Raw genomic sequence first — 288,358 nt, 5'->3', positions numbered from 1 at the left:
TTTCTCAAATATAACATGATATGATGATGCAAAGCAATGAAGAGCTACAAGACCCTCATATGAACTCCATGATACTCCACAATTATCTCCATGCATAATACTAATGGTGATTAAAAACACCCAACCATATGGGACTCTAAGGCCCACCCCTTTGAACTAAAAGATAGTCTATGTGGATGTCAATCACACAAACACCAAGCACCCACAAGTTGGCCACAATTAAGAGCACATCATACAAGGGTTTCTTATTTACAATGTAAAATACACGTCTAAAAAAATGAAAAATCCACCACAAATTGACCATCTCCACCAAAATCCACATGTGTCATCCTCTATTGCTTTCACATGTAAACATACAACACTTGCAACTAAAAAATTATTTCTTGCATCTACTTGTACTAACTCATTTTTGCTTATCTCTTCTTAACAAAACTTAGAAAAATCAATTACCTTTGTAATTTCAACTGCTACAACATCCTTTTCAACCTCTACTACACCTTCGTTCTCGTTCAAATTGAACAACTCTTCAATCATTTTGATCTTCTCTCCAAGAAACACATCATCTTCATCAGGTCCTTGATAAACGTTTGCTACAACCTCTACCATCTAAACTTCTTCCTCTTCTACTACCTTAACCTGTGAGATACTTTCACCTCCATCACATTCTCTGCTTTTACTCACCAATTGACAGTTCACCATTACCATTTTCTCCTCTCTTCTCTCTTCATTCCTCACCTTATTTCTTTCTTCTTTTCACTTTTGCAGGCTGCTCTCATATCTTTCTCCTTCTGATTGCAACTGTCCCTTTTCATGCAACTATCCCTTTTCAACGGAATTTGCCTCATCCCATAACTTTCTTCCAATCTTTGCTTCAACCTCCCTTTCTAATTCACGAAGCTTCTTATTTTCTACTTATTACCAATATCATTTGATGTAGTGGGATAACCAAACCCACTTCAACAACCACCTGAAACACACTTCCTGCGCTACACAAATCTGATTTGAAACAACAAAAATTAAGAATCAAACACCAAATTTGAGCAAACAAAAACTTGAGGTTTTCTATTAAAATTTTGATCAGTTTTTCATTACATAAACTTGAGCCTATTGGCTTCACATTTCATTATCCCAATCTAATATGGATCTACACATAGACCTGCAACAAAATACATTAACAACAACAAAGAACTTCTCCAAAAGCCGCCCTCAAACTCTCCACTTAAAGCTACATCTACAGCTAACAAATTAAACTTTTCACCCTAAAACAATCCCCAACACTCACCCTAAAACAATCCCCAACACTCTATCTTTCTCCTTAGAATCTCACCTCCCAAACAAAACCACCCCAAAACTCTTAAAAACTCTCCTCTAAAATGCTAGCTCCCCCTTCTACAAAAACCTCCCAAAATAAAATTAAAAAAAAAACTTTCCACTACTCTCTGCCTGTAGCAGCAAATTAATTCACCTTTTCTAATTTTAGAGTCTACGGGGACTCCACCACTCTTGGAAGTCAAGAAATTTAAAACCCCACAACACACAAAATAAAAAACTGAAAGAGCTGCCAACGGTTGAGGACATTTCAAATTTCAAATTCCGATTCCCACCAACACGTGGATGCTCTGCATCATCATTCCAAAAACGAAATCATCATGAACCACCTCATCCTCCTTTTTCAACACATCTTTTCATGTATTGCAATCTTTCACCATCACTTTTCTTTGCGGATTCAAGCTCTCAATCGCTCAGGACTTCACACACCTGCAACAATTCTTTTGAGCTCTCCACAATCGCTTCACACTTTCAACACTTTTTGTACATCAAGTCCCTCTCAGCTCTCTATTACCCAAGACTCCTCATACACCTACAACAATTCTCTTGAGCCTCTCAGACAACTCTTATCACTTCAAACTTCACTCGCAGGCCCTAGTGTAGACTCTGCATACTCAAGACCTTGGCTCTGATACGAATTGACGCAAGAGGTACTTCCTCTGCTCAGCAAAATTCAATTTAAAACTTCAAATAACAGAAACTCTTTGTTTTTAGATTGCAGCAATGAAATATAATTTTTATTCTCTTCAAATTTGCACAAACGTTATTTACATTAATGGCCTGTCAACGGTCTCTCTTCCTCTTTGCATAACAATTCATTATATCAACAAAGAATCACCCCAGATTTCTCTACACTCTCCACACGTTCTCTTCTAAACTGATCCCCACACAATCACTCTATTCTATTTTGTATTTGGCGAATCTGCTCGCACTTCCACGTTCTCTGTTGCGGCCAACTTCTCCTTTCTTGGCCGATACCACACCTCTTTGTTCCCTGGCCACCACCTACACTCTGTTGGCCAATTGTCTGTTATTTATAAACTGCCTTCTTTCTTTTGGATTGATGCCATTCCAAGTTGCTCGATCTGCCATTGGTTTCCAACATTTCCTCTTCTCCATCGAAGTCTTTTTTGTTCCTTTGCAATTCGATGGAATCTACCAAAACCCCAATCTACCGCCTGCTGTGTTTTGTACTCCCTTCATTTCAAATCGATGTTTATTGTTGGAAAACGAGAGTTGAGTTGGTCATAACACCCGTCAGAGGCATTTGTTCAAAAGTTTCTAAAGCCTTCCCAACAAATGCATTTTATAATTCTGCTCCAAAACTCCCACTTCGCTGGCAAATGTTGTGGAATTTGGCTTTACGCCTGCTATTTTCATTTGCTTGAAAATTTCTAAAGCTTTTTCAACAGATCCATTTTGTGTATATCCTGCAAGCATTGTAATCCATGAAACAACATTTCTTTGAGGAATTCTATCAAACAATTCACATGCCCTGTCTATGCTTCCACATTTTGCATACACGTCTTCTAGCAATACTTGAACCTTAAAAGTGCGAATGACTTTGCATTACCCATAATGTCTTGTGTGTGAATTTCTATAAACAGAGAGAGATTAAGGCCCGAGTATGGGCCTATGACATGAGTAGATCATATGTATCATAGTAATTTCTTGTGATATTCAATGTCCAAATTTGCTATCAAACTTTCACCAACATTCAAATTTTCTGAGAAACTTGCCCATGCCAATAATGAATTCGCAGGTAAGTCGTGCTATAGGACTTTTATGCATCCACATTAGTATAAGTCATATTAAGAGACCAGAAAGAAACCATAACTTCAAATACCAATCTCACGCGAAGAATCAGCTACATTTGCAAATCTACTTCACGCCATAAGCAAGATATAAATGCTATCAACCATGAGTGTTGAAAAGAATACAAATGCAAGCAGTGCCTTCTATGCCCAACTACAATGAAGTCACTCTTTAATATGAAGTTGCGGCCTACACTATTATCACAGCAAAACTCATCATCATGATGTCCACGACCTCCATTTCATGCCAATCAGAAAGGTAAGCATTAGACCAATTTTGGACACTGGAAACAAAATTTTTAAAAAAATGAATCTAACTCGAACCTTTTTTTTGTTTGAGGTCGATTATTAGTCTGCCCGGATGCTCTTGCATCACAATTTCCTTCACCAAACAAGTTGAAAATAGTAATAAACAAGAGCTGTGAGGCAGAGCTGTGAGGCAGCACGAGTCCCTGCCTAGTACCAAAAATAGGCAAAATTGATTTGTACAAATGCAGATGTTTGTGTAAGACATGGGGGAGGATGTTATTTTATTTTATAATATTATACAAGAATATTAAATATTGATATTAAAAACAATAATAACATTAATTGAAAAATAAATTCAATATTAACAAAAAAAATATTATATAAATTGAACATAAATACAATTAAATTCTTAAATAAATTAAATTTAAAAAATTAATACTATATAATTCAAGTAAAAAGTTCAAAATAAATTAAACTATATTAAAATTGATACAATTTACATTTTAACTTTTACATTAAAAAATACAAATAAAATCATAATAAAAAAGCTAAAAATACAAAAAAGGAAAAAAAGACATTACAAAGATTTAAAAAAAGTAAAAATTTCTTTATGTAATTTTTTATTATGATATCATACATAATATCAAATATTATTAAAAAATAATAATTTATAATCTTTTTTTGTTTAATATAATAATTAAATTTTTCATAGACATAAGCTTAATAAAACTATGATATCATATAAATAAAACTAAGAATATAACAAATTAAAAAACAAAATGTCTAAAATATCCTCCAATGACCAATAAAAACGTCTAAATTTTTATTTGTTTAAAAATAATGAAAATTTTCATATGGTGAAATATTTGTCTCTAGTAATGTGGTTTGAAACGTTCAATTGCAATAGCTCCACCCAATTTCCAAAGTTCTCCTGAATTTCACCGTCTAAATGATACAATTTAAAGATTATGTTGATCTGGTGACGATTTAATTGCATACAGAGTTTTGACGATGGAAGTAAAAAAAAAACATTTTGTTGGCCAATGTAGAAAAATACAAAGCATCATGGAGGAAGATGGGGGTCTTAATTCTCAGCACCGAGGCAAAGGAAGAGGAGTTGGGCAACAGGGGCAGGCAACATGATGGTGGGATCGCGGAGCGACTTAATTAGATTTCAAATTTTAAATTTTTTAACATTAGAGAATCATCGAAATTTTTACCTACTCAAATTTGATTGGTCATCTATTTCTATTTTAAAGAAAAAATAAAAACCCAGAAAAAAATACATCAGCCAATTAAAAAAATGTAAAAAATAGAAAGAAAAATATATTAATAACGCCTATAGATAGGCGGGACTAATAATACACATAATAATTAGATTTATTTTTTTAATATAAATACTTGTATTTATTTTTTCATTTAATTTAATTTAAACAATCTAAAAAGCTGTACGCAGGAAGGGGAAATAATTCCCCTAGTTTGTCTTTGTGCAATACGGTACACAGAAATCCTTCTTGCGGATAAGCTTTCCAGCCTGGCAACACGATCATTAAAGATAGAATACAATTAATTATATTATTGTATTATCCCAAAATATATCCATTCATGGATCCCACGAACTCATTTTACCTTTTCGACATCTACTAAAATAATATTAAAATAATCTTCCTTAGTCGGAAAGTCTTACCTACTATTTGTCACCCGCCGCATGATTTAACTCCGTGTGAATTAGATTTCAAATTTTAAATTTTTTAACATTAGAAAATCTTACTTAGTCAAATTTGATTGGTCATCTATTTCTATTTTAAAGAAAAAAACAAAAACCCCAGGAAAAAATACATCAGCCAATTAGAAAAATGTAAAAATAGAAAGAAAAATATATTAATAAATAAATTAAGATAAACTATAAAATAAACATTAGTATAAATGTCTCTCACGGATTTCAAAGCAAATTAATAGGCAAAGATGAAAACATTAGTCTCCACCTATAGATAGGCGGGACTAACAATAGTAAAAGATAGACTTGGCACTAAACAATGGTTTTCCCTATTCAAAAATAGAGCATTATTGAACCCACTTTAGGCCTGAGACCCACAACATCATCTATCAATTCCACATTCTTCGAAGTGTTATCCAATTACACATTAGAGAAATTAGTGTCTTTCCTGACCTATAAATGTTAATCCTAGGATCAAAGAAAAATATCAATCTATGCACAAGTCAAATAGGCTTGGCTAGCTTCAAAAAGGCCTACTTCCAAATTTCCAAAGAGTGACTCCATTTATGAGCTCTCACCTCTACTTCTTAGGATCTAGAATACTAAGGAATTAATTACTCACAACAATTCTCATTCTTAAACACACCAAATGATCCTTTAGCTGAATAAGAAAATCCCAGGGGTAATTTCCATGTGGAATTATGGAAGGACCATTCTCTTTCCTCCCCCCATGCAGGCGAGATAGCCTCTTTGTCATCTTCTCAATCCTCTCTATGACATATATTATAATTGACTTTAAACAAATATTTAGTGACGAATGATATTAAGTCAAGATTATTTTTGTTGAGTAAAACCGGATCCACCATATCTCTCAAGATTCAACTAATTAAAAAATATGCTTCTTCATTTCTACTAATCGATTTAAATAATTTAATTGGATATCTATCTGCTCCCTTTATTCTATACATGATAAACAACTAGCATAACTTCTGGGATTTCCTTTCACCACAATGGAAACCTAGTCTCGAAACCATATTCAAATAGCTAAGCCAACATTTGTGATAGTTCTAGACTGTAATTTTGTGTTATGAATGTGCATACTCAGGGTTACTATATTGAGCCATAGGTTATATTTGATGTTTTTCATTTTAATCAAATAGGCCTTTAATAATGAATCTAAATTATCTTATACCAAATTTGTTGATTGAAATGTAATGGTTTTCTTATGAGATCTTTAGAAGGATGTTTAGAAGGTCAAACTATGTCAAGTTGATATTTAAATGAATCCTCTTTCAAATTCCCAAAGAGTGACTCCATTTTTGGATGAAAATACTAAGATATTTACGATGACAAAAATTGCCAAAGACATGATCTAGTGAAATGGCAGAAGATCAGAAAGGTTTTTGAATTGGGTTATGAGCTCTCACCTCTACTTCTTAGGATCTAGAATACTAAGGAATTAATTACTCACAACAATTCTCATTCTCAAACACACCAAAAGATCCTTTGGTTGAATAAGAAAATCCCAAGGGTAATTTCCATGTGGAATTATGGAAGGACCATTCTCTTTCCTCCCCCCATGTAGGCGATAGCCTCTTTCTCATCTTCTCAAGCCTTTCTATGACATATATCATAATTGACTTTAAACAAATATTTAGTGACGAATGATATTAAGTCAAGATTATTTTTGTTGAGTAAAACCGGATCCATCCACCATATCTCTCAAGATTCAACTAAGTAAAAAATATGCTTCTTCATTTTTACTAATCGATTTGAATAATTTAATTGGATATCTATTTACTCCCTTTATTCTATACGTGATCAACAACTAGCATAACTTCTGGGATTTCCTTTCACCACAATGGAAACCTAGTATTGAAACCATATTCAAATAGCTAAGCCAACACTTGTCGTAGTTCTAGACTGTAATTTTGTGTTATGAATGTGCATACTCAAGGTTACTATATTGAGCCATACGTTATATTTGATTTGTTTTTCATTTTAATCAAATGGGGTTTTAATGAATCTAAATTATCTTATACCAAATTTGTTGATTGAAATGTAATGGTTTTCTTAAGAGATCTTTAGAAGGATGTTTAGAAGGTCAAACTATGTCAAGTTGATATTTAAATTGGTACCAAGTTAATTCTATTTAATTTTGGGAAAAACTCCATGGTTATGCATACTTGAGTAGAAGTAATATTGTGATGGGTGACCTCTCAAGAAGTCTCAATGCTTCACTCCTATGAGCATCACCTATATGCAATGAGTGATAAGGTGACCATTTATTCTCATGAGAGATTAGATTATGTGAACCAATACACATGAAATATGGATCACTAAGTTTAACTTTTGCACAATTAAATCCTAATATAAATCTTCTTTCACCTTTTACAATAAAATATAGTTAACTGTGCATTGATTTATAAGAATTAAATACAACTTGATTGACGAAATGCATAAAATTTCTCTGAGTCAAATCATATCACCTATATTGATTTTGTGTCACACAATTGACCATATAGTTTAATAAATTATAACACAACTTATATTCCTACATCAAACAATTGATGATTAACCTCATCAATTTCCTATGTCCCACTGGTGGGTGAATTAAAAATTGTTTAAATGATATTACATTATACCAAACATTGCCCTTCTGGTTTCATTTTTTGGTATAATGCACCTATTGTTAATAGGTGGTTATTATCCTAATGAATTGTTCAAGAAGCAAGCCTAAAAAGGACAGCACACCCATCGCTTAGAGAATTTTAAATGCATGAAAATTTATACCTACATAAGTATGTGTAAATCGTGTGTGTATAAAGTTGCATGTTAATTCATGCCTACATAAATTTGTGCAAATCGTATACCTTGGTGATCTTGTGTGTGCGTACACACACACACGATCACCAAGGTATACGGTTTGCACAAACTTATGTATGTATGTATACATATGCACACAAGATCACTAGGGTATATGATTTGCACAAACTTATGTAGGTATGAGTTCCATGCAACTTTATATATACACACAAGATCATTAGGGTATATGATTTGTACAAATTTATTTAGGTATGAATTTCCATGCAACTTTATACACAAAACATCACTAGGGTATTATGTAGGTATGAATTATCATGCATTTATAAACAAAATAAAAATAAAAAAATTCTCCCTCTCTATATATAAGTGACATCTAATTATCTTTAGGAAAAGTATGCATAGCACTATAAAAGATGTAATATAATCAAACTTGTTATTACAACTAATGTTTGCTTTAAACCTTAAATCTATCATATAAAAATACAAATCTTAATTTGTAAAATTTAAATATCTATAAGACAGTTATAACAATTTATACGTAAAAACAAATAAAAGCAGTGAATTCGCTGACATTTGCAAGCTAGCTCAACTAAAACTAGGGGAACTCTCTTTGACAAACCACTGTTCTAAATTAAAAAATAGGGGTTTAAGATACAAGTTGTGTATATATATAGCATAGAAAAACTAAAATAGAACTTGGTAGCAGATCATATATCATCATATGAGATGTGGAAAGATGTCCTGCAACCTGCTGCTTCTGGTTCCTCTGCACCACAACAGTCATAAAACTTGGCAGCGTAGGGAGGATCTTCAGGTCCTAATTCGTAGTACCTGTCACAAATGAGGAGGTTAACAAAATTATGTTCCTAACAACAAACATATGCTCCACACGGAAGACAAGAGATGGGTTATATGCATGTCCTGATTTACAAGAAAAGATTCAACGATGGTAAGGGAAGTTGAACAGTTAACCTTCACCGTTACCAAAATGCTCAAAAAATAAATAAATAAATAAATTAAGTAGACATTAAAATATATGTTACTTACAACCAAATCTGGTATTTTTTCACAATTCCCTGGATTGTAGCAATAAAGATGTTTTTTTTACTTTAACTACTCGCTCTTTAGTTTTTTAGACTTGATAACTGACAATTTTCACATGGCATTTACAAATATAATGGAAAGGAATGCAAACATAAAATGCACTAGATAAATGTTATTACTGTCATATGACTAGAAGGTACTTCGTTCAAAGAGACACTAATGCCAATTATCTACAGGACTAATCATGAATGGCTATGCAACAACCATTGTCGATAAGTGCCCACAACAGAATCTTTGTTGCATAGAGGGTGCCCCCTGGAGTAAGTTAGCAAGTTGGTCTTTGATTACAAATTATTCTAGACCTTCTATGTTTGTAATGTGTTCAAAAGGATAGCTCTACTCACTTTTGAATTGAAAACTATCAGTTAATTGTTGGAATAACATTGGATTTAACACTATGTTTCAATAAAAATTATTTTATTGCTAAGGCATACATATCTAGAGTTTGTTCCTAACATATTCACAACAGCCTTTTAACAGTGGCGAAGAAATGCTTCAATTGCACTTCAATTATAGGCACAAAGGAATCTTGTTGGATACCAACCTCATTGATGATCCACATCTACACAGAGACATGGACAACGTGCACACCATAGGGAAAATCTTTTCTACAAAAATCAAATGAGATATTTAAAGTGATCAAACCAAAGACAGGTCCTAAAACATTCTGTTCTTGTTATACACAGAAAAGCTCCAAGTGGCTCTGAATTTAAACAGGCTTTACCCTTTATGACAAATACATGAAAACTACCATTTCTCACAGAAGCGAAGTACTATTATAAAACAAGAATTTTGCTCAGTGCATGAATACAGTAATCTGTTTACTGCATGTGGTGTATAGCACAAGTTTATTTTATATGACAACTAACAAAAGAAAAAGTGCATACTGATCAGAGATCATAATCTTAAAAATGGCGATACAAATTTTTATGACCAAAGAATCCATCTTTTGATGGTCAATGCTTATAGTTTCCCCTTCCTACCAGATAAGTAGTATGAATATGCATGTTGTTAAAATCATCATTATAGGATGGAGATGTACAAATACATAACTTTTGATATTAATTTTAGAGATCAACAAGAGAATATAGATGCATCTCCCTCTAGATGGAAAAGTGTAATGCATAAAGGTACTTTTTGTGAAGTTGGTGAGGAGGCTGAGGGGTGCTTCACATAATCATGTCTACAAGTGTTACTACTTTACCAAAATAAACAAACCAATTGCAGCTACTGCAGTCTGAGTCAATATAGAGCATCCGAGTGCTTGTTAACACGAATAAAAACATATGATGAAAAAATTCAAAATAATAATAAGCAGAATGGAAATGTTGATATAATCCATTTAGCTAAATAACTCTCAAAAAGTAGGATGAAAAAGTACACCGACCCTTTTGTTAATTGACTTCTATTTGTCTGTACAGGTAATTAGTCTTATGATGTTCAGATAGTTCTATGAACTACCACCAATACCTTTGCAGACCTACAGCTTGTGTATCCTACAAACTCATAAATACCCCCCCACGCGTTGTCAACGTACATTAGCAAAACTTCTTATCTCAGCAACCAAATTTGCATGCCCTGAAAACTTAAGTAGATTCTGCATGGATAAGAGCATTTCTCATTGAATTCTATGCTTCCATAGCATATACAAAATCCAACATTGACAAAGGTGAATCTTCACATGTAAACACCAGTGTCTTGCACCGGAAGACAAAATACAAACAAAATAAAGGACCAAGGAAGCAGAACTAATTCAATTCAATCCATTATTATATAACCCTTAATCCTTGAAAATGAACAAATATTGCTCAGATGCCATGTGTAGTTTTGCTATTATTCCTAAGTTGACGGTGTAATTTTGCTCATAATCATAATTAGGTAATGAAGAAAGAGTTTCTGAATAAATTGTCTGAGTAGAATTTTTAGATCTTTAATCCTAAGTTATCGGAGAGTTGGACCGGTGTCCACATTGGGCATCGGCATCTTATTGGAAATCCCCATCTCTGGAACAATGAGATTTTGTGTACAGACAAGGTTCACCATGAGTTACCAATGGTTGGAGATCTACTCTATCCACTATTAACTTCTACCCTGATTCCCTGACACAGACTAAAATTGTTAGATCCATTATATCGGATGGCTAGATATATATATTGACAAAGGCTAAAACATTCTTAGCAAAGGCAAGATCTGGCACCATAAGGAACCAGTATATATGGAGCCCTGCACTCACCTCTACACCTATCATTGAGGAAACTGAAGCCATTAGACAAATGGTTACAGTTGTTTTGATAATTCTGAGAGACATTTGAAAAAATTTCAAGACACCTCTTGTTCCAAAGACCCAAGGATTTAGACTTTCTAGATTTACTTAGCTCCTATGTGATAACTCTTTATCGGGCAATTAAAGGCCACATTGCCATCAAAATAGTTACACTAAGGGCATTTACAATACTAGAATTGTGACATAGGGTGTCCATTATCACCCATACACTTTGGGTTGTATGTTGATGATTCGAAGGACCTTATTTCATATAGTTTGTCAGAAAAAAATGAATGTGCTCTGTTTGATATCATCAATGCTATCCTTAACTTTGTGTATGGCATTCTTCTATCATCTCAAGAGGTCGAAGGTCTTTAAGGCAATTGAAATTCCTTAGTCCATTAGGTGACAATAATGGACTAAGTACTAAGATCACATCATTTAACTTTAACATATCTAGGAAGGAAACACCAACATCCATCTCACATACAAATGATAATTTATTGGAGGCAGTCTCATCTTATTGCTATTTAAGATTGGCATTCTTTGAAATGCTTTTCAGTTTGATCCTATGTTTGCCAATTTGGGTGCAGATTCAAGGTTTGGGTTCCCCAGTGCATCATAAAAAAATCCAGGTTTGGCATGGATGGATACAGCTGTACTGTATACATATATATATATATATATATATTGATGGTTTAGGCCCAATATTCCTTTGTCAAACGATCTACAAAATTGTAATTTAAGTCATGGCGAGGAGATGAAGGATGTATGGATTTTATCCTACGTAACCCGGGACGCGTCCCCGGCCTGAAATCCCCCGTCCCGGTCCCGAGGAGGTTTTGAGGACTTGGGGATGGCCAAGGGAAGTCCCCGTCCCCCCCCCCTTCCCAAATATAGGGGTATTTGCAGGGGACGTCTCGGAAACGGGGGGGCGGTTTTCCTAGTCATGGGGGATGTCCGTACGTCCCAGGGATGGCCGAGAAGTCCCTAATCCGTCCCGGGGACGGCTGGATGTCCCCCATGACTAGGCTAAATTAAAACATTAAAATATGTCATTTTAAAAAAAAAAAATTGTTCTTAAATAATTAAAAATTAAATTAAAAGTATCATCTTCGACCTAAATGGTTCGAAGTCTTTAAAAATTAAAAAAAGAAAAAGAAAGCGATTTTAATATTATTAATATTAATTTTTTAATACTTCAAACTATCATATTAAATTTAATAGTTAAAAGTTAAAACTTAATAAGTTAATACTTAAACCTATAATAGTGGAGTTCAAATTTTTTTATGTTTTAAATTTTTGAAGGGAACATTTGTTTTATTTTTATGTTTGCGCCTATGGCGAACATAAAAATAAATTTCCCTGCCGAACATAGCGCTATAGCCTATTATTCTCGTTGGCGAACATAAAAAGTTTTTATCATTTTAAACTTTATCATTTTATGCAATTAGGGTTTGCAACTTACAAGCCAAGTTGGAAGTGGAAATCGCTAAGAGTGGAACTGGAAATCGCTTAGACTTTGATAGTTTGACTAGCTTGAAATCGCATTCAGTCTGGCTGGAAATCGCAGTCTTCTTTGGCTGTCGTGGGTAGTCTATCGTGGAAACTGGAAAGTCTACCGTGGTTAGTGGGTAGTGGCTTCATCGATTGGCCATTGTTGTTCCTTCAGCAGCAGCAAGGTTTTTATTTTTAAACTTATTTCATTTTTAATTTTGTTTTGAAAGGGAATGATAGTATGGGGAATGCATTCCCATGCTATCATTCCCCAGTATAATAGTATTAATATTTGACTGCAACATTCTCAGAGATTACATAAATGATAAAACTAAAAACTTTTATCATTTATGTAATCTCTGAGAATCTAGTTTTTTTTTTCTAGCCTTCTAGGGCAAGTATTGTTGTAGCTACAATGGCATTTTCATTTTATTCTCAATGAATACTAATCTTTTATAAATATAAAATATTAATTGAGAGAAATGTGCCAATGTCTGATTGTTTTTTATTTTTTTGTATTTTATCAGCTCATTCAAACTCAAAAAAAAATGAGCAGCAATGTGGGCGGTGGGGGCAGTGGGGGTGATAGTAGTAGTGAGAATGAAGTGGAAGTGGTTGGTAGAAATGCAAGTGGAAGTGCTGGGAGAAGTAGTGGGCAGCAACCTGTTGTATTTAAATGCCCTTCAAAAATTATGGAAACATATGCAAAAGGCCCTTTAAATAAAACAAAACCTCTTCTCCAATATGTTACACCTAAGGGTAGAAAAAAACAAAATTCGGGACGGAGTAGGGTGTGGAATTGTCATGTTTGTCTAACAGATTTTAGGGGCAGCTACACAAGGGTAAAATCTCATTTTTTGGGTGTTCCAGGCCATGGGGTCAAAGCTTGTCCAGAACTAAAAGATGAGGAGAGGATAGAATGTCATAGATTGCATATGGAGGCAGAAATGGAGAAACAAGGTGTGGTAACACTGCCACCTTCTTTTGCATTTTCACAAACAGTTGGACCTATGACATCCACTATTGGTAGTAGTAGTCAAAGTGAGACAAGAGGAAAGAGGAAGATGGGTAGTGAGAAGGGAGGATCAATAGAAGCTTTGTTTAATATAAAAGGACGTGAAGCTTTAGAATCATCTATAGGTAGATTCTTTTTTGCTAATGCCATCTCATTTCATGTGGCACGTTCCTCTTACTTCAAACAAATGGTCATGGATATAGCCAATTTCGGTCCCACAATCACCCCCCCTGGAGATCATAAGCTACGGACTACTATCTTAGACAAAGAGTATTCCAAGGTTAATGTGTTAATGGAGGATATGAAATGAACTTGGATGAGGACTAGTTGCTCTATTGTGTTAGATCGGCCCCACATCAATATCATTGTCACATGCCCTGCTGGTTCTTATTTTTTGAAAGATGTGGATTGTACAGGTGATCACTGATTCAACACGTGTGCAAATTAGCAGGTTTGATGGTAGAGGGAGCTTACAGGCACATCTTTTGAACCCCATGTTGTGTTCATGCATTGAACAATGCATTGAAAGATATAGGAAAAATAGATTGGGTGAAGCAAGTGGTGGCAGAAGCTAGAGACATTCAAATGTTCATTTGCAACCACCACACCTCACTTGCTCTCTTTAGATCATTTTCAAAGGAGTTTCTCAAACCCATTGAAACAAGGTATGCTAATGCCACTTAATTTTGTATCAAACTTCCAATTTTTTATTTTAATTCTCATTGAATAAAATATAGATATGCCATTTAATTTTTTTTATTATTTTAATGAATATAGGTATGCCACTTGCTTCATCTTGTTGGAGAGGATGCTTGATCCTCTACAGTTGATGGCGGTGAATCCTGAATGGACTAGATGGCGGGAATCAAACTCTACTAAAGGAAAATCTGTCAAACAAAAGATCCTTGATGACAATTGGTGGTCCACTATGAAGTAAGACATCGCTGATTTTATTATTAAATTGCTGATTGTTTTAAAAATTAAATATTAGATTGCTGATTGTTTTAAAAATTAAATACTAGATTGCTGATTTTCATATTTTGGTTTTAATATTTTGAACTTTGCACTTGCAAATATGTTTGCTCTATCATCTCACCTATTGTAGATGTCATCAGATATGCTAATACAGACTATCCTAGTCTTAGAGAGAGATATGAGACATTTGACAGTATGCTTGGGGGAAGATTAAAGCAAACAATTTTGGCTAAGGATCCTACTTTGGGGTTCTATGAGCAACATATTAGGCCCATTTTGATGCGGAAGTGGAACATAATGAACACCCCGCTTCATATGGCAGCCTATGCATTGAATCCCAAATGGTATGCACCAAGGGATAGAAGGATGCCTCCATGTGATGATGATGAGGTTTTAGATGGGTTCACACGGGCCATTGATAAGATATATACAGAGGAGCAGGCTTCCATACTTCGTGCACAATTCCTTGACTTCACAAATCTTCGTGGTCCTACATTGAGTAAACCACAAGCGAGATTGGACATAGCCATATTAGCCCAAAAAGACCCTATTGGATGGTGGACATTGCATGGGAGGGATACACCACAATTGAAATTGTTGGCCACTTGCCTACTTTCACAAGTTGCTAGTTCCTCTACTACAGAGAGGAATTGGTCCACATATGCCTTTATCCACTCTATCAAGAGGAATAGACTTACCTCTAGACGAGCGGAGAAGGTAGTGGTTGTGCACAATGCTCTTCGACTTCAGGATCGTCAGACTCCAAAGTATCGACAGATTCCAACTTTACGATGGGATGTTGATCCCGAAGATGTGGCCCAGGTTGATGAGGAGGAGACGCCACAAGGATTGGTTGGGATTCCACTAGATGAGGTGGGCGTGGACCATGATAGTGGCAGAGACTCAAAGGACTCTGATTTTGACGCAATGTTAGGATATGCAGATTAGGGGCAGCATTATACTTTGTTTTTTTGTATTTACTTAGTACTATTTTGATTTTCATATCGTAGTAGACAATGAAACTATATGGCAATAGTGTAGCCTTTGGGCATTTTGTATGTTATGTCTTTAATATTGATTATAATATGCATATTGACAATGTGAATGAATTGAAATTCTGAATTATGAATGCATATTGAGTATTGACAATGTTGTATGTTCAAAATTTACATTCTAAAATGTTTTCATAGTATCATACACATGCTATATCCATGTTTTCATATGAATATAATGTATATATGCATGCTTTATCCATGTTTTCATATGAACATTTAGAATTTTCCTATATATTTTAAATTTTCCCTATATTTTATATAGCCGTCCCCTTTGCCGTCCCCAACCCCCCCATCCCCAAATTTGGAAAAAAAAATTGTCGTCCCAAAAACTCAGGGTAACGTAGATTTTATCATATCAAATGAATAGAGTGGGTTTTTGGAGGGGAGGTAGATTTTGGATGGTGTGATTGTCATCCACTAGATGATCCTTCAATAAAATGGAAAAGGAATGTATGGTTCTAAATTGAAGATATGAATAAGGATTATGATTGGATCTCTTGGGTTTTTTTGGAGATAATTCTGCTCAAGTTTGGGTTTAGTGAGGACTGGTGCAAATGGGTGAGGGGATGCGTCTCTTTTGTGTCTTCTTCAATGCTCAATAATGCCATTCCCACAACTTCTTTTGAAGCCTCTAAAGGATTGAGGCAAGGGGATTCACTTCCCCCTTTCCTATTCTTGATTGTAGCAAAGGCATTGGGAAGGACAATGAAGGGGAAGCCATGAAGAGGGAGCATTTGAGGCCTCCAAATTTCTCTAGGATGGAAAATGTGACTCATCTTCACTTTGTGGATGACAAGATACTCTTTGGAAAGGCAAGTGTTCAGAAACCTAAATCAATTAGAAAGGTGATAGATTCAAATCAAGCAAATTAAAGCCAAAATGTGAACAAGAATAAATCCAAAATATATTTTCTTAAAGACTTTGGCAAGGACTCGCTAAACATAAGAAGAATTCTGGAATTTGATTGTGTGCCATTTCCAAGTTCGTATCTGGGGGTGCCCGAGGTAGAAAGCAAGGTGTCTATGAGAGATTAGAAGTTTCAAATGTGTCCAAGTAGGTTTTCTTCTTTGAAAGAGAGGTGGCTCTCCTTAGCTGGGTGGATTACTTTGATTAAAGCTTCCTTATTGGTTATTCCTATTTACTTTATGTTGCTAATTAAAATTCCAAGATAGATTGTGAAGGCAATTACAGATTTGCAGAGAAATTTCTTATGGTGTGGCATAGAAGAGGAGGGAAGTTCATTTGATAAAGTGGGAAGGTATCTACAAAGAGAATAAAAGTGGAGGATTGAGTTTCAAAGATTGTAGGAAGATGAAAAAGGCCTTGCCCTTAGAAAGAAGCTGATTTGGAGAGCATATTGTGAAAACAGGCTTTCAAGTTGAGTTTTGCATACCAAGTATATCACTAACAATGGCTATGGTAGTGTTCTGCAGCAAGAATCAGTTCCAAGGAGATCTAAGATATGGAATTTTATGAGATAATAAAGCAAACTAGTGAGAAAGAATTTGAGATGGAAATTGGGTAATGGTGAGAGAATTCATTTTTAAAGCTTGGCCTGGATACAAGGAAGACCTCTATGTTAAGATGCAGATTTTGCCCAAGTTGCTACCTTCTATGAGAATAATAGGGGGGCATTTGTCAATGATTCATGATTGAAATTAAAGGTTCATTGGAATGGATCCAATTTCCAAGTATCTCTCCATTGTGAGATGTGACTTTCCACAAGATTTCGGAGCTATTGAAGCTTGCCCAATCTCCAAGGTCACTCGAGAAGATTCATTAATTTGGGATGGGTGTGAATCAAGAGAAGTGGTTGTGCAATCAAACATGTGCTTCTCTAACTACTCAATCTAGTGACTAGACTTCCTCACTATCAAAAGAGTGTAGTGTGACCTTGGCCTCCCAAATTAAATGTTTTCTTATGTATTGCAATGCATGGTCAAGCATTGACATAGGATAGACTAAACATAATGGGAATGAGCAATCCTTCTCAATACAACTTGTGTTATAATAGCAAGGACTCCAAACGGCATATGTTTATTATTTGTATATTTGTCAAAAATATAGTCACAAGCTAGATCTCTATGGGATTGCTTATGATGGAGCTAGTATTGGAAGATAAGTATTCAAAGCATGTGCTTGAAAGAGGATTTGAGTGTGGTTACCTTGCTCTTAATTTGGAATGTATGTTTGGAAAGAAATGTTATGATTTTTCAAGGAGGGCCAGGATTTGCAAAGAGTGTCTGGGATCTTTTGGTGGATTTAGTAATTGAGGTGGGAAATTACAAAGTGGGAGGCGTGGCAAACCTCAGTCTAAGCAAGCTCGAGTGGGCCAACAGAAGGCCAAGAGTGCACCAACTATTTGGTAGTTTGAAGAAGATTGATAGTCCTCCCCTAAAAAGTATCAAATGGCATCCTCTGAATAAAGAAAGTTTGATACTCAATTTTAAGGAGCAACCAAGTGTAATCCTGGGTTGTCAAGAAGAGGTTGTGTTCATATTTTTATTGGGGCAACCAGTAAATTTACAAGCTTGGTTTTTTGGGTAAGGATGAAGTAATTTGGCTTCGGCCAGAGCTCTACCCTATGTCTTAAAAACTGCTTGGAAATTGGGATGGAAGATGCTTTGGGTAGATGATTTGAAATTAATCATTATGAAACAGAGAGTGCAGGGCTTGGATGTTGAATTCCATCATCAGGTGTGTTAGGGAATTTGTAGTAGATTTTGAGAGCATTACCTTCAGCCACATAAAGAGGAAAGGAAATTTTGTGGCTGACTTGACAGCTAATCAGGGCATATCTCTCAAGGAGAATGAGAGAATTACCAACAGATGCTGGTGAAGGCCATTCCCAAGGGAAGTCCTATCATAAAAACTTGATCGAACAAAATGTCACACACTTCAAGAGGTGCCACATCGTAGTGCATTTCATCCCAAAACAAACTTGAATTCACACGGAAGGGGCATTATCAAATAACATATATATCTCTACCATAATTCACCTAACAGATTGTATATGATTGAGAATGAAGTACCACCAGCAGATTCAACCTCCTGAAGACATTTTCAAATCAGGCCTTTCTAGGCTGTCACTATACACTATCAAGTGCATAAATGTTCTCTTCAACCACAGATGTGAGTCACAGACAATGGTGTGGGTATCTACCTCTACGATTTGCTTCCCCCTCTCTACTGTGGGTAGAGGTGTCTGCTAGTGTGGATGCCGGTTTTCAAGCTGGTGCTGAATCTTTTGTTAGGATTTCCACTACAACTAATAGTGTTTGTTTAACATGACATTCTTCATTCAGGTGCCACTTACTCTTGTGAATTTTGTTTTGCTTTCCCATGCCATGCAGTAGACTCTTATCCAGGGAAGCCCTTTGTCAGTGTTTTAGTGCCAAGAGAAGTTTCTTTCCTTCCTTTATAATTTAATGTTTCTTCAATCTAGAACACATTATGTGGGGGTTTCTCTAAAATGTCTTGACCTTCAAGAATTTCATCTCTTTTTGGATGAATAATAGCAAAATGCTACGGTATTTTAGAATCCTATGCCTCTCATTGTCACGAGTGCAAACTATGCCGACAAGACAAGAAATGCATTCATACAATCTTGCACACTCTGTTCTTGACCCTGGCACAATGGTATCAACATTCTGTGTTTGCTGTCATAAATCTTCACCAGGTGTTGCTCCTCTTACAAAGTCTCTTACAAAGTCTGCCCATGTTTTGACTGAGAAAGCCTTCTACTCAAGTGATTTTTCCATCCTTTTCTTTGTTTCTTTAAAGATATTATGATTCCAACCATTTATTTAGAATGGATGCATCTTTTATAGGGTGCAGATGCTATCTTTCCATTGTCAGAATTTAATTTTAACGTGTGATTCCAGTTGATCCAGCCGAGATTCTACCTTGTCTACATCAATTTTACCTCCACAATGAGAGATACCTAAGTCACTTGTACCTTAAAAGTTAAAAATTGTTGCACCTCTGAAGGATCTGCCTGACGAAAAAGTGAATGTTCGTCTGACTTGTGAAATGATTTTGTTAAACTACCCTAGCAACTCCATCTTATGCCTCTTGAGGAAATCGTTGAGCAACAGTTTGCAAGGATCTCATTTTCCCTATTTATTTTCAATCTGAGAATATCTGGATTCTGAACCAACACAAGCGGTATTTGAAGAGCCATGTATCTCCAAACCATGCTTCTTACAGTTTGACCTTGTTTGATGAGATATACGAAAATGTGACAAACTGCTATAAGATCCAACAGATTCACTTTGTAATCCGATGGACAACACACTATATTGCAAAAACTTAACACATCATGAAAGCTATGAACCAAAACAACAGAATTGAACCCAAGATCACATATAATTCTGCAATGAAAATGAAAATTTTATTTAAGCTGAAAGTAATTTGCATAAAGGTAACAATCTTTGAAAAACAATGTGAAGGTGTAACACCGACATTTACAATCAAATGACAATTCTTTTATAGTCATTATAGCAAGAAATGAAATGTCTAAAGATAAAATATTAAAAAGTGGAGTGATTTGCCCAAGAATCTGAAAAGTCGTATGACAAGCAAACCCCTGTGAATAAGCAACATAAAAACTCATTCAAACACTATTTCTCTTTTCCTTATAATTTTTTAAATTGTCTATATTGTGTCTCTTGTGGATTCAGACCACTTTGAATCATTTATTACAATCGAGCTTCTTCAGCCAAATGTATGCCTGTGACAACCATTTTTATGACCATGAAATATGGCCTAAGCTTTATGATCAACAGTGACAGTGTTATGCCCTGCCAAGGTGACCCTCTAGTTTTTTGTTCTTTTGTCAGATTTTTTTCTAATTGCCACTCGAATCATGAAGCCTACAAAGGTCACATTAAAATCCAAAGACAGATAATGCAATTCCTTTTAATATGATCATATTCAAGCACTTATTTTCAGTTATATCTCTGATGGTCTATACTCTTGCTTTTAATCTTATATTTGTTTATAGGCTTTTCTATATGTATTGGCTGCCTAATATGCCGGCCAAAATATACTTTATGCTAGTGCAGGGTCTTCTATAGTTGCTGGAATAGGTATTAGTATAATTGATGTACAACAGTGGAGTATTACCTTGGTAGCTTTTTTTATTGTTTTTAGGCCCCTCTTCACTCTCAAAGACACTTGATTGAACAAGAGGAGAGGCCTCAGCTGGTTTTTAAATTTTTTATTCTCAACTTCCTGCCCTTTGCCACTAAATTGCTTTATAGTCTACCATGCTCCCATTCCAAAAGAACACCAAGAGGCTCCACTCTCATAATATAGGAAAAGGACGAGGTGGGATCAACTCCTGTGTAGATTAGTGCACGGAGGATTTCCTAACCAAAATTCAGAAGCCCTTATAATTAATTTCAGTCAAAATATAATGTAATTTGCATTGGGCTATAGGTTTTTCCAAATGGTAAGCACGTGCCTATATAATAGAGACTAATAGCAAAAAATAATTTGGGATAGCTAAGGAAAACTCATGTAAATGATCTCTTAATTTATCTAATCTAATTTCTTCTAACAGCACAGCTTCCTTTACCATAACTGAAGTGAGTAAATTAAAAATCAAAACAAAGCTCTGCCGCCATATCATGCTAAATGGCCAAAAAATATTGCTCTTCAATAATTGCACCAAAAAAAATTACTTGTTATAAGAGAAAAGGTTAACCAACCACAATTTTGGTGAAAGTGAAGGAAAAACTAAGGTGGATAATACCTGATTTTAAATGATTTTTTTTCTAAAAGTCACCCTTGCCGAATGGAACAAGCTCAAATGGTAAAGAATTAGGGTTTAAATAGAGTGCCTCCAGTTTCAAACTTTAATCACACATCACCCCATCCCAGATGGGAACCCCTTACTTTTTAGGCCCTCTCAGTCTTTTGTCTTGTTTTTTGGGGTTTTTTGGTCGCAGTCTCTCTGTTTTGCAAGTGTCTGAGGGTCTTTTTGATCAAGTCGGCTTTTCGTTTGAATGAATTTGGTTGAGTCTAGGGCTTGTTTTGTCAATTTTAGGGTTTCTGCCTTTAGTCCTAGATTTTAGGGGTTCTGTTAGGGTTTTTGAAAAAAACTGAATGTAGAACTAGAACCAAAACCCTTCAAGGAACCTCCCAGTAAAATTTGAGCGAAATTGGAGTTTTAGAAAGTTCCTATTTTTTAGGGATTTTATTGCGTCCCGGAATGTTTTCATTTTGCCAAAAATCAAACTTACTATTTTTAGTAAGTTTCTATTTATAGTACATCATCTTGCGTCCCATTTTGGGGTCTAACACTGACATTTTGAAATGTTTCTATTTTTGGAAAGTTCATTGGTGACAAGTCCCCGAAGGCAAACGATGAAGACTAAGCATTCCTGAAGAATTTGTCCAAATCCGGAAGGTCAGCAGACAGGATCAATTAAAAATTGGCTAAGTGTTGGCATCCATTCCTGGAATGGAAAGCTCAAAAAAATTCACCTAAGTCCGAAAGAAGCAAGATGAAATTCCATCATAAGATGAATCTAGCCCCCAACATGGAGGAATAGCGCCAAATCCAAAGCATCTTGGAAACTGAGCAAAGCATTGAATTCCCTCTCCAAGTCAAAATTGTGCCCATAGAGGAGTCAAGGAGCCAAAACATGATCAACAAGGAGAATTGAAAAACTGTGAATTCCTTGGCAAAAAGCAAATAGCACCCATACTTGGAATGGGGCGCCAAATCCCTCATACCTTGGAAAAATAAAAAATTGCAAGATTCCTCCCTAATGAAGAAATTGCGCCCACATGTGCCTAGGGCGCTAAAAGAGACATTCCATGGAGAGAGTGGAAAGTGTAAGATTCCATGACACAGGCCAAAATGCGCCCAAGGTTGGAGGACGCCAAAATAAGGGTGCCTTGGAAATCATGAGAACTTTAAAATTCCATCCCTAAGTGCAAACAGTGCCCAAGGAAGAATATAGGCATCAAATTCAAGGGATGAAGAAAAATCGAACAAAGTGTGAAATTCCTCCTTCAGTGCAAAATTCTGCCCTAGGAGTTGGAAGGTCGCCAAAGTCGAGAGGTCATGGAGAATGTGGAAAATGAAGTTTCCCTGCCTTGATGGAAATTCTGTACAATAGAGGATTGAGGCACCAAAATTGATGCATCATGGAATTCATAACAAATACAATGAATCCTTGGCCAAGGTAAAAATCCGCCCAAAGTCTTGGAAGGGCACCAAATGGATAGAGCTAGGGAAACCTTCAAAAAGTCAAAATCACACACAAGGAGCCAAGGAAGAATCTAGGCGCCAAATCTATGAAGGCATGGAAAACATGCAAAATGATGAATTCCTCACCCAAGTCAGGAATGAAGAAGAATTTTCCAAGGTGAAGGGGAGTTTGAAGGTCAAGAATGGATTGAAAAGTAAAAATCCCCTCAGGAAAAATTTAAAAATTTCCATTTTTAGGCACCAAATCTTGTCCGAATTCGAAAATTTTTACAGATTTGGACTCATGAGAAATTTCTCTCTACTAGACCTAGGTCCTAAATTTTATGAAAGTTCCTAAAAAATAGGAGGTGGTGGAAATGCGTGGAAATTCCATCCAAGGCAAGAAAAGCCAAGCCAAGCAGATGAATAAGGGAAATCTTGAAAGAATCTTCCAAAATCCCTCCAAATTTTGAAAATGGAAAAATATAAATTAATGAGTTGGCAAGGAATATTCTAAGTATGACGCATGACTTGATGCATTAAGGAAATTTCCAAATTTGAACTCAACTACAAGGGAAATTCCATTTGCATGCGTGGTGAATGGGAAAGTATGACGCATAATGAATGCAACTACCAAATTAGATTCCTCCCAACTTAGCAGCACGTAAGAGAAATTCTATATAAGCAAGAAGATACATTTCATTTCTCACGTGCGAATTTCAAGAAAGGAGAGTTGGCGAAGAGCTGAAGAAAGACATACTTAGAGAATTTTTCAGTGTTCCACGGGCATTGGGGACAGGGGAACGCGAGGACACGTTTCCGGGACGGGGGGACCAAGGGCCTAAGTTTCGGGACGGCGGCAGGGGGGTGGCGGGGTGGTGGTGCTGATATAGTTATACATATACATATAGTACTTGAAAAACTAGTTTTGAAAAGATGTATGACAGTATTACAATATAAGAATTAAATTTCAAATGAGATTATAGGAAATTTGAAATACTAAATCTAAATACCAAGATTTCTAAGTTGTGTTGTTATATGGAGCCTAATCAGACTCGGAGGTTAGATTTTCCCTACTTCTATCGGCGCAGTTTCCCCCTATATTCTTCAACAGGGGTTTGGGAGCAACACCCCCAAGTTGGGGTCAAGGGGCATCGCCCCTTGCGCGTTACAGGGCGGGGTCGAGGGGCAGCGCCCCACGAGGCCAAAAAAACTTTTATTATTTTCTAAAGGCATTGGGTGTTATTTTTCTATTGGCCCACATCCAATTAGAGTTACCCCTTAACCCTCAAAAAACTTAAAAAGTCACTTTTTTTTTAAATTTTAATTTTAAACATTGCATATATGTGGGGGCGACAAGAGACGTCTGGGCGTCTCCCTGTCCCTTGAGAAATGTCTGAACGTCTCTCGAAGGACGGGGAGACGCCCAAACGTCTCCCAAGGAGACGTGGAGGCGTCTCCATGTCTCTCTGGGAGACGTCTCGGCGGCGCTTCGGTGGCGGTGGCAGGACGGCGGGGGATGTCGCGTCCCCGTCCCCGAGACGTTTCTTACGAGGAGACGTGGCCAAAAGGGGGGGGGACGTGTCCCCATGGAACACTGGAATTTTTCAAAATTTCCAAGGAGCTTTTCAAGGATGGCGGAATCAGGCAAGGCGGCTACCATCACCAAACAGGCACACATAAAAGTAGAGCTGAAGGGATTCCTTCCGGAATCCAACGTGGTGTCCAGGTGGAAGGAGATCAACGATACAAATTTGGGAACGTTCAACTTAGCTGCATTCAAGATCAGGATGTTTGGAACAGCAAGGCATAATCCATCTCCTACAGTTGTCAAGTTTGTTAGAAGCGGAACTATTGCAGCAGCTGGTTTTCCTCCTGCAATACAATGTCCGGACTTGATTCTGGAATGTGCGAAACATTACAATCCAGAGAGGAAGACAATTTCAACATCAAATGGCAAGCTATTAGCCACCTTCACTCCGGAAACAATTGGTGAAGCCTTCGGAATTCCTTCACACCATTTGATGACTTACCAGAACATGAGTGGAGCTAAGGCACTATATGGTGCACGTCCTGACAGATGTGCAGAGACTATCAACAAGCATTGGTTGCAAAAACCTAGACCACACATCTCCAAAATGCCAAAGACACTCACTATCTTTGAATTCAAGCAGGAATATGAGGACTTGTTAATTATGCTGAGCGAGATAATGGGGTGTCCACATACCATCAACTTTGAGCCATGGATGTTTTTCTACATCGGCAAGGTTATGAATTCCAATGGGTTAGTTGATCGGGCCAGGTTAATCGGCCACTACATCCATGAACAGCTGAAGGATTTGAAAGAAAAGAAGTCCCAGTCCTTCTACATGAGCTCCTATGTAATTTACATGCTTGCAAGGATGGGAGGCTTTGATGGTCTACCTGGAAAGGGAATTATGGGTTGTGGATGGGCACAGCTAAAAGTTCATGAGAATTATCCTCCGCTACACCTCCATAATACTGATTCTTTCAAGCTGGAGAATGACACTTTCACCATGTACCTAACCAAACTCATGCAAAATGAGCTCCACACAAGAGTGTCACCACAAGCTAGGGCATTGGTTCAGCAATTCCGAGCCACGTTCTTGCAATTTCCAAAATTCACATATATGTGGACACAGGGCTTCGCTTTCCAGCCGTACTAACTCCCACCATATCCATCTGACAAGCTGATAATGTTGGAACTTATGAGGCAGTTGACAACTTACGATCAAATTCAGAAGAAGAAAAAGAAGTTGTCTATAGAATTCCCAATCGTCCTCGGGACTATGTGGAGGTGTGCCCAAACTTGGCAGCAACGGTGAAAGCAACTGAAGAATTGGCATTTTACCGCTTGGCATATTACACTACCAAGTATCACTATGATCTATATCGCAAGATTAGAATGGTTGCCGGAGTGAAATTTTTACATAAGTTTCACCTAGAAGACTACTGGGCAAGTGCCAAGGATGACCTTGAAGTCCGAAAGAAAATGTATTCCAGACTGCCCCTTGACACCATCAGGATATGTGAGCTAATGCAAGTGTTGGATCAAGTGAAGGAAGATTCGGACCTGGTGCAACCAAAATTCGAAAGGGTGAAAGATCAACCCATTCAGCTGCCAGACTAGTCGGAACCTAAAATTGACGATCTAAACATCTTGGCTAGACCTATTTTAAAGTTTACCAGACACTGGGTTGATAGGCATATCAAAAGGTTCAAAGAAGGAAATGTCCACCTAATTTTTCAGTTGATGGGAAGTCTAGATTCCCATAGCAAAGCAACTAAAGGATCTTCACAAGCCCATAAGGAAGGAGAAGTCCGACTTGATAGAGGGAAAAGTGCTCCAAAGAGGCTGAGGACGACAAGGAAGAAGGAAGCCCATCAAGAAGTTGAGCAAGAAGAACCACCGCAAAAGAGAGTGAGGGTAGAGAGGATGCCGTCACCGGCTAGTTCTTCCAACGTGCACGAGGTAGAAATGTTTTCGTAGGAAAATTCAGTAAATCCACCTCCAAGCAACATCCTCGACAGAGCTCTAGTGCAAGATATACTCAACATCAGTGTTTCACATAGACCCAGTTAGCCAAGAGGTCAAAGACAAGAAATTCATCCTCATCAGGAAGAAACTCGCCAAGATAGTTTTGTGGAAGCCATCCTTGGCAAGATGGAGGAAGTATCACATGAGTAGGAGCAGATGGGAATCCATAGTCACTCCATTCCCACTCCTGATTGGGTGATGGATAGATTAAGAAAGGAGCCAAAAAACAAAATTGATCCAGCACAGGAGTTAGAAGATTTGTTAAAAGAATGGATAAGCCAGCAAAGAAGAAGGCTCCCCGGAAATTCTCCAAGGTTGTGAGAAAAGAATATGGAACCCGAACCTTGCATATAGTTGAGCCTGCAATAGATAAAGACAAGAATAAGATTATGCCAAAAGATTATGTGATTAGACAGATTGATCGAGGGCGTGCTTGCCCCAAGCAGGTAATTGAAGACTTTTAAGGATCTTCCTTGGCCATGACAGAAAAGATGCAGAAAACAAAGGCAAAATGTAAAAGTTTGAAGGAACAAAATAGAGCCTTATGTGAATACATTAGAAGTCTTAAGCAGACGCTCAAGGAAGCAGATCCATCTTTCATTCCTCGTTCCTCCCTCCCTAAGGAAGTCATTGATGACACAGAGGTAATCAGAGTAATGGCACAGAGTTCCAAGGAATGGGTGGAAGATGTCTTTACTGCAACACGAACTTCATTGAAGACTTAGCCCATCTTCATTCTAGATTTGTTGCCCTTCTAAACAAGTTGGAAGTAGCGGAAGGTTTGTGGGAAGATGTCCACATCTATCAGGACTCAAGGCTCTAATGAAGATTCCGAAGCAAACACTGATTGATGGAAAAGTAATCCAAGAGAATGAAATTTATGACTTTTCTCGATGGTTCTGCGTCGTTTGCTCAGAAAAGAATACCTTTGAAAAGATTTGCATGGAGTCTTTAACTTTGAAAGACTCAATTAGAAAAGTCCAAGAGGAAGTGATCAATGTGATCAAAGCACTGTTCACAAAGAGGCTCAATGAGGATGGAGTAACAGTGAACTCCTTGAAATCTCAGTTACATGAATTCTTCTTCGTAGGTTCCTTTTCTAAGGAACATTTTCATAATGTTTCCTCATTTTCCAACACGATGAAAAAAGCGCAAGAAATGATAGTTCAATGGGAAAGCTTCTTTTCCAAGAGCGAGGAAGAAATCACCTTGGAGTTTGACATTGAAAGTGTGCCAAGTGTCTCTGTAGGAGAGCTGGAAACCGTTGTTGGTAAATTCATTGCGTATGCAATTAATGAGCGGGATAATGATCGTCCTTTTTTGGACGAGAATCTTCAGACTAAATAGTGGTGATGCATTTACTACTAGAATATTTTGATTAAGTGGCGGCCAGGTCAATGCATGTTGAATGCATGAAGAATCTTTTTGCATGCAACCGCCGTATTAATGATTTTATGACAAATTCTTTTTGCATGTAGTCGTCGCATGGAGAATGATGGACATTTATGATTGCATGAGGAATATTTATGGTATTCTGGGCAAATTTGATGTAATGGGGTGCATTTAATGCATAAATGGATGCCATTTTTGGGCTTATTTGAATTTATTGTATATGGGCTTAGTGGGCATTAATTATTGATTCCCACCTTGTTGCATCTTGAGTGGAGAATCTTTTAGGGTGAAACCCTAATTAGGAATTGCAAGTTCTCATGGCTCAAGGCCTATATAAAGGGGTGACCCCCCTCATTTGTAAAGAGGAGAGATTGTTTTCTGAGATTGTTGAAGTAGCCAACTTAATACATTGTTCGATTTTGATGGTGTATTCTTGTTCTATTTTAGCAATCCACATGATCTTGCTCTCTTCAATTAGAATAGATTTTGCTTTATGTTGTTAGAAGAACTGGATTTGATAGGATTACTTGTTGCAAAGTCCGAGCTCATAGTTTTGGTGTGCAATTGATTGTTGCATACTGTGCAAAGTTAGCCTGAGCCTCCGTTATATGTGTATGCTTAAATTCGATTATCAATGAAGATTGTTCGATTTGATGGTCTCCATTGGTAATTTGAAAAACCTTTACACACCCTCTGAAGATTGCACCGCCTTCGCGTAGTTGTGCTCTATTGGCGAAACGAGGTGTGGTTAGATTTTGCGTGAGTGATCTTGTCTCCTTGTTCTTAGGCCTAGACTAGACTTAGTTTAGTTTTCTAAACCCCTTTTCCCATTTACTTTCAACGTATTTTAAACCCAAAAAATCCAAAAAATAGAGCTTTCATTGCAAAATCATTTGCGTACAAGTCCTTGAACCCACAAGTTTGTTAAGATCTTCTGTGAGAATACGTAAGGCCCCTTGGGTTAACAGCAAACCCATCAACTAACTGAGTCACATCCACACGTGAAAGGAACCTTGAGATTAGCCGTTTGATCTTTCTTTGCAATCTTAGCATACAATCTGATTTTAAACAAGAGAGAGTAAGGTGACCATTGGTAACTTTATTCTGCGTTTGACGCTGTTATAAAAAACACGTCAACAGAATTGGCGCTAGGAGGGCCTGAAGAATTCTCACCGAAGAAGAAATCTATTGTTCAAGGAAGAATTATGACTCAAGATGGTGTTGCATGGCACTTGAAGTTCACCTCCTGTTTTGCAACTTGGTTTGGGATTCCACGATCATCAGGAAAATATTATTGCTGACTTAGCTGATCTTGCCCAAAGAATAAGCACAAGCCAAGAGCAATACAACGAAATTTGTCTGGTATTATGGGGTTAACAAGAGAAGGCTATTGAGATTGCAGTTGAAATTGAAAGAGACCTGCTTAACCAAAGATTTCCACTTGCTCTACGTGCTCCACGTCGCCAATGATCTAAGAAGTTGGATCGTATTAATTTGTTCTCACCAGAAAGACATCAAAAGATTTTGCGATCTGCTCCAGGAGCAAAGGAATTTCAAGAGTTGATATTCAAGCCAAAATGTGGGAAGAAGGAAGCTGCCTCTACAAGTCGAGATTCGCCAAGTGTTGAAGATCCTTTACTCGTTTGTTTCAGACTCCACCACCACAAAAACCGATACAGAGAGTAGCTTGTGCAAGTGTTCAGCAAGGACCTCTTCAGACACCGGCACCACCAATTGTTCAGCAACAACCAGCACTTGCGATGGCACACCAGCAACAACAGCAACAAGTCCAAGGAGTGGCTTGGCATCCGGCAAATGCTTCCCCTCTTGCAGCTTTCAAAGCATATCATGATATGCCAAAGAATCTTAAGCATTTTTGCTCCAAGTTTTATGTTAATGATTCAATCGCACTGCTAAGGAGCATATCAAAGTATTCGAGGATACTCTCCAAAATAGGGATATCCAACACGAGGATGTTGCCTGTAGACTATTTTCATATTCACCGGGAGAAGAAGCATTCTACCGGCACATTAATCAACTTGTAGATTCAATTGGAACTTGGCAACAAATGAAGGAGACATTCTTGGCAAAATTCAGGTTGCATGTTTCCTCGACAGAAGTGTACCGGCAATTCATTGAGGTAAGAAGACAAGAACGGGAGCCAATTGGCACCTTCAACAACAGATTCCAAAGAGCTTATTCCAGGCTACGCTCGCCATACAATGTGAATGATGAAGCAGCTAGAAGCATATACTATGCAACCTTGGATTGTTTCACCTCTATGTTTGTCTAGCAAGCCAATCCAAATGATCTAAAGGCAGCCTATGATGAAGCCTTTAAGATTAGCCTTCGATCACCTGCGACTGCTGCAGGAACCATGCCTTATTATCCGCAAGCTAGTGCAACAAATTATCTCCCTGCTGTCAACCCAATTCCCGCTTCTGCGAATCAATTGGTGCCTCATCCAGGAGCTCTGATATCACAAGTTTTGTCATCGTAGCCAGTCTACCTGCAAAACACGGCTACTTCATCCAAAACTCAAGAAGAAAAGGACGAGATGAAGGAGCTGATTGAACAAGTGAAAAGGCTGTCAACTGAGGTAACTTACCTCATAAATCAAAATAACCAGATGCAGAGCATGCAAAGAAATTATCAAGCACACCAAGGTGCCAATAGAGGGCATCAGAATAACCCTCCAAATCATCATGAAAACCATCAAGGACACGGTACTGGACACCAGAATAGTAGCCATGGTTTTCAAAATAACAATAACAATAATCAAGGGTTCCATAAGAAGACATGGAACACAGCACCAAACAATGGGGGTGTGCCTTCACCGCTAGATAATCTGCCACCCTCCGACAATAGGCCAGCAGATAAAGTGTTCCTTGCAGAAGCCGCCTTGTCAAGTTGGTGCAGGCTTCATAATACCAATCAGCATTCTGAGCTACAGTGTCATGAATTCCAAGTAGTTGCTGATATTTTCAGGCAAGAGATGAAGAATTTTGAGGTTCCAAAGAATCCTCCGACAACGGGATATTTGATAGTCCCAACGCAAAGATATGACCAGGCTTTGATCATAGAGGATTTTAGATTCCCGCTTGAGTATGAAGATTATACGCCACCACAAGGGAGTTACAAATTCCCGCTAGCATTAGCTAACGGCCCTGTGGAGGCGCTAGTGTACCAAGACCCATCAAAGGTTTCGCTTAATGAACCTCTGATCAAAGATGGATACATTTTCCCTCCGCTGAACAACAGTGTTCTAGTGGAAGCAGTTGGTGAGGTTCAGGCATTTCAGCAATCTAATGGAAATGCTGCCCCAAAGGCATATCATTGAAATTATCGAAACCAGAAGCCGCTGACTTCATCAATCCCTCTGAATAATTTCTCAACTCCTCCAAATCCCAATGCCAGCAATGTTCCTAGTCTTCCAAGGGATTCGTCAAAGTATAGGCAAGCAACTGCTCCCCAGAATGAAAGAGTGCAACCATCCGCTCAGCAGACAGTAAGGAGACAACAAGATAATCCTCCCAGAGAGAAATTGAAAAGGTTAAGCTCTTATGTTCTGGAGGAATTCAAGAAAATTAAGGTGAGCTTGCCATTGTTTGAACTAATGAAGATTCCTGAAATCAAGGATACCTTGTTGGGAAGCCTAAGTGACGCTCTTGTGATGAGAAGTACTCCTCAAGGCACGACAACTGTTCAAAGAAACACTCCCAACAATTCGAGCTTGACATCAAATACAAACGTTGTTCAAGATGTGCCGCAAGTCTCTTCCGATGCATTTGACGCTCCGCAGCAGCCATCGAGTTTCATAGTGATGGTGCAGAACTTGTCGCATGCTCCCAAAGAACAAAACCCTGCGACAATTGAACAAGCTCTGCAAAGTGTTCTTGTAGTAAAGAAGGAAGAAACAGTCCAGAAGGTTAGTGAGCCTGTGAAGCCAGCCTTCACTAAGATTGTCCAAGTGCTAGCTACAAGCCAGGATTCTCAACAAGGAGCAAGAGGCTAGGAAATCAGCAACGATGGTGATCAAAGAAAGAAGCCCACAATTTGCTATCGAGGGGATGAACCTACTCCTTTCTTGGTTTCCATCAGGATTTTTGGCAAGCTTTTACACATCTGCTTGATAGATTATGGTGCTTTGAGCAATGTGATGCCCTTGGCTGTATGCCAAAAGTTGGGTTTAATGCCTCTTCAGAACAATAAAAAGGTCACCCAGCTGGACAAGACGGAAGTACCAGTTGTCGGGGAACTAAATAACATTCACATGCAGTTGGCTACTGACCCAAGAGTGCAAAGTTGTATTGACATTTTAGTTGTAGTATTCCGGATCAGTACGACATGTTATTAAGTAGAGATTGGTCAAGGAAGCTGAATGGATACATTTCCATTGACTTTTCTCACATGTGGCTGCCATGGAAGGGAGTTCCTAACCAAATCAAGATTGATAGCACGCCCAAATTACGCTTGATGATCATCGAATATGGAGAAGACAATGAGATCTTGTTCCTTGAGACTGATCTGGGTACTTACAAGCCCAAGGTTGAGGAAGTCTTGATGCTACATGGCTTGACAAAGGTGGAGCAAAAGGAAGACATACCTAACTCCACTAAGATTCTTATCGAAGATGATCCTGAAGAGCAGCCAGGTGGAGGCAAAGACATGTTTGACAGTTTTAGAGACTTCGGCCCGAGGAGCGTGGAGCAAGAGACTCAATTGGGTAGAGGCATTGGTGTTTGTGATCTGTTGCTACCCAACTAGTGTAGGATTCATAATGCTTTTCACTCAGAATTTACATGTGAGATGTGCAAGCTTGCTATTGAGCAAGTAATGAAGATGGTTCTGCAAAGCCCAGCAATGATAAGTACTGCAAAGACCAGTAATGTTGGGGATTGTTCTAAGATCGTGCCGGAACCTAAGAATGATAGAATGAAGACTCCTCAAGAAGAAAAGGAGAAAAAAGTAGTCCAACCGCTTGAAGCTCAAAATGTTGACCAAGTGTGGACCTTGAGGTTTGATGGGTCCAAGTCTAAGAGTGGAAACGGGGCTGGAATTGGACTGATTAGCCCAACTAGAGAAGCTTATTTGGCTGCCTACAAATTGCAGTTCCCTTGCACCAACAACGTTGTGGAATATGAATCACTGGTCCATGGATTGCTCCTTGCAATCCGGAAAGGTGCAAAAACTCTACACGTGTTTGGAGACTCGGAGATTGTTGTGCGGCAAGTGAGGAAACTATATGCATGTCACGACAAAAGAGTGTGTTGCTACTGCAACAGAGTATGGGACTTGATTGAGAGCTTTGATGCATTCAACATCATGCCAATGATCAGAGCTAATAATGAAACAATGAATGCATTAGCCCAAGCAGCCAGTTCGTTGGAGCCCCTCGCTATGGAAGGCTTGAAGAAATTTACAATGGAATTAACTTCAGTTCCCTCCATGCCTGACAATGTTACAAATTTTCAGGTGTTCGAGGATGATAAGCATATTCTGGATTTCCTCACAAATTCAGATGTGTTTGCGGCGCAGATTATTGATGAAGAGGAACTCGAAGAAGTAGAGTTTGATGCTGAGGGAATAATGAATTTGAAAACAAATACCATCCCTCATGGAATGATTAAATTGGAAAGGATCTTTGATCCTGATAGATTAAGCAGAAATCAAACTACTGAAGGAAGTGTGAAGCAGTGAACCTGGGGAAGGATGGACAAGTGAAGAATGTGTTTATTGGGAAAGTATGCACCCCAAAAGAGAGGGAAGGAATATTGAAGAACTTGAAAGAATTCTTTGATGTTATTGCATGGGGATACGAATATTTGAAGACCTACGATACCTCTCTCTTCACACACACCATTCCACTGAAACTAAGAAGCAAGCCCTTTCGGCAGAGGCAGAGGCCTGTGAATCCATTGCTGGAGCTGCTGATTTATCAAGAAGTAAATAAATTACTCTCAGCAAGGATAATATTACAAGTTAGGCACTCAACATGGGTCACCAACTCGGTTCCAGTTAGAAAGAAGAATGAGGAAATAAGGTTATGTGTAGATTTCCGGAACTTGAACAGAGCTTCTGAAAAGGACAATTACCCTCTGCCATCTTTGGACAAGGTATTACAAATTGTTAATAATTGTCAAATAATGTCGTTTCTAGATGGTTATTCTGAGTATAACCAAGTTTTGGTGGAGGAATAAGATAGATTGAAGACTGCTTTTACCACCAAATGGGGCACTTTCGCCTACAGGAGGATGCCATTCAGCCTCATTAACGCAGGAGACACCTTCCAGAGGGCGATGGACATTGCATTTCGTGATTTAGTTGGAAAGTGCATAATAATATACATGGATGATCTCACAGTATTTTCCAAAAGAAGGGAAGATCATATTGATGATCTGAGGAAGATCTTCCAATGCTGCAAAAGGTACGGGATATCTTTAAATCCCAAGAAATGCATGTTCAATGTTACTGAGGGGAAGCTTCTTGGGCATGTTATTTCTGAGAAAGGAATCTCTATTGATCCGGAGCACATCGAGGCTATTTCAAAGATTGGCTTGCCTACCAGCCAAAGAGAATTGAAGTCATTCTTTGGCAAGATTAACTTCGTCAGGAAGTTTGTTACTGGATTTGTTGAGATCGTGAAGCCATTGAATGATATGTTAAAGAAGGGAGCGAAGATAGAATGGACAGTTCCAACAAAGCGGGTGTTTGAGGAGATAAAGCAAACAAATGTGAATGCCCCGATCCTAGTCAATCCTGATTATACCAAGCCCTTCTATTTGTACTCCTTTGCTTCAGAGCATACTTGCGCAGCAGTTCTCACTCAAAGAACGGAAGAAAAAGATGAACATCCAATTGCTTTCATGAGTGCGCCATTGAAGGATGCTAAGCTGAGATACCCGAATGTTGAGAAATAGGCATATGCATTGGTCAAGGGTATTAAGAAATTCAAGCATTGTTTATTGAGAAGCAAGGTGTTTGCCATAGTACCTAATGCAGCTGTGAAAACTTTATTAATGCAAAATGAACTGGGCAAGAGAAGAGGCAAGTGGGTCGCCACGATCCAAGAGTATGATATAGAGATACATCCTATGAATATAGTTCGCGGTCAAGCATTAGCACAAACAATTGCCACAACAGGACCTGGGTTGGTGCAATAGACTTTAAGGAAGTATCTCCCAGAGAGTGGTATGATGATGTTGTTTACTACTTGTTGAACCACAGATGCCCTTCACATCTGAACCCTGTCCAAAAAAGAGCTTTAAGAATGAAAAGTCAGAGATACATGCTTCAGGGAGCTGTGTTGTACAGAAAGAATCATGAAGGTATCTATCTAAGATGTTTGGGGAAGGAAGAAGCCAAACAAATCATGGAGCATTTTCATGGCAAATTTGGAATGAGTCACGGAGGTGGTTTGGCTACAACACATCAAATTGCTAGAGCAGGATACTACTGGCCAACATTGTTTAAGGATGCATATGAACATGTGAAGGCATGTCACACGTGTCAAGTGGCCGCTATTCGAGAGAAGAATCCTGCTATGCCACTTCAGCCAGTTATTGAAGTGAGGCCGTTTTCTCAATGGGGGCTGGACTTTATTGGAGCAATCAATCCCCCTTCTTCAGCTCAGCATAAATACATCCTCATGGCCACAGATTGCTGCACTCAATGGTTGGAAGCACAAGCTCTGAAATTATGCACCACGGATGTAGTGATCAATTTTCTTGAAGAGAATATTATTACAAGGTTTGGATGTCCGCACGCGTTGGTGTGCGATAATGGCCCCGCATTCTCATCGCTAAAGTTTTCAAATTGGGCCTTCGAGTATGGAATCGCACTGAAAGTGCTCTTCAAATTATTACCCCCAGGGTAATGGATTGGCTGAATCAACAAACAAGAATTTGTTGAGCACAATCAAGAAGTTGCTGGATGAGAATCCTAGGGACTGGCATACATAGCTGAGGTTTGCTCTTTGGGCAGACAAAACGAGAACAAAGAACTCCTTGGGAACGTCTCCCTATCATTTGGTTTACGGGCAGGATCTAGTGTTTCCCGTTTAGTTGAGGATTCCAACTCTGCAGTTTCTACAAGAATACTTGGATGGTGCAGATGCAATTCAAACACGTCTTTCACAGTTGCTACATCTTGAAGAAAAAAGAGATCAGGATTGGACAACTTTGCAAAGCATCAAGGAGTGGTCAAACGATGGTTTGACAAACAGGCCAAGATCAAGTGTTTCAGGATTTCTGACTTGGTTTTGTATTGGGATAAGGCTCACGAAAGAAAAGGTGATCATGACAAGTTCGACAAGCCGTGGATGGGTCCTTATCAAATTTCCAAAATCCTCAAAGATAATGTCTTCAAATTGAAGACTCTGATAGGGGAGGATGTTCCATTGCCCGTCAATGGGCAATTCCTCAAGCATTATTTCCAGTCGTAGGTCTCCAGAACCTACCTTGTATTATAGTAGATTAGGTTTTATCTCTCTGTTGGGGGTTTTGGTTGTTTGTTTGTTTGTTTTCCCCTTGCGGGTTCTGGTTTTCCTTTTTCGTTTGTTTTGCTTTTGTTTGCTTTGGGTTTTGGGTTTGGGTTTCGGTTTTTGGTTCTTAGCCCTCGGTGCTGGTTTCCCTCGATCTTGTCTACTCGTGTGGTTTTGCTTAAATCTAGGGTTTTGAGTGGCCTAAATTGTTCGAAGTCTTTGTTTGTGGGTGGGGTGGTGATGTCATTCTTTGAATATGTTCCACTTATGTTTTCCGCGACATCTAAACACTTGCTCTGAGTCATTCAGATCTCTTAGAAGAGGTTGTGGTTGGTGAAAACTTTACATCTTGCTTCAGTGCCACTGGAATCTCCAAACCCATAGAAGGCTTCACTGCTTACAAGCCAAAGGAATTGACGGAAATGAAATGAAATATCAAAAGAAAGAAAAGAAAGATGAAGAATGAAAAAAATTATCAAAATATAGGCTTTGGGAGTATGCGGATAACTCCACCGGGGCTATGGACACACGGCCAGCAGTGGAGCAATATTCGTGGAATTCCAGAGACAACCTCGTCGGAGCTATGGACGCTTGACAGGCAGCGAGGCAATGTCCCGGATGCTTTTGAAGTATAGATACTATTAGCCTGCCATAACTGATTTTAAGAGTTTTGGATGGTCTTCTAAGATGGAATCAATATATGTACACTTGAGCAATCAAAGATGAATGTTTTACCCTGGGTTCAAGCCATGAAGTGTTTCTCAACACTTCACCCATGGAGTCGCCAGATGTTGTGACCTAATCACACATCACCCCATCCCAGATGGGGACCCCCTACTTTTTAGGCCCTCTCAGTCTTTTGTCCTGTTTTGGGGGGTCTTTTGGTGGAAGTCTCGTCAATCTCTCTTCTTTGCAAGTGTTTGGGAGTCTTTTTGATCAAGTTTGCTTTTCGTTTGAATAAATTTGGTTAAGTTTAGGGCTCGTTTTGTCAATTTTAGGGTTTCTAACTTTAGTCTTAGATTTTAGGGGTTTTTGTTAGGGTTTTTGAAAAAAACTGAATGTAGAACTGGAATCAAGGCCCTTCAAGGAACCTCCCAGTAAAATTTGGGCAAAATCGGAACAACTTTCTATTTTTAGAAAGTTCCTGTTTTTTGGGGTTTTTACTGTCTCGGAATGTCTTCATTTTGCCAAAAATCAAACTTACTATTTTTAGTAATTTCTATTTTTAGTAAGTTTCTATTTATAGTAAGTCATCTTGCATCCTATTTTGGGGTCTAACACTGACGTTTTGAAAAGTTTCTATTTTTGGAAAGTTCATTGGTGACAGGTCCTCGAAGGCAAACGATGAAGACTGAGCATTCCTGAAGAATTTGTCCAAATCTGGAAGGTCAACAAACAAGATCAATAAAAAATGGCTAAGTGTTGGCATCCATTCCTGGAATGGAAAGCTCAAAAAAATTCACCTAAGTCCAGAAGAAGCAAGATGAAATTGCATCACAGGATGAATCTATCGCCTAACATGGAGGACTGGCACCAAATCCAAAGCATCCTGGAAATTGAGCAAGGCATTGAATTCTCTCTCCAAGTCAAAATTGCACCCATAGAGGGTTTGCCCGCTAGCTCAAACGGTCGGAATGGTTGTGCTAAGGCTTTGGGTGTGTCCCATGTAGGTCCAAGGTTCGATTCACCCTGTTGTATGCCGCGTTTGAGCCTCGGCTTGCGGCTCCAGTGGACTAGTCTCGCCTCCGCTCGCCCCCTCCGTCCCCCAAAACCTGGCACCAAAAAATAAGCCCAGGGCAAGGGTGGTTGAGGTCGCGGGGCAGAGTCGCAAAACCTTAAAGGTTGGGGATACCACTGGATTATCAAATTAAAAAAAAAAAAAATTGCACCCACAAAGGAGTCAAGGCACCAAAACATGGTCAACAAGGAGAATTGAAAAAGTGTGAATTCCTTGGCAATAAGCAAATAGCGCCCATACTTGGAATGGGGCGCCAAATCCCTCTTGCCTTGGAAAAATAAAAAATTGCAAGATTCCTCCCTAATGAAGAAATTGCGCCCAACATGTGCCTAGGGCGCTAAAAGAGACATTCCATGGAGAGCGTGGAAAGTGCAAGATTCCATGACACAGGCCAAAATGCGCCCAAGGTTTGAGGAGGGTGCCAAAATAAGGGTGCCTTGGAAATCATGAAAACTTTTAAATTCCTTCCCTAAGTGGAAACAGCGCCCAAGGAAGAATATAGGTGCCAAATTCAAGGGATGAAGGAAAATCCAACAAAGTGTGAAATTCCTCCTTCAGTGCAAAATTCTGCCCTAGGAGTTGGAAGGGCGCCAAAGTCAAGAGGTCATGGAGAACGTGGAAAATGAAGTTTCCTTGCCTGATAGAAATTTGGCCCAATAGAGGATTGAGGCGCCAAAATTGATGCATCATAGAATTCATAACAAATACAATGAATCCTTGGCCAAGGTAAAAATCTGCCCAAAGTCTTAGAAGGGCGCCAAATGGAGAGAGCTAGGGAAACCTTCAAAAAGTCAAAATCACACACAAGGAGCTAAGGAAGAATCTAGGCGCCAAATTTGTGAAGGCATGGAAAACGTGCAAAATGATGAATTTCCTCCATCGAAATGAATTCCTCACCCAAGTCAGGAATGAAGAAGAATTTTCCAAGGCGAAGGGGAATTTGAAGGTCAAGAATGGAATGAAAAGTAGAAATTCCCTCCGGAAAAATTTTAAAATTTCCATTTTTAGGCACCAAATCTTGTCGGAATTTGAATTTTTTTACAAATTTGGACTCGTGAGAGATTTCTCCCTCTCCCGAACCTGGGTCCTAAATTTTAGGAAAGTTCCTAAAAAATAGGAGGTGGTGGAAATGCATGAAAAATTCCATCCAAGGCAAGAAAAGTCAAGCCAAGAAGATGAATAAGGGGAATCTTGAAAGAATCTTCCAAAATCCCTCCAAAATTTGAAAATGGAAAAATGGAAATTAATGAGTTGGCAAGGAATATTCTAAATATGACAGATGACAATGCATTAAGAGAAATTTCTAAATTTGAACTCAACTACAAGAGAAATTCCATTTTCATGCGTGGTGAATGGGAAAGTATGACGCATAATGAATGCAACTACCAAATTAGATTCCTCCCAACTTAGCAACACGTAAGAGAAATTCTATATAAGCATGAAGATACATTTCTTTCAAGAAAGGAGAGTTGGCGAAGAGGTGAAGAAATTCATACTTAGAGAATTTTTCATCATTTCCAAGGAACTTTTCCAGGATGGCGGAATCAAGCAAGGCAGCTACCACCACTAGGTAGACAAAGATAAAAGCAGAGCTGAAGGGATTCCTTCCGAAATCCAAGATGGTGTCCAGGTGGAAGGAGATCAACAATACAAATTTGGGAACGTTCAACTTGGCTGCATTCAAGATCAGGATGTTTGGAACAGCAAGGCATAATCCATCTCCTACAGCTGTCAAGTTTGTTAGAAGCGGAATTGTTGCAGCAGCTAGTTTTCCTCCTGCAATCCAATGTCTGGACTTGACTCTGGGATGTGTGAAACATTACAATCCGGAGAGGAAGACAATTTCAACATCAAATGGCAAGTTGTTAGCCACCTTGACTCCAGAAACAATTGGTGAAGCCTTCAGAATTCCTTCACACCATTCGATGACTTACCAAACCATGAATGGAGCTAAGGCAATATATGATGCAGGTCCTGACAGATGTGTGGAGACTATCAACAAGCATTGGTTGCAAAAACCTAGACCACACATCTCCAAAATGCTAAAGACACTCACTATCTTCAAATTCAAGCAAGAATATGTGGACCTGATAATGATGTTGAGCAGGATAATGAGGTGTCCACATACCATCAACTTTGAGCCGTGGATGATTTTCTACATCAGCGAGGTTATGAATTCCAATGGGTTAGTTGACTGGGCCAAGTTAATCAGCCACTACATCCATGAACAGCTGAAGGATTTAAAAGAAAAGAAGTCCCAATCCTTCTACTTGAGCTCCTACATAATTTACATGCTTGCCAGGATGGGAGGCTTTGATGGTCTACCTGGAAAGGGAGTTATGGGCTGCGGACCGGCACAGCTGAAAGTTCATGAGAATTATCCTCAGCTACACCTCCATAATACTGATTCTTTCAAGCTGGCGAATGACACTTTCACCATGTACCTGACCAGACTCATGCAAAATGAGCTCCACACGAGAGTGTCACCACAGGCTAGGGCATTGGTTCAGCAATTCGGAGCCACGTTCTTGCAATTTCAAAAATTCACATATATCAGGACACAGGGCTTCGCTTTCCAACCGTACAAACTGCCACGGTATCCATCTGACAAACTGATAATGTTGGAACTTATGAGGCAGTTGACAGCTTACGATCAAATTCAGAAGAAAAAGAACTTGTCTCTTGAATTCCCAATCATCCTCGAGGACTATGTGGAGGTGTGCCCGAACTTGGCAGCAGCAAAGAAAGCAGCTAAAGAATTGGCATTTTACCGCTTGGCATATTACACTACCAAGTCTTGCTACGATCCATATCGCAAGATTAGAATGGTTGCCGGAGTGAAATTTTTACATAAGTTTCACCTAGAAGACTACTGGGCAAGTGCCAAGGATGACCTTGAAGTCCGAAAGAAAATGTATTCCAGACTGCCCCTTGACACCATCAGGATATGTGAGCTAATGCAAGTGTTGGATCAAGTGAAGGAAGATTCGGACCTGGTGCAACCAGAATTCGAAAGGGTGAAAGATCAACCCATTCAGCTGCCAGACTGGTCGGAACCTAAAATTGACGATCTAAACATCTTGGCTAGACCTATTTTAAAGTTTACCAGACACTGGGTTGATAGGCATATCAAAAGGTTCAAAGAAGGAAATGTCCACCTAATTTTTCAGTTGATGGGAAGTCTAGATTCCCATAGCAAAGCAACTGAAGGATCTTCACAAGCCCATAAGGAAGGAGAAGTCCGGCTTGATAGAGGGAAAAGTGCTCCAAAGAGGCCGAGGACGACAAGGAAGAAGGAAGTCCATTAAGAAGTTCAACAGGAAGAACCACTGAAAAAGAGAGCGAGGCTAGAAAGGATGCAGTCACTGGCCAGTTCTTCCAACGTGCAGGTGGTAAAAATGTTTTCACAAGAAAATCAAGTAAATCCACCTCCAGGCAACATCCTCGGCAGTGCTCCAATGCAAGATATTCTCAGTGTCAGTGCTTCACATAGACCCAGTCAGCTAGGAGGTCAAAGACAAGAAACTCCTTGTCAGGAAGAAACTCGCCAAGATAGTTTTGTGGATGCCATCCTTGGCGAGATGGAGGAAGTATCACATGAGCAGGAGCATATGGAAATCCATAGTCACTCCATTCCTACTCCTGATTGGCTGATGGATAGATTAAGAAAGGAGTCGGAAAAGGAAATTGATCCAGCACGGGAGTTTTAAGAGTTGTTAAAAAGAATGGATCAGCCGGCAAAGAAGAAGGCTCCCCAGAAATTCTCCAAGGTTGTGAGGGATGAATCTGGATCCTGAACCATGCATATAGCTGAGCCTGCAGTAGATAAAGGCAGGAATAAGATTATGCCAGAAGATTATGTGATTAGACAAATTGATCTAGGGCGTGCTTCCACCAGGCAGGTAATTGAAGACTTCGAAGGATCTTCCTTGGCCATGACAAAAAAGATGCAAAAAACAAAGGCAAAATGTAAAAGGTTGAAGGAAGAAAATAGAGCCTTATGCGAATACATTAGAAGTCTTAAGCGGTCCCTGAAGGAAGCAGATCCATCTTTTGTTCCTCCTTCCTCCCTTTGTAAGGGAGTCGTTGATGACACAGAGGTAATCAGAGCAATGGCAAAGAGTTCCAGGGAATGGGTGGAAGATGTCTTTACTGCAGCAAGGAAGTTCATTGAAGACTTAGCTCATCTTCATTCTAGATTTGTTGCCCTTCTAAACAAGTTTGAAGTAGCGGAAGGTTTGTGGGAAGATGTCCACATCTATCAGACTTAACCATTCCGCGACTCAGGGCTCTAACGAAGATTCTGAAGCAAACACTGATTGATGGAAAAGTAATCCAAGAGAATGAAATTTATGACTTTTCCTGATGGTTCTGCATCGTTTGCTCAGGAAAGAATACCTTTGAAAAGTTTAGCATAGAGTCTTAAAATTTGAAAGACTCAATTAGAAAGGTGCAAGAGGAAGTGATCAATGTGATCGAAGCATTGTTCACAAAGAGGCTCAATGAGGATGGAGTAACGGTGAACTCCATGAAATCTCAGTTACATGAATTATTTTTCGTAGGTTCCTTTTCTAAGGAACATTTTCATAATGTTTCCTCATTTTCCAACACGAAAAAAGTGCAGGAAATGATAGTTGAATGGGAAAGCTTATTTTCCAAGAGCGAGGAAGAAATCACCTTGATGGAGTTTGACATTGAAAGTGTGCCAAGTGTCTCCGTAGGAGAGCTGGAAGCCATCATTGGTAAATTCATTGCGTATGCAATTAATGAGCGGGATAATGGTCGTCTTTTTTTGGACGAGAAGCTTCTGACTGAATAGTGGCGACGCATTTACTACTGGAATATTTTGACTAAGTGGCAACCAAGTCAATGCATGTTGAATGCATGAAGAATCTTTTTGCATGCAACTGTCGTATTAATGATTTTATGACAGATTCTTTTTGCATGTAGTCATCACATGGAGAATGATGGACATTTATGACTGCATGAGGAATATTTATGGTATTCTGGGCAAATTTGATGTAATGAGGTGCATTTAATGCATAAATGGATGCCATTTTTGGGCTTATTTGAATTTATTGTATATGGGCTTAGTGGGCATTAATTATTGATTCCCACCTTGTTGCATCTTGAGTGGAGAATCTTTTAGGGTGAAACCCTAATTAGGGTTTGCATGTTTTCATGGCTCAAGGCCTATATAAAGGGGTGACCCCCTCATTTGTAAAGAGGAGAGATTGTTTTCTGAGATTGTTGTATTAAGATTGTTGAAGTAGCCAACTTAATACATTGTTCGATTTTGATGGTGTATTCTTGTTCTATTTTAGCAATCCGCATGATCTTGCTCTCTTCAATTAGAATAGATTTTGTTTTATGTTGTTAGAAGAACTGGATTTGATAGGATTACTTGTTGCAAAGTCCGAGCTCATAGTTTTGGTGTGCTATTGATTGTTGCATACTGTGCAAAGTTAGCCTGAGCCTTCGTTATATGTGTATGCTTAAATTCGATTCTCAATGAAGATTGTTCGATTTGATGGTCTCCATTGGTAATTTGAAAAACCTTTACACACCCTCTGAAGATTGCACCGCCTTCACGTAGTTGTGCTCTGCTGGCGAAACGAAGTGTGGTTAGATTTTGCGTGAGTGATCTTGTCTCCTCGTTCTTAGGCCTAGACTAGACTTAGTTTAGTTTTCTAAACCCCTTTTCCCATTTACTTTCAACGTATTTTAAACCCAAAAAATCCAACAAATGGAGCTTTCATTGCAAAATCATTCGCATACAAGTCCTTGAACCCACAAGTTTGTTAAGATCTTCTATGAGCATATGTAAGGCCCCTTGGGTTAACAGCAAACCCATCAACTAACTGAGTCACGTCCATGCGCAAAAGGAACCTTGAGATTAGCTGTTTGATCTTTTTTTGCAATCTTAGCATACGGTCTGATTTTAAACAAGAGAGAGTAAGTTGACTGTTGGTAACTTTATTTTGTGTTCGACACTGTCATACAAAACACGTCATTTGGGATAGCTAAGGAAAACTCATGTAAATGATCTCTTAATTTATTTAATCTAATTTCTTCTAACAACACAAAGCTTCCTTTACCCTAACTAGAGTGAGTAAATTAAAAATCAAAACAAAGCTCTGCCACCATATCATGCTAAATGGCCAAAAAATATTGCTCTTTTAATAATTGCACAAAAAAAAATTACTAGTTATAAGAGAAAAGGTTAACCAACCACAATTTTGGTGAAAATGAAGGAAAAACTAAGGTGGATAATACCTGATTTTAAATTATTTTTTTTGTAAAAGTCACCCTTGTCAAATGGAACAAGCTCAAATAGTAAAGAATTGGGGTTTAACTATAGCGCCTCCAGTTTCAAACTTTGGACTGTACTCAACTAGTTGGACATGGTACACCATTTTTTTTAAATTTAATTTTGAGCTGGAAACATTCGGAACTCAAATGCTTGAACCTGCTTATTACATTTGTCCGAGTTTAAACCTTGCCCACTAAAGAAGCTCCTTGATTTCACACCACAGATCACCAACCCAGAGTGTGTGACTGCAACAGTCTTGTCTAGAATGAAGGCAGTTCCACCAACCCAGGGAATTCTTCAACTGCAGACAAGAATGGGATACACCATTCAAAAATACCCTTCCTGCCTGCAAATAATAAAAGCTCAATTACAACATCTCTGCCTACCCCACAAAAGGGTTTGTCTTACCAAAATGGGTAGTGACTCAACAAGGAAATTTTACAGTAACTTTGAAAAAAAGCATAAAAATACCACGTGAATTTGATGGAAGAGATGCCCTCGTTGTGGCAACTAAGCCCAACATTAAACAAAAAGGAAATTTACCTAAAACTGGGGATAAAACTCCAGCTGAAAGTTACAATTGCCCTAACTGAAATAACATAAAACTAAAAGAAATTGAGCTGCACTCTGGCAGGGAATTTCTTTAATCTTAAAAGAAGGTAAATTGACTAGATTACCAAAAACTATCGAGGATGGCTATGTCCATAATTTAATAACGCAAAATCTCATTTTGAAATTGTCGGCCAACAGAATTCATTAACCAGATGCCCCAAATATGATGGGGTAAAGGCTGAGAATTTAGACTGTAAATGATTGATCTTAGGCAAATACGGCCAACATTCAGAATGTTTTCAAGAGAGGATAATTTTGTTGTAAGGCATCGAAAACACAAATGTGAGGAAGTGAAGAAGAGGGTTTCGTACCTTTTCTGGTCATCGTGGCGACGAGAAACGAAGAAAGATGGGTGAAATCTACAGGAGGGGGATGAATTGGAGGAGGGGTCATACATGCTTTTGCAACGTTTGCACGTCTTCAAATTCTGCGCCGCTCCTGCTTCTGTCTCCATTGCCATTGCTCGTGGTGTATCCTCCTCCTGGATATTCAGTAAATCAAGCTTATCTTTAACATACAAATAGTCTGAGTTTGTTAATTTTTTATCAATTTGGCAATTCTTGGCCTTTACAGACATTTTGGGATTGCGATTATAATCCCTCGGATCAATTTGGGTAACAAAAGATATAAGTAGGTTCTAATGACATGCACAAATAGTAACGAATAAATTTTGTTTTCAATAGAATTTATTTTGCTTTGTAGTAATTTAATAATTTCAATTTTCTATTATTGAATAACTTAGTTGAAATATCTTAAAATATTAAATTTAAAATACCACATCTCATTTGATTTGGAATTATTCAAGAACTATTATTTTTAATTTATGTAATAGTTGTTTTATTTGTTAATATAAAATAAAATAACTTTTTTTATTTATGGTATAGTGTGTTGGTCAAAATGTGGCATTATAGCAATATCATAGTTTGACTTGTTATGGAAAATACCTTGTACTTATCAATTGATGAGCTAATGGGGCTCTATAATGAATGGTTCATAAGACACAACACTTGCTGAAGGTTTTGCAAATGGGGTTGCAAGCTAAGTGGGTTTAACCTTGGAGGGAACTTCGTGGTTAAGTGTGCTTGAGTTGGAGTAGTATTGGGATGGGTGACCTCCTAGGAAGTCTCAATGCTTCACCCTTGTGAGCGTCACCTAGATGCAATGAGTGCTAAGTGGATCATTCATTCTCATGAGAGATGGGTTCTTGTGAACCACTACTCATGAAACATGGGTCAATGAGTTTGACTCAAAAACTACACAGTTGAACCCTGATAGCAATATCATAATGTGGCATTATGTCAATGGGCCTTGGTATACTGGTGAAAGCCTTACTGAGTGCAAGGCTCCGACATCATAAGGGATGAGATCGGAACCGTGCCTCAGACGAATTTGGTGGAATGGATGTCCCTTAGTAATTGGCTCTTAGTCGAAGAGATTTAAGCCTATAGGTTCGTGCCCCTATATCGGGTGGTAAAAACTACTCCGTGAAGGTCCTTGCTAGGCTAGTGTGCTCATGGCATTTGTGCCCTTGTTGAGCTGCCATGCTCATAGGTTTCGACCTCCATTAAAAAAAAAAAAAAAGGCAACATTATTATTTGTGGTGATATCATTGCATTCAATGAAACTTTATCTAGTTATTTATAAATTGTTTATATTTTTGTTACATTTATGAACCACAATTTATTTTTTTTGACATTTTGTTATTGAATTAAGAAGAAAAATAAACTAAACTACAATAGATTTAAAGAACAAAATAGAAACAGTTAACTAGAGGTAGTGGTGCTCAACAAGACCATTGTTAAAGAGAAACAACTAAAATAGTAGCAAACAATACAATAGTTGCAACATCAACAATATTGACAGCAATTACAATGACAAAACACACATCAAAAAAAAAAGTATTGAAACACTAAACAACAAGACAAATGGATAGCCACATTGAAATAAACCTGAGCAACTCAAAATTTGCCAATTGAAAAGAGCTGAGAATCCTCAGTAACCTCCAAGTCCACCAAGAAAAGCACCTCCTTGGTAAGCCAATTTGTTTATCCTTCAACCAACAACAGTTGTGCTTGAAGATTGCTAATAGATGTTTTAAGATCATTGTTAGTTTGTAAAAAATCTTAAAGCATGGAAAACAAATTTGTAATTTGTAGAGAAAGATTCCAAAAAATCATTTGAATTTTGATTTGAAGAGGCAAAGAGGTGTTGGAGAATATTATTGAGCAACGAAATTTCTAAATGGATTTGAGGATAAGTTGCCTACACAACTGTGTGAGGATATTGTGGTGAGGGGAGACACCAAGGAGCTAGGAAACGTTAAAAGGGAATGCCAAAGGTTGTGAGCATGAGAGAAAACCCCAAAAAAATGTTTTATAGATTCATATTTAGCACGAAAAGGACATGATAATGGTGGATGGAAAAATTTGAGATGATTGTTGTAGGTTAACGTAAAGGATTTTCCACACCAAGAGTTGGGATTGAGCATCAACTTTAGACTTCTAAATTTGAAATTATGGGCTAACATAATATATATTAATATATTTAGATTATAATATCATACTAATGTTATAAGATATATAATTTTAATACATAGTTATATTTTAACGGCATTGTTGGGTGAATTTTGTAAACTGATGAAGGTTTATAAAATGTGTGTTTTACAACAGCACATGGGATGATATCTCTCAGAAGGCAAGACATAACCCCTCCTAATTATAAGGGAAGGCTCCCCCTTTCTATTGCAATTACTTTCTATTTTTCCTACCTGCTAACTTTACACTAATCCAAGGTACAATAACAACTTAGTCCTCTTCTTTCAAAACTAGTTACTAATTCTATTTTAAGAATAGATTTCCTCTCTAAATAACTTGAAACTTGCAGTAATAGTAACTAATTTACTTAGGAAGTGAAGTATCCATGAAAGAACAAAGTCTTCTATTACTTCCCTTTTTTCTGAAAATGACTTAGGGACGAGAGTTGGAACACTTAAGAACTCAAAGATTCTTTCTATGTACCAAAATTCCTATCAACCACTATAACCCAAATATATTGTCAGCTCAAAGACTCACAAATATATCGAAAGATATTCTACTCTAACCAGATAGTCTGTATAGCACAAAGGCTTTACTTTCTATCTTTCAAATATAATTTATAGAGATAACTTGTAAAAGCTCAAAGACTTAAAGCAATTCTCCCTTAACTAATTTTCAATTCCTGAAACTTCAAAGTAACTCAAAGATTACTTTTAAAGACTCAAAAACTATTCAATATTTAACACCAAGACTATACCCAACTTTAATCATTCAAGAACATATGACACTAATGACATAAGAACATTCATACCGTATAAAAGATTTAACTCAAAACAAAGTTTGAATGCCAAGCTTCTCTCTTTCTTGATTAAATTGCAAATTTACAAAATGAACACTAAGTCTCAATTTGCTCTTCACTTTGGCAGAATTTTGTTGCATAAACAAAGATGGAAAAAAAATCCTTATTACAATAATAACCCTCATATATATAGGAGAGGGGTGCAACATGAAAATAGGAAATTATAACTAGTTCTATGACTAATTCAAAAGAAGAGTTCGATTTAACTTAAGACTTGTGCACTCAATAGGTGCACATGTGTAATTACAAAATGACACCTAAGGTGTTGCTGGACATAATAAAATTCCACTAGGAAAAACCTATAAATGACTAAGTGTCATTCCCTTGAGCTGAATCTCCCTTCTGAAACTCCTTGAGATTCTTGTTCTTCTTCTTCCAATTGATTCTTCTTCAGGATGTTCACCCTCCTCTTGCTCATTTGGAACCTCTAATTCTTGTGTTTCCTGTGCATTTGAGCTCGAGGGTTCCCCTTTACCTTTCCCTTTCTTAGTTCCAATTGTAAATTTCAGTTTGGGAGCTTTGGCCAGGTTATCATGATCTTGACTGTTCTTGGTTTTGATCTATGATCTTTTTCCCATTGGGCCAGTAGTGTCATCATCAAAACCAGATGAGAAAGGTTTCAATGGAACACCATGCATAATCAGCCAAACATTGGTATTCATCAGAATACTTTGAAACCACTCCTGAAGTGCATTCCTTTTGTGACCATTGAATGAGAGGCAAAGGATTAGAAGAAACTTTATTCTTCTCATACATGGGATCCAAGATGTCTCCATCTTCCTCCAAATCATCAAGAATATCTGCAAGACCAAAGTTTTCAATCTGCTCAACTGTCAACCGATAGTAATCAAGTTTTCTTACTTCATGCTTTGATCTGCAATCACCCCAAACATCTTCAATCTGGTGCACATGAACATATACCTTTTTTAGCTTATTCCTCATTCCCCTGTAATCAAAGTCCTTCCTAGCCTTAAAGAATCTCATGGTAACTCTTCTCATCTCTTCTTCCATTGCTCCAGCTTTAAAAATGGAAGTAATGGAGTATCTTCCAATGGAAAGAGAAAAATTCAAAGTTGTCTTATGAGAACCTAATTGGGCCTCATGCACAAATTTCATTTGACAAGCCAGCTCCATGAATACAATCTTATTAGATACTGAGTACCTTGGGAGCATGAAAGACTCACCAACAAAACAACCAACCCTAAGATATGTGAAGGTTGGAAATTGGAGGAACATGCATCCATATTGGTTAACCACTTCCCAAGCATGATCAGACACCCTTTTATTATAAATGTTCTTGTTCAACATAATCATATAATAACTAAAGAATGCATCATTTACTCTTTGGAAATGACTATGACTATTCTGAAGAACCGGCTAGGAATAATATTTATGTACCTCAATTTGTCTCTTGTCACCAGTTGTAGATAACCCAGGAAAATGTCTCATTGAAGTTGCATCATACACCAAGTATGAAGTCGTGTATAACTTGAGTGTGGTAGGTACCTTGGTGAGTTGTTCATAGATAGCATCACTGGTCTGCTTTCCCTAAAATATCTTCTCCTTGTTTTGTCTGATCACATGAATGTATTGATACATCCATTTATAGGAAGTGTTGGAAGTGGGAAGTCCTTTAACACTACTTAAAAGAGTTATCAAGTCATTAACTTCTTCAATGAAGTCACATCTGGGAAGAGTTTTATGGCTACCTTGCAATGGTAGATCTTGGGGTCTTCAGCCAATTGTCATTCATATTCTTTCTACATTCGTCAGAATTCTTATCAAAATAAGCTATGGCAGATTGAATTGTAATGTCAAAATACCTCTCAATACTGGGGCACTTGAAAACCGAGTCAAAGAATTCCTCGTCTAGCCTAATCAATTTCTTTCTAGTTTCATCCTTTACACTTCTACTGATTAGATCAAAATGATTTGCGACTATCATTACGAACTCGAGGTCTTGAGCTAACATTGGGAAAGCGGCCACCAGATGAATTCAATTGTTGATAATAGCTTCCTTGTCACAATATGAAGGTGGTTTCTCAATCCTCTTAAGAAACTCAGTTAGGTCAACATGACCTATCTTTGTATCTCTTATGTGATCAATGTTTGAATTAACTAAAGAAGAAGGAAAGACCAAACGAGGGTCTTGCTTCTTGAATTTCATCTCTCTCTTGTTTGGAGAAGCTTTTGTCATCGATACAACAATAACACTGAGAGAAAAAACCACTCATCAATATTATAATGATACATTTGATCTTTTACTTTGTTCATATGACTTGAACAAATCTTCAGAAAATAGAGCATTTGAAACAATTAGGGTTTCCAAAAACCCTTTTTGGCAAACTGATATCTCAATGGTGAAAATCACCATTACGTGTGTGCGATAAATGAATTTCAAATTGATAAACTTCAAAAAATCATTTATAAAATAGTGTGGATTAAAAGGGGTAATTAGGGTTTTTTTAAAAATCCTAACCATATTCAAAAATATCAATAATAGGTGTAATTTTGGTCTCTAAACCCGAATTACACATATTACTAAAACTATGAAAAGAGGTGTCGGTCGGGTTTCTAAACCCACCGAACACCCCAAAAAGGAAAGACAACAAAATAGGTGGACGGTGGGGTTACAGACATGCCGAACACTTCTTAGAAAAAACAAACATTGGTCAGTGATTGGCGGGGTTACAGACCTGTCAAACACCAAAGCTTGGTGTATGGTGAGTCGGTAGCCCCGCCAAACACCTTGAGCTTGCATGCAAAATCGTCGGTGGTGGTTAGGGTCATAGACCTGTCACACACCATCGTGTGGTGTGTGGTGGGACTAAGGCCCCGCCACCAACACCACGACTTGGTATTGCAATATATAAAATGGAGGTGGTGGCGATCGAGGTCGTCGACCCACCACACACCACGATGTGGTGTATGATAGACTAATAGCCCCACCAACACCATAGTGGGAAATGCAAACAATAATATACAAGGGAAAGACTTTTGGTGCGGGGCGCAGGTCGCAAACCTGGTGTGTGGCGGGCCTATGGCCTCTGCCTCACATCATTGCAAGAACAACGATAAATAAAATGATAATATGATGTCATTTGAGGGATGAAAATCCTGAATGGCATCAGGCAATGATGCACATTTTAAAATCAAAACAGGAAAAAATTATATGAATTTGAAAATAAAAAGGGTTTTCCAACCCTAAGAATTGAGAAAAATAACATACCCAGATTTGATGAAATCTTCTCTCCCAACTTCGAACAAGATTAAAATGAATGAATGCAGATTAAAACAACAAAGGGAGTTTTAATGAACCAAGTAAAAATACTTCTATTAGAATTACTCAATCAAGTAATTAATAATTGACGTATAATAAATAAGTGCAAATTAGGTTTGTAAATCCAATTTGCACCTAGATGGGCCAAACATTGAAAGAAGTGTAAATCGGGTTTGTAAACCCGATTTACACCTAAGTGACACACTTGGTGTAAATGGAAAAACAGGGAATAGAAACACACTAACGACAACAATAATGTCTTGTAAATCTTTTAATGAGCATCAAAACCACAAACAAGCACAAGATTTGTGGGGTACCCTCAAATTTTCGAAGAACAAAAATTGAGGATAATATTGGCTCTAACTAGTTTTACCGTCTGCTGGTTCTGGTGAGGCTGTGTCTGTCAGATTGAGGCAGACTGGTGATGTTGGGGTTTTGCCTTTGTTGTCTGTTGGTTTTGGTGAGGCTGATACAATGGTTGTTGGCTCTCCCTCTCAAGATTTTGGTGCGTTGGATTGGCATGTTAAGGCAACGCAAGTGGAAGGGATGGACTTCTCTTAAAGGCAAAAAAGCTAAGTCCTTTAAGCCTTCTTTCGATATGACTCTCTGATCCCATAAGAGCAATTCTAAATGTAAACCTTGATGGTTCTTGGGTAGGGGATGGTTTTTGGTTGGCCGCAGGTTGTTCTTTCTGCAGCTTTATTGTTTTTGGTTATGGGTGTCTTTTTTACCCATGGTTGTCTGGTGCTTTCCTATTCCTTCTATTCAAACAACTTTCCGGATGAGGATTCCAGTTCCTATCTTTTTATGGTTGTAACTTGGGTTCTGGGTTCCTTTAAAACCCATTTTCCCCCTAATAAAAAGCATTGGCTCTAACTGGGGAACAATCTTTGATCATTCATTAAGAATGAGTGAAGGTTGTAGAGCCCCAACAGTCTAAGTGCCTTCATCCATCCATTGGTTTAGAGTTGGGCAATAGGGAAAAACCAAAAGATGCAAAACAAAACTAAAAGGGAAGATCAAATCAACGTGCCAAAATTTCATTGTGAAAACAATTTGAGATATCGACCACTATGTGGCAATGAAAATGGAGTTCCATCCTTGTATGCAAGAAGAAAACTGCCTTCACCACAAATTTGATGAATAGTAAAGGGTCCCATCCACAAGGAATCAAACTTGTCATGCATTCCTTTAGGTTCACATCTTACATCCCAAAGAAAGACAAGATCTCCAACCTTGAAATCTCTTTGCTTCACCTTCCTATCAAAAAGAGTCTTGACTTGACTTTGGTATTCTGAAATATGGTCTACCACCTGAACTCGCTTATCCTCAAGTTTAGTGAGGAACATGATGCGTTTATCCAATGAACTCTCATATATGTCTAATCTTCAATTGCTTTTACTAACTTCAGAGTTGGTAATTCTAAAGTAACTGGAATCTTAGCATTGATGGCATAAAGGAGTTGAAAAGGCGATAACCTAGTCGCTCTCTTTGGTGTGATTTTGTCTACCCACAAAGCATCAATCATCGCCTTGTACCATAAACGTTGATTATCATCAACCAATTTCTTTATAATAGTAATAAATTTTTTATAACTTGATTATGCTTGACCGTTGCCCTATGGGTAATAATCTGAAGAGTAAGCAAGAGTAATATGATGCTCAAAGCAAAATTAAGTAATCTCATATGAGGAGAAATAAGTAGCATTATTTGTTACTATCTTGTTTGGAACACCAAACCTACTGACAATATTTTCTTTTATGAAATCGCACACCACCTCAAATGTAGCATTCTTAACAGGAATTGCTTCAATCCGTTTTGTAAAATAATTTGTTGTAGTCAAAACATAGTGATGACCTACACTAGGAGGATTGATTGGACCAATGAAGTCAATACCCCATTTCTTAAATGGTTCCTTGATTACCACGGGTTTGAGAGGAAATGTTGCTAGCTTTGACTTACCAACAAATTGTTCACAAATCACATTTCCTTACCCAATCATAAGCATCTTGAAAGAGGGTAGGCCAATAATACTTGGCTCTCAAAATATTGTGAGTCATCACTGGAGCTAAAAAATGTCCTCCACAAGCTAAGTTATGGAAAGATTCCAACAGCTTAACCTATTGAGCTTTATCCACACAACTGAAGAAAATACCATCCAAACTTCTTTTGAACAAACCATTTTCCCAAAGAACATAATTGGTAGCCTTCAGCTTCAGAGTCCTTTTTTCTTTATATGTGAGATGTGTAGGAAATTTACCATAAGTGAGAAAATATGCAATATTAGACTACCATTCATCCACGGTACTCACGAACAAAACAGTAGGGATATTTCCTTGCGAATCCTTTTTTAAGGGGAGCAACTTCTTCAGGTTTATTTTCTGCCATGAACTGACACAAACCTTTACCTCAAACCAACTTGGTAGGACATATCTCCAAGTCATACTCCTAAATTTTTGCTATCCAGTTTCCTCTTTTAGTTCCAAAATCATGTTGTGTCAAAATTGACTTGACCGCAGTATTTGGGACTAGACATATAACATGTGAATTCAGGATGTATAAATGAAAATGCCTTATAGCTTTGACCAAAGCGTAAGCATTCTTATCCATTTGAGAACACTTCATTTCATGAGTCTTGAGGGGACAACTCATGAATGTTATTGGAGACTCAATACCTTCTGAATTCTTCTAACTAGAATTGCAAAAAGTGTGTGATCTAAAACATAGTTGTACATTACGAAATATTTGGTATAATCAGGACATACCAATATTGGAGCATGAGCTATAGCTTCTTTTATTTCCTCAAAAGCTACGTTTCCCTTTGGAGTCCAACGAAAAGCAATCTTCCCCTTCATCATACTCACAATATGATGTGTTTTCTCCACAAAGTCTGGTACAAACCTTCTCAAGAAGTTAACTTTTCTGAAGAAAGAGTGAACAATTGTCTTGCTTGAAGGTAGAGCCAAACCTTGAATTTCCTTGACTCTTTCTGGATCAATTTTGGTACCTTCCTTGGACACTATATGTCCAAGAAGCTTACCTTTTGTAACCCCAAAAACTGATTTCTTGGGATTCAAAGAGATTCCATGTTCGCAACATCTTCTCAAAATGTCTTCCAAATGGAAAATATGGTTATCATGATCCTTTGAGAAAACCGTCAAATTATCAAGATATACAACAAGAAACCTTCCAATAATATTGTGTAAATCCATATCCATAACCCTATGGAAAGTTGCACTTGCATTATTCAACCCAAAAGGCATCCTTCGATAAGCAAAGGTACCCCAAGGAGTCGTAAAGGCGGTCTTATGTTGATCATCCTTGCTGACTTCAATTTGATTGTAGCCTGAAAAATCATCAAGCATAGAGAACATCCGGGAACCAATGACTATTTGTAGAACATGATCCATCACTGGTAAAGGATAATTATGCTTCGAGAATACTAATTCAAATTACGAAAATCCACACAAATGCAAATCTCACAATTTTTCTTTCTCACGGGTACAATATTAGCAATCCATGAGGAATGATGAATCGGAAAAATTATTTTTGCATTCAATATCTTCTGAATTTTTGAAAGGATAGTACCCGAAATCTTGGGATTATATTGCCTCTGCTTCTACTTGAAAGGTGTTGTCCTAGACTTAAGTGGAATATCATGTTGTACCTCCTTAGGCTTTAAAGATTTCAAGTCATCGTATGAATATGCCAACACATCAATATACTAATGTAACAATTGTATGAATTGTTCTCTTTCAGTTGTGGTATAACTATTACCAATATTGACATGTTTCGGATCGTTCTCTGATCCAATATTATATTTTTCATATCCCATGGCGTCATCTAATGACACTTGTTGTTTCTGCTTGACATACCTGTCATGTTTATCAAATAAGTTTTCTAATGACACCAGGCCTTTTGGAATCTTGTTTCCTTTCAATTGTAGAAAACCTTCATCATGTGAGGAATCATCAGTTGTTGCAAAACCTGAGCAATTACCCCCATCGAAGTATAAATTATTGAAACCATCACTAGTTTCAAGGAAGTTCACAATATGCTTATAATCATTAAAAATTTTCCAGTGATCCCAGTTATCCAACACACTTGGCCTACAAATTAATTCAATAGAATAAACATCATAGGAAAAATCATTGTGAGGGTTAAGAAGAGTTGTTGATTGAGCAAGTGAATCTACTCTAGAGATAAACTCTCTTGATACCATTGAAATATTGAAGGAATCAAAATTATCAGCATTTTCCCATGCTAAGTTATGGTAATGTTTCAACCGCTCATTCCTAGTTTGGTAAATATTTCTAATTTGGCAAACAACCAATTCAACATCTCCTTGAGCATGTAAATTTTTAATACCTTTATTTCGAGCCACCTCCATACCCAATAACAAATATTTATATTCTATAGTATTATTGGTATTAAAAAATTGAAGGTTGAAAGAGTATGGACATATCTCACCTTGAGGATAGATTAAAACAACCCCAACACTAGAGTCATCAATAGTAAAACTCCCATCAAATTCCATTAACCATACTTCATTATTACTTTCTTCAATTGAAGAATGTACACTAGAAGTCTCATCTTTAGAAGAAATTGACATGAGTTCTGGATTTTTAGATGAAGAAGAGATAGACATAAAGTCATATGTTGACAAACTATCATTACTGGAGATAAATGAGGAACTTGAAGTTTCCTCTACTTGAAGAAAATAGGTTCCCATACTTTGATTCTCTTTTGGGAAGCAATTTTAGCATTTCACCCTTGACATGTATCCTTGCCCCTGACCAATCCATGTTTATTTCACCTCCAACATCCTTACAAAAATTTCTTCCTAGAAGCATGCCATAAGCAACTGGAATATCAGCTACTAAGATGATCATCTTGATTCTCTTATCAGGATATGTAGAAAAATCAAGTTGAGCATCCTTGATTCAACCAATCAATGGCACTTTCTTGTTTTCCATTGAAAACATTGACCAAAAGTTTTGGTAAGGGTGAGTCCTAAGACATTAGCTACCTTAGCGGGCATTACATTGTTTGAGGCCCCATAATCTATCACGCAGTTGCTAAGCTTATACCCATTTATAAGGAGAGAAATATAAAAGGGTTCAATCCTTCTTGACACAGTAGATGGGACAACAACTAGATTATTCTGAGAAACTACATGAACTTGAGGGTTTTCTTTTCCTTTAACAAATTTATCCAACATATCAAATTGTTCAAGATTAACCTTAAGATATTCAACTTCTGACATTTAAATTTTTGTTTTCTTTGCATGATCTATAATATCAATTTAGGTTGGTACTGCAAACTAAGTGGAAGGGTTGATATATCACTTACTGGTTTAGTATTTACCAACACATTCTTTGATAAATTGGACGAGGAAGGGTCAGTTGTACCTACTTGATTATTCACAACTAGATCTTTGGGTAAAGTTGGCAAAGAAGTACCTCTTTTGGCAAGAGTTATAGACAATTGAGGTGCATCTTTTGCTTTGGAATTATCACCAGAATGTTGATCAGGTTGATTTAGAGCTTGTGAACAAGTGAATACTGCAAATGCTTCCCTCTCACGTTCTATTTCTGCTTCTTAGTACTGCAAAAACCAGATACTAGAGTCACCGGTTAATTCTCCTTCTTCTCTTTGAAAAGAATTAACCATGTCTTCAAGTAGAAGATCTTCACCAATATTGTCACCTTGCTTCGCCTCATAATAACACACTGAAGCATTAACTAGAGGTGCTTCGAGAGCCAACCTTTCGGGAGGAGGCAACTTATTTTGATTTCTAGTTGCATAGCTAGAAGCATTGTTTGGGTAGGTTCTTTGTGGAACATATTTATATGGAGAAGGAAAAGATGTCTAAGAGATTTTATTTTTCAAAGCAAGAACTTCATTTGCAAGTCTTTGCACCATAGAATCAATAGTATTTGAAGAAGAAGTAGTATTTTCTGGAACAAAAAATCTTACTTTCACCTTGTTAGGATCTTTCTTAATCTTACCAACTAAGATTAAGTGATCCTCCATTTCCATCATTTGAGACTAAGTTGTTGTCAAATCTGTCGGTGGTGTTCTCCTTAGGAAGAAACTAACTTCTGACAACTGAGCATTTATAAAGAAACATTTCAAATTCTCCTTAATAGGTTGAGAATTAGTGGGAATTCTATTCTTCAATTTGTTCAACTTAGCCACAAAATCCCTGATGGGTTCATGCAGCTCTTTCCTCATAGAGGTCAGATGAGCTAAAAGAGCATGTGCATCTTATGCAACACCACGAATACCACGGCTTGGTATTGCAATATATAAAATGGAGGTGGTGGCGGTCGAGGTCGTTGACCCGCCATACACCATGGTGTGGTGTGTGACGAGCCGACGGCCCCACCAACGCCACAGTGGGCAGTGCAAACAATAATATGCAAGGGAAAGACTTGCGGTGTGGGGCGCAAATCGCAGACCCTCCATACACCACTATGTGGTGTGTGGTGGGCCTATAGCCTCTGCGTCACACCATTGCGAGAATAATGATAATATGATGTCATTTGGAGGATGAAAATCCTGAATGGTATCATGCGATGATGCATATAATTTTAAAATCAAAAGAGGGGAAAATGGTATGAATTCGAAAATAAAAAGGGTTTTCAAAACCTTAAGAATCGGGAAAAATAACATACTCAGATTCAATGAAATCTTCTCTCCAAACTTTGAACAAGATTAAAATGAAATGAATGCAAATTAAAATGACAAAGGGAGTTTTAATGAACCAAGTAAAAAGACTCCTATTAGAATTACTCAATCAAGTAATCAATAACTAAAGTATAATAAATAAGTGCAAATCGGGGTGTAAATTGTGTTTGTAAACCCGATTTACACCTTGTAGGTGTAAATCGGGTTTACAAACCTGATTTGCACCTAGATGGGCAAAACATGAAAAAGAAGTGTAAATCAGGTTTGTAAACCCGATTTACACATAAGTGACACACTTAGTGTAAATGAAAAACAAGGAAGAAAAATGCACTAACAACAATAATAATGTCTCGTAAAGCGTGTAATGAGCATCAAAACCACAAACATGGACAAGATTTGTGGGGTACCCTCAGAACGAAAATCGAGGATAATAGGCACCATGTTTACTTTACGTATGTGTTGTTGTTATCTTTTCTTTTGTTTTGGGCAGTCTAATGTATACTTCTTTTGACTACCTATTGATTGTCTTTTTGTAACTCTTATTGCATTCTTTGAATATTAAAAAATAAAAAACCTAAAAACTATTATTCAATTATGAAAGTAAAAAGTAATAATTCATATCAATATCATTCATGCAAAATAACACATTGACACATCACTAACTTTAAAATAAATAAAAATTTATCTTATTTTTTTTGTTATCTCAGAGGTGTCCTTTCGACTTGATTTGTGACCTTGTTATCGAGTCAATCCAAGTAAGGCAAGACTAATCCTCTGGGCCACGCGATAACCCATAGGGGACCCACCCTAGGCGTGGCTAGGTAAATCGACTTTTTCCTTTGAACGAGGCTTAAACTTGCGTTGATCATCCATGTCTTTAAATGGCTCGACCAATCGGTTTACATCCCAAGGTCTATCATCTCATTTGTATATTATACTATATATTAATGTATAATTTAATATATCATAATAATATTATATTTTAATTTTTACTAATTTACCATATTAAATTGTTTATCTAAATAGTATATTATACAGATTATATGACTTTTGACATGAATTTTATTTATATTATATATTATAAAATTATAATATTATGTTTTGATTTATTATAATTTAATATATTAAATCTTTTTGATATTTTTTAATCTAAATAATAAAATATTGAGATTATATGATTTTTTCCCAATATATTTTATAATAATATTATATAATAAAATTATAATATTATACACCTCGTTCAAGGGGTGGTCAAGTTGATCCCAAGGCCATCCTTAGGGTTGATACTCGACAAGTATTGCCAGATGCCAGGTGGGTGAAAGTAAACATTGATGGGGTCTCACATGGAAACCCAGGACCATCGGGAGTGGGTTGTATCCATAGAGATCATGAGGGGATGATTCTTGTTTTAGAAGCCAAAAGATGGAGGACAACACAAGTAATGAATTTGAATTATAGGTGACTTGGCTAGGAGTTCAAATTTGCAAGCGCCTTCATTTAAAAAAAATACATTTAGAAGGAGATTCTCATTTAATAATAAATGACATTGGGTGTAAAGACACTCCTAACTATAAGTTGAAATTTTGTTGGTCCATAATTGGCAAGCTTTAGATCAAAATTTGAAGATGTTATTATCTTTCATGTATATAGAGAAGGCAACTAAGAAGTGGATAGAAGAGAAAACAAAGCAATTGATATGGAGGGCGCCTTGTTGGTATAATAAGGCATTGTACCTAGTAAGATCATCACTTAGGTCCTAATCACACATGTTCCTTAATCTTACTTATAGACCACATAGGATTCTTCCCACTTTAAGTGGATAGTTATCATGTTTCCACCATAAGTAGATAATGTTAGACATGTGAATAATATTGTCATTAATGTCAAACCAGTCATCTAGTTCTATACCAGACAACATATGTAGGACCGGATATTAGTCCAGATGTCATGTATATTATATCGATATAGTTATGCAAGGATTGTATGCGGTCAGTATGTATGCGTAGTTCAGGTTTTGTGGTTTTTGGTTAGAAGTTATTATGCAACATGGACAACTTTGGATGTTGACCTTTTGAGGTCCCATTGAGTTCTTATTGACCTCGGTATCTTGGTCTTAGGTATTCTTGTTGATCCCGATATCAATTATGTATCCCAGAGTTTGCATTTTTTATGACTATCAAGAGTATCTCTTCGATTTTTGTGATTGTGATTTTTTTAGTACGTGTGGAGTCTTCTTTTTGGAGATGTTGAGCTTGATCTTGTGATGATAGGTCTGCTCTCTTGGGTTCGGATGACCCTTGCCCTTTTTTTCAGTAATCTCAGTATATGCATTGGTAATCGAAAGTATGTAAAGGAATTGTATAGAAGTGATATGGAGGCCGACATGAGCTTATCGATAACATTTTGGGCTTGGTCAACACACTATTCTATAATTGTACCCTCCAGTATATATACATGTACATGAGTGGTGAATGTATAAGATATATCGATAAAGAGAGAGTGTGTGGGTAATGTGCGGAAGGTAGTTGGCAGCAAAAGAAGCAGTGCATGTGAGAGTTGCAGACAATGAAGGTAATCAGTGTCACAGTAGTGCAGTATTCCTTTACCGAACCTATTGCAGAATAGTGGTACAAAGATCTCTAATTGGATCTTCTATAAAGTCTAAGTTTTGTAATTTGAGCTTAAACTTGAAACTGATTTCATGCATATGGAGATGCAACTTTCTTAGTTCAACCTTTTCAGTTGCAGTGAGCATTATGACGGCTAGCCATTCTCTTTTTGTATATGTAGTGAGTAGTTCGACAATGAGCCATTTTTGTAATCCGACAATGAGCCACCTATTTGTAAACACAATTATGACTAGTTATATTTTCTTGAGAGTTAACACTCTCCGTGATTTTTCCCATTTGGGTTTTCCGCGTACAAATTTCGGTGTTTATCTTGTGGTTGTGTTCTTCTTGTTTATTCTGCATTAACTCTTTTACTTCAGTCAAGTCTATTTGATATTTTTTAGGATAGCTTCAGTTGGTAAAAAGCTCATTATTTTAAATAAGTGGGAATAATGATTCACCCCCTTCTCTCAGTATTCTGGTGCTTTCAACTTGATCAACAATTGGTATCAGAGCTTTGGTCCCTTGCTTGGAAAGCTTAACCACTTGAGGGAGATCCGTGTTGGTTGAGCCATGGCACCTATATACTTGGATGAAGAATTTCAGATGGATGAAGAATTGAAGACAACCCTTGAAGATTCAGATAGCATTGAATCAAAGAATGAAGAACTGAAGGAGAATAGGAAGATAGCAAATGAATGTGTATAGAAGATGAGAGAGTGAATCCAAAAATTCAAGTTGAGACACAAGGAGGTTAACAATTAGTTGAATCAAGCGAATGAGACCATCAAAGACCTAATGTATAAGATAGAGGAAAATGATAGGACATGGAAGCTCCTAAAAGAGATATTAAAGTTGAAATCTGAATAATGTGAAAAGATTGAACAAGAAGTGAAGAATCTGAAGGCAGAGAGCAAGATCCTTGAGAACAACAAGCTCTTGGAAGATTTGATCAGCATGCAACAAGTTAAATTAGACAAAACTAGACTTGGTTTCCAAACCGATATCTGCCCAAATCAGAATGTTAAAGAAGAAAATAAGGAAGTCAAAGCTGATACAGAGAAAAAATGGAAGATGAGAAGAAATCCCAGAATCGGAAATCAAATGCAAGAAGACAACCGATCCAACAACCCAATGCACAAAGATACCCAACTTTTAATGGCTATTATTTTAAATATAATAAATTTGGACACAAGGCAATGAACTGTAGAAGCATTCATGTTATGGTTGCAAGATGTTTGGACATAAGGCAAGCCTTTGTAGGAATCATGTTGTGAATCAAAATTATAACCTGGTTGTTGCGAACAAGAAGAATTATAAATTTCAAGGACAATGTTACAATTGCAATAACTATGGACACAAGGGAAGTCAATGCATATACATATCTCATTTGGTAAGATTTGAGAAGAAAATTGCTAGTTGTTTCAAGTGCAATCAACCTAGACATTATGCTAACCAATGCAGGAAAGGAGATAAAGAAAAATTTGTTGAAAAGAGTGCAATGAAGAATGATGAATCAAAGAAGAAAGAAAACTTGGTCTAGAGAAAGAAGAATGAGAACAAAGGAAGTCAACCTAAAGTACCAGATTCTGGTGCAGGCACCTCTTCCTCTTGAAATTAAGCTTAGAGCTTCGGGTCAGGGGGAGTGTTGATTTGAAAGAAAAATCTTCTATCCTCCCCATCTAAATGGATCATGTCGCTAATCCGACATGACAATGCTTGAGTGGTATCCGATAATCAGAGGAATCATGATGACATCATTAAAAAAAGTTATTGGTGAAAAAACCCTAATGAAGCATCCTTAGTAAGATAAGTATCAGTTCTTGAGTTCATTTATTTCATATCAGTTACATTTGCTTCATTTCTTTCATATCAGTTACCCTATGACCATTGCGAATAGTAGAGAAGTAGTAAATTTAGCAGTAGGAGCAACCATGGAAGGAAAAATGATCATTGGAGAATCTAGTAGCGAACAATTTCAGATTGTGGACAAAATGCTCCTAAATGAGTTTAGCCCAGAGAAAACCAAAGTTGTTGAAGCAAGTTTGAAGGATGATGAATTGTAGAGGGTCAAAGAATTAGAAGGTAAAGGTCTGAATCTGTGGATCAAATTCCCTTGGTTTGACAATGCAGAGGTAATTAGAGTAATTCTTAGTCGTGTGCAAGATAAATGCATCGTGTTGGATAAACCCTATCAAATTTCGAAAGAAATCATTTCTATGATCACTAGCTTGTGGGACAATAGATAAGTTTCAACAAAGAAATCAATTTTGAATAGGGAAGTGGAAGCCCTAACCAACGTAAAGGGTGATCAACAAGCTCTAATCATCAACACGATCGTCAACCTTGTAGCAAGGTATGTTGCCTATGGCATCTCTTACAAAGTGTATTTCATAAATAGCGAAGGTGTCACCTTGGCAATTGCAGTGTATATGGCATATATGTTTGCGATGGAGAACAAATCATTTGACTTGTGTGAATTACTGAAAGAATTGTTGTTAGAAAATATCAAGATGACAAAAGAGAAAAATTATGTTGTCTGATATGGGTCATTGCTTGTGAGTTTAGTCATGTACTACTTAGAATCCCTTCCGATAAAGGATAATGTCATTTGGGAATCTGGTATTTCGATTGCAAGACAAATATTCAAATATCTGAATAGTTTTGATAACAGAGAGGAAATTTGCAATAATTACTTTAAATCATTTATGGATATGTGGAGAGTTGGCCCGGTTTCCGGTTCTTTCTCTTTCGGTTCTGGAGATTCATCTTCTAAAAATAAGAAAAGGAGACAATCTATTCCTGTTGGTGTTTCAGAATCAAAGATACGCAAGGTAGAAAATGTTGTGATAATTGAGGATCCAAAATCTCCTACAACTAGAGGAGTTTCAGAAGTGAATGAGCAGAAAGATGGAGATCACTCAGATGATGAGTCTAATCTATTAAAGTTAGTTGTCTGTGCATATGGAATTCAGAAGATTGGTGTGAAATGGCTGACCTCAGTCGAGTCAAATAGAATTGAGAGAATTTTGATGAAGCATATGATCTAGAACAACATTAGTCCAGAGGATATCAGTAATTTGCTTTCGGATTCATTGAATGAGATTCTGAAAGAAAGAATGTTTGAGCAGTCAATTGAAGAAAAAGGCTTGGATATGCAAAGTTTGTTGAAGGAATGTACTATTGCTCAAAAGTACTTGTCAAACTACATAAAGTAATTAAGAGATTGTGTCTGTAGTGCTAGCAAAATCTATAGATATTATATCTCTTGGTCGATAGCAGCTGTGAAGTACAAAGGTAAAATTAATGCTATTGAATCCGAACTGACAAGTCTAGGTAAATATTTTGATTTTCTAAATGATAAGGATGGTGAGAAGAGGAAGAGTTAATTCTCTTCGGGCTGATCTTCTTCTATTGCAAAGGCAAAAAGAAGACCTTGTAAGCATGTTTTGGAAAGTTAAGGATATTGTTGAAGCTAAGCTAGAACACTTTTCAGTTTTACTTGAGAACACAGTAGAGTATGAGAAGAATCCAACTGCTCTGGATGACTTTTAAAATTTGGTTGATTTCTTGGTTGAGTGCAAAAGCCTTTCAGTAAGTATCAAAATGGCTATAAGTTCTTGGGAAGTTCTTCTTCCAGAACTTAAGGAAAAATACAAGCTAATATTTCTGAAGAAGAGCAACTAAAAGGTTTTTTTGTGTAAGATTCACATTTTTGGTTGTATATATCTATTCTTTCCTTTTTTATCAAAGGCATCCTTTGTCCTTGATGTCAAAAGAGGGAGAAAGGAATATGAGTTCAAGGAGTGTGGTTTTTGATGAGGAATTGAATGAGTAAGGGGGAGTTGGCATAGTCATGTTTTTGAGTATGTTTTGCCATCAATGACAAAGGGGGAGATTGTTAGACTTGTATGAATAATGTTGTCATTGATGTCAAACCAGTCATCCGGTTCTATAGTGGACAACATATGCAGGCCTGAATATCAATCTAGACTTCATGGATGTTATACGGATATAGTTATGCAAGGATTGTATGCGGTTAGTATGTATGCGTAGTTCAAGTGTTGCAGTTTTTGGTTAAAAGCTATTATGCAACATGGACAGCTTTGGATGGTGACCTTTCGAGGTCTCATTGAGTTCTCATTGACCTCAATATCCCAGTGTTAGTAATTCTTGTTGATCTTAGTGTCAATTATGTATCATAGAGTTTGCATTTTTTATGGCTATCAGAAGTATCTCTTCGAGTTTTATGATTGCGGTTTTCTTGGCACGCGTGGAGTCTTCTTTTTGGAGATATTGAGCTTGATCTTGTGATGATAGGTTTTCTCTCTTGGGTCCAGATGACCCTTGCCATTTTTATGATAATCTTGGTATATGCATTGGTATCGAAAATATGTAAAGGAATTGTTAGAAGTGTTGCAGAGGCTGACATGAGCTTATTGATAACTGTTGGTCTTGACTGACACACTATTCTATAATTGTACCCTTCGGTATATATACATGTACATGAGTGGTGAATGTAGAAGATACATCGATACAGAGAGAGAGTGTGTAATGTGCAGAAGATAGTTGGTAGTGAAAGAAGCAGTGTATGTGAGAGTTGCAGACAACGAAGGTAATCACTATCACAGTAGTGTAGTAGTCCTTTTCTGTACCTATTGTGGAATAGTGGTACAAAGATATCTAGCCAAATCTTCTGTAAAGTCTGAGTTTTATAATCTAAGCTTAAACATGGAGTTGATCTCATGCATATGGAGATACAACTTTCTCAGTTCAACTTTTTCAGTTGTAGTGAGCATTTCGACAGTTACCCGTTCTCGTTTTGTATATCTAGTGAGTAGTCCAACAGTGAGCCATTTTTGTAGTCCAACTGTGAGCCACCCGACAATGGGTCACCTATTTGTAAACACAACTATAAATAGTTATATTTTCTTGAGAGTTAACACTCTCTGTGGTTTTTCCCATTTGGGTTTTCCATGTACAAATTCCTGTGTTTATCTTGTGGTCATGTTCTTCTTGTTTATTCCGCATTAACTATTTTACTTTAGTCAAGGTTGTTTGATTATTTTGAGGACAACTTTAGTTGGTAAAAAGTTCATTGTTTTAAATAAGTGGGAATACAGATTCACCCCCCCCTCCCCTTATTATTTTGATGCTTTCAACCTAATCAATAGATAAGTTACCACTTTATGTCTCATATCATAAGATTAAGACAATTGTCATAATATAATTATTGGCAATTGACACTCATTTGGTGGTTTCCAGTGGCTGATTATTGATTTAGGGTTGTCATTGATAGAAACTCTTCATATATATTCGATCTGGTGGTCGTAATTCTTCTTATCTAGAAGCAATTGTTAACTGGTAGCTAGTTAATTGGTATTCCAAGATGAACAAAGCATTTTTGGTCTGGAAGCTTTCTGGTGATTGCAGAGAATTGAATCATGTTTGGGATGATTGGGCCGACATAGACACATCATTTTACTATTGTTTTGGTGATCCACATTTATCCTTTGGGATCCAGTCAAGCCGACATGAGACTACACGTTACACTAGCAGGTCGACATGGTAAATGACCTATTTTGTGATTGTCGGTATATAAGTTTGGTGTGGATGATCTTTTTGATGCATGATGCGATTGTATGCGAGCGAGTGGTGATAGAGAATCCATTTTGGCACAGTTTCATGTGCGCATTCTTGATCCGATAGTTGACAGAGACAATGAATAGGGCAGAACAGAGCAGATCAACAGAAGGGAGTCGGTATATTTGGCACTCAATTGGAACTCATCCAAGAATTGTAGATGCTATTTCAAAGTTCATTTTGATGTAATTCATCACTATAACTAATTTGTAAGTCAGTGAGACTTCCTTGAGGGTTGTAGCCTTCTGGGTTATTGTAATTGAGCAGTGTTCCTGAATGCTTGTGCATTCCCCATATTGTAATATTATTTTGCAACTGGCCATAGTGGAATAATATCATGGGTTCAAATCCCATTGTGGTTTTTCCCATTTGGGTTTTCACGTAAAAACCTAGTGTTATACTTTTGTGGTTGATTGCTTTAAGTTTCAGCATTTCAACTTTAAGTGTTTTCTTTTGGTGGTCTAAAATTAAGTTTGAAAATATGCTAATCGGTAGATCACTGATTCACCCCCCCCTCTCAGTGATCCCTGATTCAAACAATTGGTATCCAAGCCTATTTCCTCTGAGGAAGCTTAATCTCTATAGGAAGGTCCAGGAGATTGAATCAATGGATTCTGGTTTTCAGAGACAACTCAATGTGGCACTTGAGGATCTTGATGCAGCTAGAAATGAGATCATTTCTTTGAAGGAAAACTTGAATGTTGCCAATGATTTCATTAATGAATTAAAGGATCAAGTGAGTACTTCAAGAGATAAGAGGAAAGAATTGATGGATAGGATGAAGGAGAAAGAAGATCATATCATGGAAAACCAAGATAAAGCTGATGAAGTTAACAAGCTTGAGAGAGAGAATGTTGCCTTGAAGAATGAGATTCAATCCATTGTGATGAGGCTAACTAAGGAGATTGAGGACCAAAAGAAGAATGAATAAAATCTGGCACAATCATTGAAGGAAAGAGCTAATGAATACTTCAGGATTACCTATGAGAATGACTAGTTGAAGCTTGAGTTGACACAGTCAAGGAATAATGGTCAAGAACTTGAAAGACAGATTGCCACCTTAAGAGATGAACTTGCTACTTCTAATGACTACAGAGACAAATTTAAAGTTATCTCAGCAAGGCTTGATGAGATCTTGGAAAGTCAGAGACATGGAAAGGACATGCGAGGACTTGGTTTTGAGAAAGGAGAATCCTTCGAATTTGGACCTAGCAATGCAAAACCTGATCAAAAGAATAGCAAGAATCCTCTGGTAAGACAACCTAATGCTCATAAATTCAATGGTAGATTCTTTACTTGCAATAAATTTGGTCATATGGTGAATCAATGCAAAAGCAGGATGAATAATGGAATGAACGACATGAATAATGTTCCTACCTTTATCGGTCAGTGTTTCATATGCAATAATTTTGGTCACAAGTTAAATATATGTAGAGCAGTAATGAATAACTTCCAAAACAAGAGGTGTTATGCTTGTGGGATGTTTGGACATATCGCTAACCAGTGCAGGATGAGGCCAAATCAGATGAACTTCAGACCTATGCAGAAAAATGTTGTTTGTCGTGAATGCAACAGAACCGGTCACATTGCAAAGTACTATAGAAGCATGAACAGTGCTCCGGTAGACAAGAACAAATCAAATGAGAAGGGGAAGGCAAAGGTAGAAGAGATCAGAGACAAACATGAGATGATGTGGGTTAGAAAAGATGAATATAAAGTAGAAAATAGATTTGCACCCAAATTTGGTGCATGATCTTCATCCGGTAACTAGGGCTTTATGCCTTAGAGGGAACTTTTCATGCAAATTCTAAGAACCCCCTCTTCGGTGGTCTAAAATTGATTTTGGAAGGTTGTAGAAGGATTAAATCATATGTGCAGATATTATCCGAAAGTTTCAGAGAATATTTGATGCTTTGATAAGAGACACTGTGAAAATCATGGTAACTGGTTGTTGCATTTATTATACTGAAGAATTAGGTTTTTCAAAGGATAAAAAGCCACTTGACAGCTTCATTTGTCACAATGTGATCAAGCGAATAGTGCAAAGAAGCTAAGCGGAGTGACTTGGTGATTTCCACAGCGATCTTAGTGACTCTAAAGAAAATTTTAGCATTCGACTGTGAATCAAGTTATTTATCTGTTCAGGGTTTCAGTTTCTGCAAACCCTAAATTTGAAATGGCTTCATCTTCTAGTATTGCTACCCCATTGGTCGTGTAAATTAAGGACAAGGATAGACCTGCATTCAAGAAACATCCTTTCAAGCTGCTTGAGGATGATCCAAAAAGTGCATTTTCTTCGGTAACCTACGATGTGCTTCACAATGAAGATATTAGGGCATACATACATTGTGATCTCGAGGAGCTTGGTAATGCGGATATGCTGGACCTTTATAATAAACACTTGGTGGACAGTCTAGGAAATCTCAAACCTGAGTACAAAGTTCTTCAGGACAAGGGTTTTTCATAGTTCGTCAATTTCCTATTGTTTGATGAAGCAGAGTGGATCTAGTGTATTCTCAGTCAAGTTCATGATGAGTATATATGGCTTGACAAGCCTCACAAGATTACCAAATAGGCAATCTGAGTCGTGAAATGCCTCAATGAAACCAGTGAAGTACCTAGCTTGAGGAAAGTGTTGAATGACACGGTGATAGAGATTACTGGCTCAAAATTTGATAGTAGATCAATGACCATAAATGACATTCTGGAGAACGATGTGAAATTTGCATCAATGGTGGTCGGTTACAAGGTTTACCAATCCAACAGACACAACTCTATTTTTAGTACTGCCATTTACTCAGCCTATCAGATGTTGAAAGATGACAAAAGGTATGACCTATGCACAGTCCTCTTCAATGAGTTATTAAGAAATTTGAAGAAAATTAAGCAAGATAAGAAGCACTACCTTCAAATATGGAACTCTTCTTATTTTCTTGGCCTTATACTTCCTAAATGAGATACCCTATGTAAAAGAAAAGGTCCAATGGGCCTATGATAGACCAGTGGCGATGCAGATTAAAGAGGGATTGTGGGGAATTGGAGATGCTACAATGTGAATATCTGCTCTCTAGGGATACTTCAAATCTTTCCAAGCAACAATGAAAAGTAGAGATAGAATCCCTAAGGGAATTTTGGAGAAGTATGAGCAAACTATTTTCTTCATGGTTGACAAGGATCAATGTCAAATGGAAGCAGTGGAGCCCATAACAGTATGGATCATGCCCATGGGGTATGAAATTGAATCTATCACTCTTGAGGCTTATGCTCAACACTTATTGATTCAACCGACAAACCCTAAAGAAGGGAGGTTTGGGACATTCAAGGAAAAAGACCTTGAATTGCACAGACAATTCATTGCACATGTGAGAAAAAGGAAAGTTACAAAGATGGTTGAGGAGGTGGCAGCTCATATGAGATTCACCCAGGAGGAGGTGAAGAAAGCAAGAGAGAGACATGCACAGAAAGAGGCCAAAGAGGAAATAAAGAAGCCTAAGGTTGATTCGGTTCCCTCCAAGGTCAAACCAAAAGAAACCAAGTTTGCTCATGCTCCAGTGGCACAATCTTCAGGACCTAGCCCATCCGAGAAAGGTGTATTGAAGCAGAGAAGCCCAATAGAACTTACGTTACTGTGTCTCTGGTAGCTTCTAAAACAGAATCTGATGAGGAAGTAGGAAAGGTGAAGAAGAAAGGTGAGTTTGTCAGAGTGGTGAGGAAACCGCAGTCCGGTGGAGCCCAACAAAGCAAGAAGGTAAAATATGATCCTGTCCTTGCTGGAAGATCTCAGAAAAAAAAAGAAGGGTTAAAACTCAACCCGAGTCCGGTAATAAACAAGGTAAATATGCATTTGTTCCTTCATTATCTATGGATCAGTTGATTGATGAGATAATTGTGGATGGTAATCTGAAGAATATTGGAGTGTGTTATGCGAATTTGAATGAGGTTGATCAGAGAATGGTAGAAGAAGCAGTTGTATTATATTTGCACAATTTTAGTAAAACATTAATTGAACTAGAGAAGAGCATTCCCAAGGATATGTACAATATTAATGATGCAAGGAGAATGACAACAAGAAAAATAGACAAAGAGATGAAAGCAAGGGAGTTAATAAATGTGTGCACCTATATCACTCATGAAGAAGCCAAAAAACTTATTGAGGAAGCGAATAAGAAATAATTTAGAAGCAAAAATAGAGTAAACAGATTAATGATTGGGAAGGTAGAGGAAGTAAGGAAGGAGACATAAGACATCTAGAGAAAGATAATTGTGAATGATCCCTTGTACAAAGATGTATTCAAGTCCTCTCAGTTGGAAGAAAAGCAAGGTGTTTCTGGAGGTTAGAAGGGTGAAACTCAAATTGAGGGACATCTAGAAGGTCAAGGTAACACATCACTTGATGCTGAGACTGGTGATAATCCTCTAGTGGTAGATAGTTCAGCAGCCCCTGAGATCCAAAAGGATGATACTGCACCAAGTGGCAACACCGGTGGAAAAGATAAAGGGGATGAGGCAGAGAAAAAGGATGTTGAGTGTGCAAAGGAAAAGGTTGCAGAGTCTAACAAAGGAAAAGGAGTAGCTGATCCGACAATTGTCACTCCTCCGGTTATAGGGACCCCACCTTAGATCCCTATAAATCTAGATGGTCCACTGAACCTTGGACAGATGTCTCCTATAGAGAAGCTCATGCTCGCAGCTACTATTCAAGCTCATGCTAGCTAGGATATGGTGAAGTGTAGTACCTCTCCTCGTTGGAACTCATTAGACTCATATTTTATTATTGTTTGTTTTTAGTGGATACATTACCATGAGGTGGTTTTCAGACTTATATGACATTATTTCATGCTTTATCTGGATATGAGATGAATAACTTATTTGCAGTATTTCAGTACTTGTGATTTATGACATTGTTATGGATTAGTGCTATGTATTGACACTTTACTTTATCTATGCAATGTGTAATTATATGTTGTGTGTCTGCGAGTGTATTGGATGCAAGGGGACAATTTTCCTTCACTCATTTCAGTGAGACAGGGAACGTTGCGATTCTCCTTCATTGGTGTGTATGTCGTGTCTTCTATATTGTATATATGCATGTGTGGTTCGGTGATGCAGGATTTTGTAGGTACAAGTATCGGGTAGGTACAAGGTATCGTCTCCACCTGGCTTCACAGGTCTGAGCATGCCTTATATTTTTCCGATGGAAGTGGAGGAGATAGTAGTTGACCCTATTTACTCAGTTACACTCGTGTGAGTGTAGTTAGTTGGTCATCTTGTCAGTTTGTTCGGTCTTCGTATTTTATGGTTTGATCTTTTTATGAGTATTTGTTTGAGGTTTGTTCTGTTGTGTGTTTTAGTGGATTTAATTAATTAAGTTTATGGAATTATCTCATTGTTGAATTGTTTATGCATTGAGATTATAAATTTAGTTAATTAAAAGAAATTATTAAATTAAGTTGCAAGTTGCAAGATATTAGAAATATATTTTATTTAAATTTTAGTGAAAAATATATTAGATAAATTTTATTTATTGTTTCCTAGAATTTTAAATAAATAAAAGAATAAAGGAATAAATAAATAAATAAATGAATAAAGAATTAATTAGAATTAAAGAATTGCTTTAATTTCCTTATTTAGAAAATTAATTAATTTGCATGAGAAAAGAAAAGAAAGAATAATGATTTTTTAATTATTGCATGTTAACTTATCTTTTATTAGAAAATCAGAAAATAAAATAAAATTGCTTTTATTACTAAATTTAGGTTTTTAGGGAAAAAGATATTTAACCTAGAATTTTAGTTTAAAAAGGGGACTAGGTCTTCATTTTAGGGGTTAGATAGGAAATAGGTCAGGAAATTAGGAGAAAAAATTTATTGGAAAGATTAGGGCTCTTCTACAAAATTCTTCCAAGAAAGCTATACCAGGTTGGATAGCTTCTTTTGATTGTTGTTTTTAAGAAAATATTTCTATTTCTTCTATCCCTCTGAATGATGTGTGTATTAAGGTGTTTGTCAAAATTGAAATCCTGTTTGATTATTTCTTGATTTTGGTTAAATTCCATTCCTGAAGTTAAATTTTGGTTACTGGAAAGAAATTATCTCCTGAGTGTTTGTGGATTTGATTTTGAGAAAATTGGGGGTTTATTATGGCAAATTTTGCCAAGATTTTTATTGTACATGAAATTGCAAGATTTGGGAGGAATGGGGTTTATCAGAGAAATCATTCCCTCTTGTTTGTTTTATTCCGATATTGGTTATGATAGTCTTTTAATTGTATCACTGGGAAAATTGTTAATTATTTAGAAATAAATTTAATTATAAATTAAATTTATTGGGTGATTTATGTTTTGGGAAAATATTTTATAAAAAAAAATATTGTAAAGGATTAAATTCTGTAAAAATGAAATTATTGGAAAAGTATTGTTTTTTTTTTGTTATGGAATTTACTGTTAAGAAATTAATTTAAAAAAATAATTAAAAAAAAATATAAATTAAAATATGTATAGGTAGGGAGCTACCTACGGTAGCATCTGCTACCAGTGGTAGTACGCAGCTGCTACCTACGGTAGCAGTGCTACCGAGCTGTAGTACCTGCTACCAGCGGTAGCATGGGCTACCGTGCGCAGTGGCGGCAATAAATGTTTTTTTTCCCTTTGTTCCTTGTCGTACCGCAACATGACAATTTCAGGTTTCGTGCCGGGGGTTGGATAATTTGAGTAATGTATGTATGTATTTATGTATGTTGGTAAATACATTAGGAGATTAATTTTTATGTGATTTGACTTATTGGACAAATGACAAAATTGATTTATTTAATAAAGTTGTAATTCTTATTGTCTGGAAAATCTGTAATTGCAAGTTATTTATGCTTTTGGTTGTTTTAAGAAAAGATTGCCTATATTAGGTTCTTGTGTAAATGGTGTTTTCAGTCAAGCTTAATTTCATTGCAATTCTGGTTGAGATGTCATTGTGTCCTATGTTGTTATATTTCCTTGGCCATGTGTTGTTGTATAACCTTATTGATATGAGCCATTGTGTGTTTTTGTCCAAATGGTCAATCTTGGGTTAGTGATTGTGTATCCTTCACCTGTGCTTTGTCAGGATTAGTTATGGTTGTTTGTTTCACCATAGAGTTCTCGTAGAGAGACCTTTCCTATTAGTGTCCTATGAGAGATAGTGGCTTTCGAGTAGGCGTCGTACCCGAAGTGGATGACAAGATAACCCGTTGAAAGTCAGTTAAAAAGTGATAACCTAATAATTGATTAGGGGGTGGGTAGAATAAATGTTAATTAAGATAATGTACCTCGTGCATAGGTGAGTGCTAGTACAGGACTCATAATGTAGCGAGAAGGTCTGGAATGGCAAACTTACCACCTTGTCTTCACGAAAGGATTGGTAGGGTCCACATGAGACTTAGTTGGAACCGGAGGCTCGGGAGAGGTTACCAGGATAACCCAGGATGGGGGTCAGGACCTATGGAGGCTGTACCATGGTATCCATCTTAAGCTATGCGATGACACTCTCTCCTTAGAGTCACTAGTGTTTTGTGAGTTGAGTCACATGGATGTTTGTGGAGTCTTGTATTTCTTTCATACTTGTCTACTTTGCTTGCTTGAGGGTTTTCTACTATCTCCTAGCATGGTGGGGTCGTTCCATTTAGGGATGACATGGTCGGGTGGTAGTGCCACTTCCCATCAGATGTTCTGGATTGTATCTTTAGGCGAGGAAAGGCTTCACTGGTGTTCCTTGGTTCGTGATTCATGTACCGTCTCATGTCGCGATCTTTGTTCAGTTGAGACCTTGTGGTCATTGTATCAAACTTTTATGTAACCTTGATATTGTAACTTTGTAATCTGTGGCATTATTGGAAGCCATGTATTTATGGATATTGTAATAGTATGTCAGTGGAATGTATGTTAATTTAGTTGCTTTGATCTTATGTATAAATGTTTTATGGAAATTGGATACATTGGAATACTTTAATTTCTTCATTATGGAATTTAGATGTATGTGTAGTTTTGAACTTAAGCATTTACTTTATCTAATTAAATGGACAATTGGATTATCCATGGTATTAACATAATCTATGAATTAATCTTCATTGGTAACCCTTAGGAAATCATGTGTTAGTCTTCCGCTGTGTTGTTAAATGTGCAACGGTTATAATTAATGCACTTAATCTTTAAAAAAATTATTTCACCCTTTAGTTGTCTAGATGTGTTGTTTTCCTTTAGGGTTTCTAGTCGTAGAACAATGTTCAACACTTGGTCATTTATCACGAGTGTTGCCATCAATGCCAAAGGGGGAGATTGTTGGAAATTGACACTCATCTGGTGGTTTGTGGTGGTTTTTGGTGGCCGATTATTGGTTTAGGGTTGTCATTGATGGCAACTCTTCATAGAGATTTGATCCGGTGGTTGTAATTCTTCTTATCCGGAAGCAAGTGTTAACCAGTAGCTAGTTAACCGGTATTCCAGGATGAACAAAGCATTTTTGGTCCGGAAGCTTTCCGGTGATTGTGGTGCATTGAATCATGTTTGGGATGATTGGGCTGACGTAGACACATAATTTTACTATTGTTTTGGTGATCCACATTTATCCTTTGGGATTTGGTCAAGTCGACATGAGACTACATGTTACTCTAGCAAACCGACATGGTAAATAACCTATTTTGTGATTGTCGATATATAAGTTTGGTGTGGATGATCTTTTTTATGCATGATGCAATTGTATGTGAGTGAGTGGTGATCGAGAATCTATTTTGGTGCAGTTTCACGTGACCATTCTTGATCTGGTAGTTGACTGAGACACTAAATGGAGCAGTTTAGAGCAGATCAGCAGAAGAGAGTCAGTCGATATATTTGGCACTCAACCGGAACTCATCCACATATTGTAGATGCTATTTTAGAGTTCATTTTTCTTTAATTCATCACTGTAACTAATTTCTAAGTCAATGAGACTTCCCTGAGGGTTGTAGCCTTCTGGGTTATTGCAATTGAGAAGTGAGCTCTAGGCAGTGTGCTTGAATGCCTATGCATTCCCCATATTATAATATTGTTTTGCTACTAGCCATAGTGGAATAATATTGTCGGTTCAAATCCCACCTTGTTTTTTCCCATTTGGGTTTCCACATAAAAATCCAATGTTATGCTTTTGTGGTTGATTGCTTTAAGTTTTTGCATTTCAACTTTAAGTGCTTACTTCTGATGGTTTAAAATTAAGTTTGAAAATCTGCTAACTGGTAGATCACTGATTCACCCCCCCTCTCAGTGATCCCTGATTCCAACAATTATGCTATCATATGTCTCACCTTGGCCTATATAACCAAGGGTCTCTCATAAATTATATATCCATTCTATTTGCATTCGTGATAGGAATACAATTTATTCTTATCATATTGATCTTCTCATTTCATTGTGCTTTCCATTAGACCTCTAGATCTTGAGTGGCTATCTCCATAGCCAAATCTTACATGGTATAAGATAAAGTTTAGTGCCTTTGGATAGTGTTTTGGAGATCTTGAATGTAGATCTTGTATTTTCTTGAAGCACTAAGTATGATCTACTCTTGCATCTTTGTTTGACCTTGAGAATAAAAAAGGTGTGAGAAAAATACCAAATTATAGGGAGTTCCTATTTTGGATTTGTATTGTAGGTGCATTTTTAAGTTATTGCATCATATCTAAGCTCGCCATTGTGTCAAAAGCTCCTAATAAAGTCATATCTTCATTTTGTTTCATCTTAGTAGGACATTGGAGGCCAAATTTACAAGGGTTTGAAGATTCAAGGTGATTGCTAAATCTAAGAGGTGGCTACCACTTTGAAACATTTTTGACCAAAAAGGACCATGCCATTGGACTCAAAAGGATAAAGAGATATATTTTAACTATAAATTCATCCATTATCAACAAAGTTAATTTTGGGACAAAATATTTTTAGCAAGCCTAGCCGTATGGCCCAACCTACCAATTTGGTATTTTTTTAAAATTTTATTTCTATGAATAAAAAATTATTATTTGTAAAAAAAAAGGGCCTTATGACTTGTGCAAGTTAGTGTAAACTATAGGGTATGAAATTACTCATGGGTATGCACCAACATCAGGTAGTGTCATGTGGTGCAAGACCATTCGTTGGACAAACCACATGTCTAGCAACACATCTCCTTTCACTGTCATTGATCAAGGTTCATATACTGATATAAAAATAGAATATTCTAATAATATGCCCAATATTTTGTTGATCGAAGAATATTTTCTCATGGTACTAGTAAGAGAATATTCCCTCAAAATTCCTTACAAATATTAGCAAGAACTACTCAATTTTCACCCCCCCCATCATTAGTCATTTGGATTTTGGAGCTAATTTTCAAACACCCATATATTAAGCTCAATTTATCCTCAAAAAAAGGAGGAATTGATTTTAAGTTATGCATTGGATTAGGGAGGTGCCTTCTATATTTATAAGCTTCTCATCATATGGCATCTTCACAATATGTGTTCTCTTCATTGGAGTCTTGTAATATGCAACCTATTTGATTGAAAATCATACTTATATGAATGTTATTGGGAGGGGATCTACTAATATTGGGGATGATATCTTCAATGATATTTTATGGGTACCTCACTTGACAAACAATATCATTTTCATCTATCAAATCACTCATGGTGGAGGAGGGAAGGCTATGGAGTTCACTCCTAATTCAATTATCATTAGAGACTTGGAGAGTAGAGAGATCATTTCTATTGGGGTGGTGGATCATGCATCTCAAGTGTACTCCTTTTTAGAATTTATTCCTATTGATGACTTTGATTCTTCAGATGATGATCACACTTCTATTGTGAGTTCTAATATCGAGGATAACTTTGGCTACTTGAAATTGGGTATTCTCATAACTGATCCATTTCTTGATCCTTGTATTACATCTCCTCTTATTGAGATCACATCTATTATTGCACCTAAATATACTTGTGTCACTACATCCATGGACTCTTATGGTTTAGTGCAACATGATATTCATTGTCTTATAGATAGAGTGGCATGGGACGACTACTTGACAAATATTCAAGGTTTGTTTGTAGAGTCCTATCTTGAAAATTTGGGAGACACCATTGATGATATACATCTTCTCTTTGATAGAGATGATCTTTCTCTAGTTGCTGTGAGGAAACACTCTAATCCTCTCGTTCATTCTCTACAAGATCATTTTTCACAAATTTACATGAGTGTGGATAATTTGGTACAACATTCAAATAAGACATATTTGTCTTCAGAGGAGATACTTGAGTCTTTGGATATTGTTCTTCATTCATCTTCTTTAGATCCTGGATTGCCTTTTTCAACAATGTGGATGACTAATCATATGGAGGTCTTGTAGGATATCAAATTGGTCTTGGGTTAAGGATACCTCATCTCTTATTTTCTAAATCATGTCAACTCATATATAGAATCAATCTTCATGGCCTAGATTTGGAGTTACACGAGGACAAAATGATGGGTTTATAGAGTAGCTAGTATGATCAAGGTGGCAAGGCAACATTAAATATTTTTCAAACATTTTGGTCATTGGGATTGTGCTTTCTCCTTAGGTGGCAAATGGTTGAAACTTACCTTGCACTATAATGGCCCATGGATTTTGTTTATTGTCGAGGAAAACAAAGGTGATGGGGAGGTATGACAGTTGCAAGAACTGAGAGGAGAGAAGTTTATAAAGGAGGTGATTGGCGTGTTTCAAGATCCAAAGATTCTACTGCCTATTTGTTGGGTGAGAGATGAAGGGAATGCATGTTAGGCAGTATTTTTGAATGGTTTTATGTCTGCAATATTTTTGGTAATGGGATTTTTGGACCCCAAAGGTTTGGACTAAAGCCTAAGGCTTTCTATACATGGGGGGTTTCTTTTTGGGGCTTCCAGGAAGTGTTTGATCTTGGTCTTTGTAAAAAAGTATGGCCATTTAGACACTTTCATATATCAAAAAATTATAATATTATATTTTAATATTTAATAAATTAGTACATTATTTTTGTATAATTTAATGTATCATATAGTAAAATCATAACGTTATAATATATACAATTCCTAAGTAATTTAATATATATAGTATTTAGATTATATATTAAAATTAATCTAATAACATAATTTATTTATTTTTTATCAATAAGTATGGTTTTTATGGGACCATCCTAATTATATTGTACCATTTTGAAAATTTACATATGTTCCATGTATTAGGGTTTGATGCTAGAAGAAGCCATATTGGTTGTCTAGCAAGTCTTTTAGCTCTAGGAGAAACTATACAATTCTACTCAAAAATCTTGGTATCAATATGGGCTAAACTATATGATTCTAAACAAAATGTCTTGTGTCAAAATGGGCTAGATATGTCTCTAAAGTTTTTAGATAATAGTTACTAAAAACCTTATGAGAATAATTCATTGTCCTATTTCATACAAAAAAATATTTTTTAGCCACATTCTCACCATCATTCTTGATTATCCATGTAAGCCTCTTCCTCTAAGTTGACATCCCAAACAAAAGACCAATCAATTGGATAGATCTATAAAGATCTCATGATACACTGAATCAACCAAGTTTTCCATGTGATTGGTCACTTCCTTGACCTTTTTATAATCATGTGATAGCGTGTAATTTTTGAATTGGGCCCCTACTCTAACTAGTTTTGTTCAGGATCATCATATTATGGATTGCATTAATGGTGTTCAAAAATAATCTTCAATGTGAATTTCATCCATGTTTAACCTTTTAAATATTTGGAGATCAAGGATAAACACTTGGAGTTCGACTTCATTATTAGTTCCATCAATATTTTTTCTTGCTATCAAAGCTAGAATGTTCCCATTGTCATCTCCAACAACACATCCAACCCCATGTTTATCTAGGTTCCCTTGAAAGGTCCGATGGAATTTTACTTGGAACCACTTAGGATCAAGAGAAAACCAACATGCATCAATCTATGTGGAAACAATGGGGCCTATCAATCATTACTCATTTTCCCACCCTAGAATGTGAATGTTGAATAATCTCCATTTGAATTCCTTGCTACATTTCACTACCCCTAGATGATAGCAGTTCCACCTTTTGTGATACCATATTCTATTTTAATTAAATGCCTTAGAATATTATGCTCTTTTATTCTCTTTCACACCTCCCAGATTATCAAGGATAGTCTTGTAGTATAGAGACTAGAAAAAATTTCCTTCTTATTTAGATATGGCCACACATTTAATATATTGAAAATTGTGCATTGGATAAGGGATCTTACCAATTCAAATTTTTTATTATCTCTTTCTAGCAATATTTTTATTAATGTACAAATGAGCTCTCTTTCAGGATCCACTTCTCATTCACTCTCATCGTATTCTTCTTCTTCTAAATCCATCTCATCTTTTCCTTCAATCACAAGTTGTCTTCATTTGTCACAAAATCACTCCTTGATTATATTGTCACATGTGCTCCCAATAACTACCTTCTAGTGGTTAGACTATTTATGAAGGAACTCACTCTAATACCAATTGATGAGCACACACTTATATTGAGGGGGGATGAATTAATATTGGGTAATCTTTTACTTTTTCAAATGAATAATCACAAGTATATCAGTCACATAACATCAACAATTAAGAACACAAGATTGATGTGGAAACCATTTTGGGAGAAAACTATGGTAAAATATTGCTTATATAAAAATCTCTTTACAAATTTGGTATAGGAACCAACCTACTAGAGATACCAATCCCCATTAAACCATTTGTAGGCACCAACCCACTAGAGACACCAATCCCCACAACTAATCACCAACTCAGCAAAAGATACCAATCTCTTCTATTAAGGCACCGAGATCTAACACAACAAAGTCTTTGTCTTCTTTAGAATAATTCTGCTTCAAAAAATTTCCTTGAATGATCTTCTATTATATTCCTCACACATAAATTTGTTGGTGTATATGTGATATATCTTCATCATTCCATAATGTACATTTCATTTATTTGCTCCATGATGATATCATTTATCTCTTTAATCATAATTATCATTCATTTATCTTTCACATTCATTCACCTTCACAAATATTCTCACACATATACAATAATCTTCCTTCTATCGAATAATTGTTCTTTTCTTCATATAAGGTTGCTTGAGTTTGAATGATATATCCTTTTATTCTACTCACTTTGTTTACCCACTTCTCACTCCATATATATCTTTATGTCTATGAAGAGAGACATCTTTTTAAAGAGTGATATCCTTTTAGAAAGACATGCCCTTTTCTTAAGAGATGATCACAACCTTTAAACTCTTTTATTCATCCTCAAATGCTTACATATATCCCTTCATAGAATTGTTGCCTTCATAAACATAAGTTCTTCCTTTTCATAATGAATTGTTGCCTCTTAGTAAATATAATCATTGGAACTTATGAGATATTAATTTATGCTCCTAATTCATCCTTAGTATAATTAATTTGGACAATCTTATATATGTCTTGGAGTATATGCCAAAAGGTGGTTGGCCAATATAGTAACTTTAGAGTTATGCCAAAATATGATCGGCCTAAAAGCCAATATTAAGTTAATTGCAATGACATATAGAAAAGATAGTAATATAAGTTTGAGTGTTTCCATGGAAAGATCGATTAATGACCTTTGGCCTTTGCTTGAACCAACAATGTATCCTTTGATATCAATGACAATTAACACAACATATCCATCATCGCTAAGAGCATACTCCCTTATATTTAATAATTCAGTTGATACTAGATGACCATTTTATCTCTATCCACCCTCATACATTATATAAAAACATGAATTTCATGAAATTCTTAAAATCATTTATAGAATTAGGGGTTAGTGTAAAAATATTCAAGGATGAAAATGGATATTACTATTAGCAATTTCTTGTAATATGTTGGTTAACAGATTTATCACCTAACTCTATATTCTCATGCCCACAAAGGTGACAAATGTAACCATAATTGAACTAGTCCAAACAAACTATCTATTGATTGATTCTCTTCTTATTTTGCAAGGTGGCAACTACCTTCAGATGATATTTAATGAATAAGAATTAACTAAAATGCTTTTAACCAGAAAGCAAATAAGGAAAGAGCTTTTAACCATAAAGCTTTGAAAAGGCATGCATAAAATACAAACACTTTTTTAGAGTTTTCGAGATTTTGAATCAACTAGATTGCCACAAAATACCATTCACAGATAATATCTTTGTAACAACAAAAAAATGAAACCATTCACCATCTCAAATATAAATTCATTCACTGATAACCATTCAAAAGAACAGAAAGAATCCACACATCATAATTCAAAGATTATGAATATCTGAAGCCACCAACAAATTTTCTATATTCAAAATAGTAAACATAAATATACTTAAAGAAGTTTTTTGTTCTTAAGAGTAAAATAAAGTTTGCCCAAAATGTCCCACAAGATTTACTAATCTACTTATTTATAACTATTACCCCCTGTCTTTTTTGTTTTCAAGAAATGATTTCTTAAAGATGACGGTTTTAAAAACAACCGTTAAAACATGCTTTAAAGACAACAAAAATCACTCGACAAACCCTATTCATGAACTACTAATATCATACTCATTCCTCTTCATTAGGCACTGGGTTCTGTCCTACAAATTGACGGTCAATCCTGTCTACCTTCATTTCTTCTTCAATCAGCACCCCTAGGACTTCATTAAATTTATCTTCATCAAAAAAAAGTTGCCCGGACGTAGTCACTCATGTCCAGAAGAACATCATCCTGAAAAATGTTTGACATTTGGCTGGATTAAGGGACCTTTCTTAGCCTTGAGCAAGATCTTGTTGAACGTGATTATTCGGGTTCCTTCCTGCTACAAGCTCGCCCTGCAAGCATTGTTCGTGCTTTTCAGCTTGCTCTGCAATCTTATCTAATATGGTGACGACCTTCCTATATTCACTGAAATCAATTAGTGCTTTCCATGCAAAAGATCGTAACTATCAGACTATATCCTCCTGCTCCTTCTTCGGCCAATTCAAATCTGGGTTATGAAATGACAACTCACCGTCATAAGGAAAAACCATTATGATATGGGCAAATCATGACAAGTTCCTCTTTTTAGCTAACTTTAATGTTTTTTGCAAAAATGGCAACATCAAATGTAGTAACGCATGCCGCCACCTTTTTTGAGTCATTATTTGCTCAAATGTCATTAATGATTGTACTTTGTAAATCTTCCCTTGATTTGTTCCTTGGAAGTAGTGCATGACGTGGCAGTCGATGAGGCAGAAAGGGGAATGACAAGAAGCAGATATTCTCCCAGCCTGACAGGCTCATTTAATTCTGGCGACGTTCGAGTATGATTCTATCTTTTCTCTACTCGTGTATCCACCCAAGCAGGTTACAAAAATAACCTGATGTTACATCACTAAAATGTCCTTGCTTTGAAATTGAAGATGTCCCTTAAAGTTTTGAAAAACCTCAGGCTTAATCACCATATAAAGATGTTGAAGGGTCGGAATATTAGATAAGCTCACAATCCTCAAACTTGTTTCAAAGAGAAACACAAGTCCGACATTTTAATGGCGCTAACTTCCCGCAGACTCTTGTAAGTATGTCGGGTGATCGGATAATTCTAGAAATGAAGAATCTCGCGATAGAGGTTAAAAAACTCAGACAAGCTATGACAAGGGAAGGAAAAGAGGGGAATCAATAAATATTTATGCCTTACCAAAAGTTTTAAAATTAATGGGTAACATAATGTCGTGTTCTATTATATCTAAATCATAACAATTAGAGGAACACTTAAATTAGGTGAAAAATGAAATTAAAAGTTTATTCTCTAACCCCATAGTAATTTGAAAATATCTTATTTTATAAGAGCCTTTATTTACATGTTTTAGTGTCATGTGGTTAGTAGGTAATCAAACATAACTTCAAAATTGAATATATGACATTAAAAGAATATTTTAAACTTATCATAATTGAATTTCCAAGGCCAAATAGTTCACTAATGTTGAGTATTGTCATTATAGGTTATAATGGTTTTATATTAAAAGGAACAAAAATTGAGTGTTGGCCCAAAGATACAAAAGCCCAATGGCTGCAAAACAAGACACTAGTAGCCACACTTTAACAACATATTAAACCCATATTACCAATAGACAAACATACTAAGAGTAGAGAAAATTAACAATAATAGCCATCCAAGAGGATTGAAACAACAGTCTTAAAACACACACTAAATTACTATAATATAAATATAAAGTTTTGAAACCCTAGCCAAAATGGCATAAAGTAGAGAAAAAAAACCATGGACAAAGCCCTAACGGTTCTTGTGGATTTTGCATTCAGCTTGCTGAAAGACATTTGCCCAGTCTTCTATAAGGAGCTTGTAAAGTTCCCTACAATTTTCATCGTCCTTGCCCATCTGGCTTGCCAAGTCCTACTGCAACAGGAAAAGCGTGGTGGCAGAACTATGCATGACTTTGAGCCCGAATTTGGAGAAGGAGCCCATTTTCCTTTCCATGTCAGTCAACCTCTCATTCATTTTGATCATCTCGACTTCTAGTTCTGAGCACTTAGAACAGGTCCCTCCCTGAGCTTTTTGACAGGTCCCATCCGTGGCTTTGACCGTTTCATCTTCCTCATTAGGAATCATCTCTTACGTGAGGTCGACAAGCCCAACATTAGCAGAATCCAAGACGTAGGTAGAACTATTGGTAGTATCAGAATCCTTTTCACCCTTATCTTCCCCCTTACTTGCGAGGACCTTTTTACATTCCTTGACAATTTCTTTAATATCATGATCCTCATTCATTTCAGAGCCCAAGTTGTCGATTGTTCTTTTCCTACCCCCTGAGTGTAGTCTAGAGGCAAGTTTGTTAGAGCACTTAGGGGTACTGGTATCTTCCACCATATCCTCCTTCGAGTCCACATCCTCAAGAGTGACTTTGGCTTTTTTGGACTTGGAATTTTCCAAGTACAAAGGGGGGGTTTTCTTAGTCTTAGTCATAGTTCCAGAACTAGTAGTTTTGTGAGTCGGGGTTTAAGGCTGGCTTTGTTGGGAGTGAGGGCTTGGTCTCTTTATATCTTTCTTCAACTAGAGCCTAGAATATTCATGACATTTAAGGAAGGGGCAAGCAAAATAGCCACTTCTTGAACAACAATATGGCGCAGAGGGATAGAGCTAAGTGGAAGTGGTACAGGTGAAAGATGAGGCCTTGGTGGATAGGAATGGGATTTTTGCCTTGGGATTTGGCACAATCATCTGCTTCCAAAACAACATTTTCTAGGGAATGGAGTAGGAAGAAAGGAATGAAAATTGTAGAGTTGTTACGGAAGTGGATAAGCAGAGGAAAATGATAGAAGTATAAAACTTTAAACCTTCCTTCCAATGTAAAGTATTTCATGGTCATAAGACATACCTTATCCCATGGGTCTGGTAGCTCCTCCCTATTGAATCTGCCATGAATCTTGACCGGGTTCTTGTCGTCTTTGAAGAACTGGTTTAGGCTCTCGATTTCAATAACCCTACTAGTTTTTTCCATTTCCTTCCCTTCATGGATAGCCCTATCGCTTTAGCGATAACATCCTCATTGATCTCGGAGGAGATCTTTTTGATAGTTTGTGTTTTGTCCAGGAAGAGGAAAATTGGATGGAAAGGATTTCATCATGCCCATTCATCGATGCAATGAATTGGGCAACCCCACCCTCTTTGCAAATGTGCTAAACTGCTTCCTTTGACACCAATTCTTCTTGCTTGTCTAGCTCTGGCCTCATTCTTTTACCTCCCGTACTGTCACCTTCAGTAGCAGTTGTATTAATTAAATACAAAGTTATTTATTTAATTAAATCTTTTTATTCTTCTACTATATAAATGAATTTAATAATTTGTTTATATAATATAGTTCATTATTCTCAATTCATCCCATCTAAATTCATCCTAAGAGGGACAAGTGTCAAGGAATCTCCCATAAGTGCCACCAAGAAGGCAAGTGGCAAATAGAGGAGGGGCAAGTGGCAAAGGTGCCATGTGTCCTCAAGAGAGGGTGAACAACCCACAAGTGGTTAGGATGAGGAGGTTTGGAGAAGATAGGGTTGGTTAACCCATGGTTAGATTAGGGGTAGGAGTTAGAAAGAGGTCAGGTTAGGAGGTGGTTAAGGGTTAGGACACATGTGTCCAAATTTGAATTAAAAATTCAAATTTAATGGGGAAGAATAATTAAATAAACAAATTAATTAAATTCGCTTATTTAATTAGGAAAATAGAAGAAATGAATTTAGATGGGATGAATTGAGAATAATGAACTATATAAACAAATTATGAAATACATTTATATAGTAGAAGAATAAAAAGCTTTAATTAATTAAATAAATTCATATTTAATTAATTATCTCCAGACCAAATTTTAGTGTATACATTTTGCCTCTCTTTGAAGCGATGTGTGGCAACACATTGGTTCAAAGATAAAGTCGCTCAATGCCCTAGACATTTCGGGTACTGATAAAAATGTCGATATTTGCCCCAAACTTCGATAATCACATGCTAATGCATGTATGCCGCATCGAGAGATGAATCAAAGAATTTTTTTGATTTTTAGGATTTTTTTAGCAATATAGTACCTATTCCTGATTCGTATTTCCTTTTGTGCATCATTAGAGTATATTGGCATAGCTTAGACTAGATGTTTATGGATTTATCTATGTTTTAGATGCTTTCTCTATGGATATTAGACATATTATATTGTGTTTGACATTATGATTACACGTGGATGATGATATTTCTAGACTATTGAGAGGACGGATTACTCTATGATGATCAATGTGTATTCATTCTATGTGTGTATCATGTTTGTTCTATGATTATTTGATGTTATCTTAGGATATACTAACCCTAATTCACAATTATGATTCGATGTGATGCATTGATGTTATATTGGGTGACTGTCTATGTGAATAGGTACGATTTCATATCACTCATTGCGAGCATGATATGTCATCGCGATTCTCCATCACTTGTCTGTTTATTTCATGTTTCATATATTATTGCATATGTTGTTGTATATGTATTGGTGGTGAGAGGTTTGCAGGTACCAGACACCGACTCCACCTGGCTTCATAGGTCTGATTGTGTCTCATCCCAATGGTAAGTTGATTGGAAATGACATGGGAACCCACCCTATACTCTAGGTTTAAGTTGATTACCCTTGTCAGCTTAGTCTTGGTGCAAGTCGTGGTTAGCGTGTAATACTTTCTTAGAATCTTCTTTGGTGGTTTGCTTTATGTAGTATGGTAATTATTTAATTGGTTAATTATTAATTAATTAAATTGATTTATATAGTTTAATAACGTTAAATTAAATTAATAGATTAATATAGTTTATAATAATAAATTAAATAAATAGTTGGTTTTATATCACCTTGGTTTATCAAGGATTATTTATTGGTTAAGGATTATTTATTGGTTTGGGGAGTAATTGTTATTTATTATTATTGGTGGTATTTATTTATACCTCTTGATTATTTATTTGAACGAGCTTTTATAATTATTTGTGCCCATGGTTTTATGAGTTGTTTATATTATTATTCTCTTTTTACTCTTTTAGGTTATTGGAAGATTCTTTCTACCTACCCTATTATTCTATTGGATATTTTATTGGGTAAGTAAATTAAATAGTATTTTATTATTCTTACCTTGGGTTTTGCAATGTTTGGTAAGAAATATATTATTTTGCAATATTTTGATTGGTTGATATTTTCTATAGTTATGCTTTGATTTTCTATTTATTGGCTTCCTGAGTATTTTGCCGAGTTCGCATTTTTTGGGTATTCTTCTGCAACTTGGGATTTTGGCTTGGATTCTTGGAGATTTTTTTCTTGGCTTGGATTTGGGAGGCTTATGGTTTGCTAAATATTTGCTGGAGTTTTTGATTCTTCATCTGTTTCATTCCATAACGCAGAGTGTAGGTTGGAGCCCTTTGTTTCTTGATTTCTTAGTTTTCAGATTTGTAAAGATTGTATACATTGTGTGTGATTTGTTTTGGGAGACGGGAATATCATTCATACTATTTTTCTATGGCTTTTATTTAGGAATTATTGGGTTTTGGTTTCAATTGCTTAATTTTGGATTTTGGAATAAAGTTGTGTGTGCATTTCCGTGAATGCACAATCTATGAAATATATTATTTTCCTTTGATCTACTTATTGTCTTCTTATAAAATGATATTGTTTGAATTTTAATGATTCCTTGAATGTGTATGAGTGTATTTTTACCTTTGTGAATTTTGGATGCAAGTTTGTAGGGAGATGTCTTTGTTTTGAGAGTTCTGGGAGGTGTTTCGCCTCTAAGTCTGAGATATGATTTTGTTCGGATCTTTTAGGTTAATTTTTGTTTCTTGGAGTCTTTAGTTCCTTCTTGGAGCTCATTTCAATGCATCTTTAATGACCTTGGTTTCGTCGTTTATCTCCTTTTATGTTTTTGGCAAATGGGTTTTCATACATAGCAATTTTTATGCAATTTTGGGTTTTGGCACAAATGCACCACAACAATGGACAAATACACCACAAGAAGTAACAAATGTGCCAAAATATGGTGCAAATGCGCCATAACAGTAGATTTTGTTAGAGTATTCGGGTATCTACTTGATTAATTAAATAATATTTATTTAATTATTTAAGTTCCCTTTATCTCTTTTACACTTAAGCTAACTTTAGGTGCATAATAATTAGTTCTTTTATTAATTATTATGTGCAAACCTAGGTTTTCCCTTTTAGGGTTTCTTGACCTATTAAAGGTTTTTTCTTTTCATTGTATGAAGAAGGATTATTATTGACAATACATTTTTGGAGAATATTGAGCTCTCTCTTTTTGAGCATATTTTTCCTGTGTTTTTGTTCCTTCTGTGATTTGCTTCCTTGCTTCTCCTTGTAACAGGTTTTTCAGCTTGCAGAGATCATTTGGGCTCCTGTGGTGTTATATTTTCTCAACTCCAACATGGTATGAGAGCTTCAGATCTGCAGCTACTTGTTCTTGTTTTGAGAATTTTTGCTTTGGAAGCAGATCTGGGGTTTCAAATTTTTTTTTTTTATGTACTTATGGATTGGCCTTTTTTTTTCTGAGCACTTTGGGTCTAAATGGACCTCACCATCGTGCTTAGAAGGCCTGAAAACCCCTATGGTCATATAAAATTTGACCTATTTTGGTTATTGAGCCTCGGGGAGTATTTTTTCTTCAGATCCAGGTCGTACGACCCTTGCACGCAGTTCGAGAAATTTTTTTTTTAAAAAAAAAAGCCTTTTTACGGCATGCAAGCCAAAATTTGAGTTTTTTGTTAAAAAAAAAACAAAAACCTAAAAGGCGATTGTTTTTTTTTACAAAAAAAATCAAAAACAAAAAAATTGTTTTTGGGGGACTTCCCACGGTACGCAGGGTACCGTGGGCCCCCTGACACCCTACAGGTTTGCCGCAGATTATTCCAGGCCTTGGGCCCCGCACCGCCATCCAGCCTCACCTTCCGGCCCTAGCCTCACCTTCCATTCCTCGCCGGCCAGGCACTGGCCTGCGGCCCCCTGCCGGCCCTCGCCGGCACCTCCTTGCGGCCACCACCGTCCCTACAGCCACCGCCACCCCTGCGGCCTCCTCCGCGTTGCCGCCGTTGCGTTTCCTCCCTGTCGGCACCTTTCTCCTTTCCCGCTACTTCGCTCGTCAGTCGCTGCGCTTCCTATGGCCTCCTTGTAGCCCCGCCTCCCCGGCCTGGCCGCCGCTTCTTGGTAGCCCCGCCTCCTCGGCCGCCGCCGCTCCCCGCCTCGCCGCCGCTCCACCCTTCGGCCGCCTCCGCTCTCTGGCCACCTCTTGCTGCCTCCGGAAACCTCCACCCGGCCCGCCTGCAGCTCTGGCTTTGCCAGCCCACCACCGGAGAACCACCAGGCCGCCACTAGAGCACCACCCACTGGCCACCAGAGCACTGCCTAGCCCCTAGACTCCTTTTTTTACCTCTTTCAGGGGGGGTTTGGTTTTTTGGCCATATCTTGGGCATACGGAGTCATTTTTTCAAAAACGAATAAGTGTTGGAATGCTGGTTCCGAGCCAGACCTCATGGTGTTGGTAATTTTTTCCAATTTTTCTGTTTGACTATGTTTTTTTTCCAGTCAAAGTGAGGTCTCATTTTTGCACTCTAGAGGACGTAGAATGAGCATCTGAACTCCGTTTTTCGAAAAATTTATATTTTCGGAAAGCATGTGTTGTGTACTTTCTATCCATATGAGTTTTTATTTCTAGATTATGCTCCATGCATATTTTATTCAGTTTTTTGTTTTTCAACACTTTGGTGGATATCTTGGTTGTTTCAAGTCCTGGGATCTCTTCTTTGAGTAGGATGTCTCTATTCTGGTTTTCGTTTCTATTTCCAGTCTTCTTATCATTGTAGCTTGTATTTATGCAAACGCACTGAGATAAAGTGCCATCATGCATTGTTTACTTGGGATCTTGCACATCTTGTGCCTTTTTGTACATGCACTCCTTATAAAGTGCCATGAGGGGGTTGATGTTTGCCCGTTGTTTGCCATCTTCCTTTACCCAGTGAGTGTTCCTTCCATGACATTCATCTCATGATGTGTGTCAAGTGAGTGTTCCTTCCACGACACCATGTACTATTCTCAGCACCTTTGATGTTCTTGGTTCTTCGTCATGCAATTCATCTTGGTTGTTCTTTTCAATGTTCCTGTCCCTCTCCCTCTTCAACATTATGGGGAGGTTTGTCCTGTTGGTTCTAATGCTTCTGTGGTTCGATTGATCAGCTCTTCAGACTTTGGTTTCTCATGCTATTTGTATCTTCGATTCCAGTTGTTTGCCTTGCTTGCCTTCTGATTCGAGTAGTGTCATTTGAGGACACTCATGTAGATTATAGTCTTCTCTACCTGGTCATGTTCTATTTCAGTGGAGGTTCTTCAGCTAAGCAGTTATTCTTCGACAGAGTTTGAAGGTTCTTCATGCTTCAATGGTGTTCTTTTCCATCTCTTTTTAGAGTAGAGTTTTGTTCCCATGTGGTTTTCTCCATTTCTCCAGTTCATAGAGATTTCATTGTATTTGGGTACCTGATCAGGCCTTGTTGCTAGGATCCATCTTTCCTGCTTTCAGTAGCTATTCTAGGTTTTAGCTTTTCCCTAAGTCTAGCTTAAGGGGGGGTGTTAGAGTATTCGGGTATTTACTTGATTAATTAAGTTCCCTTTATCTCTTTTACACTTAAGCTAACTTTAGGTGCATAATAATTATTTCTTTTATTAATTATTATTTGCAAACCTAGGTTTTCCCTTTTAGGGTTTCTTGACCTATTAAAGGTTGAGTTCTTTCTTTTCATTGTATGAAGAAGGATTGTTATTGACAATACATTTTTGGAGAATATTGAGCTCTCTTTTTTAGCATATTTTTCTTGTGTTTTTGTTCCTTCTATGATTTGCTTCCTTGCTTCTCCTTGTAACAGGTTTTTCAGCTTGCAGAGATCATTTGGGCTCCTGTGGTGTTGTATTTTCTCAACTCCAACAGATGTATGTGCCACTTCAGTGGATGAATTCACCAAACTATTGGTTTTGGGGTTTTGATCCGGTTGGAGGTCTGTCTGATTTGGGATTAAACCAGAGGCAATTTGAGGGCATGATTGATGTTTTCCACTGTTGATGAATTGATTTTGAAGTCCTCTTATGGTTTCCTATTGTGTTTTGATATCATTTTGTGCTTATGGTATTGATAGATTATCTTTCATGTTGATGCACCTTGTTAGAGAGGCGATAGTTGAGATTCTTGAGCCAGTATTAGGTAGGCCTTGTTGTGGATTATTTGATTATTCCATGATGGATTTTGATGGCATTATGATAGTCCTTGTTGTGTTTGTTATCATCCTAAGGTCTAGGTACATGCAAGGGGGAGAGTAGGCTTCTTGGTGAGTGACTGGGATCACATGGAGTGGGTTGCCAGGTGTACCCGGGGTCTAGATCTCTAGGTATCTAATGAAAAGTTTTCCATTGTTAACAAGTGATAATTAATAATTTTTTGGGTTGGGTAAATTAGTTAATCTTAATAAGATAATAAAATATGTTGGCCCATTTGCCTTGCCCTGCGATAGAGGATCGAGATAGCACTGGGAAGGCCTTGGCAACCCAAGTAAGCTAATCTCCCTCAATCCATAAAGATTGAGATGGCTCTGCATGTGCATTGGGATAACCAGGACAGGTGCCTAGGTACCCGCATGTTGCATGTGATGACATTCTTTTCCCTACATGTAGGTCCTAGTGCCTTGAGCCTTTTGCTGTGTCACCTCTGGAGGTTTGTGTTGAAGTTCTTATTGGTTTTTTTATGATTTTGCATTCCTCGTTTCTTGTGTTTGTTGTATTGGTCTTCCTTTGTTTGTTAGGTGTCAGCCTAGATCTAGAGTATGAGTGGGATCTTGTTTCATCTTCCAACATGGGGGTTGGTTCCACATGGTCGGGTGGTTGGTGCTTTTCAACCATTGGGATGTTCTCCGTTGGATGCTCTTGCGTGGATGTGGATAGTTTGACTTCACAACTTTGGATGGATTCTTGTAGCGGATTGAAGTAAAAAATTTTATGGCATTGCATGCATTGATTCATGATGTAATTGAAATGTAAATAGAACTATGATCCTTGTTGTGAAGGATATTGTACTACTTGATTACTATCACATGTTCATGTTCTGTTAAAAAAAAAAAAAAACCAACTTGTGCAAATATCTGTTTGCAGTTACTCATAAACTACAGATGTAGTTGACCATATAATATATCCATCACGATTGAGAAGGAGAAATTTCGAACAATGCAAGATATAAAAACATATCTTTCCATAGCGCCTGTGTTAGTTGCTTTATCGTTGGGATTTTTAGCCGGTTTATTAATTGAGATAAATTGTTTTTTCCCAGATGCCCTTATTTTTCCCTTTTTTTGACTTTCATTTTCCTCTCTTGCGAACCTGAAAGAAAAAAAATGATGTTAGATTCATTTCCTTTTCTTCTTGGATAAATAAAATAAAATAGATTCAATCTCTTTAGAATTTAAGGGGGGGGGGGAGTTAGAATAATAAAAAAAAATATAGATCCAAAAGTTCCTCAAATAGTAAACTGCTGAAAACTTTTAATTAAAGATTTTATTACGAGAATGAATTAAGTAATAAAATCTTTAATCATTCTTTGAAAACTTCTATTCCTTTCTCTTTCTTCTCTTTCTTCTCTTTTTTCCGAATTGAAAAGAAAAGAAGTAGATACAATATCCAAAGTAAGTTATATGGCCAAGGGTGGAAATGTAAGAGTAACAATTACTTTAGAATGTACTAGTTGTACTCAAGATAGTGGTAATAAAAAATCACCAGGTATTTCAAGATATACGACTCGAAATAATCGACACAATACTCCTCTTTGATTGGAATTAAAGAAATTTTGTCCTTATTGTTACAAGCATACTATTCTTGTATTCATAAATGCTGTAATAGTATGTTAGGATAATTGATGATGTAACTTGTGATATTGGTTCATTAATGGAAACTGAATTATGATATGCTTATAGTCTTTTGTGATGTTGGAAATATGATAGATTATCTTATGATTAGATATGATGATAGAAAAGCATAAATAATTGGGAGTAGGAACATTTGGTATTGGTGTTTTAAAATAAACTTAAAAGGGGATGGTAAGTAAGCTTAGTAGATGGATATAATCATGCTATAGATTAGTGAATGGTCATGTATGCATTGAAGGAATAAATCATGCTAGGAATTAGTATGCATTTAGACTATGGTGGTATTTGTGTTATCATGCTTATTATGTTATGTTAATTGCTTATGGTTAGTTTAAGTGATGACGTTGAGATGGCCTAGAGGATGTCAGATGTGTTGTGTTTATTTCCGCTTGCATTATATTCTTATGTGAATTTAATTATGAAGGTTAGATGTTATTTAGATAATGAATGATTATTGCATTTGATTAGATGATGGTAATGGTTGCATTAGTTGATGTTAATTTTTTTTTCTCTATTTGCATGTTAGTTAGTGTATTTCTCTAGGGTATTTTGGCGGGCATTACAAGCAATTTTTGAAATTTTTATGTTTTTTTTAGAAATATTGATTTTTGCGATTTTTTTTTCAAATTTTTAATTTTTTTTCTATTGATTCATCTCCCGATAGAATAGAAAAAAATTAAATGGCTCTGAAAAATTAATTAATTTGAAAAATAAAACAATGTCACTTAATTCGCTTACCTTACCTTTTTAAAGGGGGTAAAAGTGAAATTCATTTACCATTTTAACTCATTTGCATTTGGTAATTTGAAAAATTTGGAGCTCTAAGACAAAATGCCTATTTGAGCGAGTACGACGATGTCAGCGGCCTCCCGATTATGGTGCTCCGGTATGTAGATCGAAAAACCCTCTCTTGTATGATTTTTTTTTGAATTTTTAGCATGTTTTTCGGATGTTAGCGTCAGATTCTTCGTTTTGGAATTTTAGGCTCTATTTTAGCATTTTCGGTAAGTGTTTTAGTGTTTTGCATTTTTTTAGCATTCTCAATCTGTTTCTTTGTGTTTTCAGTCATTGTTTTAGCTTTTAGGTCGATTTAGCATTTTGATGCATGAGTATTGGCATTTTGAGTCTGTCTTTTAGTGCTTCAATGCTAAATTTTAGCATATTCATGGAGAAGATTAGCGTATTTGTTTTTTTTGGCACTGTCATGCAATTTTATAGCGCTTTGATGAGACCATTTAGTGTTTTTGCACCAGAGTGTTAAAAAATTGATTTTGATACCTCATGATTGATTGATTGTGATTAGTTTTGATTACCATAATGTGAATTGCTTAAGAGGATAGATAAAACGAATTCAAGATGAATGGGAGTCGATAATAAACGCTCAACGAGATTGATTGAATCTCACCTGAGCTGATTAGGTTGATAGATTGGTTGACATATAGATTGATAAGTCAAAAATTGATATAATGATATGATGTGATTATAGGACTTAGGTGTTTTACAGTCTTGGGAGAGATTCCCGAAGACAAGGTAGTTGATAGCTCAGCTTAGATAGGCTGAGCTTGAAATCATTGACAGATGTAGATTATCCTCACTCATAGATATGCCCCAATATACGATTAACTAGGGTTTCTTGACCGTGTTAGTCGAGAGATGGCATAGTGAGCATAAAACCTTTCACCTACGTACTAGCGAGATGACCGTATGCCAGAGGACGTCTACAGGATTCTACGCACTCCTGTTGTGGGAGACATTGTTTTCTATGATTTGGCCGAGCAAGGGGGTACAAATACCTTGAGGAGGATATTTCATGATGAGCAAATTTGTGGATATGACATCCTCTGGCAAGAGATGCTTGACTTATCATATTCTCCACTATCGTCTATTCTTGCCAGATTCGTTGGAGGATTCCTTTGTCCTAATCATAGGTTAAAGGGATTATCGATTGGTTGGGGTTGCTTTCTAGAGTAGATGATTGTGTAAGGTATGCAATATTCTTGGGGTTCCTACATGCTTGCGCACTTATATCATGATCTTCATAGGGTTGTTTATCTTGGGGCCACCAATTTATCGATAGGGATCACACTATTGCAGATTTGGGCCAGAGAGCACATGACCATTACACACCCTTTGGCAGACAAGGATCATCTAGCTGGGAGACCGTATGTCTATGGTTATGCAGGTGTGGTTGTCCAGTGAAATTTGGAAAAACTTGAGTATTGGTGATGAGTGTTGGATGACTTGGATACAGTCATTAGCAGGCCTTACTGAGATTGCGAGCCATGGCCAGAGGATGGGCTCGAGATGCCTTATGTATTTTGTTCTTGATATTTGATTAGATACACACCCTTTGTTATTGAGCACTTCATTGTTACTCGAGTATTGAGGTAGCATGGCCGAGTATAGGGTCCTACATAAGGTACACCACATTATGCGTGGAGACGGTAGGATGTGGCTGATTGGGAGCCTATTATTTTGTATGACCAGGCTTGCACAAAGTACCTACCACTTGGGGCACATGATTGGGACTATCTACAGAGCACCATAGATGGAGGGATAACTACTGAGTATGCACATTATTTTACTTCCCATCCATTCCCAAGATTATCATGCCCTGATGAGCCAGTGCCAACATTTGACGATGAGGAGGATTGACCACCTCACAGGGCTCCGAGATGACAAAGAGATGGTGATGAGGGTGGAGCTAGTAGTTCAACAAAACCAATAGGTACAACAGGGGCTAGTAGTTTGAGGCCTTCTAGAGAGCTTCCTAGTGACTGGGAGACATGAGTGGTTTGGAGGATGAGATCTTGGGGAAAAACATAAATTGATGGTCTACAGAGTTTGGTACAACAACAATAGGGGCAAGTGACACAACTATAGGGTCAGCTAGCATAGACACAAGCCTGGATGCAAGCTCAAATTGCCACATTGATAGCTGAGAGAGATGTTTCCATAAAGAGACATGGTCTTGTTGAGGAGCTAGTACAAACATTACAATAGATAGCCACCCAAGGACTAACCACGAATACGATGAGAGATCTCATCTATCACTTAGGACGAGCCGATTACTATAGGGGTATATACTTCCAGGTTGTGCCCCTAGAGAGACATGAAGAGTCATATGCACAAAGTTCCAGGCATGGGGGATATCAATGGGGCACAGAGAGTCAGGGTGTCACAAGCCCTGGGAGAGACCTAAGAGGTGCAAGAGGAGCAGTTCTCTCAGGTGGTGCTGCAGCAGGCACATGTGCAACTAGACCTATAGATTCTGGGGAGAGTTATGCCACATGTGCCAACTTTATCAACTCCTTTCATGTCTTCATGTAAGGGGGTTATGCCACATGTTTTGGCATTTACCAAGAAGGTAAAACCTTCCACTTTTTATGGGGAATAGGAGTTAACTCACCCCTTGGATGTATATGCTATTATTTTTCTATATAATAAGCATTATACTCTCACCTTCACTAGCTCAGTGATAGCTTGATGAGAGTCTTCTCCAAAATTCATTTTTGTCTCTATTTTTTTTTTCTCTCATATCAGATTTATCTTCATTCATTTATTTTGATCTTTGATCATCTGTTGCTTGGAGTTAGTTGCATGTGATGTACGACCAACATTAGATCCTGACTCGGTTCTCGGTTCTCGTAGAATCTAACATCTAGGAGAAGACTCCATAACCATAGGAGTGGCAAAGAAAAGGACCAAGAAAGGAGCATCAGGAGCCCACATTTGGAAACTAAAAACCCGAAATCATTGTGCTCCAACTAAAATCACCAAGCCAAACATCTCCTTAAAATTAGAGATAACCTTTAAGAAAAAATAAAGATCAACAAAAATGGCTCCAAGAGAAATGGAAGCAAACAACTCAAGTAAAGGGAAAACAACAAGGTTCCCTTTAAGAGCAACAAAAATGGGCATGTTAAGATAATCACATAGAAGAAACATAACCCACAAAAAGAACATGAGACAAAGCCCAAAATGTGCTATAGAATCCTCAACTGTGCAAGCCAAGGACAAAACCCTAGAAATACAAACAAAAAGAGTAGATGATCTGTGAAAATAAAGAAAACTTACCAACAAACCCTCTACCAAAGGCATCTCACCACTAATAAGAGACAAGCACCCAATACCAACTCACGAGTCACCCACGATAGCACCATGAAATCCAAACACAAGGTCAAGAAAAAACCCCCATACCAGGGGAAGACCAACATAAATCTTAACAAGGGACATGAAAATCACAACCCCATTAAAAATTGACACACCAAACGCCTCTTCATATTTCAAAGTAGCTTCTTCACACCCATAACATCCTCTGACTCTCACCACTAAGGAAGTAGGGCTAAGGCACCAAAAACCATCCTCCAAAACGGTCAGGACAATCTTGCAGACCCAAGGCATCCACCAAGCACCACATCGATTTGGCATCTTCATCACCATTAGAATCTCCCTATTTGTCCCCTGAAACCCTACCCCGCCCTTCACAACCTCCTCCTTCATGCACCCTCTCCATGCTTTCAACCTCCTACTAAAATATATCATTAAATTTATAGTTGTTGTATGAATTATCAATGGTTATATCTATTTTGTTGTATGAGGTATCAATGGTTATATTAGTAAGCTCGAAAGCTCTATCATTACCAAAATTGATCTCCATTTTCTCTATAAGTTCTTTTAATTTTCTATTTAATGTTTCTCTTTAATTCTCTTTCAATGTGTCACACTACAATAACTATCAGTGATAGAGAACTTATGACTTTTAGTCGCTTATTGTTTTGTTATCTAGCAAATATAGTCCCATTGATCTTGACATTGGTTAATTGTTTGAAAAATATTATGACGAGAACAATAGTCTTACACAATTATCCACTTTTCAAGAGATGCAAATTTATTCATTAGTCCACCATTGGAATTTGTCTTTTTAAGAAGAAAAAAACAAGGATTACAATATCTACAATTCTCTGAGATGTCTTACTTTTAAATGCAAAGAGAATCAAAGGTGGTTTATCTTGGCCATTTGATTATTTGGTTGACAAATGATCTTTGATTGTATGAAAAATCATTACTATAATGTTCAAATAGAGTGTTCTTAGTAGAGGTGAATACTTCTTCATTTGAAATTTTTATATTTGGAAGAAAATCAAAGATGATTGTTTCATTGGTTATTTTTGTACTTTGAATAAATTCAAGGAGGTCATAGTCTATGGAATATAGATCTCCATATTTTATGTCATTTTGTAAAGCATTGTAGTAAACCTCCAAAACCCATACTGAGTAAGAATTGGGCGATGAAAGTTCATATTCATGATAATGACAAGAAAAATATGATTCTTATAACTATAATAAAATATATATGAAAAAAATCATATTTACTTTGTGTTGATAGGCATAGATGTTACAAATAAAATGTATACCAAGAATAATTTTCATGTATATAATTTTTTTTTGCAAGCTATAATATGAGAAATAGAAATGAAAATACATTTTTGAAATATAAGAGCTTAAACCCTACTATCATCAAAATATGGTCAAATTGTAGACTTTAGAATTTCAACACGTGAATTAAGTAGTACAAAATAATGGCTAAAATTACTTTGAAATATAAGTTGATAATGTTAAGAATGTTATCTTAGCTTTATTATATTACATTTTCATATTTCAAATATGTTTCCCATGTAACTCAATTAAAAAGAAAGGTCCACATTAAAGAATTGGATAATAGTTCAATGGTAGAATGCCTTAGCATGTTGATGTGAAGTCTTAGTTTCAAGAGCTAGCTAGTCCATGACAAATAATATGGTATCATAGATAGACTAGGAACCTTAAACCATGAGGGATGGATTGAAGTTATTGTCAAAAGAACAATTGTTATGCATTCTTCTAGTGATTTTTTATTGAAGGGTAAAAGTACAAAGCTATGTCATATTTTCAGCCAACTTATCATACAAGTGAATCTAAGTATTTCTAATAAAAAACAATTTTGGTCAAGCATATGGTCTAACTAGATTCATTATAGCTAAATTAGATATGGGTCATATATTTTCCAATTGGAAAAGTCTGCTAAATGCATAGTTTATAGCACTTTTGGATCAATTTATGAAATAATAAAAAAAATTACTCAAAAAACTTGATGCTTCAATAATTCCTATTCTTATAAATAATATTAAAAAAATATATATAAAATACCCTCTTGTAGATCTATAAGTGTAGTTTTCTAAAATATAATTTTCAATAGTTTAATTAGTTTTATATTTTATATTTTATATTATATTTTTACTAAAAGTAGGTCATCAAAACTAAAATATAAGGTTGATTATCTTGTCAAAGAAAATCCTAATTTTAATTTTTTAATAATTTTTTAAAGAATATAATACACTAGAGAAAATGTTCTACGTCAAGATGACATAATGTTTTTTATATTTTGATTAAATAATTAAGACAAGAGGCGATGTCCCATAGAGCTGTGTTTTCAATGTGCACAAGTTTTAAGGTTTATTTAGAAATACATATTTATTAAAATGGGAAAAATTACCTCCATGCACTAAAGTTTCAAGTTTTAATGACACAAAATAATTGAAATTAAAAAGATAAAACTTATTATAGAAAGAGTGACCTTACATGAAACTTCATTTTTTAGCATTTTATAAACAACAATATATAGTGTCTATATTATGAAAGACATATATGTCAGTTTCTAGTGATTCAAGTTAAAGATTTAGATTATCGTTGATCATTTTTTAATAAAAGTATAATATAATAGTATATTTTTACTCATAGTTCATACGGAATGGTTAAAATTTGTAACTAGATCACATGTATTCTTTAAGTCATTTACATCTTTATAAATAAATAAATATCGATACAACAATACAAAAATCTTTAAATTTAGATATAAGAATTGTTACACTTATATTACTTCGATCTAAGTTTGTCATAATTAGATTTATAACCATTTAACCTATTATGGTCATAAGAGTTATGTAAGATTTATATACATGAAGTGAAGAACTATATAATATAGAAAATATAAATAATAATTTATTTATATTTTTTTGACTAAATATTACTTAGTTAAATAGCCTCGGTAACATAATAATATATGTTGATCAATAGTGAAAGGTTGCCATTAGGAACAATTGTCCTAAAACCAATGAAACTTGATCACAAATACTAGATATACCAATCACTTTATCAAAGCAAAAAAACAAATAAAGAAGGGAAAATATCATATTAGTAACTATTCTTGACTCCCAGGAAATCAAATATACTTGGGATTGAGGAACTTGTTTTAACATCTATTTTTCAATTTTTATGTTTCATTAAAATTGTTATACATGTATATGATTTAAGAGAATTGAAAAGGCTTGTCATGGAAGTATGATAGATTGAGAGGCTCTTCAATTCCCTTTTTGGGTAACCTTGACTTAATCTAGGGTTACAAATAAAGTCACACATCCCTAGCAATGGTCAGATCAAAATTATGTTCCTTATATATTGACAACCAAACACTTCTTTACCTAACCAAACATTTCTACAAAGGATGGATAAACAATATTGAATAGGAGTACTTGAGAAAATTTATAAAGTTATTTACAAGCTAGTAATGATGCCATATAAATCCTTCCATAAGTAATTATTTTTGTAAATATATATATGTACATATAGCAAGCACATTTAAAAAAGATTCAAATATGCTAAAATTGCATTTAGATGTTTGAAATATATAAATGATAGAACAATATATAATTAAAAGTCAACTTTTATTATTGAAATGTAGCAATGATAAAATAAATTCTAATAGTGAAGTATGAAGATGATAAAATAAATTACTTACGTTACTATTGTTGATATTTATTCTACTTTTGATATACATATGCAAATAAAGGGATTAAAATGCTTGAAACATAAAATTTTCTTCTAGAATTATCCTCAAATTTTTTGATGAGAATTTAACAACTCTAGATGAAAAACATGTGACAACAAAATCTCCTTAATTGGTAGAAAAAAATTTCAACCCTACTCCAAAAACACCTTTTAAAAATCTAAGCTAAAAAATAAGATTCAGGTATTAAAAAATTATTTTCTTCATGAAAACCATATTCCATACAAATAATTCTCTATACCTCTCCATGAAACCTTTACCAAATTGAATTCATGAATGGACACCTAACCTCCACCCATCGACCTATATCGTTTGGGAACCTAACTTGAAACACCCATGGTTTAGTTTAGTCTAGAGCTGTGAAAATGACCTGTCCACCTCATAGGTCCAAGCTATCCCTCTTGGCCTTTACCTCTCATTGAAGAAATCCATGATGAAGATTTTATATCATGAATCCGTTCCAACCATACCATTCAGGGTGTCTCTACTATGTTTAAGCATTTCTATGTGTTGGGTTTGTTGTTATAAATGAGAAAGGGGGCATATGCTTGTATTGATGCTCTATTTCATCCCTCAATCCCTTACCTTCAATCTATCATTTACGCCTAAATCTCTTAGTGCTGCTTGTCCAAGTAGTTTGTTCCTCATTCTTATCCCTCCTCCTCCTCCTCCTCCTTAAATAATAAGTTTTAGGGTAATCTCATTATAGAGATAGAGGTTTTAAGTCTTTTCACAATCTATTTTTGTAAGGTGACAAGATAAATCTAGGGAATTAAGAAAAAAAGTGTTCTTATTCCATCTATTTGATTCGTTTTCCAACATTGGCTCCAATAAAGAAAATATCCTTGTCAAATCTTTAAAATTTATCTAGAAACTAGAAAATCACATCTCCAAGTGTTCAACATAACTATAGTACCTTTGGCCTACCTTCATAGGTGAAGTTGCTTAATTTGCTCATGTTCACAACCCATCCACTTTCAATGGTATATAAAATCTCCTTTTGAAACCACATATATAGATAAATCAAAACACTAATTAGTTCACTAGACTCATTTTTTATAATAGAGAGACAAGTATAACCTCAAGTGACCCAAAGTAGAAGTGTTGAGACAGCTATATATAGACAAATTTTATAGCTTCAAGGCCTAAAAACAAATTGACCATGCTCCCACACTTTCTATGTTAATAAAAACCCATTCCCCACATCTACTATAAAGTACAAGGAACGTTCATTCAATCACCAAATTTTGCTGGTTAAATCTCTTGACTAGATAGAACCCTTAATCACTCCTATGCCATTTATAGTTTCTTATTGAACTCCTCCCATCTTACTCTAGCCTAGCTATAAAAAAGAAAGGGGTAGGAGCTAGAGGCATTGAAAAGTTTATAGATAGGCATGGATAGGTGTGTGCCTTGTATTGCCCCAACTATTTAAAAGTAGAGATAGGTAATACACTCACCCCTCTTATATAATTGGAAGAGGAGCATAGAAGAGAAGAAAATGTATCAATGGAATATACATTATGATAAGAAGCTCATACTATACTAAATAAATGGAAGGGTAGGGATGGAGTGAGGTGGGTGAGGGGGTTAGTGAAGGGGTGGATTCAATGTTCATGATTAGATTTTGAAATGGTATATGAGATATGGACCCTTGCTTTTCTTATTAACAACTAGGATAGGATTCTCTTGCCACCTTCTTACCTTTATGTGATAAGGGTTCATTCATCCAATATAAACTACAAAAAGGGGACATGAAGGATCACCCCCTCTCCTCCCCAACAACAATAGACATGATCTATAGAGATATGAACCCCTTTCAACTCCACTATAGCCTCATTATTTATAGTAGGTGCGTCAACCGCCTTGTCAAGATAGAAGTAGGATTGACCCCTTTTTAAACTAAACTATTCAATATTGCCCGTTCTATCTAATCCAACTATAATAATAATAATAACTCTAATTGAAATCTCAATCTGAAGTTTGGACATTCATCTGGTAAAGCTATTATTTTCATGGCCAGTGTTCATTTAGTTATCAACCCAGGGACGTAAAACTTGAAATGGGTCTGCATTATATATGCACTAAGCTCTTTCAATGGCTATTCTGCATTACTGCAGTAATTAACATTATGCAAAAAGGAAAAGCAAGAATGGAAATCATAGAAGGCTACATGAAAACTTATAAAAACTATGTTGGAATGATCTAATGCAAATAACAGAAATCACTCTGTTCTGGCTTGGCTGCAGGAATAGTCAATGGATCTATTTCCAGTGGCTGTAGGAACAATCCGGGCATGAACTTCTACTACAACTAAAGGATAAATAATTTCATTGAACATAAACACAGGATCACTCACCAAGTGGGCCCCCTTGGATGAGTGATATCAAGCTTCCAACAAAATACTTTTAACAGATCAGAACAACATATTTTTCATTTATTTCTTCCTGAAAATGATTACATGTTCTAAAAGAAAAACTTCAGAATGCTTGTCAAAATTCTCTGCTCTATTCCTTTCTATTCTGTCTAACTCTAACAAAAAGGAAGAGCTTATTATATAAAGCAAAGTTCAACTACAATGGACAACTCAAATCACACCCAGAAGAAGAGGCGGATGATTGACAGATGAAGAAGATAACTAGAGCTTGGCTGCAGGAAATGTGGCTTTGAACCGAACCACAGTCTTTGCACGTTGTAGCGATATTTTGCGAATTCAATTCCCACTAGAGTTAAGCTCCCATAGTGATGTATGGCTGCTCCGGTTATACCATATCTTGCACTCGCTCGGCTCCTCTTCAGTTTGATCTCCAGTTATCTCATACATGATTCTTCATTCCTTAGGTGCGAAAGGAGAAAATCCACCGCGACATCATTTATTATCTGCACTAAACAAAAACAACATACAAGGACATGCATACATATTTTACTTAATTAATACATTCATTCACTCACATATGACATTATCCCAAATAATCCGCATAACAATAGGAACAAATCACTTGGCTGCAGGAATAAATTGGCATAGTTCAAACATGATTTCATAAGTTCAGGGTTAAAACATGGAATACATATAGTCAATTCACAATACTTTACTACCACAATGCAACCCAAAAGATGCCAAAAACCTAAGAGTTTTGATGACAAAAACATGACAAAGTATCAACTTATCATGCCCCCCAACTTTAAGAGTTTGTTGATCCTGCAGCAAAAGGAAAATTTTTGATTCTCGCTGTAACCCTTAAATCACCAACAGTGCCCTGACCTGTCCCCCTTGAAGCCAAGTTCCAATAAAATCCTTTCATTTTTTCCAGCCTGGACCATCTAGTTGTTTCTTCTATGAATGCATCATAATTCTGCTCTGTTGGCTGGCATGCCAAGAGTGGCCACATAAGGATCGAAGGTTGAAAGATCAATGACAGCTAGTTGTTGGCTTTCTCCCTGCCTAACTATATGTATCTGGGGGCTCTTTGCATGGCTGCATGAAAATTTTGTAGTGAGTAAGGTTCTCCCTGTTTTAAATGTTCCGGTAAATTATTCCAGTGCTGAGTTAACCATTCCATTGTAGCTGCCCTACCAGTTTGAACCAAATGCTCATATGCTTGATAAACTTCTCTCATTGGAAGCACTATTTTCCTAACATAATCTCTTATTAGTAACTTTTGCCAATCATAATAAAGAACCCTTGGTTCTTGTGATTCCCTTCTTATTGGCAATGGACAGTTAAGCTCTAATTTTTCATACTCCCTGGCTTGTGGCCCTATGATAATCTCATTTTGGATCCATGACATTAAAGCCTTGATATGGATATCCCCAATATACAATAAAGGATTCCACTTCTTGTCTGAAGGTACAACATAGTTATATAAATATAATTCACATAGCAAATTTTTCACAGCAGGTGGAGAGGTTTGATAAGCAGAAAAGAATTATTCAGGTGTTTCTAAGGAAGGACTAAGGTCCCTAACAATGCGGTTTAATTTGAAGTTGAAATACCACTCTTTTAAATGTACTGCATAAACTCTTGGAGGTGCCCTACACTACATCATCTCAGGAACCATATCATACATTATTTCTACCTTAGCCTCTAATTCCTCAATTATGTTATCTCTCTTTTCAATCTCTTTTTGTTGTTTATCAATAATCCCTTGCAACCTATCCTTCTCTATTTCCCATTGTCTATATAATGTTAAAGCAATAGATAAACTACTTAGGGATGAAGGAGGTCTTATAGGTACTACCTTAGATTGTGGGATTTCTTCAATAAACTCCTCATTCTGAGCTAGCATATCTTCCATATTTTCCTCAGGCTGTTGTAGAACATCTTCAACATTTTCTTCAAATTGTGGTGCCATAGAAGCAAGATTTACTAGTTTATCCTCAACAACATTTTCTTGAATTTCATCCCCCGCAGGGCTCTCTTCTTCTGAAGTTTCTACTGCAATAACCTCTGCTGGATTACCCACAGGTTGAGCCTTTTGTGTCCTCCTTCATGTTCTTCTCACATACACTTTTGGAACGGCTGTAGAAGCTTTTATTTTTGTCCTACACCTCTTGGCTGCAAGAGGAATCTGAGTTACCTGCGGCCAGGTAATAAATTCTTCCTTTGTTTCACCCATTTCTAACTCTTTTCCCTTCCTTCACAAAACTGGCGAATCTATTTGAAGAGTAGAGGGTTGTTCTTCAATCGGTTCCAATTCAACATTCTCCATAATAACTGCGGCTCCTTCAACAACAAGCAAACCCTCCTCTTCAACAGGGGGATTATCTACGATATTCTCCTCTTCAACAAGGGGATTATCTACGACATTCTCCTCTTCAACAGGGGGATTATCTGCAGCAGGGGCATCATCAACCCTCAATTGCTGTATATCCTCAAATACACCCCATTCTATTTGTGAAACATCTCTCAGGGACTGCTGTACAAGTAACTTAACCAGTCCATGATGGCTAACGGAGCAATTTCCATTCTTTCACATCTCCTTAGCACTTGTAGAAATGAGATGGTATAAGAAATTAGGAACATTAACTCGTCGGCCATGTCGCAGATGACTAAGTAACTTAAAATGAGGTGAATGTAGGTTTGAATACTGCCCTTCACATGTAATGTATTTCATAACATACAAAGCTACTTGAGGCCAATGTGTTGGTAGAGAAACCCTTCTAGTTCCTTGTCTATCCACCATTAAGGGTTTGTCAGTGGGAATTGTGAACTTTGCCCTGGCACTCCTTGCGTCTTTTGATTCCAGAAAGAGTTCTCCTTCCTGCAGCAACCCTGTTACTTCTGCTATTCGCTGCTCCATAGCAATTACCCTCAAACCTTTAACTGTAGCTTCTCCTTCATTAAAGGAATGCATGAATTCTGCAACAATTTCTTTGTTGTAATCCCCGATTTTCAAGAAATAACCCAACCAACCGTGATTTTGGAAATAATGCTCACAAAGATCATCTTGCAGCAACCCTTCACGGGTCGTTGGCTCATGGCTAATTAGATCACCACCCATCTTTTACTCTAATATTTTTTTCTCTCTGTAGCTGAACCAGAATATTTGACAGTATTGCTAAAAATGAAATCTCTTGCATATCCTAATTTTGGCGGCAGACTTTATTATTCACTTGCGTGAAATAATAACATAATAAGTAATGATGGGGAGTAGATCAAATTAGGGTACCAAAAAGGACTGATAATTAATCATATTGGAAAACGAACCATAAAGCACCCCCCAAACTTAACCTAGCACGTGTCCACACAAGCTGACAGGATTTCGGGTAGTGGAGCGAATTTAAACAGGATATAATCATAATGAACTAATAAATGCATAACTAAAATAAAATACAATATACATGTACCTGCAATTGCACGAAAATGAAGGCGAAATGAATTGAAATGACGGGTAAGAGCATGGGATGGAATGTCGTGGATGAGATTTTATGTACGAAGAAGAATATTCCCATATAAAATGGAAATATTTTATTATGAAACGACAATTATGTTCACTACAGAGGCTACATGAACATTACCTTCATTACCATGTTTAATTGCAACAGGAAGCTCATGAGTTGCTCTAGAGTTAGTGTCAGTTGTTGCAGGAACCTTTTCAGTGGCTGCAGGAACCTTTATGTCACTTTGTGGAACAAACTGCTGCAGGAACTTTGCTTTAGTAGCTGGCTTATGATATAGTCACAGTCGGTACCCATTTACTAAGAGTTTAAATCGAACAGGATCAATTGTGGACAAACGGACTGCCCCATTTTGGAAAACTTCTTCTATCTCATAAGGACCTAACCACCTGGTTTGAAGCTTTCCCATAGCATCTTTATATCTGGAATCATAAAGTAGTGCCCAGTCACCAACTTTGAATTTCTTTTCCCTGATATATTTATCATGCCATTTTGCTCTTTGATTTTGAATCAATTCAGTCTGGTGAACAACTATCTTTCTCCATTCATCTAGAGCATTTAATTGCTGAATACGTTCTTTCTGTGCTTCAGACAATGTCATATTTATTTGCAAAGTTGTTCTCAAAGTTTTATGCTCAAATTCAATAGGCATCATTGTTGCTTTGCCATAAACCATTTCAAAAGGTGTGAAACCAATTGGTGTTTTCCAAGTTGTTCTATATGCCCAAATTGCTTCTGAAAGCCGATGAGACCAATCTTTCCTGTGAACAGACACTGTTTTTATAAGAATAGCCTCAAGCTCTCTATTTGTAACTTCTACCTATCCATTAGACTGTGGATGATATGGAGTAGATTTCCTGTGTCTTATTGTATTCATTGACCAAAGCCTTTATCAATATTGAAGTAAATTGAGGTCCCTGGTCTGAGACAATTTCCCTTGGTACTCCATATCTTGTAAATATCTCTTCATAGAGAAACTCAGCCACCTTATTATCTCTTGCATGTGTCATGGCTCGAGCTTCTACCCATTTGGTTACATAGTTTGTACATACCAAGATATAAGATTTTCCATTAGAAGGGGGATCAATTGGGCCAACAAAATCTAATCCCCACTTGTCAAATGGTGCAACTGATATTTGAGGATATAGTGGCATCTCATCAGATTTTTTAGGTTTGTTCATTCGCTGACATCTGTCACATTTTCTTGTGTACTGAGTTGCATCCTTGTGTAATGTGGGCCAATAGTATCTTGTATTAAGTATTTTCAGTGCTGTTATTTTGGCAGCAAAATGACCTCCACATGGCTCATCATGACATGCCTGTAGGATGTCATATGTTTCATCCTCTCTGACACATCTTCGCATGACTTGGTCAGGTCCAGTATAAAATAGACAATCAACAATCCATGAAAAGTTAAAACTTTTTTCAACTAGCAACCTTTTTTCCTTAGGAGAGAAAGAAATTGGCATCTTAGTTGTAGCTAGATAGTTGGCAATATCAACATACCAAGGAGTGTGAGCCTGTATGAGAAACAAATGTTCAACTGGAAAAGTGTCATCTATTATTGTAGAATCTTCTTGCAATTGAAGACGTGAAAGATAGTCTGCAACCACATTAGACTTCCCTGGCTTATCAATAACTGTGATATCAAATTCCTGCATCAACAATAACTAGCGAGCTAATCTACCAGTGATTGATGACTTATTTATGAGATATCTAATTGCAATATGATCTATATGCACAAATATGGGATACCCTATGATATAGTGTCTAAATTTATTAAGTGCATATATGACAGCTAGCATTTCCTTTTTAGTAACTGTATAATTCAATTCAGGTCCCTACAAATTCTTACTAATATAATATATTGCATTTTCCAGTTTGTCAATTCTTTGTCCTAGCATTGCTCCTATTGCATAATCAGATGTGTCTGTATGAATTTGGAATGGTAAAGACCAATTTGGCCCTTTAAGAACTGGTGCTTGAGTCAAAGCATGCTTAAGCTTTAAGAAAGCTTCATTGCATGCTGGGGTCCATTTAAATTCTGCATCTTTGGTAAGTAGTGACTATAAGGGACTTGCAATTTTACTGAAATCCTTGATAAACCTTTTGTAGTATCCAGCATGACCAAGAAAACTTCTCACATATTTTTGCTTCACATGGTCATTAATATGCTGAATGACCTCAATCTTTGTTGGATCCACCTGTATGCCTTGTACAGATATATGATGACCAAGGACTATTCCTTCTTCCATCATGATGAAACACTTCTCACTGTTTAAAGACAAATTGTAGTCTTCACATCGCTGCAAAACTTTCTTCAAATTACCCAATGCTTGATCAAATTCAGAACCATAAGTTGTAAAGTCATCCATGTAAATTTCCATAATATCTTGAGAAATATCAGAAAAAATACTGATCACTGCTCTTTGAAAAGTGGCTAGAACATTACACAACCCAAAAGGAAGAACAAAATATGCATACGTGCCTAATGGGCAAGTAAATGTTGTCTTCTCTTGATCCTCTGGGGCTATCTGTATCTGATTGTAGCCACTAAATCCATCAAGGAATGAAAAATATCTCTTACCAACAAGAGAATCTAATACCTGATCCACAAATGGCAATGGAAAATGATCTTTTCTTGTTGCTTAATTCAAAGCTCTATAATAAACACATACCCTCCATTTGCCTCCTTTTTTAGGCACTATCACCAGAGGTGATACCCATTGACTGTCAGAGATATGATAGATAAACCCAACTTTCAACAATTTTTGTAATTCTTCTTTAACTATCTCCTTCAAGGCAGGATTGACTCTTCTTTGAGGTTGTCTAAGTGGGCAGCACTCATCCTTTATGTAAATACGGTGAGTACAAACTGTTGGATCAATCCCATTCATATCCTTGTAATCCCATGCAAAAGCATTTTTATGGAGTTTCAACAAGTCTACAAGGCCCTCCTTTTGAGTACCTGATAGATCTCTATTGATATTCAAATATTTATTCAATTCCACCTCTATCTTTATAGTAAGATCAATTTGGTTTATATCAGAAGAATGAGAAAAAGATAATTCCTGTGGCAACAGAGTATGCAATATGTCAGTGGCTGCAGGAAAGACCAAACCTGCAATATTCAGAACCAATTCTTGCAATTTTTGCTCTTCTATAAATTCATTTATCAGTATTTTATAAAGAATTGATTCTTCATCATATAACTACATGAGTGGTCCTCGATTAATCATCATAAGGTGATTAATAGAGTCAATTTCTTCAGATTCCTCCCCCAAGATAGGCCAAATAGCTTGTTGCTGCTCAAGCTATGGTTGTGCTGGAGAATACAAGGCTAATGTTTTTGTAGAACTCCCATCTGAAATAGTCACGTCTCCGGATCTACACCCAATATATGCATCAGCTATGGCAAGCCAAGGTCTACCCAAGATGACCGGATATCCTCCCAATGTGGCTTTTGGAGATAGATTCATAAAGTCTGCAGGATATTCCCAGGAATCTATAATAACCACTACATCCTCTATGATACCGTCAGGTCTCACTATAGAGCCATCAACAAGCTGGAGAACTGTGGGTGTAGCCCTTAAACTATTGATCTCTAGATGTTTCATTACTTCCCTTGTCATTACATTAATGGCTGCTCCTAAATCAATCAAAACATTCTTTATTTGATCGCCATTAATGACTATACTCACAACAGGACTACCTGGATCAGAATACTTTGGAATTGCAATTTTACCTAACATGATATCAGCTAATTGACCCATAACATGCACTGTTTGTGGATCCTTTTTCTTCCTGCCAGGTTTCTTTAGGCATGCCTCTCTTAATGCCTTACCATATATAGGCACATCCTTTATTGCTTGCAACAATGGAATTTTAACACAAATGTGCTTCAGTTGATCAATAATATCAAAGCTTTGTTGTTGTTCAATGAGAACTTATTTGTCTTGCAATCTATGGGGAAATGGTGGCAATATTTGACTCTGGGGTATTGTATCTGTTGAATTAGAGATTTCTTGCTCCTCCTGTACCTCAGTGATAACTGGATGAGAGGGATTAGGTAATGTTGTTCCAGATCGGAGGTGTATGCCATCTAGTGATAAAGAATAAGCTGGGTACTGATTAAAATCAGTGGAATAAGCTTGTTGTTGTTGCTGAGATTTGATATTTGGATTTGGCAATGGTTGAGTAGGCAAATGTGTTGGTTTAGGCGGTGCAACAATAGCTATAGGAGGAGGCATTAAAGCAGGAGGTTATGGCTGCTGAACAGGAGGCTGATATCCAGAAGATTGGGCTGGCCATGATTGGTTTCCCCTCCATTGAGAGGTAGGTTGCCAATTCCCTTGAAACTAGTTCCCTTGACCCTGAGGTGGATACCAGTTCCCTTGTGGCTGCTGCCACTGTGGAACTTGGTTAGCAAATTGCTGCCCTTGGCCTTGTGACCCATACCAATGTGGATAGTTACCAAAATTTTGAGAATATTGTGGTTGCCATTGGTTATTTGGTGCATAAGAATTACCACTATAACCAGAAAAAGAAAGTGGATCCGGTGGCATACCTTGTCTTTGAAAATTTGGTCTTCTTTGAGCAACATAGAAGACTTGCTCGTCCTCACCTTGAACTGGTTTGAAGTTAGGTACTTCCACATTTGCAGCCATCTTACATCTGCAATCTGTTTTCCGCTGTTTACAATGAGGACATAATTCTGCAAGGAATGCATCAACTTCCTCATGCTTCTTCTTAGTTGCCAATGTATCCAACTGGGTAGCCATAATGTCCTCTTTGAAGTCCTTTAACAAATGACTAAGTTCCAATCTAGAAACTCAAGTTCCAATCTAGAAACTCCAGTTCCAGATGCTGATAATGGTGCCCCTGACTTAAATCTCCTATTCTTCTTAGATGTAGATCTGGAATACTTCTTGCAAATTTGTCCTATTTCAGCCCAAGTAGATTGTGTAATGTCACCTCCTCCCATAAGATCTAAGGAATCGGTGCATTCATCACCGATACCCCTCAAGAATATCAATTTGAGGGAATCTTCATTCAAAGTACTATGCTTGGATTTCTTGAGACTAAACAGAAACCTTTCCAGATAATCTTCAAGACTCTCATCTTCAGTTTGTGTCATTCTAAAGATATCATCCCCATGACGATCAATGCCTCTACAAGAAACAACCGTTTCATCTCATCCCATGTGTTGATTGTGCTACTACCCAAGCTCATAAACCATCTCAAAGATGACTCCTTCAAAGTGGCAGGAAAAATTTTGAGTCTATGGGCATCTGTAGTATAGTCAAAACTCCTACAGAGAACATCAAACTCAAACATAAATGTATCCGGATCCTCTGTCACCAACCCATATAATTTAGGGAGTGAGGATGCTAGAATGTTCTTGAGGTTAGCATTATCATGTTGATCAGAGATGGGAAACTCAAACATTGGACCTAGTGGTGGTGGTGGATTATTCCCACTAGGAGGAGGGCCCCCTTGCATTGGACTTGTGGAGATTGTTACTATAGGAAATTCTTCTTCTTGAGGACCAAAAAGGAACTGAAGACTACCTTCTAGAAATTCAGATTCAAGGTGATTCAAATTTATATCTGGGAAATTATCTTCTGCACGCTTAGGATGAGTGGGTAGAAATCTACCTCTAGGGTCCCTTCTTCTGCTATGCATATATATTCATGAAATTTCAAACAATTAACTAAAAACTATAATAACCATAAAAGGTTCTTAGCTTGACACCATCCTTGGCAATAGTGCCAAAAATGTCTGATCCAACTATAATAATAATAACTCTAATTGAAATCTCAATCCGAAGTTTGGACATTCATCTGGTAAAGCTATTGTTTTCATGGCTAGTGTTCATTTAGTTATCAACCCAGGGACGTAAAACTTGAAATGGGTCTGCACTATATATGCACTAAGCTCCTTCAATGGCTATTTTGCATTGTTGTAGTAATTGACATTATGCAGAAAGGAAAAACAAGAATGGAAATCATAGAAAGCCACATGAAAACTTATAAAAACTGTGCTGGAATGATCTAATGTAAATAACAGAAATCACTCTATTCTAGCTTGGCTGTAGGGACAGTCAATGGATCTATTTCTAGTGGCTGCAGGAACAATCCAGGCATGAACTTCTACTGCAACTAAAGGAGAAATGATTTCATTGAACATAAACACAGGATCACTCACCAAGTGGGCCCCCTTGGATGAGTGATATCAAGCTTCCAGCAAAATACTTTTAACAAATCAGAACAACATATTTTTCATTTATTTCTTCCTAAAAATGATTACATGTTCTAAAAGAAAAACTTCAGAATGCTTGTCAAAATTCTCTGCTCTATTCCTTTCTATTCTGTCTAACTCTAAGAAAAAGGAAGAGCTTATTATATAAAGCAAAGGTCAACTACAATGGACAACTCAAATCATGCCCAAAAGAAGAGGCAGATGATTGACAGATGAAGAAGATAACTAGAGCTTGGTTGTAGGAAACGTGGATCTGAACCGAACCACATTCTTTGCACGCTGTAGCGATATTTTGCAAATTCAATGCCCACTAGAGTTAAACTCCCATAGCGATGAATGACTGCTCCGTATATGCCATATCTTGAGCTCGCTCGGCTCCTCTTCAGTTTGATCTCCAGTTATCTCATACGTGATTCTTCATTCCTTAGGTGCAAAAGGAGAAAATCCACCACGACATCATTTATTATCTGCACTAAACAAAAACAACATACAAGGACATGCATACGTATTTTACTTAATTAATACATTCATTAACTCACATATGACATTATCCCAAATAATCCGCATAACAATAGGAACAAATCACTTGGCTGCAGGAATAAATTGGCATAGTTCAAACACGATTTCATAAGTTTAGGGTTAACACATGGAATACATATAGTCAATTCACAATACTTTACTACCACAATGCAACCCAAAAGATGCCAAAAACCTAAGAGTTTTGATGACAAAAACATGACAAAGTATCAACTTATCACTTTCTATGGTGGGAGGGGGATGCATCTACTATCATTATTAGAAGGGAATGGGGGGCAAACACAAACACACCTACACTATAATTTTTTTAAAGATTTAAATATTTAAAATGTTGTACTTTTACAAAATCCTAAAATTCCAATAAGTCCCTCATAGTTTATATATTAGATAGCACAACTAACATAAAAATTGGGGCAAATCCTTAGACAAATATTCAATTTGAATTGATGGAATAAAACCATGTGAGAAATATTAGCTAGTTATGTTTTCATGTGGTGCATTAAAATAAATATTTTAATAAATATGCACAATTAATCATTCTAGCACAAGCCTAAATAAGATTTTCTTTAATATACTTTTTTTTCTTTTGAGGTTTGCCCACAACACCACTTATTACTTTTGAATAGTTATAGGCATCTACCTAAATAGTTATAGAGCTTAAGTGCATCTAAATAGTTATTCCTTTTAAATAATTATAGCCATCTACATATATATGGTTAATTGCACAAGTGTTTACACCTTGCAAGGATGGAAATGTAGAAGTGGAGGTGATTTGCCACCAAAGAAAACCTTGTTTTGACATCAAAGTGTAGAAATAGAGTTTGATCCATGAATAGTGGAAAGTCATCTAGTATATTTGAAGTTTGTATGGCATGTTCATTATATTCCTCTAATGAACCTATTAAGTATGAATGCATTTTACTAGAAAAAAAACTAAACAAATAATTTTTTGTTGTACTCATTTAAAAAAATTGTATCAAGTCCTCTCTCAAGTCAAATATTTGACCTCTTTTTGTTTTGTAAGCCACAATTGAGTCATTGTCTCCTATAGTCAAGAAGTTAATTTTTGTCATTTCTAGTTAGCATCTTTGCAAGACCAACAAAAAGAGTTTTCTTCTGAATGAGGTAATATAAATATCAAGACTTTGACGAGCAAGAAAAGGAAAAATGGTGCAAGACATGGGATTTGGTACATTCAAGCCACTTGAGTCTATCAATAGAATAAGTAATCCATTTTTGTGGAAAAATTTGAGGATATCGTACATCAGGTTCCTTGGAGGATGCCTTAAGTCATGAGAAATGGTACAAAAGTATTTCAAAAGTCTGTTGAGTCACTTAAGTGAAAAAGTGCATAAATTATCCAATTTCAACTTAAAATTAGAAAAAAAAGCAACTTATGTGAAAATGTTAATACGAATTTAGAACAAAAGTGAACATTTTGGACAAAAGATGACTTAACGGGAAAAGGTGCGTGAAATAGCCAATGTTAAAAATTAGAACAAAGAGACACTTAAGAAGTGCAAAGTTTTGTAGAACAAAAAATCACCTAATGATAAAATGACCACTTTTTCACTAAAAGAGCATAGTGAACACCAAAATAAAACAAAATAGACATGGAAGCCCAAAAAGCATGCCTCATTCACTTAAATGAACTTAAAATTAACATAAGCACACGAAGACCTCAAAAAGCTCACTTGGATCATTTAAGTGAACTTCAAGCTAGAAGGTGATGCAAGAGCATCGATCCATGTTTGGGAAAATCTCATTGGGCGTTGGATATTCTCGCATTCCCCATTGGACCTATTCTTTTGTAGGTCTCGCATCCCACACCTTCAATTTTCTTGTTTGGGAGATTTGGTTTTAGGGGTAGTTAGGGGTAGCTTCCATTGGTGGAAAATCGATGTGTTAGAAAACGAAAACAATTGTGAAACAATTGAGGACAAAGAGGATAGAAATGGTTCATAACACATAGGATGGAGGAGATCGATCAAGTGGGATTGGGAAAAAGGTTAGGTAGAACGATTTTGGGTGGAGAGTTAAATTTGTTCCTTTGTGAAAGGTGACATTGTTCTTTGGTGATGGTGAGTCTAAAATGTCAAGACAAATTGGGAAGAACATAAAACACAAGAAAAGAGAGGAAGCAATGGAAGGAGTCACCTGACAGAACAAAAAATAAGTGGGATTTTTCCTTTGAGGAAGGAGAGACATTGGTTCTTTTGAAGGGTCAAACTGAAGAGGCTCAACAATGCAAGGGTGCGTTGGTTTTTGGTCTCGTGTTGCATGAATAAAGATCGAAATTGATTGTTTGTAAGAAAGTAGGTTGTTTTCATCATTTAGATAGTTGTCATTGTTTTGGAAGTCATTAGTCATCATTTTGGTATCAAAGCTTGTTTGTCACCATTTAGATAGTTGCCACTGTTTTGGAAGTCGTCGATCATCATTTTGGTATTAGAGCTTGTTTGTCATCATTTAGTATTAGAGCCGCAAGTACTTGAGAGTGGAGAGGAGCTGCCAAGACTTGTGAATAATAGAATCTTGAAGGTGTCTTAAGAAAACCCTAGAAGGAGTTTGGTGCAGAAGAGGATTCTATAACTACATAGGATTTGAGTTTCAAAAGATCTTATTACAAGAGAATGGAGACCTATAATTGCAAACGATAGAGGAGGCACAAAATATTGCATACAATTGTGAGGGAAAGTTTGTTTGTGAGGCATGTGCGAGTCTTCAAGGAAGAGGATAAATTCAAAAGGAAAGATGAGATGGGTCATGAGGAGACCTGTGATAATTCCATTTTGGGAGGGGTATCGGAATGAAGTGGAGAATAGGAAGCTCCGTCCAGAGTTGGAAAAGATTGAAGTTTCAATGGATGCCTTGGAAAAGAGTTATTTTCCTAATAATGTTGTGGTTGCGGGAAATGGAAAAGAAGTAGATGACAAGGAGTTTGCAACAAAGGCATGTCTCCTAGAAGGCATGAAAGAAAAGAATGAACATGAAGAGATAAGTGCAATAGTGGCTGAAAATGAAGAAGCCAAGAAAGAGATTGCAACAATTGAAGAGGTTGCAACAAAAAGAGTAGTGATTATGGAGTTAGAGGTTGAAGTATTATCTAAGAAAGGATTGAAAAGAGTCTCAGCCCTTGTGTTATTCCTACAACTCTATTACCTAAGAATGGAGGATGGTGAATGTGCATGAATTCTAGAGCTAGTAATCAAATTGATATCAAGTATAGGTTCCATATTCCAATAATAGACAACTTGATGAATTATTTGAGTTGGCAAGCAAGTGAGGTTGTTGATGCGTTGAGTCAAATCAATTTGTTGTTTCATGACATTTAGAACACTAGTGTTGGGTTTGAGAGCTTGAAGGATCTATATGTGGATGGTCTTGATGTCAAAGAGGCATATGAAGCTTGTAGCAATCCTCTCAGTAAAGAAAGAGGGGCATGGATTACTTTTGTGTTGCAAGAACATTTCCTATTCATAGGCAACTGCTTGTGCATACCTAAAGGGTCAATGTGTGAGACTCTCTTGATAGAAAGCTATTGTATCATTCCTTTGATGACCTCATGTGTAAAAGCACATGATTTCTTTTGTCTACAAGGGAGCCTGATGCAGGAGCATTGGTCCACGTTTGGGAAAATCACATTGGGCATGGATATTCGTGCATTCCACATTGCACGTGTTTGTTTTGGAAGAAATTCTCACATCCCACAACTCCAACCTTCTTGTTTGGGAGATTCAATTTTTGGGGTAATTAGGGGTCATTGGTGTTGGTGGAAAATCAGTGTGCTAGAAAATAAAAGTAGTTCTGGAACGGTTGAGGATGGAAAGGATAGAAAGGATATAGAACACGCAGGTTGGAGGATATTGATCGAGTGGGATTGGGAAAAAGGTTGGGCATAATGGTCTTGGGTGGGCCAAGACACATCAGGAAGAACAAAAGAACAAAAAATGCAAGAAAAGAGAAAAAGCGTAGGAGGGAGTCACTTCGCAAAACAAAAAAGCAAGTGGGATTGTTCTTTTGAGGAAGGAGAGACATTAGTTCTTTTTAAGGGTCAGACTAAAGAGGCTTGACAATGCAAGGTTGTATTGGTTTTTGGTGTTGTGTTGCTTGAATAAAGATCAAAATTGATTGTAAGAAAGTAGGTTGTTGTCACCATTAGATAGTTGCCATTCTTTTGGGAGTCATTAGTCATCATTTTGGTATCAGAGCTTGTTTCTCATCATTTAGATAGTTGCCATTGTTTTGGAAGTCGTCGGTCATCATTTTGGTATCAAAGCTTGTTTGTCATCATTTAAATAGTTGCCAATGTTTTGGAAGTCGTTGATCACCAAAAGGAAAGGTGCATAAGGTTCAAAAAAGTATCTAATCACTTAATTTGACATGAAAACGTATCAAAAGTGGTGCAAGATGACCAAAATTGTATGCTTCATGAGAACAAATCAAGTTGAAAATGATAAGAAGTCACTCCAACAAACTTAAAGCATGCACTTAGCATAAGAGGACCCAAATGAAAGGAAGTAGGTGTTATTGTGAGGATCCAGTTATTACTGAGGGGGGGGGGGGGTGAATCAGTGATAACAATAAATTGTCATCTTTGACCAATTTGAAAACACTTCTAAAAAACAGTTCATAACCAGTACCGTTAACTACTCAATCAATCACTTAAAGCAGATTTACCAAACTACTCATTCATGTGTTCATCAACATGTAAGCAATGTAATGATATCAAATCCACACATAGACAAATCAACCACCATATGAACACAAATATTTTTCACATGGAAACCCAAATGGGAAAAACCATGGTGGGAATTGGTACCCACAAAATCTGCACTCTTTCAGAATGCGCCCTGCTAAAGACCTAGCCTGGTTAGGAGCTTTACAATAATGCTCGGTTAAGAGCAGACCCTATTAGGAGTCACCCGGTGAAGGGATTTTAACCTCAGCTCTGTTAGGAGCTCTACCCTGTTAGGAGTAACCTTGCTAAAGGATTTAAACACAAATTAATGAGCCACCCGGTTAAGGGATTTACAACATCAGGCCTATTAGAACCTACCCGATTAAGGGATTTACAATATTAGGCCTGTTAGAACCTAGCCGGTTAAGGAATTTTAATACTGTTGCAACTGTTAGGAAACAACAGGTAAATGATCTGATCAATGCACTCTCTACTTGCTAGTACAGATCCATTTCAGCTTCAATTTTCTTCACACATGTAGACATCTCAATCTGGTTCGGCACACTCTCCTTCTTTGATCACCGACGCAAAATCTCTTCTCAAACTTGACCTAAATACACTTTTCAACTAGGTCGGTTACATAACCCTAACCAAATTCAAAATACATTGAATTTACACCATATATCATATCAGATCATTACAAATCATTACAACAAATTTCAAGACAATTACAACTGTTGAATGACCATAACACATCACCGCACATCGATTTGATAAGCTGTCAAACCTTTATCACATTTTGCTATGCACTTCATTGTTTCCCAAGAAATTCACTCTTTGATCATGCTCAAACAACATCTTATCCATTCACACGGATTCTGACACGTCACCACTAAGATAAGATCATGAAAAGATCCACCGCCAAACCATAAATCATTACTGTTAAAGATCTTGTCACCGGTTCTCAAACCCTACACTGAATAAACAATAGTCAATTACAAACATGACTTCCAGTTCTCCAAACATGATGCGGTACCTGTCATAGACTCATTACAATGTCACAAGAATGCATTCCAAATCGCAGCATCCAACTCAATACAGATCTCTAACACAACCATCTCCTTCACTGTTCCTGCTTACCGGTTGACTGCCAACTTAGCAAACATTCCATTACTGGTTAGGCTTAGATAACTTAGATGATATACCAAACATAAACAAACATGGTTTCCATCAATGACAACACAAATAATTGATCATAGAGAATCATATCATAATTATATCATCACCAACAATTTATCAATATATCATCACCAACAGTTCATCAACATCTTCCTTTACTGGTACATCATCATCTCTATCAATTATGTCAATATGCCAACATTCTCCCCCTTTGGCATTGATGGAAACACTAATAGAATGTAAAACCAAAACAATCAACTAATGACAAATACCAGGAACTTGTCATGCCATGTTGTACTGATATGTGTTTCACTTGGTCTTCTCCTCCATTGCATTACTTCTCCCTGTCATTGTTCTTCTCCCCCTTTGACAACAATGCTAAAGGTGCAAAAGCATCTTCTGTCTTCATCTCTGCTGCCCCCCCTGAGGAGTAGCCCTCTTCTCATCAATCCATGGTGAAAGATATTCAAGAAGTCCACTGGATTGATGCATCACTAGCATCCTAGTTGATCTTAGGTAGGGGTATAACCCCTGGCTTGCCTCTGAGATATTCAAAGGTAGTCTTAGGTAGCCTTAGGTAATGGCTTAGTGAATATATCTGCCAACTGCTCCTTACTTGACACATGCTCCAATCTCACTTTACTTTTCTTGCACCCTTTCTCTCAGAAAGTGATACTTCAGTTCAATATGTTTAGTCCTAGCATGTAGTACCGGGTTCTTAGAAATGTTTATAGCACTAGTGTTATCACATTGTATGATCACTAGTTCTGTCATATCCTGCTTGAATCCTTCCAGACATGTCTCATCCATATTGCTTGTATACAATTCATGGATGCAACCACATACTCTGCTTCTGCTCTAGATTGAGAAATACAAGTTTGTTTCTTACTGGTCCAAGATACCAGTCTACCACCTAGAAAGAATGTGTCACCAGTTGTGTTTTTCCGGTCATCCACATTTCTTGCCCAATCTGCATCAGTGAATACCTGCAAAGAAAATTTTCCTCTGTATGGATACCATAATCCATAGTCAACTATCCCTTTAAGATATTTGAATATTCTCTTCACTGCTTTCATATGTGTCTCCTTAGGGCTCTTCTGAAATCTTGCTACTAAACCAACTGCATGGGCAATATCCGGTCTACAATGAACAACATAATGAATTTTCCCAATCATAGATCTGTATTCCTTTTCATCCACTGAGGTTGAATCATTTTCTTTTGACAATCTGCAACCTGTAACCATAGGTGTTCCAACCGGTTTACAGTCTTCCATTCCAAAGGTCTTTAACACTTCCTTTACATACTTAGATTGACTAATAAAAACTTTACCTTCCAACTGTTGGACTTGCAAACCAATGAAATTTTTTACCTCACCTATCAGAGACATCTCAAACTCTTTCTTCATCTTATCTGCAAAAGTCATACTCATATCATCAGTTCCTCCAAATGTGATGTCATCAACAAATACTTCTGCAATTGACATCTTATCTCCTTTAGTCTTCAAATAAATATTGATGTCATCACTGGTTCTTTGAAACCCTATCTTAATCAGATGTGCATGGAGTCTCTCAAACTATGCCCTTGGTGCTTGCTTTAATCCATATAATGCTGTATGCAATTTGCATACCATATCCTTATCTTCTGACAATGCAAACTCATCTGGTTGTTCAATAAACACCTCTTCTTCAAGAATACCATTCAGAAATGCTGACTTTACATCCATTCAATAAACTTTAAAACCTTTAAAAGTTGCAAATGCAAGTAGCATTCTAACTCCTTCAAGCCTAGCAACCAGTGCAAAGGTCTCTCCATAATCTTCATCTTCTTCTTGTGCATACCCTTTGCAAACTAGTCTTGCCTTGTTTCTAACAACTTTACCATCTTCATTCAATTTGTTTCTAAATACCCACTTTGTACCAATCAGATTTTTATCATCAGGTCTAGGAACAAGTGACCAACTGTTGTTTTTCTCAATCTGATCAAGCTCTTTATTCATTGCCTTTAACCAATCATCATCCTTAAGAGATTCTCTTACTGTCTTCGGTTCAACTATGGAAATCAAGCATGCACTTTCTCTGATTTTTCTTCTAGTTTGTACTCCGGCATTCTTGTCACCTATTATTTGATCTTCAGAATGATTTAACCTTACATACCTAGGTATAATTTGTTCTGGTGCAATAACCTCTTCTTGTTCTTCATCTTCTTCATCTTCTACCGGTTGAGCATCTTCCTCTGCACTGTTCTGCTCAACATCTTTCTGCACTTCTGGTACAATAATCACAAGTTTTTGTTCATCATCTGCTAGATCAGATTTGTTGGTATCATCAGATTCATCTGAGTATTCATCTTTTTTTACATTGATGTTTTCCACAATCTTCTTTGTCCTTTTGTTAAAACACTTGAAAGCTTTTCTCTTAGTAGAGTAGCCAATGAATGTTCCTTCATCACTTTTAGGATCAAATTTACCAGTATATTCATCTCTTTTTATATAACACTTGTCAAAAAATTTGAAGTAACTAACATTAGGAGGTTTACCATACCATAACTCATAGGGTGTCTTGTCATTACCTTTCTTCACCAGTACCCAGTTCAATGTGTATACTGCAGTGCTGACTGCTTCTCTCCAAAACATCTTAGTTACATCTCCCTGTATCAATATAGTCCTTGTTGCTTCAACAATGGTTTTGTTTCTCCTTTCTACAATTCCATTCTGTTGTGGTGTCCTTGGAATAAACAATTGCCTCTTTATTCCATTTTCATCACAATATGTCACAAACTCATTTGATGTAAACTCTCCCCCCCCCGGTCAGATCTCAGGCACTTAAGATTCTTACCGGTTTCATTTTCTACTAAGGCCTTGAATGCCTTGAACTTGTTGAAAGCTTCTGACTTTTCCTTCAGAAAAGTAACCATCATTCTAGAAAAATCATCAGTAAATAACATGAAATACTTGTCACCATAAAAACTTCTAGTCCTCATAGGACCACATAAGTCAGTGTGCACCAAATCTAGAACATGCTCAAAAGAAAAAGATTTACTAAAAGATGTAGTCATCTTACCCAACTGACATTCTTTACACATCACATTGTCTGGTTTAACAAGCCGCGACATACCTCTAACCATATTAGATTTGCTAACCTTAACCACATTATCAAAGTTCACATGACAAAACCTTCTATGCCATAACCAACTATCTTCAACCTTAGCAACCAAACAACTGTTTACACTAGCATTTAGATGGAATAAGTTACATTTAGTTTGTTTACCGGTGGCAATTAATTATCCTCTGCATCCTAAGATCTTGCACATTCCATTCTTAAACTCAAGATGATAACCTTTGTCATTCAACTCTTCAACCCGATATACATCATCAACATTACTTTTACCAATCAAAGAGAGAACCTTTACCTTTTACCATACTAGGTGAATTATTCCCAAATCTTACTACACCACCATCTAATTCTTCAAGAGAAATTAACTTGTTCTTATCATCGGTCATGTGGTGTGAGCAACCACTGTCAATAATCCATTCATCATTGTTGTCAATGTGAGATACTAAAGCCTTCTTATTAGACAGATCTTCCTTAACAGCAACAAAACAATCTCCTCATTGTCTTCGTCCTCAGATTCCTCATCAGTAGCACCTTCGTCCATTGCAACATAACACCGTTTCTTTCCTTTTCCCTTATATTTTCTAAACTTTTCATTTTGATCACTATTAGGACAATGTGCAACAATATGTCCTCTCTTGTTACAAGAGAAACAATTAAGAAGTAGCTTGCCTTTGTACTTACTAGTGCCTCTAGGAAGTCTTTTTGCTAATAGAGCTTCAAACTCCAGATTATCTTCATCATCCACATAAGCTTTTCTACTGCCATGATGACTTGACCTCCATTCATTACTATGACAAACATCTTTCCCTTTTCTCACCGATACACTAGATATAGATGCTTTGAAAGCAGATTATGTCTTAGGTACAATGTTATCAAAACTATTCAACTCAAAAGCAGTGAGCTTACCAATCAAAGAATCAACAATAACCTTATCATTACTGACTAACCTCAACTCTTGAATAGAAGACACTCTAATGGCATAGGCAAACAATAGGGTTCTAAGCATTTTACTCACCACAATGTCTTCATCTATAGTACCACCAACACTTTTAATTCCACCGACAACTTCTTTTATCCTTTGTCCATACTGAGTGATATTTTCTCCTTCCATCATTCTCATATCATCAAACTTTCATCTAAGACTTTCTTCTTTAGCCTTTTGAACATGCTTATCACCACCATAGATTAATTCTAACTTCTCCTAAACTTCAAAAGTAGTTTCTAAACCATAGACTTCAATATATTCAGTATCAGAAAGTGTACTTACAATGGCTTCCAATGTTTGAATGCTTTCATGTTGCTCCTTAAGCTGATTTGTTGTTAGAGGACCGGTAGGAGGTACATACTTAGTAATAACATGCTGCCATAACTGAGCACTCACACCCTTAACGTAAATCTTCATTCTATCACTCCATATTCTATAGTTGTCCTTGGTGAATTTGGGATCCTCCTTCATCATCTTCGGATCTTTACCTCAAGCGGTTAAGCTTCTGCACAAAAAAGGACCTAGTGCTTTGATACCAATTGTTATTGTGAGGATCTGGTTATTATTGAGAGGGGGGCGGGCAGAGGGGAGGGGGTGTGAATCAATGATAACAATAAACTGCAATCTTTCACCAATCTGAAAACAGTTCATAACCAATACTGATAACTACTCAATCAATCACTTAAAGCAAATTTACCAAACTACTAATTCATGTGTTCATCAACATGTAAGCAATGTAATGATATCAAATCCACACATATACAAATCAACCACCATATGAACACAAAGATTTTTCACGTGGAAACCCAAATGGGAAAAACCACAGTGGGAATTGGTACCCACAAAATTTGCACTCTTTCAGAATGCGCCCTGTCAAAGGCCTGGCCAGTTAGGAGCTTTACAATAATGCCCGATTAAGAGCAGACCTTGTTAGGAGTGACCCGGTGAAGAGATTTTAACCTCAACTCTGTTAGGAGCTCTACCATGTTAGGAGTAACCTTGCTAAAGGATTTAAACCCAAATTAATGAGCCACCCGGTTAAGGGATTTACAACATCAGGCCTGTTAGGACCTACCCGGTTAAGGGATTTTAATACTGTTGCAACTGTTAAGAAACAACATGTAAATGATCTGATCAATGCACTCTGTGCTTGCTAGTACAGATCCATTTTAGCTCCAATCTGCTTCACACATGCAGACATCTCAATCTGGTTCGACACACTCTCCTTCTCTGATCAAACTTGACCTAAATACACTTTTCAACTAGGTCGGTTACATAACAAATTAATGAGCCACCCGGTTAAGGGATTTACAACATCAAGCCTGTTAGGACCTACTCGGTTAAGGGATTTTAATACTGTTGCAACTGTTAAGAAACACTATGTAAATGATCTGATCAATGCACTCTGTGCTTGCTAGTACAGATCCATTTTAGCTCCAATCTGCTTCACACATGCAGACATCTCAATCTGGTTCGACACACTCTCCTTCTCTGATCAAACTTGACCTAAATACACTTTTCAACTAGGTCGGTTACATAACCCTAACCAAATTCAAAATACATTGAATTTACATCATAGATCATATTAAATCATTACAAATCATTTACAAATCATCATATAGATCATTACAACAAATTTCAAGACAATTACAACCATCGAATGATCATAACACATCACCCCACATCAATCTGATAAGCTATCAAACCCTTATCACATTCTACTAAGCACTTCATTGTTTCCAAAGAAATTCGCTCCTTGATCATGCTCAAACATCTTATCCATTCACACAGATTCTGACATGTCACCAATAAGATAAGATCGTGAAAAGATCCAGCGCCAAACCATAAATCATTACCGGTTAAAAATCTTGTCACCGGTTCTCAAACCCTGCAGTGAATAAACAACAGTCAATTACAAACATGACTTCCGGTTCTCCAAACATGATGCGGTACCTGTCATAGACTCATTACAATGTCATAAGAATACATTCCAAACCGCAACATCTAATTCAACACAGATCTCTACCGCAACCATCTCCTTCACTGTTCCTACTTATCGGTTGACTGTCAACTTGGCAAACATTCCATTACCGGTTAGGCTTAGATAACTTAGATGATATACCAAACATCAACAAACATGGTTGTCATCAATGACAACACAAATAACTGGTCATATAGCATCATATCATATTTATATCATCACCAACAGTCCATTAATATATCATCACCAACAATCCATCAATATATCAGCATATCAACATCATCCTTTGTCAGTACATCATCATCTCTATCAGTTATGCCAATATGCCAACAGTAGGGTATGCACAAATGCTTCCTACACTATTAACAATATTTGTAAACTTCAATATTTTAACACTTACAAAAAATGAAAACACATTTACACATAAAATAAATAATAAATACCATAACATAGATGTACATGAGGAAAACTCTATCGAAAGAAAAATTGCATATATTACAAAGCAACTCAATCTATCATTCAGTAAACCATGATTAAAATATGCTCGCAGAGCAAGCCTTTATAAGAGTATCACCAACCAAAGATCTAGAAGAATTCTTATAGCTTAATAGTATCTATAAAACTCCTCTCAACCTTCATTCCAAGAAGCTAATATGTAGGAGATATAAAATTTGAAATCATCAAATGATAAACTAAAAATCTGAGCTAAAGCTACCCAAAATTGGCAGTCAAATTATCCCCCAACCATATATGTCTTATGATGTATCATATTACACATCATAAATTGGTCAGTGGGTGTAACTCCCTTTTCCAACTCTTTCATGCATTTGACAGCTTTTTATATTTCCTATGCAAACTTTGAAGGTCATAACTTTCAATATGGTGGGCCAATTGAGCCCCTTTAAAAAAAAATTGAAGTACTCAAATAGATCTACAAAATGGGCACCCTCATAGGTAGTATGAACCAACCAAAAAATTATATTTTGGCTGAAAACTACACCTATAGCCAAAAAATTGAGTATTTCCATTTTATATCCAAAAATCACACCTTTTGTAATCTTTAAATTAGAAGCCTGGTTGAGACACCTTTCTCAACACCAAAGTAAACACAAAAAATTTAGAAAATGTGTAATAAAAACAGTGTCATAGAAATGTCTGAATTTCACCTTCAAAACACAAAAATGTCCTTTTCAGAATCAAAACACACATCCATGTCAAGGAAGGCAAAAAAAATTTAAAAAATTAAGGTAGTTTCATTTCAGTGCCTTACCTACATAAAAATATTTGTAATTCTGTTGCTCATTTATATCATTGAGCAAGGGCTATTGATAGTAAGGAATGATGCCTTAGGTATAAGTTTTCTTTCAAGTTATTGATGGTTAGTAGAAATCCTAAGTTTCGTTACAATTTCCCTAGGACAAACACTTGTTCCTAACCTTTCAACACCTGCAATAAGTATTTCCTATATGTTTTAGGAATTTTTCATGTATTGGTGGTAGTTTTACAACAATTAGCAAGACTTTTCATGTTTGTTTTTCATCCTTTAAACACTTAAAACTCAACGTGTTATAGTGCCCTTGGGTTTCAGAACACCAAGTTCATAGATTTGGCATAAGGTAGTATAAGGATTAAAAAAACAAACACAAATAAGTTTTGATCTCTTTCACTCTTCGTTCAAGACAACTTAAAAGATAGTTTATTTAGCTTGTTTGCAACGGGTACTCAAAATCTAGGGATTTTACTTGTAAATATTGTAAACTAGAGGCTGCTTTCTTAAGTTCTAGGGTTTAGTTTACTTTTTAGTTACAGGTGAGATTCCTCTTATAACTTGGAAAAAGGTTTGTCCTTACTATTTCACTCTCAGTTGTCCTGAAAGAGAAATTAAATTGTTAACATTCTTACACAGAGACAAATAAGAAAAAATAACATAGATAATTTGTATTATTTTTCAACTTGCATATAGCATGCACATATTTGTGACTATGATAATGATGAACATAAAGATAACAAGATTTGGAAACATGACATTTCTGAAACATCAAAACTGCAAACCCTTCCAATAGTGTAGTGGATTTGCTTCAATTGACAAAATACCTCACTGGGAAGCTACACAGCTCACAAGGCTATTAAAATATCAAGCATGCAAATGGAAATTTTACTCCCTCTCAGCATGATAGATTCTATGCTCGAAAGAGTTATCTGTACCATGGAGGTGCACTAAAGTACAATACAATGTATTCCATCTCTTAGACAATCTAATTTGAATGACACGATCTTACTCTGAAGATTTCTACAAGAAATGGTACATGCTCAATCTATCGCTTTATCTCTTAAGAAAGCCCATGTGGTGAGGCAATCTTTACAAAATATGGATCAATTACTCCCGGTCTAACAGGGGAAAAAAAATTAGAGATTGTGGACTAAGAACCAGTAGGAAAAATAATAATGAAACAATAGGCACAATCATGTACACTGAAAAAATGAAGCCCTTCAATTAAATCATCACGAAAATCTGATCTATATATGAAATATAATCACATATTCCATGATCAAATAAACTATTCCATGATAATGGGCTTGATACATCCGTGTGTACATAAAATTACAATGATGGAAGTACCCAGTTACAGTACCGAGTTTTACTTCAAAGAATGATTGCTGTAGTTTACCAAAGCAACCTAAGAGAAAACCTGCACTGGTCCACAAAGGAGGAACAGTATTAGAACACTCCAATGCTTGCCAAGATCGGAACAGTAATCATGACCAACAACAATAAGGTTGAAATTATATAGTAACATGTTTCAAGAAACTTTAAAGCCTAATTACTACATGCCAATACTGTAAATGTTTAATCAGTGAATGTATATGAACAAAAATGTTAATTCATTGAATGAAAACGTATTTTATTCTAATAAATGTAACTAAAAAACATGCCAATATATCGGGAAATGGTAATTACACATGGATACAATTTCAATGAAGCCATGTACTACCCTACATAACAGATTGGCGGGCGTGATTTTACTCAAATTGTTCAAAAAAGTAAATACACCTAGCAAAATGTAGGATCTCTTTAGATAGCTTCTCCGAGGGAAATTGCTAATGCCTGTAGTGAGCCAAACCAATGCATCACCTCCATATGCGAGATGACTTAGATTTGCTATATTTTTCCTATTTTCCAATACCACATGCAATTGAAATTTGATATTATTAACAGTGCAGGACAAACATTCATCGAAGAAAGTTATGGTGCTTGAAACTCATCACCAGCACCCCTCCATCTCCAATCTTATCAGATACACAATTTCCAGACTCTAGATAAGAGGGCACGGATAGTCTCTGACTCTCCCCTATTAAGGAGGGCATAACTTCCTCAATGGCCATAGATCAACCAACATTCATTCAGGCTATTTAAGTTTTTAACATGACACACCTGAGATCGTAACAATGGGTTACTCCAGTTTCTGAAATATCATGTACAGAAAACATTTTCCAAGCCCCATTTCATAGCAAACACAGAAAATGGTTGCTATCCAACGAATGAAGTCCCCCAAGGACTTCCTTCAACATGAAAGACATCAAAACCAATGCATGCTGCCTCAAAGAAAAGCCCCTGTTCTGTGGATTTATGGATGCCTTCTAAGGACCCCAAAGCATAATATGATAGATTCACATAAACTATCACCCATTGAGAACAACTGACATACTGATCAGAGGTCACGTCTGAAATCAATAACGATAAATTACTTAAGTATTTGAAATATCATGCACAGAAAACATTTCCCAAACCCTATTTTGTAACAAACAAAGAAAACGGTTCCTATCTAACAAATAAACAATCCCCCAAGGATTTCCTTCAACATAGAGGAAACCAAAAGCAGTGCATGCCACCTCAAAGAAAAGCCCCCTATTCTGTAGATTTATGGATGTCTTCCTAAGACTCAAAACCATCAAACAATAGATTCACATAACTATTATTGAGAACAATTGATATATTCATGATGTGGCCAAGAGATACTTCATGTAATCCTCTCCAAAATAGAAAAAGATTGCATATTTCAAGGAGGTCTTCATTCACACCAAAAACATGGTCTCTTCATGAAACACTGATCCCTAGCATTTAATCAAACAGAAGATTTCCCAAGTGTTGTCCCAGGCAGGGTCCACCTCCCTCTCCTACCAAGTGAATACAGGCAAGAATTCTCTTTCAAAAGAAATAAAAATGTAATAACAGAAACATTCCTTCCTTGGAGTCCACCAAAAATCTAGAAGTACTGAACTACACAAGAATTTGTGTGAAGTGGATCTCTCCAAACAACTATCAGATAGATTTACTCTATAAGTTTGGGGCATAGAATGGGAAAAGCCTAAAGACTATGAGATCATGCCCTTCAAATGTAAGCACCTGGCACAGATTTGCCCAAGGTAATAGAAATACACATTCAAAAGAAAAATGAAGGGAAAAACACAACATTCAAAAACAAACCAGAACAACAGTAGAAAAGGAGCAGCCAGCCCCAACAGAACCAAAACAGGCATTCAAAGTGAAGGAAATTCCCCAGGACACCAGCATATTTGGCAGAGCATATAGTATGAAAGGTGAGGGCCTGAACCGGCCAATTGAATCACTTAATACTGCAAATTCTTTTGCTGTCCTAAATGAAATAGAGAAAAATATAAGCAGACATACACCCACAAGAACAAAATATAGATGAGGGAGACAACACAAAAAGTAAACCCTTGTTCTCTAAGGAAATGATACAAGTCATCTCCATAGTTCATACTTCAAAACCTAAAGTTGAACACAAAAGGCAGCTTCAAAAATAGGGGAGGTGGCCTGAATTCCAAATAAATTTGCAAATTTGGAACAATAATTTCGTCTACTTTGAAAAAGAAAGAGAAGCCTTCTTTGGAAACAGCACATCTATAGAACCCAATCAGAGGACGACAACCCTATTATGAAAAGTAATGATACAGAGAATGATTACTAAGATATTCAATATTCAATATCAATAAAGAGGCGAAAGTCTCCTCAAATAAGAGTTACAAAAGATCTATCCAATAAGAATAAGATTGACAACTAGGAAACCCAGAAGATAACTAAAAAACAAAGAATATTCCTAAAGTATATCCTAACAACTTAATTAACCATTAATTGACCATTATAACTATTAATATTACAATATTTTGATACTCTCCCTCATAGTTGAAAAAATCGGACTCGGCTGGCCCAGGAATTTTAAAAACTCAGGACTCGGCAAAAACTAGGCGATAAATCAGCAAATTTATCAAACATTTGAGAATATATAATTTCTTAAAAAATTCTTAAAAAACACAAACATACACCGAATTTGTAGAACATATATTGATAATAGTAATTCTCTTTAGAACTAATCAAAACTACAATTTTAATAATAGTGGTCTTATAGTACCATTATTTTTTTCTCTAATATTGTAGTTTATATTATTTATAATTGATTATCATGGTAATAGAGAAAAATAAGTGTAAATATATGAGAATGTGATACACAATCTAATTTTTTAACTTTTCTTAAGTAAAAAAAGCTCACAATAAATATTAAAAATTATGGTTGTTGTAAAGTTTATTAGCAATTACTTTTTACATTAATAATAAAAATAATAAAATTAATATGATTACATAAAATAAAAATAATTAGAAATTATATGAACAGTTCCCATTATTTATATTATACTGATTTTATTTTATAGATCTGCACAAATGTAAGACAAATGAAACTAAACTTCATTAGTTTTATGATATTTTTTCCTAATTTGAGGGATCGACTAAAAAATCTAACAAGTTTTACATCTAAACACATTATAAAACCTAAAATGTTCGTGCTTGGTTTTCCTCTGCCTCCGTCCCGTGAGAAATGCTCCTACAAATGGTCGCAAACACATTATGAAACCTAAAATGCATTCAACTTTCCTTTTATGATTTCCCATGTTGACCTGAAAAAGGTGTCCAAGCCCAAAATCATGCGAGAATTTGCAAGTGTTACCTAAAAAACCCGCTGCAATTTTTTCATAAAATCGGTTGCAAGTTTCTCTACAAGTGACTTGCTTGGGATTTTCCCCTACGAGTACTCACAAAGTATCGCAACTATGCTCTCCCTTAATACTCAATCTATCAACTACACCAAGCTTATTCTATAAACTTGAAATGATCTGCTGGTCAAAAAGTGTAGAAGGCTAACTCCTACTCAGAATGTTCTACAACATGAGCCTCAAGTGAAGACCCTCCCTAGTTGGATTGTTGATCAGCCAAACTCTTTCTGTAGAACCTCTTCATGTGACCAAGTTTACAATCCCTCTTGCACTTGTAAGTTAGAAAATGAGAAACCCACTACCGTTGAAAACACTGAAATTTCTAGGAAAATTTTGCAAAATCTGAACAGCAAACAAAACCCACAATTTTTATAAAAAAATTAGCAAAAAATCTGGAAAATAATTTTGGAAAATTGCAGAAAACCCTAGCCCACCCATGTTTTAAAAAAAGTCAAAAAATTACATAGAAGATTATGATTTTCTGGAAAAAGTCATTCAAAACCCTACCCCTCCGAAAAAGGAACCACTATTTTATCCAAAAATCATTCAAAAAGCTGCAAGAAACTTCCAGAAAAATGCAGCTAAACCCTAACCATTACTGCACACCCATGATTTTGTCGAAAAACGTGCAAAAAGCGGGTTGAAATCCTGTCAAAATAGCTTCCAAGCTGTTTCAAGTCAAAAAACCTGATCACATCTTGTAAAAACATGCCAAAATTTAGTTACCCGTGGCCCTAACACCAGTCCCACTTGAAAAAAACAGGTCAAAAACCTCTGTAAACATGTTGCCCAAATACGAAAAAACCATCGTGACCAGAAATCTGACCAAAAAAACCCACAATTTTTAACAAAAATTGCCAAAAATACTGAAAAAAACCCTTGCACAATTTATTGAAAAAACCCACACAAATCAGCTAACAAAAAAAAAACCTGCAATTTTCAGGAAAAAGACTGTGTGATTTTAATCTAGAAAAACCCACGAATTTGTTCAAAAAATCTTTTGAAAAAAATTGCCCACGAATTAATAAAAAATTCACCAAAACTTCAGAACAAATACCCACAAATTTAATGAAAGAATTTGCTAAAACTTCAAGAAATAAAATTGAGATTTTTCTTTCCTTAGTAGATCCATATGACACCGTACAAATTTGCACGAGCCCTTTTAATTAATTCTCTGTCACTAATCCCGAGGCTCCTTCAAAACTCAAGCTTCCTTCTCGTGCTCTGATACCATATCATGGAAAGTGCTGACACAAAGAATGAATACCCAGATATTCGAAATTAACAAAGGAGGGAAAGTCTCCTTAAATAAGAATTACAAAAGATCTATCCGATAAGGATTGTAGACACTTAAAAATAATTATTTTAATTATTTTTAACTCCTCACATAATTAATTAATTAATTATGTTAATTAAAATTCTTCTCAATATTAATTAAATATAATTAATATTGTCACTATAGCATATGATTTATTTTTTAATAAATCAATCCCTTTCTTTATTCTTCTAAAAAATCAAATCCTCACAAATCTTCCTCTTAGCTAATTAATTTCAATTAATTAGTTAACCTACATGATTCCTACAAATCATCTTCTTAATTCATCATTAACCTAATAAATTCTTCTAGAAACTCCCTAAACTCACTTAACATTATTCTTCTAATTTTTTATTCCCTCCACTCATTCTCTCTCCTAGTCAAATTCTCCTACAAATATAAATCCCACCTACCATTTCCTCTAATTCCTCTCCTAATGAGTCGTTAATGGCTAATCATCATGATTAGCCACAAAGTCAGCTCTTTGTCCTTTCATCCAGCCACTAGCTTTAAATGCTCTTTGCCTAGATGAATGTAAGATTTTCGAAATCTCACATTCCTCTAGGCATTTCCCTCTCCCAAGGAATTTTTAATTCCTTTTTATTCTTTTAATCCCCATAATATCCGTTTTTGGAGAATTTTTAATTCCTCCAATGCATCTTGTAGAGTGTGGAGATACGAAATGCCTTTAAGGCATATTTCTTGGTCTCCACACCCTCTCTTGGACCTTGTGTGACCTCACAAGTAAATCTTAGCCCTTCATCTCGAATTCATCCTAGCCATCCGTTTTCCTCTCCTCTTCCTATAAAATAGGGTTCCATCCCTTCATTCAAAACATCTTGAAATCCAATAAGCTTATGCTACCCTTTTGAGCCCAGGAAATCATCTTGGCAACTTGATCATCTCATCCTTATCATTCATCCTTATCATTTGTGCACAATATTGGAGAGCCATCCACATCCAGCAATCAAAGGAGCACATCAAGTGGAGCATTATCAAGGGGCGCCTTCACTTCATCAAGCTCAATCCGAAGGAGAAGGTAAAATAGCAAGGTGAAATGGTCTTTTATGATATTTTAGCATTCTGCATGTTTATTTCGTTATGTTTTGATCAGTTTACCTTTCAAATCTGTTTTCCCCTCTTCAAGGATAAGATCGACAACTAAGAAATGCAAAAGAAAACTAAAAGGATAAAGAATAATCATAAAGTCTATCCTGACTACTTAATTGACCATTATAACTAAATATTACAATATTTTAATACACTCCCTTTAGAAACGAGCATTTAACTACAACTTATAACAACAAGCACTTCTGATCTACAGTAATCACAATGCATAAACATCTAGTCCTAAAGCAATATTACAAATAAAGCATACATCATTCTTCTTCAAGAAATGCACAAGCTTAATTTATAAGCTCAATAGGGAAGTGCAAATACCAGATTTACCACCCTTCCATCACAACTATAACTCAAAGGAATCCATACAACCACGACTAGAAACACCACCAAGCTCACTCATAGGGTTTGGAAGTCATTTTCTTCAATCAAGAAAGATGAGAGGAAGTAAAAGTAGCCAATGTTTACATCCAGCGCTGATCTAGCTATACAAACCAGGTTCAAGGAAATCACTCAATAAAAAGATTGGAGCTGCAGCAATTAAAATATAAAAACTATGCTAATGGGTTACTTCAAAACTCTAAAAACTATTGATGAAAAAACAAGAGGAATAGGCTTCAATCATCAAGGATCAAGAGCTTTGATAAGGCAGGATAGAAACATACCATGTCATAGATCTAGATTTGTCCAAGGCTCCGCAGGAATTTACACTTGGACAAATCAATGGAAAGGCAAAAGTACAAAGCAGAAAAGTAGAACGTGTAATTATCTCCAATATACGAATATGACATAACAGGATGCTTAAGGAAAAAACCAATGAAACCACATTATCAGATCACTGGCTGACTATTCTCGATGTTACTCCAGACAACATAAAATCTTTCAAAAAGCAGTCAGACTTGAATGGATCTATTTTACACATGATAAATTTGCAACACAAGTTCATAAATGGACTTAGATCTGATTCTGTGAAGACACGCAATGTACAAATTTATGGAAAAACTGAATAGTGTCAACACCAAAATGAAATATGGAAATGGAATTTTTTGGTAATCCCACAGCAGATGCAAATCAGTAGCAACTAAACTAGCTCAAATTCAATTGAGTGTTAGAGAAACAGACTTCAGCTAACTCTGACCACCCAAGAGCTTACAAGACATGGGTCTTTTAAAAGGACAAAGCCCCAGAACATAATGGCCTTCTGGCCGCCTTCTTCAGCAATTCTGGAAACTCAAAAAATCTAACCTTCCATGGGTTGTAGAGGATTCTGGCAAAAACAACAAAATGCTCAAACAGACAAATTGAAACAATGTGGTTCTAATACCAAACCAAGCTATGGCAGATTCCATCGATCAATATTGACCCATAAATCTTTGCAACATGCTTTACAAAGTCATCTGAGACGATAGGAAAAAGATTGATGGGACTGTTGTACACAATTGCTTCGTCCACTCAATCAAAATTCATCCTAGGAAGGCAAATCTTAGTTTACATGATACCAACACATGAGATCCTCCACTCACTTAGAAATCAAACTAGGCTGGAAGTGCTGATTAAAATGGACATGTCAAAGACTTTTTGATCACTGTAACTAAAATCTTTTAACACAAACTATGACAGTTTTTTGTTTCTACAAAATGTTGATTGTCTGGGTTCTGAGCCACATTAGGACATCCAGCCTCTCAATCACACTCAATGGCACACAAGGTAAACGTTTCAGTTTCTGCCCCATAAAAGGTGAAGACAAAAATTTAAAATTACCAATAAACCTTTGCAGGAGAAGCAGTAACAACAAAATCTCAAATGCAACAGAAAAAAAAATGGCACCCTCATAGTATAACAAATTTTAATCTAGGAAACAAGTGTTCCACAAGGAAGCATCCTTGAGGTCGATGTGATGATTCTAGCTATGTTAACATACCAGCCAAAACCCTTGGTGTACCTGGCTACCATTCATTTCAGAATCATAATTGGGTTCGATTCATCCTGGGCATGTTTTTTTTAATATGGAATTATTTAGAATCGTTCATGAGTATACTCAAGCAATTGCAGCTATGTCAAGGCAATTCAGGGGCGATTCCAGTGGTGGGTGACAATTTCAATGCACTTTGTTTGACTTTTCAAAATCAAAATCACACCCTAAACCCTAAACCAACAGTCATTTTCACTTGTGCTTTGTTTGACAAGAAACAAAGGAAAAAAAACAAGGTGCTGCATTTTGTTTGACAAGTAACAACACCATGAATAAGCAGCACCATGAATTTCCTTTAATTCTGCAGCCACTTTTGCAGTATGTATGCTCTAGTTCTACATTTCACAGGTGGTGTAGCTTTGGCTTTTGGGTGGCTCATTGCATAGGTTGAAAGAATCTTATACAACAATCCTTGGTCAGTTGTGAAGTCGGACTACTAGATTCTTGCTTTACTGAGAATTGTGGATGTAACTGTAGGCAGCCATTGTCTACCAAATTTGGGATTGTGGGTAGGAATAGGTTATCTCTTTTTGCGTCAAAAAGCCAAGATACTTTTACTGCCAGTGGTGGTAGAGCTGCTTGTGATTCTTCTAAACAACCTACATCCAATGTGAACAATGATGATGTTGGTTTTGATGAAGAGCTACATAACATTGATCACCAATTGTGTTATTAAATTATTTTAATATTGAACAATGAATATCTATCATGACAATCAAGTTTGACAAATCAATATAAAATTAGTAAATTGTATTTCAAATTTGTAATATTTATGGTAGTTTTGTTTAGCATATGCATGATATGTTGTACTTTGATGTTTTGAACTCAATTCATGTTTCTAAGCTGCAAATATGTATATATTTATGATTTTCTATGTTTTGTATAGACATACCCAACCTCTCAAAAAAAATTGCCGTACCAAGATGCCACTCATGTACCTTATTCTGATTTGGAATCTTAATTTCCAAGAGTTGAGGATGAAATAGCATCCCACCATTCCCACAAGTACCATCTCCAAAGGGGGCCATCCTCAAGACAGCCTTGTAGGGGAATGCTCGTCTTAGAGACACCATGTAGTCTTTCAGAAAGTTGGGGGATATGCAAATTCCATCTACTATCCGAGGGAGGGCACCTTTAAAAAAAACTCCTATTTTCTTAAAATATAGAAACCCTAAACCTACTCTAAAAGGGGGTCCACCTAGCCCATACCCTAAAAAACTATGAAAACGCATGCCCACCCTCATTAATCACCAACAACACGTTGTGAGAGGAAGAGGAAGAGGATGGGAGAGGAAGGTAAAAAAATTGAATCCACCATTAAGGTCCCCTTAGGGCTTCAAAGGCTTTAGTTTGGGCCCTCAAAACCCTGCTCTGGTTTTGAAAAGCAAAAAAAAAAAGTTTTGGTTTACACCAGAATAAATCCAAGAAATGTTGGAGTTTAGGACTCTTTTTCAAATGATGCATGGCAACAAGTTGTCTTTGAAAATATAAATTGCAAGGGAAGTGCCAAAATTTGCTCAAATTATTAACATGGTTCACATTGAGACATTAGATTAGACAATCCAAAAGATGATCATACAGAGCCTTATAGTGGAGTCTTGGTCAATGGTACAATTTTCTCTTGAGTTAGGGGTGAAGACATATTAAGGTTCACCATCTTGATACAAAATTGATGGAAATATTGTCATTGATGTCAAAGATGCAAGAAGACAAATTAGTCAAGTCAAAGGTGATGATTTATATGAATTGGATAGCTGTGATTTATATGAAGAAGACATCCACATGAAACCATTGAAGGATCAGAATTAAAGGCATCTCCATGATCAGATTAATGATCAGAATTAAAGATGAACTTAATATACAAGATGTGGGTATGCAGTGATCATATGCAGCAATGACATATAATAGAGACATTATGGACTAATAATGTCTTACCTCTCTTAGTGAAGAAATATACTGAAGTATAAGGGGTAATAAGTGAAAGGTGTATGTGAATGTAAGCAGCATACAAAGGCGTATTATATATCAGCAGACGCGTGTAAGGTAAATATAATGAGTATAAGAATGGAAATTAGTAACCATGTATATGTTCCCTGAAGATAATCAGTCACTATACCAGATTAAAAGAAAGTTTTATATATGAGAAATTTATTAGAAGGAAGAGTATGAAGAATTGCTGCAGATTTAAGAAGACACAGTAATCAGCTTTAACAGATTTCTGGGTATATAGCAGCAAATATTAAGTAAACTAATCATTAATTACTTTGTATATATCATATAGTGAAGACTCAACATGTAGAATATATATTATATTGAAGACCCAGAATACTTACAGTCAATAAACATAATTAGTATTCAGTGCAACAAACTCTACAACATACTATATAGTTCACTGTTCATACAGTAAAGAAGTTAGCAGTATATAACTCAGTATACTGTGTATACCGTACAAATAAATGCAGTAATAACACTAAACACATATGCAGAAATAAACTCAGTGATACAGTTAATAATATAATATTATAAAAATACTTGATAAGATATTACTACTGTTCATATTTTCTCTTCACAATATTTGCAGTGGATGCAAAAGCTACCATATCTGAAGCGGTGGATATAAAAGCTACCATATCTGCCGCCTTCTGATTTTATATCTTCATTTAGCTGGATACAAAAGCTACCAAAAGTGGTGGATATATTGTACATTTATCTCTTCATAATCATGGGGGAACTCACTAGTTTAATAGAAAAACAAAAGCAGGCTGGGGAGAAACTAAATTAATTCCAGCAACATGAAACCTCCACCAATACAAGGCAATTGATCAATAAAAATAAGTCCTGAAATGATAATTGATTGTTCTATTAACAAAGGAGAGTAATACTCCTTACATAAGCAATTACAAAATATCTGTCCATAATGGAAATGATCAAGAACTAAAGACAAAATAGAAAAATTTTAGATACTGACTTATAGAATTGAAAGTTACTAAAAAGTAAAAACTAACTAAACCACTTAAATGATCATTATAAGCTAAATATTATAATATTACTTTAATACCCTCCCTTAATGGTCATTCTACTAACTACAATGCAGAAGACTTGTCATAATCTGTTGGCCTTTTAGCCATGAATGCATGGAAGGCTGACTCCTCCTCTGAATACTCTGTGACATGAGCCTATTGTTGAGACCCTCCCTAGTTGGATTTTTAATTGGCCAACAACTTTCTACAAAACTTCATATGACCAAGTTTACCACAATATTGACACCCTCCCGCTATTCAGAGACACGGAAAATGAGATAAAAAATAGCTTCTAAAATACCTTTGATCTTTGTTGATAAAAAATCAGAAATAAAAAATGAAACCCATGTATTGTTTTAAAACAACCGTGCAAAAATTTTGAATACCACGATATTTTGGAAAATCGCTCTAAACCTTCATAGTTCTAAAATCCATGATTTTGCCAAAAATCATCAAAAAAACCAGGGCAAAAGCCCTCCACTACTTTGGAGAAAAACAACACCCATGATTTTGTTAAAAAACATGCAAAAACTCAGTACTTTTTACAAAAATGTTGTTCATCCTAGAAACCTAGGCATGATCCCAAAACATTGCAAAATAATGATACCCACGATTTTGATGAAAAAATTGCGCAAAAACAATAAGCAAACCCAGGTCTGATTAAAAATTAAAAAATTTGCAAAAAAAACTGCCACGATTTTGTCCAAAAGTCGTCAAAAAGTTGCTGCAAAACAGCACCACAATTTTGTGGAAAAATTGTCAAACCCTAGATGTGAGAATTGCAAAAACCCTAGGCCAAAAATACAACAATCAATCCCTAGGCTCCCTACAAACCCTAGCCATCCACAATTTTGTGGAAAAAATCGATCAAAAACTTTGCTGGTAAAAACCCACGATTTTTGTTTTAAAAGAACTAATCAAAAAAATTCTGGAAATTTGCTCAAAATTTCAAGGTAAATGGACCGCAAACTTTTTTTATTAAAAAAATCGCCAAAAAAAAACATATGCTCTGATACCGTGAAATGATAATTGATTGTTCTATTAACAATGGAGAGGAATACTTCTTATATAAGAAATCACGGAAGAACTTTCCATAACGAAAACGAGCAAGAACTAAAGACAGAATAGAAAGATTCTAAATACTAACTAACTTACATAATAGAAAGTTCCTAAAAACTAACTAAATGACTTAAATGGCCATTATAAGCTAAATATTACAATATTACTTTAATAAGTCCAACTTCATCCTGATTAATATTACAAATTGAATAACAAAAGATTGAGAATGTCTTTGGATTTCAATTAGGAATCTTCTCAATAAAACACCTAGGGTTCCCACTACACTAGCTTTAAAACAGACCTATATGGGATGAAATGCTCTCCAAATAAGGACACAATTCACCAAGTGGGCTTGTAGATGACTAACAAGAAGCTGGAATGATGCAGGTAATAAATGATTTGTCCTCCTCTTATCTTGCTTTCAGCAAGCTAGCTTAAGAAATTGAAGGAATTTTCTGCAGACTTGTAAGGAGAGGAGTGTATAATCAATTCAAATATGCTCCAGGGGCATGGAAAGAAATTACTGAATCAAGATGTAAAGACCTGTACCATATTCATATGAGACCAAACAAACCCAAAAATAGTCCAGCAACAAATATTTTTTTATTTTTTCTAAATTTAATTCAAAAAGACAAAAAGCATTGAACTACAATAGACTGATGCAACTTAATGGTTGCACCCATGTGCAAATCTGACACCTAAATAATCTTGGACACACTTCAGCAAATCCAAACATCTAAATGATTCTGGGCACTGCAGCCTGCAAATCTGAACATCTTGATGATTAATGTCATCTGTATGATCCTGCTGTCACTCTACGTCATAAACTCCTCCTAAGGACCTAAAGGATTTCCGTCCCCAAGAAACCAAGACCATGAACTACGTACTGAGGGTTTCTATCCCCAATAAATCAGGTTGATATGCTTGAAGGTTTCTGTCTCCAAACCCCACCAGCTTCTGTGACAGCATCACAAGCCTGAGATAAAGTTTAACTTCTGTTTTTAATTTTCTGAAGTACTTTTTCTTCCCAACACTTTTTATACTTGATGCTCCTTGTGTCCCTTAATCATAGGAAAAATAACTGAAGAATCTAACCTTAAATCAATGGCAAACTCAAGCTGTAAACTCAAAATGATATGAGCAATGGACCCAATATAAACTAGAAGCTCCCTCTCTCACTGGTTACAAAACACCTCAAAAAAGGGGGAGAAAGAACAAGAAAAAAAAAAGCATCTGGAATGCAGGGAATGGCAAGTATGTTGATTCATTGAATGACAATTGGAACACTGGACGACCATTCAAAACTATATTACCTCCACAAACATAAATGGCTCTATAGACTCAAGGATACAAGAAATTGGCAAACTTTGTGGATAATCCATAAGTGTCATATTTCAGTGGAAAATAGAATTTCTCAACTCCTTAATATCCAAACTGTACTGCTTTGTTGCAAACCTACACCAAGAGATAAGTACAAAAATTGATAGATCTCGGATCAATTGGCAACCTCCACACCAACAATTTATGAAGCGTAATTTTGATGGATCTTCAAGAGGCAACCCAGGAGCATCAGGAGCGGGTGTGTGTTCGGGATCATTTGGGCATTTTGAAAGCATTTAAATCTATAGCTCTATCTCCAGGAACAAATAATATGGCAAAAGCTCAAGCTCTCTTATGTGGTTTATTACTGGTCAAGAAAATGGGTTTCTCAAAGGTTCATGTTGAAGGGGATTCTTTAGTTATTATAAATGCCTGTAAAAATAGAAAAGCATTTAATTGGCAAGTAAGATATGTGCTAACGCAAGTCTGGGACCTTCTAGATTCTTTTGATGAATTTCATTTATCCCACACATACAGAGAAGGAAATAAGTTAGCGGATACCTTAGCAAACATGGGTTGTGACCAAATAATTGTCGACTCGCTGGAAGGAGGTGCTGACGTGGAAAGGTTCCCAGTATTATGTGAAATAGCAAGAAAGGAAACCAATCTGATATAGAGGGGAAGTAATCATTAAAGCCAATCGATGGCAGTACATTACATGGATTATAATGTAATTAGAGTTACTTCAGGCGAGGCTGATGCAGATCTATATCATTTGTTGTATCCTACGGCTGCATGTGTAAATGACTATATTGCTTCAAACGGCGACCAAAATTTGGGAGCATTTCATATGACATCTTTTGTCACTCATGCGAAGCCAGGGTTTTGGGCTCATTGAGCATGGGAAATATGAATAACGTACAAGTTTTGCATTAATTTCAATTTTCTTGCAGCTAATCACTGCTTCATGTTTCAAAAAACAGGTGGATGGCATGCCAAGGGCGTACTTATTACTGATTCCTCTATTTTAAATGACTGCTGACCTTTATTCGTCTCATTCAGGCTAAGAGTTCTTCAGCGCTTGCAGCTTCTTCTCTCCAAATGCAGCAGAGCCAATCTACTTCAGAAGAAGGGGAAATTCAGGGTGCTCGTCCGTGCTTAGGCTGTCGAGTGGCGCACATGGAGTACATGCCGTGCAATTACAGGGTTGGTATCTCAGTTGCAGAATGGAAGCGGCCATTTTCAGAGCACATTTCAGATGAACAACTAGCACAAGTCTTCAACACCCATTGCTTTCAGTACAGGAAGAGCATAGAAAGGATAATTGGTGAGGAAATCCTTTTTCCACAGGCAAGACGCGTTATCTTCCCTTCTCAGTTGGTATCCATATTTCTTTCTAATGCCCTAGATTTGCTGCAATCCTTGTCTTCGCTGAATTGATTGCAAGCAAAGTAGTCAAGGATGTATTTCTCCCTGATAACAAGTTAATTCTTGCGGTTCAAAGCTATGATCTCTGGAAAGGCCAAGCATACATTGGGGGCATATTTCCTCGTCATTTTCTTCTTAATGGTTGTGTATATGTTTCAGTATATGACAATATCAAACATTCTCTGGAAATGCCATCCTATAAATGCATAGCAGAGTACTGGGCCAAGATTTGGCAGAAAAAATTCAAAAGAAGGTAAATGCCTTACTAGTTTTGCTGGGGCATGAGCATGTAGATACTAGGGCACCTCCCCAGCAAACCCCTGTTAATCAAGATGCTTATGGCCAGGGCAATGCACAACCTTCCTTCCCAGACCTCAACGCTCTGCCAAGAATGCGTGCTACAGATGAAGCTGATGATGCAGCGAGTACTTCTTGCCTGCCGCCTGCACAAGAAATTGGTGCGCCTCAAGAACAGCATGGAGAGAATGAGGTCGAATTGCAGGCAATGGAGGAGAAGAGCATAGATAGTCAATTCACAATTTTGCTGATACTTTGGTAAAGGATGAAAAATTATCTTTTTAAGACTATATTCGACTTCAGCTATTAGGAGTTGGCCATTTTGTTATGTAATTATTCAAGAATATTGTTTGGGATAATTTATGGCCATCCTAAAACAAGCAAATTTTGGCACTGTATAAAGGAAATGTAAAAATTAGTAGTTAGGTTAGAAATAGCAATTATAGGCAGTTTGAATAGGGTTTGGAAGACTTGATATAATTCGAGCTATAACCGGAGGTTTTCTTTCTGGTTCTTTCCTGCCGGTATGCTCTTCAAACCAGATTTTGTACAATTATATTATATTAATATGTATTAGTGGTTCGCCACTTTTGCCCCCCCCCAAAAAAGGCTCAAAGACACTATAATCCAGACCCGACTACTAACTCAAGGAATATACAATGGCTAATGTCTACTACCTGCTTGACTAGGCATTTCAAGAAGACAAAAAATGAAAGCTTGATTATAGGGTAAGCCACCACACGTGGCTCAAAATTTGTGAAAATTTCTCTAGCTCCAACTACATGACAAAGTTCTGACGGCAAAAAGTCTAAAAGAAAAAGGAATACAAGGTCCAACTATTTGTCCCAGTTGTAGGAATGCAAAAGGGAAAAGTATGGTAAACGCTTTCCAAGTCACTCAAATCAATATAGATTAGAAAACTATCACAAGGAACTGGTCCAAAATTAACTTGGGCATGCCCATGACTTAAAAAATGCATAATATCACTCCAAGCTTTCTCATTTGAAACATTTGTAAAGAAACAAAGGCAAATGTTTTTCATAGGGAACTCCTAGAACCAGCAAGCAATCATCAGAATTATATAGAGCATCATCATGTGTACAGCTCTAGCTTAGTCACAGGAGAAAGTAGATTCAATTTACTGAACATAATGCACCTCTAGGTTGCTAATAAATAGAATGTTCCCTTCGATTACACCCAACCAATTTCAAATTTTATGAGAAAACGACAGATGAAACCCACCTTGAGATGGCCAATACAAATTAAATTTTGATGGGCCAACATAACATAACCCGAATTAAGCTGCAATTGGAAGCATAATTCACAACTAAACTTGTACAAAGCCCTCCTCAGTTAATAAAGGAGACTTGGCAATAATAATCCCAAAGGTGCTTCAACAAAAAATTAGTCACAAGGATGAACCTCCATTTAAAGCTAATAAAACTAAATGGAAGTTATATGTTCTTCTATGAAATATAGCAGACTTGATAAGATCTAGCTCTATCATTGAATTCCAAAGCAAAGAAAAGGCACTATACAAAATCACCGACCAAATATCAAAACTAAGCCTTCAACAAAGGACCCACACTCCTAATATCTTTTGTTTGAGAGAAACCCTACTACTAGCCAAGATGCAACACCAAGTGCAATAGGAGCAAAGGTACCATAAAGCCAACAAACAAGGACAACAATCTCAACAGACAACACTCTGAGTTGTTCCAAACAAAGATTGATAGAAGAATTTTGAAGTTAAAAAAAGGTAATAAGAAAAAATAAAATAAATTAAAAAATTATAGCACATCCCAAACTCCCTGCTACCCTTGCCAACCCTACTCCTTTCCTTCTTCTTGCTCCATCCAGCTGCTTTATCCTTTTCCCGGGATTTTATTATTCTAGCTTCCCCCTTAACCCCTCATGTCCCTACATCCCACTAGATTTACTACCCCAAGTATGCAATGTATTGCACATCCCCTTTCCATTGAAGGGCACACAGTTCCCCTTCCCCCAAGATGTGTATCTCAAAATACAACCACCCTAAAACTCCCTTCACACTTTGCTTCCTCTCATACATATGGATGCACCCATCGGTGCTGAAAGAGGACATCAAACTACCAGATGCAATTGGCAGGATGAATAGGTGCAGGTCAATACTAGAATTGACATGTCTCAAACCATGGAATTGATTGCCAATTTTTAGAACAATGGCTCCACACTCAAGACAAGACAAGTACAGTACCAAACCTGATCCAAAAGCTATGTTAAAATTAAGTCAGCAAACAAACACTCCTCTTGTAAACTCAAACTCATAGTACTCTTTTCACTCAAATTTGTACCACTCTGTTCATCTAAATCCCACCATTCACCTACTTCTGACAGCTGCAATAACATCCCATCGTGATGACACATCCACCTATCAGCCTAACTTCATAGTCAATCAGCAAACAAGTCAGAAGTGCTTATTTAAGCATTTTACTCTAGTTCAACTTAATCCTTGTAAGGAGAAAATGCACAGCAGAGGATAAAATTTCACAAAATCAGAAAAAGATTTCATTTAATCCTCAAGTCTTAGGAGAAAGAAAATAGAAATGCAAACTCCCTACCTAGTACCCCACATCCACAGAAAATATGTACTCTAGGAAAGCCAAACCTAAGACAATGCTCAAGTGGGCCATACACAAGCAAAAGCAAGATGAAAAGGTCGATGAGCTACTAAATAATGTCTAAAAAAGAATAAGGAAAACCCACCATCCTCATAGAAGATGATTAGTTGACCCCATTTCCAGCTTCAGCAAATCAACCACTTGCCCCACCTGCCAACCCGCCTCAACTCCCATTGTCTCCTTTTTAACCACCTTCAACCAAACCTAACTCAATGCCTCCACCAAGCTTTATCCTAAGTAACCACATCAAAATGAAATCCCTGAAGGATCTAGCCTACCTAGTCCAAACAAACCTCAACCCTTCAATCGGCACTCAAAAACCCCCCACCATGCCCTAGGCCCAGTCTTGCAGCAAAATGTCAGCAATCTCACTTATTTCATGACCAGTAAACCCCCAAACCCTCATCCGAGAGGCATAGGTTGTACATCATATACCATTGATAGCAGCATAAGGTTCCTGAATGAGACCCTCAGAGCATATGGAAACCCAACCATAATCTCAACAAGTTAATGACCTCCTTAGAAAAGGGCATCATCTTTCTAAGAATTGTTTTTCAACAGCAAACCAGTTGCATTGATCTGCTGGAAAATACAGTAAATGAGGAGATGGCAACCAATACCCCTACTACCCACCAGTAAACGTCGAGTTGTTCAAGAATAGTACATAGTTGGAGCTAGGGTCAGAGAATTTCTATAAGGCATATCCCAAGACAGGGACACCACAAGTGGAAGGTGGCCAAAAAGACCACCAACGAAGTTCCTGGCTCAAAGGAATGATGTTGTGTTCCTTTGCTGAAGACTATATGGTTTACACATTTTGGAATGTTGGGTGACCCTTTTGAAATAAATCTCATGCAATACTTGAGTCAAACTGCTCTATGAATATTTAATATAGTTTTTAGTTTCACTGATAACTGGTATAGTTTTAAATATTTATCTTTGCAGTCATTTTTTCTGTAAGGTGCTCTTTAATATGTTAAGGCTGCACCCTAGATTGAGTTTTTAACAATATTTGTGAACCTTACATTTTTTATTTAATATATTTGATTCTTTCTCCAAAAACAAAAAAGAAACTATACCACATGCAATGACTTATAGGTCCTAGTTACCATCGTAGGCTTCCATAACATCTACAGATTAGTATAGGTTCACAGACGCAAAATACAAAAATATCCAAAATTGAAACTCTGAGATGCATGTAATAATCTTGATAACTTAACTACTGACACAAGGAAACCCTACTCAAGCTCCAAATGACTGCCAACAACCCACTGCAGATAAAGGTGTATGTATTTATACCAATGTTCTTTAACCCTAACCATAAACAATTTGGCAGAAATTACAAATAGTGCACGCACGATTGGAGATATTTAAACATTTGTGTCAACATTAACAGGCTATCTTCAGATATACATCCTGTATGAGGTGCATCGAAGACATGCCTGGACATGCATATAAATGCTTCATTGAAATGATTCAGATGTTACAAAATCACTTTCAATTATTCTTTAAAAAAAAATTCTCCATGAATGTCACTTGAAAAATCACAATATACTGCAGCTCATCTAATATTACAATTTCCCTCCCTTTCCAGCACTGCCCAGCTATAACCTCCTCTTTCTTCTCCCACTCACCCACTTTACCCTTGAGAAAAAAAAATAATCTAAATCTTAGAAAAGAGAAGCAACTAAATCTTGAAGTTCAGATAAACAAACAAATCCTATAACCATAGTTATACCCACCATTTTATAGCACCATGTTTTAACAATTAACTGCAGAAGAAGTGATTTTATTTATGCCAGTTTTCCAGCACTGCAGGATGACTTCTATCCAAAGGAGATGCACATTCTTTCCGGACTGAGTTAAAATCTTTATCTATGCTTTCATGTTCAGCGCCACCTTGAGAGCTGCTATATTTTGTATGCCCAAGCACCTCATTTGCACAGGATTCAGATTGAATTTCAGCTGCATTCATGCTTGTAGACACACCTTCGTAAGAACTAAAACTTGAGTCCATATTAGTCTTAAGAACATCATCCTGTTCCTTTGGAACTTCTATAGCTTCTTTAAGTTGTCCATCACAAACGAGGCTCTGTGCATTGTTGACAGTTCTGCATTCTTCAATTTTAATATCAGATTTCATGGAAAAATCATTTTGCTTAGGTCCACCCATACAGCAAGATCTTGGAGAAAATTGTTCAGCTTTTGGAGAATACATTTTGTTTGAAGAGGGATGAATCTTGTCCACGCATGGTGGACTAGAACATGAATCACGTTGCAGAGATACATGACTGACCGTATCACCATCGACTGGCAATGACATTTGACTAGAGCATGCTTTGGCTGCCAGTTCACTGCCATGTCTTGAAAAATGTGTATTAGCAGAATCATGCACCATCAGATTGGAGATACCTTTTTCACTTTTTCTTGGAATTGCTTGTCTATCCTTGTTATACAACAAACTAGTCCTCCCTTTGAAAAAATCAGAAGTTTTCTTTCTTCCATTCACTGAACCAAAAGGAGGCAAAGCACGAGTAGAGTTAGAACTTTCTGACAAACGTGGCGGTGAAAGCCCTGGCACAGGGGGCTCAGGTTCAAGTGTATCTTGGTCCAAAACATCTGGTTCACTCTTCTTGGAATGACATAAAAATCCCTGCCGATGTATTTGATTGTCTGGTGCCTGAGATATATGGTGGAATGGAAGTGGCCTAAGTCCAGAATGAACACCAAATGGAGCACCTATTGGTACAGCTGATGTACGTGGATCAGGAGGAAATCCAGGAAGAGAAACCGAACATCCAGAACTATGAAATGGCCGCACTATATTTGTTGTTTGTTGCATTGAGAAATGCTCACATGGGATACGGCAAGGAGTGGTGCTCATTATTCCTCCAAAATCTCTTGGTTGCATACCTCGAGCTGCTGATGTATCAACTGACTTGCAGACAGGCAAGCCATGAAGCTTCTGAAAGAGTTCTAAAGGTATACCATATGCCACTGGCATATGCGGAGAAAAAATCTGTGTTAATCCATTTCCAACAACACTTTCTTGCGGTACAAATGGAATAATTCCTACAGGGGATGGTCCTGGCTGCATGATTATATTTTGGTTTGAATTTACTATTGCTGCTGTGCTGACTTGTACTTGAACTCCATTCTGCAGTTCATTTTTCTTGTCCAATGTATGTGTGCCACCTGCAAGGCTTGGTCTACTCTCATGAGACCCTGTTTCATGACAAAACGTATTTCTATGAGATGAAGGATACCTTGGAGGCCATCTGTCATTTTTGTTACAGAATTTTCTCCTTGGACCTTGGGGCCACTGTCTTTCCTCTGAAACATTAACAGGAGGAAAGCTCTTTTGTTCCTGTACACATGAAAAATCTCCAGAAATTTGATCTTTTGATGGTGAATCTGACCACTGTTTCTCAGATCCGAGGGACTGTCTTGAGTCACCCAGATTACATTTATTTTCACCATTTCTAGAGTAGATCTGCTCATTTGAATTCCATTCATTGACAGGCTCAAATATTATTCCCTTTTCTTTCTCTTCTGTTACTTTGGCAGTTTCTTTCTCTTCCATGAGTTGCCCACAATCTGCAATTGTACAATCTTCATGTTTTCCTGACAGGTTGGATTTGTTTGTAAAAGGCGCCTTCGAATTTGAAGGAAGATTTTCCTTTCTCCAGGTTTGATTGTTGGCTTTAACAAGTGAAGATCCACGGGGTGATTGCTTTACCTCAAACGATTTTCGAATGGGTGAAATACGCCAAGTCTCTATAATTTGACGAGCAAGTTTTTGCACCTGTGATACAAAAGCACATACACAGTCAGTTCACATGTACTGCCAAACTTGAGCCTTGTGACGATCTGACCACAAATGCAAATCCCATAATTTGCCTTCTGAATAAGTTATCATGCATCTGGTCACAAAAAGAACTGAAAGAATACACCTGAAATTTTATGTAATCTACTAAAAAGCATGTTAATAAATAGAAATTACAATATCTATTAAAACAAATGCTTGTTGAAAAACAGTTGAATAAATTATTAGTGGAACAGACATGTTACCTCTGGGTTTTCGTGACGTGTGAGCTTCCAAATGGACTCTTCAAAGCTGCAAAACCCACCAAAAACCAATCACGCTATGTACCTATCATAAGTGTCTAGATTCTACAGTCTCTAGGTAAAAAATGAAAAAAAAAAACTTGACATTCCAACTTTATGACAAAGGATTATGACAAGATGAAATTGTATGTGTAGTACCATGTCATGTATAAAGACCTAAAGTCTTGAGAGAAGTGGCATGTTATCTTAGACTCTCTTTTGAGGAAACCACTCTCATAATATTTTTTCATGATACTTCCCTCATGTTATTATCTACTTTATACCATGATCACTCGACACATAAGTTAAATTGTCTGAAAAATACAGAATAATTGCCACAAAGATCATTACATAGGATTATAACAAAAGAGACCTTAACATCAGTGTGTGATAGAGATTGATCTATTTAAATTTTATTATCTTTTGTTTTTGGAAAAACATAAAACATATATTTACATTAAACTATAGAGGTTACAAGGGGATCGCCTTTAAGAAAATGGGCGATACTAGAAACAGAGAGAAATACAGAATAATTGCCGCAAAGACCATTACATGGGACTATAACAAAAGGTGTTCTGTATATGTGAGTTAGAGTTATGTACAGAGACAATTTGAACTTGACTGTAGCATATAGTAGTTTTCTGAGATAATTATGCAACTGGACTTTTGCCTTGTGTTATGATTTTGCCTGTTGTTGCAATGGCAAACAAAAAACTCTCAGAAAGGTCAGGCCCTTGCAAATAAACCCCTTAAGCAACCAGCCAAATGTACATCTACATAAAGACAAAAACATAAGATTGAAGACCAGCGTCAAAGCTTGTTGACCTAAAATCACTCTGCTCCCAGATAAGGATCAGAAGGTTCACAAGAATATGAAATCTTTGGATCTTGTTTAATCATACAAACCCAGTGGTTTCTAAGACTCTCCCCATTCCTATTCACTGCCCAAGATCCCTTGATACTCATACTCACCATTCTGTTTTGAAAATTCCCTGACCATCACCCAATTCAAACCGTAATGGGTTACAGGCTCTCTAAAAGGGCCAGAGTGACTGAATGTCAGGTATTGTATCCAAGATGAATTAGAATCTGCACTGAAGGGCGCTATTGCTATCAAAGAGCATTTCAAAACTTCTATGTTTCATCCTAAGTCTCTCACTGCTTACTTGTCTTCAGATGCCCCACCCAGAGCGAATATAAGAGGTACTAAAGGTTACTCAGGAAATTTCTGCCATTAAATCTGAACTTGATAGCATCAAAGAAATGAGCATTGAGCAACAGGTTCAACTCTAGACTCTAAATGCAAAGGGAATGATAAAGAGAGAGCTATTGATTCTGTCCCTCAGCTTCTGAATCCAGTTGCTGATTTAGATAAGTTCAAAACAGATGTACCAAATTCAGTGAAATAGTTATTCAGAAGCATATATGATAGATGCAAATGTTCAACTCGTGTCATTCAGACTTCTCATAGCCTTCAACAGAATAATTGTCAATCTGTTTAATGAAGATGAGGTTAGGATGAAGACCCATCACTAATGGCAGCCAAAGCACAGATATTGTTGATAGAGACAAATATGCTGAGCGCAAGACAGCTTCACTTCCAACCAAAGGATCCTGGGTCACAGCGACTTCTTAGTCTTGTTTATTCTTTTCTGCTGGCCGTCTTATAGTACTGTAACTTTTTGACAAGGAGGTAGGCCTCAAATGTTCAATGTTTTCAGTCTAATCAGTTAGGTGCTCTTTCTAGAAATTACCTTGGATACACAGATGATAGTCAATTTATTCTGAAAAAACTATGTTACACATTGTCATTTCTAGACAGAGATTTGAAGACAAGCAAATAACAAAGCTACTTAGATTATCCTTTGAATCTGGATTCAGAGTGTTGTGTCCTAGTTAACGACCTTAAGAATTATGTTTTGTTAGATATATTATTTCTTCTTTAGTTGTAACATATGAAATAATGCCGTTCCCCGTTTTTTGAAAAGACCAACCAGATCAAGAATGCTCCCAATCCAACTCTGTGTCTAGTCACATTTGTAAAATAATATATATGATACAATAGTAATACCAAGAACGGAAACGCAACCAAACAGTCCCATTCTTTAAATTCTCATATTATTTCATATTTTCATAAGCACCATATTTAAAATTTTCAGGTGAAATAAGAATGGCTCCTAAATTTAAAGTTCCTTTCTTACCATTAGCAAGAACTCGTTTTATTTACTTATCATAGGGTATTTTACTATTTTAGCAACTGCTTTAATGATATCAAGAAGCATGGACTGTGGAAATTCAAAGTCCATAGGTTTTTTTTGCCAAATGACAATTGGTACATACAATACACCCAGTCACTTCTTGAAGATTTTCATAGCCTTGCTTTGCAAAATGGGATATGGATTTACAACAGATGTCTAAGTCATTATGTCTGTCAATATTAAGACAGAAATTGATTGAGATATCCACTTTTTCACCCAGGCATCATAATTGTTCTGGTTTGCAAGGATAATTTTTTGTTAAAATTCATTTATTGACAGTAAATGGTAGTAGGTAACTATCATAGCTGCCTGCCTGCTTTTCTGCTTCTATATTATAATTAAATCTAAAGCTAAAATAAGAAGTATCACACTAAAAAATGTTAAAAAAGGGGGGAAGAGGTAAAAGGGGGATAAACCCATTCGTTATCCATTCATCAAGTGATAAATTACTGCAAGTGAAGGAGGAGATGTATGATTCAAACGACAGAAGATCCAATATTTGATTATTATGTCTAAAATGACTGGAAAAGTTGAAACAATTCATTTGTTATGGGCAAATCCATAATTTGCAAAAAATGAACCGATCATTAGTTCCCAACCATGGGGTGAATTAAATCCACTACATAGTTCAGTTGCCAAATGAATAGAAAAAGCTTTTATTGTATCACTGAGGCTGAGAGGACTTCTAGGATCCAAGAATTTAAAATATCAAGTTTCTTCTACCTAGAAATTAGAATGAAACAGAAACTTAGAAGAACAAAACCAATTAGATTTGCTAATAAATGTGAGATTATTTAGACATGTATTTGACCAAGTGAGTCATTTTTTTGCATCTCTAAACGAAGATCTTGAAAATGCATTTCCGACTAATCTTCCACAGTTATTTCTAACAGGAATAGTTCTATTTTCTAAAAATTTCCTATTGCATTTTCTTCTAATCTTCCACAGTTATTTCTAACAGGAACAGTTCTATTTTCTAAAAATTTCCTATTGCATTTTCTTCTTGTGAATAATCGAAAAAAAAATGATTGACTAGTATCCCACCAATTTGTAACCCAACATTCCAAACCATTTTGTAATTAAATTGAAATTCCCCAAGGCAATACTATTAAGAGAAGCTAATGCTTTATATTTGGCGACTTCCAACTCGTGAATTGCTAATGAACTCAATTGGCTCATTAGCTCTGTCCAAAATCTGAACAAAGTATGAATTATAGGACGAGGTATGGGATCCAGAGAATGATCTTTTGCATAATTCTTCAACATCAAGAGAAAATATCTTTGACCTGGACTAATTTGAAGTAGAGTAAAGAAAGAAGGATCAATCCTTGAAAATCGCTTTGACCTGGACTAATTTTCTATTTATTATTTTCTCACTTAATTTTTGACCCAAAGAGTCACTTCAATTCAGGTAGCAAATAGGAGATGAAATTTTGAATTTCGAGCACATAAGTGAAAAATGTGTAAAAACCATAGTCATTTACTTCATTGTATTCTTTTGAGATGTGATATCTGTGTTTATTGGACCTTTAGCCTATCTAATAGATAAAGAATGATATGGAGTGTTTGCAAACTGCCGAAGAATACTAGTATGCTTCCATAAGTAACATTTTGTCATCCATGGACATTAAGCTTAACTTTATATCATTTCATTGTTTACAAATGAAAAATTGGATAAACTAACCTTTCAACTCCTTCACGTGAAGGAATAGAACTCATCTGTTCAGAAGTGAAAATCTTCTTGGTTGCAAAAACATGCAATATCTATACAAAACAACATACGAGTTACATAGCTATTTAACTGATAAAAATGTATCATTCAACAGAATGTTGAGATGCTAAATTTAAGGTAAGAAAAGCTAAGACAGAAGCACATCCAAAATAAAACTATTTATAACAAAAAATTCTTTTAAACAAAAACTTATCTTCTGCAACACTGTAATTTCTTAAAGTTTGCTTCCAAAGAAAAACGTCAAGATCAATATCATATAAAACATTAATCCATCAAGATATGCTTCTACATAATTATACCAAAAAATTCTTTAAACTCTGGTTTCTTAAAGTTTGCTTCCAAAGAAAAACAATAATGTCCACATCATAAACAGCATTTATCTATCAACACATGCTATACCTTAGGCTAAAATCATTTATGCATCTAAAATTTACAACTAAAATCTTAGTAGATCCTACAAAAGGATATAAGCAAGTGAGAATGTTTTTTTCTGTACAAGCCATAGCACATAGTTAGAAATATGTATTAGGCTACAAGTACGAGCTGTTGATTTGTAGCTAGGTCGGATCCCTTCTATGGCCGCCCTAGTACATAAAATGCTGAGTGGCCTGTCAGCCTTAGCATTTTGACATATCACTTTATTGTGTAAACCCTATTTGGGTCCGGCCCTATTTGGGCGATGGGTGTAACTTGTATAGCTGACTGGTATATGTAATTTGTAATTAAGTGAGACTCATATTGAGTCCTACCCCAAATGAAACTTGTAATAAGCAACAATTGATGTAACTTGTGAATGGGCCTTGACCCATATTTGAAATGTAACTTGGCTCCTAAATATACAAGGCCGACCAAGGGTTATTAAGGACATAGTCACCTATATAAGCAATGTAATCTGGGCGATCAAATATACAACTCAAGCATTCATTCATTCAGCGATCTACTTCTGATTAGCAGGAAATTTCTCCTAAGTATCAGCAGTGAACTACTTCAGTTAGATCAGTGACCTATCACTTGGGCGAATCATCCAAGAATAGCGATTTTTTGGTTCAAGGCTGAGTGAATCATTCTCCAAGGTTGCAGAACTTGTCAAAGGGTTGGCATATTATCCTAGAGGTGCCGGATAGATACTCAGTGACAACGAACTGCACTTCAAGGATATTCTGATCAGATTGTCTCAGATAAGTTGTGCCCTAATTGATCTATGTCTTGAGAAGACTAAGTTGTAATGTGCTTCTGTGTTTATTCTAATCTGATCTGAGATTGTTTGCTGGGTTTTTCACCTCCAAGAGGGAGGTTTTCCCAGGGTACTGCTGTGTTGTTTTGTGCTGTTATGTGTTGTATTTTCAGTTTCAGTTATTTACTTTCAGTCTGATTACTAAAAATCAACACGAGCATGGGCATGCTTGTTTCAAAATTGAGGTACAAGGGTACAGGGTGCCTCTGAATTCCCTGCTACAAGACTTGTTGGGTACTTGGCAGACTTGCTGAGCCAAGACAGGCCAAATGAGGCTTGTAAACTCGTCTGCAAGTGTGGGAGAGTACTCAAATTCACCAAAGTCACCAGGATTTGCAAATCCCAAGGATCAAACTCGACAAATAAAAATGCCTTGAGATAAATATAAAACAAAATTATGACTTTCTTAACCCTAAAAAGGCAAAAAAAAAATGTAGTTAGAATCTGAGTACTTCTCTATGGCCTTGACACTTGCATATTCTAACATTTTTACAAGCTTAACAAATCTCCTCCCTTGAGCCCTATTCAATATTCTATCGAAGTAGTGCCTAGTTCACAATTGCCCAATCAACCGCATTACCATACAACACCCATTATGAATGCTAAGAGAGAGCAACAAACCAAACAAACACTCAAAAAGCGAATAATTCAACCCAATACTCTCCTTCAAAATCTCATCCTCTTGTCACACCAAAGAACAAATTATCGTGCTCTCAACAAAACCATCACAAAGAACCACTACCCACTTCCCAAGATTGATAATCTTTTGGACAAACTTCAAGGCACCATGTAATTCACTAAACTTAATTTAGCTTCTAGATATCATCAAGTTTGCACGAGACCCCATGATGTTTAGAAGACAACTTGTAAGACCAAGTTTGGAATAAATAAGTGGTTAGTAATACCTTTTGGCTTTATCAATGCATCTCCCACACTCGTGCATCATCAATGGTGTTTTCGACCCTATCTTGGCGAATTTGTTGTCAACTACCTTGATATCTTGTTCTACGGCAAGTCAAAGGATGAACACTCAGTCAATGTGTGCAAACAAGGCTCAAGCTAAGTCAATTATGTTGAAACTTTACCTTTTATATCCTTTTATCTCAATATCCTAACCACACTACTCAACTCAATACTCTCCAAGTTTGGAATAAATAAGTGGTTAGTAATACCTTTTGGCTTTATCAATGCATCTCCCACACTCATGTGCATCATCAATGGTGTTTTTGACTCCATCTTGGCAAGTTTGTTGTCAACTACCTTGATGACATCTTGTTCTACAGCAAGACAATGGATGAACACTCAGTCAATGTGCAAACAAGGCTCAAGCTAAGTCTATTATGTTCAAACTTTACCTTTTATATCCTTTTATCTCAGCATCCTAACCACACTAGTAAGTGATAATCGACCGGTTTGTCCTTCCCTATGCTTTCAAATTCTCATGCTTTTGTTATTCACCTCTTTTATTATGATAATTGATTGTTTCCAAGCCTAATAGTTGACTCCTACCCTGAACTCCACCAGCTCATCAGCAATCTACTTGGAAAACAAATAATGGCTTTAGGCTTATGAGAAATGATGGTTAAAACACTAGGCTGATGGGTCAAATCATTACACTCCAATCAATGAAGATGAATAGAGAAGACAATAGGGTTGAAATTTTTTGTTAGAATCCCAGTTTTTTACTCACAATAGCACTCAGACACATTAGAAAAGAACTATACCTATGATGTTGATCAAGCTCTAGGATAAGCAAATTCTAGAATTGCAAATACCCTGTTAGATAACTGAACTGCCCAACCTAAATAACCTACATGTGATAAAGTACTTGCACTACTCACACTTTTATGTCTTTCCTCAACATCATCTCCTAGCAAAGATGAAGATGTCTTTCTTAGGTCAAACCTCAATTAAGTGGGTTCCTCAATAATGAGCATGTAATAAATGCAAATCCAAATAAAGTAAAGGTCCACTCCATCCAACATTTCAAATCTAAAGAATTTTCTAGGAATATGAACTTGATAAAAAGTTAACACACAACTACTAGGATGCTGTCCATCCTCTTCATTAGCCCACCACTTAAAAGGATCATTATTAGAGTACATGCATTGCTCAAGCACTTCACTATTTTAAAGCAGCTCTTTGCTCTGCTCTTATTCTTGCTCTCCTTAATTTGCAACAGTCATTCAAGCTTGAGATCAACACTTTCCTATATTAAAAAGGCATGATACTTAAGCAAGAAAGACATCTAATAGCATATTATTCTAGAGCATTACCACAAACATAGCTCATTTACGACACATAAGAAAGAATTTTATTTTGTTTTGCTAGATGACAAAGAATTATATGCCTTGGTCCAAGTACATAAGAAATGGTGTCATTATATTCTAAAGTATGGAAGAAATTCTACATATCGATCACCAATCTCTTCAGTTTTTTAAAACTTAGCCTAGAATTCAAGATCATTATTTAAAATTGGCATCTACATTTAACAGTTTTATTTCGTGATAGACTATAAGAGGGATATCCTCAACAAAGTGGTACAGATTCTTAGTCATCCTCCTTGAATACTAAGCATTTTGAATACTTGACATGTAGCATATAATGAGAGGAAATCTCTCTATTCCATGGATAGTCAATTTGGCCTGATTGCACAACCTACAGAATTCCCAAAAATGGTGAACCAAAAACCTTTCATTGACCATAGCTTTCGAGATGGATTGTTGTATAAATTCACTTTCCATAAGCTCTTCTTGCCAACTTCCGCTAAAATAACTAAAGAGGATACTTTTGTGTCCACAAGACCTGCACCGTCTTCAAAAAGGCTTTCATTAACCTTTTATGCAAAAACAAGTTGAGGATAATGTTGTCCTCATTTTTGTTTCCAAAAATGAAGGACCATTATATAAAATTTTTGTGAAAAAATGAAAAAAATTACTCTATGGCACGCTTCCCGAGGCAAAATTTCGACTAATCCTTGGACTGGCTTAATCCTCAGTCCATCCTCGAACTACGTTTCGAATTTTGTCACATTCTGGGTTCATTTGCTATGTCTTTCCTTCAATTTCGGGTTTTAAAATCCCGACTGTAGGTGGAGAATTTTCCTTGAACTGCAAGTTTTAATGATTTCCATTGTTTTGGTCTTTGTAGGGAAATTTTTAGCTTATTACATGTGCACTTTATTTAAAAAATGATAACTTGTAATTTGTTTTAAATTTCTCCTTTATTATTTTTATTGTTTTTATTTTTTTTTGGCTTTTTTCAGTTAAAATAGGGATTTTTTGGTTAAGTTACAAGTAAACTTGTAGTTCTTTCCAAAAACCCCTACTTTAATGGTTTTTACATGTAATACCTCTATTACATGTGTGCAAGTAAATTATAACTTGTTGTAGGGGTTTTATTTCCCCTTTACAAGTGATTTTAAACTTGCATCTCTCTCAAAAAATCTCGATTTTGCCTTGTCAATGAAAAAGTGACAATTTAAAACTTGCACTTTGGTCTAAAAAACCCGATTTTGCTTATAAAGTGCATTTTTGACATTTTAAACTTGCATTTTGTTCCAAAAAACCCGATTTTATCTTTGTTGAGAAAAAAGTGAAAATTAAAACTTGTTATATCTTCTAAAAAACCCGATTTTCACATGTTCATGCAAATTCGAACTTGCTATTTGTCTCCAAAAACCCGATTTGCAAGAAAAACGTTTTTGTTGAACATTTCAAGGCGAATTTTGTGGAGAATTTGTTGGAGGAAGGCGTTTAGGATTGCTATCTATTTTCATGCATGATTGGACACCTTTCACGCCACATGGAGGTTGTGTTTGCTGGTTTTTAGCTTTATAATAGCCACCGCGTTTTTTGCCATTTGGAATGCCACGAATCTTCAATGCTATGAATCGTTTTGGCTTGGAGTGATAAGGCGTTGAGGGTTAAAGAAGATTCAAACATTTTCCATGCCATTTCTCATGCATTTGCTGCCACGTTTTTCAGTTTTGGGCGTTTTTGCAAAAACGTGGCTAGGGTTTGGCATCTTTGATTGTCTCTATTTATTGGATTGTCTTCTTCATTCCAAAGATTGATTGCATTTTTGGAGAAGCATTTTTAGTTTCATTCAAGGTATGTTTTCCTTTCTTTCTTGTTTCATTTTATTATTTTCTTGTTTTCTTAGTTTTCTTTTTTAGTTGCATTTTTGTAAATATGTTGTTCTTCCCCCAAAAATCGGTTTTTGTGAGAGAGATTTTCCCCTTGGTATGCAATTTTTGAATTGCATTGTTCTTCCCCTTTTTTCCCTCTTTACTTGTATTCGAGATTTTAAATCCCGATTACAAGTTGGTTGGAAATTTTTGTTCTTCCCTTACGATTAATGAATTTAACCAGTTATGGTTGAAATTCCAAGTTGAAAAGATGTGAAATACCCCCATTTCAAAATTGGGATTTTAAATCCGGATTACATGTTGAAAAGTTCTTCCCATTTTCATGAAAATGACATTCCCAAATTTTCCAATTTCTATCCATTCATGTTTCCCATGTAAAGTTATTTCAATTTCAATTTAAGAACAAGTTATGAACTATGAATGCTATATATGGATATGAGGAATTATGTCAATGTCTAATAATTCTGATTTTTATCTGCAGGTCTAAAGGAGAGAGATCATTTAATATTTTCTATGTCTCCTCCAAATGAATTCAATTGGCATATATATCATTTAGGCAACCGGTCAATTGGTGTATTGACCGGTCATGCCTTTTTAGGCATGACCGATCAATGAACCCATTGATCGGTGCCTTTACAATTATACCATTAACACAATGCTGATTATCGGTTCAAAAACCCCCGATAGCATATTGTAATATCATAATATAATGACTGATCAATATAATGAATCAGTTCATATAAACACCGATGATTTAAAGTGCACGATGTATATAATCCAACCGGTGCATTTGTTAACCAATGTTAATGCCAAATGAAGCGGTGTATTCATTAAACCCGATAACAAATATGCCCAATATAATTAAGCCCAATAACAGATGTGAATTGGTGCCAATGTTTATGCACCCGATAGCAAGTATGTATCAGCGAATTTAACCCGATAACTTATAGCATTTAATATGCTATTGGGTTAATACCCCGATAGCATATTAATGCCAATTAACAATTGACATTAATATGCTATCGAGTTGTTAGCCCGATAGCATAATGATAAGCAATGTTTGTACAATCCGATAATCATATGCAATATAAATCAGACATGAAGCATGTAGATAAATAACAGAACAAGGAAGGTTAGGAAGATCTTATCTTGCATAAGCTACCATGCATTAACACTCCCTCTTAGCTTTGGAAGATAGATAAGGCAACCTGCATCACATTTCCTTTTCATAACTAAGATAATGTCAGTCAGCAAAAATCATTTATACATGAGAAGTACCATCAAGACATATGATACAAAATAGAAGAATATCACCTGAGCATGTGACATAAAGTATTATTTTAACATGTGATAAAAGTAAGAGAATCATCACCTGATCATGTGAGAAATCATCAAAACATGTGATCTGTAAGATTCATCAAGATATCACCTAACACGTGATATCAGTATTGCCTAACACACAATACTTAGGATAAGTCTATGAGAAAGGTTAGTTTCTCATCATATCCAAGTTTGTGATAAGTGCAATAACATTTATAAATGTTTATCACAACATAGTCATGGCACATCCATGACTTACCAGAGATCCAACATGATCAATGGTTGAGATATCACCTACACGTGATATCAGTATTGCCTAACAGGCAATACAAGGATAACCATATGAGAAGTGCTTAAGTTCTCATCATATCCAAGTTGTGATAATGCAATAACATTTGTACAAATGTTGTATCACAACATAGTCATGGCACATCCATGACTTACCAGTGATCCAACATGATTACTGGTTTGACTATCATAAGATCGTCACCTTATGATGTCTACATACAAGTGTTCAGTATCTGAGAGATCGTCACTTCTTAGATATGAACACAGGTGGCAAGAAGCCAAGAGATAGTCCAAACATGACAAAGAAGTTTACACATTAAACATCTTAAATATATGTAAGTATAGATTACAAAGCAGATTACCTTTCTATCACACCTAAACCCTTTCTGAAGTGATCAACCTTCACTCTGGAAAGTGGTTTGGTCATAATATTTGCAATCTGATCTCCTGTACACATATATTCTAACTTTATCACATTCCTGTCAACCATATCTCGTACATAGTGATATGGAATCTCAATATGTTTGGACCTGTCATGAAATACTGGATTTACAGAGAGTTTTATACAACTTTGATTATCACACTGAATGACTGTAGGTTTCATAGGTTCTCCAAATAATCCCACGAGCAATTTCCTTAGCCATACTGCTTCTCGGGCAGCCATTGAAGCTGCAATATATTCAGCCTCTGTGGAACTCTGAGCTACTGAAGATTGTTTTCTGCTGATCCAGGATATCATGGCTGACCCTAAACTGAAGCAGCACCCTGAAGTGCTCTTTCTGTCAGTTACACTGCCAGCCCAATCTGAATCTGTAAATCCATGTAGATCTATGTCAACCTTTTCATATTTAAGACCAAGTTTTAGGGTACCTTGTAGATATCTCATTATATGCTTTACTGCAACCAAGTGTATCTCCTTAGGTTCACACATGAACTGACTTAAGGCATTAACAGCATAGCAGATATCTGGCCTTGTATTTACTAGATACATCAGGGACCCAATCATCTGCCTGTATTGAGTGGGGTCAGTAGGTCTTGATTCTGCTGCTGCTTCTTTAAGTTTATGGAAGTTGGTTTCCATAGGAGAGGTCATGGGTCTGCAGTTTAGCATTCCAAATCTTGTCAATATGTCCAAGGTGTACTTCCCTTGGTTCAGTACAATATTATCAGAATTCTGCCATACTTCCAATCCTAGGAAGTAATGAAGAAGCCCCAAGTCTTTCATATCAAATTTTGTGGATAGATCTTTCTTGCATTGATCTATTAGGTGATCATCTCCTGTGATTAATAAGTCATCAACATATAAAATTAATATTAACATATCATCTTTATTTCTTTTGAGGTAGAGATTAGGATCTGCATCATTCTTAGAGAAACCCAGCTTTGAGAGATAGGTGACAATTCTTTCATACCAGGCTCTGCGAGCCTGTTTGAGCCCATAGAGAGCTTTCTTGAGTCTACACACATGAGACTCTGCATCATGAATTTCAAACCCTTCAGGTTGCTCTAAGTAGACTTCTTCCATGATCTCGCCATTTAGGAATGCTGTCTTAACATCCATCTGATGTACCTTCCACCCCTTTGTTGCTGCAATGGCTAGGACAGCTCTTACTGATGTGTACCTGGCAACAGGTGCAAATGTTTCTTCGTAATCTATTCCTTCCTTCTGTGAGAACCCTCTAGCTACAAATCTGGCCTTATGTTTTTCAATACTGCCATCTGCAGCATGCTTGATTTTAAACAACCATTTAGAAGACACAACAGACTTCTTGGTTGGCCTAGGAACAATCTCCCAAACATCATTCTTCATAATGGACTGATATTCTTCAGTCATGGCATCCATCCATACTTGATGTTTGAGTGCATCTGAAACATTGTTAGGTTCAGCTTTAGAGAGATCATTCATAAGTGCAACATAGTTGATGAATTTATTAGGCCTCTTGCTTTCCCTGAAGGTTCCTGAAGGAGCAGCGAACTTCTAAGCTTCTACTACAATTTTGGTGGCCCATAGTGGTCTTTTCTTGCGATTATCTATAGGTGGGTCTTGTGTTTCACTTGTAGTTTCCTCAAGATACTCCCTCTGAAGCTTAGGAGTAGGTTCTTCTTCTAGGTTAGGAGTGGGATTATGAATTTCAGGTTCTATTGTATTTTGGGCCCTTTTGAAGGCTAAATCTTCTTCGAAGATTACATCCCTACTGAGTTCAATATTTCTCTGCCCTTGTACATAGATTCTGTAGGTTTTAGAAGTTTCACTGTATCCTACAAGTATTCCCCTTTTTCCAGAGGGTTCTAGTTTTAGTCTTTTCTCTTTAGGTACATGAATATAGACTGGACACCCAAATATCCTAAGATGGCTGATATCTGGTTTTGTCTTGGTAAAGACTTCCTCAGGAGTTTTATCTTCAAGGTGTGAATGAGGACATCTATTTTGTATGTACACAGCAGTGTTAGTTGCTTCTGCCCAAAGGTTCAAGTTTAGATTTTGATCTAGTATCATGGCTTTGGCAGCTTCTACTATGGTCCTATTTTTTCTTTCAGCTACTCCATTTTGTTGTGGATTATAAGGTATTGTCAACTCCCTCTTAATCCCAGAATTTTTACAAAAGTCTTTAAATAGTCCTGATGTGTATTCCCCCCCACTGTCAGTTCTTAAGGTTTTAATTTTGTTTTCAGAGAGATTTTCTGTTAATGTTTTAAACTTTTTAAACCTACTTAGGATCTCTTCTGATTCTTTACATTTCAGAAAGTAGATCCACGTCTTCCTAGAGTAGTCATCAACAAAAATTACATAGTACAAAAATCCCCCTAGCGAGGGTACGGACATAGGTCCACATACATCATAATGAATTAACTCCAAAACTTTGCTAGTTTTCTTAGTACTATTCTGAAATGCACTTTTGGTATTTTTACCTAAGGCACACCCTTTGCATGCCTCTGAATGATATTGCTTCAACTCAGGTAGACCTGTGACAAGGTTTCCCATAGTTGACAAAGCTCTATAATTCAGATGGCCTAATCTCCTGTGCCATACTTCATTTGCATTAGTTGCTTCATGGATCAATGCTAGATTGGGCTCTGTACATAGCTCATACAAATAGCCTTGTCTTCGACCAATGACCTTAGCGTCTTTGATGGAGGATCTCTTTGGCCAAGCCAACACCTTGTTTTCCATGAAGGTCACTCTGTATCCTTGATCTTCTAGTGCTGATATGGAGATTAGATTTCTTTTGATGCCTGGAACATATAGTACTTCTTCAAGTCGTAGTGACATGCCTGTCTTCAGTTTGATGGTGCAGGTTCCAATTCCTCTGACTGGATGTGAAGAATCGTCTCCGATGGTTACTTCTTCATCATCTTTCTCTATCATGGAGTCTAGTATTTCTCTAAAGTCGGTGATGTGTCTAGATGAACCACTGTCGATCACCCATGAGTTAGACTTGTTTGAAGCATGGCTTGTAAGTGTTGAGTAGAGGACATAGTTCTCAGAGTCATTTTCTCTTCTAGATTTCCTCACTTTTGCAAATGTGGCTTGCTTCCCTTTCTCCAGACAGTTTGCAACATAGTGTCCGAATTTATCACACCTATAACATTGAACATGTGATAGGTCTTTCTTAGAAGTGTTCTTGCCTTGTTTAGCTTTTCTTTTCCTGAATTGCTTCTTTTTGTACTTCTTATTGATGTTTGTATTTAGGACTTGCAAGTCTTCATCTATATTCTTCTGTTTTATTCCTACCTTGTTCAATCTGGATTCTTCTTGTAGACAATCATCTCTTAGTCTTTCAAACTTAGGATATTTGGACCTAGCACTGATGCCTTGGACGAATGTGTTCCATCCACTAGGCAATCCATCTAGAGCAATGAGTGTTAACTCTTTGCTTTGGATGTTATATCCAAGGGAAGCTAGGTCATCTCTTAGGCTTGATATCCTCATGAAGTAGGAGTTAATTGTCTGCCCTTTGTTCATACTGATATGGTTGATCTCTCGTTTTAATGCCAGAGTACGACTTGCATTTGATATCTCAAATGTCCTTTCAAGTGCCTTGAACATTTTATAAGCCGTCTCCTGCTTTCTAATGATGGGCATTATATTATTTCTTACCCCATCCACTATTATTTTAATAGCCATATCATTTCCCTCTAAGTTGCCGGTACGGGTACGGGTACGGGTACGTGGGTACGGTACGCTGGTACAGCATTTTTTTTAGGGGGGCCTGGGTACGTCCGGGTACGTCCGTACAAAAAAATGTAAAAATCATAAATATATACATATATACACTCTAATAAGTAGAAACAAAAATTAAATTTAGAATCCCACATATCATCCATATGCTAAACAAAACTTGGAACTATCATATATGATTCATATTGATATAACTATAAGTCTATAACAAAATTACAAACTTTGAATGCTATGATAGATATCGAATTCATTGTTCACTGGCTCAACCGTTCAACAATAAAATAACACAACTAATAATCAGCAATAGCATCATATGGGTCACTAGGAAGATCAAGATCAACATCATCATTGACATTAGATGATGTAGGTAGAGTACTGGAACCACATGCAGCCTCACTGCCACTTGCACTAGCAGCACATTGGCTATCAGACTCCCCAGAAAGTAAAGATTTTGTGGCAGCTGAAAAATCCAAATCAGTTCGCTCTGGATCTACATCCCAAAACTTTGTGCTCCCATCCTTATACTCATTTTGTTTATGAGTAAGAAGGCGCAAGTTTGAATGCACATAAACGAGCTCTTCTGCCTTACTTGCTGCCAGTCGGTTGCGTTTCACTGAGTGGATAAAGGAGTATGTGCTCCAATTTCGCTCAGATGAAGAGGAACTAGCAACCTATTGAATAATTGACACAAAGTGAGAGGGTGACAATTATAAAATAGTAAAAAATCTAAATTTAGAGAGCAATAAAAATTAAGAAACTTACTTGCGATAAAACTTTGATTGCAAGAGTTTGAAGGTTTGGTGATGTATGGCCATTGAGGTACCACCAAGCATGAGAATCCTTTTTATACTTGTCACGGAGAGCGGAAACACTTTGACCATTGGAGGCTACAAAATCAGCAAACTCACTTGTCATTAAATCCTCCATTTCAGAATCTGGGAAGAGTTTAGTAAGTGCTGTCCTACACCCTTCACTGACTTCTGAATCTCTATATGGTGGTACCCTTGATGGCTTAGCAAGCATTTCATCACTATAAAATTTGGGAGTCAATGCAAATGCAAGAAGATGTAGTGGGGTGGTCATTTTGTTCCACCGCTCAACACAAATTGATTGAACCTCTTTGAAGAAAGTTTCTTCGGGATCTTGCTCTTTTGCATTGATGATGGCTTTCATTTTCTCAATCATCGAGTCAATGCCATCATATACCTCTCCCAAACATGGGTGATCCATGTTAGTATAACGGATCATACTCATGATGGGCTCAGTGAAACTCAAAAGATATTCCACTCGATCCCACCAAATGTCATCTAGGATCATGCGCTTTACATTTGCTGCCCTTTCAGTATTGGATTGCCTCCATAGGGACCAACTTTGACTAATTACCATGCTAGCAAGTGGCTGTCGCACCTTCACAAGTCGCCTCAAGACGATTGTGTTGGATGCAAATCGGGTCTCGGCAACCTATTCAAAAATTAAAAATAAAAATTAGAATACAAAGAAGACATGATAAAAAAATAAAAATTAAGTAACCATCAAAGTGAAATGTAGATTTTAAAAATTGAAGTGTTTCAATTACCTTTAGCAACTCCAACTGTGAAAATGATCTGAAAATGGCCTGTGACATGTTATGGTTTGTGATGAACATTTGGATCTCTTCAGCCTCAACATAAATTTGTTTGATCCAATCTATTTTCCTGCCTATCTTTTGTAGCATGAGGTTGAGAGAGTGGACAGCACAAGGTGTCCAAAATATGTGTTCAAACCGTGTCTCAATCAACATACCTGCAGCTCTACAATTCTTTGCATTGTCCGTTATTACTTGGACAACATTTTGAGGTCCCACATCCTGAATGCATTGTATAAGGATGTTAGCAATAAATTGTGCATCCTTCACCTGTCCCTCACAATCCACAGCTTTCAGAAACATTGCCCCTTTAGGGCACACTGCAATTACATTAATTAATGGCCGATTTTTGGTATCCTTCCATCCATCTGAAATGATGGACACCCCTGTTTGTTTCCATGAATTTCTAATGGGAGCCAATGCATTGTCTATGTTTTTTACCTCCTTTGCTAGTAAGGTGCTACGCACCTTCTCATAACCTAGCCCTGTGTACCCTTGTGGAGCCTCATTTACCTTTTTCAACATATCCTGCCAATATGGTGATCGTACCACATTAAATGACAAACCGTTTGCATATAGACATCTTCCAATGGATTGATCTGCAATCTCTCTAGCATCATTCTTAAATGCTCTCTCTAATGGTCCCTTGCTTCTCTTCACAATAACAGGTTCTTCACTAATTGGGTCCAAGAATGGGTGGCTCTCTACCACGATATCAGGAAAATCGCTATAAGATGGAGAAGTAGGGGGCCTCTTTGATTTACTTCCTCTTCCTGTCAACAAAGGATGGTTTGAGGCACGACCAACTCTTGCATCTGCTTCCTCTTGCTCTCTAATATATCCTGCTATTTCTTGAGGTGACATCCCATTTCCATTCTTTCCTAGACATGGTTTGATTCCTTGTTGGGGAATGGCACAAAAATGGGCTTTGACACGACTGTAGGAGCTAGTTTTTTTCGTACCACAGAAGTTGCATATCCATAAAAATGTTCCACCACCTTTTACTTGGTCTATTATTTTGACATATTTCCATAAAGGTGAATTTGGGTCAGTTTTGAAAGTCCGTTGAGGAGTAGAGCTTTGAGGAGTAGAGCTAGTAGTCGTTGCCATTATGATTTCTACAACAAATTAAAAAAAAAAATATTAATATTTAATATTAAACAATAGATTATAAATGTTAAATATATAAAATTAAATTTAATAATTTATTTAAAATGAAAGTGAAATTATTATAATATTAATTATGAAAGTAATAACAACATTTAGATTTTTTCAAACTTCTAAATTACACAATAAGTAATTAAATATACCTATTTAAAATTTTAAAATAAATTAAATAATAAAACTATTTTGCTAGTTAATAATTTATTAATTATTATTATTTTAAATATGAATATTTTAACTAAAATATTCATATTTAAAATAATAATAACTAATAAATTATTAACTAGCAAAATAGTTTTATTATTTAATTTATTTTAAAATTTTAAATAGGTATATTTAATTACTTATTGTGTAATAACTAATAAATTATTAACTAGCAAAATAGTTTTATTATTTAATTTATTTTAAAATTTTAAATAGGTATATTTAATTACTTATTGTGTAATTTAGAAGTTTGTAAAAATCTAAATGTTGTTATTACTTTCATAATTAATATTATAATAATTTCACTTTCATTTTAAATAAATTATTAAATTTAATTTTATATATTTAACATTTAGCAAAATAGTTTTATAATTTATTATTATAGTTTGAACTTTGTTTATTTTAAATCACTTAATAGTTTGTTAAATTAAAAGTTTAAAAAAAAAACCTAATATAAATTAAAAATTACAATTTTCGATTTTTAATTTTAAATAATAAAAGCTATAAAACTATTTTAATAGGTTAATAATTTATTAATTATTATTATTTTAAATATGAATTATTTAAAATTAAAAATCGAAAATTGTAATTTTTAAATTATATTAGGTTTTTTTTTTTAACTTTTAATTTAACAAACTATTAATTGATTTAAAATTAATAAATTCAAACTATAATAAAAATAAAAAATTTAACAAACTATTATAAAAATTTCGAAATTAACAACCTACCTGCAAGCTTGAAATGGCGCCTCCCGTCTTGGCTCCTTCGCGCGTCCTCTGCCGTGGCTCCTCCTGTGCAACCCGCAACCCGTGGCGGCCTCCTCCTCCTGTGCAACCCGCAACCCGTGGCGGCCTCCTTTTGTGCAACCCGTGGCGGCGGCCTCCTCCTTTTGTGCAACCCGTGGCGGCCTCCTATGTTTTCGTGGCTCCCGTGCCCTCCTCCTGCGCTTTCGTGGGATGTTTCTTCTTTTTTTTTTAACTTTAGGGTTTAAAACGATGTGAAAAAACCTTCGACATTTTTGCACGTGCAGATTCGGCAAAAAAACCCTACGGAATCGCCACGTCTACATCGGATGCGTCGAGGTTCGTGTCTAAAAACACGGATACGTTTCAGGTTAAAAAAAACAGTACCCTGTTCGAATCCACAGGGATTCCATGGCGAATCCGAATCCGGTACGTATCGTATCCGGATTTGGGAGCAAACTAGGAAGTACCGGTAACTTAGATTTCCCTCGATCCATGTGGATTTCTCGGTTTCATTTTCTGGTTGTGTACTTTTAGTTTGGACATATGAATCAACTTTGTTTTCTCTTAAAATCATTTTGATTCTAAACTTCCAAGCTGAAAAATCTTCACTACCTCCGAGTCTATCTTCGAATCTGATAGCGTTGGCCATTATGGAAATGTGATGTAGTTTGTAACTTAGTCCTTGAATTTTATCAAAATTGAATAGCCTTAGGTTCGATTACCTTGGCTCTGATACCATGTAAAGTTATTTCAATTTCAGTTAAAGAACAAGTTATGAACTATGAATGCTATATATGGATATGAGGAATTATGTCAATGTCTAATAATTCTGATTTTTATCTACAGGTCTGAAGGAGAGAGATCATTTAATATTTTCTATGTCTCCTCCAAATGAATTCAATTGGCATATATATCATTTAGGCAACCGGTCAATTGGTGTATTGACCGGTCATGCCTTTTTAGGCATGACCGATCAATGAACCCATTGATCGGTGCCTTTACGATTATACCATTAACAAAATGCTGATTATCGGTTCAAAAACCCCCGATAGCATATTGTAATATCATAATATAATGACTGATCAATATAATGAATCAGTTCATATAAACACCGATGATTTAAAGTGCATGATGTATATAATCCAACCGGTGCATTTGTTAACCAATGTTAATGCCAAATGAAGCGGTGTATTCATTAAACCCGATAACAAATATGCCCAATATAATTAAACTTGATAACAGATGTGAATCGGTGCCAATGTTTATGCACCCGCTAGCAAGTATGTATCGGCGAATTTAACCCGATAACTTATAGCATTTAATATGCTATCGGGTTAATACCCCGATAGCATATTAATGCCAATCAACAATTGACATTAATATGCTATCGGGTTGTTAGCCCGATAGCATAATGATAAGCAATGTTTGTACAATCCGATAATCATATGCAATATAAATCAGACATGAAGCATGTAGATAAATAACAGAACAAGGAAGGTTAGGAAGATCTTATCTTGCATAAGCTACCATGCATTAACATCCCATATCCGTACTTTCCATTTCCGTCATTTTCCGCAAGTCAAATTCTCATTTTCCATCCATTTCTCCATTTGCAAATTTACAAGTATACTTGCATTCGGGTTTTAAAAATCCGATTGCATGTATGTTCTTTCCAACTTGTATACTTGCAAAAATTTCCGCAAGATCCGAAATTGGTCAAAGTCAAGTTTTTCCCATTTCCATATATTTCCCCTCTTCCTCTCACAAAATCGTGAAGTTCAAGAATCAAAGTTTTTCCCATTTTGAAGAAGGAAGAATGTTATTTGCAGCTAACTATGATGTTGCCTTAACACTTTTAAGTCTTCATTCAAGTATTCCAGGTTTCCAATCGATGTCAGATTTGCCATCATCTCCGGTTCCAAAAAAGATGAAGTAGAAGTATGACAAGTATCAGAACGACGTTGCACCTTCCCAAGTTTCTTCCCCTTTGGATCGTATCAGAGACACGGAAATAGGACACGTGGATATGTCAGAGTTTGTCAAGAGGGTGGAAGATCCACAAGATAACAACATGCAGCCGCTGTTGGATAGCCATATCCATCACGCGTCTTCCTTCCCGGTGGCTGCCCTAGAACCTGAATTTGTTCTCGCCTGCGCCCATCATTTTGACAAAGAGACAAGAATCATCAAAAATGATGATGGTGAGGCAATAATTCGTCTTGATGCAGATACGATCGAGAAGGTTTTCAGAATACCTCCCACACCTGTTTACATGGAAATCTCCAAAGAAAGTGCAGCTGAGTATTACATGAAGAGAGAAAAAGATTGTAAGCGGCATATCAACAGGTGGATCCAAGAGCCATGAGCCTCCTTTTCAAGGTGGGCTAAGTTGTACCGCTGCGATTTCAAATGGGAGATAGGAGACACCATAACCCTTCTCAGCAAGATGATGGGCCTCGAGCATTCTAATGTCTTTGAGCCATGGATGTACCAGTTCATCATGTTCATAAGGCAGTCGCATCATATATCATGGGGAGAAGTCATCAGCGATGCCTTGTGCGAACAACTCGCAGCAGTTCCTTCCACCATGACTTTTTACATGAACTCATATTTGGTATACTTGGCAGCTTCACTTAAACACTTTCCAGGTCTTTCTACCAAGGGTGATCGCTCACTTATACCAGTTTGGGAATATTATGATCAGTTGCCTTTGAGACCCAACAGACTGCATTTTAGAAGAGTCCAAGATGCATTCTTCGGATATTTCATGTGTCAGTTTGACAGAACTCTGAGGAACAAAAGAGTATCAGATGAGGCATGGCAAAGGGTGTACGAATACAGATGTTTGTTTTTACAGTTCCCCACCTTCACCTATATGAGGATCGGATGCTATAGTGGTCAGCCATATATGCTTCCTAGATACCCGACTGACAGGATCATTCTTATGGAGTTGGGAAGACTAGATCATGGCTGTCCACACTTTTCAATCTGCTAAACACAAGGTTGGAATGGGGATCTCTACAACAAACCCATTAAAAATTGGCCGGTATTCTCTTATCACATCTGTAAAAGCTAAGGCCATGGAGACTGAAATACAGGAAATTGAACTCAAAAGGTTTAAACTTAGAGCTGATTTTGATTACCAAGGTATGAAGGAGAAGATCAAAAAATCCTTTGTGCACGTGCATCGCATTGAGGACATTTGGATAGATCTCCGCACAGAGGCCGAAGTTTTGAAGATGGATTACTGCAGGTTCACTGTTGAGCAAATTGTTGATTTGAACTTGGTAGACATCCCACAAGGGATGATTGATGATGGGCACATACTTGATCCTGAATACATTTCTCGGAGGGTTGAGGAAGCTCCATTTCCTTTGATCCAATGGTCACACAAAGAGTGCACATCCATCCTTGAGAGATTTCAGCCTATCTTGGCTAACCCCAACGCATGGCTGAAAATAATGTTGTTAGACTTATAAAAATCAAGGTTGGAAAAGAAGATGATTCTACGGGGCCTCTTGGACATAAGTCTGAGATTCAGATTGACAACAAGGAAGGTGCATCGTCTTCGGGCACAAGGATCAAATTGCGAGTAAGTCGGGCAGTAGTGCTTCCTCCTGAGGAAACAACAATTCGTGGGAAGGAAAAATCACAATTTCATGTTCAGGTGGTTGATCTAGATAATCCAGAAGAAGGGCAGCAATCTAATGATGCTCCTAAGTCTTCGGTTTCAAACTCGCCTCATGAGATCATTCCCCCAGTTTCCATTGAGACACCTCTTTCTGATCCTGATTTGCTTGTGGATGAATCTCCTCAGAATGTCATTCCCATTTCAGCATACGAGCCACCCCCTAATCATCAACAAGAGAGTGTGTTGAAAGTTCCTAAGGATATTCCTACTTGCATCCAACTGTCAGAAATTGATACTTCCACTTCTGATTTTGAAGAGTTTATGAGGCAATCTACATGCCCATTGGTAACTGAGCAAACCGTGGTCGCTGTCCAAACAAATATTCCTCCCAGGATGACCACGGTGATTCAAACAGAAACTGCTTCTCCTTTGCCTACAGTTGCTACTGAAGGGGAGTTGATGACTTTACCCCCATGGCTTAGCTCTTTTACTCCAAAAGGAAGAAGCAAGAAATCTCACCTGATGCCTTTAATTATCAACAACTAAAACAGTCCAGATTACAGGTTGCTAAGAAGGCCAAGACTATCTCCAGAGTAACCATTGACAGTAACAAGATGAAGGTAGCTGAAATTGTAGAACCCATTGCAGATAAGCCACTTGAAGAAATGTCAGCTGCTGATTATAAGGTTACAAGGATAGAATTGGGCAAACAAACGCATGAGGTCATTAAACATGATGCTCAGTTTTCTGTAGCTTCGTTGGTACAAAGGTGTGATGAACTTCTAGCAAAGAAAGACAAGCTAGAAGAGGAAAACCGACAACTTATGGCAGCCGTTCATAAAATCACAAAACCTGCTGCTGAAGAGAGTAACTCCATAGGTTCTTCTGGTTCCCAAGAATCAACTCGTGGAGGGGAAAGGGCTGCTCAGAAGGTACAAGCACTGGATTCCTGGGTTGATCAACTTCATGATCTATGTGCACAGATATTGAAAGACATTTTTCAGATGATGTCTAAGTTGGAAACCATTGAGGAGAAACTGGATCAGACTTTTAATACTTTCAAAAAGAATCTGGAAAGTGTTGAAGAAAGTTTGACAATCTGGCGTACCATGCCCCAACAACAGTTGAGTGTTTTATAGGAGCATGCCATTATCTCTTCCAGGGTCATGTACTTGGAATTTGAAGAGCTCTTGGAAAACAAGGCCCTTGTTCTTAAATCCCTCATTGAGGAGATCGGTGATGCAAAGAGATTTCGGGGTGAGGTTTTCCAAGATATTGTCTCACATTGTGAAAGGGCCTCTTGCAACATATTAAGTCAGGATGGAGAGCTGATTCCAGAAGAAGAAGTTCTTGCTGATTTACAGATGAGGATTCATAATGAATGGAAGAGCGAACAATTCTCGCCCGCTTCAATTCAAATGTTGATGAAACACCAAGTCTTTTTGCATGAAATCCAGTCCATCCTGGATAAAAACAACTCTGCACTCCTCCGGTGTCATGACACTATTGTGAAGACCATGGTTGTTGCCAAGAACACCCATGAACCAAATTCCGAGGAACTACAAATGAGTATCCAAAAGTTTAAAGGATTCGTGTCTTCACGTGCTGCAACTTAAGTGTTTTTCAACACTTAGTTGTATTTTTCCACTTTTGTAATCTTTAAGTTGTAATTTTGTTTTGACAAGTTACATGTAAAAGTATTTTTTGTAAAAAGCAAGTTAACACATTACTTGCACTTTTGTAATTACATGTAAGGCAACTACAAGTTGTGTCCAATTAGGACTATAGTTGGAATAAGTCTTAGTTAGTTATTGAAGTCTTAGTTAGTTATTGAATAAGTCTTGGTGGTTGAGAGAATCTCTCAAGTTAGTTAGGATCCTCCCACCTTTTTCTCAAGGCTCCTCTTCTATAAATACTTGAGGGGTCCTTTGTAATCTTTATCTTTTGGAAAGCAAGCAAAAACTCTGCCAAATTTACAGCAAAGAAGTCTTTGAGCTTTCATGTGTGAATTCAAAAATTGAAAGGAATAGAAAGAAATTGCTCAAGCTTCGAGTCTTTGTGCTACATACTTGAGTTTGTGTTCTATATTATCTTTCTTGCAAGTGTTTCTTAAAGAGCTTAATCACATCTGATTTGCAGTCTTTGTGCTGCAAGTAGTTGAGGTTAATATAGATTAAAATAAATATTTTGTTGAGAGAAGCTGTAAGTCTTTGTGCTTTCACTTGTTCTTAGGAGAATTTAGGAGTAGATTTTGTGAGAAACAGCTGTAAGTCTTTGAGCTTATACTACTTCCCATTCTTTTAAGTAGAAAAGAATAAGATATTTCAGTCTTTGAGCTGTTATAATTTGTTCTTTATAGCATTAGTATAGAAAAGGGTAGATAGGACTTCACATAATCAAGTCTTTGAGCTTGATATTGCTGTCCCATCCCGAAGGAAATGACGGAAGTCTTTGCGCTTTCAGGAAACTTCATTTCCTTTCTCTCATTTCATTTTTAAAGTGGTTACTACTGTTTATATCAAATCGCTATCATTTTCTGTGAAGAGAAAAGGATATTGTCTTTTTTAAAGGAAGAAGAAAGCTTGTTGTCCCATCCTATTTTATTTTCAAAGTTGTAGTTAGATAGGGGGAGCCTTTCCTTAATTAGGAGAGTTTTACTCACACGCTGTGGTTGAAACCACAATTTTGTATATTTCCCCAAGTGTACAAAATTTTCAACCAACAGATAACATGCTAGTGCTCTCATTGCATTCAATGTAAGCCTTTCAATGAAAACTTTGAGCATATTAACCATTACCAATGCCTTCTTGACCATGGAAATAAATTTCCATGGACTTCAGTCGTGATTTGCCAAACAGTCAATGACAGAATGATCGTAGATTTGTGATTGTTTGCCAGTTTTCCAGAATGGATATCTTTATGCCATTGTCGAAGACAATTGATACTTCACAAGATACAGACATATTCTTATAGCATGTCCATAACAATTCTATCTTTCTGTTCATTATCATTTCAAATCATGGTTCACACTTCTTGAATCACTTTTGGCAATAATTATGCAAGCTTCTTGGTTGTCAATTGTCAATTGAGTCACTTTAGTCCACACTCTGCATTTCATTCAACATAGCTCCAACTAAACTACTCATTTTTCCACATGGCATTTAATTTTTAGCACCTTATAAATTCTAGTTTCTCTTACAACTCAAGATGCATCCCACAAGCAAGAGGAGAAAGAAAGAGATTCTACCTTCGTGCAAAATTAGGGCAAGCTGCACAAAAAGATTTGGGACCTTCAATTAACTCAAACCAAGTTCAAGGCACTTCATGACTGACATCAAAATCCTTATTCCTTTCAAGTTGATGATCGTGTTTAGCTTCACTTCAATAAGCATAGGTTTTTTACAACAAACATCACAAATTGAAACACACAACTAAGCATCTTATACCATTCTTCACGCAATCAAACCTGATAAATTTTGACTTGATCTTCCTATGACTGTCGTTCTCAATTTTCAATAACCATCGGCCAAAGATACTTTACTTCATGTTTGGGCCAGCACCAATTGCAAGGGGGAAAAAACCACTCGGTAACATACTATGTTGGCCAAAAAGGAACTCTACCAACTCATGTCGAATTGCTCTCTAAGTCAGCTTTCCCAAAGAAATTCTCAAATATCAGGTATAAATAGGAAATAATTTCAACCAACTAGGGAAGAAATATGAGGGTATACCATGTATTTAAAAATTAACGATAGTTCACATGCATGCAGGCTCACAGAAATGAAGTAAGAGTAAGACAGCTGTATAGTTAGCTAGATATGAAGTAGTTCACAGCTTGAACAGCTGTAAAGAGTAAATAGTAATTAATTAAAAAGTAGATGGATAGCTCAAACAGTAATAAAGGGTGTATACATAGAAGAACAATTGTTAAAGAGTAGATTGAAATAAATAAAATCAGGTAAATAGCTAGGAACACTAAATCAGATTGTAGTACTTTCTGGCTTACCTACACATGCTGCTCTTATGTAATGAGAGCACAAAGAAACACATTTAACAATATAGTCCTATCAACCCATAAAAGAAACAAACTCTGGGTTGTATTATTAGAATCAATACCAATATATACAACATAGACAAGGAGCACTAACCCCTCCTGATCATTTGAACACAGGCATGGGTTTGAACATTTTTTCATTTCATTGTTAACTTGAACACCCTATTTCCACTAGAACATTATCATAAAAGCCCATAGGCATTAATTTTTTATATTTCTTTATGAACTTATCCAGGTAAATTTTCCAAACAACTCCAGTGATACTCCCAAGACCATTCTCATGGACCACCATAATAACAACTCATGTTTTTTGGTTTGCAGAACTGTTGAATCACCTACACAAGTCCATAGTGTTAATTTTGTAACGTTGGTCGTACTATTTCATGCTTCCGATATATATATATATATATATATATATATATATATATATATTTATTTGATTACATATACTAATATGTTAACATTAACTAATGATAAATAAAACCAAAGTTAACTTATTGCATTTGACCAACCGTTACACCGTTCATGGTATCAGGTGGTAAAGCGATTCTCAAACAAGTCGCACTCCTTCCGATCAAGTAAGTAAACGGTGACTAGTTTATATACTGTGGTGAGAGGTACGTAGGGAAGAGATGTGCCTTCCCACGTGGGAAGACATATCTCTTCACTACGTAACCCCTCATCCACTTATATAGCATGCTTACATTGAGGAGGATGCACACACCGAAATTTATAAGTGTGGTGCATCTTTAAAACGCGCTATAGCAGATAAAATACAACTTTCAAATCATATCTCCATCTCTTCTATTTTGATCACAGAATTTTGAAAGAACTTAACATGGTATCAGAGCGAAGTTAAGGAAGATCATATTTAAATTCTGTAACGATCTCATAAACTTTCACCAAGCTCTTGCTAAGATCACATTCCCATAATCCTAATGGCAACCGGAGTTAGGTTTGAAGATAGATTAGATGGAGCATCAAATTTTGTATCTTGGAAATTCAGGATCATGCTTGTTTTGAAAGAAAATAAAATTGACTCCCATGTCAAAAGTGAAATTCCTGAACCCTCTGATGATACAAAGAAAATTCAATGGAGCAAGGACAGTGAGAAGGCCCTTAAGACAATTGTGGATTCAATAAGAGATCACATTGTACCAGTCATTTCTAAATATGAGACAACCTTTCAGATGTTCAAAGCACTAGCTAACATTTATGAAATCAACAACACTAGCAGGGTTCTCACCCTAAAGAATCAACTACACCATATAAAGATGAATAAAGGAGAAACAATTACATCCTATTTCTTGAGGATCACTGAGCTTAGGGATCAACTATCCACTATTGGACATCTAGTAGACAACAAAGAACTTGCTATGATGGCCCTAAATGGACTTCCTACCTCATGGGAATCGTTCATTCAAGGAATCAGCGCTCGTTCTAAATTTCCTAAGTTTGATAGATTGAAAACCGATTGCATTCAAGAGGAATCTTGGCTTGTCACAAGAGGAATAAAACAAAACAATGGTAATGAAGACATTCAAGTACTAAACTCTAATTCCCACAAGAAAGGAAAGAAGAAGAACTTTAAGAGAAAGAGGGACAACAGCTCAAATGGGAAGAGGTCTTCAAAGAAGAAGAGAGACATTTCTGAAGTACAATGTTTCAAATGTGACCAATATAGGCACTATGCAATGAAGTGTCCAGACAGGATCAAACAACAAGCTTCAATGACAGAAATTAAGAAAGGGAGTATTCCGAGAAGCTAGTCTTCTACTCAGCCCTCTCTAGTCAAGTCACCTCCAGTTTCAACACATGGGTGATTGACAGCGAAGCATCTCAACACATCACTGGATTTCATGAGCACCTAGATACACTTGTGGAAAGTTCAAATGAAGAAGTGACAATTGCTGATGACTCAAATTATCCATTTATGGGAATAGGAACCTGCAATATCAACCTAAAGTCAGGCATATCCCTACAACTGACTGGAGTTCTATTTGTACCTGGTATAAAGAAAAACCTTGTCTCAGTTTCTGCACTTGAAGATAAGGGTTACAGATGAACCTTTATGGAAGGAAAGGTACTTGCTTGGCCAAAGAACTCCACCATCAAGAAAGCCCACACCGTTGGAGTAAGACAAGGGAGCCTCTACAAACTTTGCACCACTCCACCTCTAGCCTTGATTCATGAGAATCCAAATTCGAATGAACATTGGCACAAAAGATTAGGGCACCTTCATTTCCATGCCCTACCTAAGATAGAGAAGATGGTGATCGGCTTACCCTAGCTAAGTCAAAAAAATCTGAAGGAGCCTGCAAAGGGTGTGCCTTGGGAAAGAATACTAAAGGGTCTTTTAATTCTAGCAACAGTAAATCCAAAAATGTATTAGAATTAGTTCGTTCTGATTTATGTGGACCCATGTTTGTACCCTCATTAGGGGGATTTTTATATTATGTAATATTTGTAGATGATTATTCTAGGAAGACATGGATATATTTTCTGAGGTACACAGAGTCTGAAGAGATCCTTTCTAAATTTAAGGAATTCAAAGCTCTTGCAGAAAATATGACAGGTAAGAAAATCATAAACTTAAGAACAGACAATGGGGGGGAATACACTTCTGATATGTTTAAAGATTATTGTACTATTTCATGCTTCCGATATATATATATATATATATATTAATTTGATTACATATACTAATATGTTAATGTTAACTAATGATATATGAAACCAAAGTTAACTTATTGCATTTGACCAACGGTTACACTGTTCATGGTATCGGGTGATAAAGCGATTCTCAAACAAGTCGCACTCCTTCCGATCGGGTAAGTAAATGGTGACTAGTTTATATACTATGGTGAGAGGTACGTAGGGAAGAGATGTGTCTCGTGGGAAGACATATCTCTTCACTACGTAACCCCTCATCCACTTATATAGCATGCTTACATTGAGGAGGATGCACACACCGAAATTGACAAGTGTGGTGCATCTTTAAAACACGCTATAGCAGATAAAATACAACTTTCAGAACATATCTCCATCTCTTCTATTTTGATCACAGAATTTTGAAAGAACTTAAACATTATCATAAAAGCCCATAGGCATTAATTTTTTATATTTCTTTATGAACTTATCCAGGTAAATTTTCCAAACAACTCCAGTGATACTCCCAAGACCATTCTCGTGGACCACCATAATAACAACTCATGTTTTTTAGTTTGCAGAACTGCTGAATCACCTACACAAGTCCATAGTACTTCCAAGATCAGTAATCTGTCTCCAGCAAATACTACACACGTGTTTCTAATGGCACAAAACAATATAGGAGATCAAATGTGGTAGCATCCAAGCATGCAACATACTTAACACAGCAATCAGTGTTAGCAATAATGTTATCATCTTCATCCTTAAGGGGTTAAGGAAGATTCACACATGGAAGAGCAAGTATTTCAATTTTCACAGCAATTCTTCAAGTTCCACATCTTTGTAACTTAATGCATAAACATCCATATTGATAATTATCATTAATTACCAGTGTATATACATAGCCAACGGAAGATTGATGGCCCATACATCACCCCCGTGAGTATTCCATGCAGAGATCACGATGTCACTCTTAAAAAGTCACTTTTCATTTCCAATGTGTTATTCAATATTGTTTTTGCATATAACAAACACATCTAGATTCTAAAAGATTAGGGCATTGTCCCCAAATATCTCCTAGGATTTGGATCAGCAGAATCAGAGTGGCTAATCTTGATAATGTATGTCCCACAAAATGAGGTCAACAAATCTGAAATTCAACATTCAACAAAGAGTCCTCTCAAACTATCCTCTGTGTCATTGTACACAAGTTCAAATGGTGAGAATGCGCAAATCACATGATACAATCAATGGGCTCACTAATAACATAGCTGAAAAGGCTCTTCAATAGAAAAAAACATCTATATACTACCAGCTTACAGAAATCCTTAAACACATTTGTTCCATGATCTTCCATCAACTCAATCCTTAGGTAAAGCTTCCATAGGTCTAGTCCCCCAGCCCAAAGTTTCAAGAGAATATAAATGATCTTGTGTTTAGGTTGAAATCAATGCCAGTGCAGTAGACGCTAGATAGATCAGTTCAAATTGTACTTCTCTTGAATGACTTCTCTGATGAAGAAAAGATCAAGATTGAACTTCTAAAAGTCTCTTCATACTTCAAGAAGTCATAGAAAGCCTGAGAAAGGTCCAGCAAAAGAAAACTCTAAACTAACTTAAGGACAAATTCCTACTGACTTTCAAAGATGAATATTATCTTAAATTGCCACCTTCTCTAGCATAAAATTAATAAAGAACCTTATCCTACTTTTCTCAAAATTTTCCATAAGCTAATCGGGTGCTAAAAAGGGAAATAATTAAATTTAAGTTTTCAAAAAAAAACTCATAATTTAAACAAAAAAAACTTAAATTTAATTATTTAGAAAGGTTGTTATCATTAATTATAAAGTGTCCTAAGCCCAAGGTCTTGAAAAAGTGAGTATTGAAAAGGAAAGAATATTTTGAAATTTTGAGGGATATTATTTTCCTTTGAAAATGTTGCATAAAGAGAATTGTTTGAAAAAGTCTTCTTGCTCATTCTATCAATATTTCAATTCCAAAAATAAAAGTGAGTTCTTCTTTCTTCACCTAAGAATGAAAACCCTCTAGTTATATGGTTTCGGAGAGGAAAAGCCTCCTAGCCATTAAAAGCAATTCTACACAAGGATTACCATTGTACTACAGTTGTTGAAGATTTCTAGGATTCAATTTCTTAAAAGGTGATGCAATAATATTGTTGCTTATTTATTAATTATTAGAATTTTGGTGAGTTTAACATCCCATGCAGACAATACAACTCCTTCCCTAGCTGTACAATTTGTTGGTTTATATTATTCTCGCTGCACTTGTTTTATATTGGAGCAAATTTAAAGTGCATGTGATGAAATCTCAGGGGTCCATACAATCTATAGTGTTGCATACAAATTTCAAGGTTTTAATGACTAAATGTTGACCATACTCCGCCATTTTCTGGCCATACTGTTTCACACTTGGGTTGTAGCTTTCCTAAAGGTTAAAATTGTTGATAAAAATCTCATTTTCCAGGCCATACACCTAGAATGGGTTGTACTCTCTGTGCTGGGCAATACCATTACCATAAAAAGTTGGTCATACGTGAAGTTGGAAGTGACATATGGGTTTTTGGTTGAATCACACCTGTTATTGGCTGGTCTCAGCATTATTTCATTGTCGTACAGTATGCTACAGCAGAAATATCAGTCCATATCAGTCATGAAAAAGGCTGTACCAATTTCAGCAAAGGCCTTCATATCAGTCAGCATGCAATTTATCTTTAGTCTTAAATTTTGGAATTCAGATTTTGGCTTTTCTAAATATTTTCCCAAATGTTTGATCTCAATCTTTTTGTGTTTCAGCTCATCATGCAAAGGTGTTAGTTTATTTTCATTGTCAGAAGATCCATGCTATCATTGTCAGAAGATCCTGGTCGGTTTAACTGCTAGATCCATTTTATTTTCATATCATTATCCACCAATTTGGTATGAACTAAAATTGGATGATATAGTTAAGAATTTTGGCATTTATATATTTCGCTTGTTATCTGCCAGTTTGACATGATCAAAATTTGCATATCACTACCTGCCATTTTGGCATTGATCGATTATGTTGATTTGATATTGTTGTAATCTGGTCAGTTCACTGCCAACAAGCTGATCAAATTTAATCTCCTTATTCTAGTCTTTGTATGCTGCACCTTGCCCGCATCGTAAACTTGGTGATTAATAAGAGCAAAGATTTGAGTTGATTGCTAAAATTTGGAGGATTTGTGCTAACCATCCTACCAAAGACATTATGTAACTCCCTAATGATATTTTAGTATCTATGATGGTGCAATATTCAATGGCAACAATTGTACCAAGGACATGAATTAAGGTTATATTATATGACGTTGAGGTAAGCCTATTGCTACATAGCAACCATTAAGGAAGAATCTAACATGAAGGGCTAGTGAGACGCATCTTCAACATTGAAAAAATTACCTTCAAACAAGAAACTACAAAAATCTAAGACAGGAAAATGTAGGTAACATAAAAGCAGCCACCGATTAGATGTGGAACACAATGCTCAAAGGGGGTTGTTTATGTTGAAATTAATAGCTATATCGGATTATTTAATTTGAATTATAAAGACATATTGTAATAACTTAATGTAACTTGTGACCATATAGATTGGTCCTACTTGGGCACATAAACTAAGTATAACGTGCTAGGGTAAATACAAACATAACTTGTGATGACATGATAGGTCAAGACCTATTCATGTAACTTGTCAATGGAATTCGAACTTATTGTATTTTGGCGCCAAGTTCATTATGACCGACTAAGGCAAATCGGTCACTTGTATCTCCTATATAAACAAGGCGATCTAACCCATTCTACCACCATCCACACATTCATCCAATTCAGCGATCTGATCTGCAAGTGATTCAAGATACAGCGAATTCTTACAAGACTCAGTGAATATACTTTGAAGGTCTGCCATTAAGCTCTAAGGTCAGCGAACTCATCTTGGAGAATAGCAAATTCATTCTAGCTGAGCAAATCCAGTCAAAGATGGCAATTATCATCAGATTGAAGGACAAGTCAAATTCTGATCAGAATTCAAGATTCAGATAAGTCAGTTTGTTCATGCCCTAGGTGGGCGAATTTGTACTTGGCTATCTTTGACATTAATATAATTTGATCTAAATCTTGTTGCTGGGTTTTTCCTCCAAGAGGGAGGTTTTCCCAGGGTATATGTGTATTATGTGTTTTATTTATCTTGCATTCTGATTTTCTGTTCTTTACTGCTAATCTGATTGCTAAAATCAACATGGTATTAGAGCTTGGTTCGTAGATATTAGTAATCAGATTTATCAATTCTATTTTTAGTCTAACCTACTGTTCAAAAGTTTAGACAACATGGCGTCTTCTCTTAGGGCTGAAGACAGGTTGGAAGGTTCTGCGAATTACACCTCTTGGAAAGTCAGAATGTTGATGACCTTGAATGATCTTGCTGAATACATTAGCAAGGATGTTGAAGAACCTACTGATGGAAAAGAAAAGGAAGAATGGAAGGACTTTCAAGCTCGAAGGTTGATCATTGATCCCGTCAAAGACCATATTGTGTCATCTATCTCCAAGATGAAGTCCGCTAGAGAGATGTTCAGCACATTGGAGAAGATGTATGAAGTCAACAACACTAGCCGCATTCTTGTCTTGAGGAATCAGCTCACCCACATCCGATTGGAGAAAGGGGAATCTATCACCTCCTACTTCATGAGGATGACTGATCTAAAGGATCAACTTTCAGCAATAGGGAAGGAAGTTGAAGACAGCGATCTTACCTTAACTGCCCTCCATGGTCTTCCTCCAACTTGGGAACCATTCATTCAAGGAATCAGTGCGAGGATTGAGCTCCCCAAGTTTGAACAATTGAGGGGAGATTGCATCCAAGAAGAATCTCGGCTAGCTGCTAAGGGGGCAATTAGGAACTCTCATGGAGGAGATCATCACATGCTTGCAGCCCAATCAGTGAAGAAGAAAGGTGGAAATTGGAAGAAGGGCAACTTCAAGAGGAACAGACCTTTAGCAAATCATGATTCAAGGAAGAAGCCAAGAGATCTCTCACGCATTCGCTGCTTCAGATGTGACAAGTTTGGTCACTACGTGAAGGAATGTCAAAATCAACTCAAGCAAGGAGAAGCGAATCTCAATGAAGTTGCAAAACAGAAGAACAATGAAGACTTCCTCTTCATCTTTGCCTTGTCAAGCAATGTACCGACTGACTGCAACACATGGTTGATCGACAGCGGTGCATCTAGACACATCACAGGCTACCAAGAGTATCTTTCAAACTTGATAGAGAAAGAATCCAATCTTCATGTGGTAATTGGTGATGATGCTCGATATTCGGTAAGAGGTTTCGATACTACATTAAATTTAGATTCTGGTATCTCTCTACATCTTAGTGATATTTTATTTGTGCCTAGAATTAAAAGAAATCTTATCTCCATTTCTGCACTAGAAAATAAGAGTTATCAAGTAGCGTTTTCTGAGGGTAGAGTACTTGCGTGGCCTAAGAAATCTAGTTTTAAATCTACTCGCGTCATTGGTAATAGATATGATAGCTTATACAAGCTTTCAGCTAAACTTGTTCAAGCTCTCATTCATGAGGCTCCTGAGATCAGTGAACTATGGCACAAGAGGCTTGGTCATTTACACTTCCAAGCACTTCCCTCATTTGAGAAGATGGTCAAAGGTATGCCTAAAATTAGTCAATTTCATGATGATACTTGCAAAGGATGTGCTTTAGGTAAAAACACTAAAAGTCCATTTTATAAAAGTGAAAGTAGAGCTAAAGAAAAATTAGCACTTGTTCATTCTGATTTATGTGGACCTATGTCTGTTGCTTCACCTAGTGGATTCCTATACTATGTTATATTCATAGATGATTTCTCTAGAAAGACTTGGATTTACTTTCTGAAAACTAAAGAATCTGATGAAGTACTAAGTAGGTTCAAGGAATTTAAGGCTTTAGTTGAAAATTTATCTGGAAAAAGAATTAAAGTCTTAAGGTCTGACAATGGAGGTGAATACACCTCAAGTAGTTTTCATGACTTTTGTGCAAAGACAGGAATCAAGAGGGAGTTTTGTGTTCCCTACAATCCTCAACAAAATGGTGTGGCTGAAAGAAAGAATAGATCCATTGTTGAAGCTGCTAAAGCAATGATTCATGACCAGGACCTACAAACTTTCTTATGGGCCGAGGCATCTAAGACTGCAGTGTATATTCAGAATAGATGCCCTCATCGTGTGTTGAAGAACATGACTCCTGAAGAAGCCTTTAGTGGAATCAAACCTGATATCAACCACCTAAGGATCTTTAGAAGCCTTGTCTATGTTCATGTACCAAAGGAAAAGAGAACTAAGCTAGAGCCATCCGAAAAGAAGGGTGTCCTTGTTGGATATAGTGAATCTTCCAAAGCATTCCGAGTCTACATCCCAGGACAAAGGTACATTGAGGTAAGTAGAGATGTAACTTTTGAAGAAAATATTGCTCTTAAGAAATCTAAAGGTTCCTTGGTTGATAATGATAAAGAACTTAATGGAAATCAAGATATGGATGTTGATACTAACCCTGAGATTCAGAGGGAGTCTATTGAGCCTTCTGAACATATTGAGCCTTGTGATCCTTCCGAGCCTCTGGATCCAACTGATGGACCCAGAGACATTGTAGTTAGTAAGAAGAGACCACTTTGGGTTAGGAACACCATCCAAGAAGCCAAAAAGTTTGCAGCTCCCCAAGGAACATTCAGAGAAAGCAAGAGACCTCAAAATCTCTCCAACTATGTTGAAATGATGTGCAACATTATTGAGATCGAACCATTAAATGTAGAAGAAGCCATGAACCAGCAAGCGTGGAAGTTAGCCATGGACGAAGAATATCAATCCATCATCAAGAATGATGTCTGGGATATTGTGCCTAGACCTAAAGGTAAATTTGTTGTATCCTCTAAATGGTTGTTTAAAATTAAACATACTGTTGATGGAAGTATTGAGAAATATAAAGCTAAATTTGTCGCACGTGGTTTTTCTCAAAAGGAAGGTATAGATTATGAGGAAACATTTGCTCCTGTTGCTAGATATACTTCTATTAGAACCATTATAGCTATTGCTGCAGCTAAAGGCTGGAAGTTACATCAGATGGATGTAAAGACTGCTTTCCTTAATGGTGTCATTGAGGAAGAAGTCTATATAGAACAACCAGAAGGATATGAGATTCATAGTAGAGAATCTCATGTGTGCAGACTAAAGAAAGCCCTTTACGGCCTCAAGCAAGCTCCTTGAGCTTGGTATGAAAGAATTGATAAGTACTTGGTTAGCTTAGGATTTTGTAAGAATGTTGTTGATTCTAACCTTTACTTTAAAGTATTTGATAGTGAAATGTTAATTCTAGTTTTATATGTGGATGATTTATTTCTAAATGCTGAAGATAGTCTCATCATTAGATGTAAGAAAGAATTAGCCACTAAATTTGAAATGAAGGACCTAGACCTAATGCATTACTTTCTAGGGTTAGAAGTATGGCAAAGATCTAATGAAATTATCCTTAGTCAAAGAAAATATACCATTGATATATTGAAAAGATTTGGTATGATGGATTGTAAACCTATGTCTACACCTATGGAAACTAACTTGAAGAAATTGAGTTTATCTACAGCTAACTCTGATTTTGTAGATCCATCAAAGTACGGGTAGTTGATTGGATCATTGATGTACCTAGTTAACACTAGACCGGATATTTGTTATGCAGTGAGTGCCCTTAGCCAGTTCATTAACAAACCGAAGCATGTTCATCTTGTTGCAACCAAGCATATTCTACGATATTTGCGAGGCACAGTTGGCTACGGGTTAAAGTATCCAATCAACACTGTCATCACCTTGGAAGGCTACTCTGATTCTGATTGGGCAGGAAGTGTAACCGATAGGAAGAGCACTTCAAGAATTTATTTCAGTTTGGGTTCAATTGTGATCTCCTGGGCCAGCAGGAAACAGTCCTCAATTGCATTGAGTACTGCAGAAGCTAAGTACATTGCGTCAAGTGGGGCATCAAGAGAAGCAGTGTGGCTTCGCAAGCTTCTTGCTGGGTTGTTAGGACGACCTTGGGAACCCACTATCATTCATTTTGACAATCAGAGTTGTATTAAGATGTCTGCTAATCTCGTGTTTCATGACAGGTCAAAACATGTGGAAACTCATTATTACTATGTTTGTGATATGGTACAGAGAGGTGCCATTCAACTGAAATATGTCAGCACTGATGAGCAGATTGCAAATGTTCTCACTAAGCCTCTAGCTCGTGTGAAGTTTGAATACTTCAGAGAGAGACTTGGAGTTGTTGAGAACACAGCTCTGGCTGAGAGGGAGTCTCAATCTCAGTGATGCACTAAGTTGCATCTTCCACCCTCTGCTGACAGTGCAAGGTGGAGTAATCCTCTGTGGGCAATGCATGGTGACATTGAATCCTTCTCAGGGAGAAGGTTGAGGTGAAAGACCTCCTCCATCCATTGCAGGCAATGCAAAGTGGATCCATCCTCTGCGGGCAATGCAAGATGGACTTCATGGAAAGGTCCATGATATGCTATTACAATATGATATGGTATAATCCTCCCTAGCTAAGAGGGAGTGTTAAAATTAATAGCTAGATCGGATTATTTAATTTGAATTATAAAGACATATTGTAATAACTTAATGTAACTTGTGACCATATGAGATTGGTCCTACTTGGGCACATAAACTAAGTATAACGTGCTAAGGTAAATACAAACATAACTTGTGATGACATGATAGGTCAAGACCTATTCATGTAACTTGTGAATGGAATTCAAACTTATTGTATTTTGGCGCCAAGTTCATTATGACCGACTAAGGCAAATCGGTCACTTGTATCTCCTATATAAACAAGGCGATCTAACCCATTCTACCACCATTCACACATTCATCCAATTCAGTGATCTGATCTGCAAGTGATTCAAGATACAGCGAATTCTTACAAGACTCAGTGAATATACTTTGAAGGTCTGCCATTAAGCTCTAAGGTCAGCGAACTCATCTTGGAGAATAGTGAATCCATTCTAGCTGAGCGAATCCAGTCAAAGGTGGCAATTATCATCAGATTGAAGGACAAGTCAAATTCTAATCAGAATTCAAGATTCAGATAAGTCAGTTTGTTCATGCCCTAGGTGGGCGAATTTGTACTTGGCTATCTTTGACATTGTTATATTTTGATCTGAATCTTGTTGTTGGGTTTTTCCTCCAAGAGGGAGGTTTTCCCAGGGTATATGTGTATTATGTCTTTTATTTATCTTGCATTCTGATTTTCTGTTCTTTACTGCTAATCTGATTGCTAAAATCAACAGTTTAAGTGAACAAAAACAAGAGATTCTCAAATCAAGCTCTCTAATGGAAACATTAACTGCAAACTAAACTTTATGATCACCAAATGTGCTAGCTATACCATTGGTGCATAGGCCTAAAGCCAAAGCAAGAAACTCTGTCATTCACAAATGTTGCTGCAAGGGTGATATCTAGATTTCTAATTGATGGGGGTTAAGATAAAGAGCCCATCTCTAAAGCAATTGGCAAGCCACTAATTTTTCAACCATGCCTCATCCCTAGCCATACAAATTGAGATGGTTCACTTCTTGCAACACCAAAAGTACATGTCATTCATCAATGCCAGATATCACATGGCGTATGCCATTTTAAAGATGAAATAACACGTGATGCAGTGTTGACATTTACAACGTTGTCCTCAAGCATTTATGCATGCATAGACCCAAGGGTATTTATATTGCCAATCTGCAAAGTATCATAAAAGCAGTAGTCAGTAAGAGGTATAGGATTCCTACGTGATTCCATCCTCTCATATGTACCATAAGAGACATAGACTATACACGGCTAAGTTTCTACAATTGCTTCTTACGCTTGACACAATCAAGACTAATGCTTTTTCAAAGTGAGGCAACTAATCGAGATGAATGATCTGAATACAACTCCTATGATACTGCAAAGCCCATTCTCATGGCCTACAATAATGCTAACTCATGTTTTATGGTTTGTGGTACTTCCAAGATTGTCAAACCATCTCCGACAGATACCACACAGATTTGCAGAGGCACAATGCAATCTATGAAGATCAGATGTGGCATCATCAAAACACGCACCAAACACCTACCAATCAAACCACAAATATCCACTGATAACAAGTTGTACAGCGAAGTGGCAACAATGTTGCTCTCTTTGTCTTTAAAATGGGCAAGGTCCTCACAATATATGACTTGTGGGATTCCCCTAGCAAGTTCAAGGGGTAAAACCCTTGTGGTGTGCTGGTTGAAACCTCTTTAACAAGTTTCAACTAATATGTTATGACTGATCAGTAATCGATGACATACATGGAAGAGCAATATTTTCTAATTCCATAATAGTTCTTTATCATTTGAGACTTTATAACATAATGTATACTGTAGGAACCGTGTTGGTTCTAACTCTCCTGAAATACTATTGCTGATTTGTTTTTTGGATTTTTCAAGGGTTTTGAACAATTTTGAATAAAAAATAACAAGTGCACCAAGCAAGGATTGCTCATAAAACTGAATAGATACCAAATATAGGGCAATTGAATCTATATTATGAATTAGATAACTGCTGCAAATGAAACTAATACATAAAACATACCCGTAGTTCCTCAACTTATTTTAAATAAAGAATTCTGGAGTTTGCCAACCAAAACTAGGAAACTGACCAAAATAGGTGTACAAGTTCAGGAAATTATTTCTTCACGCCAGAAAAGGTGATGGAATACCCTGTATGTGATAGGCGTTGGAAATTGTGCAACCAAAATGCAAGAAGGAAGGCGTTTCAGCCCTCCAGGACAAAACGTCCCTTTCCTGGACCCCACGTGCCAAGCCTGAATTGTACGGCCAGCAACTGGAAATTGTACGGCTGATTATTGAAATGAAGTATGCTGCTAAAAGGGGCGTCTAACCTGATTTGCCCTTTCCTTATTGAAAAATCTACAATATTTGGATAAAATAATCTTTATTGAAGCACAATAAGACTCCTGAATGAAGCCTTCACAATTGCAATAATTCAACTGATCTTCCACAGCCTCACAATCACAGATCCACGAAGAAATTTTGTTCTCCAATGGCCAAACCTCTAAAACCCTTGTCAAAGAATTCCACAGAGCAAAATAACAAGCAATGTCAAATAATCAATAATGGAGGTTGAATTGCTTGCTTTGCCTTTATAAACCCAAAAAGGCATAATTCTCCAAAAAGTGTGATTTCCTCTTGAAGGGAGTTAAATACATTAAAAATGTATTTAATACACTTTATGCTACATTTGAATTAATTCCCCACTTGGATGTACCCTTTTGATATTCACTTTGTATTATTTAAGTGGCCCACTTTTTAATAAACTTAATAATAAAACTTTATAATAACTCCAACTGGCATGTTTCCCAAGGAAGTACACCCAAAGTCATTTAAATACATTTAAAAGTATTTAATTTACTCTCCATAGTTTAATTTGCTTTTGGGCATCCAAATTCACTTAAGTGATTTAATAAAAATCACTTTATAATATTTAAGTGGCTTTTAATTTTAATAAAGTCACTTTATGACTTTATAATATCCATATAAGTTAATTTAATAACTTAACCACTAAAATATTAATATCTCCCTCAATATTCAGTCTTTTGACGTACCGTCTGAAGCTGGAGTCAACATTGAATAACCCCCATGTGTCCAGGTGCCCTGACTAAAGATAACACTACTGCCAAATTGACTTACTATATAGTAAGTCCCTCAACTAAGTCCACACACTGACTGCAAACGCCCTGGAAATGAACCCAATACTGAACTGAAGAAGTGGAACTACCACTGAGACTCTCTATCCAAACATGTTAGCCTACAAGAGTCAAAATAATAAGCTAATCCCTCAAACTCTGATGCTCACGAAAATGGGAACATTACATATACATAGCACAAGCGTAGCTAGTGGAAGATGGACAAACCATGCATCTTTGATCCAAAAGGATCTGGAAAATGTATGCAAATGAGAAAATATGAACAGAAGACTCAATTCAGATGCAAAAACAATTTTTTTACAGTACTGCAGAACTGTATTAGATAGAGACTGTATAGTGGGTTCATCAGAGTCCAGATTTTAGTGCAGGTTTGAAAATTTCCAGGACCGTACTGTGGGTGTGGCAAATTCCAAGAACCAGGCAGGCATTCAAACTTGAAATATGAAACAAAGAGGTGCCATTTCAGCCTCCAGTGATGGTTGATTTTCCATTTCAGTGTCCAGTGACAGCTGATTTTCACCCAAGGCCTGGGTTTACTTAGTTGTTCATTTGAAATCTTATAAATAAACATGTAATGGAAGCATACAAGCATAGGTTTTCATGTTGGATAACTTTGGGATTATTGTATATTTCAGATTTGTTCATTGTAGGAGAAATGAGCAGAAAGTAGAAGGCAAGATTGCCCGCTTGTTGTAGCATCTCTATGCAAATCAATAAAGGAGGGTAGCAAGGCACATTGCCACTAACAAAGAGTGCTTTTTCCTCCAAGCTGAGGGTTTTCTAGGACAAAAAATCAGCATTTTGTAAGCTTCCTGCATTTATTTTTGTTTAAAAAGTTGTACTATTACAATATTCGATGATGTATTAAACAATGGAGATGAAGTCTCCTTATATAGATTTACAAAGGCGTTGTTTCTAAAAGAAACAATCGTGAACTGAAACTACAAATAGAAACTACCTAAGCAAACTAGACAACTAGATGACCATTAAAGAAACAATACATTATTCTAACACCCTCCCTTAATGGTCATCATTCTAACTACCAAGAGAAAAAAAACAAAGGCTGCCCCCTTCTTCCTAGAACGTTCTGCGACAAGAGCCTGCCACTAACCCTATCACTAAGATGAGCCTGCTATTGACTCTCTCAGAATCTGGAGAACTTCTGGATAACATAAATCGTCCACAAACTTTTACAGATGAGCATGATGACCCAAAACAGACTGCAAGAAGCCACAATTTTTAAGGATAAAAATCGCTAAACCCTGAAACGGAAGATTACAAGCATCATTTTTTTTTTAAAAAAAACAGTAAAAACCTTAAGATAGTAACACCTGTATCCCATGATTTTTGAGAAAAAATCTGGGAAAACCCAGAATCCCACACGAACATCGCGAATTACAGATGACCAGACACGATTTTTGAGGTGTAAAATCGATCAAAATCCAAGACACAGACAAAATACAAAGCTTCATTTTTTAAGGGAAAAACGGTAAAACCCAACAGAATTTTTTAGGATAAAAATTATTAAAACCCTCCCACAATTTTGTAAGGGAAAATTATTAAAACCTATCTGAATATTTTTTTTAGGAGAAAAAATTATTTAAAAACCCAACAGAATAATTTTTTTAAGGGGCAAAATTATAAACCCACGAAGTAAATTTTTTAAGGGACAAAAATCACTAAAAACCCAGATTAATTTTTTTTAAGGGACAAAAATTAAAAATCCCAAGTCGCAAAAAAATTTAAAAAAATCTGCCAAAGAGACATAATATTCGTGAGTACAGAGATGTCACCCAAAAACCAAAGGAAACACCAAAAAACAATAAGGCACAGAAATCGCGATCGCAGAGAAAACAACGGAGATCGTGAAAAATGAATTGCGTTCAAAGTAGATAGGGTGCAAAAAACTTTGCGCGGCACACACTTAAACATAGACTACGTCTATTGTCACACACAAACAATACTAAGAAACAGAAGAAGGGCCGAAGAATCGCGGGAGGAAATAACTAAGAACGCAATTTTGCAAAAAACCAAACAGACGCGAGCACGGATTGCAAAAAACTGACGTGAGCTTCAAAAAACATGCAAAAAGAGCCTCAACGCCCTAAAAAGGCAATCGTGATTTTGACAGATTGCGAGCCGGAAAAACCCTTGTCACACAAAGCGCGCGAAAAACACAAAAGGGCCACCCGAAAATTGCGAAAAAATAAATCGCGATTTCAGAAAAATACACGATCGTGACCAGAAAAACGATGCACCACGGAAAAAGAAAAAAATGGCCGCCGCACACAGCCACGAAAACCACCACGACACCACCAGAAGTTGCACAGAAAAAAAACGGCTGTCATGGAAGAAAAAAAACAGAGGTTGTAGACACAAAGATGAGGTCGCAAAAATACGAGTAGAAAAGAAGTCGCGGGTTTTAATAGAGGTCGTGCATAATGTTTACGCACAGAGAACAAGACCCACCCACGGCCACACAGGCAAAAGAAACGGAAAAACCTAGAGGGTTTCTCCCAAAATCTTGAGCCCTCCCGTTCACAATTGTTTCTTTTAGAAACATCGTCTTTGTAAATCTATATAAGGAGTCTTTGTCTCCATTGTTTAATACATCATCGAATATTGTAATATCTACTTCCTTTTTCTTAACAATTTTAACTTCCATTTGCAAAGCAAGTAGGAAAGTATGACAGTCTTGGTTGATTTCTAAGTTCTATGTTTATAATTTTAAGATAAATCTCCCTCAAAAAAATTTCAGGTACAAAACACACAGATTAATAAAGCTTTTTGTTCCAGTTCTATCATCTTTCCTGAGCATTACAACCAAATATCTCTTGTCATTTCTTATCTGTTGTTCAATATTGCTTTCCATCCAAACCATTTAGAGCAGTCCCCTAATGTCTTATAGTATCTAGATCACAAACTTTCAATTGTTTCCTGAGAAAGGTGCTTCTCTAATATGGTAATGTTGCAAGGTGTGCGCCCTTGGTCTCCTTATGTTGTGCAGCGCAGCGCTCGGGGTTTGTGACATGGCTTAACCGCCTCCTGTGGATTCTATTAGTCTAGTGGTTGTATCGGGCAATAACAGGTCAATCTTTTGGTGATACGGCAACCACACTTGTAACAGGTAACGGGCCAAGAAGTAACCTAGAAGACAAAATACTTTTTGGTCACAAATCTTGGCTACAAGCCAGCAATGAACCACATAAATGGGTTGTTAGAACATAGAAGGATATGCTTTGTTGTATATGAAACTGATATCCAAGAGAATATATGTAAACAATGAAAATTCAGAATATATGTATATACAAGTCATATGATGCATACAGAAAAAAAATTCTAAAAATTTGGGAAAGTTTTAGGAATAGACCAATCCGTCAAAAAAATCCTTACCATCTTTGATACCATGAAATGGTAAATTGATATTAAGAAATGGTGACGAAAAAGCTCCAAATAAAGAAATTTACAAGACGATGTTTCTAAAATAGAAACAGTTGTAAACAGAAAATTAGAAACTACCTAAAATAACTAAATGACCATTAACTAATACATTAATTACTTTAATATACAATTAATTATGTCCAGGTTAGGCAACTTTTTGTAAGTCACAACAGTTGATTAGTTATATAACAAATATACAAATTTAGTATCTAATTAACACTACCAATAAATGGCAAAATCAAGAAATACATTTATACAAAAGAAACAAAAAAAGAATAACTCCACTCCATGACTTGCATCTTATACATGCATTATCCACTCACCTTCAGAAGTTTGCGAATGATAGGAATTTTGACAGGAAACTTATGGTGTTGCTTAATCATATTATGCAGCAGCTGAAAGCCTGCACATTTAATGCTGCTCAAAATTACAAACATGTGTGGAATTTGCAGAGTTACAGAGCCAAACAAATATATACCCAAAAGAAGCATTAATTAAGCAGTCAGCCTTATCATACAGGGTAAAAAATGAATTGTTCAGAGAAGATACCATTCTTATTTGCAATATCCACCAGTACAGAGCGTGACCTTGTTTTGAGTAGGGCATCCAAAACCATTGAAAGATCTCTTGTACTAAACAGAAACAAGATTGTTTACAACACTATTGACTATTATTTGCACTCAAATATTTATTGCACTGTAAAACACATGCAATCTGGAAAATAGAGAAAAATGTAATTAGACACAGAATAAAAAAACCACCTGCCAGATGCCTCGTCATTTGCATCACCTGATGCGGCTGTTACAACCAAAAGCTTTAAGTAATGCTTTGCAACATCCTGTTGAATTGGGAACACCATAAAATACATAAGTCATGCCATGCAACACGAGCAATTCTTAACAATGTGATTCAAGAACTCAATCTGTTGAATTAGTTTTTGTACAATCTGAAATCAAGCTATGTAAATCCAACTTGGTAACTTAAAAGGTCAACCAGTTCAAAAATAAGACAATGAATGTGAAAACCCTACAATGACAAATTTCTTATTACTACCTTAAAATGTGTTATGATATGCTGCATTAAAATCCAACATACTAGGTGTCCATGATATGTAAAAACTAAAATCATGTACTTCCACAAGGTACCAAGCATAAAAAACAAGTCCAATTGCATTCAACTTATGTTATCTAACACTACATTTACTATTATTCCAACTCCTCCAGCAAAGAAGATAGGGAATACAATCACATTGACATTATCACAACAATGGTGAATCTCTACAATGGTCAGCAAAATGTCACCCAATGTCATTGTTCGTCTATAATGAACAGAATGCCAAAACTCGGTGGATTTTGAATTTCGGTATCATGCATATTGTAAAGATAACAGATAGATTCACTTAAATTTGGGAAGTACTAGGCAGGCATAAGTAAATACAAATAGCAACCAAATTTTAAAAGATTTCGGAAAAATTACCCTTCGCTTTACAATTCCACCATCTACATCCAGCATTTCACTGAGTATATCTTGTACTGAAATCAATTACAGATATATAATTAGCAACATAAGTAATGAATTTTTAAATGACCTAATAAATTTAAATATGAACAAGAATTCTACAGCCATGCAAAAGTGGCATGTTATTACCTTTACGAACTTGAATGAGTGGCATGTTGTTACCTCCATCAAAATATCTATTTGTAGCCAACCCCTTTGAGTTCAAAGTACTAGATTTCTCTGAGGCAGGAACTGTCTTGGATCGTTTCAGCTTCTTCACCATACCTCTTTTACCATCCCCACTCAAAACAGCGGGAATCTTTTTCACAATTGAAACTGACTGAACCTTATTGGAGACCTCAATCTTAGATTCATGCCAATCTTGTGTTTTCTCAATTAGAGATGACTTGAGGCAATCAACAACTGTAGCTACATCCTCACTTTCTTCTTTCACCATAATTGGTAGAGGTTCTTCCCCATCTGACTCATTCTCAACTACATCTGTTGGATTTTTGAGAACCCCAATAAACCCTCTACAGTTGGTAGACCCACATGCACATTTTTCGGCTGCTGCACCAGATGCTGGTTGAAAATTATAATCAGCTGTAAGCTCTTCACCCTGAAAGGCATTAACTCCAAACAACATAGTAACATACAAACAAGTTATAAGTAGAACAAGAGAATGAAAAAGAAAATAAGGAACAAAAGAAATTACATTAGTGACCACAAATGACCAAGATGGGTCAATGGGACTCAAAGATAAAGCAAGAGCTTTCACAGATTTGCATAAATACGGATATATGATATCTAAAAGGGATATTTTACCTAACAACAAATTAATCAAATTCAATAGTAATTTAGTAATCTGTGGCTGCAAGGCTGATCATTTATTACAACAGTTAAACGACATTGCAAACCACAAACTTCTTTGTTTCATCAAATGCTTCAAGTCAAAGCATTTAAAAAGCAGAGAGGGATGTTATGCGCCAAGTATGATGTATGAAGGTAAGCTACTCCTTACATTGTTAACATACTGGCCCACGAGGTTAAGGCATTGACCTGCATGTTAATAATCTTTAACTAGCATTCAAATATAGCCAGTGTTGGAAAGATTCCATAATGCATATTTATTTATATGAATTGACTCATCATTCTATTGGATACCTCCTGGAACATATCAGATTCATATTAAGATAGATCTGTGTTGATTATTAGCCAGAACTTTGTAACTCATTATTATTCATTACTGTTGATATATAAAATTATCTTTCTTTACAAATATTAATATAAAGTATTTGGCCTGAAAATCTCAGTTCATATCAAAACTCAAGTTGAAAAATCATGAAATTGAAGTCTGTCCATATTCTAATTTCTAATGCAAATCTTCATGTTTGTGTGTTAGCTTTGAGATCAATAGGGTAACCTTGGTAACATGTTACATATCTGCAAAGTTGAGAACCAACAGAACAATAAACTGTCTTGACCCCCAAGGAAAGCCATGGCAAGATAAATGAACAAAAAATGCATATATTGTAGATTCTGATGATATTCTGCCATGCTTGTAGGTGGGTCAAGCTTACTTTTACCCATCAAAATGTTCATTCAGGTATCCAGTTGAGACAAACAGATTTCAGAACCTTTGAAGCTTTCCCATATTTAAAGGCAAACATGCATGTTTGTATGTGAGATTGTAACTCCTGCTACAGTTATTCAAAGGATTGTCATAAGGAAATCATAGTATAAATGGATCATCTCAGTTCAATGCGAGATACCAGAGTGGCATAGTCTGATTCATGAGCTAGGTTAAAGCAATAGCCAAGTCCTTTGTGTAAATTGTCCTCCAAAAGGGAGAGTGGAGAACCACATAATAAACCTCCTCGTGAAAGGATCTTTAGAGCATGGCCAACTATTTTTGAATCCCACAAATGTCTAGCAGATGATATTCCTCTAGCATCTAATTGTTGAACTTGAGGGTGCTTGTGTAACCAACATGAGGCTACAACAAAACCTTTTATGGCATGAAACCATTCCTGCCACATGACAACATCAATCAGATCATGCCATACCATTTTTCACTCCATATATCATCCTTGCCACTTCATATTATAGATAAATTTGTTGGCTGTTACCTTAAACTAGGCTTATGTGGCTGCTTATCAAGACAGAATCAAGATATCATGAACCATCTTAAAAACTAAATGGAATATGTGAGGATCAATTATTGTCCTTCTTTGTAGCTGTAATACAACTTCACATTCAAGCAACATGTGTGCATTGCTCATCTCTCCTTTAAAACAAGTAAATAGAAGTTGTACATAAGTGCCATGAAATTTTTTTTGGCGATCAACTGACTATCCAACACAAGCTAAATGCATTCTACAATGCAAACTTGTTCTTATTCTAAACATGATAAGCAAAAAACAATTTGTGTTACAGCAAAAATGCCAATATGCACTATTTGATCCTTATTAAAAATATTCAGACAACTTGTTAAAGCATTGAGTTCTCATTGTGGAGATTCAAGTTCTAATCCAAAATGGACATTTAGTATGGAATTCCAAGTTCTGAATTTTGGTCTTCCATAATTGGCTTCTAGTGTGGAGGTAGTTTTTAAATAAGTGGATTTCTAAGTTGTGACTCTTGGTCTTCCATTGGTGATTTCTAATGTGGTTCCTTGAAAGGAGCTTGTATTAATGTCATGGTTGTGCTCACATAAGCTTGTATTGATCTCATGTTGATGCTCATGTGAGCAAAATATTTATAAACGATAAGTAATATTAAACAAAATTTAAATAAAAAACTGAAACATCTTAGTGCAATCCAAATCAGAGCCATCAAAGCCTGCCAAAACCTCTCTCCTTGTAATATCTCACCGTCAACCAAAATTCATGCAATTTTAACAACTCGCATGCTTCCCAAGTTGCAAACACCAATAAAACCTGCAGGCGCCCCCTATGTTCTCCAATGAGTATTTATCTAAAATAAATCAAAATTGTGCAAGCACAAACCTATGCTTTTGGCATTGTGGAATTCAAAAACATGAGCCATATTGTTTACAATATCACTGTCATGTAAATCTAGCTTGAATTTAGGATGATTGAAAGACATAAGGTATCTTCCATGACGCATAAAACTCAAGACCCCCAATATGTGCTCTAAAGGAATTTGAGAAACAAAGGTGGGGTAAAATCCTCTAAAGCAACCTTCCTTTCCAACTTCTATGAAAATGAAATGCAATTAAACAAAGTTATTTTATATTAGCATTGACTAATTTGGCCTAACATAAAGCAGCCTCACTCATGTCTGACTTCACATTATATTTCGAGTATATTGACATCATTCTCTTTTGTTTCTGAAAAATTAAGAACCCCAAAAAGTGCATGCTTACAGTTACAACATCACTACAATGTCATACGACAAGACTCCACACATTCTGCTCTTTTTCATTAAAAAAAAATTCTAAATATTAAGAAGCTCAAAAATGATTTTAAGGAATTAGGAAAATGCATGAGAAAAGGGGAAACTGAAACAACCTTCACAAGATCTCTCTTTGCAAAGAAGCCAATGCACACCTCACCATTTACATTAAACTGCCAAATGTAACCACCAAATAAATCAGCAAGGGAAGCCTATATAATGAAATGTCAAATATGATAATATCTTCCTATTAAATTGATCAGATAAACACATCATTTGAAAACTTGCAAGGAAAAATCGAAGTAGCCAAAATAGAATCTTGTATGCATAGATGAAATTAATAGAGAACGGGAGAGAAAAGCAAAAAACAAACCTTTTCTATATAACAATTAGGATCGCAGCTATGATTTATAAATCGGGCAAGGTTTCCCTTTACACGTGCATCAATATACTGCATCAAAATCATAATCCAAACAACAGTCAGAAGTATGGGTAACAAAAGAAATTAAAAATCAAGCATCTCGGTTTTTTTTGTTTAAGAGCACATCTGCTGGAAAATATCTTGAGCATTTATATTGATTGAAAATATTTAAGCAATGAGTTGTGATTTGTTAAAAAATCACAATTAATATAGAAGAGTCAGTATCCTATACATCAATTCAAGATTTAATACTACAGCTGTTACAGTTCTCCTATGTCTTATACTCCTGATTCCTCACCTAAAACCTAACTTGTTAAATGATAGAAAAGTAGCACCCTAATAACAGCCTTAAATTTTCAATTCCAAATTTACATTATCCAATTAAAACATTCAATGAATAAATCGCAACATAATAGCGGTCTTAAACTTGCAATCCCAAATGTATATTATCCAATTAAAGCATTCCATGAATCAGAATTTTGTCAATAAAAATTTGCATCCTGTTTCAAACTGATAATTAGCATAAGATTCCTTCCACAGATTCCAGCTGGAACCAAAGAGTGTATTTGAACTATAATAGCCATGTTTGTAGAACATAAAATACAAGGCTTATAGAAAAACATGAAATGTATTCAACCACGAATTTTAGGAAAATAATAACATGTAGAATTCCTTTCAAGCAAATATCCCAGAGCTGTAGACTAAGAGCAAGCTGTGATCTACACATCAATCTGTAGTTTTTGAATCCTTTGTAATATCTGGATATGCATTAGTCTGTGTTCATCAAATATTCATATCTAGCCGCCTTAGTGTAACCTCTGAACGCTGCAACGTAGGCAGGAAGAGGAAAAATAAAAAAGCTGCAGATAATCATCCTGAGAATACAGCATCCTTTTGTAAACATGGACACACATAAACATACTTGGCGAAGAGCAGAAGCATTTGTTGCTAGACTTCCCAAATACTACAATGACTATATTAGTAATTTAGTATATTAATGGAACAAAAACACAAATGCTTATTATATGAGAGAAAAATAAGGGCAATGAAATATCTGAGGATGTTGATACGTATTCCTCAAGTATACATTTGTTTCTCCGTAAAGTTTTAGAGCCCAAGTATTTGTCTGCAAAAGGCCAATAATATATGCCCATGTAGCCTCTATGGTGTTCTCCTTGAATAGAGTTTGGTTGTTTATCAAAGAGGGCAGGTTAACTTAAAAAACTGCAGTTCTAAGAGGACCACCTGAGCCATGATGAAGGTTAGAGGCAATCAGATTAGCTGTAAATAGTATGGATAAGATGGCATATTTGTTATAGCCAATAATTTAAATACAGAAAGAAGGTATCCAGCCACAGAAAGTCAATAATAAATTCCCAATACTTCCTGTTGTGTTTGATCTCATTATTGTTTGGTTGGTGATAAGAGGAGGCAAATGAAGCTTAGGACCCAAAGTAAACCATGACGCCATCCAGCCAGGCTGCCTAAATCATGAATCAGTTGAAAGAACTAAAGTTAGTGGATGGTATCATGATCTAGGCAGTCTGATTCGCTAGCTTTGGTTCTTGCAACTGATTCATGATTTAGTCAGCCTGGCTAAATCATGTAGCTTCTTTTTCTTTCTGATTTTATTCCTTTATTCTCGTCATTGGAGGTGAAGTTCATTTGGGCTCATAGTTCTGTCACTTTTAAATGCCCATAGGTTACGTAGTTGTAATCACAAGAATTCATTAACTGATAAAAAGATTATTGTGGCCAAGCAATTCTTGTGCCTCCATTGTAGAAAGCATAGATGACACACTCGCGGAGTACTCGGCGAGTTTCAAAAACTCACCGAGTTTTTGAGCTCTGAGAGTTTTTCTGACTTTAACTCGCAGCAAAAACTTGGCGAGTTTCTTTTAAAAACTCGGCTAGACTAAAAAAAGAGGCCCAAACATGTGAAAAAATTATCAATTTTTGTTTTTTCAGGTCAGTTTCATTCTCTTCATCAGAATATACACATGGAATATAACATTTAAGTACTTAAAGTTATATTCCATATATACTGTCAGGATGTTTGAGAGTAGTTTCGGACCTCTAGGAGTTATAATGCAAAATCTAGTTTTTGGAGGATTCTTCAATTTTCTAGACTTAGTCAAATTTTAGGATCCTTCAGCGATGCCTCTTGACCCCAACTTGGGGGCGCTGCCCCCAAACCCCCGTCGAAAAATATAGGGGGAAACTGTGCTGATGGAAGTAGGGAAAATTTAACCTCCAAATCTGATTAGGCTCCATATAACAACATAATTAGCATTGAAGAAATCTTGGTATTATACATTTTAGAGTTGAAAGTTTGAAACTATGAGTATGAATGATGAGATTTCAAATATGATGAAAGTTTGAAACTAGTTTTAGCTAGAGCTGGGAAGAGGAAGTTGTATTTACTTTTGGTTTTACAAAAACTATTTACTATTTTGCTTCTAGCCATCAACATTTCTCATGAGGATGCGATTTTGTAGACACTTTGCATTTAAATATATCTAGAATCAGCTTGTTTCTTTTGTGTTATCATTTATTGACTCATTGGATGCATCTTCTCATTAAATTTTGCAAAAAAAATGCATTTTTTATTAAAATTAAGCGTGTTTTTACGTTGTTGAGTTTTTCGCCAAGTTTTCACCGAGTTTTTTCCGAGTTTTCACCGAGTTTTTTTCTCAGGGGCTTGGCGAGTCGAGCTGAGTCGCGAGTAGTTCAACTATGGTAGAAACTATTGTAAAAACTATTTACCCAAAAAAATTAGAAAAAAAAGAGAAAAAGTGAACGTATGCACATATGTATATGTATGTATGTATGTATGTATGCATGCATGTATGTATATGTGTATATATTATACATATATATCTGCATATATATGTACCTACATATATATATATATATGCATATGTATGTGTGTGTGTACATATACATACAAAGGAAAGAAAAAGAGGACTCAGAATTTCAAAAATAGTCTCTATTCTAAGGAGGAAACCTGTTCATCAGATGATAGTCATGAGGAGTCCTTGAATGATAAGATTTTATTCATAGCCCTAGAAGAAACTAACAATGAAAATCAAGAAGATGAAAACTATTTTGATAAAGGAGAGGGAGACGTAGATCTTGAACAAAAGCTAATAAGTGCTCTAAATGAAATCAAGAAACTTAGAAATAAAAATCGGAGCTTGAACTTGCAGCTACAAGAAGGAAATGAAGAAAAGAACAAAGACATCTCAAGCCTTAGAGGATGCAGAGAAATTGATAATTGATTTGAAGATTCAGATTGAAGAAGTAATAAGAAGTCAGCTCAAGCTTAAGGAAAAAAACTCTGAGAGACTTGAACCTGAAGTTGTTTCTCTTAGGAAGTTGGACAAATCTTTGACATAGCTGAATCATGAGAAAATAGATCAGAAAAGCTTCATGTCCTTGGACAAGAGTATAGACTGCCAAAAACATTCTACTGAAAAAGGTGGAGTTGGCCTTGAAGAAGGTCAAAGTTCCAAGTCTACAAAAGAAGAATAATGATAACCACACAAAGGACTCGCCTTCAAAAGTCAGAAATAATGCTTTCAAAAGGCATCCCATCTCAAGGCAAGCACATATGACCAGGTTTAAGAATTCTTTCTTTTATGGTTATTGTTTCTCTTGCAATTACTTTGGACACAAAGCAATCAACTGTAGAATGTTTGCAAGAAATGATTTCAGATTCATGAATAGGAATTTTTTCGCTCCTCCAAGGAATTATAATGTTATATATTATAAAGGTAATAACTTTGGTCTCATTGCAAAAGCTTGCAAAAGTGGCATGGCAGATTTCTCTAAGAAGGTTGATACAAAGGACAAAGCAAAGGATAGTACCAAGTTTGGAGGAAGAAGGCGAAACAAGTCCCAGTAGAATCCTTGATTGTGCAAACAGCCTTTCTTGCACTAAATGAAAAGGACATATGGTATGTTGACCTTGGCTGCTCTAGGCATATGACTAGAGATAAAAGTCAGTTTTTGACTCTAAAGAAGACAAATGGAGGCAAAGTGAGATTTGGTGGTAACTCATTAGCCAAAGTCGTAGGTAAAGGTACACTTGTTTTGAATGATGGTGAGACAAAAGTTGAGAATGTTTTTATATGTTGAAGGTCTAAGACACGACTTTTTGAGTGTGAGTCAGTTATGTGATCAACAACATAGTTTGGTTTTCAATTCAGATTGTCGCGAAATTAGTAAAGATGGTAAACATATTGCACAGATGCAACTAGGGCAGCTAACAATCTATACATTCTTGACGATGTCAAAAGTGAAAAGTGTTGTTTGAATCAGCTGGATGAAACTTGGCTATGGCACAGGAGGTTGGGACACATAAATTTTGCTAGTCTGGTCTAGATCAGCAGAAAAGGAAGCTGTTAGAGACATGGCACAACTCACTACGCCTTCAGATACAATTTGTAAAAAGTGTCAATTTGGAAAACAAACAAGGAAGAGTTTCAAGTCTAAGGAGTATTCAAGCACAAAACCTCTTGAGTTGATTCATACTGATTTGTGTGGACCTACAAGAACCACAAGTTTGCAAGGTGAGAAGTATTTTATGCTCTTAATTGATGATTTATCAAGAATAACTTGGGTTGCATTTTTTAAGGAAAAATCAGAAGCGCTTGAGAAGTTTAAGGCTTTTAAAGTCTTAATTGAAAATGAGAAGGGGCTGAAAATCAAATGCCTACGTTCAGACAATGGAGGAGAGTTCAAATCTAATGAGTTCATAAACTTTTGTGAGAAACATGGTATAAAGAGACAGTACTCAACCGCAAGGACACCTCAACAAAATGGTGTTGTTGAGAGGAAGAATAGATCAGTCCAAGAAATGGCTCGTAGCATGATGAATGAGTCTAAGCTGAATAATTCTTTTGGAGAGAGGCAATCTGTACTACTGTTTTTATTCAGAATATAGGGCTGATTAGAGCAAAGCATAACAAAACACCATATGAACTATGGAAAAGTAAGGCAGCCTCAGTTAAGTATTGTAGAGTTTTTGGTAGTCCTTATTACATTAAGAGGGATGAAGACAATCTTGAGAAATTTGATCCCAAGGCTGATGAAGGTATCTTCTTAGGATACTCTTCCAAAAGTAAGGCTTATAGATGTTTTAACAAAAGATTACACAAGATTGTTGAAAGTGCTAATGTGAAAATTCATGAAAACGCTAACACATGTGACAAGTTGCAAAATGGTGATGATAGTTCTCAAGGAGATCAACTAGAAAGTGTTTTTCAACAATCTTCCTCAAATGTACACGCTTAGACAGCAGATGGAAATTCTGAAAACACATTTGAAAGTGTTCGAGATGGGGCAGTAGATGCACATCCTAATAATGCACCTTCAAATATTCAGTTTGGGACATGTTGATGGTGTTTTTACGCACTATGCAAGACAGAATAAAATACTAAGTATTCTATCCTCTCTTGAACAAAGACTCTCAAATGCTAAGTTGAATGTTAGGTCTTGACATACTCTTGGATAGACTCAATTGTATATGATGTGATATTGCTGAAATCAAAAGGTGAACTTATGTTGAATGCTTGAATGTTTTGAATGTCGTTGGAACGTGGGATTTTACTTCATTTAAAAAACGAGAAAAAGGACAAGGGTTTGAGGAAGCTAATCTAATCCTAGGAATATAAGAGCAATGGACAATCTTTGGTGGAATTCCCCTAAGTCTTGCTTCGACATGCAATGAACATCTCCACAAGGCTAGTGCAATCTTCTAAGGATAGCTTGATGATTTTCAAATCATCACCACGAGCATAGATACCATCAAGTTGATGCATATCAATGAAGAAGCAATAAATGAAAATAAGCTTTGGCTAAGATGGATCCAATTGACTACGCAAGGCAAGTCTACAATCAACAAACTGCTAGTAGTATGGATACACGAATTTCACCATTGATTATGCATAAAGTTCTTTCATTCATTTAAATAACATGAAAATCAAATTGAGAAGTAGAGACCATGCAAAGTTTTGAATCAACATATAGAATTCACCATATCTTCAATGAAGTTTACATGCCTTTTGCAACAATGTCTTGGCAACAATCTTTGCCTTCTCTTCCTACTCTACTCTAACTGCTATTGAACATAATGATCAACTACTAACTATTTGCTATCTGTAACTGAGCTACTAACTATTCACTATTCACTATTAACCTTTGCAAATGAAGAAGTGGAGCCTTATATAGTGCCCTCATTAAAATTGAGTGGCTCGGATTGATTCACAATCAATGGCCAAGATTGAAAGATAGAAACCCTAATTAGGATTTGTTACACCCATGGCAAAGCATTTAATGCTTGACCAATGATAAATTTACAATTGATGGGACACATGTCCTTTGAAAATTCAACCAATAGATGATGATGGTAGGTACATCGAACTCTATGCCCACATGTGGTAGTTATCTTCTTTGATGGATGAGTCAGGTTCATTGAATCTAGACGCCTTAGCTTAAAATGATATGATTGGATAAGTGATGACTAGGCAGCATCTCAACTTGCTTCATCATTGTAACTCATTACATGTGTGTGAATGTAAATGAATGAGGCATATCTCTTGATACTCAACATTATCAAGCCCCTGATGTGATGATGACTTTGCTCAAATAGATCCTCTAACTTTGATTAACTCTTTTGAAACTAACTCTTGTCTTGATCACTTGCATTCTAGAGCTTCCATCTGGCTATACTGGCAATGATTCTTGGATTTCCGAAGCAAATTCAGGATTGTAAAAATTTCGTCCTTGAGTGCTTGATGAGGGTCAACCATGGTCTACCTACAAATTGATTAAGAATGGGCTGGTAATCGATCTTTGGGCAAAATCGCCCTCTTTCAAGGCTTTGCTGATATCAACTTGGGTTTTGTCAAGTTGCAGATGTAGGATCGTTGATTACTTCCCAAATCCGATGTTGATCAATGATGGATTTGTTAGAACTTAATTAGCTGATGTCTAATAACCTCAATGTTGCCGCCTTCAATAACAAATTTGCTGATCAAATGAAGTCAATTAGCTATTCGAGATGACTGAATTTGATGCCTTCTCAATGACTTCCCCTTGACTCCAGTCCAAGTCACTTTCAATCAAAACAAGGTTCACAGTACCTTAAATCAGAATCACCTCTCTTCATGGATTTGTCATAATTTTAGTAAGAATCGCACTCAATGAAGATGGATTCAGTATCGACCTGGATTAACTTCACCTTGGTTTAGACATAAATCGCCGTCAATAACGAAATGAATCCATTGTCCTCTCAATGACAAATTTGCTGGGGATATTGATGAAATCCACCGTCTCCTAAAGATGTAAATGGTGGATTCACTACTATCGATATAGAATCAAAGTTTGAGGATGCAAGTTTGCTGGGAATGACAATCGAATTACTACACTCAGAATGCTATCCTCTGCATGCTGACCAAAGTCGCTGCCATCTGAAGCAAATCGCCGCTTTTAGGATGCATCTTTCTTTATGTTTTGATCAAATGAAATGATCGAAACAATTTCTATATAGGTGCTCAATTGAGAGAGGTGCGTTTTCATCTTCCAAAGGTGCCTTGATTGCATTCATTTAATGTTTTGTAATTATCAATTTCGAATTTTAAAAATCGTGGGATCCTGGAGATTAATTTACTATGAATCGCCACCCATATTAAATGTCTTGCAATCAATGCATGTGGTTGATTTTGAGCCTTGAAGTTCATATTTTAAATGAGTGTGTCTAGCTTGCATCGTGGCAAAGTTTGATTTTGAAGAAGCGCCAATCATACATGCATCATACCTATTAAATGGATTGCTTCATGTTTTAAATCCAAGGCAATATCATCTCTCAAATTGGTGTTCATTAAATGATACATCCTAAGGCGAACTTGCCCAAGACGCACTTGCCTTTTCCAAGAGAGGTCGTTCAAATCATAGAGGAGCTTAGTCAAAGGACGAGATGTCCTTGGTCAAGGGATGGGATGTCTTGCCTTAGTGATGGCGTCCCTAGCCAAAGGACGAAACGTCCTTGGCTCAGGGATAGAATGTCCCTGGCCTAAGAGGGCTTGATCATGTAGCAATGTAGACATCCCTAGTCAAAGGACGAGACGTCCTTGGTCAAAGGACGGGATGTCCCTTGAATTCCATGCCTTAGCCAAATTTTCATGTCGAATGTGAATCGTTCAAGCCCAACCATTGCAAATATAAACTCATTTCGCGCTGATATATTCTAAAGGAGGATGCTCAGAAATCTATTCTAGAACCAAAATGAAAGCAAAGAGGGCATCTTGAATCCTTGAGTCGTTGATTTCCATGAGGTAAGGACGGGCTAATTGCCTAAGTTGCTCTTGTGCTTAGTTGAAGGACACAATGTCCTTGATTAAGATCACTGAAGTCGCACTATCCCCCAAGTCGCACCTTTCATATGTCTAAGGACAGGTTGTTGTTCTTTAAATCACACTTTCCTTGGTCAAATGACATTTTCATCTACTATATCGCTGATTTCACTAATCAAAGGCTAGACTTATTCCATAAAATTGCTCATTTCTTAAGCCAAGGGACGGAATGTTTCCTTATGTCGCTGGTCTGGCTTAGGCAGGGACAATCAAAAGGAAATCGCAAGGCATAGTTCGCTTTGTGAATAATTAAAGGAAGTCGCAAGGCTAAGTTTTTGCTTGGTCAAATGGTCAAAGGAAGTGTTGGCGTTGGTGATCTAGCCTCTACAGTGGCATTGTAAATGCCTTAGAAACATTTTGCTATCCACTCCAAAGGTAGGTGGGGCCCAAGCATGCTACGGGAGTAAAGGAAGTTGAAGGTAATGAGGTGGAAGGGGGCGTGCGATGAAGAAAGGATGTCATGGCAAAGGGAAAGATGAGGGGAATGTTGATTTTTGGTAGTGCTCGTTAACCACAGGCAAACATCAAATCTATTGCCTTCCCAACCATAGACAATAAGCTCTTATCGTCACCCCCGAGCACACTACATGTCCTTCATGTTCTCGAATTCATGTCATTGATGCAATCATGACCTTGCATATATATGAATCAATACTTCCTAATAGACCTCAAGTCTGCCATATACTTTTGGCGCCAAGGATAGGGTCAGACCTATATATTACAAGTTACATATGAGTCTCCCTTAGTTGCAAGTTACAATTAACTTAATCACAAATTACACACAAGTGGTTCACCCAAATAGGGCCTGCCCCAAATTGAACTCATACAACTGAGATATTTAAATGCCAAGGCCGACAGGCCACTTGGCATTTTGTGCACTAGGTCGGCCCTAGAAGGGATCCGACCTAGCTACACAACAACACTCCCTCTTAGCTAGGGAGGATTCCTTCTGAATAACCAAGTCACAGTGACTACCACCATGGCTAATCCCATGAATAATACGTTCACCATAGCTACTCCCAGAGGGTGAACAAGCACATCATTAAATTTCTTCCATGATACCCACCATTCCTACTCGCAGAGGGTGGAAGAGGGCTTTCACCTCAACCTTCTCCCAGAGAAGGGTGCATTACCACCATGCCTACTCACAAAGGGTGGAAGAGGGCTTTCACCTCAACCTTCTCCCAGAGAAGGGTGCATTACCACCATGCCTACTCGCAGAGGGTGGAACGAGGGCTCTAACCTCAGACTTCTCCCAGAGAAGAATGCATCTCCACCATGCCTACTCGCATAGGGTGGAACAAGGGCTCTAACCTCAAACCTCTCCCAGAGAAGAATGCATCTCCACCATACCTACTCGCAGAGGGTGGAACGAGGGCTTTTACCTCAAACTTCTCCCAGAGAAGAACTCATTAACAAGGGATTGCACCTCGAACTTCTCCCTCACAGAGAAGAACTCATTAACAAGGGATTGCACCTCGAACTTCTCCCTCACAGAGAAGAACTCATTAACAAAATTTTCATGATGACGTGTCTCCCTCTGAAGCTGAAATATCAGGCTCTCTCTGAAGCTGAAATGTCAAGCTCCCTCTAAAGCTGAAATGTTAGGCTTCCTCAAGCTCCCTCTAAAGCTGAAATGTCAAGCTTCCTCTAAAGCTGAAGCGACAAGCTCCCTCTGAAGCTGAAATCAATCTTATGACCTCTTCGTCCAAGGTTACTTCTGACGATATGTCAGACTTCCCCTGAATGTTGATTCTTCCTCTGTGAAGAAGTGCAAGCAATCTTCCTTCCTTGAATGCAAGCTCTGATACCATGTTGAGACATGGACCAACTAGGACTCGAACCTAGGACCTTCCATACGCTGCTGGAGTGCTCTACCACTGAGCTACTGGCCCCTCTTGGACCAGTCCATCGTCGGTCCAAGTGTGGCTTATTTCCAACACCAACACCCCCCCTTAAGCCACACCTCTCATGTGCTTGGGGCTCCTAGCCTGGACCTGGTTTTGATACCATGTTGATTTTATGGTAGTGCTTGTTAACCACAGGCAAACATCAGATCTGTTGCCTTCCCAACCATAGACGATAAGCTCTTGTCATCACCCCCGAGTACACTACATGTCCTTCATGTTCTCGAATTCATGTCATTGGTGCAATCATGACCTTGCATATATATGAATCAATACTTCCTAATAGACCTCAAGTCGGCCATATACTTTTGGCACCAAGGATAGGGTCGGACCTATATATTACAAGTTACATATGAGTCTCCCTTAGTTGCAAGTTACAATTAACTTAATCACAAGTTACACACAAGTGGTTCGCCCAAATAGGGTCTGCCCCAAATTGAACTCATACAACTGAGATATTCAAATGCTAAGGCCGACAGGTCACTTGGCATTTTGTGCACTAGGTCAGCCCTAGAAGGGATCCGACCTAGCTACACAACAACAGGGAAGTGGTAAAGAGATGCTTCGGGGGTTAGGAATTAGGAAAAGGATACGGGGGGGTTATAATAAGTGTTGCGGTGGGAGTTATAAGGAGTAAAGGAGTAAAAAAGGGGGGGTAGGTTGGGATAAGATCAGGGTATGAAGGGTAGCAAGAAAGGTGGGCTAGCATAGGATAGTGGTAGGAGGTGGGTAGGGTAAGGGGATAAAAGGTAGTGTGGGTAGTGGATAGGCAGGCTAAGGGGAGTAATGGGGTAAAGGATATGACATGTAGGTTAGAAGATGTAGGAAGCGGTAGATATGAGAGGTACTAAGAAAGGAGTTGAAGGTGGGGATGAAGGTTAGAGGAAGGTAGGAAATGGAAAGAATGAGAGGTGGTAAGGAAGGAAGTGAAAGAAGATGGAGGGATAAGGGGATGGAAGATAGAGGGTGGAGGAATAAGGATGGGTGGAAGGTAAGGGTTATGGGGTGAAATGGAAGGAAGTGAAGGGGAAGTAGAAATGTAAGATGGAGATGAAGTGAAAAGATAGGAAGGGAAGATGGATAAGTGAAGGGGAAAGAAGGTATAAAGAATGTGAGGAAGGAAGGTGAGATGGAGGATAGTGGGAATGAAGATGAGGGGAGATGGAAATGGAAGTGATCGGGCTTGGGCATGCACTAGTAGTGCTAGGAGAGATAGGTCAAAGACTTAGGAGGGCAAAGGAAGTGTTGTACCTCACTTCATCCTGGAGAGAGAGACTTGACTTAATTAGTTCTTGACCAACTACACCTCTTACAAATGAAAGGCTAATAGCCAAAGACTCTATGACTATCCTAGAAAACAAAAAAGTGGGGGTCTCCATTTGCAATGGGGCAATGTGTGAAAATGTCACAACAGGACAGCAGGTGTAACTACTAAAAATACACCTATAATTGATCAAAGCAAGACCACATTCAAAACATCTTTGAAGACTTCATCCAAATTTGTTCAAAAGAATCACCCTATCAATCAAATTTTGCAAGAGGATAGAAATAGAACTACAAGAAGAAATGTAAATTACATTGAAGATGAAGATATCTCTTTGGTGTCCATGATTGAGCCAAAAAGTTTTGAGGAGGCAGCAAAAGATAAACATTAGGTGGCAACCATCAAAGAGGAGCTTGATCAGATTCAGAAGAGTGAAACTTGAGAACTTGTCGCAAGGCCCAAAGACAAGAATGTGATAGGTACAAAGTGGGTCTACAAAAACAAGTTGAATGAATATGGTCAAGTGGTAAGAAACAAAGCAAGACTTGTGTGCAAAGGTTATGCACAGGTAGAAGGTATTGACTTCGATGAAACTTTTGCTCCTATTACACGTTTAAAAGCAATTAGAATGTTCTTAGCTTTTGCTTCTTTTAAAGGTTTCAAGATTTTTCAAATGGATGTTAAATCTTCTTTTTGCAATGGTAATCAGAATGAAGAAGTCTATATAGAGCAGCCTGGAGGGTTTGTTTTATCAGAAAATCAGAACTATGTTTGCAAGTTGAAAAAGGCTCTTTATGGCCTTAAACAAGCCCCATGTGCTTGGTATGACAGACTTGATAGTTACCTACAGTAGTAGGGATTCAAAAAAGGGATAGCGGACAACAATCTATATATCAAAGAAGAAGTTAATCATATGATAATTGTTGTAGTTTATGTTGATGATTTGATTTTTCGTAGTGATTGTGAAGAGGTTTGTCAAGTTTTTGCTACCAATATGAAGGAGTTTAAAATGTCCATGTTGGATGAGTTGTCATTCTTCCTTGGCTTACAAATACATCAATCAGATAAAGGTATTTTTATTTCTCAAACAAAGTATATTAGAGAAATGCTAAAAAGGTTTAAAATGGAGGATTGCAATCCAATAAGCACTCTTATAGCGACAAGATGTAAACTCAATAAAATTGATGAGTCTTTGGATGCTAATCAAACATTGTACAGGTCTATGATAGGAAGTTTACTATATGTTACAGTTACTAGACCTGACATTATGCAAGTTGTTGGTTATGTTGCTAGATTTCAGGCTAAATCCTAACGATACTCATGTTCATGCAATTAAAAAGATATTTAAGTATCTTAAGAGTACTATGGATTATGGGTCATGGTATCCCAAAGGTAATGATTTTACTCTCATAGCTTATACAGATGCAGATTGGGGTTGGCTCAGTTGATGATAGAAAGAGTACAAGTGGAGGTGCATTCTTTCTAGGTGGTTGTCTTGTTTCATGGTTAAGTAAAAAGCAAGCTTCTACTTCTTTGTCTACAGCTGAAGTGGAGTACATTGCAGCAGTGTCTTGTTGGAAACAAGTACTTTGGATGAAAAAAACACTGAAGGATATTAAGGTAGAGTATGACCATCCTATATCTATCTTTTGTGGCAACACGAGTGCTATTAATATTTCTAAAAGTCTAGTTATGCACTCTAGGACTAAACATATTCTTATTAAGTATCACTTTTTGAGAGAACAAGTTAGTAATCAAGAAGTTAAGTTGGAATATGTTTCTACTAAAGAGCAGATTGCAGATTTGTTCACTGAGACTTTGCCAAGGGATACTTTTGAATGCTTGAGGAAGAAGTTGGGAATGATTTCACTCCATCATTGAATTACGGTTTAGACTTGGGGGGAGTTTTTCATTGTCATATTCTTTCAACCCCATTTCAGTTTTATAGATTGGTTTCAGTCATTGATGTCAAAGGGGGAGTAGTAAGTCAGGGGGAGCAGCTTTATTTCAAAGAAATTTTTATTTCAATTTGGTTTCAAATGGAGTTGCCATCAATGACAAAGGGGGAGATGGTTGGACATTTTGTCATTGATGTCAAAGGATGAGATTTAAGGTTGTACATTTCATGGAGGATTACTTAAAGTAATAGAAAATTGAAATGAGCTGCCTGGTTGTCTGCTTGACTGCTTGAGCTACTTGCCTACCTAGTTGAGCTACTTGCCTGCTTGGTTGACCTGCTTGGTTGCTTGGTAGAGCTGCTTGGTTGTCCAGCTGAGCTTCTTGGCTATCATTTTGAGTTGGTTGTGTGTTCACTTCACCTTCTTGTTGGCTTATTTTACCAAGTCAGATTGCCAAATCACATATAAGCTAATGCCATTAGATTTTTAAATGTCCAAGCTAATGTTCATCTGATGGGAGCTTCAATGATAATTTAGAGTCAGCTAATGTTTCACCTTGACCGATTAATATTTCATTAGAAGGAAATAACAAAAATATTAATATCGTGGGCTTCTATATTTTACCACAACATTGAAGATTGATTAATATCAAAGGAGACCTTAATATTTGTGGAAGTAGATTTTTATTGCTGCTGAAGTCTATGGTTATAATCATCGTTATATCATTTTTGGCAAATCCTGGTTTGTTTAATATTTGCCAATATTATTAAAGTGGGCGGAATGAATGAAGAGCTTTGTTGTCCAATATTGTCACCTAATTTTAGTATTCATACTTGGCGTCTTTTTGAGTGGTGGTCTCATATTCCTTTATAACAGTTTTTGTGAGTGAGGTGGTTTGATTTAAGATAAGTTGTAAAGTTTTCTAAGCACTATTTTTGACCTTTCATTGACTAAAAGAAAAGTGTCTATTGGATTTCTTTTAGCATGTCGAATATGTTGGACACTATTCATAAGGTAACAGTGAATAAAGAGGTAATAGATAATAAAAGGGAGTGGTCTAAAGATTTTTTTCTTATTGGTTGGATGTGGCTCTTATGGAATCGTGGAGTCCTTTTATGGAGTAATTACATAGTTATGAGAGTTGTGGTATTATTTGTGTAGGCTTTGAAATGGTTGTTGAGCATAGGCCCTTGAGCATCATCGTGGGAGTCATATATTTATGCATCATCTACTGAAGCAGAATCTCTTAAGCTTGGACACAGCACTTCCGTGGATTTGTATTGTTGAGTTCTTTTGGACATGGGTATAATTTCATAGCATGACTTTTCACCGTTTGTCTCTTCATTCAGTGCATGGTCTTCTATTTGTCAAGTTGATTGGAATGAAAAGAAGTTTGCTCAGCTGCTGTATCAAAATAACGAGAGTGAGGAGCCTTTGCTTGGAGAATTCTTAAGTGTGCTGCAACGTGGATATGTTAATTTTTGAAGATCTTTATAAGTTTCAGTAATTCTTTGAGTATAAAAAGGACTAGAGTGGGTGCTTCAACAGAAGGAAGTTGGTTTCAAAGGGAGTTGGTGCTCACTTTTGCTTTTGTAATTCTGGTTGGTGCCCATTGATTAATAAAATTTATTGTATCGTGTTGTTTTACCCAAAAGGGTTTTCCACATGAAAATTGGTGTTTGCATCTTGCTATTTGCTCTCACAAAGTTTTAAATGTTTCATGTTTTAAAAAGTTCAAAATATTAATTCACCCCCCCCCCCTCTCAGTATTTCATGTGTGCCTTTTAGAATTTTGTAACATCCCCTTTTCCAATGCCCTAATTTTTGCCCTAAAATCACAATCCCAAGTAAGGAATGAAATAGATATATCATTTATCAATTAGATACTGATTGAGGACACTGGCTATCCAACCACATAAACCTCGCCGACTTCCACCCCTTCCGATGCCATGCCATTTGTACGCCTGCAGGTTCGGAGCACAAATAGTACCATTGCTGGTACAATTTTAAACCAAAAAAAAGATATTTAATTAAAAAAAAATTTAATTTAATTTTTTACATCTTTTTCCTTTGAATTTTTTCTTTTCGTCAATTTTCCTTTGAAATTTTTTATCTATTATTTTTTACTGTTTTTTAAGATTACATTAGTAAAATCTTAAATATAATATATTAATACTTAATTATATAATTGAAACATTTATATAATAAATTATATGTTTAATTTTTTTAAAAATTTTATTTTTATTTATATTAATAATATTTATATTATAAAATAATTATAGTGTAATATTAAATGATTTTAGGAAATATATTATATTCAAATTTTAATAATGTGATTTTTAACTTTTAAAACTATATATATAAGAAATGTTATTAAAATTTTCATATATATATAATTATTAAAATCAATAAGAATAAAAAAATTATAAAATTAAACATATAATTTATTATTATAAAATTTAAATAAATAATGTCAAAAATAATTATATTTATTAAAAAGTTACTATTATTTATTTATATATATTTCTAAAATCATTTAATTATATACTATATATGTTATAATATGATAATTATTAAAATATATTAAAAAAATGATTTAAAAAAAGTAAGTATATAATTTATTATTAAAAAATTAAACATTTAATTTCAAATATAATTAATAAACATATATTTTTGGTAAATTAATGAACAATATATAAAATAATTTAAACTAGCATTATATATATATATATATATATAGTACTATTATTGATTTAAAATTATTAATATTTTTCACTTTAATTATATATAATATTGTATTGTTTTATTTTTATTTATTTTATGGATTTGCAATTATATTTGTTTGATTTTTTAAATTTTTATTCTTGTTTAATTTAATAATTATTATATTATAACATATATAATTAAGTGATTTTAAGATATATATTATATAAAGATTTTAACAATATTATTAAACTTTTAAAAATACATATATACTTATATAATAAGTAGTTTTAAATAAATATAATTATTTTTTTACATTATATATTTAAATTTTTTAATAATATATAATACATATTATGTATATATATTATATGGAAATTTCAATAAGTTATATATGTATTTTAAAAGTTAAATAATTCTAATATTAATATAAATAAAAATTTTAAAAATTAAATATGTACAAATAAAAAATAAAAAATTAAATATATAATTTTATAAAACTGTAAAAATTAATAGATAAAAAATTTCAAAGGAAAAAGATGTAAAAAGTTAAAATTAAAAAGTTTTTAATTAAATAATTTTGGGGGGGGCTTAAAATTGTACCAGCAATGATATTGTTTCTACGCCAAACCTGTAGACATACGGATGGCATAGCATTGGAAGGGGTCAAAGTCGGCGCAATTTATGTGGCTGGATAGCCAATGCCCTGATTGAGACCCTCAATCATGTTAGATATAAAATCGATCATTCCTACGAGGGTTAGGGACATTACCTTAATCATTATTGTAAATTACATAATATACATGTGGGATTCCCTTAAAGCTTTTCCCAACAACCCATTCACATTATGAAGCACCATGGGAGATCATACAAGGCGCCTCATGCCATTCCATCAAGCCCGAGAGCACAGAATGACACCCATCATTCGGCCTCCCAGCCCCACTTGGGGTGTCTCTACCTGAATAGCTTCCTAGCTACTTGCATTACTCATGCACTCTCTCCCCTCCATAATGGGATGGTAGATCGGTTGAAGCTTTAAAGAAATCTTCATCATCATTAATTTTATATATATATAGTAATGATGTAAATATATATAAACATATATATTAACAATAATATGTTAATTACATCTATTTCTATATGGATGACAAAATTGCAAATCAGTATGCTGAATACTATTCATTTATTCAGATTCCTCTTGATCGATCTCTCTTAATGCTTTCAATGCTTATATAAATCTAATCTGCTGGTTATACTCAGATATATATTAGTGTATGTCAAATATACGTCACATATCCCCCTCCCTCCAAGGAAGCCTTCTCCTTTTTATATGTTTATGTCTCTTTGAAGAGAGATGTCTCTCTAAATGATGATAACTCTTTGAATGGGCACATCCTTTGTTAATAACCCCTTTTATTATAATCATTTCTCTTCACAACATTAATCGTTGCACATTATCCTTTATTGTGAAACGCTGCCCTGTTTGTTAATTATTAATTAAATCGCTGTCTTTATTCATAAATCCCTAAGTTACCAATTCAGGTTCGGATTCAAGTACGGATTCGGCAAAAAAAAAAAAAAAAAATCTTGTGTACGGGTTCATCAATATATATATGTGTGTGTGTGTACATATATATACATATTATATATATGTTCAAACATCAAAATTATAAAATATAATTATATAATTTATAAACTATCACTACCATTATTGATTATTACAATGATACAATCCATACAAAAATGAAATATACAATGTAACTGCTGCAATGGTATATTACAGCAGTTATAAACATATCAAATATTACAGAGAATAATATAATACATCATTCAACCACGAAAAAAGGATCCTAAGTTAGAGCACAACAGAGATGAATAAGAATAGAATTAGGACAGAAGGATGAACAGAATAAGGACATAAATAAAAGCAGATCTGCAATAGTCTAGAATAGCTTGGTGTGGTAGAACAAGAGAATATATGAGCAGCCTTATGTAGAGGATAAGAACAGAATTCAGAGCAGACCAGTGAAGTATATTGGAAAAGATCGGAGAGACATGGGTTTACATGTTAAAAAAATATTTTAAAAAGTGTTTTTTATTGGTTTTTATGACCCGTGGGCCCCGTTTTTGGGGAACCCATGGGCCTGGGTTCTCCTGGTCCTCCCCGGGTTCCACCCAAGTCCTGCCTAGGTGTATGGGTTCTCTGTGGGTCCTGAGAGAACCCATCCACCTGGGCAGGACCCGGGTGGAACCCAGGGAGAACCCGGGGAGGACCAGGACCCAGACCCAGCCTAAAATGCCAAGAACCGGTATCTTAGATAAATCCTTGTCTTCATGATTATTAAAACGCTGCCCTTTATAAGGGAATCGTTGCTCTTTGCTCTTTTGTTTACAGTAATCACTGCCTGTCCTTTTGTTTTTATCCCTCCTCCTAGAGTTAAACACAACTTTCATAAATACATGCCCTTCGTCCTAATTTCTATTAGAATAATTAATTCTTTTAGTCAGTTACATTTTTAGTTGTTCTATTAATGGTCATTTAGTTAGTCTTTTAAGTGCAACTATTGCTTCTTTTATAAGAACACATAGTTTGCTTTTTAGTGTTTAGCTTTTTAGCTTTATTTAGCATTTTAAGCATTTTAGCTTCATGTTGAAGCTTTAGTTTATGTTCTTTTTAGAACATCATCTTGTAATTCTTTTATATATGATTGTATATTTGTAATTAATTTATTTAATTATTCAATATCATTCGATTATTTTTCATGGTATCAAAGCAGGTCGATGGGATTTTTTAGGATTTGGCAAATTTTTTAAATAAAAATTCGTAAGTCCCTACCTGGAATTTATTTCCAAAAAAAAATTTAATCAGTTTTTTTATGAAAAAAATTCTTGTAGTATTTTTTAGGGTTCGTGTTGAAGAAAAATCACGTTTCTGTTTGTTCTGTGGGAAAATCAAAGTTTTTTTTTTTTTGTAAGACGAGATGATTTGTTGGAGTTGTGACTGTTTCCCGCTGGAAGTTCGTGTTTGGATTTTTTCTTGGGCTGCCTCTGTTCGTGGTAGCGCAATTTTACTGCGCGACCTGGGTTTTGACTGACAGGTTTTGAGCCCTCTTTTGCAAGTCATTTCCCCAGGTTGCGTCTTTTCCTCTACATGTTTCCAATGCGGTGGGGTTTTTTTGGGTGACATGATTCGTATTTGCAACACATTTTTTGTGCCTACATGAAGGATTTTACCTCCTGTTGTTTGCTTCTGACGGCCCGAGTTTTGTTCTGGTGACGAAAATCGTGGTTCTGGATTTTTTTGAAATTTTTTGTCCTTGGAAAATTTTTGTTAGGTTTTAATAATTTTTCCATAACCATTAGTCATCGGGTTTTTAATATTTTTCCCTTAAAAAAATAAATAGGTTTTATAATTTTGGCCTTAAAAAAATTATTTTTCGGGTTTCGTTAATTTTTTCCACAAAAATTAGGGTTTTGTCATGTGATGTCTTGAAATTTGCCATGCAACGTTTTATAGTTTTCACGATTTCTTCCTCAAAAATTGTTTGTTGGGTTTTCATGATTTTTTCCTCAAAAATTGTTTGTAGGGTTTATAATTTTTCCTTAAAAATTATCATCTATAATTCGCGATGTTCACGTGGGATTTTGATTATCTGGGTTTTACCCTTTTTTTTCCACAAAAATGATGATTTGTAAATCTAGTTTTCAAGGTTTGATGGTTTTTTCCACAAAAATCGTGCTTTGTTGCAGTCTGTTTTAGGTTGCACCTGGAGTTGCTAGGACGAACATCTACAACTGTGGTATCTTACAATCTGTTTTGGAGTTGTTGGAGCAAATAGTGCTCAATACTCTTCTACAAAAGTTTTTGTGGTCTTTGCTAAAATCGTGTTTGTTGCTCTTGGGAGGGTTTGCCGATTTTTCCTCAAAATCATGGTTTCAGCCTCTGAAATTTGCATGTGACAGTTCTAAAATTCACGTGTGAGGGATACATCAGTCGGACAAAATCAGCTATTCTCGGTCATTAATACTTTGCAAATCCTGGGAGGGTCTCCACAGCAGTAGAGTATTCTTGCATTTGTGATCAAAAGACTTGTAGTGTCTTCTGTCAGGTACTTAGTTGATATAATGACCATTAAGGGAGGGTATTAGAATAAATAATTCTTTTAGTCAGTTACCTTTTTAGTTGTTCTATTAATGGTCTTTTAGTTAGTCATTTAGCTTTTTAGTTTGTCAACTTAGTTGTCAACTTATTTAGCTTTTTAGTTCGTTTAGTCTTTTAAGTGCAACTATTGCTTCTTTTATAAGAACACATAATTTGTTTTTTAGTGTTTAGCTTTTTCAGCTTTATTTAGCGTTTTAAGCATTTTAGCTTCATGTTGAAGCTTTAGTTTAACGATTCGTTCTTTTTAGAACATTGTCTTGTAATTCCTTTATATACGATTGTATATTCGTAATTAATTTATCTGATTATTCGATATCATTCAATTAATTTTCAATTTTAGGGGAGTCCACTCTAAAAGAAATATATTCTATTTAATTAATTTCTCCTAATACTAATACTAGTCGGCCCTCTTCATTTTTTGGCTACCGCCAAAGTTCAATTGCTATTTCAGACCACTCCTATGGGTTTGTTGAAGTCTCCATGGCGGGGATATGACAGTCTACCCTTCCTGAAATCGCTTGTCCTCAAGCATCTTTCATGGAGAGAGTGTTCAAGATGATCCTCAATGTGAAATGATTTATGAAGATCTTATCTCACAATTCAACTTCCTCTATACTACCATGATATTGTCTCAAGTCACAAAATAACTTTAACAACATAACCAAGAGTTGGAAATTTTTAAGGTGGGTAAATTTAAGACAAGTTTTCTCTCATCCTCCAAGTCAATTTGTAATTGCACGCCACCAATTATACTTGTAAGAAACTATGAACCATTTACATATTAAGATGACGATTAGAAGCATGACACACATCCATGTTATCTCCTAGATAAATTCGTACCTTTTTAATTCACTATAGTTATTCTCATATTCTAGATCAACCAAAAATAGAAATCTCATGGTGATAGGAATATGTTTACAGTAATCATATCAGATATGAACCAAACATGGAGCATACACACGGATACATGCAAACATGGAACAAAAACGCAAATACACGTATTGTAAGATCCTTCTTATTGACTAGAATGATTCATTTATTCATCTTTACCCTACAGGATGACAAGATCAAAGCTCCGATACCATTTGTAATGTCCCCATTTCCAATGTCCTAGTTTTTGCCCTAAAATCACAATCCCGAGTAATGTAAGGAATGAAATAGAGATATCATTTACCAATCAGATTCTGATTGAGATCCCTCAATCATGTTAGATACAAAATCGATCATTCCTACTAGGGTTAGGGACATTAACTTAATCATTATTGTAAATTACCTATGTACCAAGGGGATGCACCCCCGAGGTTGGTACCCTCGTGCCCATACTAGGGACGCGAGAACATTTTTTGGCATACCCTATCCGTTTCCTACCCATTTCAGAAAAAAAGGATGTTTCTAGGCCGTAGGGGACAGCTAGAAGTCCCCCGGATGGTTAAGGGACACCTAGGTCCCTGGGACTTCTAGTCGTCCCTATGGCCCAAAAATGTTTTGAATGCACAACTTAAGTTGCAAACATGGATAACTATTTGCAAGAGATGGAAAAAATTATTAATAAAACTAAACAAAACATGAAGGTTGCTCAAGATGGATTTAAAAGTTTGGCTGATACAAAAAGATCTATTCAACAATTTAATATTGATGATCAAGTTTTTCAAATAGAGTAAAACCTAAAAGTTCTTTTAAACTTGGAAACTATGCTAAAATATCTCCTCAATTTTGTGCGTCTTCCAAAATTTTAGAAAAAATAGGTGATGTAGCTTATAGACTTGCGCTACCACCACAATTACAAATCCATAATGTATTTCATGTGAGTTTACTTAAAATGTATATATAGTTCTAATCATGTTATTGATTGGAAAAATATTTTTAGTGAAAACTACTTATGAATTTAAAATTAAAAGAAGATCTAGAAAGTTAACAAATAAAACCGTAGATGAAGTTAAATAAAATAGACTAATTATGATATTAGTAGTGCTGCTTGAGAAAGTTAAATTACATTAAGAATTAGTATCCACTTATTTGACTAAACTCTTTTGATTCTGAATCATGATGCACATAATTCACATGCTCCTGATAATTATTATATGGGTTAAAAAAATATATCCAAGAATGACAATAACTTATAAAATAGTGAAATATGAAGTGAATTTGAGAAAAGGACATAAATCATTTTCATATCTTGAGGATGAAAAAATTGGTCATTTATGAGTTAAAAACATAAATAAATCAAGAATCATAAGTAAATCATTTGATTAAAGTGAATAAAAACACCCATTTTAAAAAGGGGTGTTATTAATTGTATAGGTACGTTGGTTGAATAAACTACCCACCAAAATATTATAAATATATGGATTTGATAAGTAGAAAGGGCATGAGAATTCTCTTAGCTAGTTTGAGTGATAAACAAGAAGTGAGCATAGGAAAAGGGGTCGTACAAAGTACATCCAACTCTATGTACAAAGTACACTTGTGCTAGTCCTAGCTAGGGCTTTGATGCATTTGCATGGTGTGTAAGCACACATTGTGTTTTTACACAAGTTCTCCATAGTGCGTCACAATTTGGTATATTGTGATCAAACAGCAAAAGAACAGAGTAGCTACTCAACATATATTTAACAAATATGTATTTTTATGCCTTATACAAATTATTCAATATTATTTAAAGTCTTCTTACCTTGATTTTTTATTATTTATGAACAAAATTATTCGATACTATTTATAATGTTCTTCTTACCTTGATTTTTAATTATTTATGAACAAAACATTGTTGTGCAATTATTCTAATTTGTTTCATTCAATAATATACAAAACACGCTAGAATTATTAATCATAATAATTACAAACTTAATCTATTACATTTCAATATTCTTACTAGGAAAAGACATTTGAAATGTCTCCACTTTGAGATAGAATTTAATAATAAAATTAAAATATTAAAAGGGATCAACTTGTGGTGTAGTGGTCTGGTGGTTGCACTGCGGTGCAACCAAGGTTCAAATCCCTACTTGGCCCAAACGGTGTTAATGTCAATTTGGGCCCACCTTGGTGGGTGTGCAAGAGGTTGGTGGACGTGCAAAGATTGGGGAACGTGTAGGAGGAGGAGGATGTATGAGGAGATGTTGAGGAGGAGGTGCTCAGGAGGAGCTTAAGGACTAACTGTGCCAAACCCTCACTGGGTTGGTGTGCTCGCGGACCTTGTGGCCGACCCACATTAGGCCTATGTTGCTCATGGATCCAAATTCTCATTGGTGTGTGCTGCTCGTTGACTCTGTGTCGAACCCACGCAAGTCTTTCACTCCTACAGGCTCAGGGTCCCTACTAGGCTTCCATGCTCGTGAATCTGGGCTATTGGATTGGACGATGAGGCCCCCCAGTTTGTGGCCTCACCTAGCGATTGGACCAGGGTAAAAATCCATGTAACCGATCAATAAAAAAAAAAAATTAAAAAATAAATTAGAATATAATTAAATTTAATTAGGTTAATGAATTGTCAGAAGACGTGAAATGAAAATTTGTGACTCCCTCAAACATGAGATATAAAAGGGAGAAGAGAACCTCATTTGAGGGGGGATGATTTGGGAATCAGAAGTGTAGATCTGATTTAAATAAGAAGTTCAGATCTGATTGTGAAAGGTTGTGTCCCTTTCAAAGGGCAGAAAATTAAGAGTTGCACTCCTTCAAAGGGTGCTAATGGTGAAAGGGGTGTCTCTTACCAAAGGGCATGCATGATGAAGAGGTGTGATCCCTCCCTCACATTGAGAGATATAAAGGAAAGGAATCAAAAGCATCGAGCGACATCACCATTGATCAGATCAGATCAGAACTGTTATTAAGATATAGGCAGTAACATCCTTGTTCTCAGTGGTATGCATGGGGATGTGCTTAATATGTATGCTTAATATATTGTCATGTCCCCCCCCTTGATCGTTATATATAACCTAAGTAAAGCAATAATTATTATTAATTAATATAATAATTTATTTTATTTGATCGGTAATTTTTGTATTGTATTAATTCAGAATTAAAAGATAAACATATCTACCAGCATCCATAAACCATTTACAAGATCAAGCTTAAAGAACAGATTTATAAATTAAAGACTTCGGCATACAACTCAGAAACGTTGCAATAAGAATAATCAGATATAGTCAGCAATTAAAGAAAAATGACCAGAAACGTTGCACGAAGAATTATGAATAACTAACAAGCATGACAAATGTCATGTCCAATAGACATCGTTGTCTTTCAAGAGGCAGTTAACAGTAGCAAATTAAATAGGGAGAGGTGCGGTGATTAAGGATTAAATAATCATTATCATATGGCATGTCTATTCTCCGTAAGAGACAACCATTCAGTGCCTAGGATATTTAATGGAGATGGAAATATCGATTAAGGAGGACGACGGAGGGATCAAAAAAAGAGGTGAACAGAGACAGGGCTTTGTTTACAAAGACGGAGGGTGCACAATGTGGCATTCTGAATCTTCAAAGGCATAAACAGTAAGCTGGCCAATGATCATGTGATGGCAGCGATTTGCAAAGGCCAATATTAAGCAGAGTCTATATTTTGAAAGAGTGGCATACTTAATAGCAAATAAAGATTAGTTAAATTATTAAAAAGAAAGTATAAAAGCAATACTCAGTATTATTCTATAAACAATCATAATAGACAGAGAAGTTATAAAAGTCAAAAATCAAAGAAAAAAAAATAGTGATAATTTAATGGGAGTTTGTGTTTGATTAAAAAGACAATGTATTTAATGCATAGAAAGCATCGACTTGATTAAAGGCTATGGTTGACAGCAGTCCGTTGTAATATGAAGTAATAAACAAAATCGAAGGAAAGGAGTAAAGCTATAAGAAGATTGCAATTTGTCCAAATGATGCGATTCATAGTATGCTCGACGATTCCCTTATTAAGCTATTGAAGAGCACGCAAATCTCATTAAGGAGAAAGGTTTATGTTTTGTATATGCAGCGATTAAAGAATGTGGAAGCGACTAATATTCCTAAAAGGGAATTTATTAAGAAGGGCAATGATTAACATTCATAGAAGGAAGAAAGAGCAGCAATTAAAGTAAATAAGACAAAAGCAATTAATTATATAAATCATTATGATGAGCAACGCTTACATTAGGAAAGGCAGTGGCCATTCTTAAGGAAGCCGGTTATGACTACATTAAGGTAAAAGGCAGAAAGCCAGTGAAAAAATATTCAAAGATTACAAACGGGTGCGATTAAGAGATTTGTATAGTTAAAAGGTTCAATAAAGAGGCGTACCTCATTATGAGACAAGATATATAAGAGAGGTTATTTTATAAGTGAAGGGAAGTGAAAAAGGTTTAAAGGTAGAAGTTGGGGAAGACATATATCATGAAGAGAAAAGTTTAAAGTGTTGTGTAGGGAGTGAATAATGATCAGTTTTATGGGAAATTTATGATCAGCACAAATTCATTGTCAAATCAGAGGAATTATCAAGATAAGTTTTATCTGCTGAGCTATTTTTTAGAATTTTTAATTAAAGATTATAATGAAATATCTTCATACTTGATAAAATTATCCTTATAAAGATGTTACAATTCTCACTTTAAGCTAGAAATGTTGTTTCAGGTCCAAATCTAGGTGAATCCCGAATAGGGACATCACATATATGAAGCTTGATAATGTTCTTATGCAGAATTTAATAGTCATATTAATATAGACTGCAATATGTATGATAGTCATACTTATTATTTCAATTGTTTACATATTTATTCATAACACATAAGAATTTAGTGTACTCATAGCCCAATTACTTAATCATTTCTATTCCCCCCCCCCCACCCAATAAGGAGAGGTGTGGTGTTGTTAGGGAGAGGCAGAGTAAATCCATCACAAAATAGGTGAGCCCTAGGGATGGTCTAGACGGATGTTCCTAAAACTTGGGCCCTATTATGGAGGTGGTGTCATTGCGCCCTAGACAAGTAAATCCCCATCCAAGGTTGAGGATAAGAAGGGAAGTAAGAATTGGGCCTTGAATATAGCCACTATCAATTGTACTATGAATAAATATGGTTATCTAGTTCAATAAATTAATTTAAGGCATGATAATATTAAGTAATGAGTGTTGATTATTGGGAAATTGGCAGCTAATCGTAGAAGGGGACATTACAGCATTGAAAAGAATATTTTTACAGTAGAGATAGATATGACTATATAATATATATGCAAAGAAAAATACAAATATATAGAATTCAAAATACATTTGAAATATGATATAATAATGATGACATTTGAATCTTAGATAGTATGATACTTCATTGATCAATGATAGTGCTAAATATAACATTAATTGTCATTGATAGTTCAAATTTTCAATATTATGTCATATATCATATATGCAAGGACTCTAGAGTCAATATTGAAATGAAAATCATTACAATTACAAAATTTAAAAATACTAAAATTAAAAATTTGTATCATGGTCTTCAATATTCATTGAAAGCATCTAGATCAAAGTCATCACTTCGTTCAACATCGTTTCAACCACAAGCAAATGCACAAATGGCAAAACAAGAATGAGTGTGTGTCAAAATAGGTTTGTTTTTGTCAAACAATAAACATAATGAGTGGGTTTTAGTGTTTTAGGCACTTTTTAAGTTTTTGCAATGTTTAAAAATTACTTTTTTTTAACTTTTTTTTTCAAAATCCATGCATGTAGGTTGTGGGAGCCCTTGGGAGCATCTAGGATGCCCTAGCCACTCCCAGGTGCTCCTGTCACTGACCAGTTGGGTACAGGACCAGAACCCCCAAGGGAAGAACCAGTCACTTAGCTAATGCACTTGAGAGAGATGACTTAGAAGAAATGAGTACTCAAGAAAAGTGATCATCAAACAAGTGACTATGTGGTTGAAAACTCACACAAGAATATAAATATCTAATTTCAAATTATTGAGGAAGCTCCAAATACTTCAACTTCAACTTCAAAAAATATGCACCCAGACTAGGAATTTGTCCAGCTAATGCAATCTAATTAAGTTAGGTCACTATAATATTCTCTTAGCCAATAAGAGAAATAAAGTTGTTCTTAGCCAAGAAATTTCAGTAAAATTTAATACTTCATTATATTGGATGTGAATGATTGAAAGAAAATGTACATATTAACTGTCTTAAAGAGTAGACAAACAACCATTTAAGGATTGAAAGATAAAAAGAAATCATGTCATTCAAATTCACCTCATTTTCTATTTTCATGAAGTAAGAATGTTTATGGCCTCGACATGCATACTCCTTTAAGCGCATTCCATGCTCTTGCGGACCTAAGACCTGCATCATCAAAAGTGCAACAATTAAGATCTGAAACTTGTTGCATCCAAACTCAAATATGTACCAAGAAATAACTGAGATTATTTCACTTTTAAAAATCAGCATATCTCCCAAATGTAGGAGGCTGCAAAAAAGATCAAAAGAGACGGGAAATGGTCCCCACCTAGTCAGGGATGGGTAAAAATGAATTTTGGTGGAAGGAAAACTTGGGCCAGACATGAGCAACATTCTTCAGGATTACCACTGAATTGATTTTAAATTTTTAAGGAATTGATTGGATTGGTCACCCCTTTCAATAATATTGCTGACGCTACAGGTATCTGCCACAACCTTTGGTGGAAAAAACACTACAATCTCCAAGGATGGCAAGTGGAAACCATTTTATGTTCTTTGTTTCCTATCTAAAACAGATGCCGAATCATCTCCAAACAATTGGCACCTTCATCTTCTGATTGTAGAATATGGCCTCTCACTGGATCTTATGCATCATAAATACCAATCACTTAGCCAAGTAAGCTTCAAATTTACTAGCAACTGAGAAGAGCACTAGTATAGGTCAAAATGCTTATTCCACTAATTTCCATACCCACTTAGCGGGCTTGCTCATTGAGGAAAATGTTACTTAATAACAGTATCATTATGAATCATAAAGACCAAGCACCTCATCCAAATATGGAAGCTCTAGTAATTGTTGGAATTAGCTGTAAGGAGCATAGGGAGATTCCCCATCCATATGGCTATTGCAGTTAGCAGACCCCTGAATGAATTCTGATTGTCTCACTGAGAACCCTGTTTGCTTAATCAGAGGTGCCACATGGACTGGTAATTTGTTTCTATTAAAGTGAAATAATCGTCAAAGCAGGTTACACAACAGTATGCTTCCTATAGAGTACTTTGAAAACTCTGTGTGAATTGCTTTATCTTTCTTTCAGTTCTAACCTATCTTTCTATAAAGCAATATTGATAAACAATTCAGTCAAAATAGTGGGTGGTTCATTAGTTATTTTCCTGTACATACTCTTGATGATACTAGTTTTAACAGATCTGTGATGTTGTCCACAGGTTTTTACTACAGCCTTGATCTGGATTTATGTTTTGTTTTTTTAGTGCAGATTGACATATGCTATAATCCTTTGCTAACAATATTAAGATAGTGTTTACTATTTTGGAGGGTTTGCCGATTTTTCTTCAAAATCATGGTTTCAGGTTTCAGTTTGGTTACCCAGCATCAGGTTGGATGGATTCTAGTATTCTTGATCACACTTTGCAGATCCTGGGAGGGTCTCCACCGCAGCAAGTGTTCTTTCCGCTTGTGATCAAAAGACCTGCAATGCCTTCTGTAGGGTAGTTAGTAGATAGAATGACCATTAAGGGAGGGTATTAGAATATTTAATTAGTATTTTAATGGTCATTATAGTATTTTTTGCTTTATTTAGTTTTCTATTTTTGGCTTCTAATTTTTAGAAGCGGTTGTTTCTTTTTTAGAAACATCCCCATTTGTAATCGCCTATTTAAACGGCTCTATAGTTGAATAAAGTTATCCGGTTGTTTATCCAATTATTTTTCATGGTATAACTTTATTCAACTATAGAGCCGTTTAAATAGGCGATTACAAACGGTGATGTTTCTAAAAAAGAAACAACTGCTTCTAAAAAATAGAAGCAAAAAATAGAAAACTAAATAAAGCAAAAAATACTCTAATGACCATTAAAATTCTAATTAAAGAATAATTAAATATTCTAATACTCTCCCTTAATGGTCATTGTATCAACTAAGTACCCGACAGGTCTTTTGATCACAAATGCAATGCAAAGAACACTGTTGCTACGGAGACCCTCATAGGATCTACAAAGTGTTAATGATAAAGAATACCAAAATCCATCCAACCTAATGTTGGGTGACCAAACTGAAACTTGAAACCACGATTTTGAGGAAAAATCGGTAAACCCTCCAAAACTAAAGATACAAATCATCATTTTTTGTGGTAAAAAATGGTAAAAACCCTAAACAAGAATTAAAACCCTAAAATGATTTTTGAGGAAAAAACTGAACAAAACCTTGAAACGGCGTGCGGCAAGACCTAAAACATCACGTGGTAAAATACCAAACATCACACGATAAAACATCAGACATCACGCGGTAAAACACTAGACATCACATGGCAAAACACCAGACATCACGTGGTAAAACCCTGATTTTTTAGGAAAAAATCAAGCAAAACCCTCCCATGATTTTTATGGCGAAAAATCAGAAAACCCAGAAAGATAATTTTTGTGGAAAAAATTATTAAAACCCAAAAAATTAATTTTAAAAGGCCAAAAATTATAAAAACCCCAAAATATATATATATTTTTTTTCAAGGGACAAAAATCATGAAAAACCGATATCATGTAATTGAAGTACTTAGGTTCGATTAATATGGCTCTGCGTGTGCGTGGGTGTCGTGCTAGGGCCGAAGTGCCCTAGCCTGTGTCCTGCGCTCTGCTTGCTTCGTTCCGAGGGGGGGCGTTCTTGCTTGCTCGTGGTCGGGTTTTTTTGGACTGCCGCAGGGTTTTTTTGCAACCCTTTTCTGATTCTTCTAGTCTGGGTTGTCGTTGGGGTGTGTGGGGTTTTGGGGTTGGGTTTTCCGCCCCTCTTCTTTTTCTTCTTTTGGTATTTTCTCTAGATCCATGGAGAATAGAGGAGTATCCTCTTCTCAGATGGTCTCTGGAGATCTAGATATGGCGGATCCATCTCATTTGATGCATGCATGTGGAAAGAAACACATTGGTCATTCCCAATCAGGGGCAGGTGTTTCTTCTTCGAAAGAGCCTTTTTGCATGAAAAAGGTGAATGGTTGTTTGGAGAGATCCCAAGATCATCCAGTTCTGGTTATTCAACCTGACCAAATTTCAGAGGATGTTGAATATTGGTGCAACCATGCTCTCATATGCAAATTCATCGGTCTTCGCCTCTCTATACATGTTTTAGAGTCTTGGGCACGCTGTGTCTGGGATCCTAAAGGAGACATGGAGCTACTTATGGCAGCCAATAACTATTTTCTGGTTATTTTTTCCAACCTTGCAGACAGGAACAAGGCTTTTGAGGGTGGCCCTTATTTTTTCAACCAGGTGGGACTCTTTATCAAACCTTGGCATATTGGCTTTAATTCTTCTAAGGAGCTTCCCTCTCGTGTGCCCATGTGGATTCGATTGCCGAGGCTTCCACTGGAGTTCTAGAGAGAAGATATTCTTCACTCAATCTCACTGCTTCTTGGTAAACCTGTGGGTTCGGCTTCACAAACTCAAGATCGAAAGGTAATTTCCTATGCTTGCATATGTGTAGAAGTTGATTTAAATAATCCTTTGCCAGACTCTATGGAAATCTGTTTGGGGACATCTTCTTGGATCCAACAGTTGGACTATGAGACCTTGCCATTTAGATGCAGAATTTGTCATGAATATGGTCATTTACAACGGAGATGTCCCAGAAATAAATCTTCTAAACCAGCTGTTTCCGATCCTCCTCACTCTGTTCTAGGGGAAGTTAAGAGGAAAGCCCCTATGCCTAATGGTCCTGCTAATAAAGATGGCTTCATTCCTGTGAAACCTCGAAATAAAGACAAGGGAAAGAAGAGAACCTGGTTGGATAGGCAAAATGATGTCACCCTAAATAGGTTTGAGGTTCTAGAGGATTTGGTCCAAGAGGAAGGAGTTCCAGTTGAAATGTCCTTGGGTGCCCAATTTCAACATGAGGTGCTGGATGGGGATTCCAAGAAAGAGGGTCGGGCCCTATCTTTGGAGAATCAACAGGATGTTCAAATGGTTACGGATTTGCCTTCCCATGTTCAGGACGACAGAGATCTTAGTGAGTCACAGGTCCCTGAAGGTGCAGTGGTCATGGCGTCTACTCCTCCTTCCACTATAGTGGCCTCAAGTTCAGTGAAGAGTAACAAAGCCCCACCTGTTTTAGGCTTGCAGCAGAAGATCCTCGAAAAGGGTTCTTTAGACAAACCTTTAAGGAGTGGATGAAAAACAGATCAGGAAAAGGTTAAGCTTATTGGTGATACTTTGGTTGAGTTGGGGTCTGTGAAGCCCATTGATTCTCACTTCTTTCAACCAAATACATGATTGTGCTCTCATGGAATGTAAGGGGGTTGAACAGCATCCCTAGACAAAAGGTTGTTCGTAGATTAATTGACCTCTTGATGTTGTTTTTATTCAGGAAACCAAGCTTTCAGTGGATGGTTTGGCCAGTTGTGCTTTGCGTGTCTGGCCCCCCAGGGCCTTTGGCAAGGAGTGAGCTCTCATGGCAATTCAAGGGGGGTTGCTTGCTTCTAGAACCCGAGGAAAGTTTCCCCTTTGTGGTGGTTTTCTAGCAGGTCTTCCATTTCTATGGTTGCTTCTAGCTTTGAGACAGGAGAAAGATGCCTCTTCTCTAATATTTATGCTCCTACTGATCTTGTGGGTAAGTCTCATCTTTGGGCTCACATCAATTTTGTTCGGGCTCAAGATCCTTTTCTCCCCTGGATTTTGGCTGGAGATTTTAATGTCGTTACTAGTTTGGAGGAAAAGCGAGGTGGGTTATTCAAGCTTGATCCTTCCTCAAATTTACTCAAAGATAATATTGGTCTCTTGAATCTCATTGATGTGAAGCCAATTAATGGTGTCTTTACATGGAGTAATAGGAGGAGTGGAGTTGAGGCTATCTCTGAAAGGCTTGATAGGTTTTTGGTTTCCTGCTTTTGGGTGCATGATAGGTGGTCCACCAGTTCAGAAATTCTTGATTGGAGGGGTTCTGATCATTGGCCTGATAAGCTTTCTATTACATCTTTTAGAACCTCCAAAAATCCCTCTTTCAAATTTCAATTGATGTGGCTTCATGATCAGTCATTGAGGGATCTTATGGTTGATTGGTGGTATGAAGGGGTGCCTGCCCACGGGCGGGCTATGTACTCCTTTGGGAAGAGATTACAACATGTAAAATACAAGCTGAAGAGGTGGAATAAACAATGTTTTGGAAACCTGCATAGACACAAGATGGCAGCTCAATCCAAGCTAGATGAGGCTACGCGTCAAATTAGGGATCAAGGGATGACTGTGGAGCTCAGTATGGCCGAGTCCCTTGCTCTAAAGGACTTAGAAGAGTGGGAGTTGCATGAGGAGATTTTCTGGAAACAAAAGTCTCATGTGGATTGGCTCCAAGAAGGTGATAGAAACACTGCTTTTTTTCATAATTTTGTTAAGGCTCGTAGGTATGGTAACTCTATTACCTCTCTCATTTCTTCAGAAGGGGTTCATCTTTCATCTAAAGAAGAAATTGCTACGGAAGCTGTCATTTTTTTTTCTAATTTGTTTACCAAAGAGGATCCTGAAGCTATGGTGGAAGAGAGGGCCATCCTGAACTGTACTCCCCCTCTTGTCTCTGTTGAAATGAATGATGCTCTCTTGCGTCCCATTTTGTTGTCTGAACTTGAGGGGGTTGTGTTTCAAATGAAAAAAGGCAAGGCTCCTGGCCCTGACGGGTTTCCTATTGAGTTTTTTCAAGAATTTTGGGAGATTATAAAGTATGATCTTCTAGATGTGGTTCAAGAATCTCAAAGGAATATACAAATGCTCAAATCTATGAATTCTACCTTCTTGGCTCTCATTCCTAAGAAGGAGGGGGCTAATAGCTTGGATCAGTACAGGCCTATTGCTTTATGTAATGTTGTCTACAAGATAATCACTAATTTGATTGTTGAACGACTCAAACCTCTCCTCTGCACTTTGGTTTCTAAGGAGCAAGGTGATTTCATTAACGGAAGACAGATCCTTGATGGAGTTGTGATAGCAATGGAGGCTATTCATTCGATGGCTTCCTCTAAGGAGAAGGCTATGTTTATTAAACTTGACATGGCCAAAGCTTATGATAGGGTGAGTTGGGATTTCTTACAGAAGATCCTTTTGGCTTTTGGTTTTGGAGAAGAGTGAGTGAATTGGGTTCTTAGTTGTGTGACTTCTACCTCTTTCTCAGTTCTTATTAATGGGGAACCCTCGGAATTGTTTAGCGCTTCCCGAGGGCTTCGGCAAGGGGACCCTTTATCTCCCTATTTATTTATTCTCATGGCTGAAGGTCTTGGCAGATTTCTCACTTCCCAGGTGAGACATGGTCTTATTCAGGGCTGGAGTTGGAGTAATGCTCTACCTCCCTACTCCCATCTTCAGTTTGTGGATGACACAGGTTTGATGGGCAGGGCCAGAATCAATGAGGCAGTGAATTTCAGGAGAGCTTTGGATATCTATTGCAAAGCCTCGGGTCAGAAAATTAATAAAGATAAATCATCCATATATTTCTTTAATATCCCTCGGCTTATTCAAAATAGGATTGCCAGGATCCTTAGATTTCAGACGGGGTCTCTTCCTTTGTTGTACCTCAGGATTCCTTTAGATTTGGGGGTTTAGCACAAAGATTTTTGGCAAGGAATTTTGGATAAATTTCATTGTAAGGTTAATCATTGGACTTAAAAGTGGTTATCCTCTCCTAGAAGAGTGATTCTTCTGAAGACTGTGGTGCAAGCACTTCCCATTTATAGGTGTTTTGTGCAGGCTCCCCCCTCCAGCTTTGTGAGAGAGTTCGATGCTCTTTCTCGTCAATTTCTCTAGTCTGGTAGTTTTCTTTCTTCTAAGTGGAGTTTAGTTAAATGGGACTCTGTTTGTAGACCAAGACGTGCTGGGGGTCTTGGCCTCAAATCTATTGCTTTGGTTAGAAAGGCCTTGGCGGCTAAGCTGTATTGGAGGTGGTGTAACAGTCAAGATCAGGACTGGGCCAAGATTTTAATCCACAAGTATCTCCCTGGTGCTAATGATCATGAGGTGCCTCATCTTAGTTTAGTGGGAAGGGGGGCTCTTGTATCTGGGATACTCTTAAAAAAGGTGCCCAACTTATTAAAGATGGCCTTTTCTGGATTTGTAATAGAGGCTCTGAAGATCTTTTTTGGCAGAACTCTTGGGACGGTCACCCTCCTATTCTGTCTAGTTATCCACAGCTTTAGCCTCTTTCCAACATTTTCACTAATGTTGGATGGGTTAAGGTGGAGAATTTTAAAACGATTAGGCGCATTGGACGGGTTGAGGTGACTTGTTGGAAGGATCCTCTTGAATGGCCCTTGGGTGGTTCAGATGAAGATCGTGTGGTGTTGGTTAATATCTTGGAGGGTAGGTTATGTAGTTCCCTCAAGGAGAGAGATATTTTGGCTTGGGGTCTTGGCCTCAGATCTATTGCTTTGGTTAGCAAGGCCTTGGCGGCTAAGCTGTATTGGAGGTGGTGTAACAGTCAGGATCAGGACTGGGCCAAAATTTTAATCCACAAGTATCTCCCTGGTGCTAATGATCATGAAGTGCCTAGTCTTAGTTTAGTGGGCAGGGGCTCTTGTATCTAGGATACTCTTAAAAAAGGTGCCCAACTTATTAAAGATGGCCTTTTTTGGATTTGTAATAGAGGCTCTGAAGCTCTTTTTTGGCAGGACTCTTGGGACAATCACCCTCCTATTCTGTCTAGTTATCCACAGCTTCAGCCTCTTTCCAACATTTTCGCTAATGTTGGATGGGTTAAGGTGGAGAATTTTAAAAATGTTAGGCGCATTGGACAGGTTGAGGTGACTTGTTGGAAGGATCCTCTTGAATGGCCCTTGGGTGGTTCAGATGAAGATCGTGTGGTGTTGGTTAATATCTTGGAGGGTAGGTTGTGTAGTTCCCTCAAGGAGAGAGATATTTTGGCTTGGGGTCCTAATCCAAAAGGCAAGTTTTCTATTGCTGAAGGTTATGCTCAGCTTGATAGGCAATTGCATGGCTTGACGGATGTTCCCTGGTTGTGCAGTTTTTTTCTTCTCTATTTATGTTGGGCAGCATTCTAACAATCTTATAACAATCTTATGGAGGCCCTAGCTATTAAGATTGTTGTTGAGCGAGGAAGTTCTTTAGGATGGAGGAAGATTATTTGTGAGTCGGATTCTTAGATTGTTGTGGACATGTTGAACAAACAAAATTTGAATAATGTGAGTTGGCAATTAGCTTCTGTGGTCAGACACCTTTTACAAATGCGTAATACATTGGAATTTGTCTCCTTTTGTCATATTCCCAGGGAGTGGAATAGAGTGGCTGATTGTTTGGCCAAGTGGGCTTTAGAGCATGTTGATGGTTGGGATTTTAGTGGAAGGGATGGTATACCTCGTGATTATCTTGAAACTTTAGACAAGTTAATGCTTGAAGACAGGATGATGCAAGAGCACCCAGTGGTGTAGGATCAATTTCCTTTTTATGTTTGTTTCATTTTCATTGTCATTTTTTTGGCCCTTCGAGGCTCCGGATGAGCCTGGTTTTTGGTGTAATTACAAAGTAGCAACGTCATCTTTTTGAGGGCTTTCCGAAAAGGTATTATAATTGGAAATCCGATGGTCGGATCTATTGCTATGGTCACTGGACTTTGTAGTCGTGGTGTTGGTGGTTCTTTTAGGATCCTTTTAGTTTTTGTTGTTGTCTTGGTGGGCCTAAGGCCTGTTCTTTGTAATTCTATGATTTCTGAATAAATCTTTACCCCCTTTTTTCAAAAAAAAAAGAAAATTATGAAAAACCCAAAAATAAAACCTCTATAGCACTGCCAAACCTACAACATGCACAAAAGAGTCCATGAGCCTTTGATCCCAAGTAGTAAACTTCCACAGGAGATCGTGTGGAACCTCTAACCAAAAAACTCCAGACACAAAAACTGACCTCCAAAAATCACGGCAAGCAAATGCCCGTGTCCAAAAAAAAATCGCGCACAAGAAAAATACTTGTGTGCAGAAAAAAATCACGCCGCTGGAACCCACAAATATCCACAGAGTTAAAACCATTGCTGGGAAAAAACGAAAAATCATGAAAAAATTGTGCCGCCAAAACCTACAAATATCCGCAGAGTCAAAACCGTTGCTAGGAAAAAACGAAAAAAATTGCGCAATACTGCTGAAATAAACCCTTTGCATGCACAATAGAAATCACGCTTCGTCAAAATCGCAAAATAACACAGACTCATGACCAGAGACAAAGAAAATCATGATGGAACACATGAAAAAATGGTGGGAAAAAAAATTGTGGCGAGCAGAGGCATAGTAAAATCGCCACCAAAAACCCTTCAAAAAGGCCCATGAAAAACAAAAAATCGCACACACAAACCACATGAAAACATAGAAAAAGGTCGCGGCTCAGAAAAAAAACTTCCCTTGCGAATGAAGAATCTTCTTTGCCCGCGTTTTTCCTTCAACGGTTGATCTTCCTGTGACCAAAAACCCTAGCGCAGCACCCAGAACAGAGAAACAGCCACAAAAACTCCAACAATTTTTTCAAAAATAAATTGATCAAAAAGAAATCTAGAATAAATTCTAGGGAGGAGGCTCACGAATTTTTTATCAAAAAATTCACCAGACTTTGAAAAAGCTCATCAACCCGCTCTGATACCATGAAAAATAATTGGATAAACAACTGGATAACTTTATTCAACTATAGAGCCGTTTAAATAGGCGATTACAAATGGTGATGTTTCTTAAAAAGAAACAACTACTTCTAAAAAATAGAAGCAAAAAATAGAAAACTAAATAAAGCAAAAAATACTCTGATGACCATTAAAATACTAATTAAATAATAATTAAATATTATAATAGTTTTAACAGATCTGTGATGTTGTCCACAGGTTTTTACTACAGCCTTGATCTGGATTTATGTTTTTTTTTTTTAGTGCAGATTGGCATATGCTATTATCCTTTGCTAACAATATTAAGATAGTGTTTACTATTTTTCTGTATGGATCACCATATTTAAATCAAGAAAAATGACATCAAAAAGATATACATAATGTCTTTGTAAAATAATACACAAAGTGTGCCATATTCGTTAGTAAAGCTTCAACTGTGAAAAATAAAACAAAACATAAACATGGGTACACTATTAGTTGCTTGGAAGATATTACATAATAAATCCCATACAACAAGTACCTCTCCAACATATTCTATGATAAAAGTTGTCCTTGGCACATCCTCCAACACCCGCAACCCATAACCTTTCTTTCCACAACGCATTTCCTTAACCTTTGCATATAGTTTCTTTTGAAACTGCAACAAGGCAATTACAGATGTTTAATATAGTTAATTCCACATGATAGAAAGTTGCAATTTTGAGAAAGCAATAAATGTGCAATTTAAACCAAAAAGGAATCACATCACCCTTTGGTTAGAACACAGATCTCCACAAGGGCATGTGCCAGGAACACATTCAATATTCATTGAACGGTTCAAGCAATCATCCCCACAACACCCAGGGGTGCCACCATCAGGAGCTTTACACTGACAGATCATTATCTGCAAGGATAGATACAACTAATCAGAAGATTTGCTCTGAAAGTCTATTATCTGCAAGCATGATACAATTAATCAATTTATGATTGCTCTATTTCCTATGGCTTGTATTATTAACAGCAGTATTCGTTGATTCAAAGTAACATAAAGAGATCACTATTATACTAGACTTAGCGAAAAAACATAGCAGATTAAAAATGCTAGAAATCTACTAGAGTCATCCAATAACAGAAAGTTTAGAGGGGCAGAAATAAAGAAAACAAAAGAAAAAATAGTACTTATAAAATACCTAGACATGATATTCATTTTTTCAAAAGATCAAATGAGGATGTCAGGTTCACTAGAATTTTAATACTCATCAAAGTGTTTTCAATCAAGAATGAAATTGATGAACATTAAACAAGAGAAATGTCCATTTATTAGGACTACGAAAAGGACTTGTTATGCCTACATCCTGATTATGAGGAAATAAGTTTTAAAGAAAAACAAAAAAGAAGATGCTATCTCCAAAATCAAAACTCTATGACTATCTATAAACACACATTCCAACAAGCTCAAGATAATAAGATATTCACATATATTTAAAAGTTAATACCTAACCATCTATAATCGTTATTGGCAAACAACATAATTCATAAAGGAGACAATTAAGATAGAAAATCTGAATGTAGATTGATATGGCAAAATTATTGAAGTGTAAACAACACAAATATTGATATTGAGAAAATATATACAAATTAATTAACAATAAGGTCAGAAGAAATCCTAAGAGATTCTCACTTCTGCATATAAATTAATCAGAAAAAAAAGTTATATCACTACAGATAGTTCTATTGTTTTTATATGAAAATGAAGATCAACCAACTTACCTCGTCAATTGTTGGGCTCTTTCGGCACCTATTAACATAAATGTTGTGCTCAATTGATGTCCATACATATTGCTGAGCCACTGCATAGTTACACAAAATAAAGAACAACAATTTGATTGCTACCAAATACAAATAACTGTCTTCGGGATTAGCATAACTCATGTATTATTCATATGGCCCATAAAGCTTAGTTACAAATGACAGTTATTTATTGGCATACCTTCGATATGACCCTTCTGAAGAGCCTTTGAATCTACCTGGCCATCTGAGTTGTCATTTTCATTGCAGTTGGAACTCTCAGAAATATTGAGTTCTGCATTAATTTCAGCATCGGACTTTTCTTGTGGCACAGAACAGTCAGCAAAAGCTTTGTCCAAGTTGTCATGGCAACACCTTCATAGATATAGCAAAGACTCAAGAGTATGGACTCAATATAAGGTTGGACGTGAATCTATTTAAATGCTAAAATTTTCTATCTACTGGCAGTTAATTCACAATGATAAATTCTTCTTATGCTAAATCTTATAGCTGAAAAATTAGAAACCGTGATTAGCCAAATTGCATTTAGTGAATATTAAACTCTGACAGACAGGTAAACAGGCATATATGCTATAAGATAACACTTCAAATGTGTAAAAAGTTATATTCATTTACAGATAGCAAGAAGATTCGTCCTAGTCATGAGGAAATAATGAACTAAAATTGTAGGTCCGTTTCCTTTCAACCTTTTTTTTCATTATTGCCGATTAATGCCAAAGGCATCCTACACTGGCAGCAAGGAATGGAGTGTAATGGTGTGAGAGTGTTGCCTCTACACCTATGTAGTAACTAAAATAGTTCCAAAATAAAATAAAAAAACTTTTTCTACAAACTGAAATTGATATCTCAGCATTTTTTAGATAGATGTATTTAAGATGTTCATACTAATTTATAAATCAAATAAAAGAAACATAAAGTTGACAGCATAGCAGGAAATAAGATTGTGAAAATCCTAGACAATTTTCTGAGTAATATTTTCCATACCCATCAGTTGTCTTATCATGTTCATCGAGGTACCTTCCTTTCAGATGGTTATCAGCACTTGGATCATATGGCTTTAAATTCTGACTCCTCTAGAGTTTGCCCATTTTGGGTTTAGGATTCAGCACTTCTAGTTATGCCTTTTCAGATATTCAATCCGTGAAGATAGTTTTTCTCTTTGCTAGAGTTTATAACCAAAAATAGAGAAAAAGGTAATCCAAATTGAATTTAAAGAATATAAAATTTTGGCAGACACATGAAGGTGTATTTGTTATAAAATATCACCTAAAATTTTCTCAACTATCATATTCATTCATAGAAAGACAAAAAGATGCATCCTACTCATGGGAAAACTGTGAAGTAACATCATAACTCATAAGTTCATTTCTTATTAACTTTTTTCTTCACGGTTGCTGAAGTCTAGATCAAATTAGAAAAACATAATAGTTGACAAGTTGTGTCATATTTACAAGACAGACTTCAGAGGGAGCTACATGAAGGTATATTCTCATCTCCTGGGCTCTACGAGACGTGGGTTTAGAGCGTGTCCAGATATAAAGAAGGATGAGAAGGTAGAGTTTAATAGATTGCATATGGAGCTGGAAGTGAGGTCCATGGGCGAGCCGATGCCAACACAATCTGCACACTTGGCTATGCCTATGCCATCCATGGTTGCTAGTGGTAGTGATGATATTTCTGCAAGAGAAAAGAGAAAGAATAGTGCTAGTGAAAAGTCAGGATCAATTGCAAGTATGTTCAATATGTAAGCATGGGATGTGGCATCGTTTTTCATTGCCAAATTTTTTTTAATGTCCCTTTATAAGATCCTTTAGGATTTGGGACTACTTACTTATATATTTCAATTGCAAGAGACTTCTTTCTATTAAATATTTATAATCCTAATATACTTATTGTAAAATGTCAACTATATTAATCTTAAATTCAATCGCATGGTGTAACTGATCAATATATATAAATCTCTCTTGAATAATAAAGTGTCAGATCCAATATGTATTGAAGATCCTCTATTAATCGAATGGAATGTAATGGCAATATATAGATAATTGCTAATGTAACAATATAAATCTAGATATGATAAGGATAGTACAACTTATCCTATACTTGTAATATACAAGATCAAAGAATGAATTATATCGATAAAAGTATATCGATCAAATTTTATATATAGTTCGCTATTTCTGATATCTTTCTTATTATGGATGTGATATCCACTAATCTGATTTGAAGTACAAATTCACTATCCAACTTCCAGAATTTATCTTTCTAACTATCAATTAGTATAAGGATAAATGTGATCGATAGTGTGAACGAATTGTTGTTTCTAATGTTACCTTATGAATATGCAAAGATGTCACTGTTGTTCGGTCTGATCGCTTATCAGATGTATTCCTTATGAAGTGGCAATGTCTTAATAATGGTCAAACTATATGAGTCGGTGTTTCAGATATTCATATTCAATGGCTTATGCAATGTAGGGATCGTTGTTTCTGATTGACTTCACTATGAATATGTGACCTGATCTTTCTGCTAGTGGATAACCTCCCCTTGAATCTGCATAATCTGAATTCCATCATGATCCAGATTGAATGAATTCGATCTTTCATTATATACTTTCATCCTGTCCTTTCGTTGAGAATTGTGACTCTTCTTCGCACCCCATTTGATTAACTAATCAATAATTTGTTAGTTGATGATCTTAAGCCTCTCTTTGGCAACAATATTGGTATTTGCTTAGTTGAGTTGATCCGCTAAGACTTAACTAATGATTTAATCATTCTTTACAAAGTGACATGTAATCTAATTACTTGCTGATCACTGTAACATTTACTTGGAGCGATTTTGTTTCTGATTGGTAAGTATTGTTGAAATGATTAGCTAGTTCGGACCATATTTTAATGATGCCGTGTGGCAATTAAAATATCATCTTATTGTAATAAGGATAAAGTAATTTATGTCTAATAGGGCTGGGCCCAAATGTAACGTGTGGTTTATATCTAATAGGGCTGGGCCCAAATGTAACGTGTGGTTCATGTCTAATAGGGCTGGGCCCTAAAAGGAAACGTGCCTCAACTTACAAGTTATGTAGGCCCCAAATTTGGGCACCAAAAGTGCAAATTAAATATGTAAAATAAAGGGAATTTGGCAAAAGCCGACTTGGGAAAACTTGAGCATGAATCTTGTATATAAACAATGAATCTTGTATATAAACAAGATTCATTCTACACAACTCATATCCTTATCAAGTGCGATCAGCCTTATGCAAGAACAGTCAGCAAATATGGCATGTTAGAGAGCGAATCCATTGGACAACTTGCTGGGCAAGGTGGTGCGCTATACTTCAGTGATCTCCCTCTTCAAGTGGTGTCAATATTCTGCTCTCTCTGAAGACACACTACAGCTGCATATTCTAGGTTCAGTCTGCCCTAGATTGGCACTCAATCAGATAAGTAATCTGCTGATAAATAAGGAACTGATCTGAATCTTTGATGCTGGGTTATTCCTCCAAGAGGGAGGTTTTCCCAGGGTACTTGTGTCTTGTGTTGTGTGCTTTTATTATTATTTCTGCTTATTCTCAGTCTGATTATAATTCAAGTAACTAGATTAACATCTGATTGCCTAAAATCTACAAGTATATCACTGTAGACATTGAATTCACATCATGATATTGATAATGTCATATTTGCCACTAAGGATTACTTGTTCACAATACTGCTGATGAAGATATTGATGTTATAGAAGATCCTCCATCACCAGCTATTATAGATAACTTTGTTGTTTACAAAGTTGATCATGATGTAATCAAGGGTCCTCCTTGTAATCGATAGCTATTATGGTTCCACAATATATTCCAATCGCTATCTATTGTTTACCAGCCTCCTTTATTTTAATTTTCTTAATGAAAATTATATTTTATTATTACTTATTTATTTATTTATATTATTTATATTATTTATTTTATTTTATTTTTTCATATTTTAATTTTATTATTATTTATTATCCAATCTTAGTCCGGGAATGGGACATTACATTTTTCTATGCCCATGCCATCCCATTTCATGTGGCACATTCTCCTTAGTTCAAACAATTCATCAAAGATTTTGTTGGTTCTCCATTCACCTCCCGTGGAGAACATAAACTGCACACTACCCACCTTGAAAAAGAATATTCTAAGATGAGTTTGGTGGTGGAGGTCATGATAAAAACTTGGATTGGGATGGGCTGCTCTATTGTCATGGATGTGTGAACCGATACTAGACATTGGCCACTCATCAACTTCACAATCACATGTGCAGTTGGCTCTTAATTTCTTAAGCTATTGATTGTTCAAAGAAATGTAAAAATGTAGACTTCCAATTTCACATTTTTAAGAAGACATAAAGGAGGTTGGGACCTCAAATGTTGTACAAGTAATCACTGATTCGGCACATGTGTGCAAATTAGCTAGGATGATGGTGGAGCATGCTTACAAGCACATCTTTTGGACCCCATGTGTTCATGTATTGCAAGACACAAGGATGGTAGATTGGGTGCAACAAGAGGTGATAGAATGTAGAGATATTCAGATGTTCATTTGCAACCAGTACGCCTTGCTCTCTTGAAGTCTTTTTCAAAAAAGGAAATATTTGTACCTGTGAAGACTAGGTATGCTAGTTATTTTGTTATAGAGGATGCTTGAGGTGCAAGAGGCTCTATAGTCGATGGCAGTTAATTCAAAGTCGAGTAGATGCCCTGCTGTAAACACTACTGAAGAAAAAGCTATCAAACAAAAGATCCTTGATGACAATTGGTGGTCCACTATGAGGTAAGAAATTGCTGAATTTTTAATAAATTACAAATTTTATTATTAAATTTCTAATTTTATTGTTTCTCATTTTCCAACTTGTCATTTGATTTTGACTCTTGATTCTTATTCTCTCTTGAATTTTTTGTTTGTAGATATGTTTGAACTTTCATCTCACCTATTGCAGATGTCATTAGATATGCTAACACAGACACTCTTAACCTTGGAGAGATTTATGAAACATTTGACATACTTGGGCTGATGAAACGAGCAATTTGTAATAGGGATCCTAATTTGGGAATATAGGAGCAACATATTAAGCCCATTATAATGTGACAGTGATATACTATGAACACCCTACTTAATATGGCAGCCTTTGCTCTAATCTCAAACGGCATTCACCAAAGCCTAAGAGGTTGCCTCTTTGTGATGACAAAGAGGTGAGAAAAAGGTTAACAAAAACCATTCAAAAGATGTATTCAAGTGAGGAGTCAATTATACTTCACACACAATGGCTTTACTTTACTAATCTTTGCAATTCAAATCTCAATAACTAGAGATGAAGATCGATAGAACTACACTAGCCTAAACTGACCCTATTGGATGGTGGACATGACATGATAAGGATACACCAAAGTTAAGGATGCTCGTAATTCACCTCTTTTCACAAGTTGCCAATTCCTCTACTATAAAATTAAAAAAAAAAAAAAATTAAAAAAAAAATTGGTTAACATACAACTCCATACACTCCATCAAGAGGATTAGGCTTACCTCTACATAAGCACAGAAATTGGTGGTTCCACATACAACTTCAAGGCCATTAGACTTTGGAGTATCAACAAACTCCAACTTTACAATGGGATGTTGATTTGGAAAATGCCACCCAAATTGATGATAAGGTGACATAGGAGGGATTGACTGAGGTTCCATTTGATGAGTCAACCTCTTATAATGGCAATGACTTGAAGTTAGACTCTGATTTTGATGCAATGTTGGTAGATACCAATTAAGGACAGCAACACACTTTCTATGCTTTTGTCAATTTGTAGTTGAAACTAGCAGCCTTTGGGCATTTTGCTGTATTCTTTATTTTTTATATAATATATTAATATATCATATGCACATTGACAAGGAATTATGCAAGCAATTAAATTTTGACATTTGTTAATTTGTTCAACTTTCATATGAACTTGAAATTCAACTCTAATGTTGCATATTAAGGATCTATAATGTATATGACGAATGTCTTATCAATGTGTAGTGTCGTAAATTGTAACCTGGCACAATTCACGCCTCATTATTGTGCCCCTACTTTAGCATGTCCCCTCCAAGTTCTGCCCTAGGTCCGTTTTAGCCCTTTTTACTCCAAATCTGATGTCACCTAATTGCATGATTGAGTGGACCCCATCCTAAGACTGTGCCCTCTTATTTGCTTGCTTGTATGCCATGTTTTGGGAGGACAAGGGCGCTTGAGGTGCCCCTATCGGGACCAAAGTGCCCTAGGCACCATGGTCCCCCTTAAAAAAGTTCTATTTCAAATAGGTCGGGACACTTCCCCTCCCCGATGAGTTTTGGTCCTCGTGGCTCAATGTGACCATTGGAGGTCGGCCTAATCGGTAATTAACCTAGGGAACCCTATATAAAGACATCTTATCAATTCATTTTGATATCACTTCATACCATAGCATTCATGCATCCACATTAAGCAACATCAAGCATTCTCAAGCATTCAAGGCAGCATTTCATCCCACCATATCCTTCAAGCATCATGGAGCAAATCACATCAATCTTCATGCAAGCATATGTTCATGTTTAAGTCTTCTATGTGTTGTCAAGTTATTGCATCAATACTTGTGATCAAACTAAAGAGCATTGCATCATCAACCTTCAATCAACCATTGCAGATCTAAGGTATATCATCCAGCATTTACTTCAGAATTTACATTTCCTATTTCAATTCAATTCAAGGTTAATTCCTAAACCAGGGTTTGACATAAGGCAAACCCCTATCAACAACCTCATTTCTTCCTTTCTGTGTGCAGGAAATTGTCTCAGGAGTTGCAAGCGAGGAATCCGACAAAGTAGACAACAACAATCAGACTCAACTTTTGAAGGCACGAAAAGTGGAGGGCAAGGACAATCAGTTCCCGTAGGTCCCAAGTATTTCTAACAGTGGATTTTGTGCATCATCCTGATCCGGAAAATATCAAGTTTGTCTGCCCCCAATATTCAAAGGACCAAGATGACCTGCTCCCCCAGTCCCGACAATTCTACCCGAGCTTTCCATCACAAGTTCTGATCTATTGTCCATCCTCAGATCTAGGTTTACAAATCTGCATGATATCTGGAACATTCTGAAACTGTTATTTTATGTCAATTTCTCATTGTTTCTCCTAGATCTAGCATTGCACTTTAACCCTAATTCAAATTCAATTTCAACTCAAACAAGGAAGATTAATTTGATCTACATTCAACCCTTTTAGGATTGGATCAATCAAATTCAATTCCCTCCTTAATGTTTGGTGCTCTCATGAAAATAGTGGCTTTATTAACCTGGCTTGTGAAGTCCTAATTTCAACACCTTACACAATGTTATCATATGAATATTTGAAATTAATATTTCCCATATATTTATTTTTTTTCTATTTTTTATATAGTCGTCCCCTGCCATCCTCTAAAATGGCCTCAAAAAAAAAACTGTCCTTGAAACACATCCCCCCATCCCCTACCTAAAAACTTGGTGGAACATAGGATTTATCAGTACTAGTATGTGAAGTTCCAATATTCAAAGGCCAGTTTGTGTTGCATGTCACTTTGATGGGCTCGAAAAAAAAAGGTGATCAATGTGGGCCTCTAGAGCCTCTAGACACCCCCTATAAGAATTTGTGGCAAAAGGTAATGACCTCACAAAGAACAAGTGCCAGACATAGTTGATCTAAATATATGAAGAAAGTAGATAATTGTTGTCTAAGTCCCTAATAGGAAATGAAATCTTCCTCAAATCTCGTAGTACATGGGACATGAGAAAATGAAGTATCCTTTGTCCTCCATCTCCTAGAGGGAAGACAGCAAGCCCCGGACCTAATGGAGGATGTGATGATCAATTTCAACCCATAATTGGTGAGAGCACACTCTCAACTAGCTATGAAGAAACTTGAAGCCATAGGATTAGTAACACTAGAGATAGTGAGGGTGATGAATAAAACCATCCAACATTTGTAAGAAATATTCCACATAGAAAGCTGATTTGGGGCTAAGAGGCTCACAAGGGGAGACCCAAGTGGTTTGAACATACTATTCGGAGATGTCCTCTCTAGCAATTCTAACGATAACATCCTCAATGGGAAGGAACCAAGGGGAGCACTCAGAGAGTACATGAAAGGGGAGTAGCTTATCAATAGAGATGCCAACAGAAAGAATCAACCTAGTCTCCAAGTACTGATCATTTCATATTAATCACTTTATTCAGCAATATTTCCTACAATGTTGACAGCAAAGTTGATGCTCATATTGCCTGAAGGGGTGGTGGAGTTGGACAAAGGTATCCACTCTAGGTCTGCATCATCCCAAGTTCGACTCACCATCTCAACTTATCCGATGATGATGGCTTCCAGGTGGTTGCCATCATCCCCAGGGATTAGTCTCACCCCAACTTGCCCCAAAATTGGGGTCGCGGGAACACCTCAGGTTACCAAAAAAAAATAATGATGCTCATATTAACTGATCGTAGTACTAATAAGGATGCTATTGAACACCATACTAATCAAGAATGTATTGGTCATGATATTGACAAAAGCCTACTGATCAGAAATCGTAAGAAGATTACTAATCACAAAAAGTTATGTCAAAAGACAATAATGATGACCACAATGTCAACAAGTATGCTTATTAACAACTGATCTGTAACAATGAAAATTCCCAAACAATTACCTTAATCATATAACTATTTTGTTGTCAATGAAAACACTCAACATTTGTGATGCAATAATGATGACAAGTCAAATGATAGTATAATCATTTGACAGTTTTGTCTAGTAATGCCTATTCCCATGAATCATGAATAATGACAGCAGGGTTTGTTATTATCGAAGGCAACAGTCATAGTTACAATACACAATCACCACTGTCATGTTCCCTATTCACAATATTTTCAAACCAAATTATACCAGGTGTCTCCACAACTGTTGATAACCACGTTCATTTTTTCAATAATGACTGCAATAATTATTGTTGTCCCTTGGCAACAAATTTAACTACTATTCAATAATGGCACTGAAAATCTTGACAGCTGTTTACACCATTCAAGATGTATAACCTGTTTATAAAAGTTCCAGAGTAGAATGACAAAAAACTAGCAGGTAGGATTCTTGTATAGAAAAAAAAAAAAAAATATTGTGATATTACCAGTGACATATTGCCGACAATTTATATTGGTGAAAATTTTAGTCTAGGATATTTTTAAAAAGTTGCAATATTTTCAAGAAAAGTTTGGGAACCCTACCAAGAAAAGATATATCAGAATATATTTATGATGTACACAACTGAATTATTCAGAGGATAATCTAGAAAGGACATACAAATACGCAACCAAATTATTCAGAGGTCCCAGGAACAAGTCATGCCAAATATATCAAATTTGATCCCCACATAATGTAGTACTTTTCAACGGAAACCTTACAAATACTGCAAGAAGTCAGATATTGCGAAAAAAAAAATTGAACTAGTCGCGAATCTAAACACTAATCATTCATGTTATAATATCCAGCTTGGGAGGAATTTACACATTTCAACAAAAAATGTAATAAGATGAGATGAATACCATCTAGGGTTTGTTATGTCTATATACTCAGCTAATTCAACAGGTATCTGACGCCATTTTGTGCACTTATCACATTGAACCCATGCACTCGGCAGTTTTTCAGGCACTGCTCTAAGATTCTTGGAATCTTTGTTTCCTTCGGCTTCTGTAAGCACACTCGTTGGACTATTTTTATCAGTAATTATCCCTTCAACGATAGGGATGTCAGTAGCATTAATATTTTCATGAGTCAAAATTTCTTTTTTCTGATCATCAAAACCATCTGCAAGTTTCTGAACCTCTGTCAAGGCAACATCCTCTCCCAAAGGCCTGGCATTGCCTACATGACCAGAAGTTTCCCTCTTCTGTAAGCTGATACAGAACTCACTAGTTTTTAACTCATTTCTTGTAGCATCTATTCCTTTCGATTCTTCTTTGTTATGGTTTTGCAAGAGACCATCCTCCTTAACATCTTTTTCTGTGGTTTTTCTTAGTTCAGGTTCTTCCACAGAAGTAGTCATTGGCACACCCCTAGCTCTAGTTTTCTTTACCACTTCCTTTCCTGAACACTCCCTGAGCGATACCTCTGCCTGCGATGTACTTGAAGCTGTCAATCGTTCTTTCTTGATAGAGTTAGTCACAGATACCTCTACCTGAGATGTACTTGAAGATGCCAATCTCTCTTTTTTGACAGGATTGGCAAATGATACTGCTGCCTGAGACATAGCTGATGCTGCCAATCGTTCTTTCTTTATGGGATTAGACAACTTCATTGTTGCAGAGATGTCTCCATTTGCAGCCCCTGTTACTTTTCTTCCAACCACTTCCAAATGTGCATCCCCTGACATTTGCTTCCTCTGCCTCTTTCTCTGATTATTTTGAGGCTCTCCGCCTTCCCCATTTACAAATCTCTCTTCAACCAATCCGACCTTTCCCTCACCTTGTACATTCCCCTTCCCTAATCTCTGCCGTTTCACCTTATGTTTTGCCTCATCAGTTGATTTAGTTGCTGGATCCTCACTCGATTTAATTATCGCTTTACGTTTCTCTGGCTTCTTACTCTCTGCAAGAGATGGATTTAAAAAGGAATCAAATGAAAGTGTGCCCCCATCCATAGGCTCTAACATCTATGTATGCTATATTTATTTATTGAAATAGTGATTCAGAACAACTCAAAAATAATAATGATGGAAATACTGGAGATCAAACGGCAGCACACAACTCCTTTTTCTGTAACATCTGAAGCTTTATTTTTTTGAACTAGTAATTGAGACCAAATAACAATATAAATAATTAGTAGCAGACCACATTCATTTCATTTTTACGACAACCAATGCTTATTACATCCTTCTGAAACGAGAATATATTTTCTGCAACAACTAATGCTTATTCCAGCTCATCTACAGCAATATTTTTTTTACTGAAATGGAAATATAATTTAAAACGAAAACAAAAACAAAAACATAAAAACCTACCTTCAACAATTTCCCTCTGAGCCTCTCCCTTACCAATCCTTTCTTGAATCTTCGCTCCAGAATGTACTTTATTCTGAGAAAAAACAGGCGAATCACTCTTAGCCTCCTCCTTCTTCTTCTTCTTCCTCTTCTTCTTATTACCGGAATCCAATTCCTCAACCTGCTCCTTATTTCGATGTCCATCCCTATTGCCTCCTTTCAAAGATCTCCTCAAACCATCGTCCAAACTTTTCCCATCCCCTGCCAAAATTCTACCCTCAGCTGCCAAAATACTTCCTTCTACTGCTGCAATTTTACCTTCTACAGCCAAAAGCTTGCCGTTCCTGGTACATTTCCTCTCTCTAAAACACAATCGTATCTGCACGAGCCTATACATTCTATCCGTAGGCTTCACAACCCCGTCCTTATAATCTCTGCACGCTCTCTCGAATTTCGAACGGCTAATCCTCGGAAGCTTCGAAACTGTGACCTCTGCGCTTCTACGTTCCTTATCTCGAAACCCTGGCGTGGCTTTGTGGACGGAGCTAAGCTCCCCATTATGAAATTGCTGTTTCTGCTCATCCATCGCGATTCTGAGATCCAGCATTTTCTCATGGAAAATAATAGTCCCTGCGAATTGTTGTGTTTTATTTTTCCCGGCTTTCGAACCTGCGACCTCGGTTTCGTGCATCAACAATATTCTCTGTAATTTTGAGAATATCCCATGTAATTCAACCAGTTGTGTGTGTGTTTATTTTTAATTAAACTGAGAGAAGGATTTGGTGGCCGACCATTCAGGTTTCTTTCGTATTGATTAAATTGTTTGATTTTCTTTTTATCGCTCTGTATTTTTTGGCTTAGCTTTTAGGGATTAAAACAAACAAACAAACCAGCCAAGCCAAACCAAAACCAAAACGGAAATCAATTTTCACAGTTTTTAAAGTTTGCACGGTTGAATCGAAATACAATACGCGACCCTAACTTAGACGTGAGGGAATTTGCTTTTTACGGCGCTGACTCTTTCTTTACAATTCTACTGTTTATAAAACTATATATAAATCGCCAATCTATAATTCTCGTCTGTAATTTGGCTTTATAGATTCAGTTACACTTTTATGATAGAAGAATTGTAATGAAAATAGAATTAATTTTTAAAAATAATTAGATTATAACGATAAATAAATTTGTTTTATAATCAAATAATCATGAAAATATTGAAAATTTAAATATTAATAAATTAAAAAAATTAATTATGTAGGTGCTTAATTTTAATTTTACTTTTTTTCTTTTCTTATTTTTTATGAAGGATCTTGAAGTAAATATATTAATTATGTAATTACTTAATTTTAACTTTGATGTACAAATATGTGTTTATTTTTTTCCTCTTGTCTAAGGATCATGCAGTTTGATTGGGACATGAAGGGGAAAATTCACATGGTTAATACGAGAAACTATACATAATATTATAGATAATGGAAATCATATGCATGCAATAAATTCATTTTGAATTCTTATTTTCTATTTTTATGTTGTAAAACTAATAGTAGGTTATATAAAACCAAACCAATTACTAATGGTGATATTAGAACATAATGTTTTGTTTTTTTAAACCAAGTAAATCCGGTAGACGTCTACCCGCCAAACCAAAGAACATAATGTTATTAGAGGTCAAACTTTTATAATACTAGCATATTTATCTTTACAAATATTTATGTAAAATACATGAAAAATATTGTTTATGAAAGTATCTATTTTAGATAGTGTAAAAATAGAAATGTTAATTTTTATAAGAAAATAAAATTAACATAATAGAATAAAGAATAAAAAATTAATAGACAATCTCTAAAAAATAAATTGATGATAAAAAAAAAAAAAATTAATCACCCTATTCTCAATAATTTTTAGTTATAAATTAAATGGATTTTTATTAGAAATTCTTGAAATATATATAAGTTCAAAAAAAATTCATTATCTTGAGCTTATGTTTGTTTGGAAAAGCCACATTTTTTTATTTTTAAAATAAAATCTTATGGTGAGCTCTCATTTCTATTTCTATCAGATGTTTCTTATGGTAATTAATAATGTTCTAGATCATGTGTGGTATGGAATTTAATGGTTATTTAAGGATATGCTATATTTTTATAAAATCATATATATGATCTTTTAAATTATTAGTAAATTGTCAAAATTTGTCAAAAGTATATATATAATATAGTATTCTAATCTATAATATATATAATTTTATAATATTTATTATAAATATAAATTAATTTAGAATATTTTCAAAGATGGAAGTTTCTAATTTTTAGAATAGTTTCTAATATAAATTTAGAAACTTAGTTAATTTAATTTTTTGAATATTTTTAACGAGATTGTTTAAATATTTTCTAATACGAATTTTAAAACTTACTTATAATAAGTGGCAAGTACTTGCCTTTATAATATTGTATAAAAAATATGTATTGTAATTCTTAATTATTATAATTTAATTTTTTAAATAAAAATCATATTTTTTAAATTATATTTTTGTAATATTAATTATAACTCTTAATTCGATAAAATGATATTAATAATTATAATATAAAATACATGTTATAGTAAAAATATACATTTTTCATAAGAATATAATCCTAATTTAATTAAATATCTTAAACATGAGGCAATGAAGGCTCTGCAAAAACGGTTAGAGATTAATGGCGGAACAAGACGCAGCACAAGCAATCCAAAGGAAGGGCAAGTTTTGGAGGAAGAGCAGACGGTGGTGGATCTTAGGGAGGAAATTGATGAAGACAGTCAACTGTGGAACAACCATGCTATAATCGCAAGAATCATCGGCCTTAATTGGTCTCGGAAAAACATAAAATTGTGGGTGGCAGAGAGTTGGGGTAACCGTGTTGTTATCAAATTTATCCCAAAGGGTTTCTTTGTGGTGTTGTTTGAAGATTCAACGGAAAGAGAGCGCATCCTCAATCAAGAGATATGGTATGCAGATAAGCATGCGGTATATTTACAACCTTGGAAGCCCAACTTCAATCCAATCCCATTGTTAGTGTATTCAAACCCAATATGGATAAACATGTATAATCTGCCAATAGAGTATTGGGGAGAATCCTACTTGGGAAAGATAGGCAGGACGTTGGGATCGGTGTTAGAAATCGACTTCGATGATGAGGGAGAGCTTTGCAAATTGATTAAAATCAAAGTTGCGGCAGTTAAAAAAATTCCTGAATATATCTGTTTACAAACTTCAAATGGAATATGGAGACAACGTCTGGAAATTGAAAAAGAAAGGAGAGTTTGTTCTAGATGTGGTAACAAATCGCACGGTATAGAGGATTGTAGAATGTTTGTTAGGAGGGCCAAGAAACCCATTAGGAACCCAGAGCAACTGTGGAGGAAAAAGACAGAGAAAACGGTTAGGGGTTCGGAGGCTGAGCTTAATACAGAAAATTCTGAGAGAAATAAAGAAAAGGTGGGAAATTCATCGGCAGAGATTGCAGAGGAAAATTTGAATGCGAAGATTAGGCCTATTGAAGAGATTATCTCTCAAGTTGGAGGTGAGGGATCCTATAAAGAAGTAGTGATGGGATCCAAGGACGGAGGGGTTGCCTTTTCGCCACATAAAACATTTAATATGAACAAAGGTTTATCAAATACGGAATTTGAATTGGATAAAGAATTTGTCGAAGATTGTGATCAAGAGGATGCATTGGAAAATGTTGATCCAAGATGCATTAGCCAATCGGCGAACGTACTCCTGGGAAAGGGCAAAGGTTCCAGGGGAAGGAGAAGCAACTGTCAAAAGAGAGAAGAAAGTGCCAAGGAGAAAGGAATTGTCAGTGTTTTTGATTTCATGAGAAAAGCTAGGGGAGAAGGAATTTCCCCTGGCAAAATATGAAAATCACCACGTGGAATGTCAGGGGCCTATCGACCCTTAACAAAAGACGCTTGGTTAAAAGAGCGTTGGCTAGAAGTAGTAGTGATATTATTGCCTAACAGGAAACAAAGTTCAATGAAGAAAAGCCCTCCAGTTTCATTACTTATTGTAAAGTTTGGGAAGGCATCTTTCAAGAAGCTTCAGGGGCCGCTGGTGGATTGGGAGTCATCTGGAATCCTGCGAAAGTCAGAATAACCTTGTTGGAAAAGGCAGAACATTGGATGATCTGCTCTGTCTTCAGCTTTAAGGAGGAATTGAACTTTCCACTAATTAATGTCTACGGTTCAATCAAAACATCAGAAAAACAGGAGACATGGCAAACTCTCACAAACAAAATGATGGTAGTTTGTAACAATAAGATAGTAGTGGTTGGCGATTTCAACGCCTTGCTTGATCTGGATGAGAAAAAAGGAGGATTGAGAATGTCAAACAAGATAATGGAAGATTTTAGAGAATTTGTAATGCAAAATCATTTGATGGACGTAGTTCCTAAGAATAGATCTTTCACCTGGACAAACAGAAGAGCCAAATTTGCACATATTTTGGAAAGGTTGGATAGGCATCTTATTGGTGAAGCCTGGTTGGAGTCATCCTTGCAGGTAGAAGCTTTAATTCTCCCTATATCACTCTCAGATCATTTTCCAGTTGAACTCAAATTGAGTGAAGCATTTAACAAAGAAAGAAGCAGCTTCAAATTCCTAAGTATGTGGTGGAGAGACCCAGAGTTTTTAACACTTCTTAAGAAATGGTGGGAAGATAGTAATGTTTTTGGGGGCTCCCCGAGCTTTTGTTTCGTAAAAAGACTAAAAGTTATAAAGGAAAAGATCAAAATTTGGAATAGAGATTCATTTAAGAATATCTTTGTTGAAAGAAACAGAATAGAGGAGGAACTTAATCAAATAAATAGGATAATCATCTATATTGGGATGACAAATGATATGTACCACAGAGAAGTCTCACTCAAATAGGAATTGGCAGAAATTCTTCACAGAGAAGAGGTTTTTTGGCATGATAAATCCAGGAAGCTCTGGATTAAAGAGGGAGATGCAAACACGAAATTTTTCCACGCATCTGTTAAATCATTCAGTTCTAAGAACAGAATTTCTAGAATTACTGGTCTAGAAGCTAAGTTGCACTCTTCCCCAGAAGCCATAGAGGAGACAGCGATTAGCTTTTTCAAAGATCTGCTGGGGAATGCAGTTGTTCAAAATTCGCAGTCCCAATTTATTGCGGACTTCATCCCAAAAGTAATTTCAGAGGCTGATAACCGATCATTATGTTGTCCCTTTTCACTTGATGAAGTTAGAAAGGCGGTCTTTGATCAACATCCTATCAAAGCACCAAGTCCAGATGGGTTCACAATGGAATTTTATCAGAGATGCTGGGAATTCATGGGGAATGATATTCTCATAATTCTGGAAGATTTTAGAAAACAGGGGAAGTTCGTCAAAGAGATTAATCACACGAACATTGCTTTAATTCCGAAGAAACGAGACGGTTTATCAGTCATGGATTTTAGGCCAATTTCACTCTGCAACTCCCTATATAAAATCATATCCAAGGCCATGACCAACAGACTCAAATCAATCCTCAAAAACATTATCTCACCAGAATAGCACGGCTTCATCCCGGGGCGTGAAATCACGGATAGCATCATCATGGCAGCTAAAACCATCCACTCGATGCATGCTTCTAAATTTCAAGGTATGGTCATTAAACTTGATGTTTCCAAGGCCTACGATCGGGTTAAGTGGAGTTTCTTAATAGGGGTACTGAAGAAGTTTGGTTTTGATGATAAATGGATAAGGTGCATAGTCCAATGTATTTCAACTGTTTCCTTCTCAATTTTGGTTAACGGCTCCGCATGTGGTTTCTTCAAAGCTTCTAATAGGCTACAACAAGGAGATCCTTTGTCGCCCTTCCTGTTTGTTCTGATGGCAGAAGTGCTAGGCAAGCAGATCAAAAATAAAGTGGATCAAGGTCTTTGGAAAGGGTTTTCAGGCAGCGAAAGATTGTGTCCGGGGTCCCACTCTCAATTCACAGACGATACCATTCTCTTTGGCTATGCATCGGAAAGAGAAGCTCTAGTCATTGGCAACGTATTGGAAGCTTACGAAAAGGAATCTGAGCAAAGCATGAACAAACAAAAGTCCCATATTTACTTTTTAAATTCTAGTAAGAAAACGCAGGAGAAAATAGTCAGAATACTGCAATTCGGCCAAGGTGCATTCCCGATCCATTACCTCGAAATTCCCTTGTTCGCAGGCAAAGTAGACGTTAGGCTATGGGAAGAAGTAATTAATAAATGCAGAGCCAAAACAACCCTATGGAAGAATAAGTGGCTTTCGCAGGCGGGGCGGATACAGATGAACAAGTCAGTGCTTTCAGCCATCCCTATTTATTATTTGTCATGCTACAGGGCTCCTCAAAAGGCATTGTCGACAATGGATGGACTATTAAAAAGGTTCATCTGGGAAGAGGCGAAGGATGGAAAAAAGATTCCGTTAATAAATTGGGAAACAGTCTGTATGTTGAAAATGGAAGGTGGAGCGGGTCTAAGGAAGATGAACTTGCAGATTTTGGCGTTGGGGGCAAAGTTGGTTTGGAAGATGTACAATAGTCCCAACAAAGGCTGGTGCAAGATGATGTCGCATAAATACCTCGATTCGAATGAGCCAAAAAGAATTTTTACTATGGCGAAATCAACTAGAGGCTCTCCGATATGGAAATTCATATGGGAAAGTAGGAAATCATCACCGATCATCTGACATGGAGGATAGGTGACAGTTGTAAGGCTAAATTCTGGAGGGATTCATGGAATGGTGACAAGGCACTAGTTGACGAAATTGATGATTTAGATTGGATAAACGAGATGGAAGCTTCTATGGGTGAACGGGTAGCAGATTATATCCAAGAAGGGTGTAGTGCAAATTCCACAATTAGATGGAAGGTGATTGATAATGTTCAAAATGCAAATAGTGAGAAGGTAAATGATATTCTCCGAAGAAGAATCATCCATTTGACATCCGAAAAAGACACGCTTATTTGGAATGCATCCAAATCAGGAAGTTATAAGGTCAACTTGGGATACGAATTGCAGTGAAGGAGGCAAAAAGATGGGGTCTGGTCGATTGTCTTATGTTGGGACAAGTGGGTATTACCTAAGGCGGGGACCTTTCTTTGGATTGCTCTACATGGGAAAATTCTTACTAGTGACAAATTGAAGTTAATTGGGATCCAGGGGCCCAGCAGATGCTGTCTCTGCAAAATGGAGGAAGAAACAGTGAATAATTTAATGTACAATTGCTCTTATTCTAGAAAGTGTTGGGACTGGTTGCAGATGCAGCTTCATAATTATATGGTTTATAACAACTCATTTAAGGAATTCATTCAAGCTTGGCCAAGGGGAGGTAGATCTTCTAAATGGGGTAGCTTGTGGATGACGTCTCCTTCTTTGATGGTGTGGCATGTGTGGAAGGAGAGAAATAGAAGGATTTTTAGGGAAAAAGAGATGGAGGTCAACATCCTTATCAATAAAATTCAAGGGGCCATCGAAGAAACAATTAATGGCAAGATATGCGGCAGTAAATATAAATATTACTCAAAGTAGGATAGGGATATGGAGCAAGGGTGGAAATTGAAACAAAGTAGCATTCATACCCAAGGGTTTAAGACTATAGATCAAAAAAGGGTTAAGTGGAACCCCCCCTCCCTAGTGGTTGGAAAAAGATGAACTTCGATGGGGCTAGCAAAGGTAATCCAGGTCCATCAGGCTATGGAGCAGTCATCAGAGACGAGAAAGGCAAATTTATAGGTGCGGTAAGTGGACAAGCGGGCTTTGTATCCAACAATATAGCAGAAATTACAGCCCTAGAGGAAGGACTCAAATGGGCAACTGCTAATGGATTAACTAAAGTGGTGATAGAAGGAGACTCAAAAGTGGTTATCAATGGAATCATTAATAAGCACTTTTTGAATTAGCGGTTGGGCTCTTGGATCCCAAGAATTTATGACCACCTTCTAAAATTCGAGGATTACCAGATACAACATACATACAGGGAAGGCAACCAAGTTGCGGACCTCTTAACTAATCACGGGTTAGACACTCTTCTGCCAACTGTCTTATCTACTGCAAATGCGGTCAACAATGATATCCTACAGAGATTGCAAGAGGACGCAGCCTACATCCCTAAGTCGGGAATTGGCTGATTGGAAGGTGGATTGGCCTATAAGGACAAGAGAAGGTACGCTCTTATCCAGAGGTTCACAACGGAAGGCAGAAGTACCCATGGCATTTCTTGACAGCCCATGAATGAACAGCAAAAGGATTTAGAATGGCCGAGAGGGTTCTAGAACCAGTCGGTCGTTATAAATTAGAGTGGATAGCCAGGATCAAAACACTTTGCATAAGTAAGATGGTTCACAGATTTGGATTAAGTTTCCTTTGCCGTGAGGAGACGCTGGGAGCTCAATGCGAACGGCTATTCGACATAGATATCGAAGGCCAGACTGCGATCCAGGGTATTCTAGATGATGCATTTAGTGAAGACAGGCATTGGTGCGACGACTTCATATACGAGATCATCCTGTGTCTGTTGGTGGATGTTCTACCCTCAAAGGAAGCCTGTGTGGAAAAGTTAGAGGGCTTCGTTCGGGAAGAAGATGTCAAAGTTGTAGGAGGAGCAGTGCTGGAAGTGGAGGAGGAATGGGCCAGCATCCTCGGGTCATACTTCAACCCATTGGTCTTTCTTTCAGACAAGGAGTGTTCGAACCCCGAAGATGAAGTTCGACTTGCTGCTGAAGTAATCGGAATGAGGAAGGAGGAGTTCATGGTGGAGGCTTGGGAGGTTTTCAGAGTTGGTGTCAAAAATGCAGATATGGAACCTTTCAGAAGGATGATGCTCCAGGAAGATGGTTGGTTGCCAGAAGGGAATATTGACAAGGTGGCAACCATAGGCACGCGGGTGGCTACCATACTTAGGCTTATGTAATAAGTACTAGATATAGATTTGAAAAGTGTGGAGGCTATATATATGACAATATGTATGTCTCATTTTGGTTTAATATAGGGTGCTATCCCCATCTTGATAGCACTTGCTGATAAAAAATAAAAATAAAAAAAATCCTAATTTAATTATAAAATCTATATAATTATAATTATAATAATAAAATCAATCTTAAACTTAATTATTAAAAAAAATTTAAGATCATATATTCTTTTAAATATATATGTAATATTAATTATAATTGACCTTAATAAAATAACTATTAATAATTATAAAATTCTATAATATAAATAATAAAGTGAAAATAGGTTTTTTTTAATGACTAAATGAAAAATATTTAAGTGGATGTATGGAGATTGCTTATAGACATTTGAGATGGAAAATAATGATTTATTGTGGTGTTTTTAGACATCTAGTGATAGTCTTTGTGGTCCGCAGTTGTGATTTAGTGAAGTATGACTGTTCTGGTGAACAGTCTGCCAATCAGGTATTTGGTCCAAATTATGGTAGATATGTGTCAGATGATCATGTGATTGTAGTATGATACTTATGAATATATATGCTCATCATATTTCAAATTTTATATGCTCATGTGTTTTACAGTTGAAGATATTCAAGTCTAAGTTCTAGTTGGTTCAATGACGGAGTAACAGTGTGCAGGATTGTGTTGCATTCTTCTACCTTCAACTGGTTAGAGTGATGTGGTTTGTTGCTTTGGGTTCATTGATGTTTTATGTAGCTATTTTGGTCATCTATGTGTATGTTTGGTGGTCCTCATTGAAGATTGAATCGGTAGTGTTGGTGCGCGTTAATAGAGTTATTATTTAGGGCTAGCCTATGGTATTTTGGTTTGTGTGGCAGTGTGTGGTTGCATAAGAGTTATTTTGGAAGTGTCTAGAAGGTGTGTTCACATGGTGTGATCTCTCGCATGTTTCATTTGTCTTTTGCATTATCTTGGAGATTAATTTTTGGTATGGCCATTTTGCATGTAAATATTGTGGTTGTGGATGGTATATAAATGATGGAATGATTAAGAAGATAAAAGAATAAGTTGTATATATTGTGCAAAGCGAATGTGAAGTAGTACAAAGGTTTATATGTATAGCAGAGTAGTGATGAAGGAAGTTTGAGATTCTTTTTGAACAATGAACTGTGATCAACATTTCAGTGAATGCGGTTCTTTGTAATTCAACCTTTTTGAATTTTTTGTATCAAAACTAATGTATCTTACACCGAATAAGTAATCTTCATTTTTTGTAAGCCCTTATTGTATCTTGACCTAAGGTTGTGCACCTTAGTTTTGCAAGTCCACTCAAGGGCAGTGAGCTCTTTGGCCTCAAGCCTAAACATTTTAATCAATTTATTATATTGTGAGTGTGATTCTTGCCATAGTTTTTCTCAGTTTAGGTTTTCCACATAAAACTCGATATCAAATAATCTATTAAATAGTAGTATAATAATATTGGGCAAAGGAAGATGGCTTTGTGCGCGAAGGGCGGTTGCAGGTTTCGAGCTAGGGCATCGATGCCCTAGCTCATGGGCGGTCTCTGTTTGTTGGTGCATCGGGGGAAGGGCGTTGGGTTTTCTTGTAGGGAGGGGAGGATCTGTCTTCGAGGTGGCTGGTGTTGGTGGCGGTGCGGTGGCCTATGGGTGGTGGTTCTGTGCTGAGCACGGTAGGGGCTCGGGTTTTCCTGTCATTTCGTGGATAGCCTGTGGGGTAAGGGGGGCTTTGGTTGCTTTGCCCTTTGGTGGTGCTCGGGAGGGGTGGGTGTTCGATGATTAGCAGAGGTGTGTGGATTCCTTGTTCATCCCCCTTTGGGGTGTGAGTTTACCGTGTGGTGCAATATCTAGTTCTAGAGGAGAGGCCTCGAAGGCATCACCCGACATAGATTTTTGTGTTGTGTTGGGTTCAAAATCCCCATCCCAAAGTTGGTGTCTTCTTCTGCTCGGGTCGCTCGCACTCCTTCATTCAAATTCCAGCTTATGTGGTTATGGGATCCTTCCTTACGGGATCGTGTTGCAGAGTGGTGGAGGAAAGGGAGGCCAGCCTTTGGCACTACTATGTACACTTTTACCAAGCAGCTACAATTTGTTAAGTTTCAGCTTAAACGGTGGAATCGCCAGTGTTTCGGGAATATTTTTCATGCTAAGATAGCTGCTCAACTAGAGTTGAATGGCATTACTAGAGAAACAAGAGAGCATGGTTTGTCTGAAGCCTTTCTTAGGGAGGAAGATAGGGCTGTCAAGGCTTTAGAGGAATGGGAGATTAGGGAGGAAATCTACTGGAAACAGAGAGCTCATATTGATTCGCTTCAAGCGGGGGACAAGAATATTGCATTCTTCTTCAATTCAGTGAAAGTAAGAAGACATGGCAATTCCATTCCTATTTTGGTCAATGATAGAGGTGAGCAGTGTTTAGCCTTGCAGGAGATTTCTAGGGAGTCTTTACAGTATTTTCAGTCCCTCTTTAGTGAGGATACTCAGGGGGATTCAGAAGAGGAGAATCAAGTTCTTGCTTTTATTCCTTCTCTAGTTACTGGGGAGATGAATGAGCAACGTATGGGTCCTATTTTGTTGGAAGAACTTGAGAGGATTGTTTTTCACGCGAGGAAAGGAAAAGCTTCTAGACCAGATGGGTTTCTGATTGAGTTCTATCAAGATTTTTGGGATATTATCAAACTGGACTTATTGGAGGTGGTCCAAGAGTCCCAGAGGAATAAGTAGATGCTTCGGGCTTTGAATGCGACTTTCATTGCACTAATTCCCAAGTGTGATGGGGTTGACCGGTTAGGCCAATTTCAGCCTATCTCTCTCTGTAATGTGATTTACAAGATCATTTCTAATTTGATAGTGGAAAGGTTGAAGAATTGGCTTGGGGATGTCATTTCTGAGGAGCAGAGTGGGTTTGTGGAGGGTCACCAAATCCTGGATGGTGTGGTCATTGCTATTGAGACCATTCATTATATGGCAGCCTCCAAGGAAAAAGCTATGTTTATTAAGTTGGATATGACTAAGGCTTATGATAGAGTGTGTTGGTCCTTTCTCCAGAATATTCTTAGGGCTTTTGGCTTTTCTGATGAATGGATCCAATGGGTAATGAGTTGTGTTTCATCTATCTCCTTCTCTATGCTAATTAATGGAGATCATACTGAGGTGTTTGGTGCATCTAGGGGTCTTCGCCATGGGGACCCTCTCTCCCTGTACTTATTCATTCTTTTGGTTGAGGCTCTGGGGAGGTTGATTAAGCATAATGTGGGTCTGGGTATTATTCAAGGTTGGAGGTGGGGTAGTGACTTGCATCCTCAGTCCCATTTGTAGTTTGTTGATGACATGACCTTGATGGGACTAGCTCGAAATCAGAGAAGCTATAAATCTGCATAAAGTTTTGGATGTTTATCTTGTTGCTTCAGGCCAGTTGATCAATGAGGATAAATCTTCCATTCTCTTCTTCAACACACCTGGAGCTATTCAGAGGAGGATTGCTCATATCTTGAGATTCCAGGTCAGTTCTCTTCCCTTGACTTACCTAGGTATTCCTATCTCTATTGGTAATCCTCCCAGGGACTCGTGGCAGGGTATCTTGGACAAATTTTGCATGAAGGTTGAACATTGGACACACAGATGGTTATCCTTTGTTGGGCGGGTTCAACTGATCCAATCGGTGGTTCAGGTTCTTCTGATTTATTAGTGTATGCTCCAAGTGGCCCCTATGTGGTTTGTGAAGGGATTGGACTCTATGGCAAGGCAATTCTTATGGGCAGGCAACCTGTCCTCCTACAAATGGTGTCTTGTCAATTGGGACTTGGTGTGTAGCCCAAAACAGTCGAGTGGGCTTGCCTTAAGGCGGTCTACTTTATTTGGGGAGGCTTTGGCCGCTAAATTGTACTAGAGGTGGTGTGTTGAATAGGATCGAGGATGGGCTAGGATTTTATCTTATAAATATATGCAAAGGATCCCGAAGGAGGAAATTCCAAGATATCTGCTTGTGGAAAAGCCTCGACGATTTGGAGCACTCTCAAGAAAGGGGTTAAGAGGTGCTTTTTTGGTTTGATTCTTTGGATGGATACCCCCCCATCATTGATCAGTTTCCTAACCTTGGGAATCTTTGCTAGAGGTTCCTGGAGGCAGGTTGGTCTAGGGTGAGCGTGTTTAAGGTTGTTTATAGGTGTGGGCGATTAGAGTCGGAGCAATGGAAGGCTCCCAATGAATGTCCGATTGTTGGTATGGATGGAGAGTGTGCGGAGCTGCATGGCATTTTGGCGAGTAGACATTGTAGTTCCCTTAAGGATAGGGATAGACTCGCTTGGTCCCTGAATCCTAAGGGCATCTTTACTATGGCCAGTGGGTACCAGGAGCTGTTGTCCCGTAGATTGGAGGGGAGGGAGGTGCACTGGTGGAAATATGTGTAGAATAATTTCTCTTGGCCGAAGTGTAACTGTTTTGCTTGGACTTTGGCTTTTAATAGATGTCTAACATGGGACAATATTCGCAAGCGGTGATTCCTTGGGCCTTCCATCTGTGTCTTGTGTGGTAATGGGGAGGAGGATTCCTCGCACCTATTCTTCAGATGCCCTTTCTCGCTGCTAATTTGGCATTACATTGTCCCCATTTTCTTACTTTGGCAGATTTGGCTAGAGAGGAATAGGAGGATATTTAGGGAGGTCAGACTGTTAGTTCAGCAAGTGTGGAATAGAATCATTGGAATGATCCGAGAGACGGTGGAAGCTAAATGTGAGGTGAATTTTCCTTTGGATAAAGGAGAGGCCTATATTCTGAGTGGGTTGGGTTTGCAGGAAATGTCTCTCGTCTCAGCTTGTGTCAAGAGAGGTAGATGTGCTATGAAGAAGGTTCAAAGGGTGGGAAGGTGGATGCCCCCTCAGGATGAGTCCATCAAGATCAACATTGATGGCTCCTCTAGGGGTAATCTGGGTCCTGCTGGGATTGGTGGTGTTGGTAGGGATAGTATGGGAGAGGTGGTTTTCTTTTTTTGGGTGCATAAAGGGTGGCAGTCTAATAAATTTATGGAGGGATTAGCAATTTTCTATGCCCTGGAGCATGATTTTGAGTTGGGGTGGCAGAAGGTTATCTGTGAATCGAATTCACAAATTATTGTTAACCTATTGATTAAGCAGAAGGTGAGTGGGATTAATTGGCAGCTGGCAAGGATTGTTCACCAGATTCTAAAAATTAGTACTATGATGGAGAAGGTGTCTTTCATTCACATTCCTCGTGAATGGAATAGAGTAGCTGATTGTTTGGCTAAGTGGGCCTCGAAACATGGTGATGATTGGAAAGTTGAAGGTTGGGAGCATCTCTCCCGGATTACTATTAGGACTCACATAAGATCTTTGCTAAGGATATGGTTAGTTATGAAGCTGGTTGATCTTTGGTTGGGCTTGTGGTTCTTTTCTGGGGCTTTGAGGCTCTGGTTTTATTTTATAATTCTTGATTCTGAATATCAATAAAAATTTTACCCCTTTATTCAAAAAATAAAAATGATTAGAAATAATATTATTAATGATGGGGTTTGAAAGTGTCCCAACATAAAATTGCAGGGATAAGAACAAATATAGAATAAAAATACAATGATATGATAATGATGCAAGGCAAAAGGGCGACACAAGGCACAAAAGACAATTCCAAACATTAGTAGATTAGTTACAACCAAAACCAAATATAGATGAACCTAAAAACCTTAAGATGCATATCAAGAGAGATATAAAGCACACGATAAAGAGCATACATAAACGAAAAAGGGAAAGAAAACCCCCCAAGATGCTCCCCAAAATGCTCATAGATTTTCCTCCCTTGTTCCTCTCCTCTCCAAGTCCCACATGAGTGTAGCTCTCAACTTTTAACACCATCCATGGATGTCATATGATAATTCAAGAGGGTTGTAAAAATGAAAACAAATGCTTATGCAAGTGTGAATGATTTACTATGAGAAAGCTCCTAATTAATCTATGTGAATCTTAATATAATAACAATACAAATGCTTCTTAATGCTCTTTAAAATGACTATAAGTTTGATGCACAAAAGACTTCTGATCTTGAAAATGAAGAATAAGATCTCTATTTATAGGTGAAATAGGGCAATGGATGGTCAAAATTGAATAATCTTAACAAGGGCCATGATTGATGAGTTTGTGATCCATGTGATGACTTTCAACCTAATCCCATGATGACAAGTGTCAACATGAGATGGCTTGAGAGGAGAGGGAAGAAGCATTAAATGCTTGAGATGACATGAAGGTTACCTTGGGAGGGTATGGTTAGGCTTGAGTTAGAGGATAAAGCTTTTATCCTAGGGTAATTGCTTTTATCCAATGGATAAACTCTTGTGCAAGAGTTAATGGGGATAACCATGGTCAAAGTAATAAATGCTTGAAGAGACCCATGAGTTAAATGAGGGTTGAGTTAGAGGGAAAGTCTCTAACCATGTGGGCGAGTTGAGTTTAACCATTAATGGTTATGTAAGAGCCATAAATGGTTTGGAAGACTTTAGGGGTTAACTTCTTGAAGGATAAAAAACCTTTAATGCATTTCAAAGACTTTGGAGGCTTTGAGAAGTGATTTCTCTTTTCTTAGGAATGTGACAATAATTAGGAGATGAATTAGGCTAAATTCGAATGGATTAGAAGAATCTAGAAGGGGTTTAGGAGGCAAGTGGGTTTGGTGTGTGAGAGAAAATAAGATTTTATTTAGAAAATAAAATCTATTTATTGGTGCAACTTGCATTTGTAGGAGAATGCAAGTGGGAGGGTTTTAGAGATTTTAAATAAATATTTAAATGAGGAAAGGGTGGGAGCGGGGGGGGGGGGGGGGGGGGGGGTTAATTTAAACAAATATACTTTATTCATTTAATTAATTGTTGGAGTATGGTTTAATGAATGAATTTAAATAACTTGAATAATTTATTTAATCAACAGAAGAAGAGGTTTAAGATGAATTAATTAAATATCAATTTAATTTATTGTTGACTGATGGTTAAATAATCAAATAAATACTAAATATTCATTTAATTAAGTGGATAGATTTATGTGTCTACATTTGCCCCTCTTTGAGACGGTGCGGTTTATCGTGTTGTTTTAAAGAAAGAAAGATAGGTATAAGAAATATGCCCCGAAAATGTTAATTTAGTGGGTGGTATGCCCCCTCGAGAGATGGGTCGAATTTTTTTGAAAAAATCAAGCGATCTCTCGAAAAAGAGAAAGAAGTTAGGGGGAGGTAGAATAGAAGAAATTAGAAATGGTGGTGAAAGAATGGGAGAAAACAGAGTGAATATGGAGAAATGAGAGGCTTCTGAAGTTCACAGGGACCACGGCGGTGAGCAGGGTGAAGTAGGGTTAGGGCTGGGGGGTGTATATTTGGAGGGCAAGTGGTAAACCTGTCTCATTTGCACCTATCTCCCTGGTAGTTTGGAGCTCTAATAGTGACCTTCAGTGAAGGAGTGAGCAATAGTCATCATGGTCGTGCCTATAATAGATCACCGGTTAGAGCGGATCCGATGATACCAAAGGCCAGAGGACTATGGACTGCTGGTACGCAAATGCTGAATTTTGCTTTTGATGCATTTTTATCATGTTTTTTCAAGCGTCAAAGTCCAAGGAAGACAATAGCGCTAGACCTGTGTTTTAGCGCTTTTGTTGTCTAAAGTAGCGCTATGGTGCCACAATGGCGCTTTTGCATAGTCGTTTTAGCGCTTTTGTTAGTTTAGCGCATCTGTATCATAGTTATAGTGCTCTTGGAGTTTAGCACTTTTGTGTAGTTGTTGTGGCATTGTTGCTATAAAATAGCGCAATGGTATAGCTTTTGTAGCACTATTGTTGTTATAGCGCATTTGTGCTTCAATTATAGCACTATTATCAGTAGAGTGGTGCTATTGTGATAAATGCCCCAATGTTTAGATAAAATATCACTTGATGTCTGTTTTGATTGATTGATTGGTTGTTTTGGTGAATCATAGCAGCCTCGTTGAGACTAGGTCATTGTGATAGATGCTTGTTGTAGTCTAGGATTGCTATAATTGATTACCTGTTGAGACCCGAAGATACTCGATTAAAAAGTATATGTTGATAGTCTAGGTTGAAACTTCAAAAAGTTTGTAGCAAAACAACTTATATTTGTTGATATGTGTAGGAGGATCTACCCGTCTTATAGATATGGGAGCGACATCCCGCGACACAGCAGCTGCGCGAGCAGTTGTCTGAGGTGGAGATCGATTGTGTGTGTGCAGTTGGGTTATATGATATGATGTACCTACCCATCATTCAGATGAATCGCAGATTACTAACAACGTTGGCCGAGCGATGGCACAATAAGACATGCTCCTTTCATTTGGCGATGGGAGAGATGACTGTGACACTAGACGACGTCTAGAGGATACTGCATATCCCGATTAGAGGGGAGCTGGTGATGTATGATCGCCAACTGGGGACGACAACCGTACAGAGGATATTTGTCGAGGATATATATATTGAGGATGGTTCTGTGGTGTGGGAGAATATAGCGGTGCTCTATGAGCGATTGCCATCAATACTAGCAGGTATCGTCGGGGGTGTGCTTTGCCCCGATCGACGTTCGCATGGATTGGTCGTTGGTTGGGGCCAGGTGATACAACAGATGGTGACAGAGGGGACCCGTTATGCATGGGGATCGTGTGTGTTGGCGCACCTCTATAGGGATTTGCATGAGGCATTGTATTGAGAGAGTAGATCACTAGGTGTAGGGATCACTTTGTTACATATATGGGCTTGGGAGAACTTGCCAGTCACACAACCGATATGTTTGAGGTTTAGGGCAATAGATTAGCCCTATGTATTTATGTATGGAGGTTTGATGACTCAGCCCCATTTGAGGAAGTTGGAGTTTTGGCGACAGGCATTAGATGACTTAGATAGGGTCATATGGAGGCCTTACACCGATTGTGAGGACTGGGAGGATGATGGAGAGGCCTTACTGTATGTATATGTGACTCGATTTTTGATTGGTCACACATCCCATATTATGGAGAGATAGTTGCCAGGGAGAGTGATGAGATAGTTTGGGCAGAGGCAGAGTATGTCGAGGGGTTCGGGGGAGTATGCATAGGTAGTGCGACAGAGATTTTAGTGGGGGCTAGTTTTGCCCTATGATCAAGCCCTTGCAGAGTTCCAGACATTACAGGCGAGACCATGGTAGATAAGGCCAGAGATTGTAGATGCGGGGGTGACAAAGGAGTATACATAGTATCGCGTTGCTCATTCGATTTTGTGGATTTTAGATCCTTCATAGCCCATACCACCGTTTGAGGATGATAGAGGGCCACGACAGGGGAGGAGGAGGAGAATAGGCAGGGGTGCCGAAGGTTTTGGAGGAGGAGTAGGTGGAGGTGGAGCAATTGGGGGAGGTTTTGGAGGAGGAGGAGGAGGTGGAGGTGGTGGGGGAGGTGGGTTTGGGGGTGGAGGTGGGTTTGGTGGTGGTGGTGGTGGAGGAGGATGGTTACAAAGGAGAGGTAGAGGGAGAGGGTGGTGATGAGGCGATGGAGATGGGACAGGGAGCCATAGGTGGGGGAGAGGGAGACCTGCGAGATTTTATGATATTACGGTTGCAGACTCGGCTGACAGCAGTCGAGGCACGACTGGAGGATAGAGATGCAGAGATTGCAGCTAGGGATGTCCAACTTTTTGCACGGGAGGCCGAGTTGACTATAGTTGTGCGAGAGAGAGATGATGCGGTGGATAAAGTGAGGGAGCTATAGGATAGAGTTCAAGTTTTGGAGAAAGTGCAGGGACAGGGTTCGACTAGGGAGGTGCTGAGGGAGAAGCAGCGAGCAGGGGCAAAGATTGACTATTGGCGGGGATTATATGAGCAGGTTGTGCCGAGTAGTCACTAAGTGATGAGCTACTTCCAGATGCGGCGAGCGAGATCAGAGCAGTCATAGAGGGGTCAGAGCAGCGATGGGGTGATCGGTCCTCCTCGACAAAATGGTGAGGGTGTTGGGGGAGCGACATCTGGTTAGAGTGTCATTTGAGGTGTTTCTATATATTGTTACATTGTTACTAGACTGATACCTGGATGACTCTCGGTAGCCGATATTTTTAGACATCATTGTACTCTGATATGTGTGTTCTTTTTGATGTGATATATGATGAGATCTCATTTTTGTGGTGATGATATGATATGAATCCATGTGATAATATGTTTTCTTTATACAGGATGATGATATGATTTATGCTTAGATACATGATATGGAGATGTTTGCTTTCTCGATGTACATGTTGATGATATGATTTCTATATGTATGATATGGATAATTTGCTAACATGTGGATGCAGGTTAATAGATGGATGATGCTTTTGTAATGCTATTAATGTGATGAAATGATGATGATTTATGCTAAATGATGAGTTTTAGATAATGATATATGATATTTGATAGATAATATTGTATATGTTGAAATGATGAGATAATGATATGAGTAAACTATACATGTTTTTAAGATGAATCTAAATGAATGAAATGTTTATGAAATTGCCATGTATGTTTTTAAATGAATGCACTAAATGGATAGATGAATGCACTTTAAATGAGTAAACAAATGTACTTAAATTAATAAAATGCAACTAAATGATAATGACTGAGTGAATGCACTTAATGAATCTAAATGAATGAAATGGTGTGAAATGCAATTAAATGATAATGAATGCACTTAATGAATAAATGAATGTAATGATTTGAAATGCAACTAAATGATAATAAATGTACTTAAATGAAGGAATGAATGCAATGATTTGAAATGTAACTAAATGATAATAAATGCACTTAAATGAAGGAATGAATGCAATGATTTGAAATACAACTAATGCAAGTAAATGATAATAAATGCAACTAAATGATAATGCCATTCCTACATGATATATGAGTGTCAAGTTGGTGAGAAAATGCAGATATGGAATGGAGATGTGAGATGATGTATCAAAGAACTTCGTCGTGATTGTACCCAAGACAAAGTTTATAGGCTTATCTTTCTCATAGAAACTTGAATTAATTGCATGCAAACGATAGATATGAACAATTAATGAGCAAATGAATGTGTGAGATTCAACAAAATGTAATATAAATAGATGAGATGAAATGGCGATCCATGGTTTATTCACAGTGCTTAATTTTCATCATCGAGCATGGTAGTATCGATCTTGGACGAGGTAGCAGAAACCAAGGTTGAGCAGTTCACTTGTAAGAAAACATCGCAAACAAGGAAAGTTCCCCCTCCATTCTGGTTCATGTACAAATGGTCGAGGTATATACTATAGTCAGTAAGCCATAGTGATCCATGACTGTATTTTTGCATAGGATCATGTAGCTTAGTGAACTTCCCACATAGACACCATTAGTATATGCCCCAGAACTTCATTGGAACAATCTGCAAACAACAAACAAAGAAAAAGATATTAGGAACCATCCCCGCTACTCTAATCACTTGTGGATATCCTAGATTAGCGTAGGAACCTGATATAAATAAATAAATAAATAATTGACCAAGTGCTTATCAGGCAAACAAAATTTTCTTGTCAAAGAAAATGTTATCATGTCTTGTTTGTGAGGAAGGATGCATCCTTGTGAATACGGTCGTGTGCAGATGTTTTGATTGGTTGGTTGATTTGATAGCTAGTCATCGTTTGAGTAGCTCAAAATGTTGTTTTGTGTCTTTTGCAATGTGTATGTACAAGGAATAATATACTTTGTAATGTTTTTGATTTATTTTGATGTTTTTGTCATATTTTTGGATTTTTTGAATGTTGTAAATGATTTGGGTATTATCTCAAGACTTTTTGCAAATGTTTTTGGGATTTTGTTGAGATTTTATGAATGTTTTTGGTATTATTTCAAGACATTTTTGAATGATCAACTCAATGAATCACAAAAAATGGAGAATCCACTCCCATCAGTAGGTTTAAGAACATTTGTCCCCAATTGGATGTTGGTATGAAAGCGTGATGCAAGATACATGAAGTAATAACCTTGATTGCAAATCAATAACAAGCCATGGTATAAATGATGGATGAATGGATGCAATGGATATGATTGCAACAGGTCTGAAAGACAATGGAGCCATAGCCTTTACAAATGGCGCCTGTTTACCAAGTTTTCACCACTGTACTTACCCAAGGTGCCACTAGAGTAGTTTTCACCATTTGGATGAATGATTTTTCTTTACTATTTTCTTTAATGTTTTATGAATGTTTTTGGCATTTTCGGATATTGGATGAGCGTGATGCTCTACACAGTTTATGTATGAAACCTTTTGAGATGCGTGTTGTTGATCGGATCTGCTAGTGGTTCTTCTTTTGAAGTGGCCAACTGATATGCCCCAGACCCGAAGACGGTAGTGATGACATATGGATCCAGCTAATTAGATTCAAATTTGCCCTGGTGTTCTATGTTCGGTTGATTGCGAGGATTCTCCCTAAGAACAAGATCTCTTGCTTCAAATGTGCGAGGTTTGACCCTATGATTGTAGCTTCTGCTCATGCGTTGTTGATAGGCTTCTAGGTGGTGTAAAGCGGAAAATCGGACCCTAGGTGTTCTCCCCCACTCCAAGGAGAAAGGGGGTCACTAGGATTGACGGTTTTCACTTAGGAGGGACTTTACATTCAAAAGAGGGGTTGAAACCCACAAGATCCAATCCCACACAATGCAAGACTGGATTCTAAATGAGTTTCAAGGGTTGAGACATCAAGGATACCCTCTTTCGTAAAGAATATAGATAGAAAGATTGAACTAGGAGTACATGTAAAGTAAGAAAGATTCGCTTATAAACGGAGATAGGGATACGGGATGAAGCTACGGACCTGAAATTAGCAGTAAAATGTCGAGATGATGTTGTTCTGCAAATTTGAGCGAAAGTTGACGGGACAATGGCGCCCAGAGTGCACACGATCCTCCGAAAAATCCGCGAAACGAAGGGGGATCAATTCGTCTCTGCACAAGGATTCTAGATCTTCAATTACAGCCGCGTACCTGCAACCTACACACAGAAAAGAGAGGATGATTGGGGGGTTAGGGATTAGGGGTTTGCCTTTAGGTCAAACCCCAGTTTTGGAATTAACCAAGAAATGAGAATGCTATAAATGTAAATGTTTGTAATGTAAACAAGTACTGATACCTTGTTGTAAGAATGTTTGTATTCTTACATGCGAAGGTGTAATGAATGTTGTATTTTGTATGTTGTAAGTGATCTCCTCTTCAATGGTTGAATCCTTGTCTTGAATGCAACACTTAGCCTTGAATGGAGACTTAGAATGCTCAATTGCTTGAAGGAATGCTTGAATGCTTGAATGTTTGAATATCGCTTCTGCCTCTTGCTTGCATATATTTTTCTCTTTTTTTCTTGCCTCTCCAAATGGGAGGGGAAATGTAGTTTATATACTTGTCAAAAAATGTGTAGGGGAAAAAGCGAGACTAGGTTAACATGCCCTAATCCTACCTTTTGACACACATTATGGAATACGAAAGAGCCTAGAGGTATCACACAATTGGCTACTTCTTTTTGGTGAAAGAGAGAGCCACGGGCTACCTATTAGGATTTCTATTCCTTTGTTGTAATTGAAAGGTAAAGTTATGCAAGTTCAATTCCTAACCCCAAAATGCAAGTATGAATTAATAACAAGATTACAAAATTGAACTTAGACAATGGAAAGCTGTAAACACAAGGACAAGACAAGAATGTAGATGCATACCCGGAGTTAAAATCTGAGTGAAAATGTTTGGGACGGGGGCGCGGGCGCCACTGTCCTGATTCTGCTCCTAAAACTGCACCTGAAACTGTTGTTTTACAACCTGGAAAACTGTCGGAAATGCTGTCTGTCAGAAGGACCAGGGCGCCCAGCGCCCCTGTCCCAGGGACTAGGGCGCCCCACACCCCTGTCCTGGTCTTTTGCTCTGAAATTCGGTGTGAAGTTCTATCTCGGTCCGCTTCCGTCCGATCTGCAACTTGCGGCGTCATCCGAATCTCGAAACCTGCACTTATATCCAACCCCAAGGGAGGGGTACAAGCCAATCTTCAGTCGGTGATCCCTTATTGCTCTTCAATGCCTTCAAAGCCCTAAATGGATGAATGAAATTGATGGATGCTTGATGGATGAATGTTGAATGTTGTTGAAGTCTTCAAAGATCTGCTCTTTCGCTGCATAGAAGGTTCCTGAAACCAAAAATTGGATCCTTTCAAATGAAGAAAGAGAGCTCTTATATATGAAACCCTAGGTCTTAATTTCAACTTTTGGCCGACCTAGAGATTGAATCTCCCGCCAATCTCTTGGGGTTAAGCTTTATTTTATGATTGGATCGTGCTCCTAAAGTTTTGAGAAAAATGTCCGGGACCGTGTGCACTCCGAGCGCCATGGTCCTGGCAACTTTTCACCAAATTTTCAAGGCCGTCGGATATGATGATTTTAGAGAGAATCCCGAAGTTACAGGTGATTTCGAGATGTTTTGACCCCCGAAATCAAGCCCCCAAGTTCAAAATAGGACCTAATTAGGGTTTTTGATTAACTGATGTATTGGAGGAATAAAATGAAAGGGGCACACTTTAATGAAAGGGCCCAACTTTACGATGTGGAATATGATGAAATAGAAGCTTAGACCTAATTAATTTGATTAATTAAGTGCTAAAGGGGAAATGCAACGCCAATGCGAAATGCGCCAAGGCGAGTGCTAAACTAGGTGTGAAATTGTACTGCTTTAGCAAGTGCGTACAATTTATGACGTTACATTTAGCCCCCACTTTAGCGGTCATATGAGTACTACGTGCATATGCAAGCTAAAGTACAGGAAAGTAAACATTATTTGAAAAAGGATATATCCATAAGTCTGTCGAACGAAGCCCCCAACGGTATCTGCAGTACACAGTTAGGAACCGCACCCTACAAAACACACGTTAGATCACAAAATCACCTAATACTTACTAAGGAAGGTGATGAAATTTGTGAGTAGCTATATGCCCCCCTGTTTCGGCTTGCTTATTAGGGAGGTGAAATAGGATAGCATGTTTACTTACGACAAATTGTGTGAGAGATATGGGATACGGGATGAAGCTACGGACCTGAAATTAGGAGTAAAATGTCGAGATGATGCTGTTCTGCAAATTTGAGCGAAAGTTGACAGGACGATGGCGCCCAGAGTGCACACGGTCCTCCAAAAAATCTGCGAAACGAAGGGGGATCTGTTCGTCTCTGCACAAGGATTCTAGATCTTCAATTACAGCCGCGTACCTGCAACCTACACACAGAAAAGAGAGGACGATTGGGGGGTTAGGGATTAGGGGTTTGCCTTTAGGTCAAACCCCGGTTTTGGAATTAACCAAGAAATGAGAATGTTGTAAATGTAAATGTTTGTAATGTAAACAAGTACTGATACCTTGTTGTAAGAATGTTTGTATTCTTACATGCGAAGGTGTAATGAATGTTGTATTTTGTATGTTGTAAGTGATCTCCTCTTCAATGGTTGAATACTTGTCTTGAATGCAACACTTAGCCTTGAATGGAGACTTAGAATGCTCAATTGCTCGAAGGAATGCTTGAATGTTTGAATATCGCTTCCGCCTCTTGCTTGCATATATTTTTCTCTTTTTTTCTTGCATATATTTTTCTCTTTTTTTCTTGCCTCTCCAAATGGGAGGGGAAATGTAGTTTATATACTTGTCAATTAGGGCTGATAGACTGATTTTTCCAACCTTAGGCCGACCTAGAAGCATGATTTTCTGAATTGCAAACTTAAAGACCCGATGCCCAACAAGAGACCGGGCCCAAAATAGGGCCAGGGACCAGGGCGCTGGGCACCATGGTCCCACCTCCCGGGACAGCAGGGTGCAAGGAAGGATCAGGCCAAGGTGCAAAAAGATGCAGTTTTGGGTGTCATAAACAGGTTTCGGGGTCTCCATTCAGGTTCAACGTTGCGCCGCCATCGTGAAGATCCAAATGCAGTCGAAATTGCAAGTGTCGCAATTTTAGGACGCTACAGGTGGTTGTAGGCAGCTCGTCACTTTTCATCAAGCAATTTCAAGTCCTGAAGACGTGGAACTCGGTATTCTTCATTATTTATTAGATTGTGCAAGGAGACCCACAAGGATGGTAATTCAACCTCAATAGGCAAGATGGCTTCTGCTCCATAAACCAGTGAGTAGGGGGTTGCGCCTGTAGGGGTTCGAATGCTAGTTCGATATGCCCATAGTGCTAGATTCAAATGAATGTGCCAATCACGACCATCATCATTGACTGTCTTTTTGAGGATCCTCAATATATTCTTATTGGATGCTTTGGCTCGACCATTGCTTTGAGGGTAATATGGGGTGGAAAAATGGTATTGGATATGAAACTTCTCACAGAGCTCACAGACATCTTGATTTTTGAAAGGGAGCTTGTTATCTGTGATGATGGTCATGGGTACACCATACCGGTAGATGATGTAATTGAGGATGAATGAGGCGATCTACTTGTTAGTGACTTGGGTGAGTGGAATGACTTCGATCCACTTGGTGAAGTACTTTGTGGCGATAATGATAAATTTATGATCGTTGGATGAAGAAGGATGTATTTTACCCACAAGGTCAAGTCCCCATTGAGAAAAGGACCATGGTGTTGTGATAGGTTGTAACTCTTGTGTTGGGGTATGTATCAGATCTCTGTGAACTTGGCACTTCTTTCACTTTTTGACAAAGTAGTAGGAGTCTTTTTCCATGGAGGGCCGATAGTATCCAACTCACATGATTTTATTTGCTAGTGAAGGACCGCTTGAGTGAGCCCCACAAATTCCTTCATGTACCTCTTCCAAGGCTTTTGTTATCTCATCTTGTTCCAAACATCAAAGGAGAGTACCATCAAGACTTCATCTATATAGGGTTTCGACAATGATGGTGTATCTAGCGGTTTGGTGGATAAAGGTTTTTTGTTGGTTGTTTCATTGGTTAGGGGGAAGTGTGGTCACGTAAGTAAGTGAAAAACTCACTGCACCATGTGGAGTCAGAACGAATAAGGAGACATGTCATTTCAGAATTAGGGATATCATAAGTGGGGATCCAAAGCTATTCTACCAAGAACTCATAGCATGTTGAATTTTGTGGAAGATCCAGGAGAGATGCAATTATAGCCATTATGTCGGCAAATCGATTCTGATCTCTTGGTACTTGATCAAATGTGATAGGTCTAAATGATTATTTGAAACTATCCACCATCCTTTTGTACGACATGAGCTTATCATCCTTTGTTTTGTATTCAATAGTGGCTTGTCGGATGACCAGTTGGGAATCTCCATATACTTGTAGCTCTTTTAAATTCCATTGTATGGCCAATCTGAGTCTTGTAATCAAGGCCTCATATTCTGCTATATTATTTGTGCATGGGAAAGTGAGTCTGTATGACTTCGGGATACTGTCACCTTGAGGTGTGATAAAAAGAATACCTGCCCTCGAGCCATGTCTGGTGTATGAGCCATCAAAATATAGCTTCCAGGGTTGTGTAGTTGTGATCATGAAAATTTCCTCATCTGAAAAGTTGGAAATAAGAGGATGGTTGCCTTTGAGTGGTGCATCAACCAACTGATTTGCAATAACCTATCCCTTGATAGGTACTTAAGTGGACCTATCTTGGCAATAAGTTGTACTTTGTGCATTAACATGTAGTGCCTTAATTTGGTGGCTGCCAAGATAACTGCTAGGCAAGCTCGCTCGATAGGTGTGTAATTGAGTTCATAGCCTACCAGTGTTCGAGAGATGTAGTATACAACACATTCTTTTCCTTCCGCATTATGTTGTGCAAGCAATACTCCTAATGTCATGGTTGTAGCTGAAATATATAATAATAGAGGTATGCATGGATCTGGTGGAATCAACAATGGTGTATTCATTAGGTAGTCTTTAAGCATTTGGAATGCTTGCTGGAATTTTGCATCCCATTGAAAGTGGATATTTTTGTGCAACAGATGGGTGAAGGGATGACATTTATCAGCCAATTGTGCAATGAACTGCCAAATGGATTGTAGTCGCTCTTGTAATGTCCTCAACTGACTGATATTATTTGGAGGTGGCATGTCCATGATTGCCTTGACTTCCGTATGATCTACCTCAATGCCTTTACTTGAGACAATGTATCCTAAGAGCTTCCTGAAAGTTACTCCAAAGACACATTTCTTTGGATTGAGACAAACATGGTATTGTTCTAATCTGTTGAAAATTTTATCCAGTATTGCAAGATGGCTCTCTCTTGTTAATGATTTAGCTAGTAAATCATCCACATAATCTTGAATTATTATGTGCATCATGTCGTGGAAGATGATAGTCATGGCTCTTTGATATGTTGCCCCTGCATTCTTTAAACCAAATGGCATTACATTCCAACAATATGTTCCCCATGGACATGTGAAAGCAGTTTTGTGTTGATCCTCTGGAGCAATTTTAATCTGGTTGTATTCTGAAAAGCCATCCATAAGAGAAAGCATCGCATGACCTGTTGTTAGATCGAGAATCATGTCGATGTTTGGTAAGGGGAAGTCATCTTTAGGACATGCTTTGTTTAAATCTCTGAAGTCCGTACAGATACAGATGCCCCCATTAGGTTTACCAATAGGTACAATATTGGAGATCCACTTTGCATAATCAATTGGTTTGATGAAACCAACATCCAAGAGCTTTTTAAGTTCAACCTTGACAAGAACGACAATCTGTGGGTGCATATTTCTGAGCTTTTATTTGATAGGTTTAGCTCCTTCTGCTACAGTTAGGTGATGAATGACCAAATCTGGATCTAAGCTGGGCATGTCAACATAAGACCATGCAAAGTTGATTTGGCGCTTCTGAAAAAACTCCACAAATTTTGGTTGTTCTTCAGGAGTTAATAGAGATGCCAAATTTATTTTGTGAGGAGTCTCAGGGGTCCCCACATTGAATTCTTTTGTTTCTTCTATTAGGATGGTTGATCTCTCTTGATTCGTACTAAAGGGGAAGATGTCGAACCTTTCATACTCAGGTGCCTCGGAGAGGTTTTCACCTTTGGATACGCTCTTTGTTTTTACTCTTTTGGGATCAAAAAGTGCCACTATGTTGTTTTCACTAGAAGATCCATGTTTTATTGTAATATTTTTGTAGCTGAAAGGTTTGGCATCTACCCCAAAGTATGTTGCATTGTTAAGTTCAATGGAAAACCTAGCTTTATGGTCCCCACTTGGTATGTTATCCCGTAATTCTAGAAAGTCTATGAGTGCCTCATTGTTTTGGAAATAGTCAAGGCATGGGGATTTGGCTAGTTCCATTCAATGAGTTCGGGATGAATGATAGGAATTACTTCATTGATTAAGTTGAGTTCATAGGAGGCATCAGTGAGGGTTAATATGGAGGCGTGAAGTTCATCGATGGTACTCTCCTTGTCAGATTCGGGCGCAGGATTTGGGTTAGGGCCTGTGGAAGTTTCTTCTAGCTCATGAACCAAAAAGTTTTAATCCATGCTTCTCCATAAACTGGTATATTTGGATCTTCGAAGTTGTTAGTGATAGAAAGAACCCATGAATTAGGTAAAGAAAAAGGAAGCATAATGCATTTATCCTCTTCTTCAACTGAAAAATCAATAGAGGCTAGTTGACTCAAAATTAAATTAAATGAATTCAAATGCTTGACTATTATATCACCTCCCTTCATCTTAAGAGAAAACAATTTACGTTTTAAGTAAAGTTGATTTACCAAACTTTTGAATTGGTAGATCTCACTGATTCAATTCCATAAAGCATTTGTCAACTTCTCTTTTGACACATTTAAAATAACAGAATATGAAAGACACAATCTAATAGTAGCTCATGCCTTTTTATCCACCTTCTCCCAATCTTCATCAAAAAATTTATCTGGATTCTCTTTATTTGTTACAACCACCGATTGATCTTGTTTTTCAAGGAGATCTTCCATTTTTAGCATCCATAACTCATAATCCATTCCATTGAAATTATCTATGTCCAAATGAGATGAAGTTGCAGCCATGATATCAACACAAATCTAGAAAAAAGAAATCAACTGAAACTCCCACAAATGCTTAAAAAACCTCCCTTCTACCACCCAAGACACAAAACTGGCCAGGATCTGATACCAAATGTTAAAAAATAAGAGGTGGACAATAATAATAGGAGCTTCAAATAAAATTATAAATCATATCTATCAGTGTATATTTAATGAAAATAAACTCAGCTATAACAACAAGAAGATAAAACCATATAAAACTGAACACATAACATTGTGATTACGTGGAGAAACCCTTTTGAGAAAAAACTCCACCAAGAAAAGAGGGCAAATATGTATTACCCTTCAAAGATATTACAATACAAAAACATTTCCTCAATCTTGCTTCAATTCAACAACATCTATGTACCTATAAAATGACTTATTTTGTCTCCAATTCAATCCCTCAATATATAGATCCTTGGGGAATCAATTTTTACCACCATAAAACATTACCATGGGCAAAAAAAAGGTTCCAAAAAACCATGGTAAAATTTTATACAGCCTCTACATGTCAAATATTACACCTTCTTACAAGTTGTCATAAAAATACCCCAAATATAAGAGATACTCTTACATGCGTCATTGACTATTAAAAACATATGTAAGGATTCTCTTATGCATGTCATAATAACTAATTCTTACATCCAAAATGATTCACCCCACTTTTATTTCTTACAATTGTCATTAAATCTATCATAACATCCCTAAAAATGGGCCTTACATATTATAACACTTGGTGGGCATCTTTTGACAACTAAAAATTGATTTTTAAGGCACTAACATCTGGCAAAAGTGCCAACAAATAAAACCCATGCCCCTTATGTTGGAGAAAAATTATTTAATTACATGAATGCCAAATAACCATGGGAAAATGTAAAATAATAATAAATACATACTCTAGAATTGCTAAGGTTGAGACACCTTAATTCCCAATGGTAACTTGATGCTCTTGTTTGATAATATGTGTGTATCCTCTTGTTTGGTGCTTTTGTTCCTTTAACTTGTGGTCATGTGTAGTGAGAAGGTGTTCATGTTAGATGAGTTAGTTTATTGGATAGAGATTGATCTTCACAATATTTGGTATTTGTAGCATTGTAAATTGTAACCGGTCCAATTTACACCTCATATTTGTGCTCCTATTTTAGTGTGTCTCATTTTCATCCCTCCTAGACCCATTTTGGCCCCATTTACTCCAACCCTGATGTCACTTGTTGACACCACTGGGTATGCTCTGTCATGAAGGTTGTCACCCCCTATTTCCTGATTAGAGGACCAGAGCCCAGAGTGCCTTGGTCCTAGATTATGGCGCCCAAAATGCCCCAGTCCCCCTTAATGTGGACCCAATTTGAAATAGGGTAGGTTCTCACCCTCCCCAATACATTTTGGTCCTCGTGGCTACACATGACCATTGGAGATTGGGCTAATTGGTAATTTATCTAGGGAACCCCATATAAATGTTGGATATTGCTACTGCCAGGATATGTTGTTGTCATTGATGTCAACATATTCTTGTGCTTTAGTGATTGCAAAGAGTTGATCTGGTTATTTTATCTATTTGGGATGCTAAATCAACTAGAGATACTTCATTCTTTATTGGTTTTAGTGATACAAAAGTTTACTTGATCATATCATTTGATCCAGTGTGTGGTTTGGCTTTTTTGTTTAGTGGTTGGCAGAGTCTGGTATTTGATTCGTTGTGCTCCAGTTTGTAGATTTGGGAGACTATTTTGGATGTTCATGTGTATCTTCATTTCAAATGGTTCATGATTTGGTGCTCTGCAAGTGATCTTTCTAGTCTGAATTGTTGTTGTTAAGTGTTCTTGAGTGTTAGCATGTTGTTTGATGAAGATTTGAATAAGTGGTGTTGGTGTAGCTATTGCGGATGGTTCTAACGTGCTTGTTGGTGTAACCTAATCATGTCCTATTTGTTTTGGTGGTCCGCATTGATCATTGTGTGAGTTATTGAATGTTTTTGATTATGTAAAAACAGGTTTTAAGGGACTCGAAACCCGATTACATTACGAAAGATGAGCATGAAAGAGACAAAACAAAACAGCTGCAAAAGACCAGCACGTGAGTTATTGAATGTTGGCATTTGCATGAATATTGAATTAATGATATGTTATGTTGTCATTGATGTCAATTATCTGGTAATGATATTGTTGATATTATCTTGTAACCGGTAGGAAGAGCTTTGTGAAGGACATTGTAAACCGGTATGTAAGTTTGTGAGTTGAACCGGTAATCGGTGTAAAAGGTTAAACCCTATCTATGTAATGTAACCGGTAAACCCTACGAGTTGTTTTTGTTAAACCCTAACCGATTAAGGTTTTTGAATTGGCTATGTTGGTTTATGATCTGATGTTGAGTGGTAATGATGGTGACACGTATGGTCATTGTATGAAGACAAGTTCAAAATGTTTTGGCACGTTTGTTTGTCTAGGGAATGAGCAAAAAGGAATTGCATCTAATGCAAAGCGCGTTATGAGTTACTGAGCTCAATGTAGCAGTAGTCAGGAGCGGTTGAGGTTTTCTTAATTGATGTGTTGAGATTGCTATGAAATCCAACAGTCATACTTGTACCGACTTGTTTGTAATCTCGATGAGAGAATTAGGTTTTTGTTGTGTTACCGACCTAATTGATTTGTATTTAAGGTCGATGAAGTTGTTTTATTTAGAGTTGGCAGAAATTAGTTGAGTGCATGGTTGCCAAACTGGATAATGAGTCTGCAGTTTGAATAAAGGCAGATATGAGTTTAAAAGGATCTAATCAAGCAAGTGTAGTACTATTCAGATAGGTCAAGCAAACTCCCGTTGTTTTCTAACAATTACAGCTGAATTGAAATCCCCTAACTGGGTAAGCTCTAACAAGCTTGGTTACTTATTAAATCCTCTAACAAGGTGATCCATTAGACTGGATTTTAAAATCCTCTACTGAGGTTACTCCTTACAGGGTATTTTCTTCTAACAAGGCATTTGTAGTCAATCCCTTAAACGGGTGATTCCTAACAGGATCAGTTCTTAACATGACTTTTGTAAAATCTTTAACAGGCTTGGCTCCTAACAGGGTGAACTTCATAAGAGTTCAGATATTATCTTGTGAGTCCCATCTCACCGTGGTTTTTACCTATTTGGGTTTCCACGTCAAAAATACTTGTGTCATATGGTGAATGCTTTTGTGGTTATGATCTTATGGTTGATTTGATTAACTACTTAACTATTCTGATAAGGCATGATAACCGGAAGCATTGAGAAATAGAATATGTTGACATATGATAAAGCATTTGGATGTTTACAAGTTTAATGTTGTTTACTATTAAGTTGTTGTAACAATCAACCGGGTTTAATTATGAGTATTTACAGTGGTATTTAATTTGATAAGTTTACTTTGTGTGATTGAGATTGAGATTGGGAATGTTTGTATCAGCTTTTCTAATTACTGATTCACCCCCCCTGCTCCCAATAATCTACCAAATACTTACTCTTTCATCATACCATCAATTGGTATCAGAGATCTTTAGGTCCTCTAAGGTCTAAGCCTAACAATTTGAGGAAAAGATCTACTAGATCATGATGAAGAAGGAAGTTCCGAAGTTCAACAGAGAAAACTATAGGATATGGAGTGACAAAATGAAAATTTACATCTAGAGTCTGGGAAGTCAGTATTGGGATCATGTAAATACTAAGTATATTGTACCTACTGGGATTCTAACTGATGATCAGAAGAAAGAACAACAAGAAAATCAAGAAGCATTGGAGGCTATTATTAGTTCCTTGTTTGATGCTGAATATGTAGATGTTCATGGTCTTGAAACTGCATATGAGGTATGGAAAAAACTTGAAGAGATTTATAGCGGTGATGAACATGTTAAGATTGCTAAAGAGGAGAGTCTAAGAGGAAAGTTTGATGACATGAGGATGGCTGAAGGTGAGAATATCCAGTAGTATGATCAAAGGATAAAAGAGATAGTTGGTGAAATTAAGAGTGCAGGAGGGAAAGTGGAAGATGCCATAGTGATCAGTAAGGTACTGAGAACCCTGCTACCGGTCTATGCTATCCGAGTTGCAGCTATTCGGGAGCTGAAGTCCATTGAAAAAACTAAGGTAACTCTTGACTCCATCATTGGCAAGCTTACTGCTTTTGAATTAAATGGTTATGATGGTAGTGTACAAAAATCCGAGTCTACATTTAGAGCTTTTGTTTCTAACCCATCTGTGAGAAAAAGTAGAGATGCTAGTCATGGTTATGAATCCAGATCCAACAGAGATGTTGATGATGAAGACAGTCTAGTGGAGCTTGAAGCATTGTTAGCAAAATGGTTGCCTAGAGGTACTAGTAAATATAGAGGTATATTACCTTTAAAATGTTTTTCATGCAACAAGATTGGTCACATAGCGGCTAATTGTCTTGATGGTGAAAATGAACACAAGAGAGATGAATTCAAGAAGTATAAGGGTAAAGGCAAGATAGATTATCTTATTGCTATTGATAGTAGTATCACTAATGAAGAATCTGATGGTGATGCTAGTGAAGATATTGTGTTTGTAGCTATTAAGGAAGAGATATCATACCAGAAGGCATTAGTATCCAGGATGGATAACTCTAATGATTGGATCATTGATAGTCTTTTTTCACATCATATGACCGGTGATCGGAGAAAATTTATTTCCTTGAAGGAATTTGATGGTGGTGTTGTTAGATTTGGCAATGACTCACCCTGCATGGTTAAAGGTAAAGGAGTTATTTCTCTTAATGGGAAGAGCAGTGCAGATGATGTCTATTGGGTTGAAGGACTAAAGCACAATCTTTTGAGTGTGGCACAACTCAATGATAAAGGATACCTACTGGAGTTTAAAAATGGTATATGCAAAATCTTTGACAACAAAGGTGAATTGATTGCAACTGGGAAACAAACTAAAAGTAACCTGTTTCACCTTAATTCTAAAGTTAGCAACTGTTTTATAGCAAAAATAGATGACAGTTTGCTTTAGCATACGAGATTTTGTCATATAAACTTTGATAACATTATTAAAGTGAGTAAGTCCAAGACAGTAAGAGGTTTGCCTTAGTTAGACAAATCGGTTAATGCTCTTTGCAAAGAATGTCAGTTAGGAAAGATGACTTCTTCAACTTTCAAAAGCAAATCCTTTTCAACGGAGCACTTGTTAGATTTGGTTCATACAGATCTTTGTGGACCAATAAGAACAAAAAGCATTCAAGGTGATAGATATTTCATGATTTTCATCAATGATTTCTCAAGGATGATGTGGGTCACATTCTTGAAGGATAAGACTGAAGATTTTGGTAAGTTCAAGGTATTCAGGGCCTTAGCTGAGAAAGAGAGCGGTAAGAAGATATAATGTCTAAGGACAGATCAAGGCGATGAATTTACTTCTAAGGAATTCACTAGGTATTGTGAAGAGAATGGTATCAAACGACAACTTTCTGCACCAAGGACACCACAATAGGATGGTATCACAGAAAGAAACAACCGGTCAGTTGTTCAAGTTGCTAGGACAATGTTGAGACATGGAGGTGTAGTGAAAACCTTTTGGAGAGAAGCTGTCAACACAACTGTCTACACTATGAACCGAGTTTTGATAAAGAGAGGTAAGGAAATGACTCCTTATGAATGTTGGTATGGAAGATCACCCGATGTTAGCTATTTTAAGATATTTGGAAGCAAATGTTTTATTAAGAGAGGTGATTACATTAGCAAATTTGAGGCTAAAAGTGATGAAGGTATATTTCTTGGCTATTCCACCAAGAGTAAGGCCTACAAATGTTTTAACAACCAAACACAAAGAATTGTTGAGAGTGTTGATGTTTGCGTGGATGAATTTCCTGAAGTCTCAGAAGGAACCAGTTTAGAGAAAAAGGATGAAGATCCTTGCATTTTGTTTTTGGAACTAGGAACTAGAAAGTTGCTAAGCTACAAAGTTTAAAGGGTAAATATGAGATGTTGAAGATGGGAGAAGATGAGAACATATCTACCTTTATGGCTAAGGTGAATGAACTTGTCTTAGGTATTAGATGTGCCGGTGGAACTCTTGAAGAAGATGAAATTATTGCTAAAGTGATGAGATCTTTACCTCCTACTTACAAGCCTAAAGTAGCTGCTATTGATGAGATCCGAAGTGTGACTACTATGACTAGGGACATGGTGGTTGGTAAGCTTGTTGCCTTTGAGTTGAGCAAGTTTGGAGAATCACATGGAAAATCTGAGACTGCATTCAGAGCCTTTGTATCTGGGAAGTAGAAGTATGATCTGGGAGAAAGTTCATGTTGGGTTTCTAGATATGAAAGAGAAAAAAGAGAGACAGAAGAGAAAGAAAGAGAGTTGGATGATCTTGAGGCCCTTATTTCTAGAAGGTTGCCTATGGGAGCTGGTAAGTGTGATGGAAAGTTACATTTGAAATGTTTCTCTTGTAATAAGATAGGTCATTTTGCTTCTAGATGTCCTGAAAGAATGTCTAGGTATGATAAACATGATAAATATGATAGATCTGATAAGCATGATAGATCTGAGAAGCATGATAAGTACGATAAGCCCTATAAGTCTAACTGAAAGTTCAGATATCAAAAGACATGTTATTATGTTGTTGATGAAGGTGTGACAGATGAAGATTCTAAGAATGAGAATTCAGAAGATGAGTTTGTTTTTATTGCTATCAAGGAAGATGATCTGCTACCAGTAAATTCTACAAGTTGCATTGTTGAGGAGAAAGATTTGGCTGCTAACATTGAAGAGAAAGATGAATGGGTAATTGACAACGGTTGTTCACATCATATGACAGGTGATAAAAGCAAATTTGTGAATATGGAAAGGTATGATGGTGGTATAGTGAGATTTGAAGATGATAAAGCTTGTGTGATCCGTGGTAGAGGTTCAATTTCTTTTGATGGTAAGCATAATACTGATCATGTCTTGTATGTTGAAGGTTTGAAGCATAATCTTTTGAGTGTTTGATAGATAGTTGAAAAGGGATGTGATTTGCAATTCAAGAATGGTAAATGCAAGATTCTTAATGCCTCTGGAGTAGAGATTGCATCAGGGATGAAGACTAAAGGTAATATTTTTCACTTGAATGTTGGTGAGAAAAGTTGTTTGATTACTTAGATTGATGAAAGTTGGTTGTGGCATAGAAGTATGTGTCATGTTAATTTTGACTGCATGATAAGGATAAGCTCTACTCAAGTTGTTAGAGATTTGCCTAAAATTGTGAAGCCATCTAATCCGGTATGTAAAGAATGTCAGTTAGGAAAGCTAACAAGAACTACATTCAAGAGTAAGTTGTATTCATCTAATGGATTGTTAGCTCTTGTGCATACTGACTTATGTGGTCCTACAAGAGTGAGAAGCATGCAGGGTGACAAATATTTCATGTTGTTGATTGATGATTACTCTGGGATGATGTGGGTTACCTTTTTAAGGGAGAAATCAGAAGCATTGGAGAAATTCAAGATATTCAAAGCTAAGGTGGAGACAGAGACAAGGTTGAAGCTGAAGTGCCTGAGATCTGGCAAAGGAGGATAATTTACATATGGTGAGTTTGATTCATTTTGCGAGAGGAATAGAATTAGAAGACAATTATCTGCACCTAGAACCCTTAACAAAATGGAGTTGTTGAAAGGAAGAGTATAACTATTTTAGATGCTGCTAGGACTATGCTGATAGAAGGAAATGTTGCACAGAACTTTTGGAGAGAAGATGTTAGCATTGTTGTTTACACATTGAACCAGGTGCATATAAAAGGTGATTCTCGTAAGACTCCTTATGATTTATGGTTTGGTCATATTTCTGTAGTTAGATATTTCAAAAAATTTGGAAGTAAATGTTATATCAAGAGAGATGAGGATATAGGAAAGTTTGATGCAATATGTGATGAAGGAATCTTTTTGGGATATTCTACTAAGAGAAAGGCCTACCGGTGTTACAACAAGAGAATGAGAAAGATAGTGGAAATTGTAAATGTGAAGGTGGATGAATGTCATAGAAAGCAGACCAGAGCATGTGGATATGAATATGATGATCAAGATGTTATTTCAAAGCCTGTGCATACTGAGATCTTAAAGTAGAATGCTTCGGTAGAGATAATTAATCCGGATATTGTTGTTGTCGGTGAAGAAATTCAAGAGCCTGATAGTCAGAACAATCAGAAGACTCTGAGTTATGTAAGATTGAATCATTCAGAAAATCAGATTATTGGTGATAAAAAAAGGTGTGATGACTAGAAGAAGGATTGTTGCTGAAGAGATATGCTTTATTTCCAAGATTGAACCTAAAGATGTTGCAGAAGCATGTAAAGATGAAAATTGGATAAAAGCAATGGAAGAAGAGCTGAACCAGATTGAGAAGAATAACACATGGGAGCTTGTTTCAAGACCTAAATATAAGAATGTGATTGGCACTAAATGGGTATTCCAAAATAAACTGAATGAAGCTAGTGAAGTGTTTAGAAACAAAGCAAGACTAGTATGTAAAGGGTGTTCACAGATGGAAGGAATTGATTACGAGGAGACTTTTGCTCCAGTAGCTAGAATTGAAGCTGTTAGATTGCTGCTTGCATATGTTGCTCATAATAATTTCAAGCTATATCAGACGGATGTTAATTCAACCTTTATGAATGGTGATTTGGAAGAGGAAGTCTAAATTGAGCAACCAGATGGATTTTCATTATCAAATGAAGAAGACATGGTATGCAAATTGAAAAAATCACTCTATGGATTGAAGCAAGTCCCTAGAGCCTGGTATGATAGATTGGACAGGTATTTGATGAAGTTGGGATTCTATAAAGGTATTGTTGATAGTAATTTATACTTTAAGGTTGATAATGATAACATTTTGATTGTTGAAGTCTTTGTTGATGACATAATTTTTGGAGGAGATGATGACTTGAGTATGAAGTTTGCTGATGATATACAAAAAGAGTTTGAGATGTCTATGATAGGTGAGATGAAAGTCTTTTTAGGACTGTAGATTTCACAAATTGACAAAGGCATTTTCATTTCTCAATCTAGGTATGTGAAGGAATTGTTGAAATTTTGTGGGTTAGATGATTCTAAACCTATTGGAACTCCTATGGTGACTGGATGCAGGCTGTCTAAGAATGATGAATCTCAAAAAGTTAATCAGACTTTGTATAGATCTATGGTTGGTAGACTGTTATACTTGACTCAAACTAGGCCATATATTATGCATGTTGTTTATCTTTGTGTTATATTTCAAGTTGATCCTAAAGAGGGTCATGTTAATACTTGTAGTGTCATAAAATTGCGCCTCCTACAATTTTAACCATATTTCAGGTCCTCACCTTGACGACGACTTCCTCCATTCGAGCCAAGACCCCTTTCTGCATTTCCACCCATTGCCCCCTTCATATTTGAGCCCCGAGATAGCCTCAGGACCCTATCCAAGCCCCAAGATAGAGCAGGACAGGGGCGTGGCGCCCCTATCCCACCCTCTTAGGATGGCCCCAAGA

The 288,358-nt window shown here is 36.6% G+C and overlaps 4 protein-coding genes across 10 annotated transcripts; 1 reads left to right on the top strand and 3 right to left on the bottom strand.

Moving 5' to 3' along the window:
* Window positions 1-8,334: 8,334 nt before the first annotated feature.
* LOC131050133 (uncharacterized) lies at window positions 8,335-45,778 on the bottom strand. 2 transcript variants are annotated; one of them, XM_057984303.2, is made up of 2 exons: window positions 45,456-45,765; window positions 8,335-8,766 (listed from the first exon to the last, which is right to left on the bottom strand). In XM_057984303.2, the coding sequence occupies exons 1-2, from the start codon at window positions 45,719-45,721 to the stop codon at window positions 8,643-8,645; spliced, it is 390 nt and encodes a 129-aa protein (XP_057840286.1). In that variant the 5' UTR covers window positions 45,722-45,765; the 3' UTR covers window positions 8,335-8,642. The 2 variants fall into 2 exon arrangements, with proteins under 2 accessions (XP_057840286.1, XP_057840287.1); XM_057984304.2 differs by lacking the exon at window positions 8,335-8,766 and adding an exon at window positions 44,500-44,878 and having other exon boundaries at window positions 45,456-45,778.
* An 82,008-nt stretch (window positions 45,779-127,786) lies between these two features.
* On the bottom strand, window positions 127,787-250,938 carry LOC131050126 (histone-lysine N-methyltransferase ASHH2). 6 transcript variants are annotated; one of them, XR_009106851.2, is made up of 19 exons: window positions 249,940-250,938; window positions 248,486-249,527; window positions 239,065-239,237; window positions 238,845-238,924; window positions 237,844-237,978; window positions 237,616-237,732; window positions 227,541-227,630; window positions 199,931-200,008; window positions 199,674-199,730; window positions 196,291-196,759; window positions 196,120-196,175; window positions 195,405-195,481; window positions 195,193-195,275; window positions 194,967-195,046; window positions 154,101-154,180; window positions 150,123-150,168; window positions 147,794-149,856; window positions 143,361-143,537; window positions 127,787-128,487 (listed from the first exon to the last, which is right to left on the bottom strand). XR_009106851.2 is itself a non-coding variant. In XM_057984286.2 (18 exons), the coding sequence occupies exons 1-17, from the start codon at window positions 250,607-250,609 to the stop codon at window positions 147,841-147,843; spliced, it is 5,349 nt and encodes a 1,782-aa protein (XP_057840269.1). In that variant the 5' UTR covers window positions 250,610-250,938; the 3' UTR covers window positions 127,787-128,487; window positions 147,794-147,840. The 6 variants fall into 6 exon arrangements, 4 of the variants coding, with proteins under 4 accessions (XP_057840269.1, XP_057840268.1, XP_057840270.1 ...); XR_009106852.2 differs by having other exon boundaries at window positions 127,787-128,482; XM_057984286.2 differs by lacking the exon at window positions 143,361-143,537.
* Window positions 165,567-168,072, bottom strand: LOC131050127 (uncharacterized). The gene is made up of 3 exons (XM_057984289.2): window positions 166,897-168,072; window positions 166,083-166,781; window positions 165,567-165,991 (listed from the first exon to the last, which is right to left on the bottom strand). The coding sequence occupies exons 1-3, from the start codon at window positions 168,052-168,054 to the stop codon at window positions 165,611-165,613; spliced, it is 2,238 nt and encodes a 745-aa protein (XP_057840272.2). The 5' UTR covers window positions 168,055-168,072; the 3' UTR covers window positions 165,567-165,610.
* A 1,642-nt stretch (window positions 250,939-252,580) lies between the features above and the next one.
* On the top strand, window positions 252,581-256,475 carry LOC131050113 (uncharacterized). Its single transcript, XM_057984270.2, has 5 exons — window positions 252,581-253,753; window positions 253,918-254,603; window positions 254,877-255,352; window positions 255,797-256,149; window positions 256,275-256,475. Exons 1-5 carry the CDS (start codon window positions 252,581-252,583, stop codon window positions 256,473-256,475), a joined length of 2,889 nt encoding a protein of 962 aa, XP_057840253.2.
* Window positions 256,476-288,358: the final 31,883 nt, after the last annotated feature.

The sequence above is a fragment of the Cryptomeria japonica genome, chromosome 6 (genome assembly GCF_030272615.1).
Source record: "Cryptomeria japonica chromosome 6, Sugi_1.0, whole genome shotgun sequence".
Classification (NCBI taxonomy): domain Eukaryota; kingdom Viridiplantae; phylum Streptophyta; class Pinopsida; order Cupressales; family Cupressaceae; genus Cryptomeria; species Cryptomeria japonica.
The sequence above is the reverse complement of the archived record's forward strand: the minus strand, read 5'-3'. Positions and strand labels throughout refer to the sequence as shown.

Excerpts from the sequence above, each read along its gene's own strand:
- LOC131050133 (XM_057984303.2), bottom strand. The coding sequence starts at position 45,721 with ATGTCTGTAAAGGCCAAGAATTGCCAAATTGATAAAAAATTAACAAAC. Across the intron at positions 8,767-45,455 it reads CGCCACGATGACCAGAAAAG|GTACTACGAATTAGGACCTG; the intron begins GTACGAAACCCT and ends CATTTGTGACAG.
- LOC131050127 (XM_057984289.2), bottom strand. The coding sequence starts at position 168,054 with ATGGCAACGACTACTAGCTCTACTCCTCAAAGCTCTACTCCTCAACGG. Across the intron at positions 166,782-166,896 it reads CACAGTTGGAGTTGCTAAAG|GTTGCCGAGACCCGATTTGC; the intron begins GTAATTGAAACA and ends ATTTTTGAATAG. Across the intron at positions 165,992-166,082 it reads CAATCAAAGTTTTATCGCAA|GTTGCTAGTTCCTCTTCATC; the intron begins GTAAGTTTCTTA and ends ATTATTCAATAG.
- LOC131050126 (XM_057984286.2), bottom strand. The coding sequence starts at position 250,609 with ATGCACGAAACCGAGGTCGCAGGTTCGAAAGCCGGGAAAAATAAAACA. Across the intron at positions 237,733-237,843 it reads ATCTGTGTTCTAACCAAAGG|TTTCAAAAGAAACTATATGC; the intron begins GTGATGTGATTC and ends GCCTTGTTGCAG. Across the intron at positions 195,047-195,192 it reads GGATATTGCAAATAAGAATG|GCTTTCAGCTGCTGCATAAT; the intron begins GTATCTTCTCTG and ends TTAAATGTGCAG.
- LOC131050113 (XM_057984270.2), top strand. The coding sequence starts at position 252,581 with ATGAAGGCTCTGCAAAAACGGTTAGAGATTAATGGCGGAACAAGACGC. Across the intron at positions 253,754-253,917 it reads GTGCCAAGGAGAAAGGAATT|GAAACAAAGTTCAATGAAGA; the intron begins GTCAGTGTTTTT and ends ATTGCCTAACAG. Across the intron at positions 255,353-255,796 it reads AATTCCGAAGAAACGAGACG|AAGTGCTAGGCAAGCAGATC; the intron begins GTTTATCAGTCA and ends TTCTGATGGCAG.